The 280,703-nt window shown below is 48.0% G+C and overlaps 12 protein-coding genes and 1 long non-coding RNA gene across 32 annotated transcripts; 7 read left to right on the top strand and 6 right to left on the bottom strand.

The window, feature by feature from the left end:
* Nucleotides 1-38,868: 38,868 nt before the first annotated feature.
* LOC141418224 (uncharacterized) lies at nt 38,869-91,811 on the bottom strand. Of its 2 annotated transcripts, none has more exons than XR_012442910.1 (4): nt 91,736-91,811; nt 44,794-44,870; nt 42,966-43,047; nt 38,869-40,072 (listed from the first exon to the last, which is right to left on the bottom strand). It is a non-coding gene; the product is annotated as an uncharacterized lncRNA (long non-coding RNA). The 2 variants fall into 2 exon arrangements; XR_012442909.1 differs by lacking the exon at nt 91,736-91,811 and adding an exon at nt 71,314-71,412.
* Cyp2s1 (cytochrome P450 family 2 subfamily S member 1) lies at nt 71,241-84,482 on the top strand. Of its 2 annotated transcripts, none has more exons than XM_074058839.1 (9): nt 71,241-71,738; nt 72,865-73,030; nt 75,209-75,358; nt 75,800-75,960; nt 76,044-76,223; nt 79,216-79,357; nt 81,077-81,261; nt 82,827-82,968; nt 83,191-84,482. In XM_074058839.1, the coding sequence occupies exons 1-9, from the start codon at nt 71,565-71,567 to the stop codon at nt 83,298-83,300; spliced, it is 1,410 nt and encodes a 469-aa protein (XP_073914940.1). In that variant the 5' UTR covers nt 71,241-71,564; the 3' UTR covers nt 83,301-84,482. The 2 variants fall into 2 exon arrangements, with proteins under 2 accessions (XP_073914940.1, XP_020018132.2); XM_020162543.2 differs by having other exon boundaries at nt 71,243-71,738; nt 83,120-84,482.
* Nucleotides 91,812-91,979: 168 nt separating the features above from the next.
* On the top strand, nt 91,980-124,076 carry Axl (AXL receptor tyrosine kinase). 4 transcript variants are annotated; one of them, XM_020162547.2, is made up of 20 exons: nt 91,981-92,530; nt 93,765-93,990; nt 94,287-94,387; nt 95,292-95,468; nt 100,680-100,760; nt 100,895-101,010; nt 106,447-106,657; nt 106,942-107,081; nt 107,755-107,905; nt 108,117-108,143; nt 110,145-110,277; nt 110,534-110,625; nt 112,786-112,932; nt 113,054-113,131; nt 115,320-115,412; nt 115,779-115,900; nt 116,382-116,491; nt 119,183-119,342; nt 119,859-119,995; nt 122,346-124,076. In XM_020162547.2, exons 1-20 carry the CDS (start codon nt 92,467-92,469, stop codon nt 122,695-122,697), a joined length of 2,718 nt encoding a protein of 905 aa, XP_020018136.1. In that variant the 5' UTR covers nt 91,981-92,466; the 3' UTR covers nt 122,698-124,076. The 4 variants fall into 4 exon arrangements, with proteins under 4 accessions (XP_020018137.1, XP_020018136.1, XP_020018138.1 ...); XM_020162549.2 differs by having other exon boundaries at nt 91,983-92,530; nt 112,837-112,932; XM_020162548.2 differs by lacking the exon at nt 108,117-108,143 and having other exon boundaries at nt 91,980-92,530.
* A 2,582-nt stretch (nt 124,077-126,658) lies between these two features.
* On the top strand, nt 126,659-157,629 carry Hnrnpul1 (heterogeneous nuclear ribonucleoprotein U like 1). 2 transcript variants are annotated; one of them, XM_020162552.2, is made up of 15 exons: nt 126,659-127,204; nt 130,460-130,585; nt 133,091-133,244; nt 135,046-135,119; nt 136,632-136,771; nt 139,354-139,453; nt 141,450-141,562; nt 144,688-144,954; nt 145,343-145,465; nt 145,562-145,690; nt 152,227-152,395; nt 152,995-153,282; nt 154,388-154,677; nt 156,019-156,210; nt 156,688-157,629. In XM_020162552.2, exons 1-15 carry the CDS (start codon nt 126,910-126,912, stop codon nt 156,802-156,804), a joined length of 2,577 nt encoding a protein of 858 aa, XP_020018141.1. In that variant the 5' UTR covers nt 126,659-126,909; the 3' UTR covers nt 156,805-157,629. The 2 variants fall into 2 exon arrangements, with proteins under 2 accessions (XP_020018141.1, XP_020018142.1); XM_020162553.2 differs by having other exon boundaries at nt 126,959-127,098.
* Nucleotides 157,630-159,872: 2,243 nt separating this feature from the next.
* Ccdc97 (coiled-coil domain containing 97) lies at nt 159,873-170,027 on the top strand. 4 transcript variants are annotated; one of them, XM_020162558.2, is made up of 6 exons: nt 159,874-160,053; nt 163,376-163,831; nt 165,410-165,688; nt 166,140-166,269; nt 167,973-168,035; nt 169,804-170,027. In XM_020162558.2, exons 1-6 carry the CDS (start codon nt 160,008-160,010, stop codon nt 169,826-169,828), a joined length of 999 nt encoding a protein of 332 aa, XP_020018147.1. In that variant the 5' UTR covers nt 159,874-160,007; the 3' UTR covers nt 169,829-170,027. The 4 variants fall into 4 exon arrangements, with proteins under 4 accessions (XP_073914939.1, XP_020018147.1, XP_020018148.1 ...); XM_074058838.1 differs by having other exon boundaries at nt 159,873-160,053; nt 163,376-163,816; nt 167,973-170,027; XM_020162559.2 differs by lacking the exon at nt 167,973-168,035.
* Nucleotides 170,028-175,416: 5,389 nt separating this feature from the next.
* Nucleotides 175,417-191,271, bottom strand: Tgfb1 (transforming growth factor beta 1). The gene is made up of 7 exons (XM_020162560.2): nt 190,913-191,271; nt 187,740-187,900; nt 185,369-185,486; nt 183,218-183,295; nt 182,928-183,075; nt 175,960-176,113; nt 175,417-175,617 (listed from the first exon to the last, which is right to left on the bottom strand). The coding sequence occupies exons 1-7, from the start codon at nt 191,265-191,267 to the stop codon at nt 175,459-175,461; spliced, it is 1,173 nt and encodes a 390-aa protein (XP_020018149.1). The 5' UTR covers nt 191,268-191,271; the 3' UTR covers nt 175,417-175,458.
* Nucleotides 191,272-192,623: 1,352 nt separating this feature from the next.
* B9d2 (B9 domain containing 2) lies at nt 192,624-199,963 on the bottom strand. Of its 2 annotated transcripts, none has more exons than XM_074058816.1 (4): nt 198,529-199,963; nt 197,952-198,046; nt 195,440-195,565; nt 192,624-193,213 (listed from the first exon to the last, which is right to left on the bottom strand). In XM_074058816.1, exons 1-4 carry the CDS (start codon nt 198,768-198,770, stop codon nt 192,900-192,902), a joined length of 777 nt encoding a protein of 258 aa, XP_073914917.1. In that variant the 5' UTR covers nt 198,771-199,963; the 3' UTR covers nt 192,624-192,899. The 2 variants fall into 2 exon arrangements, with proteins under 2 accessions (XP_073914917.1, XP_020018151.1); XM_020162562.2 differs by having other exon boundaries at nt 197,952-198,043; nt 198,464-198,672.
* Nucleotides 199,964-204,225: 4,262 nt separating this feature from the next.
* Nucleotides 204,226-210,663, top strand: Tmem91 (transmembrane protein 91). 5 transcript variants are annotated; one of them, XM_074058774.1, is made up of 4 exons: nt 204,226-204,568; nt 205,589-205,828; nt 209,261-209,410; nt 210,301-210,663. In XM_074058774.1, the coding sequence occupies exons 2-4, from the start codon at nt 205,619-205,621 to the stop codon at nt 210,457-210,459; spliced, it is 519 nt and encodes a 172-aa protein (XP_073914875.1). In that variant the 5' UTR covers nt 204,226-204,568; nt 205,589-205,618; the 3' UTR covers nt 210,460-210,663. The 5 variants fall into 5 exon arrangements, with proteins under 5 accessions (XP_073914875.1, XP_073914874.1, XP_073914877.1 ...); XM_074058773.1 differs by having other exon boundaries at nt 204,231-204,536; XM_074058776.1 differs by having other exon boundaries at nt 204,235-204,536; nt 210,490-210,663.
* A 2,161-nt stretch (nt 210,664-212,824) lies between these two features.
* Exosc5 (exosome component 5) lies at nt 212,825-222,337 on the bottom strand. The gene is made up of 6 exons (XM_020162544.2): nt 222,034-222,337; nt 218,347-218,460; nt 217,744-217,865; nt 215,725-215,865; nt 214,440-214,529; nt 212,825-213,158 (listed from the first exon to the last, which is right to left on the bottom strand). The coding sequence occupies exons 1-6, from the start codon at nt 222,320-222,322 to the stop codon at nt 213,066-213,068; spliced, it is 849 nt and encodes a 282-aa protein (XP_020018133.2). The 5' UTR covers nt 222,323-222,337; the 3' UTR covers nt 212,825-213,065.
* Nucleotides 222,338-222,612: 275 nt separating this feature from the next.
* Bckdha (branched chain keto acid dehydrogenase E1 subunit alpha) lies at nt 222,613-246,684 on the top strand. The gene is made up of 9 exons (XM_020179709.2): nt 222,613-222,770; nt 233,504-233,683; nt 233,773-233,859; nt 238,897-239,005; nt 242,858-243,019; nt 244,629-244,835; nt 245,021-245,162; nt 245,353-245,524; nt 246,151-246,684. Exons 1-9 carry the CDS (start codon nt 222,663-222,665, stop codon nt 246,319-246,321), a joined length of 1,338 nt encoding a protein of 445 aa, XP_020035298.2. The 5' UTR covers nt 222,613-222,662; the 3' UTR covers nt 246,322-246,684.
* A 350-nt stretch (nt 246,685-247,034) lies between these two features.
* Nucleotides 247,035-250,227, bottom strand: B3gnt8 (UDP-GlcNAc:betaGal beta-1,3-N-acetylglucosaminyltransferase 8). The gene is made up of 4 exons (XM_074058771.1): nt 250,120-250,227; nt 249,107-249,223; nt 248,897-248,993; nt 247,035-248,434 (listed from the first exon to the last, which is right to left on the bottom strand). Exon 4 carries the CDS (start codon nt 248,400-248,402, stop codon nt 247,227-247,229), a length of 1,176 nt encoding a protein of 391 aa, XP_073914872.1. The 5' UTR covers nt 248,403-248,434; nt 248,897-248,993; nt 249,107-249,223; nt 250,120-250,227; the 3' UTR covers nt 247,035-247,226.
* Nucleotides 250,228-251,803: 1,576 nt separating this feature from the next.
* On the bottom strand, nt 251,804-257,774 carry Dmac2 (distal membrane arm assembly component 2). 6 transcript variants are annotated; one of them, XM_020186975.2, is made up of 6 exons: nt 257,623-257,774; nt 256,212-256,408; nt 254,529-254,609; nt 253,505-253,641; nt 253,266-253,428; nt 251,804-252,752 (listed from the first exon to the last, which is right to left on the bottom strand). In XM_020186975.2, the coding sequence occupies exons 1-6, from the start codon at nt 257,638-257,640 to the stop codon at nt 252,575-252,577; spliced, it is 774 nt and encodes a 257-aa protein (XP_020042564.2). In that variant the 5' UTR covers nt 257,641-257,774; the 3' UTR covers nt 251,804-252,574. The 6 variants fall into 6 exon arrangements, with proteins under 6 accessions (XP_020042564.2, XP_020042567.2, XP_073914873.1 ...); XM_020186978.2 differs by lacking the exon at nt 257,623-257,774 and adding an exon at nt 257,437-257,616; XM_074058772.1 differs by lacking the exon at nt 257,623-257,774 and adding an exon at nt 257,537-257,560.
* A 2,404-nt stretch (nt 257,775-260,178) lies between these two features.
* Nucleotides 260,179-270,387, top strand: Erich4 (glutamate rich 4). Its single transcript, XM_020186974.2, has 2 exons — nt 260,179-261,958; nt 262,635-270,387. The coding sequence occupies exons 1-2, from the start codon at nt 261,785-261,787 to the stop codon at nt 262,857-262,859; spliced, it is 399 nt and encodes a 132-aa protein (XP_020042563.1). The 5' UTR covers nt 260,179-261,784; the 3' UTR covers nt 262,860-270,387.
* Nucleotides 270,388-280,703: the final 10,316 nt, after the last annotated feature.

Raw genomic sequence — 280,703 nt, 5'->3', positions numbered from 1 at the left:
GGACCATGGCTTGGCTGTTGATAAGGAATCACCTCCTGAACTGCTGACATTAACAAAATGGCTTGTGACACACAGTAGGTCTTACTGACCAGCAGCTCCGTGGAGCCCACAGAAAATAACAGCCCCAGTCTGACCATCCAAGGCCAAAAATTGCCCCTACCTGACATGTGGGAGGAGTTGATGACACACAGCCCAGTCTCTTAAGAGCTAATGACACATACCCTAGTTTTCCAGGACTGACCACCCCCATGTCTGCAGACCCCAATAAAAGCTTGAGGTCTTGGGACTTCATCACAGTGTTCCTTCTTGAGTCTGAATGCCTTCTGTAGAAGCTTTGCTTTACACAAATAAACCTGGCCAACCCTCATATCAGTGTAGCAGCAGCATTCCCTGTGCTCAGCTGCCTACTGCTTCAATGTGTCCTAATAAACCTCTTGCTTCCAGGGGAAGCACAAATAGGATTGTGGTCTAGGACTGACCGGGCAAAAGTGAGACCCTATCTCAAAAATAACCAGTGCAAGCCAGGTGCTGGTGGTTCATGCCTGCAATCTTAGCTACTTGGGATGTTGAAACTGGGAAGATTGTGGTTCTAGGCTGGCCTAGGCAAAAAAATGTTTGCAAGACCCCATCTTAATGGGGGGAAAGCTGGGTGTGGTGCTGTGTGTATGTCATCCCATGGATAGCAGGAAGCCTAAAATAGAAGGATCACTGAAGTCCAGGCCAGCCTGGATGAAAAAGCAAGATCTCATCTCCAAAATAACCAGTGCAAAAAGGGCTGGAGGAGTGGCTCAAGCAGTAGAGCCCCTGCCTAGAATTACAAGACCCTGAGTTGAAATCCCAATGCTAAAAAAAATCCTTAGAAACCAATGCAAAAAGGACTGGTGGGGTGACTCAAGTGGTAGCACACCTAGCAGATTCAAGGCTCTGAGAATCCAACCCCAGGTATCACCAAAAGAAAAAAAACCCAAAAAATATAAGAAATAGGGCCGGGCACCATTGGCTCATGCCTGTAATTCTAGCTACTCAGAAGGCAGATCAGGAGAACAGATCAGGAGAATCTGTTTGAAGCCAGCCAGGGCAAATAGTTTCTGAGACCCTGTCTCAAAAAAAAAAAAAATCACAAAAAAGGACTGGTGAAGTGGCTCAAGGTGTAGACCCTGAGTTCAAGTCCCAGTACCACACACAAACACACACACACACACACACACACATACAAAGATACAAGAAACAGCCTAATTGTATGGAATATCACAAGGGAAAATAAAATCACAGCAGGATGAGGAGATCAGGAATGTGAGATGGGGCCATTTGTCACTTTACATAGGGTGGATAAAGAAGACCTCATTTGGCACAGACGTCTGAATGAAGTCCACTCCAGGCAAAGGGAACAGCCAGTGTGGCAAGACCACTCCTGAGGTTTGGTGAAGCAGCCAAGAGGCCAGCAGAGCCTGCACAAGATGTGTGAGCCACAGCAATGTGGCAGATAAGAACAGAGAGCTGACGGAGTCAGAACCCAAAGAAAATTTTGAACAGAGAACGATTTCACCTGATTTGTGCTTTGGTTTTGGGTTTGGCAGTGCTGGAGATGGAACCCAGTACTTCGCCATATTCTAAGCAAGCGCTCTACCACCAGGGCACACTGCAGCACCTAATTTATAACTGTGCCCAAGTAGCTGAATATTCTGGAGCTAGAGCTAGCAGAAGAGCAGCCCCAGAGTCATTTCCTGCATCCACCAGAGTCATCACAGGGTGCCAGGCCAAGGAGCAGCAGAATGGAAGGGGAAGGACTTTCTCTCCTAGCTTTCGCCTAACTCAGTCCTAGGGCCACGTTGTTTTGCAACTTCAGGGAAGGGCTTGCTCTCTGCTGCCCCCTGTGGATTCCTGTGATTACTGCAAGGCCTCCTTTCCTAATTTAATTATTAATAGCATCTCCTTTATTCTCAAAGCAATCCTGGTATGGACAATAAATTATATGATCCCAAATTTTAATGCACTTGGCTGTTGAAAACTGGTTACCTTTTTTTAATGGGGTTATGAAATTCAAGGAGTAAATGATTGACATCCTTTGAGGGTTTCATGTTAGAAATGTGAGCTCTTCAAATAACACAACAGCTGACTGTTACCAAAGGCTTACGCTCTGACAGGCAGTGTCGTATATGTTTTACAGCTATTCAGTCATGCAATCCTTTTATAACTTTGAGGTAGGTACTAATACCTCCATTTTACAGAGGAGAAAACTGAGGTAGAGGTAAGTGGGGAAGCCAGGGTTTGCAGTGTCCTGGGTCACCATGCCAGGCTGTCCCATGTGCAGAGTCTTGACCATTTATAATTCTATATTAGAGCCAGACAGCGTGTCAGACAGCTGTAATCCCAGCACTCAGTAGGCTGAGGCAGGAGAATCACAAGTTTGAGACCAGCCTACCTACATAATGAGACCTTGTCTCAATTTTTTTTTTTAAGAATGCAATGGTTTTAATCATCACAGCATGGATTTCTTGAGTATTCCTGGACCAAGAGCCCTCTGTGGGCTGTCTTATTTAAGCTTCAAAAAAACATGCAGAGTATGTATTATTAGCCCCATTTCAGTTTTATTCATTCACTCACTCGACAACTATCCACTCAGTAGCAGGCGCCAGTGGCTCATGCCTATAATCCTAGCTACTCAGGAGGCAGAGAGCAGGAGGATCAAGCTTTGAAGCCAGTCCAGGCAAATAGTTCTTGTGAGACCCTATCTCGAAAACACCCATCACAAAACAGGGCTGGTGGAGAGACTCAAGTAGAAGAGTGCCTGCTTAGCAAGTTCAAACCCCACTACCACCAAAAAAAAAACAAGAAATAAACATCCACTCAGTGCCTGCCTACCCACCGACACTCTACCTGGGAATAAAATTGACCAAAAAAAAAAAAAATCCTGTTCTCAAATTTGTTTGGAAACAAATTAAAAAATTAAAAAAATAAACAAGCAAAGTAGATGGTATCATGAAAATAAAGTAAGGAGAGAGGTGGTCATTTTCAATAAAGAGGGAAGGTGATTCTGAGGAAAGACCTACAGGAGGTGATGGAGCCACTTGGATATATTAGCAGAAAGCTTTCCAAGCAGAAAAAGCGGCAGTGCAAAGGTCCTGCGGTTAGAGCAGGCATGGTGTGTTCCAGAAACAGCTGGACTTGACTGAGCAAGAAGGAGAAGGGTGGGGGAGGGAAGTGACCTTTCGCCTAGCTAATAAGCTACAGTAGAGACTTTTTGAACTGGGCCTGTCAGACTTCAGAGTTCATGTAACCATAGCATGAGTTTTGTCTCCCAAATATCCCAGCAACGACTCCCATTTATTGATCATTTACTCTGTGCTAATACTTCTCTGATGTGCTGGACATTTTCTGATTTTACATGTGGCAAAATAGAGACTCTAAGAGGTAAAAGTGAGCTGGATGCCGGTGGCTCATACCGGTAATCCTGCCTACTCAGGAGACAGAGATCAGGAGGATCACAGTTCGAAGCCAGCCCAGGCAAATAGTTCTGTGGTCCCTACCTTGAAAATACACAACACAAAACAGGGCTGGAGGAGAGGCTCAAGTGGCAGAGCACTTGTCTAGAAAGCGTGAGACCCTGAGTTCAAACCCCAATACCACAAAAAAAAAAAAAAAAAAAGAAGTGAAAGAGAAGAATGGAAGGTAGATCTGTGAATTTGAAGTTCATGATCTTAGCTGTTTAAGGAGCCTTTAAATGATGGAGTACAGCCTTTCAGAATCTTAGGGTGGTAATATTGGAAAAACAATGAAGTACTACCCAGGTAGGTTGGTAAACCCACTTCTCTGAGAATCTCCCCATATGACTCTGGTCAACCCCACCCTCCTTTAGTCCGTCCCCAGAATCCAGCACTAAAAAGGTTAATAGACCTCAGCAAGGAGCCAGTCAAATACTAGATGTGTCTCCTGATTGTACAGGTGTTAGAATTTTGTAATCTCATCCCTGTTTGGAAATATAATAGAACAACACTGGAAGGGAGGAAGACAGAAGAACAAGTCAGAGATGTGCTGTGAAATTCATCCAACAAAGCTATAGAGAGGAGCCAACGCCTGGGGCCTCGTCTTTGTTGACATTCCTATGGCAGGCCTCATTTGAACACTCCTTTGAGAGCAAATAAACACCCTGGACAATAGGCCCTTAATCTCCAGAGGAATTTCTCTTGGAACAAGGCTCCAAGGTCAGAACAAACTCTCCTCTGCATTACCTGAGGCATGCTGGCCCCTAGTATGTTTTTCTCTGAAATACTTCAGCTACCAGTCCACTCCTGCCTAGGAGGGTGCCAGGGTTTGTATTATGTCTCCCAAAGGCTCATGTGCTAGAAGCTTGGTCCCCAGTGTCGTGGCATTGAGTGGTGGTAGTAATTAATTACCTTAAGAGGTAATTAAGTCATGGGGTCTCCACCCTAAGGAATGGACTAATGTTTCTCTGGAAAGACTAAATTGAGTCTCTCAAGACTGAAGTAGAGGGTTGGAGTGGCTCAAGTAGTACAGTACCTTCCCTGTACCAAACCAAGCATGAAGCCCCAGTACCACCTAAAAAAAAGAAGACTGGAGTAGAGCTCTTGGGACAGGATTAGTTACCATGAAAGCAGGTTGTGTTGAAAGCAGGGTGTGTTGGCCTCTTTTGCCACTATCCCACATGCTCCAAGTGAGTGTCATGTTCTTGAACCTCCAGAACTGTGAGCTAAATAAATCTCTTTTCTTTATAAAATGTCTGGCCTTAGGTATTTTGTTATAACAACACACCAAATGAACTAAAACAGAAGGGAAGGGCCTAGGTTCCTGTTCTACTGAGTCTGGTTGACCCTGGTCAACATGCTCCTCTCCAAATATCAAATTCCCCTCCCCCTTCAATGTAGTTGAGGAAGTGCCTGCTAATAAATGCCAGTACTCAACATCTGCTCCTCTCCCCAAGTAGAAGTTAGACCACATTTCCTCAGCAGGGACGTATGGTCATGTGACTAAGTTCTGGTCAATGGAATGTGAGCAAAAGTAGTGTTCTCTGTGGATTCCAGGTCTGGCCACCAAAACCTCCCACCTGCAATTCTCATTCTCTCTACCCCTGTTGTTGGCTCAGTGGCAAGGACTTGTGAAGCTAGGGGGAAGGAGCAATGAGAGGGAAGGAGCTGGGTCGCTGTGTGAGCATAAGAAAGTCCATCCACCAGCCAGAGATCCATAATGAGACATTATATAGTGACAAGTAAGCTTTTCTTGAGTTAAGTCGATGAACTTCCCAGGTCTGTTTGTTATAGCAACTAACATCTCTTATCCTAACTAATTCAGCAGCGCCAGGAACTTTTGCAAATCACACACCTGTCTAAATCTGTTCCCTCATCTATGAAACGATCATTCCCATTGGGGTTGTTGAGATTAAGTGAGATGGTGCATGTGATTTCTGGGTCATGGTATCTCCATTCAATAAACGCTCATTGTATCTCTATCCCCCGTCTTCCTTGCTCTACTAATACACTCACAAGAGAGGCTGTTGAATGGAGGGGAAATGTCCTAGGAATCTGAGGTGGTAATGTTCCATGATAGGCAGAAGACTGTAGAGCCAAGGGAATGACCGAAGTGACATCTGGGGACTCCATATCAGATGCTCAGAAATTGGAATGTCTCCCCTGAACCTACATGAGTGGAACCTGGACAGTCTCAAAAATAGCAGAGGACTCCCAGATTGTAAATCTTCAAAAGACTGAAAAAAAATGACAGCCTGAACTCCTCATCCTGGCTCCAGAATAAACCCACACATTCCAGAAAAAGCAGCAGGAGAAAAGACCAGTGGGCATGAAAATGGTGGTCCATTTGGGGTCCAGTAGGAGAGTGGGTTACCTAGAAAAGAATCAGTGTGTGGAAAACAGTGTGAGAGGGGTTGGGGTCTGAGAACAAATGTCTGCAGTGTCAAGCTGAAAAGTGGATGTTGTCCAAAGAACAATGAGGAGCTATTGAAGGCTGTGAAGAGGAAGTGATACGATTGAGCTACACTTGAGAAAATTCACCGTGGATGGAATCAGTGGATAGTAGTATACAGTTGTCCATCCGATACTGAATCGCTGATTCTGAGTTCATGTCCTCATGTAGTCGACGATTGAAGACACTGGACCAAGAGTAAAGCAAGCGCAAAGTTTATTGAAAGGACAGCAAAGCTCCCGCATGAGAGGGGCTTAGGTAGGCTAAGTCATAGTATGGACAGAGGCTAGGAGTGATACAGGGCTCTGCCCGGCATAGGTCTGACTAATCTACCTTGAAACTGTATTTGTGATTGGTTGGAGCCTAGTCAACTTCCCACCAAACCTGGCCACCTGCCTGATCACTCCTTATGGAACGAAACATTCTGAGAAGGTTGGGTCAGCTCATCTTGGCCTTGGAGCCTGCCACCCATATCCTGCAGCTGCATTCTGTTATCTTGGTAAGAGACTTCTTGTTTCCCATACCCCTACAAATGTCTGCTTCTAAAATGTCTCCCTCATCCAAAATGGAGTTACCACTGTCATTCATTCCCCTCACACTTCTGTACCCATGGGGGATGGCTCCTTCCCCCAAAGATACCAAAATCCAAGGATGCTCAAGCCCCTAATATAAGTGGCATCATATTTGCATATAACTTACACATGTCCTTTAGATAATCTCTAATTGCTTATAATACCTAATGCAAAGTCAAGGCTACATAAATGGCTTTTACATTTTGCTAGTTGGGGGAAATGACAAGAAAAAGTCTGTATGTTTAATACCAATGCAATTTTTTTCAAATACTTTCAAACCATGCTTGGTGAATCTGCCAGTACAGACCCACAGATTTGGAGGACAAACTATATACAATCCCACCATGAAGCTGAAGTGCCACTCTACTACCCATCCTGGAACGTGGAAAGACAGAAAGGGAAACAGGTGGAAAGTGTGGGCTCAGTAAGCACCCTCCCCCTGACAGGTTACTGCTACTCCATTGGACGCCTATTTCAGCTCAGGGGAAGCTCCATGGAGCTCCTTAATTCTGGGAGGAAGGCAGAACACTGGAGCCATGCTGGGAAGAAAGAGTAACTTGAGTGATGAAGTTGCCTTCCTATCCTGGGAGTCTTGGGGTTGAGGGCGGGGCAAGAGTCAAGGAGACATCTGCTGTTTTGCATATGAAAATCACTGCTTTTAATGAGCCAGAGCCCTGATTTCACCTTCAGAAAGCCCAAGGCAAGAGTTAGGGTAGGAGAGGAAAGTTAATACGAAGTGACTTTGCTTTGTAAGTACCAAAAGTATTTGAGGGTGAGCCATGTGGCTGAGGGCATGGGACAAGGTGCCTTCCACTTGTCCTGTACTTCACTCTCCTGTCCTCTGGGGCCCTCATTTCCTTGCCCTTGGACCTATGCTGTGCTTGGTTAGTGGGAAACCACAGCAGAAAGTCAGATGGATGGAAGGAAAGAGGGAGGAAGGGAGGGAAGAGGGGGAAGGAGGAAAGGACTGGTGCTATGATCTGAATTGTGTTCCCCTAAAATTCTTATGAAGCCCTAATGTCACCAGAGTCCTAGATCAAAAGCCCAACTCTGGGGGTTCCAACCCTCACCCCAATCAATACACCAGTTAAAGAGATGAGTAGTGGGGAAGGTCAGAGAAAGGAGATAATACTGTTAGCACTCAGGCCACTTGTGGGAAGTGGGAGGGTAAGCACTTCAACCTACTTTCAAGGTACTAACAAGAGCTTTAGATTTACATAGAGGAAGAATTGGCACAGGAGGTGACAGATGTGCATAATTGAACAGTCCTAGGCAAAGTGTGGCCTCGCTGGTCATTGTCTCAGACTGGTTCTCCGAGGGAATCAGCAAACCATACCAGGTTTTCACCTGCTTTTAGCCAACTTTTGTTTTTGTTTTCTTTTTTTTTTTTTTTTTCCTTGGATTAGAAAGTTCAGTCTAAATGTGATCTTTTGGCTATATCTGTCTTTTTTTATTATTATTATTCATATGTGCATACAAGGCTTGGTTCATTTCTCCCCCCTGCCCCCACCCCCTCCCTTACCACCCACTCCGCCCCCTCCCTCTCCCCCCCCTCAATACCCAGCAGAAACTATTTTGCCCTTATTTCTAATTTTGTTGTAGAGAGAGTATAAGCAATAATAGGAAGGAACAAGGGTTTTTGCTGGTTGAGATAAGGATAGCTATACAGGGCATTGACTCACATTGATTTCCTGTGGGTGGGTGTTACCTTCTAGGTTAATTCTTTTTGATCTAACCTTTTCTCCAGTACCTGTTCCCCTTTTCCTATTGGCCTCAGTTGCTTTAAGGTATCTGCTTTAGTTTCTCTGCGTTAAGGGCAACAAATGCTAGCTAGTTTTTTAGGTGTCTTACCTATCCTCACCCCTCCCTTGTGTGCTCTCGCTTTTATCATGTGCTCATAATCCAATCCCCTTGTTGTGTTTGCCCTTGATCTATGTCCGCATATGAGGGAGAACATATGATTTTTGGTCTTTTGGGCCAGGCTAACCTCACTCAGAATGATGTTCTCCAATTCCATCCATTTACCAGCGAATGATAACATTTCGTTCTTCTTCATGGCTGCATAAAATTCCATTGTGTATAGATACCATATTTTCTTAATCCATTCGTCAGTGCTGGGGCATCTTGGCTGTTTCCATAACTTGGCTATTGTGAATAGTGCCGCAATAAACATGGATGAGCAGGTGCCTCTGGAGTAACAGTCTTTTGTGTATATCCCCAAGAGTGGTATTGCTGGATCAAATGGTAGATCGATGTCCAGCTTTTTAAGTAGCCTCCAAATTTTTTTCCAGAGTGGTTGTACTAGTCTACATTCCCACCAACAGTGTAAGAGGGTTCCTTTTTCCCCGCATCCTCGCCAACACCTGTTGTTGGTGGTGTTGCTGATGATGGCTATTCTAACAGGGGTGAGGTGGAATCTTAGTGTGGTTTTAATTTACATTTCCTTTATTGCTAGAGATGGTGAGCATTTTTTCATGTGTTTTCTGGCCATTTGAATTTCTTCTTTTGAGAAAGTTCTGTTTAGTTCACGTGCCCATTTCTTTATTGGTTCATTAGTTTTGGGAGAATTTAGTTTTTTAAGTTCCCTGTATATTCTGGTTATCAGTCCTTTGTCTGATGTATAGTTGGCAAATATTTTCTCCCATTCTGTGGGTGTTCTCTTCAGTTTAGAGACCATTTCTTTTGATGAACAGAAGCTTTTTAGTTTTATGAGGTCCCATTTATCTATGCTATCTCTTAGTTGCTGTGCTGCTGGGGTTTCGTTGAGAAAGTTCTTACCTATACCTACTAACTCCAGAGTATTTCCTACTCTTTCTTGTATCAACTTAAGAGTTTGGGGTCTGATATTAAGATCCTTGATCCATTTTGAGTTAATCTTGGTATAGGGTGATATACACGGATCTAGTTTCAGTTTTTTGCAGACTGCTAACCAGTTTTCCCAGCAGTTTTTGTTGAAGAGGCTACTATTTCTCCATCGTATATTTTTAGCTCCTTTGTCAAAGATAAGTTGCTTATAGTTGTGTGGCTTCATATCTGGATCCTCTATTCTGTTCCACTGGTCTTCATGTCTGTTTTTGTGCCAGTACCATGCTGTTTTTATTGTTATTGCTTTGTAATATAGTTTGAAGTCAGGTATTATGATACCTCCTGCATTGTTCTTTTGACTGAGTATTACCTTGGCTATTCGTGGCCTCTTGTGTTTCCATATAAATTTAACAGTAGATTTTTCAATCTCTTTAATGAATGTCATTGGAATTTTGATGGGAATTGATTAAACGTGTAGATTACTTTTGGGAGTATCGACATTTTTACTATGTTGATTCTACCAATCCATGAGCATGGGAGATCTCTCCACTTTCTATTTCTATAGTCTTCCTCAATCTCTTTCTTCAGAAGTGTATAGTTTTCCTGTAGAGGTCTTTCACATCTTTTGTTAGGTTTACACCTAGGTATTTGATTTTTTTTGAGGCTATTGTAAATGGAATTGTTTTCATACATTCTTTTTCAGTTTGCTCATTGTTAGTGTATAGAAATGCTAATGATTTTTCTATGTTGATTTTATATCCTGCTACCTTGCTATAGCTATTGATGATGTCTAGAAGCTTCTGAGTAGAGTTTTTTGGGTCTTTAAGGTATAGGATCATGTCGTCTGCAAATAGTTAGCCAACTTTTGGACTCAAGTAAGAAGTCAGTTTGCCAGGTGCCGCTGGTTCATGCCTGTAATCCTAGCTACTCAGGAAGCTGCGATCAGGAGGATCACAGTTCAAAGCCAGTCCAAAGCAAATAGTTTTCAGGGCCTCAAAAATACCCAACACAAAAAAGGGTTGGCTGGTGGCTCAGTGGAAGAGTGCCTGCCTGGCAAGCATGAGGCCCTGAATTCAAACCCCAGTGCCTCAAAAAAAAAAAAAAAAAAAAAAAACTTGGTGCTTTTTAGCAAAGTCAGGTTTTTTTAGCAAAAAAACAGAAACAACCCTCAATACCTCAGAACATGACCATGTTTGGAAACAAGCCCTTTAAAGAGGTGATAGAGTTAGAACAAGGCTTTGGGGGCAAGCCCTAATCCAGACTAACCTGTGCCCTTGTAAGAAAAGGAAGAGACACCATGTTAGGCGCTTCGGCACGACTCCGCAGAGCCGGCGGAGGTTTTAGGGAGCGCGGAGCCTAGTGATGGTGCGGTGGGGACGGTGAGGTGCAGGACCAAACGAACGGAGAGCCTCAGGCACCAACCTGGGACGGGAAGAGTCCGCACTGGGGACTGATGCAAGGCGGGTCTGGCTGCAGGTGGCTTCCAGAAGCCGAGTGAGCCTGGGCCTGGAGGACCTGTGGGGGTTACACAAGGCCCCAAGCTTCTTGCTCCATTTTCTAACAGAGGAATTGAGGGGATCGTTTTATTTCCGAGCTGGGAAGATCCCCTTAAACCGGCTAGCAGGACAGTCGGGGCGGTAGGTGTTTTTGTGGTGCGGCGGCGACCCTCGGCGCCTTTAGGCGCAGAAGCCTGCTGCTGCACCCTCGAAGCTGGGCCAAACCTCCCGGGTTTATTTTTGTATTCCTGACATTTATTTTCCCACTCCCACGCCTCCTCCCCCAGGTTTGGGACCCTCACTGATTTCTCATACGAGAAAGGGCCCAAAGAAGTTGCAAAGTAGCCGAGCTGGAAAGGGGAGTTCCCCTGGCACCGCGAATAACACGAGCGGATGAATGGATGAAAGGAGTAAAGCCGGCTTTAAAACATCTCGCAGCCAGGGAGAGCCGGAGCTCTTGAGGGGATGCTACTGATAATAGGCGTACTGAAGGCCGGCGGTCAGATCCCGAGTCACACAGGTTCTTGGATAAACCTAGACTATGCCAAAACACTGCGGGGATCAGTTAGCATGGATCACCAATTTAATAAGTATGTTAATTGTGGAAAATAATGGGTTTTAACATTTTCATACATGCATATAATGTACTTTATTTTTAACCCCTGCCCCATTACCCTCTCCCTCACTTATTTTTTTTAAATGCATTCAGTGTTTAATTTGGAGTATTCCGTAATTACTTTCTTTAAGAAATTTTTAAGTCATTTTCGCAGCATTTTAAATTAATTGCCTTTTTTTCTCAGTTATGTTAATCAATGCGGTGTGTTTGTTCTTTTTCAGTTTGCACTGCACTGCAGAAAGATGAGAAATTTCTTTCCTCCTGAGGGACACGTGACTGAAGGGTTAAAAATACTGATGCTTTGTACTGTTTTTTCCCCCTCCCTTTTGCACTTTCTTCTTAAAATTGACTGGTTTCTTTGGGTAGTGAAAGTATGCACTATACTTCTCTATTAGGAGTTAATAAAATTACAATTGATAAATGGAAAAAAAAAAAAAAAAAAGAAAGAAAATGACCATGCAAGGATACAAGGAGGAAGCACCCATCTGAATACCATGGAGATAGCATCAGAAGAAGCCAACCCTGCTAACACTTGATCTTGAACTTCCAGTCTCCAGAACTATGAGACAATAAATTTCTGTCATTGGAGGCACCCAGTGTGTGACACTTTGTTGCAGAGCACTATGAGACAAATACAACAGGTCTTCCCAGATGACTGCTCAAAATTCACCGACACCTTCCTTCATTATTCCACAAGTATCAGCATTCATTTCTTTTTTTTTTTTTCCTGTGGTACTGGGGCTTGAACTCAGAGCCTTCACCTTGAGCCACTCCACCAGCCCTTTTCTTGTGATGGGTTTTTTCGAGATAGGGTCTCACAAACTATTTTGCCTGGGCTGGCTTCGATCCTCCTGATCTCTGCCTCCTGAATAGCTAGGATTACAGGCGTGAGCCACTGGCGCCCAGCTCAGCATTCATTTCTTGGCAGGGCATGGTGGTGTCCATCTGTAATCCCAACTACTCAGGAGGCAGATTCAGGCCAGCCCCCAGCAAAAGTGTGAGACCCTATCTGAAAAACAAACTAAAGCAAAAAGGGCTGAGGCATGACTCAAGAGACAGAGCACTTGACTAACAAGCACAAGGTTCTGAGTTCAATATCCAATACTGAAAAATAAAAGTTCATTTCTTGCCCCTTTGGGTCTTGCATTCTTGAGCAATTAAATAAACAAATATGTAACATTGTGTAGTGTTAAGTGCTATGAAGAAAAGCAAAGCTAGGTTAGAGGACAGAGAAGGTGGGACTGGGCTTCAGTGAGGCACAATATGACACATGATCAGTGGCCTGGATGTACCAAGGTCATAAGTCAAGAAAATACCTGGGAACCGGGAATTGAGCATGATGGTACATACCCGTAATGCCAACTACTTGGGAGGCAGAGTTAGGAGGATCACAGTCTGCAGTCAGCCAAGAAAATGTGTGAGATTCTATCTCAAAAAAAAAAAAAAACCAAAGCACCAGGCATGGTGGCTAATGCCTGTACTTCTAGCTACTAAGGAGGTGGAGATCAGGAGGATTACAGTTTGAGTATGCCCGCCCCCCCCATCTCAACAAATAAGCCCAGTGTGGTGGTGCATGCCTGAAGTCCCAGCTACACAGGAGGCATAGGTAGGACAATTAGGATCTGAGCAAAAAACAAGATCCTATCTGAAAAACAACTAAAGTATGGCGTGGCTCAAGTGGTAGAGCAACCACCTAGCAAGTGCAAAGCCCTGAGTTCAAAATCTCACTATTGATTCCCCCCCCAAAAAAAAACCTAGGGATTGAACACAAACGCTGACTTAACAAGTGACCTGTCTGCACTTGCCTAGAAAGTTAAAGCCCCAGTACCACCAAAAAAAAAAAAAATTAAAAAGTAGAAAGTAAAAAAACAATAGTGAAGAGGCAGAGAAGTGAACACATTCAATAGATACTTAGGTAGTAAATCGACAGAATCTGGGGACAGGTTGCTTATGGGAAGTGAGACAGAGGGGGGCATCCAGGATGAAGCTGGGCTTCTGGCTAGTTCAATGGAATGGACAGAAAACTTCTATCAAACTTTTTTTTGCAGTACTGGGATTTGAACTCAGGGCTTCACTTTTGCTAGGCAGGTGCTCTTCCACTTGAGCCATGCCCCATCTCCTGCTTGAGTCATGCCCCCTTTCCCACTTAAGCCATTCCCCCCAGCCCCAGAACATTTCCAAACACACAGACTGGCACTGTGCTCTGGTCTTGGCAACTGTTTCAGGCAAGCACATCCAGGGTGGAGCATCCTCACAGGTGGATGCCAGCCAGAACCATTGCTGCACCTGTGGAATGGAAGCTGTGAGAGGCAGCCCCGTTACAGACTGAATCTTAGAACTTTACAATGCAGCTTTGAATTTTAAAATTAGAGATGCTTAGAGTCGTGGGATCTTACACGCCTAGAAAAATAATAAACATTTACAGAGTATATCTAAGTCTGAGAGTTGCATGGAGCAGTTCACACACCTGACCTGGTTTCATCTTTCCATTCTCTTCTGAGTCAGATAGCCTGTTCTCCAGGTGAGGCACTGCTAGAAGGTGGGGAGTTTGGCCAGGGTTAGACTCTGACAGACACAAATGTGGCCCCAGATCTACTGAGCTCCAAACTCTAAGAGCAGCAAGACTTCCCCATACTGAAACCAGTAATAATTTTTACCTTGTATTTTTTGTTAGCATATAATAATTGTATAGGGAGATACATTGTGACATTTACATAAGATATACTTACAGTATATCTTAATTAGATTCACACCCCCCCCATCTTTCTCTTTCATCCCTCCTCTTCCCCCTTCTTAGAACAATTTCAGCAGGTTTCATTGTTCTATTTTCATACATGAATACAAAATACACCCACCATATTTGCCCTTCTTCACCTTTTCCTTATGCCCTCCCACAGGTACACATCCCTGGACAGGATCCGTTTTGAGATGAAGGTCTCTCTATGTTGCCCAGGCTGACCTCAAACTCCTAGGCTCAAGCAATCCTCCTGCCTCAGTCTCCCAAATAGCTGGGACTACAAGTAGATTCCACCATGCCCAGCTCAATATTGCTACTTTTAAAGACAAAACAAGATTGTTCTCACTATAGCGCCTGCTGTGAGACAGGGCTGCCTAGATGTTGGGCAGGTATAACTGAGCCCCATTTCAAAGACAAAGAAACTGAGGCTCACAGATGCTAAGTCACTTGTCCGGGGCCACCAGCAATGTAGGTAACAGAAGGGAAGCTTGGCATCCAAGCCTGTGGCAGGGACACTACCCCTACCCTGACTTGTGGGCCAGAGAAGGATCTCATGCCAGGTCCCTCACAAGCTGTGACCAAGGGAAAGTGACAGCAATGAGGAAGAGGGAGGAGTCTTGGATCAGAGCTCTTTATCTGCAGCCATTCCTTTTTGTATGGGCTTTCACTCCCAGCTTTAAGAAAAGCACAAACACAGTGGACAAATCAGGAGTGGGCCCTTAAATCCCTAAGGAATTCAGGTGTCACTATGTCACCTGCCTCTCCAGGCACTCTGCTGCCAGAGTTCGTGACTCCAGCTTGTCGACCCAATACCCACAGTGCTTCTCTGTACCTTCTAAAGCTTTAGGAAGACAATGTTCTGATCCTAGCCTTGCCTGAAAGGCCCTCAGTGAGCGCTCTCCCTGTCTTATGCCTCAGCTTCTCACCTGTAAAATGGATATAGAGGGTACAGAGGCTGCACAGGAAGGAACACACCGCAAGTACCTGCTTATTTTGACTTGAAAATGAATTGTTCCCCAGACAGTCTCATGTGTTGAGGGCTTGGTCTCCCACCTGGTAGCACTGTGTTGGAAGGATCTGGAAACTTTAGGAGGCGGGACCTAGATGGAGGAAGTAAGCCAGTAGGGGTGGGTCCTTCTAGGCACCTTACTGCCCCTTTCTCTGCTTCCTGGACACCATACTGTGAACCCCTCTGTTCCACCCTAGCCTCCCTGCCAAGATGTATTGACACCTTGGAAACCATGATTCGAAATACATAATTCCTCCCCTTAAACTGTTCTCTGAAGTGTTGGTCACAAAACAACAACAAAAAGTGTCATGTAGTCTACATTTGAATTCTAGATTGGTCACTTATGAACTATGTGAAGTTGGGCAAATGTCTCGACCTCTCTGTGCCTCTGTTTCTTTATCTTTTAAAATGGGAATCTGTGAGAAAGGTGACTTCCCTGAGCCAGGAGAAGGACATTCTTATCACCAAGAATGGGATGAAGACCAAGCCAAGTCTGTACAAATAAAACTTCCCTTACTAAAATAACACTTATGGCTGGCAGAGCCACTCAAGTGGTAGAGCACCTGACTAGCAAACTGAGGCCCTAAGTTCAGCCAGTAGCACAAATAAAATAAAATAACCCTTACCTCCCATTACCTCCCATATGTTTCCTAGTGACTGTCCCATAATTTGTCATCCCTAGCCAAAATTTGTCTTTCCTTTGTCATGTCTATTACTTACTGCTCTTTTGGGAATTCTATATAAGACTCTGAGTCTAATTGCATCCTTGGAATTTTTTCTTCTGTGAAACCTCTGGTGCCACATAAAAATGATACTACCAGCCAGGCGCTGGTGGCTCACGCCTGTAATCCTAGCTACTCAGGAGGCAGAGATCAGGAGGATTTCAGTTCAAGGTCAGACTGGGCAAATAATTCATGAGACCTACCTCAAAGAAACGGCTGGTGGAGTTGCTCAAGATCAAATCCCTGTACTGGAAAAAAAAAAAAAAGTTACTATCAAATAAATCTGTGTGCTTTTTTTTTACCCCTGTTCAAAAAACAATAAAATAAAATTGACTGAGTGTGCTGGTACATGCCTATAATTCCAGCTACTTGGGAGGCAGAGACAGGAGGATTGCAGATCCAGGATAGCCCAGGCAAAGCCAGGGAGACTGTCTCAAAAACAAGCCAGGTGTGGTGGTTAATGCCTGTAATCCCAGTTACTCGAGAGACAAAGGAGGAGAGTCACAGACCAAGGGCAAGCAGAGCAAAAGCACAAGACCCTATCTGAAAAACACCAAAAGCAAAAAGGACTAGTTTGTATGGCTCAAGTGGTAGAGTGCTTACCTAGCAAATGCAAGGCCTTAAGTTCAAGCCTTACTGCGAAATAAGTAAATAAAATAAAATAGTATTTATAGTACTCATTTCACAAGGTTGGTTTTTCTTTGTTGTTTTTTGTTTGGGGGTCTCTCCAGTCTTTACTAAGTATCAGTGCATTAAAGGGGTGAGATGGTCGCACTGAAGGCAGCAGGTGCCCCAGGATATCCACCTCTTGGCACAGTGGGTTCCCTGCAGGTTTAGGAGGGCCAGCCTGGGCCAGGAGGTGACAGACCAGAGCACAGCAGGCTATCGGAGCTCTCAAGGTTATCTGGAGACTCAAGGAATACACGTGTGTCCCACGCCTATGGTAAGAATTGCTCAAAAACAAAGTCCTCACCCTTCTTCTAATAGACCAGGTGCACTCAGCAGGCAGGGCTCTGAGCATCAGGATGGCTAGCGAGGGAGGGGACCTGGGAGTCCGTGAATGGGCAGAGGACTAAGATGCTTCCATATGATATGGAGCCCTGTGGTCCAGAACTTGAACTCCAATTTCTGAGCAGGTCAGGCTGTGGGTGTCTCAAAATGGTAGCTGATTACAAGTCAGGAAATAGTCTGAAAAAAATGGACAATTGAACCCCAAAACTGGCTTTGGCCTGAGCACTGACTGACCCAAGGTCATGGTCACCTTCTGAGACCAGATCCTGGCTACTCAGTGAACACTGATCCCAGTCAGTGACACACCAGGATTCATGCAAGCTACTGACTCCACACCGATCCCAGACAGGGCCTGTGCCATGAAAGGAATCTTAGGGGGAAAAGACCAGCAAGGGCAAGACCAGGAGACAGGACCCTGTTGTGACTGGTTAGATGTAAAAGAGAATGTATTTACATGACAGGGCCTCTCCAGGGGCATTTTGGAAATTTGACCCAGAGAAATTCCTTGGGCTCTTAGCACAATCTTTGAATGTGCCATTAAGGAGTTTGATTTTCCACGTGGGGCTTTAGGGAAGGAGGGAGGATTTTTAAGTCGAAGGCATCAAATCCAGTTTGTGCTTTGGAAAAGTCACTCTGGATAATGGATTAGAGGAGGAGACAGATTAGGGGGTGTGGGAGAGGCACAGCATACCTCTGTGGGTGTAACAGGCAGGGCAGCTCAACTGTTGCAACAAAGAACCCCAAATTCTCGGTGTCTTAAAACAACAAACTATTTCTCATCCACATCTCATTTGGACGAGGATATGGAAGGTCTCCCCCTAGTGGTGACTTAAGGACACAGGTCCTTTCCACTGTTTTTTAGCAGCAAGTATTAGCTGTACAGAGGTTTTCTTTGTGACGTTTACATATGTGCTTACAATGTATCTTAATTAGATTCACCCTCTGCATCCTTCTCCCTCACCCCCACCCTTCAACAAGTTTCACTGTTCTGTTTTCATACAAGTATAGGAAGTAGATCAATTATACTTGTCCTCCTTCACCCTCTCCTTCACTCTCCCCACTCCCACTGATACCCAGCCCCAGACAGGACCTGTTTTACCTTCCTGTCCTTCATTTTTTTTAAGTCTTTATTGATTGTTTAAAAGTCTACATTGATTGTGGTATTTCACACGGGTATTTAGCATATTTTAAAGATATTAAAACCCTTTATTACTTTTTTTTTTTTTTGGCAGCATTAAGGTTTGAACTCAAGACCTCACACTTGCTAAGCAGGTGCTCTTACCACTTGAGTTACTCCACAAGCCCTTTTCTTGTACTGAATTTTTTTAATATAGAATCTCATGAACTATTTTGTCCAGGGATGGCTTCAAACCTTGATCCTCCTGATCTCTGCCTCCTGAAAAGCTAGGATTACAGATGTGAGCCCCGACACCAGGTCTATTACTCTTTCTCTATCTCCCTGCTCCCCTATTATTCAACAGCTTTCTGCACACTTCATTGCCATTTTGTGAAATGGATGGAGATAATGTGGAGAACTTTACTATAGCTACATAATCACCTTGACCCTGAGGTGACACTTATCATTTCTTTTAGTGAGGACTGATCCCAATACACAATGAATATATTATAACTGGGCAGTGGCTCTCTGTAAACAACGCTAACCTGAGGAAGGTGGAGCATAAATTTTTAGTGGTCAGCTCACTATGGCTGTCAGGCCAGGGTTCTGGTCCCAGGGATAGGATAGTCAGGATTTATTAACTCGACAAACATTTACTGAGTTTCTAATATGTGCTGAGCATTCTTCTAAGTACTTAGAATTTGGTCAAAAATCAAAGTTGACTGGGCAAGTTGGAACATGCCTGTAATTTCGGAGGTTGAGGCAGGAGGATCACAAGTTCAGGTGCAGCCTAGGATATACAGCAGAATCCTGCCTCAAAAATTTTAAATGCAAAAAGTGCTAGGGTGTGGGTCATTGATAAAGCACTTGCCTAGCATGCAAAAGGCCCTGGGTTTGATTACTCAGTATTGCAAAAATAAATAAATAAATAAATAAAACCAAAGTGCCTCCCCTCAAGGACCCTAGATGTTTGTGGAAGAGACTGATAACACAGAGATGTTTCTGGGTGTGGTGGTTCACACCTGTAATTCCAGCTGAGGCAGGAGGATCTGGAGTTTGAGGCCAATCTGAGCTATATATGGAGATCCTGTTGCAAAAAAAAGTTATATGGAGCGAGCTTTTCCTCTAGCTCCTTTGTTAGAGTGAGCTTTCTCTCACTCCTGATTATTACTGAACCTAACTGGGCCTAACTGAGGGCAACTGGAGATTCAGAAAAGACACAGGATAGACAGACAGACAGAAAGTGGGATCAGGTGTGTTGGGCATGTGGGTGGAGACGCCCAACCCTCATTGCTTCTTTTCTCTATCTTTATTCTTTAAGGCCTTACTTCTTTACAGTTCTTTAAAACCTTGCTTAAAACCTCTTTCCTTAGACTCGCTCTGTCCCATGTTTTCTCTTAGCTGTTCTTTAGCATAATCTCTCAAAGTCTTTGCCCCCAGGTTTGCACTGTCTCTTTAGCTTTCTTAAAGCCTCAGAGCTCAGACTTGCAAACAACAACAGCCACACCTAAAATCTGCATATGCATAACTCTTAAAGTCCCCATCCTTAGACCTGTACTGCCCCATATTCTCTTTAGCTTTTCTTTAGCTTAGCTTTTCTAAAGCCTGTGTATAAAGTTCTCAGTGCAGACTCACATTGTCCCATCTTCTCTCTTTAGCTTTCTTAATGTCTCAGCTCTCAAGCTTGCTAGCAATTCCCCTTTAGCAATTCTTTTCCCTTCAACAATCTTTTCTCTTCAGCAATTCTTCTCCCTTCCAAAAGCCCTTCCACATTAAAAAGCTTTCCCCATCAGAAAGCCAAAAAAGCAAAAGCCTTAAGCAAAAAGCAAAAAGCCCCAAAACAAAAGCCTAGCATCCTCCTTCAGCGAGTCTTTTATATCCAGTGTGAAACAGGGTGGGGCAGCAGTTCTCAGGGACGGATGTGACATTGTAACAGGAGAAACCTTCGTTCCTGTTTCTCTGAATGTAAACAATTTAGGAGAAGCAGCTGTTCTGCATCTTCCCCTTCTGTGGCCTGGGCTGTGCCAATCTCGGCCTACAGATAAACATCTTAGGAAAACAGTGGAGCTGCATCTCGCCTGGCTATGTCTAGTTCTCGTAGGCTTCTCAGAATCTGCTCTCCACAGTTATAAATAAACACAGAAGCTCTATTTCCTTTTTAGTTGCAAATAGCAGGAACTCACCTTAAATCAGCTAAGAAAGCCAAAAGAAAAACACAGAGGTAGCATTTATTAGATCACATGATTGAGCTGGTCCAGACCAGCAGGGCATAAACACAAGACCCCGTTTGAAAAATGACTAAAGCAAAAAAGGGCTCAAGTGGTAGACCACCTGCCTAGCAAGCACAAGTCACTACGTTTAAGCCCCAGTACTTCAAAAAAAAAAGAAAAAAGAAAAAAAAAGCAACTCTTCCACACACATCTAAAAATTCATTTGTCCTCAAAACAACATCCAATCCCTGTGCAAACTTCTTTTTTGTTTGTTTGTTAGCTTTTTTGTTTTTTTTATGGCACTGGGGTTTGAACTCAGGGCTTTGCACTTGCAAAGCAGGTGCCCCACCACTTGAGCCACACCTCCAGTCCATTTTGCTCTGGTTATTTTGGAGATGGGGGTCTCAAGAACTATTTGCCAAAGCTAGGCTCAAACCATGATCCTCCTGATTTCAGCCTCCCAAGTAGCTAGGATTACAGGCATAAGCCACTGGCATCCAACTTGTTCTGGTCTTGTTTTGAGACAGGGTCTCACTATATAGCCCGGGGCAGATAGTTTACAAGAACCCATCTCCAAAATAACCAGAGTAAAATGGACTGGAGGTGTGACTCAGCAGTAGAGCACTTGCTTTTCAAGCCCAAACCCTGAGTTCAAACCATGGTCTCACCAAAAAAAGAAAAAAACAAACTTGAATTTCAGGTGTGCAACACAGCTTAAGAAAATAGAGTATAGTCTGGCACAATGGTGAATACCATAGATTCTGGAAATAAACTTCCTGAGTTTAAATCTCAAATGTGTTATTTTTTTTAATTACTAGGGTTTAAACTCAGGGCTCTTGAGTTATGCCCCCATCCCTTTTTATGCTTTAGTTATTTTTTTCAATAGGGTCTCAGACTTCCATCCTTCTACTGATACCTGCCAGTAGCTGAGATGACCAGCATGAGCCACCGTGCCCAGTCCCAAATGTGTGACTTTTGACAAATAACTTCCCTCTGAGCCTCAGTCTCCTCTTCTGTAATATAGGGACCTGTATCTAGTTTGTGGTGTTATGGCAACTCATGGTGTTATGTGTCTGACACAAAATAAGCCCTCAAAGTATCAGCTTAATCATCTTAATATTTTAGTATTGATGAGTTGCTATTGTACCAAGCCTCATTACTATAGTTTGGATCTTAAATGTCCTTCAAAGGCCCTTGTTAAAGGGCCCTGGAGTGATTCCTTTGGGAGGTGGTGGAACCTTTAGGAGGTAGGACTAGGGGGAGGTCTTTAGGTCACTGGGGGTATGCCCCAAGTGGGATCCTGGGTCTTTCCTTCTGTTTCTCTTTTTCTGCTTCCTGGCCATGAAGTAAGCAGTTTTCCCTCCACACTTTCCCCACCAAGCCATCTAGAACCTTCACAAGAGGCAAAAGCAATAATGGGTCCACCCAATCATGGACTAGCACCTCTAAGACCATGAGCCAAAATAAACCTTACTTCTTTATAAGTTAATTATCTCAGGTATTTTGTTATAGTACTGGAAAATTGGCTAACGCACTTGTATTAAATGTTTTACCTACAGTGTCACACTGAATCATCATGATTGATCTATTATGATTCATGTATGTTCTATAAAGGTAACATCCTCAGCTAGATATGGTGTCTCAAGACAGTAATCCCAGAAACTTGGATGCTCAGGTGAGAGGATCATGAGCTCAAGGCCAGTTTGGGTAACATAGCCAAACACTGTATCAAAAAAAAATGAATTGGTGATACATGCCTATAATCTCAGCATTCAGGAAACTGAGGCAGAAAGATTGTGAATTCAAGGGCAGCCTGGAATACACAGCAAGATCCTGTCTAAAGGAAGGAAGGGACAGAGGGAGGGAGGGAGGGGGAGAGAGAGGGAGGGAGAAAAGGAGGGAGGGAGAGGAAGGAGGAAGGATAAAAAACATCCTTGCTTTTAAATACTCATTAAAATATTCATGTTTTGCAAAAAAGTATTTTGTTAGAGTGTATTAGAAAATTTCAGCATATCTGTTACCTTATATGTTGTGTGCATTTCATTTAACTTTGCTGTACTGTATATATTGTGTGTATACTGAACAAATGAGTCAGAATTTTATAATATCTAGTCTCCAGATATTAAAGAGGTTGCCGGTATATGACAAAAGTCAAGTTGGTAAACTAACACATGTACTTTATGTTAACATTCATAGAAAGGCTGTCTTCTGAAAATAACTTTTTGTAAGTGAGATCGTAACATCTATAAGTGGCACATACCTATATCGTGTGTGATGTAGGAGAGGAGGAGGTGGAAGAAATGAAGGGTGTAGACCAGAATGCTCCTACTTAGAAGACACTTTCAGATGTATAACCACTGTTACATGTGTGCAGTTATTCAGCACTACTGTGTATATAGTGGACAAACTTAAGTCCTTATTTGAAACATCTAGTCTTTCTAGATGTTTAGAAGTGCATGAAGTATGTTAAAAGTAGAGGTAGTATATAACACATTTTGTAGTTACCCTTTTGTTAAATTCAGATTATTGTCTTTTGGAACTGGAATGATGAAACCACTTCTCTGGGCAGTACACATTATATTTGTGCTGGCTCAGGGAGGGAGGGAGAAAAAGTACAAAGGGCTGTATACCAATGTGTATTTGGTGAAGCAAGATTGATTGCCCCTTATGTCTATGCATTTTGTTTTATTTTTCTACATATAGAGGTATATAGAGGACAGAAAAGTCCTAACGTACCTCATCTGGTCTGACTTCTAGATGTTAAAGAGGTTGCCAGTGATGACAAAAGTAGAGTTAGTACACTCTGTGTTAAAATTCACAAGAAAAACTACTCTTAAAACCACCTAGGAGCCGGGCACCGTGGCTCATGCCTGTAATCCTAGCTACTCAGGAGGCAGAGATCAGGAGGATCACAGTTGAAAGCCAGCCCAGGCAAACAGTTTGTGAGAACCTATCTCAAAAAACCCTATCACACACACAAAAAAGAAGTGGGCTGGTAGAGTGGCTCAAGATGAAGGCCCTGAGTTCAAGCCCCAGTACCACAAAAAGAAAAGAAAAAAAAACCCACTTAGGAGTGAAATTAAATCCCCTGGAAACATTACAGATGCATAAAGCTGGCCACTGGGCTGATAGAGATGGGAAGGGTATCGGCTAGATTGTTCCTTCAAATTACAGCCTTTGTTAGGTCTGTGCAGTTTAGTCAATGCTACTGTGTGTACAGTGGGAAACTTAATCCTTTGGGGGAACATCTAGTCTTTCTAGATGTTTAGAAGTGTATGATGTAAAAACAGAGGGCTTTGTGCCCTTGAAGTATTGTAGGAATGGTTGCATTTTGGAAATGGAATTGTTAAACTTGATGTCTTGGAGAGTACGCTGGTTGCTCACTGGGAGGTGGCAGGGGTGGGGTGGTGGAGGAAGAATGCAGAGACTATGTTCTGTACCTGTTAGGTTGGTTCAGGTTGTCCAGCCATTGTTCTAGATGCATTTCAGTTAATATTGATGGGTGTTAAAGGATAAGTCCTAATGCCCAAAGTATGTTAGAAGTAGGGAATAATCCCTACATAAATGTCCTTTTGTTTTTAGGAAGAGTGACTTATTAATCCACCTCTTAGAGCCAGTGTCTTCCTGAAATCAGTCACTGGACAGGTGAAAGAGGACTCTTTGCCAGTATCTCCACATCTAGAAGATGGATCTTAATTATAACCAAAAGCCCATATGTGCATTTTTGGTAAAGTATTTGTGTTTATTGTGCACAAAGTTCATTGTTACACAACATCTAAGCTTTATAGATGGCCTGAGGTGACAGCGTATGGTAAAAAGTGGAGCTAGTGAATAAACCAACTTGTACATAGGTTAAATCAACAGAAAAGATGCTTCTTGGACAGGAAATTGTCACCACCTCTGGGCAATGTGAGTAGTACTTATTCATTAGGCTGGCAGCGGAGGGGCCGAAGGAAGCCTACAGGGAGAGTTGTGTGCAAGTGCTCAGATTTACAATTTGATAAGCGCCACTGATGTGCATGAATCTTCTGGCTGTACTATAGAGATACATTAATTCAGTGGAAACATGCCTGCTTGCTAATATCTTAATAGTGTAGATATGACAATGAACTCTCTTAGGAACTATGCCTAATGTACTCTGTTGCTTTATGTCTCATTGTAAATGGAGCATTAAGGGAATGCAGTGTTGTAACTGCCAATAATTCTGTCTAGAAAGAGGTCTGTTGCCATTTCTGTTTTCAGTGAAAGTTTTGTCCCCAAGGAAGGCAGAATTACAATTTTTTCCTAACAGATTGAGTTGGTGTAGTGTATTCTGGTTAACAAAATATCCTTGTAGCTTTGGGATTTCTAGTTGGTGAGTATTCTCAATGTGTGGAAAAGCATGGCACAGATCACAGGATCTCAGTTACCTACAATGGATCATTGTGTGTACACAAAGGACTTAGGACATTCCAACTGTACTGCTTGAGGCTATGGACAATTTTGTTCTTTGCTTCATGTGTTTGTTTCCTGTAATGCACATGTTAACTTAAAAAAATAAAGGTTATTTTAAAAACCTGAAAAAAAATAACATAAAATACTCATGTTTAGGATGCTAGAGCATCAACGATATCAAACTACATTACATCTGGGCAGGTAAGGGATATAATGAAATGTATTGAGAGTTGTTGAATAATGGGGAGAGGGAGGGAAGGGGAAAGGGAGAATAATGGAAGGTGTTGAACTCTCCAAAATAAAGTATACCCACAGTGGGCACACATCCAGAAACCCTTTTGAACATTGACTTAGGAATTAATAATGAAAAAACAGGACTGTAAAATAAGTACTTGTGGGAGGGGGAGAATGAACAAAAGAGATGAAGGTGAGGGAATAAGGTTGATGGCCTTCATACACAAAATAGAACAATGAAACCTCTTGCAATTCAAGTGGGACAGGAGGGGGCTGAGGGGGAGAGATGGTGGGGGCAATCTACTCAATATACAATGTAAGCCTATCAGGAATTGTCACAATGAATTCCCCCTGTACAATGAATATATTCTAATTCTTTTTGGAAAACAAATACTCATGTTTAGGGGCTGAAGGTATAGCTCAGTGGTATAGCACTTGCCTACCATGGGACAGACCCTGAATTCTGTCCCCAGAATGACAAATCATGATAATAATGATAATGATAATAATAAGGTAGAGCACTCCTTTTGATTAATTGTTTTGTTTTGGTTTTGGCAGTACTGGGGCTTGAACTCAGGGCCTTGTGCTTACTTAAGGGCTCTACACTTGAGCCTCTCCACCATCCTTCAGATCACTCATTTTATAAAGGAGGACACTGAGGAGAAGCCCATGGAAGCCATTTATCGAGGGTCATATAGGCTGTAGGTGCTGCAGCTGGAATTCTAACTCAGTTCTGATTGAGCTGGCCTCAAATCTTAGTGATTTTTGAAAACTGGTTTTCTAGAAGTTCCTCTTCTAGGGATACTACACCCCCTAGTGGCCAGGCTAGGAATGAACGGGTGAGACTAGAGGAGGAAACTGCCCCTCTGAGCAAGGGTTTTCATTCTTCAAAGGATTTCCCTGTTTGTCGCCTGTCCTGAAATTCACAGTCACTTGAACAGGTGAGAGACTCACCATAGGAAAGAAAGGGAATACTGAGACCCAGAGGCAGGTCCAGCCCAGAGACAGGTGACCTTAAGGGTGTGTGCCAGGACCTACAGTGGGTGCTTTACATGGGTCTCTGAGTCATCCTGACAGCTGGGAAGTTGATACTATGATTGTCCCTGATTTAGAAATGAATGAAATGAGGTTTAGACATAGTGAAAGTCTCAGCTTGATAGATAGTAAACCATCTCAGCGCCACAGTGGCAGAATAAGTTCAAGTTCAAGTTGAAAGCTGATCATCTGAGAACTGAAGAACATTATCTTAAGTGAAGTTAGCCAGGCTCAGAAGGCCAAAAGCCTCATGTTCTCCCTCATTTGCTGATTATAGACCTAAAACAAATGCAGCAATATTATGGTGATAAAGAAACCTGGGGAAAGATCTGAAGGCAAGCTTGCTTCCCCGGTCAGGCCCCAGTTTCATAGATGTGTTAGTGTGGTGTGCTGTAACCTTGTGCTAGTGTGATAAGTTGTAACCTTGTGGTAGTATATGTTGTAACCTCACAGTGAGAGGCTAACTGCCACATCTGCTTGTGTTCTTCCCGCTTGCTTGATTCCATGGGCTGAGTCAGGACACCTAATCCTACACCTCTCTTCTCATGGACGTAGAGGTGGAAAGGGAGAGTGATGTCCAGGAGAGCCAGGGCCCATGCCTCACCCAGGTATCGCTTAAGTTTTTGGAGTGCATCCTCTTGGTCAGGGCCCCAGTGCAATGGTCCTACGGGGTTCCCCTTTAGTGCTGCATAGAGTGGCCCAGCAGTGACCAAGAATCAGGGATCCATAGGCAGCAAGATCCCTGCTTACCCATAGTACCCAGAAACTCCCGGAGCTGTCTCCAGGATTCTGGGTGCGAGTACCAGGGATCACTTCTTTTCTCCCAGTTCCCAAACTTCTTTTCACATGGCTCAGGTGAGATAACAAGTATATGACCTCCTCTAGACAGATCTGTGCTTTCTTTTCTGAGACCTGGTGTCCTGCTTCCTATAGGAATTGGAGTAGTTCTTCTGTTCCTTTTTTGCAGGCCTCCAAGGTGGGGCCCGCTAAGAGTATGTCATCTACATACTGGAGGATAGTGCAGTCTTTCAGTCAGCAGTTTTCAAGGTCTCTGGCTAAGGCCTCCCCAAAGATAGTGGGGGAATTTTTGAAGCCCTGTAGAAGCCTACTCCAGGTTAATTGTCCTTTTCTCCAGTGTCAGAGTTCTCCCATTCAGATGCGAACAGGGGCTCACTAGCTTCCACCAGTTGCAGGCAGAAGAAGGCATCCTTAAGATCCAGACATGTGAGCTCCCTAGCAGTGGGAGGAATGAAACTCGGCAGAGTGTATGGGTTGGGGACGACAGGATGAATAGTCTCTGTTGCCTCATTCACCCGGTGCAGGTCTTGAACTGGTCAATAATCATTGGACCCTGGCTTTTTGACAAGGAGTAAAGAGGTATTCCTGGCAGATTGTACTTCCCTAAGGATTCTCTGGTCCCACAGGCATTGAATGTGTGGTGTGATTCCCTTCCAAGCCTCTAGAGGTATTGGATATTGCCTTTGACGTACCGGGTTAGCTCTTGGTTTGATGGTGGCCAATATTGGGGGATATCCTGTTGCCAGTCCAATTCACCCATCCTAGTCCCAAATGCCTGGGAACCACTTCATGAGGTGATCTAGGAATGGTTGAGGCCGATGGGTTTATTGTCCATAGGTTATGTATGCGCCACTCTTCTTCAAGACTGACCTCCAAGGTTAGCACCGGCAAGGCAATCACATGAGGCAGTCCCAGATCCATAGATACTGTGGTGCCTAGTTTAGACAGTAAGTCTCTTTCCAGAAGGGGGCCTGGAGCTTCTGGCACATACAGACACTAGTGCCTGACCCAGTGTCCACCAACCATGCATTCTCAGGGTTCGCAGAACTAGTATTTCTTGGTGTTTCTGGTGGCCCCTATAATGGTGACTGAGTCCTTAGTGAGCCGACCAGTTGGTGTGGTCATGGTAGACATAGCCACCCCAGTGTCCAGAATGAAGTCTATTCGGCAGCCCTCAATGTCAATCTTGATGGGCTCCTGAGGGCCGATCAAAAGGGGGCCCGGTCTCCCTCAGTCAGACTCATCTCCCCAGGCTGTGTTTGCCTCTAGGTTGCAGGCTTCCTTGGATTTGGCAGCAGCCACTGTCACTCTTTCTTTTTCCTTTTTCTTTTTCTTATTAGGGCACTCATTTTTCCAATGTCCCTCCTCCTTACAGTAGGTGCACTGGTTTTTTTCCCAGAGGGTTTTTCCATTCTCTCCTGTTGGGGCCTCCCTTCCAGCCTCTGGTCTTCCCGTCTCCCTCATTGAGGGCCATAGCCAGGATCTTTGCCTTTTTCTCCAGATATTTTTCTCTTTCTCTTTTGGCTATGTCCTCTTGGTTCACTACTACCTTGGCCACTGTACTAATGAGTTGGTCAATATTGGCACCTGAGAAGCACTCCATCTTTTGTAGTTTTCCGTGAACATCAGAGGCAGACTGTTGGACGAAGGTGGTGTTGATCATAGACCAGTTCTCGGAGGCTTCAGGGTCGAATGGAGTATACCGACAATAAGCATTGCATAACTGGTCATAGAATTGGCTAGGCAGCTCATCAGGCTTCTGTGTGACTTCACTGACCCTGGTGAGGTTAGATGCTCCTCGTGCCCCCTGGAGGGCTTCCTCCAGGATGGCTTGTCTCATACGCTGGATGGATTGGAGCCTTGCGGGAGTGTTTGGATCCCAACTGGTCTGGTGTCTGAGATCCTCTCATCTGTTCATTGCTCTGGATTTGCAGTCTGCGGTGGATCTTGGGTAACTAGCCCTGCTCTGGCTTCTTGGTATGCAGAAGTGAAGAGGGTAGACATGAGCTGATGGCAATCATCCCAGTTGGGTTGGTGGCTGTGCATGATGTTGGTCAAGAGCTCAATTACAGCCTGTGGTTCCTCTGAGTGTGCTGGGGTGTGCAGCCGCCAGTTCAGGAGGTCGGTGGTAGTGAAGAGCTGGTACACGTATCACATGGGTCCAGCCATGTATGACCCATCAACTTGGGGTAATGGTGGCCCTGGAGCCTAGCACGGGGGCATAACACCACAGCCAGGGTTTCTGCCTCCTTGCTTGTTAGCCTCCCAGAGTTCGGTGACCTTCCCCAATGGTTCGTATCTTTCTCCAGGGCCATCAAAGGCAAAGGGGGGGTATATGGAGGGAGCCATTGGATGGGTGGGGGTTTGGCTCTGATGCCTCCTCCTTTCTGTTGGGGTCCTCTGAGTCAGACTCAGGTCTCAGGGAGTCTGGTGCAGTGATGCCCACCAGAGGAACATATGGTGGCAGGTCTGGCAGCTCAGGTTCCAAGGTGTGGTGGACCTCAAATTTCTTTTCTTTTACCTTTCTTTTAACCAGAATGGCTGTGTGTCTCTGGAGTGCATGAAAATGTAGCCAATCAGGTGGGCAGGCAGCCAGGATGTACCAGGAGTCAATGTAAGGAAACTGGTCTGGATGACCTGAATCCCCAATGACTGTGTCTCTCACACAGGTGATAGTGGCTAGGTCCAGTGTGCCCTCTGTGGGCCATTCTACATTGAAGGTGGGCCATTCTACCTCACAAAAGGTTCAGAGCTTTGCTGGCTTCATCCAGACTCCATGGTCACCCAAGAAGCTGTCCCTAATGTTAGCAAGCATGGTCTGGAGCACCGTCGAGTGCTTTGACCCAGATGAACCCATTTTATATGTGCCTGGTGATTATCAGTGTCACAGGACAGACAAAGGGAAGGGGCTACCTCTCAGAGAGAGGCCACACAGGTGCTCATCTGGCTGTAACCCCAGGCAACAGGATTGGGTGTGGCTTGGCCTTAATGGGTTCAGCCTGACAGGGTGATTTATGATTGGACGCTAGTCTGATCCCACCATAGACCGTATGCCAATCACCATGAAATTGCAGATCAAGCCCACTCAGACTCTGTAGCCTTTAGGGGACCTTAGAGGTGCCCAGCTGTGGAGCCAAATTCGAACTTGAAACGCAAGTGAGTCAAGCTGCTCACTCACACACCATTCACTCAGAGTTTAAAACAATCAGTTCCTATTTATTTTCCCCTGAAATGCTGGCCTGCTCTAGTTCCAGTTACTGGAATCACATTGGTCACCCTGGATACTCTTCAGGATTCGGCTGGTCCCCTGCAGCGGATCAGTTCACGCCAGCTCCTTACCCTGACTACCCTGGGGCTTCCTACCTGGTCGGGACATCTGGCATGGATCTCCGTTTCACTCCAACAGTCTGAGGGCCCGGTCCATGGCTCCACAGCCTCCTTCAGGCATCTGGAAGGAGACCCCAGAATCACATTGGAGGTGCACACTTCCTGGTTCCAGGGACCCCCGCAGGCTGCAGAGGCCAGGAGCGGGGACTCGTTACCCAGTGGGGCTGGGTAGTCTGATCTCTCTGGGGTCTCCACAAATGTTGCAGGAAGAATGTTGTGCCAGCAAGAACAAGACTCAAACCAGGTGGCTGGAGGAAAGGAAGATTTATTACACTAGCAGGCCAGCACCTGGATATCTCCAAAAATGGCACCAGCCCCACAGCTCAAGGCTGTGGGGTTTTTATGCCTCAGAATGCAGAAGCAAGCAAGCGGGAAGAACAATAGCAAACACGGCAGTTAGCCTCTCACTGGGAGGTTACAATATAGCCTACTAGCACAAGGTTACAATTTATCACACTACCTCAAGTTTACAGCATACCACACTAACACATCTGTGAAACCCGGACTGGCCAGGGGGAGGGAGCCTGTACTTGCTTTCAGATCTTTCCCCTGGGTTTTTTTACCATTCCCTCCTCTTACTCTTCATAATCCCTTATGACCATTTCAGGAGAGTCATCTAGGGCAGTCTTTGATATTGTCTCACTAATTGTAATCTAATGGCATCCATCTGGTTGCCAATGAACCTGGTGAGGAGGTTTGTCACACAAGGCCCTAAGAGTCATAGCATAAGGAGCACAGTAAGTGGGCCCACCAGGGGTGCTACCCATGGGGCCCAGCTCTTCCATCCTATATTCCAAAATGTTTCCTTGTTTCTTTCCCTTGCCTTGCTCCTCTCTAGTAATTGGCGTGCATTTTCTCTCACTATCCCTGACTGGTTTGTATAGAAGCAACATTCTTCCCCTAAAAACACACAAATTCCTCCTTTTCCCAAAGTAATGAGGCCTAAGCCTCTGTGGTTCTGTAAGACTACAGCCACCAGTGAGTCAAACTGATTCTGTAGGGTGACGATGCTCTGTTGTACTAATCCTAAATCCTCATGGATTTGTTCAGACAGCTGGCTGTATTGGACTTGTTGGAGGCCAATAGCAGTCACTCCCATGGCTGTTGCTTCTGCCAGGGTGACTCCCACAAGTACCGGGAGGTTGTTTGGGTATTGAGTAACTTCAGTCCCAGGAAGTATATCCAGGTCCAGGACTAAGAAAACCAGGACACAAGCCCTCCCACACACACACAGGTGTGAATCCTGCCCTGACAAGCAAAGTAAATAACATTTGGTGCTTTGGCTCCTTTTACCAGATTGGTACAATTCTTTTTTGTTACCAAAGCATTCAGTTTCTCCAATTATTTGGATAGCTGGGCCTGTGAGACAGGTATTGTCGTCCTGGGTTGAGTTGTCCAGGCCCAGCTCATGTATCTCGGACATATTAGTTAGGCCACCCCGGCATATGACACTTGGCCGGCCATCAGGTAAATCCAACAGTCTCTGCCTAGTTCAGGGTCTGTTCGTTGTACTAGCTGGTGGCTGCTGCTTGCCAAAGCTATTATTTTAATAAGAGTGGTATTGGGGCCTAACGGGGGCCAATGAGTCCCATCCGAGAAAGGAGGGAGGATTTGCGCAGGGGTCGAGGGAGTTAACTTTACTAACTGGGAGAGAGACATTTGCTGCTTTAATCTCAAGCCTAAGGATCTTTGAGACTGCCGGATCTCCCCAATGATTTTCGAGGAATCCTCCCAGCCCAAAGACCCTAGTTCCCCATCTTTGTGGTTCATCTGTTGTTAATTGGAAGAGGTCTCCCTTTCCTCCCTGTGCCTTAGACCACACATTCATGTTGAAGAGGTTTGAAGATAGCCTCAGAATACTGACACCCTGGCCTTTGGTGAGGGGGGCCTTGCCAAGCCCCCAGAGAGGCAAAATTGACACATGACCAGTGTGGTGGAAAGGACCATGAAGGCCCCCCACAGTCGTTCCAGTTCCATAGTACTTGGCCATACACATTGGATAGGCGATCTCTGGATGGGCCAGAGCAAGTCATGGTAGAGGGCCCCAGTTGTGCCCATCTGCTGGCCTCCAGGCCTGGGCAGTACCTAAAGGAGACAAGACAAGGGCCTGACAAAGCACAGATGGTGCGGTTAATTAATATAGTTCCCTTTTGTCCTTCCAAGAGTTTGACCTCCCATATCAGTTTATGAGAGACCCCAGCTGGGTCTGGAGGGTTTGTTTGTGAGTCATTTATTATTATTACAGCTGTTAGTAGAATCAGTAGGTCTGTCTGGGGCCTCATTGGCACTCCCTCGGGTCAAGGTCAGTTTCAACAGCTGGTCTCGGTTGGCTGGGGATTTCCACTCCGGGCTTGGATCCTCCACTGGCTTAGCATACGTGTGGTGAATCCACGGTTTAAGTCCTGCAACCTTAAGGGCTGAAGGAGTGGTTAGAATAACTTGGTACGGTCCCTCCCGTTGGGGGTCTAGACTCCCTTTAATTGGGGTTTTGACCCAAACCCAGTCCCCCAGGCTTCTTGGGTGCAAAGGCCCGAGGGTCACAGGGGCCAGGCAATCTCCCTGGAAGCATGCACCAAGGCTTTTAGGAAGTTGTGGAGGCCGATCTGTCCATACTCCTGAAGGTCTCCAGCCTGTCCAGGTATTAGTGGTGGTGGCCATCCATACAAGACCTCAAAGGGAGAGTGACCGTATTTTTTAGGTGTACACCTAATTTTGAACAGTACCAAGGGTAATATATCTGGCTAGGGTAGCTCTGTCTCCTGACATTGTTTTGCTAGTGCTGCCTTGATAGTCCTGCTCATCCTTTCCACTTGGCCTGATGATTGGGGGTGATACCGGGTGTGCAAATCCCAGGTCAGCCCAACTGCATGAGCTATGCCTTTGACCACCTGGCTGACGAAGGCAGGCCCGTTGTCTGACCCGATGCTGCTAGGTACCCTGAACCGAGGAATAATTTCCTTGGCTAGCACTCTTGACACTTCTGTGGCCTTTTCCGTGTGGGTGGGATACACCTCTACCCAGCCTGTGAAAGTGCAGACCACCACCAGGAGGTACTGATAAATTTTACTCGGTTGGATCTCAGTGAAGTCCATCTCTAAGTGTTGGAATGGGTAGACCCCCTTCTTCTGAGAGAGGAGCGGGGGCTTCGGTCCCTGTCCTGGGTTATGTTGGGCGCAGCACAGGCAAGCCTTGCTGGCTGACTGAGTTAAAGTCGCCCATCAGGGAATGACCAGGTATTTGTATAATAGTCTTTGCAGGGAGGTTTTGCCCAAATGGGTGATGTTGTGTGCCAGCCTTACCAGGCCCGGGGCTGTCTTTTCTGGTATTAGGATTCTTCCCTCTGGGGTTGTGCATCAGCCTTCTGAGTTCTCTTTAGCCCCTATTTCATGGGCCTGTTCTCTCTCTTGTGGGCTGTACTCTGGTCAGTCCAGGAGGACAGGAAGGGCAAGGCATACTTTGGTTGGAGTAGCGTCTTCCTTTTGTACTTCTTTTGAGAGAAACGCTTCTTTTGCTATCCTGTCCACCAATCTGTTTCCTTGGCTGATCTTGTCTGGTCGGTTGGTATGGGCCAAACAGTGGATGATGGCAATGGCTTGGGGCTTCCAGACTGCCTCTAACAATTGTAAGACTTGTTGACTGTTTTTTATTTCTTTACCTCCAGATGTCAATAGGCCTCTCTCTTTGTAACTGGCCCCATGGATATGCAAAGTTGCAAAGGCGTAATTCAAGTCAGTGTAAATGTTGGCTCTTTTTCCATCTGCTAGTGTGAGGGCCCTGGTGAGAGTGTATAACTCTGCCCGTTGGGCTGACCAGTGGTCTGGCAGCTGACTATGTTCCACTTGTGTTACAGTAGTCACTGCATACCTAGTCCAGTATCCTCTTTCTTGTAGGCTCCAGCTTCCATCAGTGAAGAGCTCCAGGTTGGTGTTGGGAATGGCAGTGTCTGTGAGGTCAGGCCGGGAAGAAAAGACTTCCTCTAGAATCTCCTTGCAGGAGTGGAGAGGTTCTCCCTCCTCTTCTGGCAAATATGTGGTGGGATTGAGAGTCCTCACTGCTTTGACTCGCACCAGGGGTTCCGGCCCAAAAAAGCCTGATATCTGGCGACTCGTTCCCCAGTTATCCATTGACTGGCAGTGCCATTGAGCAAAGAAGTTACTTGGTGGGGGACCTGGAGCGTGATGAGTTGTCCCAGAGTCAGTTTATCTGCTTCATGTATTAAGACGACCACTGCTGCCAATACCCGGAGCCATGGAGGCCAACCTGAGGCTATGGGATCACAGTAAGGGGAGGCTGTGCACGGGAGGGATAGGGCAAGGGAAAGAAACTAAAACCTTAAATGTGGCTGATGTGTTCACTGTGTGGGAATGAATATAGTAATCTTAAACTAGCCAAGGCCACTGTGGGAAGGGGACTAAGGAGGAGTGAAGAGGAATAGAAGAGATGAACCAACTGGGATTGTAATACACATATGCATGGAAACAACACAAGGAAACTCCCTGTGCAGCTATCTTTATCTCAAACTAGCAAAAACATGTTTCTCTTTTTATCTTTTATGTGTTTTCTTCTACAAAATCAGAGAACAGGAGGGCTGAACAGGTTCTGCCTGGGGAGGAGGACTAGCACCGGGTGGGAGGAGGGAGGTGGTGGAGAAAGGGGTCAGAGGGTGAATATGGTGCAATAATGTGTATACATGTATGTAAATGCAAAAATGATACCTGTTGAAACTGTTTCAATGGGAACAGAAGGGGAGGGAAGATGAGGGAGAGCAGTGGAGGGGGTAAATTCAAGTATGATATATTTGACACATTGAAAGAACCCTTGTAAATGCTACAATGTACCCCACCCAGCAAAATTGAAAAAACAAAAAAAGAAAGCTAATCACGCCAACCAAGAGCACCCGTCCAGCTGGGAGACAGTGCCACCTGGTGGTAACTTCTCTGAGCAGCTTCTGGACTATATGGGAGGTACAAAATAAAAATTATAACTAAGCATAAAGGAGTTTTTCTTTTAAAAACACAACTAACTCATAACATTTGCTGTGTGCCTGGAATTGTTCTAGGTGCTTTACTTGTATTCCACTTAAATTAGTTTAGTTAACCCCTTCTCATGACAACCTTTCAAGACATCTCCACCCCTCCCAACGTTTATTTCACTTTTCTTTCTTTGAAAAAAAATATTTTTACAGGTGTGGTGGCATACACCTGTAATTCTAAAAATTATTCAGAATTATTTTCAAAAAGCTGGGTGCCAGTGGCTCACGCCAATAATTCTAGCTACTTGGGAGGCTAAGATTGGGAAGATCATGGTTTGAGGCCATCTCCAAAATAACCAGAGCAAAATGGACTGGAGATGTGGCTCTGCTTTGTAGGTAACAAGCCCTGAATTCAAATCCCAGTCCCACAAAAAAAACAAGCTATGTTCAAGTAAAACCCAGATAGTATGTCTACTCAACTTGTAAATATTTTCACTATATATGTCTAAAAGTATCCCCATTTTACTACTGGGGAAACTGAGTCATGAAATAGTCACATAACTTGTCAGATATGTTGATGTATGTCTGTAATCCTAGCTACTCGAGTAGGAATGGAAGGCAGGAGAATTGAGGTTCAAGGCTAGCCAGGGGAAAGTTAGCAAGATCCTACCTCAAAAATAAGCTGGGAGTGGTGGTTCATGCCTATAGTCCCAGCTACTCAGGAGGCAGAGGTAGGAGGATCTCAATTCAAAGCCAGCCCAGGCAGTTAGCTCCAGACCCTATCTGAAAATCAAATTAAAAGCAAAAGAGCTGAGGGAATGTCTCAAGCGGTAGAGTACTTGCATCGCCAGTGGGAGGTCCTGAGTTTAATCCCAAAAGAGAGAGAGAGAGAGAGAAATTGGGAGGTCACATAACTTGACCACATGGTCTCTATGTGGGGTCCACAGCCTGGATAAACCCTGCAGTCTGATTGCGGGGCCCTTGCCTTAACTGTTTGACACTCTGGAGCCTAGAACATGAGTCACTCAGACAACAAACAAACTGCCAGCTTTTTTCAGATAGAGATAGGCTAGATGGGCATAAGAAAACTAAGATGCAGGGGCTGGGATGTAGCTCCATGGTAGAGCACTTGCTTGGCATGTGCAAGGTCCTGGGTTCAATCCCCAACCCTGAAAGACGGGGGAAAAAATAAGATTTCATAGAAAACTAAGAGGCAGATGCAACAGCAGAATTGTCACAGCAAGACATCACATGTGACAGCTCAAAGGGCAAAACATATAAAAACCCAAGAATAGCTGGGACCAAGATGGCCTCCCAAAATGACCGCTAACTGTCCTTTGCCTCCTTTAATGGCATCTCCCTATCATTACCTTTGCAAAACTGGCTGCTCCCATGATACATCTGACATCATGACACATCCAAAAATAAAAACATGTAAGGTCGAAAGGGGGAGTAAGCCCTATTACAGGAAAATCTCAACCCAATCCTGGAATTTCCTGCCTTAGTTCATGGATAATCTTCTCTCTATTAAAGTTTGCCCTTAAAACAAGCTATCCAAACACCTAGGGCAGGAGAGAGAGACTCTCTTAAGAAGCCATTCTCACCCCTTGAGTGTGTACTTTTGTTCTGTAATAAAACTTCCTCTCAGCTCTTGCCTTTGTCTCATCTCTGACAATTTCTCTGATGGTGATCTGGAAACACTGGGAGAGGTTCTCAGTCTGGCCAGCAACAACATTGGTGAGCCAGCCAGGAGGTTACAAGCAATTGGTGAGTTGTTCTTTTGCTACCCCTATTCTTTCTGGACCTGGAACAAGTAGAGTAGTTAAATGCAATTAAGGCTCTTGCCACTTGAAGACTCCTATGAAAGAATAAATGGATAGAGTGATATTAGATCCTCCAGCCCACCACAAGAAAATGTCCATGTCACAAAATAGGTACACAGTAAAACAGGCTGTATGCCCAACCCTGAGACTTCCTCCATCAGACTTAATTTACAGTTCCATTCTCAACTTTCTCTTGCCTGTCTCTAAAAGCATAAACTCTCTATCTTGTTACCTTCCCAACCTATAGAGCCATCCTCTGACCCTGAGCTCCTGCCAGTCAGCACCACCCTGCTCAGATTGTGGCCCCTGCAGAAGTATGAGCCATGCCCAGATGTGGTCACCCACAGCCACACTCCAACAGCACCAGGGAGGGTGCTCATGAGACCATTCCTTCATGCCTGGAAGGGTCTATGGGATACCCACCGCCATCATAAGACTCAGTAACCTGAGAATCTAGTGGTTGGGGCAGACTCACAGAGAAAAGTGCAGTAAAGGTGAAACAAAACCTGTGGTGACTGCACTCTACCACACTGCTGAGTCAGTTCCACCCAGGCATTCAGCTAGAGCCCAGAAAGGGAGAGCCCTTAAAATCCTTTCCACGTTTTCACTCCTATGCTGACCCTTCTTTGCAGAGCCTCCACCCTCAACTACAGAGCATTTAATACACTGATCATAGATGTTTCAGCCAGAGTTTAGTTCTCATGCACTGCTAGCCCAAAAGGGACCTCCCTCCCTTCTAAAGCCCTTCCTAGTTACCAGAGGAGAGGAAGAAAGAGGGAGTCTGTCAGCCTCCCAGTTTCCACACTGATCACAGGAACTTGAGATTCATGATGAAAAAGCATTTCGAGAGTCTTGCATGGTAGGAGTGTAGTGAGGATTTATTTTAGTAAAACAGGATAAAATAGGGATAAATAAGAAAGAGAGGTTAGAAAGAGCTCCTGCACTTCACAAGCCAGAAGTAGGAATGAAGAAGATTCAGAATGGTGGTCTAGGGTATTTATTTGGGGGACTTCGTGTTGAATTCCTATCTAGACACCCAATCACCTAACACTTAAGCATTTTGTTATTGCCAAGCATTGAGACAATAGCTTTAGGCTGGGTTTAGTATCCAAAACATGACCAAGATGGGTCTTGTTTATTTTTTAAAAAGAATGGAGTCAGGCCCTGGTGGCTCATGCCTATAATCCTAGCTACTCAGGAAGCAGAGATCAGGAGGATCATAGTTCAAAGTTAGCCCTGGGCAAATAATTTGCAAGAAACTCTTGAAAAAAACCAACACAAGAAGGGGCTGTTGGAGTGGCTCAAGCGGTAGGACTGCCTGCCTAGTCAGCATGAGGCCCTGAGTTCAAACCCCAGTGCTGCCAAAAAAAAAAACAAAAAAAACCATGGATGTATTATCTAGGCTTACCCAAAACACTGGGACAAGAGATGTGAGTTTTAGGATTTCTATTTGCCAGACATGTCCTTCAATTTTCTGTCTTTCTACCAATTCAAGTAGCTTGCTGCTTCTTAACATATAAAAAGAGAACGCAGGGTGATGAGAAGAGAGCTTCCTGCTCTAATTTTTTCAGTTTACTTTCTAGTTCCGTTTTAACTCCTGAGTCTGCCCCTTTTAATATTTTTTACTATTTTAAATTTCCTTATCACTTCATCTATCTATCCTGTCTTGCTATGAGCCACAAAAAGAACACTTCTCTGCCCTGGACACATTGCTGCCACTTTGAAGCTTTGGCCAGGCAAAAGGCATTGACCACTGTACACACATAGCCACCATTCCTTGGCTCTGAGAGCATATGGGTGTAGAAATGAAATTGAGACACCCCAATCTCAGGAGTAAGACCATATCAGTTCCCTTTTTAGAGGCAACTGACTGCTCTAGTCACTTTTTCCTTCTTCTAGTTTTGAATCCCAAATAAATAAACAAACAGTAGACTTCTCACAATGGTCAACCTCCCTTCTCTAACTGCTGACTGTCCTTTGGGCTGTATAACTCATCACTCTACAAGGGACCATTTGTAGTCAGGAGTCACAAAAATCCTTCCTTGTTTGCTTTCAAGAGCTGGTGTCTGACCTGTGTCTTCTTGGATCTATTGATAATTTTGTTTCTAGACTGAGTGGTTTTCTGTCAAACTCCATAAGCTCAGTCCTCATGCAGTGGAGATTTAAACTTTCTGTTTAGGCTTACATTTCTGATAACTTCCCCTCTTCTGACTAAAAAAGATAATTTGTTGTTACAAAACAGGTTGGCCTAAATATCTGAGTACTGTTGTTGAGGGAATCTCAAGCTGAGATACGGGACACTGAGGCAGTTTAGCAGGAAGCAACTTTTATTATGCCAGCACAGACTCAGCAGACTCGTGTCCAAAGGGTGAGCCCCAAAAACAAAGGGGTCTCAACTTATATACCCTTGCAAGAAAATTATACAAGCAAAAAGCAAAGCTCAACCCACATATGGTTGCATATGACTTCATTGGATATTTCATTCCCCCAGTGCTATGTGACTTTCTTCATGTCTCAGTTCTTTAAGTTTTATCTCTCTGCTTTGCCATCCCTTCCCCCTGCCTCATTATCAGAACGCAGCCTGTCTTCTGGCCCTCCTCCCTGCTACATCATTCCCCCCTTTGATGCTTAGACCCACCTAAGGCAAAGAGCATCATCTTGATCTAGGGGTTTGAATTTTCATAGCATCATTACATGCGTGGCCGTTTCCTTTTTATAATGACCTCCAAAATGGTCCTGATAGACCGAAATACCAGGGGTACCAGGCAAGGCAATATTAAGCAGGCTCCTAGGATAAGACCCATCACCCTGCTTTTTGTGACAAATGTAGTCTGTATTGTTTTCTTTACTCTGGGACTTTTAGTATCACTTACTAGCAACCTTGTTAACCAGGGAGCATATGAGCTGATTTAACATCTGACCTGTTGGTGGGTACATGATACAAAGTATGGCTGTGCAGAGGTCCCAACAATGGCTCTCTTATAACATTTAGTAAGGGTCAACCCAAAAGGTAAGAGTCCAAGTGTGTAGAGGAGAGCAGGGGTGCATCCCATGTTTGAGCTTCCTCCATGTGTAGACTAGTCAGCTTTTAGAGTGACTACAGCAGGGCTGTCGTCCCATTGTCCGTGGTCCCCTGTTGTATCCTGGGAAGTGGAGTCCACTTATGGAAAACATAAATATATTTAGTGTAAGGAACCAGCAATAGCATCATAGCTCTATAGAGGTTATATACACATGTTAGTTTTGTTGTTGTTCTTGAAGTAAAACCTTAGATTTTTTTCATCAGTTGGGGGATGGGGAGAAACAGTTTTAGTAAACCAAAATAGCCCAGTCACTGACCCATATAGGGTACCAACTGTATTAGAATCACCCAAGACAACAGTTGTTTAACCATGAGGTCATATAGAAAATTTTACTGTTAGAAAATAAGAGCCATGGAAGAGGCAGAGAGATGGCTCAAACACCAGTACAGGGTGTATTGTTTATGCAGGAGCCCTGTGGGGGGAGACCCCAGCAAGAGAGCCCATTGCCATACACAGGCTTGGGCCAGATAGATAGGGGACTAGTGGAAAAATGCCAGGAAGGTCACTAAGGGATACTGTTGCTGGGCAACCAGGAAAGATAAGTTGTAGTTAGGTCACTGTCTGCTCAACTGTCCTTGGCATCTATCCAGGGAGATAAAAGTTAACAATTGTCCCTTTGTCAGTCTTTGGGGTTGGGTGGGGAGTTTCTAGTAAGCCATCTGCAAGGGGGGAGCAGGTCTGGTCCTAACGTGGCTGTCCTCACTGTTAGCCCCAACATAAACCAACTCTTAAATGAACATGACTCAGTTACCTTAGTAGTTAAAACCCTGACAAAGATCACAAGACAACACAGGTAAATATTTATGGGGACTAAGTGTAGAGTTAGGAAACCTAATGGCCAAGAATCATGGCTCAGATGTTGATAAGGGATCATATCCCATATTGTTGTCATTAACAGATGGCTCATGACATAAAGCAGGATCCCATCAACCTGTAGTCAATGGAGCCCCCCTAAAATAACAGGCCCAATCTGGCCATCCCAGGCCAAAAATTCCCTCCGCCTGCCATGTGGAAGTAGTAGGACTAACATTTCCACTCTGTTGACTCCAATAAAAACTGGAGGTCCTGACCTCCTATGTAGTGCTCCTTTTTGAGTTTTTATTTATTTATCCAACCTGGAGGGTGTACTTTGGCTTTTTTTTTTTCACTTACTTTATAAGTAAATTTGTCTCAACCCTCATATCAGTGCAACAGTACTCCCTGTGCTCAGCTGCCTCTTGCCTCTCTGTTTTAATAAGCTCTTGGTGTCTTAACAAATTTGTGGATTATCCCATAGCACCAAAAATTTCTAATAGTTATCTTGACAAAACAAAAAAAAACATTTTTAGACAGTTTTTGTAAATGTTTTTAAGAACAATATATTTTTAAGATAGTCTTGTTGTTATGAGCTTAGAGAATTAAGTTTTAGTTTAATATTAGTACATTTAATTTTGACCTTACAAAAACCTTTAATGTAACTGGATTTTAGTCAATTTAATCACTTACATAAGTATTTATAAGCTCCATCTTTTTATGACAACTTACTCTGTACCTTTATAACAACTTATTTTGTATCCCCTGGGGGAACTTGTCTTTATCTTTTTTTTATTTAAAAGTATTTTTTAACCTTTTATTTTTAAAACCCATATCCTTAATATATCTTTTAATACATATAAGATATATATAAGATTAAATAAGATACTATATATAAGATATTTTATATATATATATATTTGTTACTTGTTGAAAATAACTCATAAAACCTTTTAACTTAGAGTCTGATATTTATATGAAAAAACAGAAAGCAACCTTAAAATTATTTTTTGCATAAAAACAATTTATAGAAAGCCCATTTGTTAATAGACCCATATATTATAAAAGAGAATTAAACCCCAGATCTTATTTATGACAGAATGAAACAGGCTAAGGTCATTTTTAACTACCCAAATTTTAAGATTCCTGCTGCAGACTGCCTCTTGCCTCTCTGTGTTTTAATAAGCTCTTGGTGTCTTGACAAATTTGTGGATTATCCTGTAGCACCAAAAATTTCTAATAGTTATCTTGACAAAACAAAAAAAACCATTTTTAGACAGTTTTTGTAAATGTTATTAAGAACCTCCACCTTTTTTTCTCCTCTGGTCTGAGCCAGAGTGTTAACCCATGAATGCCTGCATCCTAGTGAGACCTGATTAAAATATGTTTGAGAACCTGTTTCCTTAAAAGTTGCGGTAAAACAGAGTAATAATTTTTTACATTGACTCTATAATAAGAACCATCCTCAAGATGTTTACATATTCATATGTAAAAAAGCTTAACCAGTTTATAACAGAGATCTTTAAAACAAAAACCCTGGGTTTTTACCTTGAATATCACATTAACCTTGTAACAGCTGTTTAAGAACCATTTTGAAGATGCTTGCACAACACACATATACACACACACATAAAAGTTTTATAAATTAAGTATACCAGAAAAAAATGTCAACTTAAGCATGCAGAAGATGAGCTAGAATTCCAGGAGCAAATTAAGTTTTGCCCAGTGCTTTAAACAAATTCACACACATACACACACACACACACACACACACACACACACATATTAGAGTGCACTCTCAAAAAAGAAAAAACTTTTAAATTATAGCCAGAGGAAAGGTGGCTGATGCATCTGTTCTCTTGTGAGTCTCCCTCTGTGGAACTGAATTCTTATTACCCAGTTGTGGCTATTTCCTGGGAAAAGCTCAAACCCCCTAACTCTTAGAGCTGTCTCACACACTTTCACCCCACTCCTTTAACCTGAGAGACCCAGTTTCACCCCAAATAGGGTTATTAGGGGATCCCTGGGAGGTGATTAGTCTCCCTTTCTGTCTTCTTAGGCAGGCCCAAATTAGAACCCAGGTTATTACTAGTCTGACAAGTGGTGTGCCCCTCCCCTCACTGGTTCCTACACCTTGCCGGGTTCCATTATGCATCAGAGGCCTTCACCCCAACTCACCAGGAGGATGGGTCCCTCCTCCAGAGCAAGCTATCCATTGGCGCCTGGTGCGATCTTCTCCCAGCAGTCCAGGGGATGCATCCTGGCAACAAGGGAGGTGACAAATCACTGTCTCCACAATCCCAGATGAGCCCCCAAGAAACGTTGCAGGAATCTCAAGCTGAGATATGGGACACTGAGGCAGTTTAGCAGGAACCAACTTTTATTATGCTGGCACAGACTCAGCAGACTTGTGTCCAAGGCTGAGCCCCGAGAACAAAGAGGTCTCACCTTATATTCCCTTGCAAGCAGGTTACAGAAGCAAAAGGCAAAGCTCAATCCACATATGGTTGCATGTGACTTCATTGGATATTTCATTGCCCCAGTGCTATGAAACTTCTTCAAGTTTCAATTCTTTAAATTTTATCTCTCTGCTTTGCCATCCCTTCCCTCTGCCTCATTTTCAAAATGCAGCCTGTCTGTTTCTCTTCTGGTCTTCCTCCCTACTACACTGTCTCTTTCAATGTAATTGTGTTAGGTGTTCTTTTAGCTTCCTGTTAGTCTGTTTGTGATCATTGCTAATTTAGTATAATTGTTTCTGTGTCATTTTATTTGTCAGTCTGATTCTTAGCCTGTGGCTATTAAGCAGGATAGAAAATAGGGAAAGATTGGATTTCTTAAATTAATATAACTTAGTTTAAGACATTTCAGATTAGCCAAGTGCCCAGTGGCTCTCGCTATAATTCTAGCTACTCAGGAGGCAGAAATCAGGAGATCACAGTTCGAAGCCAGCCTAGGCAAATAGTTCGCAAGATCCTATCTCAAAAAAAACTCTTCACAAAAATAGAGCTGTGGAGTGGCTCAAGGTGAAGGTCCTGAGTTCAAGGCCAAAAGACATTTTGATTAGACACCCTCTCTCACTCACCCCCTCTGAGCCTCCTCCTTTTCAGTTGTAAATCCTCTGCTAGCTAGGCAAAAAAAAGAAAAGAAAAAACTATGGAAACTTTCATCCACATAAAGTTAGGTTACCTGAGCTACATCACCCTAGCCCAGGGACCACCCAAACCCCTCTTCTCATACAGGTTGCTGGTGGTTTAAAACACCTTTAATAAACTCTGTTCCTTCCCTTACTACTTTTACGTGTTCTACCTAGATTCTTCCACACAGAACACCAAGAATTTAGGAATCTTCTCATCAGGGATTGATTGAACCTATGGCATCTATGATGATTGAATTGATACAGGCTAAAATCTGATGACTGTAGCAATAGTGCTATTAGAGATTTATTGACATGAGGGTCCCCAGACTCTGAAGAAAAGAGACAAAATTTCCCTCCCAGCCCCTCTGGATAATTCTAGGTATCTTAACGGAGGTGGGAGGGGGAGGGTGTCTGACCCCATGAGATGCAGTGGTCATAGGGAACCTGCCCCTGGGTTGGAAGGAACTCTGACAGCTCTTTTAGAAGTTGCACACAAGGACAGAGCCACCCTGCCCCTCAAGGCTGCCCCACCCCGCTAGGTGTTAGGAATTTTTAAGACATGTAAAAGGTGACATCTGTCCCATTGCTGACTCTCTGGGGAGAAAACTCCATTAAGCAACACACCTTACTGATCCAAAATACTCCCTATCATTGCCCTTGCTACAGCCACCAAGATAAACCTCCCACAAAATGAATCCTGAAACAGCATTGAAAAACTGATGTTTTTTTGAGTTTACCTTATGCAGGCTTAAGTTGACATTTTTCTGTGTGTGTGTGTGTGTGTGTGAGAGAGAGAGAGAGAGAGAGAGAGAATGAGAATCTGTAAGACTACAATAGAGAGGCATTTTGGCATTTTGCCTCTCAATCTACCTGGTTTTTTTCCTCCTCTTCTGCAGTATCTTCTAAGAAAACCGGTTATTCAGGTTGTCATCTGAAGCCAGTCCTAGCTGAAATGCAGACATTCAAGAGTTAGTATTGGCTGGGCACCAAAGGTGGTGGGGGGAACAAGAGATACACTTTAAAATCCAAATGTCAATGAAGCTTGTTTAAGAGTTGCAGCAAATAAAAGGTTTTAGAATTTAGCCATATAAATAGGTGATATTAATTTGTTTCACTCTGTCATAAATATATTTTAGATTGACACTTCTCTTTATTTTTTTAACATTTTAATTGGCAAATATTAGTTGCACAGGGAGTTTCATCGTGACATTTCCATATATGCTTACAATATATCTTGGTTAGGTTCATCCCCATCATCATTCTCCCTCATTCCCCTCCCCATCCTACTTAAAATGATTTCAACAGGCTTCAATGTTCTATCTTCATACATGTATGTAAAGTACATCAACCACTGGGTGCCAGTGGCTCACGTCTATAATCCTAGCTACTCAGGAGACAGAGATCAGGAGGATCAGAGTTCAAGGCCAGCCTGGGCACATAGTTCACAAGACCCCAGATCAACCAATGACAGGGCACAGCAGTACATGCTTATCTTCCAGCAACATGAGGAAGCACAAACAGGAGGATCATCAAGTGAGACCCAGTCTCAAAAATAATTATCACAAAAAGCTGGCAGAATGGCTCAAGTGGGAAAGTGCCTGCCTAGCAGGGACAAGGCCCTGAGTTCAAACTCCAGTACATGACCAAATGCCTGAATGAATTCCAAGAAAACTCATGAATGAAATAAACAGGACATGAAAAGGACATGAAAGAGGAATTCAATAATAGTATAGAATTATTGAAATTCTGGGATGAAAAGCTCATTAAGTCAAACCTCAGCTGAAAGTCTCTCAAGTAAACTGGATCAAATTGAAGAAAGAATATCAGATCTCGAAGATAAGATAGATGTGTTAAAACACACAGATGAAAATAAAGAAAGGAAAATTAAAGTATAAATGCAACATGCAAGTCCTTTGGGATGCCATTAAAAGACCAAACTAAAAATCATGGGCATTGAGGAAGGAGAAGTAAGCTAAAGGCAGAGAAAACATATTCAATGAAGTAATAGCAGGAAACTTCCCAAATCTTGGTATAATAAATCCAGGTATAAGAGGCTTTTAGGACCATAGACAAGATCATAAAAGAACTTTCCAAGACCCAAGCACCAGTGTCTCACACATGTACTCCTAGCTATTTGAGAGGCTGAGATTGGGAGGATCATGGTTTCAGAAAAGCCTGAGCAAATAGTTCATTAGAACCCACCCTCCATCTCCAAAACAACCACAGCAAAACAGACTGGAGGTGAGGCTCATATAGCAGAGTGCCTGCTTTGCAAGCGCAAAGCCCTAGTTCAAACCCCAGTCCCACCAAAAAAAAAAAAAAAAAAAGCAAAAAAACTCCCCATGTCATGGTACAGTTAAAACGTTAGACATACAGAACAAGGAAAGTATATTGGAAGCTTGAAGAGAGAAGTGCCAAATCACATATAAAGGCAAACCCATCAGAGAAATAGCAGATTTCTCAAAATAAATAAATAAATCGGTAAACTCTAAAAGCAAAGAGGGCATGGAAAGATGTATTTCAAGCATTGAAAAAAGTAGCTACCAATCTAGATTACTCTACCCAGTAAAGCTATCCTTTGTAATTAAAGCAGAAATAAAAAACCTTTTATGAGAAACAAAAACTAACCACTCAAATGTTACCAGATGATCTTGGTCCTTGTGCTTCAAATGGAAGAATCCAAGCAGAACACATGGATGGGTGAGGTAGAATAGCTTTATTGAGGGAGGGGGAGTCACCCATTCTGTCAGGCTAGGGTAGGGAAGAAAGGCCAAGGTCTCTTGGTAGGTCGTTTTTTATACCACCTTGAACTTGGAGGTCTCACCTGGCTTCTCTCACCTGTGGGCTATGGGGAGGAGCCCTTGAGTCAAGAGGGGGAGCAGTCCCAGACTATCCCTAACCTAAACTGCCTCAAAACCAGCACTGCAGAAGATACTTTTAAAGAAATCCTACACACTGAAAAGGAAGATAAAGGAAATGACAAAAATACAGGGAGCAATTAATCTCACTGAATGAGTAGATAAGCAACTGAGGAGTAAGGAAGAACCAACCACCACAAAAACCAATAAAAAGGGTAATAATTGTTACATATCTTTAAATAATGACTCAGAATGTTAATGGTCTCAATTCTCCTAACAAAATACAAACTGGAAGACTGACTTTTTTAAAAAGACCTGACCATTTGTTACATATAAGAACTGCACCTCACTGGAAAACAAACATAAGCTTAGAGGCAAAAGATAGAAAGACACTTTCTAAGCAAATGGAGCCCAAAAGCAAACAGGAGTAGCTGTACTTATATCTGAGAAAGCTGACTTTAAACCAAAATCAGTCAGAAGAAACAAAGGTCAATTAGGACTGAATAATCCAACAGGAAGAAATAATAACTGTAAACACATACTTAACGCATGTGGGCGCACCCAATGTCATGGAGCAAACACTACCGGACATAAAACAGCACGATAATAGTGGGTGACTAATGCTTCACCAATAAACAAGTCATCCAGACAAAAATCAGCAAGTAAACTTCAGAACTAAATGACACCATACATCAAATGGACCTAACAGACATCTACAGAATATTCCACCCACCAGCCACAGCGTGAGCATTATTCACAATATTCCACTGGAATTTCCCAAGATCAGATCTTAGGACATAAAGACAGACCTAACAAACACAAGAAAATTGAAATAATTTCCTATATTTTATCAGACCAAAATGGAACAAAAGTAGAAATCAGTAATAAGAGAAATTACAGAAAAAAATCCAAACACATAGAGACTGAACCATTCACTCTTTTTTTTTTATTATTCATATGTGCATACAATGCTTGGGTCATTTCTCCCCCCTGCCCCCACCCTCTCCCTTACCACCCACTCCACCCCCTCCCTCTCCCCCCACCCCCTCGATACCTGGCAGAAACTATTTTTCCCTTATCTCTAATTTTGCTGAAGAGAGAGTATAAGCAATAACAGGAAGGAACAAGGGTTTTTGCTGGTTGAGATAAGGATAGCTATACAGGGAGTTGACTCACATTAATTTCCTGTGCATGTGTATTACCTTCTAGGTTAATTCTTCTTGATCTAACCTTTTCTCTAGTTCCTGGTCCCCTTCTCCTATTGGTCTCAGTTGCTTTTAAGGTATCTGCTTTTAGTTTCTCTGCATTGAGGGCAACAAATGCTAACCAATTTTTTAGGTGTTTTACCTATCCTCATATCTCCCTTATGTGCTCTCGCTTTTATCTTGTGATCAAAGTTCAATCCCCTTGTTGTGTTTGCCCTTGATCTAATGTCTGCATATGAGGGAGGACATATGATTTTTGGTCTTTTGGGCAAGGCTAACCTCACTCAGAATGATGTTCTCCAATTCCATCCATTTACCAGCGAATGATAACATTTTGTTCTTCTTCATGGCTGCATAAAATTCCATTGTGTACAGATACCACATTTTCTTGATTCACTCATCAGTAGTGGGGCATCTTGGCTGTTTCCATAACTTGGCTATTGTGAATAGTGCTGCAATAAACATGGGTGTGCAGGTGCCTCTGAAGTAACCTGTGTCACAGTCTTTTGGATATATCCCCAAGAGTGGTATTGCTGGATCAAATGGTAGATAAATGTTTAGCTTTTTAAGTAGCCTCCAAATTTTTTTCCAGAGTGGTTGTACTAGTTTACATTCCCACCAACAGTGTAAGAGGTGGACCATTCACTCTTGAATTATCAGTAGGTCATCAAACAAATAAAGGGGGAAATCAAAAAATTCATAGAATCAAACAAAAATGAAAACACAACTTAACAGAACCTTTGGGACACAATAAAGACAGTGCTAAGGAAAGCTTATAGCTATGAATACCTTTATTAAAAAACCAGACATCCCTTGTGCTGGCGGAGTGATAGTCTACCTACCTAACAAGCATGAGGCTTTGAGTTCAAACCCCAGTACCACAAAAAAAAAAAAAAAGAAATCAGAGATCCCAAATAAATAACCTAATGATGGAACCTCAAACTGTTAGAAAAACAAGAACAGTAAAAGCAGTAGATGAAGTAAATAATAAAGATCAGGGCAGAAATTAATAAAATGAAGACTAAAAGAACAATGCAAAGAATCAATGAAACAAAAAGCTGATTCTTTGAAAAGACTGCAAAACATCATCAGGGCTAGGGATGTAGCTCAGTGGTTTAGTGTTTCCCTAGCAAGCATGGAGGCCCTGGGTTCACTCCTCAGTATCTCAATAAAAAAATTGGCAAACCCTTATCAAACCTAACCAAAAGAAAGAGAGAGAATACCCAAATTAATAAAACTAGAGATGAGAAATGGGGTATCAGAAAAAACACTAATGCAACTGAAAGGATCACTAGGGAATACCTCAAAAACTTATATTCTAATAAAGTGGAAAATCTAAAAGAAATGCATAAATTTCTAGATGGATTTGGCTTATCATAACTGAACCAGAAGGCTATAAACAACATAAACAGATCTATAACAAGCAATGAAATTGAAGTAGTAATATAGAGTCTCCCAACAAAGAAAAGCCCAGGACCAGAGGGATTCACTGCTGAACTCCACCAGACATTTAAAAAAGAACTAACACCAATGCTCCTCAAACTGCTCCATAGACTAGAAAAGGAAGGAATACTATCAAAGTCATGCCATGAAGCCATTATTACCCTGACACCAAAACCAGGTAAGGATATGATAAAAAAAAAAGAAAGAAAGAAAATTACAGACCAATTTCCTTGATGAACATACATGCAAAAATTCTCAATTACATACTTATAAAGCGAATTCAACAACACATTAAAAAGATCATACACTATGATCAAGTTGGTTTCATTCAAGGGATGCACGGATGATACAACATAGGCAATGTTGTAATACAGCCATACAGTAAAGAATAAGACTTATGTGATCATCACAACAGATGCAAAAAATCCTTTAGCAAAACCCAACATCCCTTCCTGAAAAAACTAGGAATAGAAGGAATGTGCCTCAACATAATAAAGGTGATAAACCCACAGTCAACATCATCCTACGAGGAAAAACTGAAAACATTTCTTCTAAAGTTGAGAATGAGGTAAGAGTGTCCACTCTCTCTATTCCTATTATACAGTGCTTGAATTCTAAGCAAGTACAATAAAGTAGGAGAAAGAAATAAAAGGGATTCAAATATTTACATTTGTCAAATTATCCCTATTTGCAGATTATATCATCCTATACTTAAAAGATGCTAAAGACATCACCAAAAAATGCTTAGATATGAATTTCACTTTGGCAAAGTAGCTCACAAAATCAACATACAAAATTCAGCAGCTTTTCTATATATTAATAATGAACAGGCTGAAAAAGAAATCAGGAAAACAATCCCATTCACAATAGCCTAAAAAAATGAAGTACCTAGGAATAAATGTAACAAAGAAGGTGAAAGACCTCTGATGAAAACTAAAACCTTGAAGAAGTTGAAGATACTAGAAGATTCAAAGATTTCCCATGTTCATGGATCAGCAGAATTAATATTGTGAAAATAGCTATACTACTGAAAGCAATCTGCAGATTCAATGCAATTGTCATCAAAACTCCCACGTAATTCTGCACATAAATAGAAAAGTCAACCCTAAAGTTCATATAGAAGCACAAAAGACCTTAAATAGCGAACGCAAGTCTGAGCATAAAAAGCACTGCTGGAGGTATCGAGAACCTAACTTCAAATTATACTGTGTAGCCATGGTTACAGGACCAGCATGGCACTAGCACAGAAAAAAACATACAGACCAATTGAATAGAATAGAAGATCCAGAAATAGAACCACACGACTACAGTCATCTGATTTTCAATATAAGTACCAAGAACGTATGTTAAAGAAAAGACAGCCTCTTCAACAAATAGTGTTGAAGACTAAAGGTAGACCCCATCTCTTGCTCTGTATAAAAATCAATTTAAAATGAATCAAAGATCTAAATAAAACGCATCAAACTTTGAAACTACCACAGGAAGACATAGGGAAGATCCTTGAAGATACAGGCACCAGGTATCTGAATAGGACTCCAATTGCTCAGGAAATAAGAGCAAGAATTGACAAGTGGGTTATATCAAATTAAAAGGTTTCCGCATACCAAATCAGGAGATAACCTACAGAATGGAATAAAACTTTTGCGAGTGATTTATCAGATAAATGATTAAGACTCAGAATATATAGAGAGCTTCAAAAATTAAAAGCCAAAAGAACAAACAATCCAATTAACAAATGGGCAAATGAATCCTAGCTACTCTAGAGACAGAGATTGGAAGGATCATGATCTGAAGCCAGCCCAGGAAAAAACTTTGTGAGACCCCCATCTCAACCAGTGAAAGCTGGGCACAATGGTGTACCTGTCATTCCAGCTACTCGAAAGCATGTACAGGAGGATCACGATCCAAACTGGCTCAGGCATAAACTCAAGATCCCATTCATACAGTGTCTAAAGCAAAAAAGATGGGGGCATGGCTCAACTGGTAGAGCTCTTGCCTAGCAAGTGCAAGGCCCTGAATTCAAATCCCAGTACTTCAAGTAAATAAACAGGCAAAAGAATTGAACAGACAATTCTCAAAAGAAGTATAAATGGCTGGTGCTGGTGGCTCTTGCCTGTAATCCTAGGTACTCAGGAGGCAAAGATCAGGAGGATCACAGTTTGAAGCTAGCCCAGGCAAATAGTTCTCAAGACCCTATCTGGAAAAAATCCAACACGATAAAGGGCTGGGTAGAGTGGCTCAAGGGGTAGGCCCTGAGTTCAAACCCCAGTACCACAAAAAAAAAGTATAAATAGCCAGTAAATATGTGAAGCAATGTTCAACATCCAAAAAGGGAAATGCAAAACAAAACTACACTGAGATTCCATCTCATCCCACTCTGAATGACTGTTACCAAGAAAGCAAAGAACAAATGTTGGCAAGGATGCAGGGGAAAAGGAACTCTCCTACACTATTGGTGGGAATGTAAATTAGTACAACCACTATGAAAATCAGTATGGAGGTTCCTCAAAAATCTAAAAAGAGAACTGCCATATGACCCTGCTATACCATCCTGATAAATGTTTGGGGAAGTAAATGTTTAATCTGATTTAAACATTACACAATGTGTGAACCTAGAGTTGTTATTCAAGTGGTAAAGCACCTGCATAGCACACTTGATACCCTGGATTCAAATCCCAGTACTACCACCAAAAAAATTAAACATTAAAAAAAATAAACATTACACGATGTGTTCATGTATCAAAACATCACATGATATTCCATAAATAGGTTCAATTTTATGTTTCTATGTATCAGTTAAAAGTTTTTAATGGTTCTGTAGTAGAGTGCTAGCCTTGCAAGTGCAAGGCCCTAGGTTTGGTCCCCAGCACTACAAAAGTAAATTAATTCAAATTTAAATAATAAAATAGAAAAAAAAACAAAGAAAGAAAAAGAAAAGGCAAGCGACATGCTTGAATCTTTCCCTTATTGGTTTTCAAAACAATGACTTGGCCAGGTATGGTTGTGGCACACCTATAATCCCAGCAATCAAGAAACTGAGGCAGGAGGATTGTGAGTTTGAGACCAATCTGAGCTACACAGTGAGACCCTGTCTCAAAAAAAAAATGCAAGTTGGTTCATACTACCTATTAAGAGGACTTCTTCTTCTTTCTTCTTCTTTCTTCTTCCTTCTTCTTCCTTCTTCTTCTTTTTCTTCTTTCTTCTTCTTTTTCTTCTTTCTTCCTCCTCCTCCTCCTCCTCCTCCCCCTTCCCCTCCTTTCTCCCCCTCCTCCTCATCCTCCTCCTCCTTCTTCTTCTTTTTGGCAGTACCAGAGGTTTGAACTCAGGGCTTCATGCTTATGAGGCAGGTGCTCTAGGAGACATTCTTTTGAGTACCATGATGACTCTCTGACATGCTTGGTCTTGGATTTTTTTATGGCTATGTTAAAATCTAGATGCTTGGAAAACTTAGCAAATTAAAGACAAGGCAGTTATTAACTTCAGGAAAAACGTGCATGGCCTAACTATGGACTCTATTGCTTAATTATAAAAATGTAGACATGTGATATTGATTTAATGGTGATAAACAAACTGAGGAACTGTGGGGATGGAAAAGAGCACTGAAGGGAAGGGAATTCCTGGCCATAAGAGACTGAGGTCCCTGAATCTCCTGTATCTGGGAGTGGAAGATTGAAGGATGCCCCCAAAGATGCCTACATCCTAACTCCCGGAATCTGTGAGTCAGCTTCCTTACATGGTAAAAGAGAATTTGCAAAAGAGATTCAGTTAATGGCCTTGAGATGGTGACATTATTCTGGATTATTCCAGTGGCTCACTGTGATTACAAGGGTCCTTATATACGGGAGAAGAAGGGTCAAAATGAGAGAAGGAGATAAGACACTGGAAGCAGAAATTGGCATGATAACCGGGATACCTATAATCCTAGCTACTTGTGGTCAGGAGGATCACAGTTTGAGGCCAGCTTGGGCAAATAGTTTGAAAGACCCCATCTCCAAAATAACCAGAGCAAGATGGACGGGAGACATGGCTCAAGTGGTAGAGCACCTGCTTTGCAAACATGAAGCCTTGAGTTTAAACCTCAGTCCCATTGGAAGAAAGGAAGGAAGGAAGTGGGGAGGGAAGAAGGGAGGGAGGAAAGGAAGGAGGGAGGGAGGGAAAGGAAAGAGAGAAGAAAGAAAGGAAGGAAGGAAGGAAGGAAGAGAGACAGGAAGGAAGGAAGGAAGGAAGGAAGGAAGAAAGAAAAAAAGAAAGAAAGAAAAAAGAAAAGAAAGAGAAAGAAAAGAAAGAAAGCAGGATGCAACTAGAATCCAAGAGCCAAGGAGCACAGCAGCTTCTAGATACTGGAAGAGGAGAGGAAAAGATTCCCCAATAGCCTCCAGAAGGAACCAGCCCTATTGGGCCCTTGATTTTAGCCCTTTATGATTCCCTGCAAACTTCTGACCTGCAGAACTGTAAGGGAATGAAGTTGTGTTGCTGGATGCCTCTAACGTTGTAGCCATGTGTTATGGCAGCCATATCAAGTCCTTCTAAAATGGAAGGAAGGGGAAGCCCAGGGCCTGATTATTCCCAAGCCTCAAACTCCTCCCCCCTCTCCCCCTGAGGTGCTTTGGTGTGTCCACAAAAGTTGGGGAGTCTGTCTGGCTGAAGCCCTCCCAGAATGTCCCATCACACACCACATGTTGGGGTTTTCTGTTGTCATTTTGGTGGTGCTGGGCACAGAACTCAGCCTTGATATGCTAGGCAAACACTCTATCACTGAGCTCCATCTCAAGCCCTGTATCAGAAGAGCATACTCTCTTTCTCTTGGTCTTTGCACAGGCTTTCCCCACTCCCTCTGGGGCTGGATTTAAGGTTCAGATCCAAGGTTAAGGTGGGTTCCAAGGCCTGGGTCAGCAGTCATGCAGACCTGGGGAAAGGATGCAGACCACTGGTGTTTTATGTCCTGGAATATCTACCAAGGCTACAAGGTTGCCCAGCGTGATTCCCTCAAGCCACAACAGAGAATCCAAGCTGTTGGGCTACCTGCTTTGGACTTCCCCCAGGTCATTTCAGCCATGCCCCTACCACCTAAAAAGATCTCTCAACCTAGGTGGCTTACGTTCCCTAGCTACATGGGAGGCTGAGATAAGGAGGATCCAGGTTCCAGGCTAGCCCAGGCAAAAAAAAGTTTATGAGATCCCCATCTCGATTGAACAAAGCTAGGCATGACAGTGTGAGTCTGTCATCCCAGCAACTGGCAGGAAGCATAAACAGGATAATCTCTGTCCAAGCCAACTTGGGAAAAAAGTGAGACCCTAACTCCAAAATAACCATAGCAAAAATGGCTGGAGTCATGGTTAAAGCAGAAGAGTTCCTGCCTAGCAAGCATGAGGCCCTAAGTTCAAATCCCAGTACCACCAAAAAAAAAAAAAAAAGAAGAAGAATCTGTGCTAAATTCCCAGGTATTAGAGTGTCAACAGAAAGAGGTTCCCCCTCTACCTCCAGCTTCCCCCTCACACCTTGCACCTGTTACAACTGGAGTGGATGAACCTTATACAAGCCACTTCCTGACTCTGGCCCAGGACCCTCCTTTGCAAAACAAGGCCAATGGACAAGCCACAGTTTCCTTGCTTGTAAAATGGGAATTAGATAAAGCAGTGCCTCTTAAATGCTGGCACGGCATGTCACTGCTGTTGAGTTTGTAATGGTATTTATCATTACTTAGGTCTGTGTTGGCAATACACTGTAACTTTAAGTACCTGGCAGGACACAAACTTCTGGATGCTCTAGCTTGTGACATGAACACTGTTTCTGGGCATGGTGGTGCAGGCCTGTAATCCCAACACTTAGAAGGCTAAGGCAGAGTGGTATGTGCTTGTAGTCCCAGCTACTGGGGAGACTGAGGCAGGAGGACAAACTTGGTTACAAAGTGAGTTCAAGGCCAGCTGGAGCTGCATAGTGATGCCAGGTTATAATAGGTCAGAAAGTATAGAAAATGTCACTGCTCTTAAAAATGGTAACTGACTGATTATTAGTCTGAGATACAACTACCTAGAAAGGTCCATGGATATTTTACTCAAATAGACAGAAGCAAGGATAAATTAAAAGAAATTAGTACCCAAATCCTCAACTTCTAAATAGACAACTCCAAACTGGGCAGAGTGGTATGTGCCTGTAGTCCCAGCTACTGGGGAGACTGAGGCAGGAGGATTACTAGAGAACAGGAATTTGAGACCAGCCTGGGCAATACAGCCAGACCACATCTCAAAGATAATATTAATAACAGGTGGGCTACAGGAAAGAGTAGGAAATACTCTGGAATTAGTAGGTATAGGTAAGAACTTTCTCAATGGAACCCCAGCAGCACAGCAACTAAGAGATAGCATAGATAAATGGGACCTCATAAAACTAAAAAGCTTCTGTTCATCAAAAGAAATGGTCTCTAAACTGAAGAGAACACCCACAGAGTGGGAGAAAATATTTGCCAGCTATACATCAGACAAAGGACTGATAACCAGAATATATAGGGAAATTAAAAAACTAAATTCTCCCAAAACTAATGAACGAATAAAGAAGTGGGCAAGTGAACTAAACAGAACTTTCTCAAAAGAAGAAATTCAAATGGCCAAAAAACACATGAAAAAATGCTCACCATCTCTAGCAATAAAGGAAATGCAAATTAAAACCACACTAAGATTCCACCTCACCCCTGTTAGAATAGCCATCATCAGCAACACCACCACCAACCAACAGGTGTTGGCGAGGATGCGGGGAAAAAGGAACCCTCTTACACTCTTGGTGGGAATGTAAACTAGTACAACCACTCTGGAAAAATATTTGGAGGCTATTTAAAAAGCTAGACATTGATCTACCATTTGATCCAGCAATACCACTCTTGGGGATATACCCAAAAGACTGTGACACAGGTTGCTCCAGAGGCACCTGCACACCCATGTTTATTGCAGCACTATTCACAATAGCCAAGTTATGGAAACAGCCAAGATGCCCCACCACTGACGAATGGATTAAGAAAATGTGGTTTCTATACACAATGGAATTTTATGCAGCCATGAAGAAGAACAAAATGTTATCATTCGCTGGTAAATGGATGGAATTGGAGAACATCATTCTGAGTGAGGTTAGCCTGGCCCAAAAGACCAAAAAACATATGTTCTCCCTCATATGTGGACATTAGATCAAGGGCAAACACAACAATGGGATTGGACTATGAGCACATGATAAAAGCGAGAGCACACAAGGGAGGGGTGAGGATAGGTAAGACACCTAAAAAACTAGCTAGCATTTGTTGCCCTTAACGCAGAGAAACTAAAGCAGATACCTTAAAAGCAACTGAGGTCAACAGGAGAAGGGGACCAGGAACTAAGAAAAGATTAGATCAAAAAGAATTAACCTAGAAGGTAACACACACACACAGAAAATCAGTGTGAGTCAATGCCCTGTATAGCTATCCTTATCTCAACCAGCAAAAACCCTTGTTCCTTCCTATTATTGCTTATACTCTCTCTACAACAAAATTAGAAATAAGGGCAAAATAGTTTCTGCTGGGTATTGAGGGGGGGAGAGGGAGGGGGCAGAGTGGGTGGTAAGGGAGGGGGTGGGGGCAGGGGGGAGAAATGACCCAAGCCTTGTATGCACATATGAATAATAAAAGAAAAAAAAAAGAAATTGAAAAAAAAATAAATAAATAACAGGTGGGCAACTGTGGCTCACACCTGTAATCCTAGCTACTTGGGAGGCTGAGATCAGGAGGATCATGGTTCAAAGCTAGCCCAGACAGTAATTCTCAAGACCCCATTTACAAAATTACCAGAACAAAATGGACTAGACATGTGGTTCAAGTGGTAGAAATGCCTGCTTTGCAAACGTGAAGCCCTGAGTTCAAACCCCAGACCCACCAAAAAAAAAAAAAAAAAGATAACAAATAGCAATACTGAAACTGGAGTTTTGGACCCAAGGCCCAAACTCCTGAGATTCCATATGCCAGGTCCAGGTCCAGCCACCTGCCCCTAACTGCCAAATAAAGAGGCAGAGAAAGGCGATTTATTACACGGATAAGGACACGCCATGGGAAGAGGCAGAGCAAGCACTCAGCCCGTCTTTAACCATCTTTAGTGTACAGACATGAGATATAGGTTTAAGTAGACAAAAGAACTGGGGCAGGGGACAAAGGTACGCAAAGTTAAACAGTCACAGTCACAGTGTTCTTGTTGACCATAATCTCAGTCAAGGGTTCTGGAAGAGGTTCTGGAGTTGTTATCTGGGGCCTGGCAGGTGATCCGTCTGAGCTATGCTAAGTTAGAGAAAGTTCAGAACTCATAGAAAAATATTACATCTTAGATTAACCATGCTTTCGCTCAGGAGCCGCCCTCACCTGGCTGAGAACTGCCCCATGCCCCTCTCCAATCATGGATTATTGGATGGGAATCACCTGGTCCGCCCCTTCCCATAAGTTATCTTAGGTTTTAAAAGCACCTGAAGTGCAGAAACATATTCTCTCAGCTCTGGCTTCCACCTGGGATCTACCATGCTCCCCTTTGTATTTCACTTCCCTAACTTTTAATAAACTCCATTTATACCCACATGTCTTGTGATTAATTCTTCCCCACGAGGGCACAAGGATTGAGATCTTCTGAGAGAATTTCTGACGTTAACACATCCAAAGGAGATCCTACTATGGGGGGGTAATTTTTGTTCCTTGTCATAAACATGTTCTTGATCATCCCTGTCCTTAATTCCAAAGTGTTTGCAAGGTGACTGAAAGAGAATGGTATAGAGCAGAGACAGATACAAAATGGAAGTGAGGATGCCAACCTTCTCCTGTTTTTAGTTAATTCGTGGGTCTGAGTAAGGAGTCCACACTTAGCAGCTAAAACAGTTTGAGCACCTCAAACAATACTAATAATAAGCCAGGTGTGGAGGTGTACATCTGTAATCCCAGCTACTAAGGAGGCAGAGGTAGGAGGAAAGAGGTCTGAGGCTGGCCTGGGCAAAAGTCAGAGACTTTATCTGAAAAACAAAAAGGACTGGGGATGTGGCTCAAGTGGTAGAGGGCTAGGCAGGCACAAGGCCCTGAGTTCAATCCCCACTACTGCCAAAAAATAATTAATAATATTAGTCAGGTGCCAGTGGTTCACGTTTGTAATCCCAGCTACTCAGGAAGCAGAGATCAGAAGGGCCAAGGTTCGAAGCCAGCCCAAGCAAGTAATTCATAAGACCCGTATCTCAAAAAAAAAAAAATTACAAAAAAGGGCTGGTGGAGTGGCTCAAGGTGTAGGCCCTGAGTTCAAGCCCCAGTACTGCAAAAAAAAAAAAATTGATAATAATATAAATGGACAATTCTCTGAAAAGACATGACTGGACATGCCCCAGTTCTGTAGGAGTGCTTTATCCATAGCCTGTTTCCCTTTCCACCCTTTAACACATTTTTTTTTCTTTTCTTTTTTTTCTAGAGGAAGAGGAGGAATGAACCCAGGGTCCTGTGCATGTTAAACAAACTCTGCCACTGAGCTACAGCCCCAGTGCCCTCTTGACCCACTTTTTTAAAAACACAATACATTACCTCTAATCCATCCTCAATTCATGCTCTCACTACAGAAAACAAAGTAGAGGAAATGTAAAACAGTAATATTGGTATTTACAGAGGAGTAACTCAAAAGGCTGGGTAAGGAATCCTGGGATAACACGAAGGATCCATTTGGTCTTCATCACCATTTCCTGACACACAGCTCCTAAAACTCTTGGAATTTCCTGAGTGATAAGATTGTCTTTTGTATACTAAAGAGATGACTGGGAATCTGGGGACCCTAGATAGCTTCAGGATGGGGGTTGGTTACCAGAAAGACCAATCAGGGTCAGATTGGGCTGAAAGTCCCAACTACCTATCTACAGGGAGGAAAGAGGGGTGATGGTTGAGTTGATTTGATCAATCATTCATAAATAATGAAGGCTACATCAAAACCTAAAAGGAGCCAGGCACTGATAGCTCACACCTGTAATTCTAGCTACTCAGGAGACAAGAGATCAGGAGAATTTTGGTTGGAGGCCAACCCCGGGCAAATAGTTCCTGAGAAACTATCTTCAAAAAACCCAACACAAAAAAAAAGGCTGGTGGAGTGGCTCAAGCCGTAGAGCACCTGCCTAGCAAGTGTGAGGCCCTGAACTCAAACCCAAGAGCCACCAAAAAAAAAAAAAAAAAATTAAAAAGATAGGGTTCAGAGAGCTTCCAGATAGCTAAACACATAGAGGTTCCTGGAGGGTAGCACCCACAGAGGGCCTGGAAGCTCCTTCTCCCACACTTTGACCCATGCATCATTTCCATCTGGCTGTTCCTTGTAAAATACTTTACAATAATCCTTGTAAAATACTTTACAATAAGCCAGGAAATACAAGTAAAGTGTTTCCCTGAGTTCTGTAAATTGTTCTAACAAGTAAATTGAACCCTGATTTACAGCCAGTCCATGGGAAGCACAGAGAAAACAACCTTGCATCTTGGTGGGGAGGAGGGGGCAGGCATTGTCGGAGACTGAGTCCTCAACCTGTGATGCAGGCTCTGTACAGACAGCATGAAAACTGGATTGAATTAGAGAACACCCAGCTGGGGTGCTGCAGAACTGTGTGGAGAAACAATCCATGCTGAGGTCACCAAAGTGTTCAGTGTTGTGAGAACACAAATAGGAAAAACACACTTTGGTTTTTTGGTCCTCCTGCCTCCCCTCCCCAGTGCTGGGATTATAGGCATGCACCACCCCACTCGATATATTTTTGCTTTCAATACTTTGTATTCAACAAAAATGGAGGAATGTCCATTGAGAAATCCTTAAACTATTTTTTAGAGTAGATCACAACTGATTTTTGGCATACAGCTATTGACATCAAAATAGCAACTCTTGGCTGGTTAAGTGGCTCAAGCAGTAAGAGCACCTGCCTAACAAGCATAAGACCCTGAGTTCAAACCCCAGTGCCACCAAAAAAAAAAAAAAAAAAAATAGCAACTCTTGCCAGGGGTGTGGCTTGACGGATAAAGTGCCTAGGGCCCTGAGATCAAATTCCAGTAACACCAAAATAAATTTTTTAAAAATGACAACTCTGGGGCTGGGATGTAGCTCAGTGGTAGAGCACTTGCCTAGTATGTGTGAGGCCCTGGGTTTGATCCCAGCACCAAAAAAGAAAAAAAAATGACAACTCTGCTCTAAAGGAAATAAAATAGTTTATTCTGAACCAAATATAAGTGGTCCAGGCCTGGATTCAAGTTACCCCAAACGACACATTCCACTGTGGAAGAGGTTATACTTTTATAATCACCAAACAAAAGAAAGTTATAAATCAACAAATTTACCAATTATATTAGTAGGAACCTCTTGTAAGCAGGGGTACAACAAAGTGGGACGATCTCTTCCATAGGTTTGAGATGTCACAGCAATCTTAGCTTTACGGCTAGTGGACGATAGATGTCGGCTAAACTTACATATAGTCCACATATTACATATATAACAGTCACAAGAATATTGAGGACCTAAGACAGCACAAGACAGTTTTCTATCTCAATGGACAACATCACATCTCTCCACAATCACAATCAGCCAAGCTCAAGCAGTCTGCTGATCTTCAATCAAACGAAGTTTCTGCCAGGCTCTGTTCTGGCTCACACCTATAATTCTAGCTACTTGGGAGGCTGAGAGCAGGAGGATTGAGGTTTGAGGCCAGCCTGAGCAAATAGTTTGAGAGAGCCTACCTTGAAAATACCCAACATAAAATAGAGCCTCTGGAGTGACTCAAGTGGTAGAGCACCTGACTAGCAAGCAAAAGATCCTGAGTTCAAGCCCCAGTACTGCCAAATAAATAAACAAACAAATTCACCAAAACTAACACAAAAAGAAAGAAACATGAATAATCCTAAAATGATTAAAGAAACTGAATCTATTCAGTTTCTATATTCCCCCCCAATGTCTCTGACAACTTCACTAGTGAATTTTATCAACTGTTTAAGAAGGAAATAATGCCATCCTTATACAAACTCTTTTAGGAAAAGGGAGGTCAAAATATCCAATCCCAAGCCAGACATGGTAACTCACGCCTGTAATACCAGCTACATACATGGTGGAAATTGGAAAGATCACAATTCAAGGCCAGACCTGGGCAAAAAGTTAGGGACACCCCATTTCAATCAATAAGCTAGCATGGCGGCGAGCGCCTGTGATCCTCAGTATGCATGAGGTTACGGGTAGGAGGAGTCTGAGCCCACACAGGGCGGAAATACAATACCCTACCAGAAAAATAACGGAAGCTAAAAGGGCTGGAGATGTGGCTAAAGTGCCACAGCACGTGCCTAGGAAGCAGGAGGCCCTGAGTTCACACTCTAGTACCACCAAAAAAAAAAAAAAATCCTACCCTAATACGTATTTCTTTTTTTTTTGTGGTACTGGGGCTTGAACTCAGGGCCTACACCTTGAGCCACTCCACAATCCCTTTTTGTGATGGATATTTTCAAGATAGGGTGGCATGGAAGTACTTCCCTGGGCTGGCTTTGAACCATGATCCTCCTGATCTCTGCCTCCTGAGTAGCTAGGATTACAGGTGTGAGCCACTGGCACCTGGCTCCCAATACATATTTCTTTGGCATATTTCAAGATGATTGTAAACTAATCTGTCTCCCTCACTGGACTGTAAATTCAACTGGACTTGTTACTGGTTCAGCCTCAGTCCTTGCTTCCAGGGAGAGAAAAATTCAAGCAAGAATGGAGAAATGTAGGGAAAGTGATAGTCAAGTTTATCAGGAAACAAGTGCCTTTCAACCGACTGGTAGTCTTGGAAAGGGAGTTTGAGAATGACAATTGCATGTGTGTATGCTCGCTCACACGCAAACACACACACATACACACATACACAGACAAGTTTTTATTTATGTGGACGAGGCTTGGAGAGTTAAGTCCCCAGGACCTGGGTTAAGGTCACCAGACTAGGGTAGGTCTACAGATTTACAAAGTACAAACTATTAGTGGGTCCACCTCAACCCCTGGAGTATCCTTGAAAGGTCCGGTCTTTGTCTCCTTAAGTGAAAAATCTATTGTTCCAGCTCAGGGCGGGGGGCTGGTGGCTCATGCCTGTAATCCTAGCTACATAGGAAGCAGAAATCAGGAGGATCTCAGTTCAAAGCCAGCCCAGACAAGTAGGTCTTTTGAACTCCAAAATACACAACACAAAATAAGGCTGGTGGAGTGACTCAAGCAGTAGCGTACCTGCCTAGCAGGCATGAGACCCTGAGTTCAAACTCCAATCCTCCCCCCCAACAAAACAAAACAAAAACCCTGTTGTCCCATGAACTGCTTGATGTCAACACTTAGGGTAAGCAGTGGACTCCAAAAACATCTCCTGCCATCCTTCACCTTGATGATGACCATGAGCTATTTTGATCTTAAGGGAGTCTCTTAAGAATTGAAATTTTCGAATTACCATGTGTTTCTCTCAGAGATTTTGTAGAAGCCTCTGTTTCAGGTTCCCTTTGCATATCCACATCATTCATGGCTAACTGCTGCCTAACAGACGGACTGTCTCCTCTGTGTCCCCAGCATCCCCCATCCCGCCTGGGCACAAAGGCAGCTCAACTGTGCGTGTTAAGGAGCTGAGGCAGGGGTGCCCTGGGGCCTTTGGTGCCTGGCACAGGAGGAGGGGCCTTCTGTATCCTCACCCTCTGAATCCTCTCCAGCCACTCCTTATTCTCAAAGTTGTTGTATGTTGAAATAAAACATGAATTTATTACAGATGGGATTTACTTTAGCTTTGGAAATATGGGTGTGTAGGAGGATCGGGACTTGTGCGAAGTAATCCACAGAAGTCTGTAACCTTTCCCCGACTCTCTGAGGGTGGGTCAGGCCTTCTAGCAAGATAGGAAAGAACAGAACAAGCCCAGGCTGGATCACAAAATGAATATTGTAACAGCAGGAATTGCTCATGATTGGGGGGGGAGGGGTTGCAGAAATAGCCCTTGACCTTGGGATTGAAGAAAGGAATTCTTTTTCCTTTTCTTTTCCTTTTTTATTTTATTTTGTTGTTTGGTTGGCTGCTGGGTTTTGGTTGTTGCTGCTGCTGCTATTGAGTCAGGGTCTCCTTATGTAGCCCAGGCTGGCCTTGAACTTGGATCCTCCTGAGTCAGCCTCCCCAGTGCTGAAAACTATAATGGAGCTGACAATGGCCTCAAGTTCAGGACTGTTGTGAGATTTGAGCACTGTGCCAGACACATAACAAGCACCCAGAACTGCAGCTATGGTACACATTGGCTGACTGTGCCAGGATTTACCGAAGGGTAGTACAGGCATTAACCACACAATCTCTGCAATCTTCTGACGGAGTCCCAATGTATCGTCTGGACTTGCTGATGGGGGAATGGAGAGAGGGCAAGTCACCTGCCTAAAGCTAGCATGGAGTTTGAATCCAGAGGCCAGAGGAATGGGGGGCACGGGGGTGGAAGAAGAACTGTAGTCTGTCCCTCTGGTTTTCCCCACCCTCCTCCAGCCCAGAGTTTTCAGTCCCTATTCCTACCATCCTCCTCCTTGCCCCATCCCACCCGCGATGCTTAAGCCCAAGGTTAAGTGGCCAGTGCAACTGGGAGCGCCCCCTGGTGGACGCCGTGTGTGCGGCACTGGGAGCCCAGGGTGGGGACACCGGTAGGTGAGGATGAGGCGGAGCGCTGGGTCTCATCTGGATACGGAAAGGTGGGCGTCATAGAGCAACTCACTCATTCATTTCGTCATCACAGCGCAGAGGGACCACTCCATACTGCGCGGGTAGTCATAGAGCAATGGGAGGGGGAGGAAGGTCCCTGTATCATCCCAGAGCAATAGACACAGGAGCCCCAACACCCAGGCCGACTTCTGTCCTTCAGCTCCAAGTTCCTCAACCCAAAATGACAGATCAGAACCTCCTTCCGCAGTCAGTCTTTACCTGAACTGCCCGCCTCCTCCCTTACAGAGGTGTGATTCTGCTTTCCTGATAAATCATTCTTTACCATTAAAAAAAAAAAAAAAAAAACTTCCTTGAAAAAAGTGAATGGGGAGGAGTATGAGCATATTAACTTGGACATGAACTTGGAACTTGAGAAGTACACGGCACACATCTATGGAATCATCTCGATGAAACCCCCCAGTACTATTAATGTATGCTAATTTAAAACCAAATAAAATTAAGAAAAAGGAAAAGATAGTGAGGAGCCCCATTTATAGAAGAGGAAAACTGAGAGGTTTGAGCCGCATGACCAAAGCGTGCAAGAGGTCATGACAGGGAAAAGAGCTGAATTCAGGTAATTCCTGTTGCCCCAAGTTTCCAGAACAGGTTCCAAACACCTCCCCCATTATCCCCCCAATATTTCCTGTTCTTATGAAAGCAACTTTTAAGCTCTGTCCCCTGGTGCCCCTCCCAACTTCTACCGCCTGCCCCCATCAACTGGCTGATCCACATATTCTCATCGCAAAATAGTTCCTGCCCTGTGAGAACTCTGAAGTTAGTTGAGACTCATAGGCACCCAGGGGTGAGGAAGTCAGATAGGACCCATTGCATTCCTCCTTTCACCCATCTCTGATATAAGATAAGAAACCAGAGCTAGACAAGTAACTGCAGACCTGTGGTGGGTCTGGGTTTGTTTTTGTTTTTGTTTAGGGGGGGTTGTTTTTGGTGGTACCTAAATTTGAACTAAGGGCCTTGAACTAGCTAGGCAGGGGCTCTACCACTTGAACCATGCCTCCAGCCCAAAGAAACCATCAAGGAATTGGCCAGGAATCTGGTTTCGAAAGCAAGGGTGGGAGAGGCCTGTAGAAAGGGGATCCAGTTGGGATGGGACAAAGCAGGAGGGTGGGGGTGGCCAGGAGGGTTGTAGATCAAAGGCAAATGCTGAAGGAGGAAAGAATCAGACTCTCATTGACCTGAAAGGAAATTCCCAACCCAGAGAAAGATATGTGGGACTGGGGTTTGAACTCAGGGCTTCACACTTCCAAAGCAAATGCTGTTTCAGGCCATTGTGGGGGTGGGGGTGGGGGGAGTAATGGGGGTGGCAGGGGGTGGTGGAGGTCTCAAGAACTATTTGCCCAGGCTGACTGAGATCCTCCTGATCTCAGCCTCCCAAGTAGCTAGGATTACAAGCATGAGCCACCAGTACCCAGCTGCATCTTTGTTCTTTAGACTTGAGCATTTTGGAGAATTGATTGCTTTTTCCATGAATCTTAAAGACTTGCAAATTATATTCAAATCATTAATTTAGCAAAATGTTTAGTGAGCACTTACTATGTCTAAAGCATTATTCTAGACACTGGGAATATGACAGTGAGTAAAACAGAAATCCCTTCCCTCATGGAGAGAATATTCATTCTAGTGGGAGAAGGCAGAATAAAATGTAAATCAACATAAGATAGTTTCAGGTGTTGATAAGAGATTATGAAGGGGAAAAAAATCTTTATTTATTTAGCCAGTCTCAGTGGTGTGCTGGTGTAACTTGGAGTTCAAAACCAGAGGCCAAACTCCCGGGATTCCAACACTTCAGGTCTAGCCACTCATCCCAATATGCCAAATACAGAGACAAGTAATGGTGAAAGGCAGAGAAAATTTATCGCAAGGCACAAGCACATTCTGGGAAGAGGCAAAGTAAGCATTTCAGCCCATCTTCTGGGGTAGAGACATAGGGTTAGTTTTAAACAAAGAAAGAACTGGGGCTGGGGAGAGACATCTACGTTATCATTTCTTAGTCCCAGGCAAAGTGTGGCCCACTGAATCATTATCTCAGTATGGTTGGGTGGCACCAGGTCACAATAAGAAAGGGTGAGATTCCTTTCCTTGGGGCTAGTTGCCATCCATGTTTGTAAAGAGATTATCATCAGTCCTGTCCTTCCTGACACCCAAGGTGATTGCAGGGAAGAGACTCAGTAAAGGAGACAGATGTAAAATGGAGACAGATATCAAGCTTTTGTCTTGCTTTTAATTACACACAGGACATGTGGAGGCCCAAGTAAGGAGTCAGTGTTTTTTAGCAAAAGCAGTTTCTAAATACCTGTTATGCAGGGAGTCCCAGCTACCTGGAAGGCTGAGGTAGGAGAATTACCTGAGCCCAGGAGTTTAAGACCAGCTTGGACAACACAGCAAGAGACCGGGTCTTGAAAACAATTTTTTCTTTCAGTACTAGGGAAATCAGAGCCCAGTACTTGCTAGTCAAGTGTTCTATCACTTGAGCTATACCCCCAACTCAAAAAGGATTTTTGTTGTTGTCATTTTTGGCAGTACTAGGATTTGAACTTAGGGCCTCTATCTTGAGCCATCCCTGCAGCCCATTTTGCTCTGGCTATCTTTGAGATAGGGTCTCACGTTTTGCCTGTGTTGACCTGGACCATGAGCCTCTTATTTTAAGCCTCTCACCATAGTTTGGATGATAGGTGTTCACCACCATGCTCAGCTTTTTGCTGTTGAGATGGGGTTTGGAGAGTTTTTCCCAGTTTGGCCTGGAACTGAGATCCTCCCAATCTCAGCCTCCCAACTAGCTAGGATTACAGGCTTGAGCCACCACACTGGCTTAAAAAAAATAGATTAAAAAAATTCAACAAATACATTCAAATCTCATTATATTGGCTGGAGGTGTGCTGCCCAGCAAGCACAAGGCCCTGAGTTCAAACCCCACTATCTCCAAAAAAATAAAATAAACCTAGTGCAAGCTCATTATATACCAGGCACTATTATAAGTTTTTTAAATATTTACTCATTTAATACTTATATAGTATCTTATGTAATAATTAAAGCAAGATCTGGGGTGGAGGGAACTAATTCAGTGTGTGTGGTCTGGGAGGTTCTCTTCCCATGGGGCCTGGTCTTTGGGCAGAGAACAGAGAATGAGTCAATGCCAATCTCCAGGCCAAGACTTCAGGCAGAAGAAAGGCACTGGAGTTACTAAAAGGCCAGCATGAGTGGGCCAGGCGCAGAGAACAGATGGGCCAAGATGACATCAAATTCGGCAGCCAGTAGACAGATCCTGAAAGGCCTTATAAGGCCCATTGTGAGGGTTTCATTTTTTGTTTTTTGGTGGGACTAGGGTTTGAACTAAGAACTTCTCACATGCAAAGCAGGCACTTTACTTCAGCCACACCTCCAGTTAATTTTCTGGTTATTTTGGAGATGGGCTCTCTTGAAGTATTTCCTGGGGCTGACTTGGGACTGAGATCCTCCAGATCACAGCCTCCCAAGTAGCTAGGATTACAGGTGTGCACCACTGGCACCTGGCTGAGGGCTTCAGTTTTATTAGTAGTGGAATATCTGTTCTGGAATGCTTAGACTTTTAAGCGCTTAAGTTTTCTATCTATAGTATTTTTCAATCTTGATCATCTTTAAATGTTTAACTTTTAGGGCCAGAGATATGGCTCAGTGGTAGAGAGCTTGACTAGCTTGCACAAGACTCTGGAATCCATCCCTGGTACTGAAAACACAAAAGAAAAAAGTTGACTTTTAGACTCTATAATCTTGCTACTTTTATTCTAGGCCGGATCCCAGAACATGCCCAGAAAGCTTCCTGGAGTCTGGGAATCTTTGACTACAGTATTGTCTATTTTTGATCCTTGCCTCTAGCATCCCAGGGTGTGCCCTAAAACCAGAGAAGGAGGGCGGGGAGGCTGGCCTGACTCCATTGTCATGAAGCAAATGCCAGTTCTTAGATTTAGAAGTTGTAAGGAGGTCTTGCATCTAACCGTGAACCTGTCAAAACTCATCAAACGATACACTTAAGATGTGTGCATTTTATTGTACATAAGTAAGTTTACTGGGGGGGGGAGGGGGAATTACCTATAAACCAGTATTGAATTTCAGCTAATGATATCCATTCTGATGTATTTGTGAATAAAGTATACTGGTATCTGCAAGTGACTTTAAAACACATCCAAAAGAACAAATAAGATGAATTCATGGGGCAAGATGAATTCATAAACAACAAAGAAAGTTTTACAGAATACTACGAGTGGACTCTAGATGACGAATATCATTGGTGCTCAGGACACACCACCCTAGAACATGTCCATAAGAGACCAAAATGTGCCACCCTAAGTATATTTTTTTTGTTTGTTTTTTGGGGTTTTTTGTTGTTTTTTTTTTCAGTACTGGGTTTGAACTCAGGGCCTATACCTTTCAGCCATTCCACCAGCCCTTTTCTATGATGGGTTTTTCAAGATAGAGTCTCTCAAACTATTTGCCTGGACTGGCTTTGAACCGAGATCCTCCTGATCTCTGCCTCCTCAGTAAACAGGATTACAGGTGTGAGCCACCTGTGGAGTCTGGCTTTCTTTGACATATTTTGAGCTGGTTATCTTGAGAAACTGCAGACACAGGGAAAGCTGTCCTTTTGTAAAAGAAATTTATATTTCTAAAGGAAATCTTGCAGAAGTCTAGTGGCCCACTTTTGTAATCCCAGCACTTGGGAGGCTGAGGCAGGAGGATCATGAGTTCAAGGCCAGCCTGGGCTACATAGAGAGACTGTTGCTCAAAAAATAAAACAAGGAGCTTGTCTCATGCTCCTGCACTTCTAATGGGGGGTACTTTTTCCTCTCTTTTTAAATTTCCCCTCACTTTTTTCCTGTTACACTAAAACAAATCCTTGCTAAACCTTAAAGATAAATAAATTAAAAACAGGGCTGGCAGAGGGCTCAAGTGGTAGACAGCACCTGCCTGGCAAGCACAGGGCCCTGAGTTCAAACCCCCGTACTACCAAAAAAAAATAGATAAAAATAAAACAAAGGAAATCTACACTAGTTAAGTATCTGAATCAGGAAGAGGATTATTTTGAGATTACTTCTGTTATGATTCTTGTGGTACCCAGGGTACATAGGAGGACAGCTCTCTACCACTGAGCTACTTCCAAGCCTGAGATCACTTTTTTCTTTTTTTTTTTTTGGTGAGACTGGGGTTTGAACTCAGGGCTTCACATTTACAAAGCAGGTGTTCTATCACTTGAGGCACACTCCAGTCCATTTTTCTCTGGTTATTTTGGAGATGGGGTCTTACAAACTATTTACCAGAACTATTTGCCCAGGCTGGCATTGAACAGCAATCCTCCTGACCTCAGCCTCCCAAATAGCTAAGATTATAAGCATGAGCCACCAGGGTCCTTTTCAGAAATCAATTCTATTACCTGAGAGATTTTATCTGCAGCCTTCATTGACCCTGCATTTACAACTCTCACCCTCCTGTAGCTTGTCCCCTACCCAAGCCCCAGGTCCCCTATTCCTTACCATAGTTCAGGATGCTAAGTGAACTTCAGTCACCCAGTCCTTCTCTCTTGGTCTCTCTGTCCCGATCTCCAACACCCACCCCTACCCCCCACCCCGCCTTCTCTACTGGGGATTGAACCCAGGGCCTCCAGCATGCTAAGCAATTTTTTTGCTACTTGAGCCCTGACCCCAGCCCTGCCCTTCCTTTGTTTATAATATGCATGTAACTTTCTCCATTTATCTATCTACTCTCAGATAATCTCAGTCTGTTAATCTCAGACTCCATGATGCAACCTTCGGAGGGCAGAAAGTTTTCTCTCCCCTATACTATACAGGTGTTCACTGTATGTTTGAAAGATTTCACGTTAAAATCTTAAATGAAAATGCCAAGCAATCAAGGTTAACTGCTCAGCTGGAACCCCTCCAAACTGCTTCCCTTTGCATTGAAAATAAAATGCAAAGGCTTTTCCAAAATGCAGTCTTAGGGCTTGGGGCATGGCTCAAGTGGTAGAGCACCTGCTTTGCAAGTTCAAGGCTCTGAATTCAATCCCCAGTGCCACCAAAAAAGAATAATAACAAAATGCAACGTTTTACCCTTCAAGATAGCCCCTATCTCCTACATTAATCCTTTGAGGCAACACATATTTATTGAGCATGCACTATGTGCTGAGCACTGCACAGATGCTAGGGATACAGCAGTGAACCAAACCAACCATAATTCCTGTTTGGACCTGCTGTCTTCTTCCTCAAGCCATCCCCTTCCCAGGAAGCCTTTGCACTTACTGGTTATCTAATTTCAATTTCATTTGCCTATGAATATGAGTTGAGGAAGAGCACAGCCCTTCTCCCCATTGCTCAGAACTGCATCAGCGGCTGGTGGAGTGGGTCAAGCCGTAGAGTGCCTGCCTAGCAAGCACAAAGCCCTGAGTTCAAACCCTGATACCACCAAAAAAACAAGAGTTCTCTCAAGTGTAGACCAAAGTCTTCCTTACAGTTAGACTTCAATAACAATTGATTAGAGAAAGATTAGCTAACATTTATTTAATACTTGTTATGCATGCACCTGATCCTGTTTTAAATTGCATGCAAATGGGTTCCCATTAAATACTGAAAATTTCCCTTTCATTGCACAAAAGGGTTAACAGGGACAGAGAAGCCAGGCTGTGAATTCAAGAAGTCTGGCTCCAGCCACCAAGTTCTTAACCTCTAAGTGAAAGTGGATCGATCCATCAATCAATCAATTAACCAATCATTCACGCGATCAGTCTGGCCTGGGTCTAGATCCTAGGTCTACCACTTATCCTTGTGACCTAGAGCCAAGCCATTTACCTCTCGATCTCACATTCTTTGTGGTTAAAGGTGAAGTTCCTCCCCCAGGTTCATGGAGATAAGACGCGGGAGGACAGAGGCTCAAAGACACCGCTCATGCACACACGCACGCAAGCACGCACGCACACCCCAATAACAAACCAGGGAGATAGCAAAGGAGGAGGGCAGCGCGGGGTCACCGCCCAGCGCGAGGTGTGGCCGCTGCAGGCTGACAAAGTCTCTGACTCCTAGCTTCTTGTTTGCCTATTACTCCCTACCTGGGGCCCAAGGCGCTGTCTCCGCCCCCCCCCCGCCCCCCGAACCCAGAACCCAGAACCCCGGGAAAACCTGGGTGACCTGGGAGATCTGCTCGTGCGTGTGTCCCCAACATCAGGCAGGTATTGGCCAGGGAGAAATCCCGCAGCGGTGAGAAAGCCTGCCATAGGCGGGGTGGTGGGGGACTGGGGGTTGGGGATAGGCTAGCCGCCCCGCCCCCCTCCTCCTGATTTCCTTGGGAGGGAGCCACCGGGTGCCCGCCCCTAACTGGCCCAGCCCCCCCCCGCCCCCCTGGAGCGTCTGGGAGGAGGGGAAGGAGTCGACCTGCCGAGATGGAGGCGGCCGGCACCTGGGCTCTGCTGCTGCTGCTGCTGCTACTGCTGCTGACGCTGGCGCTGCCCGGGACCCGGGTCCATGGCCACCTGCCCCCGGGGCCCCTGCCACTGCCGCTGCTGGGGAACTTGCTGCAGCTCCGTCCTGGGGCTCTGTACGCCGGACTCATGCGGGTGAGTAGCCATCGGGGGCGCCCTAGCTACAGGCGGGGGACCCCCTGAGTACCAGGGCAGAGGGGCCCTAGGGTATCCTAGGAAAAAGGCAGGTGCAGGGGTCCCAGGGCAAAAACACTACAGGTGCCCTGGGCTGGGGGACAGGAGCAGGTCGTGCAGGGCTAACAAAGGGAGGGGTGCCCTGGACAAGGTATCCAGAGCTAAGGACCGGAGTTGGGAGAGGCGGAGCCCACGGCGTCCTGAAGAGCAGGTGAGAATCGGGAAGCAGGACCCAGAGGGCTAGGGGTCCCAGGGAGAGGGGCCCACAGAAAGCTGGGAAGGTGGTGAATAGGCACCAAAACTAAGAGACTGTAGCCCCCAAGGCAAAGAGGAGCTGGTGGTAGCAGTGTAGCCTCCAGATCTTGGCCCAGGAGGAGAGGAAGGAGATGAGGAGGCTGAGAGGGGTGAAAGGGTTACACCTGGGAGGAGGGGGGCTCTGGGCTGAAGGAATCTGCCTTCTGAGTCTCCCAGAGTAGGAGGATGGGCGTAACTCAGCTTGAAATGATCTGGGAGTTCCTGGGACCTGGCTAGCTGCAGAGGGGGGAAGTAAGTCTGAAACTGCCAGGCAGGGGTAGAAACAGGTTCCCCATTCAAAAAGATCATGTGGGGCCTTAAGGACATAGAAAAGGGATGGGTGGGACTGGGGGCTGTAGAGCAAGTGGTACAGCAAGTGCGAGGCCCTAGGTTCATTCCTCAGTACTGAAAAAAAAAAAAAAAAAGAGTTGGGGCATCTGGGAAAAGAAGAGGCAGATGTTCAGCTGCAGGATCTGAGGGTTTAGCCAAGGATGAAAGGGGTGTTTGGCATTGGGGCAGGAGTGAGGAATTATTCCAGACCAAAGCTGGTTTTGGATTGTCCCAGAGACAGAGGTTAGGGCCTGGCAGAAGTATGGGAATGGGGGACTGGAAGCCTGGTACAAAAAGAGAACTGAACCTCCCAAAGGGCCAATTTCTCCTGTTGGGGATGGGGTGTGGGGGGGGCGGACGGGTTCCTGTTACAGGGAGCGAAAGCCAGACCAGATGGTGCGGAGAGAGCTTGGCTGGCAGCAAGTGCCCGGTGTCCCATCACTGGCCCACTCCCTGCCCCTAGCTGAGTAAGAAGTACGGGCCTGTGTTCACCGTGCACCTGGGTCCCTGGCGGCGTGTGGTGGTCCTGGTTGGACATGAGGCTGTACAGGAGGCCTTGGGAGGTCATGCAGAGGAATTCAGCGGGCGGGGAAAGTTGGCCACGCTGGACCAGACTTTTGATGGCCACGGTGAGTCCCAAGTGCAGGTGGGGGGCTGCTGGGCCTGCCCCTCCTTCCAGGTATGTATATGATTTTTGCAAGTGGCTTAATGCCTTTGTTTTCTTATCTATAAAATGAAGTGAGAATTGTGCCTGTCAGGTAGGGTTTTACTCAGGATTGAGTGGGGACTGGGCCTTGTGCAAAGAAAGCACTCACTAAGTTGTAATAGTGATAACAATCACTGATCCAGATTCCAGCTCTGGGAATTGACAGGCAAGCACTAAACCACAGAAACCATGCTGGTGGAGTGACTTAAGGAGTAGAGTGCCTGCCTAGTAAGCCAGAAGCCCTGAGTTCAAACCCCAGTATCAACCACCAAAAAAGGAAAAGAAAAAGAACATAGAAACCATTCTCTGTGTTATAACAGAAACCATGCCTGGTGTGCAGGAACCTTTGAGTCTAATACCCAACACCACACAAACAAACAAACAAACAAACCAAACCCAGAAAGCAGATGGTACATTCTTTGCTTGCTCTCTGGCAAGTGACTAAGACAGCTGCTGTCTGGTTCCCCTAGAGTACCCAGGCTAATGGGGAAACCAGACAGTGACAGCTCAGAGGGGTTGGCCAGATGGAAGGCACAGGCTGCCCCCTCTCCATCCCATGTCCTGGGACTATAGGAATCCAGAGAAGATGCCAGACAAGCTTGTTTGCTGGGAGACATCCAGAAAGTTTGCTTTGAAGAGAGAATGTCTTCCAGAGAGAGAGAGAGAGAGGGTGTTCCAGGTAGAAATACCTGCATGTATAAAAGCATGGAAGTGGGAGAAGTATTCATCCATTCAACTCACAACCTCACTACGCCTCGCCCTGTAACTGGGTACTGGAGACACAGGGGTGACAGACACACATGTACTGTCTGCTTGCTGTGGGGGATGAAAGAGGAAATAGAATGCTAGAGTGAGAGATACAGCTTTGAGAGCAAGACACAGGAGACCTGTAATGGGGACAAGGTAGAGGGCTTCATGGAAGGCTTCTTAGAGGAGGTGACATCTGAGCTGAGACAGGAGGGATGAATGGAATTAATTCATCATAGCCCAGGGCAGGGGGGTATGAGGGTGATGGAGGCAGAGGGACCAGCAGAGGCCAAGGTAGTAGAAAGGGGTGAGGTCTTAGGTCTTGACCCTTTTTCTTTGATGGCCCTGGGGTTTCAACTCAGCTTCACACTTGCTAGGCAGGCACTCTACCGCTTGAGCAACTCCACCAGCCATGGTCTTGACCCTTTTTGAGGAAGTGAGAAAAGTCCTAGTGGATGATTAATAAAACTAAAAGTCAGTGGGACCCTGATCAGGCAGGGCCTGTGAGTCACACCAGAGCAGACAGACTTCTGGTTTTCCTGGAAGCTGTGGATTCTAAGCGGGATGAGCTGTGGCAGAGTTAGAAAGTTGCTGTGGAGGGGGCAGAATTGAAGGCTGGTGACTCAGGGAGGGGACCAGCTCCACAGGGTCAGACCATGGGATGGGGAGGAAGGGATAGTTGGGAGAGACAAGAAGGGGAGGCCCAGGCTCTGGCCATAGGCCTGGGATGGATGGTGGGCTGAGACGGGAAGAGGAGAGACACCAAGTTGGAGGCCACTACAGGTGGGCACATTGAACTCAGAGGGGGCAATCTGTGGAGAACCAGAGGCAGTATCTTCGGGTACAGGAAGAAGACAGTGAAGTTCCATCTTCCTCACTCTCTGTTCAGCCTCCCAACTGTGGGCCGGGGGACCCTGTGGTGCTCCATAAATGCTTGGATGGGCAGATGTTAGGAAAAAGAGCTGGGAATACAAAGGTGGGTGGGTGGTTAATCACAGGACAGAAGAAACCTGGATCACCCCCACACTGGGGTTTGAACTCAGAGCCTCACGCTTGTTAGGCAGGTGCTCTGCAAGACACTCCACCAGCCATTTTTTGTGTTGAGTATTTTCAAGATAGGGTCTCTTAAACTATTTGCCTGGGCTGGCCTGGAACTTCCATCCTCTTGATCTTTGCTTCCCAAGTAGATAGGATTACAGGCGTGAGCCATCAGTGTCCAGCTTAATTATGCACTTATTGAGCACCTACTGAGTCCTCATTCCACGGTGGTGGTGTGGACTCAGGACAGGGTCCTTGGGGGTGGCTCACTGAAAGGCAGGGACCAGTCCCTTCTTGAGTCTAGCCTTCCACACAGGGGTCTTCTTTGCCAATGGGGAGCGATGGAGGCAGCTGAGGAAATTCACCATGCTTGCTCTGCGGGACGGGGGTATGGGGAAGCGAGAAGGCGAGGAGCTGATCCAGGCGGAGGTCCAGTGTGTGGTGGAGGCGTTCCAGAAGACAGAAGGTCAGCAGGAGAAGAGCATCCCATATGCAAGAAGGGAGCCTTGGGCTGTAGGATGGGATTGGGGACTCTATTTACCTCCACCCTCTGTCTCTGTCCTGCTGTCCCCTGAGTATGTTACAACTGTTCTCTCTTGTGTCCCTGGTTCTGTGACCTCATTCTTTCTGGGTCTCCATCTCTCTTTCTCTTTCTCCTGCTTTCCTTTTTCTCCTTTTCTTTGTTTGTCTGACCCTGTCAGTCTGTCTCTCCCTGTCTGTGTCTGTTTTCCATCTTTCTCCCTGTCTACCTTCCTCTCCCTATATTCTTGTCTGTTCACCTGCACCATCTGTCAGTCTATGTGTCTCTTCATGCCTTTCTGTCTCTGGTGGGATCCGTTGTTCACTCTACATCTATGGGTCAGCCTACCATGAGCAAGCCCTCCTCCCTGTTCTCCATGCCCCTCAGGACGTCCATTTGACCCCTCCCTGCTGCTGGCCCAGGCTACCTCCAATGTCGTCTGTTCCCTCATCTTTGGCCTCCGCTTCCCCTATGAGGATAAGGAGTTCCAGGCTGTGGTCCAAGCAGCAAGTGGTACCCTGCTAGGGATCAGCTCCCCGTGGGGCCAGGTAAGTGGTTGGGACCCCTCTCCAACCACCTTCCCTAAAGGTTCCCACCAAACCCCCTGAGAACCAGCTGTCCTCCTGCACAGACCTACGAGATGTTCTCCCGACTCCTGCAGCCCCTCCCGGGGCCCCACACCCAGCTCCAACGCCACCTGGGCACCCTGGCTACCTTCGCCATCCAGCAGGTCCAGCGGCACCGGGAAGGCCTGGACACCTCAGGTCCTGCACGTGATGTTGTTGACGCCTTCCTGCTGAAGATGGCACAGGTGGGGAGAGTTGGGGAAGGGCAGGGAAGAGTGCAGCCTCTTGAATGGGGCTGGTGGCCTGGCTGTCACCTCCTGGGAATCTCAACTGGGTCTCTTTTTGTATCTGCATGTCTGCATGTGTATGTCTGTACATCTGTGTGCACAGCTTCTCTCTATCTGCCCTCCTGTCTGTCTGTCTCTTTCAGTGCATTGTTCTCACAGCTTTCCCCTACTCCCCTCAAGGAGTGCTTTTGAGTACACACTTTCTTCCTTGCATGTCTCCTCCTCTCCTCCCTCAGCCCTGTATTCAGTCTGGGCCCAGTGTCCTATACCAACAGTTCTCATGATTGCTTCACTCCACTGCATGCTCACCCATCCACACAGTATGTGAATTACAATCGTTTAATTATGAAACCTTGTAATTTAAATTTTTATTACTGAGTCTATTTTATGAATTATATGAGAATGATTTATTATTTCATGAGAAAATTAGAGTCAGGTGTGGTACCCACATCTGTAATCCCAGCACTCAGGAGGATTGAGACCAACCTGGGCTAAGTACATAGTGAGTTCCAGGTCAGCCTAAGCCTGGAAAAACAGGCTGGGGTGTGGCTTAAGTGATAAGCAAACACCAGGCAAGCTCAAGGCCCTGAGTTCAAATTCCAGGACCACCAAAAAGTAAAAAATAGAATTAATGTGACTCCTAGGACAACACTAGTTTTGAATTGTACAAACTTTGAAATTATAAAGGATAATTATAAGGGATATTCAGGGCCACATCCACCCTGTGGCCTGTCTCCTTCCTTCCTTTCTTCCTCTTACTATGTAGCCTAGGCTCTCCTTGAACTCAAGGTCCTCTTGCCTCAGCTTCCTGGACACTGGATAACTGGTGTGCATCACCTCACCCAGCTCCCATTTCTTTTCACTTTCGGGGAAAAGGGAAGTTACTGGGAATTAAACTCAGAGCCTAATGCTTACTAGGCAAGTGCTGTACCACTTGGGAGTCATGTCCCCAGTCCTTTTCTGTTTTTAGTTTATTTTTCCAATAAGATCTCCCACTAACTTTGCCCTTGCTGGATTCGAATCTTGATCTTCTGCATCCTGAGTAGATGGGATTGTGGGATTATAATCATATGCCACCATACCTGGCTTGGTTTTGAGATAGGGTTTTAATAACTTTTGCTTAGACTGGCCTCAAACCTTGATCCTTCTGTCTCCCACTCCTGGCCAAAAAACTGGGATTACAGATGTGTACCACCATGCCCAGCTCACTTTTTTTTTGTAGTACTGGGGTTCGAACTCAGGGCTTTGCACTTGTTAGGCATTCACTAGACTGCTTGAGCCACACCTCCAGACCTCACTTCATTTTAAAAAAAAATCTTTTAGGGTAGGGGTACAGCCCAGTGATAGAGTGCCTAGTATGTTTGGAGTCCTAGGTTGAATGCCTAGCACCAAAGAGGAAAAGCCATTTTTTTAAAAACTTTCTTTTTTGTGGATCAAACTCAGAGCCTCATGAATGCTGAGCTCACGCTCTACTACTGAGCTATAATCCCAATCCCATAAAATTTTAATTGTAATTAAATACACACAAAATTACCATCTTTGCCATTTTTAAGCATACAGCTCAGTAGTGTTAAGCTTATTCACCTGTTCTATAACCAGTCTCCGAAACTTTTTATTTATTTATTTATTTTTGGTGGGACTGGAGTTTGAACTCAGGACTTTACACTTGCAAAGCAGGCACTCTACTGCTTGAGCCATGCCTCCTGTCCATTTTGCTCTGGTTATTTTGGAGATGGGCTCTTGAGAACTGTTTGCCTAGACTAGCCTTGAACTGCAATCCTCCTGATCTCAGCCTCCTTAGTAGCTAAGATTATAGGCGGAGCTACTAGCACCTGCACTCTTTATCTTGCAAAACTGAGTCTTGGTTCCCACTACATAACTCCCCATTTCTACCTCTCCCCAGCCCTTGGCAGCCACCTTTCTCCTCTCTGTCACTTTGAATTGACTATGCTAGGTACCTCATATAAGTAGAATCATGTACAGTATTATATTGTGCTTTTGTGACTGGCTTCTTTCACTTAGCATAACGTCCTCAACGCTCATCCATGTTGTAGCACGTGGTAGGATTTCCTTTTTGAAGCCTGAATAGTATTCTGTGGTATTTGCATGCCACATTCTTCCCTTTGTTGGCGGTACTGGGTTTGAGCTCAGGACTTTGTGCTTGCTAGGCAGGCACTCAATCACTTGAACCTCTCCACCAGCCTGGTGTGTATCACGTTCTGTGTATCCATTCATCCATCAGTGGACACAAGGGTTGCTTCTACCTCTTGGCCACTGTGAGTAATTCTGTAATGAACATGAGGATAAAGTATCTTTTGTGTTCCTGCTTTAAATTCGTCTGGGTGTGCCGAATGAACTGCTGAACCATGTGGTAATTATATTTTTAATTTTTTGAAGAACTGCCGTACTGGTTTTGTTTGTCTGTTTGCAGTGCTGGGGAATTGAACCCAGGACCTTCTACATGCAGGGCAGGCACTCTACCCCTGTGCTACATCCACAACCACTTCCATACTGTTTCCATGGCAGTTATATCATTTTACAGTTCCATCCATGGTATAAAAGCGTTGTGGTTTCTCTACTTCTTTGCCAACTGTTTTCTGTGCTTTATTGTGTTAGTGTTGTTTTGTGTGTTTTGTTTTGAGACAGGGTCTCACTATGTAGCCAAGGCTGGCCTCAAACTCATAATCCCTGCCTCTGCCTCCTAGAGTGCTGGGATTATAGGAATGTACCACCACATTCAGCTTATTTTCTGTGATTTTGATAAAAGCCATTCTCTTTCATTTTTTAAAACTTTTCAACTAGAGTGAACTTACATCAGGAGCTCACTTTGCAACATTTCCCCAACATTTATTTAAACTCCTTGACAGACCTTTAATTTTCTGTGCTGTACCCCTGGACTTCTACATCCCACAGCCTGTGTTCTCTGAATCCTCTGCCTGGTTTTTCTCAGGAGGAACAAGACCCAAACACAGAATTCACTGAGAAGAACCTGCTAATGACGGTCACTTATCTGCTGTTTGCTGGGACAGTGACCATCAGCGCCACCATCCGCTATGCCCTCCTACTCCTGCTGAAATATCCTCAGGTCCAAAGTAAGAGCTTTTTCCACCAGCCAGGCCCTGGGAACAGAGTGAGGGTTTGAGCAGGCAGAATGCGCAAGTGGAGCCAGCAGGCTGAGCCATAGCCTAGGGACAGCACAGCACTCACGGTGTCAGCCACAAGAGGCTAAGGGGCTCCTGGTTGCAATATGAGGTCCAGCGAGAGGCAAGGTGGGAGATGTCTGCAGGGCCTTGTCACCTGGGTAGTATATTGTGTGCCTTATCCTCAGCCATGGAAGCCATGGAACAACCTTGATTGGGAGCGGGCAGGATCAAATCTGCATTTTTATAGAAGTACCATGCACTAATCAATTGTACCACTGGAGTTCCTCAAATGTACGTTTTTGAGCTGTACTGAAGAAGTGAATTATAGCCAGGCATGGTGGCTCATACCTGTAATCCCAGCAACCAGGGAAGCAAGTTTGAAACCCAACTTGGGCTACATAGTAAGACTCTGTCAGAAAAGAGCTGAGCGCAAGTAGCTCACGCCTATAACCCTACCTACTCAGGAGACAGCAATCAGGAAGATCACAGTTTGAAGCCAGCCCAGGCAAATAGTTCTCAAGACCCTATCTTGAAAAACCCATCACCAAATAGGGCTGGCAGAGTGACTCAAGTAGTTGAGTGCCTGCCTAGCAAGCGTGAGACCCTGAGTTCACACCACAGTGCCACCAAAATAAGAAAGAAAAGAAAAAGAAGCAGCTGCTATCCCTTTCCCATAAACCAGTGCCGGGCACCAGTGATGCATGCCTGTAATCCTAGCATTCAGAAGACAGAGATCAGGAAAATCATGGTGTGAAGCCAGCCCAGGCAAATAGTTCCCAAGATCCTATCTCAAAAAAAACCCTTCACAAAAAAGAGCTGGTGGAGTGGCTCAAGGTGTAGGCCCTGAATTCAAACCCCAATACTGCAAAATAAAAAAGGGAAAAATTAGAATCAGTCAAGCTGTAATTCTAGCTACTTGGGAGGCTGAGATCATGAGGATCTTGGTTTGAGGCCAATCTGGGCAAATACTTCTCGAGTCTCCATCTCCAAAATAATCAAAGCAAAACAGACTGGAGGTGTGACTCAAAAGGCAGAGCACCTGCTTTGCAAGTACGAAGCCCTGAGTTCAAACCCCAGTCCCACCAAAAAATAAATAAATGAAGTCATCAACCAAGATGTGGTGGTGCACTTGGGTGGTCGAGGGAAAGGATCACAAGTTTGAAGCCAGCCTGGTCTACATAGCAAGATTCTGTCTCAAAAAAAACGGGGGGGGGGGGGGGCGGTCATCAGAGCACAGGCCAGAACCAATGCCCAGAACTGTATGATAAGGGAGGGTGTGTGAGTCATATAGACAGGGCTGAGATGGAGCCCCAGTCAACTCCAGTGTTTCCAGGTCTGCCGCTGGGTTAAATGCATTCAGGCCAGTGAGGGAGGCTGAGATTTGGTGGTATTTGTGGAATCAGCTGTGACTTCAGGTAAGTGACTTAGGCCTCAGTTTTCTCAACAAGGAAATAACTTCCCAGCCTTGCTAGGAGAATTGCCAGAGGATAAATAGAGTACCCAGCACACAGGTGTGTGCACCCCAGACTCAGCAAAGGCAAGGTTGCCCCTCCTCTCTAGCAGCCTCACCCCAAACTACTGCTATCCAAGAAGATGGAGCTTCTGAGAGGAAAATCACAGAGCTCCACCCCACTCTGGACTGACATCCAGCCCTCCTCTCGATTGCAGAGCGTGTGCAGGAGGAGCTGACAAGGGAGCTGGCTGGCCGGTCACCAAGCCTGGGGGACCGTGCCCGCCTCCCTTACACCGACGCCGTTCTGCATGAGACACAGCGGCTGCTCGCACTGGTGCCCATGGGGATGCCCCGTGTCCTCACTAGGACCACTTGCTTCCGAGGGTACACCCTGCCCCAGGTGGGTGTGTGGACTACTAGGGCCCAGAGGCTGTCTCTGCCTCCAAGCCTGAGTCACTTGCTAGGCCAGTTGGTATCTCTGACTTCTTCTTGATCTTAATGTGTGTTTGTCTGCCTTTCTGTCTGTCACCCCCTGCTGCAGACACAGAGACTCCCTCTCCCTCTCCCTTTTCCTCTCTCCCTCCCTGTATTTTCCTCCCCACCTGTCTAGGTCCCTACTTCTCTGGAGAGCAATTCAGGCCCACAACCACCAGGGGGCGATATATCCCAAATCCTGGAGCAGCTTAGTGCAAGTGGATGGTTCCCCCTGCCCCCACACACACACACACCCCACCCCCCCACACCCCCGCCCTCCTCTACTTCATTCTGCAATCAAATCCATGTCTGTTAGAAGTTAAAGTCCAGCTCTGTTGTTTCCTAGCTGGGACCTTGAGCAAAACACTTCATCCTCCAAGACTCAATACACCCCTCTTCTAAACCGGGAACAATAATAGTATTGACTTGGAGTTGGAAGACAGTGCTTGTGAAACACCAAGTCAGCGCTTGGTGGGAGCGTTCTGTGTACATCAGCAATGTAACGATAACGAAAATCAGAGATGTCCATCCTGGAGGACCTGCCCTGTGCATTATTCTCTTTTCCCTGTGTATTATCTCTTTTCATCCCTATACAATCATTGTGCCCATTTCACAGATGAAGAAACTGAGAGCTTGCAAGGTTAGATTTCCCAAGGCCACCTAGCCTACAAGCGTGATTTGAACCCAAAACCTATGCTCCAACCACCAGTATCTGGTTTTTCTCTTATTTTAACAGCAGCGGTCTGGCCCTGTCTTTTCCTGGAGCCTCCTCATCCTCCCAACTCAGATCCTATTAGCCAGTCTCACCCCTCATCCTGTACCACGCAACTCCAAGAATATGGGAACTCCAATCTGTCCCAAATGACGGCTACTCTTCCCAAACCTGGGCAGGAAGGGTGTCTTCACAGACAGCTCTTCCCATCCACCCTTGCCTTCACCACTTCAAAGACCACAGCTGCAAAAAGCTGGACTCTGAGATTCCACAGAGAAGTGGCTTAAGACAGCCACAGCCAAATCACAGAAACAGTTCAAAATTGCCAAGCTCTTGGAATAGTTGTGGTGCACAACTGCTTAAGTTGGGGACCTCAGTTTCCCCATCTTTTTTGAGACAGGGTCTCACTATGTAGCCCAGACTGGCCTCCTGCCTCAGACTCCTGAGGACTGGAATTACAGATGTGCACCACCGGGCCTGGCTTCCCCATCTTTAAAATGGGAACTCTAAATTTCATACCTGTCTCCCAAGCTTCTTAGGATTGTTGAAAAGATTCAAGGAGAGAGAGAGAGAAAGAGAGAGAGAGAGAGCATGCACGTATGTGTACTACAGGTACCTGTTCCAGATGAGGTAATATATGTGAACACCCATAGCAAACACTGAACTCTTTGTTGGATTTTATAAACTGGTGTCCCTGGTACTCCAGACTTGTATTCCATACTCAGCACCAAGTAGTCTGAGGTAGCAAAGGATTTGCAGTTATCATTATGTCCCCACAGGGCACCGAGATCTTCCCTCTCCTGGGCTCTGTCCTGCATGACCCTGAAGTCTTCAAGCAGCCAGAGGAATTCGACCCAGACCGCTTCCTGGATGCTGATGAAAGGCTCAGGAAACATGAGGCGTTCCTGCCCTTCTCCTTAGGTATCTGCCAGGCCTCCGGTGTGACTAGTGGACCCTGGCTAACACTGGCTGTGGGTGCCAGCTGCAGGCATGCTCCCCACACCCCAGGACACACAGGTGGCTCCCGCTGTAGGCCTGGGGTGGCTGGCTCAGTCTGTCTCCTTCTTGCCAGGTAAGCGCGTCTGCCTTGGAGAGGGCCTGGTGCGAGCGGAGCTCTTCCTCTTCTTCACTGCCATCCTGCAGGCCTTCTCCTTGGAGAGCCCGTGCCCACCAGATGCTCTGAGCCTCCACCCAGCTGTCAGTGGTCTTTTCAACATCCCTCCAGCCTTCCAGCTGCAGGTCCAGCCAGCTGACCTCCACCCCACTGTGCAGACCTGATGAATGCGGGTGCTTGGGGAGGTGGCAGTCAGCCTGGAATGATTCTTCCAGCCTCAAGGGCCACATTCATGTACCTGCAGCTGTTTTGTAGAGTTTGTCACACAGACATTTGACTGGCACAGCTGTCAGCATCCACAGCCACACACCATATGCCACCACAAGACAACTGATGCACAAGCTGTTGGGTTATTGTTGTTTTATTTTGTTTGAGACAGGGTATCTGTATGTACCCAAGCTCACTCTCCCCAAACTCAATCTCCCTGAGATTACAGGCGTACACCACCACACGCAGCTGCATAACCTTCCTACAGTATAAATGTACTCTGTCTGGAATCACAAGTGTATGCCCAGATAATCCACCGCCAAACTACACCACACAGTTCCCTGTGCTCACAAGCCATTTGCAGGAGTCCAGGTACCACTCACAACCACACAAACAGCTCATCATGTTCATCCATGTCACTCAGCCTCCATCTCTGGATGCCTGAGAACAGCATGCTCCCACTAAAGTCATGACACATGGAGGCATCCTTGTCTACTCCCGTGCATGACCTCACCACCATCCATGTACCTAAGCACTGTCATCCAATGCCCCAGACCACTAATTCACACAGCCAGCTCCCCCAAGGAGCTTCCCACCAAGGGACATCACTGCCACAGAGGCACAGTCCCCAGCCTCCTCTGTCCCTTTGTCTGTCAAGCACCCTCTTAAACGAATTTCCCAAAGATAATACTTCCAGGCCTGCAATTGCACACACAAACCTTGGTGTGTGGTTTTGTTTTGTTTTGTTCTGAGACAGTCTAGCTATGTAGCCCAGGCTGGTCTTGAACTTGCAATCCTTTCTGCCTCAGCTTCCTGTGCCACCACACCCAGCTTCACACAGACTCTCAGACCACAGGAACACCTATCCCTGCTTACATAACCATGTTGATAGGGCCCCTGTTCCCCACACACACACATACATGCTGACCCATGGCCCTTAGCATACATCAGAGTCCCCTTTAGACCCCGTGGAAGGGGCTGTGACCAAGTAGCAGCTAGGTTCCAACCTCCAGTATCAGGGAAGAGACCCGATCTGACCTCCTGTGACTTAAAGGTCCCTGTTTTGCAATAAAAGTTTGTTCCTGGCCCCTGGTCTCGCCCAGGGCAGGGCGGCCTTGTGTGCCTGTGTGACCATGTCTGTCATAGTGAGTAAGAGGTGGGGATAGGGGAGTCCACCCCTCCCCTGAGGCCAGGCGGGAGCTGAAAAACATGGTTGGTTACCACCCACCCTGGCTGTTGACTTCAGTACCAGATGTGTAGCTGAGGGGGGAGGGAAGGGCTGGGGCTGGCCTGGGTGGGGGGCCCCCCGGAGGTAACCTGAAGCCAACAGACTGGGACCCTGGGAATTCCCCACATCTGAAAGCAGATACTAAGAGCACACAGAGACCCTCCTCCCGACTCTGGCCTCTTCCACTAGCCTTTGCCTGCTGCCTTCCCTTCACAAGGAAAGAAAAGGCATCTTTATATTTTTGTTTTTGTGGGACTAGGGCTTGAACTCAGGACTTTGCACTTGCAAAGCAGGTGCTCTACTGCTCTGAACCACACCTCCAGTTCATTTTGCTCTGGTTATTTTGGAGATGGGCAGTGTGGGTGGGGGGGCGGGGGGGGGTGTCTCTTGAACTATTTGCCCAGACTGGTCTGGAACCACAGTTATCCTGATCTCAGCCTCCCAGGTAGCTAGGATTGATTACTAGCATGAGACACTGGCGCCCAACTCTTTCTTATGGCCATTTTCACACAGGCAGCAGAGTTGGGGCAATTATTCAGGGAATGCCCACTCCTTGTCCTGGATTCTCCCACAGACCTTTTGCTACATTGTTCTATGACATTTCTACCTAGCTCAGTTTTTTTTTGTTTTAGTCAAGTAAATTGCAAGCATCAAATTATCTTCTAAAAACTCCAATCTGTGTATCATTAATTAACATTTCCCTTTTTTGAGAGAGAGAGGGTCTCACTATGTAATCCAGGCTAGACTGAGACTCTCAATCCTCCTGTCTCTGCCTTCTGAGTATTGGGATTACAGGCATTCGCTACCATACCCAGTCAATGTTTCTTTTTTTAAATTTTTCTATGATAGCACTTTATTGGCGTAAGTTCTAGAGAGTAGATGAGAGTGACATCAGATCCTAACTGCCACTTCCTACTGCTCACACCTTGTCTGAGGATTTACCATCTTAAAGCCTTACTAAATTTCAAAGAAATAAGGAAAGTGTGGGCTGGGGATGTAACTCAGTGGTAGAGAGCTCACCTATGCCCATGTGAGGTGGGTTCCATTCCCAGCACCACAAAAGAAAAAGTGAAAAACTCTGGAATGGGAGCCAAAACATGCTAAATTTTTGTATTTCATTTTTTTGTGCACAGGGGTGGGAGGGTTGGGACTGGAGTTTGAACTCGGGGCTTCACACTTGCAAAGCAGGTGCTCTACCACCCAAGCCACACCTCCAATCCATTTTGCTCTGGTTATTTTGGAAATGAGACCTCGTGAACTATTTGCCCAGGCTGGTCTTAAACCATGATCCTCCCCATCTCAGCCTCCCAAGTAGCTAGGATTACAGGTGTGAGCCACCAGCACCCAAAATATTGTAATTTTTATACTTCAAGTGAGGTGAAAAGGAATGAGATTTGTTTAATGGTTTTCCTTTTCACTCCAAATCCACATTCAGGGAAATCTAGAATCAGAAATACCAGCAAACTTACTTATTTGAAGAGGCGTAGAAAGCCAGACATAGTGGTGCATACCTGTAATCCCAGCACTCTGAGGCAGAGAGACAAAAGGATCTTGAGTTTGAGGCCAGCCTGGACTTCATGGTGAGACCTTGTCTCAAAGAAATTAAATAAGTATTGATACACAGCATCAATGTAAAAGTTGACATTAAGATGGTTTCAGTAGCAAGTAAAAAATATGGACTCAGGGCTGGTGGAGTGGCTCAAGTGGTAAGCAAACGTGAAGCCCTGAGTTCAAACCCCAGTATAGCCAAAAAAAAAAAAAATATATATATATATATATATATATATATATATTCAAATGGCTTCAACAATAGAGAATTATTGAACCCCAAAGTAAAAATACTTAGTATGGTTTTAGGACAGGTTTGTGTGTGTGGTGAGTGACATCATTTTAGCTGTAAGTGCAGTTGCATGGCAGTAAATACATTCAAAATGTTGTATGACCACCACCATTGTCTACCTAAAACTTTCATCATGCCCCCCCCAAAAATCTACCCACTCAATAACTCCCGCCTTGATGCCTGTTCTTTTTCTTTTTTGGTGCTGGGGATGGACCCCAGGGTTTCATGTCTGCTAAGCATACTCTACCATTGAGATAGACCCCAGCCCGAAAGTTTACTTTTAGAAAGTCAAGGGCTGGGCATAGTGGTGCACATCTGTAATCCCAGCTTCTCAGGAAGTATAGGTAGTAGAATCATGGTCCAAGACCATCCCCAGGCAAAAAGTAAGAGACCCTATCTGAAAAATAAACAAAAGCAAAAAGGGCTGGGGGCATGACTCAAATGATTGAGAAGGCCCTGAGTTCAAATCAAAGTACCGCCAAAAATAAAAAGTCAATCAGGCATGCCTATAATCCTAGCTACTCAGGAGGCAGAGATCAGGAGGATCACAGTTTGAAGCCAGCCCTGGGCAAATAGTTTGAGAGATCCTATCTTGAAAAAAAAAAAAAAAAACCCACTGCAAAACAGGGATGGTGGAGTGTCTCAAGCAGTAGAGTGCCTGCCTAGCAAGCATGAGGCCCTAACCCCAATACTGCCAAAAATAAATTTTTAAAAATCAAAATTGCAATATTCATTTGCACATTCATCACATCAAGTGATTACATCACTTCATATTTCCCTGGCTGTCTGGTAAGTGTATTTCATAGTAGATTTGTTCACATGAGATCACATACATCTTTTAAAATCTATAACCATACCCACCTTGTGTGTGTGTGTGTGTTACTGGGGTTTGAACTCCACCAGCCCTTTTTTGTAAAGGTTTTATAGAGATAGGGTCTCACAAACTATTTGCCTGGGATGGCTTTGAATAGCAATCCTCCTGATCTCTGCCTCCTGAGTAGCTAGGATGATAGGCATGAGCCACAGGCACCCAGCCCCTCCCTATGTGTGCCATTTATTTTTAAACTAAATTGGGCCATTTGCCCTGTATAATTGTTCATGTTCTGGGTTTGACTGATGGAATCTTTGTGGAGATTCAATATATTTTCCTACTCCTAGAATCTTCTGTAAACTGGATATTAAACCAGATTCAGACTCATTCTGGCAAGAGCTCCTCACTTGAGGTACTGTGCTCCTTTCATGGCAAAAACTAATATCCCATGTGTCCAAATCCTGAGGCCTCTGTTAGGAAGTCTCCCGAAAACCAGATCAAAGGACTGGGGCTGTAGTTCAGAGTGGAGCACTTGCCTCACATATGTAAGGCCTGGGTTCCATTTATTTATTGATAAATGAGTTTATCAGCTGGGCATGGTGGTACATGCCTGTAATCCCAACACTTGGGAGGATGAAGCAGGGGAATCTCGAGTTCAAAGCCAGACTGGGCTACATAGTGAGATCCTGTCTCAAAAAATCAAGGGCTGGCCAGGCATGATGGCTCATACCTGTAATACCAGCTTCTCAGGAGGCAGAAATCAGGAGGCTAAAGGTTCAAGACTCCATCTCAACCAATAGCTGGTTAGTGCACACCTGTCATCCAGCTATTTAGGAAGCATAAATAGAAAGATCGTGATCCAGGTCAGCCTGGAGAAAACCAGGAGACCATATGCCAAAAATAACCAAAAGCATATAGGGCTAGCTCAAATGGCTGAGTGCTGCCTAGCAAGCTCAGGATTCTGAGTTCAACCTGCAGTACTGCCAAGAAAGAAAAGAAAAAGAAAAACAAAACAAACAGCTTGGGGGTGGGACTCAGTAATAGAGCACTTGCCTAGCATGCACAAGCCTCTGGGTTCAATCCCAGCACCAAAAATAAGATTTTTATTTATCAGTCAATGAATAAAACCTGATCAAAACCTATCTCTCCTGCTCAAGGCCTACCACTAGCTCATAGTCTTCCCTAAGCCTGGCCCTAATTACCCACCCCTACCCTGCCTCCATTCATTCCCGTCACAAATGGGCCTCCCAAAATCTCATGCCTGGCTCATGCCTGCCTCTGGGCCTTTGCACAAGCTGTTCCCTCAGCCTGAAGTGTTTTCTCCCATGTGGCTTACTTGCCAATTTCCTTCAGACCTCAATCATAACCTTGGAGAGGACTTCCCTAACTACTCTATCTGAAATAGCACTTCTATTCCTTGCTGTTCCCACCCCTACTTTATTTTTTCCTCAAGACCCATCTTGCATCCTGGTAAATATTTTTGTGATTGTTGTTTCTCTCCCCCATAGCTCCATGAGGACACAGACTGGTCTTGCTCCCTGTAGAAGCTCCTGGCCCTTGAACAAGGGACATTTCTATTCATCTGTCCTCATTTGTAAAAATGCATTTCAAAGCCAGGGGCTGGGGGCTCACACCTATAATCCCAGTCACTTGGAAGGCTGAGATTGGGAGGATCAGGGTTCGAGGCCAGCCTGGGCAAATAGTTTGCAAGACCCCCCCCCCCATCTCCAAAATAACCAGAACAAAATGGGCTGGAGGAGTGGCTCAAGTGGTAGAGTGCCTACCTTATAAGTGTGAAGCCCTGAGTTCAAATCCCAGTCCCACAAAAAAAAAAAAGAAAGAAAAAGATACAAACAAAAATGCACTTCAAGGTAAATTGCAGATACATTGTAGGTGCTTAGCAAACAGTTCTTGCACGAATGACTTCACAGGTTCAAGTTAGCCATGCATCCTCCTGGGTCCACTGAGATTTTCGTGGGTAGAGTCCCCCAATGTATCTATTTAAAGGGTCAGAACTTTGTACCCCAAAAATGTCACAATTATTCCTTATCCCCTGGAAGGCAGGTGTTTTACAGGGCAGTGGGAATGCAACAGTGGCCAAGATATACCAAGATATGCCTTCCTGGAACCCATACACCAGAGGGAGGAGGAGAGAGATATGACATACATGATTATGCCAATAAATCTTATAATAGTAACCCATGCAAAGTGTTGCCAAAGAAAAGGACGGCATGGGAGGAGGCTGGGTTAACTGGAAGGGGCGAGGAAGTGATGCAACAGAGAGGGGCGATACAGATGGGAGTTGGGGACAAAGGGCTACAGGAGGGGTCTCGGGCCCATGAGAAGTCTCTTTGGGTGAGAAAGAGAAAAATGCCTAAAGAGAGAGACATAAGGGGCCCTTGTAGGCCTTGATAAAGACTTTTTTTGTTTGTTTTCTGAAAGGTTTAGGATGGGGTTTGGGGACGTACTTTGGTGGTAGAGTACATACCCAGCATGCTAAAGGATCTGAGTTGGTCCCCAGCACCAGAAAAAAAGAAAAAAGAAGGAAAGAAAAGAAAAAGTAGCAAGGAAAGAGAGAAAAAGAGGGAAAGAGAGAGAGGGAGGAAGGAAGGAAGGAGGGAGAGAAGAAGGGAGGGAGGAAGGAAGGGTTTGGTTTGAGATTGGGAAAAACTCTGACTGGGTGGGTGACCGGTTGAAGGCCTGCTGTGCAAGCAGGAGGCCCTAAGCTGGGGTCCAGGTCAGCAGTGCCGGGTCTGGACCAGGGCAAGGTTATAGGGGAGTAACAAGGGAAGGGAGGGAGGAAGGTTTCTGAAAGTGAATCCTCCATGGAACATGATAACCAACAATAGGGTGGGGTATCCTGGAGGACCCCCAAGACTCAGGCTTGGTGGTCTGTTGAATGCTGCGCCATCATTGAAATGGGACACGAATGTGACAGAGGCTAACTGGGAAGGGAAGAACTCACCCAAGGGCAGTGGGGAGCCATGGCTAAGAAGAAGAGAGGCAGCATCAGATTTGGGTCTCAGAAACCTCCCTCTGGCTGCTAGACAGGAGATGGAGTGGAGGGAGGGTAAGTGGAGATGGCAGAGAGGAGACAGTGTAGACAACAGGACAGAGAGAAGAGACATCAGGAGGCCAGATGGACATGATGGGCAGCTGTAGAGATACTAAAACCCACACTGTAACCAGGAGCTCTAGGACAAAGAAAGGCCAAACTCCTGGGGCTCCACATGTCAGGCCTGGCCACTCACCCCAATATGCCAAATAAAATGACATGGTGAAGCCGGGGCACCAGTGGCTCACACTTGTAATCCTAGCTACTCTGGAGGCAGAGATCAGGAGGATCACAGTTGGAAGCCAGCCCAGGCAAATAGTTTGTGAGACCCTATCTCAAAAAATACCCAACACAAAAAAAAGGACTGGTAGAGTGGCTCAAGTGGTAGAGCGCCTGCCTAGTAAGCATAAGGCCCTGAATTCAAACAGTACAGAGAAGGAGAGAGAGAGAGAGAGAGAGAGAGAGAGAGAGAGAAAGAAACATGGTGAAGGGTAGAGAAAGGAGGTTTATTAGGCAGCCTGAAACTAACACACTGTGGGAAGAGGCCCATCTTTAGGGTACAGACCTGAGTTTTAGGTTTAAATAGAGGAAGAATTGAGGCAGAGGGAGAGTAAAGTGTGGTCAGGTTGATCAGTATCTCCATTCTAGTTCAGCTAGGGGTGAGAAATTGTTATCACTGTCATCACTTGAGAGGAGCTGGAGGCTCTGTTGTTCCTTTCCTTGGGGGATATTTCAACTCTTGTCGAGATGTTATCCATCACTCCTGTCCTTCCTGGATTGTGATGTGATCGCAGGGAAGACAGACTCAGAGTAAAAGGAGACAGATACAAAATGGAGGCAGAGATTCTGTGTTCAGTTAACTTGTAGGCACTACTGGAGTCAGGCAGGGAACAGAGAGAAAGCAGGAGACCCCTAGACGTCTCCTGCACAGACACCCACACAGAAACCCCCTGTGCCAAACACAGGGATACAGTCTACAAGCCCCAGATCTGCAAGGGCCTGACCACATAGTCCCAGCCAGAGGGAGGGAGCAGCGCCAAGTGCAGACAGACAGAGACGAGATGCCAAAAGTCCCCAGTACCTTGTCAGCTGTGGTCGCCACGTGCAAGGAACTGGATGCACTTTGACCTAGATCATCCTCCCACTAGCCTGCTACACTGCTTCACAGGGTGGTCTTTATCCCCATCTCACAGATGAACACCCAGAGGCCAGGAACTTGGCCACCCTCACATCTTTACAAGTAGAGCTGGGATTCTAATTAGAATCTGAGGATACCCAGACTTGTGGATACACTGCTTTCCTGCTTCTGGTCCAAGTGCACTTTGGTGTATCTGAGCATCCGTCTACCCCCATATGAGTGCCCCTCCTCCAAAGATGCCCACCTAGCCGCTACCTTCCATTTCTGAGATTTCCCCAGGAGGTGAGTTCCTGACCTGGCTTGTCGGAGGGTAGTCCGTGGGCAGTGTGCCCCAGCGTGTCTCTGCCTGTCCCAGCCTCTGACTCTCTGACTCTGTGTGTGTGTGTGTGTGTGTGTGTGTGTGTGTGTGTCCTTGTCTAGGGAGCTATGAGCCTGAGTGTGAGGGGGAGTGGAGGGCGAAGGAGGCCTGGCTGAGGCTGGTCTGGGGGTGGAGGCAGAGAGGGGGGCGTCACAGGCTGTGGGGAGTGGAGTTCTGCAAGAATGTTTACCAGACCCAGAGGGAGCCCAGAGGGACAGCGCCCAGAGCTGACAGACAGGCACACAGCCTCCTGCCTCCTGGACCCAGGATTGGGGCACAACCACCAGGGTCCCCTTCCCCCTTCCCAGCCTCCCTTCTAGGCTCCTTTAAGATCGGACTGGTCTTCTCCTCTTGGAGTTAACCCCTTGCAGTCCAGGTGGCCCCCTAGTCTCCGGCCCCGGTGGGCGGAGGCAGGGGCGGAGTAAGGGTGGCCAAAGTCTGGGAGGGAGAGAAGGAGGCAGCAGAGCCAGAGCAAAGCCGGGAGGGCGGCTGCGGAGGAGCAGAGCCAGCTGAGGGGCTCCTGCTGTGCCAGGCCAGCAGTGCCAAATCCAAGGAGCCCAGAGCTGGGGGGAGGGCCGGGAACAGCCCGGCCCTGCCCCCATCCCCCGGGAGGTGCCCAGCAACTTCCAAGGAAAGTTTGGCATCCGTTGCATGGTGGTGTCCTGAGGATGGGCAGGGGCCCGCTGACTTGGTGTTTAGTGCTGTGCTGCTGGGGGTGTGTGGCCCCCAAGGGTGAGTGATGGGGGCTCACTGGGGCTGGGCCACCCCCCATGGGGCAAGAGAAGAGGGTGATGAATAGCGGGGCAGGATGGCAGGTGTTGGGGGTACTGGGATGGTTAGGGAGTTTCCTTGGGACAACAGAGGACACTTAGAGAGAGGGAGACAGAGACGCAGGGACTCAGAGACGTACCAGGAGAAGCAGAGGAGGAAAAAAGAGACAGAGAGGAACAGAAGGAAAAGAAACAGAAACTGGGAGGACCAGGGACGGAAGAGATGGACACAGAGAGACAGACAGACAGGAGAAGCTGAGGGAGGAGGTAGGGGCTGGCCTTGAGTCAGAGCTTGGGGAGAAGGGCTGAGCTGAGGGCCCAAGAAGGGAGGAGGGTCTTCCCCAAGGAGCTAAGGCACACAGTGGGACCAAGCGGGCTCTGAGCCTTGGGGGTCCCCTTGTTACTGCCAGCCTCCCCCTCCATAGCTGTCTTTGCCCCTTTGTCTCTCTGTCTCTGCCTCCAGTTCTAACAACTCCTTGTCTCGGTTTTTATCTCTCTCCATTCTCTAAGTCTCTCTCTCTCTCCTCTTTCTCTCTCTCTGTCTCTGTCTCTCTCTCCCCTCAGTCTGCCTCTGTGACTTTTGACCCCTCTTTTTTCCCCTCTTGAGGGGGTTTCTTCAACTTTCTCTCTTTATCTCTGTTCCTCTCTTTCTTCCCATCCCTGACTTTCTCTAGTTTTTCTTTCTTTCTCTCTTTCTCCCCCCTCTTCTCCCTTCTTCTCCTCTCCTCTTCCATCCCTTCCTCTCCCATCCCTTCCTCTCCATCCCTTCCTCTCCTCTGCTCTCCTGTCCCCTCTCCCCTCTCCACTCTCTTTCTCTCCTCTCTCTCCCATCTCTCTTCCCAGCCCCTTTCCTTCCCCTCCATCCAGCCACCAGCCCAGTCTGCTAAGTCTCTAGAGACCTGCAGGGTAAGGGCTGGCCCTGCCAGGCAGGCTATGCAGGGTGTGGGAGGCTGCCAGATCCCAGGCCTACTTCCCAACGGACAGATGGACGCTGGACCTCGGTCTCCTGGGAAGACTCCCATCCTCCACCAAACCTCCGCCCTCCACCCCCTCTGAGGTCACTCTACAACTATGTGGGCCTAAGGGCCTGGCAGGGTCCTGGCGGGCCGGTGGGCAGGCAGAGACACAGTGGAACTAAGCAGCCAAAGGGAACTGAGGGGTGTTACTAAACTCACTGCTTCTCACCCCCTCTGCAGGCACAAAGGCTGAAGCTGAGGACCCATTTGTGTCAAGTCCAGGGAACATCACCGGTGCCCGGGGGATAACGGGGGCCCTTCAGTGTGAGGTCCAAGTTAAAGGGGAACCCCCGGAAGTGATCTGGCTTCAGGATGGACAGATCCTAGAACTGGTGGAGAGCACCCAGATTCAGGTGCCCCTGGATGAAGACGGGCAGGGTGACTGGAAGGTGATCAGCCAACTCAGGTGTGGTGTCTCCCCACCCAGTCACAGCCCACAACCCTCCCAACCTCTGTTCACCCAGCTATCCCACAGCTCCACCTGGGTTGGAGTCCCAGCTTGACCACTTGCTAGCGGTGTGGCTTTGAGCTTGTGATGTGACCTCTGGGTTTCATTTTCCTCTTCTGTAGAATGAGTTAAAAATAGTACCTACTTCATCCTTGTATGACTTTCTAGTTCAGAACCCCTTTTTCAGTACTGGTGACCCCTCCCAGTGTCCAGCTCTGACCCCGAACCTCTCTGTTCTTCCTCTTCCCTGCCAGAATCCCATCCCTGAAGCTTTCAGACTCAGGACAGTACCAGTGTGCAGTGGTCCTGAGAGGACAGACCTTTTTGTCTCAGCCTGGCTATGTAGGGCTGGAAGGTAAGCCCTGTGGTCAGAGGTCCTGAGGGGTCACTGAGTGCTGGGGGATTCAGGGTGTTCCCCACAGACATATAGCCTATGGATGTCAAAGGTCTTGGGAGGCAAGGAAGCTGGGGGTCCAATTACAGGGAGCAGGTCTGGGAGGATTATATGTTCTGGAAGAAAAAACATCTTGGGGGTTGCTGGATGTCCTGGGGGTCAAACATGCTTGGAGTAGGACATTCTGGGAGTCAGAAGTACATAACTGAACTCTCCCCTACCCCCAGTAAAATGAGATGATGAAGTGGGCACCAGTGGCTCACACCTGCAATCCTAGCTACTTGGGAGGCTAAGATTGGGAGGATCACAGTTCAAGGCCTGACCAGGCAAATAGTTCAAGAGACCCCCATCTCCAAAAATAACAAGAGCAAAATAGCCTGGAGGTTTGGCTCAAGTAGTAGAGCACCTGCTTTGCAAGTGTGAAGTCCTGAGTTCATACCCCAATAATACAAAAAAATAAATAAATAAAAAAGAACAAGAGAGAGAGATGATGATGATGATGAGAGGCCAGTGTGGTAGCACATACCTATAATCCCAGTACTCAGGAAGCTGAGGCTGGAGGATATGGAGTTCCAGGCCAGACTGGGCTGGGCTACATAGCTAGATCCTGTCTCAAAAAAAAAGGAGTCACACAGATACAAGGGACTCAGACATTTTGAGGGTCAGATATAGAGGATATATGATTGAAATCAGATATCCTAAGAGTAGAAGTCTGAAGGTTCAGATGTCAGAAGGAGGCTCAGATGGAGGACTAGATGTGGGGGAACAGGTCAAAAACCCTGCAGAGTTGGTCTGGTGTCCAAAGCTTCCAGTATCCCTGGGAGATTCAGAGGGATCCCAGCCTCTACCATCCCCTACCACCCAGGACTGCCTTACTTCCTGGAGGAGCCTGAAGACAGGACTGTGACTGCCAATACCCCCTTCAACCTGAGCTGCCAGGCCCAGGGACCTCCAGAACCTGTGAACCTGCTCTGGCTCCAGGATGCTGTCCCTCTGACCCCAGTCACAGGCCGCAGTCTCCAGCACAGCCTACATGTTCCAGGTGAGTCTGGGAATGTGAGCCAGAGAAGGGGAGAGGTCAGGGCAAAGGTGAGGACTAAGAGGGCCCTATCCCCTGTGTCTGTGTGAATGCAGGTCCCTCTGTCCTGTCTCTGTGTTCTGTCTCTGAGTCTCTGTCTCCTTTGTCTCTTTCTGTCCTCCACCTCCCTGCTCCTTCATCTCTTTCTCTCTGTTTCTCTGTGTGTATCTCTGTCTTTCTGTCTGTCTCTCTGCCTTTCTCTCTCCCTGCATTCATTCTAGCTTCTCTCTGAATAGTATTCTTTGTCCTGATTTCCGGTTAGTGGCCTGAGTGTGTGGGCCTGGTGCCTCTTTGTGAGCTCTTGACCCAAGCAGGACATCGGAACCAACCATACCCTCTTCTCTTCTGCCTCACCCCACAGCAATAGATGGGAACAACTATTGCCCTAAAGTGATCTGGGGCCCAGAAAGACAAGTCAGAGAGAGAGAGAGAGAGATGAAATACAGAATCAAGAAAGCCTGAGTGATGATAGGACCCCTCCTTCAGGGTGACTCTGCCTTTCTGCAGTAGGTAGACTGGGCATTTTTGCTTGGGGGTGCATCATACGACTGTTTAGAGGTAGAGCTGGGGGAGCTTGGACAAGGGGATCCCCCCTTATCAAGGAAGGAGAGACAAAAGCACAAAGATAAGAGTGGCTCAGTCAGGGGAGGTGGCTGAACTCCAAAAAGCAGCAGCTGCCCAAACTACAACCTGCTGCCTGCCTCAGCTGGGGTGAGGAGGGGTCTCTGGGGTGGAGGGAGGTGCCCACATTTTCAGCATTCCCAGGACCCTGAGTGCACAAGGAAGTGATGGTGAAAACATTGGCCCCTAGAGGGGTGACTCAGGCCTGTGGCTTGAATGAGTGGCCGGGTAGGGACAGGAATGAAGCCTGCCTGAGTCAGCCTGACAGGTCCTGAGAAGAGAAGGGAGGGAGAAACGGCAATGCAGGTGTGAGACGGTGTATGTGTCAATCACTGTGTACTAACAGAGGGACAGATGCACACATGTAGAGCAGTGGGGAGGTCTGTGTGTCAGGAGAGGTCTGGGTATATATCTTTGTTCCCCTGGATCTGGGAGTCCCTATATTTGTCAGCATTAAGCTCTTGTAGAAAAGTTTACCTAGCAAGAGTTGACCTGTATGGATGTCTCAGTGTGTGTGTGTGTCTGTGTGTCTGTGTGTCTGTGTCTGAGTCTGTCAGTGCCAGTATCTGTCCTTCTTTGTGTGCTCAAGCTGTTAACACTGTGAAACTTAAGGGGGAGGGGGTGTAGCAGTGCGTTGTGTGCCTGTTTTGCACACATCTTTGTATGGAGGTGGCAGGGTCAGTTCACAGGTGTACATCTGTGGGAAAGTGTCCTGGTGTGGGCAGACTTCTCTTCTGTTATAGAATCAAAATACAGATAAGTTGGCAAAGAACATTTTTTTTTTTTTTTGGTTTTTTTGGCAGTACTGGGGCTTGAACTCAGGGCCTCCCATTTGCTAGGCAGGCACTCTAGCACTTGAGCCACTCCATCAGCCCTAAAATACAGATAAGTTGGTATGTTTCTTTTTTTTCTTTACTTTTTTTTGGTGGTGGTACTGGGATTTGAACTCAGCACTTTGCTCTTATGAGACAGGCACTGTAGCACTTGAGCCATGCCTCCAACCCAAGTTGGTTGGTTTCTTATTGGCTGTTACAAGTATGTATATTTGTGTCCATGAATGTCTCTGCAGTGTCTGTTTATCTGACATAGGATAAGCAAGTTGGCATATGACTGTCACCATGGAGTTCTGTGTTCAAGTGTGTGTGTGTGTGTGTGTGTGTGTGTGTGTGTGTGAAAGAAGACAGACATGCCTAGTAAGTGTGAAGCTCTGAGTTCAAACCCAGGTTCTACCAAAAGAGAGAGAGAGAGAGATTGATTCACAGCAGGACAGGAACAACACCCTTCTGGTCTCTCTGGTCTCCTTGTGAGTATATTAGCCCTGGCTGCCTCTTGGTGGCTGAACCCAGGGTGCCCACCAGCTAGCTTAGATCTGTGCATCTGTGCCGACCTGGCCAAGTGTGGCAGTGTCCCTCTCCTTGTGCGTCCAAAGCAGGCCTGAATGTCAGCACAACTGTGTTTAATAGCCGGATGCACACTTCTCAGTCTGCATCTCAGTGAATGTGTAGCAACCTGAGTGTGTCCAGCTGTGTTCGGCACAGATGAAGGCTGAGCCATGCGTTTCTATGTGTTGAGGTGTTTATGCATGAGCAAGTCCACATTAACCTCCATTGGGTCCTGATGTGAATCTACTTGTCCCTTTCAAGTTCCATGTATGTGTGTGTAACTCCATTTGCAGAGAGGTTTCCAGAAGTCAGCATCAGCCTGTGTATCTAGGTGCTTATACTTGATGTGCACACATGTGGTCCTGTATTTATGTGTTTGTCGAAACAGTGACTCATTTGTGTAAGCGTATGTGTATATCTCATAAATGTGCGTCAGTGTCAGTCCCTGTGTTTACGAGAAAGTCACTGTGTATTTGTGCATTTGTGTCACTGGGCGTTTGGGACAGCATCAGGCCTGTGAACAGCGTGCCTATTAGCCAATGCTGATGCTCTGTTTGTGCTAATAACGGTCCCTGTGTGTTTAAGTGTGATTCACTCTAAATGTGCGTGTGGGTGCCTTGTAAAGGAATTTTGTCAGTTTGTGTGAGTCGGTCCCTCTATCTGATTCAGGGCGTGCCCTTTCTCCTTCCATCCCTCTCATTCCCTGAAAAAGCAGGAAGGGGGGGGGGTGAGCTGATGTAGTGGGGGTGGGGCAGCACATCTGGAAGGCACATTTGGAATATGAACACTTCTGTCGCGCAGCGGAGCCCGTGGAGCAGACAGGGTCCCAGGCCCCTTGGTCCCTCGCGGGCTCCCTCCCTCTAGGTGCAGCCGCAGGGGCCTGGGAAGGGGGATCCCGGGCCGCGCCCCCAGACCGGCCGGAAGTTCCAGGGTGGGGTGGGGGGGCGCCCCATGACTCACGCGGGGGCAGGAATGCTGCGGTCGGAACAGCACCGGGCTCCAGAACCCCCCTCCCTCCGTCCCCGGGCTGCTCCGGCCTGGCCGGCGGCGCTAGCTCCCGCGAGGTGGCCCTGGAGGGGTCCCCACGTGCCAGGTGTCTGGACAGGGCCCAGCGCCCGCCCTCCTCGGCCGCCAGCCCGGGGCCGTCGCGTCCTCTCCCCGGCCGCGCGGGGGCTGCGGCGCGGGCACCTGACCTTGGCTGGGAACAGCCGCCTGGGCAGCCGCAGCCAAGGCGCTTCCCTTGCCCACCCCCTTCCGGCCGAGCCACTGATGCCCCCCCTCCCGCGTTCCACTCCCTCTGCTGACCGAGCAAAGGAAACTTTGTATCTGCGGATGGAGGCCGCGCTCCAAAACCAGCGTGGTAGTGAGAACACCGCGCGCGCGCGCGCACGCAGATGCCCAAATGGTACAAGTATGTGATGTGCGCAGATCCACGCGGGGCCACGTGAACTTCCAGGATCACAGGCTGAAGATTTGGTCCTCCTCACAGCCTGTCACACCCGACATTGTGTGTGTTGCAGAGCTCTGTGTGTTTGCGTGTCTGTGACTCCCATGTTTGTACTGATACGCACCATGTTGAGTGCGTGTTCGTGGATGGTGGTGACTCATGCACGCACCACAAAGGTGCTTTCAAGGCCAGAGACAAAACACAAGAGAGACAAACAGGCAAACATCCACTCACACCCAACACGCAAAGATACTATGAAGACATATATGTTAACTCGCTTCCCTTGACATTCCATGTACTCAGTGTTCTGTATGTATGTCCAAGCCTGAGTGGCATATACCTCCCCCCACCCATTGCACTCTGAAGGGAAGCTCTCTTGACTTTGGTCATGTGAGTACACAGATGTACACACATGAATGAATTCACTCATTTAGCAGACATTTAGGGAGCATCATTGGTGTGCCAGGCCACCCTGACACTACAGGGGACAAAACAAGAAACACTTGACCTCCTGGAGCTGACATTCTAATGGGGGAGACCACCATGAAAGAGGTACCTGGGCAACAGGCAAAACGCTGGTGATAAGGAGAAAACGCAATATAGGGAAGGGGACAGATAAGGAGGGTGGTCAGGGCCACTGAGGGTCAAGGTAACTGAGGGATGTCACCTGAAGGAAGGAGAGCTGAGTGTTCATCTGTGGGAACCAAGCACACAGAGCTTAGTTTCAGGGCAGGAATATGGTGTGTGTGTGTGTGTGTGTGTATGTGTGTGTTCCAGAAACACCACAAGGCTGTGTGGCAGGAGCAGACTGAATAAAGAGAAGGGTTGGTAGGAGATGAATTTATTGGTGAACAAACACTTGTAGATCTCCTTTTAAGTATGTGTATATTTGGTATATGTGTCTCTGTAAATTTGTATAGACCAGTATGAGTATATTGGTTTTGTTGTTGTTGTTTTGTGGTACTGAACTCAGGGCCTACACCTTGAGCTACCGCACAGGCCAGTTGTGATGGGTTTTTTCAAGATAGAGTCTTGTGAACTATTTGCTTCAAACCTCAATCCTCCTGATCTCTGCCTCCTGAGTAGCTAGGACTACAGGTGTGAGCCACCAGCACCCGGTGTGCATTTGTGTTTGTACATGAATATCAGTGTGTACCTTCCTTCCTTTTTTCCTTCCTTCCTTCCTCCCTCCCTCCTTCTCTTCCTAGAAGTACTGGGAATTGAACCCAGGGCTCATGTATGCTAGACAACTGCTATACCACTTAAACCACATCCCAGCCTCAGTGTTTGTGTTTCTGTGTGTCTACATATGTGTCTGCGTCTGATTGTGTATGTATGGTGTGTGTTTCTGTGTGTATTATCTATGGATATGCATGTCTGGATATAACAATGTGAGTGTGTGTGCTGTGTGTAGTGAGACCATGTGCTCATCCTTGTGTTTGAGTGAAGTCATTGTCCTCTTTTTTTTTTTGGTTTTGTTTTGTTTTTGTTTTTTCAGTACCGGGATTGAACCTGGAGCCTTGGGTTTGCTAGGCAGGTGCTCTACCACTGAGTGACACCCCAGCCTCCCCACCCCACCCCCAACACACACACTCTATTCATGCAAGTGTGCCAGGGCTGAACTGACTGGGCTTGGGAGTAGTGGTGGAGGGGGAGGGCTCAACATGGCCCAATACTCTCACCTCCCCCATCTGACACTGGGCTCTTCCCCCATGTGCTTCCCAGGCCTGAACAAGACATCTTCCTTCTCCTGTGAAGCCCATAATGCCAAGGGAGTCACCACATCCCGCACAGCCACCATCACAGGTGAGAGAGAAAGGATCTAGGGAGCTGGGTGTCTGTGAGGGTGGGGCCTGGGGTTAGAGAGATGGGCAGAGGGCAGGGTGGGGAGCTTTGGACAAAGGCCCCCAGGATCAGTCCATCCCCTCATCTGTCTACAGTGCTCCCTCAACGACCAAGTGATCTCCACCTGGTTTCCTGCCAGCCCACGGAACTAGAGGTGGCTTGGACCCCAGGCCTGAGTGGCATATATCCCCTCACCCATTGTACTCTGCAGGTAAGACCTCCTGACTTTGGTCACCTCAATCATAGTCCTCCATCCACCCACACCTACAAGCCTCCATCCTCTCTGGGAAAACAGTGTTTCTAGGCTGCTGGTGTGTTGAGAGGCAATAGAGACTCAGGTTAAGCCAGATGTCCTGGGTTCAAATCTTGATATTACCTGATGGCTGTGTGAACCTGTACAAGTGACTTAGCCTCTCTGGGCCTCGGAGAAGCCCATCTATAAAATGGGCACAATGGCAGTACCTACCTCATAGGGTTGTGAGAATTCAGTGAGTAAATGCAGATAGCCAACTTATAATAATGTCTGGAATAAAGAAGATGTATTATGAACTATTAGCTGTTTTTAGTATTGTTAGCATTAGTGATGTTAACACTAGCCAAGCCGAGAAACATGAGGTAGCAAGCAGGGAACGGAGCCGTTCCTTTTGCCACTCAGCATGGGTTCTCCTTCTCAGCCCTGACCACTCTGGATGGTCACTGTCTGGGGTGGGTCTTTCCTTCTCTTCCTTGTGGGCTATATGAGGGCAGGGCTGGAGCTAACCAGGTCACACAGCCTCCTTGTCACTGCCCAGCACAGGCCAAAGAGAGTGAGACTATTTACTAGAACCAGCCAGGCATGGTGGTGCACACCTGAATCCCAGCTACTCAGGAGGCTGAAGCAGGAGGATCAAAAATTTGAGACCGGCCTGGGCAACTTAGTAAAACTCTGTCTTAAAATAAAATTTAAAAAGGACTGTGGGGATATAGTTCAGTGGTAGAGCACTTACCTAGCATGTGTGAGGTTCTGGGTTCAATCCCCAGCACTGCAAAAACAAAGCAAACAAAAAATACATAAGAACTGGTGGAGTGGCTCAAGTGGTAGAACACTTGTCTAGCAAGCATGAGGCCCTGAGGTCAAACCCCAGTAAAGCGGAAAAAAAAAAAAACCCACAATAGTCAGGCATGATACTCATCTGTTATCCCAGCACCCAGGAGGCTGAGACAAGAGTCTTGCTCTATAGCAAGACTGTGTCTCAAAAAAACAAAACAAAACAAAAAACAGCCAGGTGCCAATGGCTCACTCCTGTAATCCTGGCTACTCAGGAGACAAAGATCAGGATCGTGGTTTGAAGCCAGCTCCTGGCAAATAGTTGGCAAGACCCTATCTCAAAAATACCTAACACACAAAAGAGCTAGCAGAATGGCTCAAGTGGTATAGCTCCTGCCTAGAAAGGAGAGGCCCTGAGTTCAAACCCTAGTATCACTGTGCCTGTGATGAGTGGGAGATGACCAGAGTCAGTCATGACCGACTTTCATTGAGTGTCTGCTGTGGCTTTCTGCACACCTTTTGTGTGTGTGTGTGTGTGTGTGTGTGTGTACACGCATGCATGAAGGAGGGTCTCTGGTATACCCATTTCCCACAAGAAGAAACTAAGACTCACAGTAGTTGAACAACTCACCCAAGGTCGCAGCCAGGAAGTAGTGGAGGGAGGATTCAAATTCTTGTCTCACCAATCCCAACTGTGCTCCTGACTACCTTCAAGACCATTTGCAGCCAGTGCTTAAACAGGACCTGTCTTCCTCCTTCCCTCTTTCTCTCTCTGTCACTGTCTCTGTCTCTCTCTCTCTCTCTCTCTCTCTCTCTGCAGAAATGGGAATTGAACTCAGGACCTCGCACATGCTAGGCAAACACTCTACCTCTTGAGCAACACCCCAGCCCTTTTGCTTTTTTTTTTTTTGGTAGTGCTGGGATTTGAACTCAGGGCCTCATGCTTCAAGCACTCTACAACTTGAGCTACTCCCCAGCCTTTTTGCTTCTTTTTAAAGTTTGCTTTTCATGTAGGCCCTGGGTGGCCTTGGATCACAATTCTACTACCTTTACCTCCTGAGAAGCTGGGAGTAGTTTTCTTCCCTTCCCCCTACCTTCTTTCCTTTCTGTTTGCACTGCTGTAGCTGGAACTCAGGGCCTCATGCATGCTAGGCAAGTGCTCTACCACCGAGCTATACTCCTAGCTCCTGGTTACAACCTTATCCACTTGTCATTTTAGCCCTAAAAGATAGGGCTATTCATCTTCCCCTTTTCAAGGTGAGGAACTGAGGCCCAGAGAGGAAGTGGTCTGCCCCCTGGGCCATGGTTGGTAGGACAAAGCTGAGATTCAATCCCAGGGGCTCCCCAACTTGGGAGACCTCAAATGCCAGGCCAGGCATGAGCTACACTCCTGCCCACATCCATCCAGTGTCTCCAGGAAAGCAGAAGTGTGTCCTCTTCCCTCTCCAGGTCTCACTTCCTGCTGCACATGAACTGGGGCTGAAGGGTTCCAGCAGGAGGGTCACGGCTGTCCCAGGGAAAAGAGAAGTGGGAGTGGGCATGGGCCCACTGTCTGCACCCATCTCCCCTTTGTCCTGGCAGAGGTTCCTCTTCCCGTCTGTCACTGTGGGTCAGAGAGCAGGCATGGGACAGCCTCACTCCCTTCCGCTTTGTCTTTCATGGCGGTGTCATCTCCCCCTGTGGGGGCTGTGTGATTTGGGACAAGCTACTGAACCTCTGTGCCTCAGCTTCTGCATCTGTAAAATGGAAATGAGAAAAGAAATTGAACCCGTGGGGTGGTAAGAAGAAATCAGTTTATCCAGGAACATGTTTGACAGGGAGTTTGATGGGTGCTTTGCCTAGTAAGAGAAATATTAACTATTAGGGCTGAGAGTGTAGCTTACTGGTAAGAGTGCTTGCCCCGCATGGGTGAGGTCCTGGGTTCCATTCCCCAGCATGGCAAAAACAAAAACAAAAACAAAACAGATTTTGTAGTTCATATCTATAATCTCAGCTACTCAGGTGGAAGCAGAAGGATCTAGAATTCAAAGTCAGCCCCAGCAAAGGTAGCAGGACTCTGTCTCAAAAGCAAAATACAAAATAGCTGGGAGCATGGTTTAAGTGGTAGAACACTTGCCTAGCAAGCTTGAGGCCCTGAATTCAATTCCCAGTACTGAAGACAGGGAGGGTGGGAGGGAGGGAGGAAGGAAGGAAAAGAAATTGATATTATTATTCATTAACCATTTTACATGTATTGTGGCATTAAACTTTTCACCCTGATAAGTAGAAACTCTGAGGCCCATTTTCCAGAGACAGAAACTGTGGCTCAGAGAAGTTAAAACACTCACCTTTTGTCACACAGCTAATGTTCAAGGCAGGAATTATACCCAAGGACTCTATCTGGCTTCAGGGCTGGGCCAAAACTTTTTTCTTTTTCCCAGCACTGGGATTTGAACTCAGGGCCTCATGCCTGCTAGTCAGGAGCTCCGCCAGCCCGGGGCCAGCACTCTTAAGCAGTAAATTCCTTCCCAGCCTACTGTGTGTTGGTATGCTCGGGACCTCTAGGGCAAAGGCAAAGCCCCAGGCAGTAGGAACCTTGAAGTGTGTGGCTGTGAGTTGTGTGGTTGTGGTAGCTTTGTGGTTCCATATGGCAGGGCTTACAGACTGCATGTACCATCCTCTGTCCTCATTGTGACATTCCTGGGGACTGCAACACACAACACAGAGATGTGCAGAGTTGGACGTGTACTGCCAGGTTGCCTCACACACATAAAAAGACAATGACAGGCAGGCACTTATGTGTGCTGATTCAGTCCCCCTTGCAAACAGGGAGTACTTGAGCCACGTCTCCAGCCCTTTTTACTGTGGTTATTTTGAAGCTAGGGTCTGACTTTTTGCCCAAGCTGGCCTGGACCTTGATCCTGCTAGATTATACTTCCCACCATAGCAGGAATGACAGACACTTGCCACCACGCCCAGCTATTGGATGAGATGGGAGAGTCTCGAAAACTTTTTGCTAGGGCTGGCCTCGCATCATGATCCTCCCAATTTTAGCCTCTCAAGTAGCTAGGATTACAGGCATGAGCCACCAATGCCTGACTGTGGTTTGTTTTTTTGAGACAGGGTCTTGCTATGTAACCCAGGCTAGCCTCAAACTCTCCATTCTCCAGCCTCAGCCTCCGGAGTGCTGGGATGACAGGTGTACACCACGAAGCCTAGGGTTTTTTTTGTTTGTTTGTTTTGTTTTTCATTAGCTTATATTAGTTGTGACATTTACATATATACTTACAATGTATATTAATTCAATTCATCCCCTCCATCATGCTCTCTCATACCTCTATCCCCCTTTTTAGAGCAGTTTCAACTTTTTTTTTTTTTTGAGGTACTGGGGTTTGAACTCGGGGCCTACACTTTAAGGCACTCCACTAGCCCTTTTCAAGTGTGTATATTGGGTATTTTCAAGATAGGGTCTTGAGAACTATTTGTCTAAGCTGGCTTTGAACTGCAATCCTCCTGATCTCTGCCTCCTGAGTAGCAGGATTATAGGTGGGAGTTTTCATTGTTCTATTTTCATACATGTGTACAAAGTACTCCTTGACACTTTCACCCTCCCTCATCCTCCCCCTCCCACTGATACCCACCTCCAACAGGACCTGTTTTTATATCACAGTCTTTTATTTTTCATGTGTATATTGATTGTCAAACAGAATTTGCCATGTTTTTTTCACACATACATATATTGTAGTTTAATCAGATTAATCCCCCCTCTTTTTTTTTTTTTTTGCAGTGCTGGGGATTGAACCCAGTGCTTTGGTCATGCTAGGCAAGCACTCTACCACTGAGCTAAACCCTCATCCCAGGCTCCATCTCTTACTTACTCTTTATCACCCTGCTCCCCTGCTATTCAACAGCTTTCAGTGCATTTCCTTATACCATCTTCATACACAGTTACAATGTATTTCGATATGATTTATTCTCTCATTCTCTTCCAAGCAAAGCTTTTATTTTTATTTTTTATTCTATTTATTTATTTATTTATTTTATTGGTGCTGGGGTTTGAACTCAAGGCCTATACCTTGAGCCACTCCACCAGCCCTTTTTTGTGATTGATTTTTTCGAGATAGAGTCTTGTGAACTATTTGCCTGGGCTGACTTTGAACCACAATCCTCATGATCTCTGCCTCTTGATAGCTAGGATTACAGGCGCCATCCTGGCGCCCAGCCAAGCCCAGCTTTTATTGGTAGAGATGGGGTCTCACAAACTTTTTGCTCAAGCTGGCCTTGAACTATGAACCTCCAGATCTCCACCTCCCAAGTAGCTAGACCAGTCCACACAGTTAAGATCCCTTAGGCATTTGCTCTTGTAAGTGCCCATTTTCCAGATGAGGAAACTGAGGCTCGGAGAGGGAGAAGTCTTGCCAGAAATGGCTTTTGCAAGTGTGACAGAACCACATTGTGTGGTTATATGGTTTTGTTGCTTCTCAGATCCAGGCATCTGTGTCCTAGCATGGGGCTGCAACACACACACACACACTCACACATCCTCAAACAGTTATCACCCAAGCACCATCACAGTGAAGAGTGGTGTGACTGCCACAGTTGATCACATGGTGGTCCTCTCCTCACTTTTCCTCTCCTCAGGCTGTGCTGTCTGATGATGGGGTGGGTGACCAGCTGGGAGAGCCAGACCCCCCGGAGGAGCCCCTCACCTTCCAAGCATCTGTGCCCCCCCACCAGCTTCGGCTGAGCAACCTCCATCCTCACACCCCTTATCACATCCGGGTATCCTGTGCCAGCAGCCAGGGCCCCTCGCCCTGGACTCATTGGCTTCCAGTAGAAACACTGGAAGGAGGTAAGAAGGGCTGGGGAGTGAGATGTCACCCTCCGCTCTGCTGGACCTTGCTTGCATCAGTACCACCCCCAGTATCACCTCAGTATCCCTCCTGTCCAGTCCCTGAGCCCTCAGCGCTGCCCACTGGCATCTGTCCCAGCTGTCTTCCTGTGCTTCCGCTCACTCGAGGCCGACACGAGCTGCCCACGCGCGTGCCCTTTGCACCCTGCCCCCACTTCCTGGGAACAGGGGAGGGGGTCAGAAAGAGGTGGGGGTGCCAGCTTCCCCTCTTCCCTGTCCTCCAGTGCCCCTGGGCCCCCCTGAGAACGTTAGCGCCATGCGGAACGGGAGCCAGGCCCTCGTGCGTTGGCAGGAGCCACGGGTGCCCCTACAGGGCACCCTGTTAGGGTACCGGCTGGCATATCGAGGCCAGGACACCCCTGAGGTGGGTGCTGCTGGCTGGGTTGGGGTGGAATGGTTGGGGGAGGAGGGAGACGGGAGAAGAAGATGTCAAAGCAGACATGGACAGTTGTGCAGGTTGAATACTTACAAATGCACCATGCCTATGCACTTTCTGGGGAGCTTAACAGAGCCGCAGGAAGGGGTTATGGAATTTATTCATGGGCCATCGCGAAAGTATTTCAGTAGACATACATATTGACTTAAACAATTTTCCAGATTTGTGTGTAGCATCTTGAGGAAGGGGTGTGTTTTCCTAATTTCACAAAGATTCTAATTGGGCTAGCAACACCCTGAGGTGGAGAGGAAGGACGGGAGGTTAGAGGAAGGATGGGAGAGGAAGGACGGGAGAGATGAAGGAGAAAAGAGGAGAACTTAGTTTGCCAACACACGTTGAGTGAGCTGTACCATGTGCAAAGTACTGCGCTGAAGAATTGAGGATCTGGCAGGGAATGAGACTGAGGAGTTCCTGCTCTGGTATGGCTGGTGTTCCAGTGCGCATGGGCATGGAGAAATGGAGATGAAGGATGGAGGAGGGTGAGGGAGTGGGGGGATGAGGGGCGGGCATGAGGAGGAGGCTTTAGGAAAAAGCTGGAGAGTTAAGGCCAACAGTGAATGCTCCAGAGTTGGTGGCCTGATGCCACTTTTGAACCTCCTAGGTGCTGATGGACATAGGGCTAAAGCGAGAGATGACCCTAGAACTGCGGGGAAACGGCCCTGTGCCTAACCTGACAGTGTCCGTGGCAGCCTACACTGCTGCCGGGGATGGGCCCTGGAGCCTCCCCGTTCCCCTGGAGCCCTGGCGCCCAGGTAACTCCAAAGCCTCACTCAGCCCCCTTCAACCTACCCAAAGGGCCTCCCTCTTTCTGATACCCTGACTTGTTCCCTGAACCTTTTAGCATTTCCCAACCTAGGCTCTGTTCCTACCCTGAGCCCCTAAGGGAGCCTCCCTCTCCCTCACTCGTGTCACGCCAGTCTTGCCCTCTCTGAGCACATCTCCCCTCTGTCCTTTCTCTCACAGGGCAAGGACAGCCAGTTCACCACCTGGGTAAGGGCTTTTACACCCCGCTTCCCTCCCTCCCCTCAGCATCTGGTGAGAGCCCTGTCACCACATGCATACTCTTTGCATGCTCTCTTGGTATTTCTCAAAGTCATCACTCCAACCCTCCACTTCTTAGGTTTGGGTGGTCTTTGAGGGAGGTGTCTAGAATGACCCAGTACGTTGTAGGTACTCAGTGAATGGCAGATGGCTAGATGGATGGGTGGGTATATAGATAGATGAATGAATGCATGGATAAATACCTGGGTGGACAGGTGAATGGATGGCTGGATAGATGGGTGAAAGGATGGATGGAAAGAAGGATGGAAGGATGGATGGGTGGGGGATAGATGGATGGATGGATGCCAGAATGGATGGATGGAAGGATGGATGAATGTGGATAGATGGAGGGATGGGTGGATCGACGGATGGGAGGATGGGTGGATAGATGGATACATGAATGCATGGGTGAATGAAGGGAAAGAAAGAAAGAAGAAAGGAAGGAAGGAAGGACAGACAGATGGAGTATGCTCCTCATGTCCATTCCTCTCCAATTTCCCTTCAACAATTCTCAAACATTCCTCTACAGCCACGGTACCCTCCTAGTGCTATTATAGCTCACCACTTGCAACTCAACCTGCTACCCTTAAATGTTCATCACCTACCCTCTCCTATTTCTTCATATACCCTTTCCACACTCACCCACCCTCCTTTCATGTATACCCATTCTAATCCTTCATTCCTCACATATGCCCATTGCACACGTCTCATTCTCAAACTCTGCATACGTCCTACACACTCACATACACTCCACATTGCAAACACTGAGAAACTTAGAGCCCACCCTATCCCATGCCCTACAACTCTGACTGCCCGTTCATCCAGTGCTCCTTAGACCTTGCCCCCATCATCCTGCCTATCCCATTCTGTGCACACTCACACACAGAGCTCATTGTACACTCAACACACACCCTTACTCCACTGCTACCCTGTTTGCACACCCTTGCTGTACTCCTCATGTGCACTGCACTGCACTCATCTTTTTTCTTCTTCCTTTTTTGGTGGTACTGAAGTTTGAACTCAGGGCCTCATGCTTGCTAGGTAGGCACTCTTACCACTTGAGCCACTCTGCCAGCTGCACACATATTTTGCATGTTCACTCCTCTCAGAGTGAACTATTCTTAAAAATAGTTGTTCATACCAGGCATGGTGGCACATGCCTGCAATCCCAGTGCTTCGGAGGCTGAGGCAGGAGGATTGTGAGTTCAAGGCCAGCTTGGGTTACATAGTAAGACCCTATCTCAAAAAAAAAAAAAATTCATTGCTCATTAGTGTAAAAATCCTTAGCTACTCCTCATTCCTCACATGGCCCAAACTCTTCCAAGCGCCATCCCACATCTCACACGCTCCTCATGCCCCTCTGCACATTTATTTAATTCTTGTTCCTCACTCACGAAAACCCTTTTGTGCTCATTGAACACCCCAAATACATCCCTTAGTCCTTTGCCCACCAACCCCATGCTCCTTGCACACGCCTCCTGCACCATCCTACACTGCACCGACTCTCTTCCCTACTCACCTGTTTTTCCACACCCAGGCCCACTCTCCTTGCACAATAATCACATAACACACCTACACTGCTTCAGATTGACTCACACCCTCCCATGTGCATCCATCCCTCCTCACACACTCATACGCCATTGTACACACTCACCTGCCCTTGCCACTGCAGATTCCTTATGCACTCCTCAAACATACATCCTGTTCTTCACCCACCCATCCTACAAGTTTCTCATGCTTCCTGCTTTAACAGACACTCATATCATATTCATTGCACGCTCCACCCGGCCCAGTTTCCTCTAATAACGTGAATGCATCCATCACTCTCTTTATCAAATACATCCACATCTCTTTCCATGCTTCCTGACTCCCTCCCACACCACCCCCTTGGGTCCCAGGGAACCAGATTCAGGACCTCAGCCATGACCTGTCCCCCATGCCCCCTGACAGTGAGTGAGCCCCCAGCTCCTGCTTTCTCTTGGCCCTGGTGGTATGTACTTCTGGGAGCAGTTGTGGCCGCTGCCTGTGTCCTCATCTTGGCCCTGTTTCTTGTCCATCGGAGGAAGAAGGAGACCCGCTATGGGTGAGTTAGAACTCCATGGGGGAGCCTTGTGTGGACTAAGATGGAGAGGCTGGAGACGGGACACCAGTAAGGAGGCTGGTGCCAGAGGGGAGATGACCAAGACTGAGAATGAGAACGAGGAGGTCTGGGGGAATGAATGGAGGGCAGAGGATAGCAGAAAGGCTGGAGGAGAGGGCCAGAAGGGCTGGGGTCTGGGATGGTGCATGTTTTCACCACATGGCTCTTCCCCACCTTCACCATCTCCCTGTTTCCCCAGAGAGGTATTTGAGCCAACAGTGGAAAGAGGTGAACTGGTAGTCAGGTACCACGTCCGCAAGTCCTACAGTCGTCGGACCAATGAAGCCACCTGTAAGTGAAACCTATGCCTCCTGGCCCTGGTCTGGAGCTAAAAAGCATAGGAAATTGGGCCTGCCAGGCTTCCGTAGATGCGTGAGACAAAAGTTTCTGAAGTCCTCAGAATAGAACCACAGACCCTACAAACAACAGAGTTGTGGGACCTTGCACAGCTTTAGGAAAGTAGAATGATAGAGTTTGCTTTGTTTTGGGGTTTTGTTTCTTTGTTTGAGACAGAAAGCACCTCATTAAGCTAGCCTAGAACTCCCTAAGTGGCCCAGGTTGGCTTTGAACTTGTGATCCTCCTTACTCAGTTTCCCAAATGCTGGGATTACAGGCATACACCACCGTGCCCAGCTGAGCAATAGACTTATGATAGTGGAATCATGAAGGGTTCCAGCTAAGAAATGACCTTAGAGGCCACCCTGTCAAGTCAATTCAGCTTTCCAGTTGGAGAAACTGAAAACCAGAGGGAAAAGGGACAGAGCTAGATCTGGACCTAGCACATAGCAAGAAGGGTGACAGGGCCCCAGGGGGATAGTTGGAAAGGGCTGGGAAAGACATTTATTCAAGAAGAGAAGGAAGAAGTAACAAGGTCAAAATAATTTAATGGAATAATATACAACAGCAGGTCCCAAAGTGTGAGCCAGGTCCTTTGGGGTCCCTGAGATCTTAGCAAAGGGTCCATGAGGTCAAAGCTATTTTTTTTTTTGCCCTTTTGCACTCTCATTCTTCATGATTTTCCTGAGGCTCCCTGAACTGTGGTGATGCCATTAATGCCTGATGAAACATGTGCTTCTGTATTCTTGTGTTGTAAAAAACTATCATTGTAAGTTGGGCACAGGTGGTGTACACCTGTAATCTCAGCACTTAGGAGGCTGAGGCAGGAGGAGCTCTAGTTCAAGGCCAGCCAGGGCTACATATTTGACACCTTGTTTCCAAAAACAAACAACCACCCTAAAACACTATCGTATTAATTTTGAATATATTAAATATCTATTATCTATAGCTATCTATATCTATATGAATACAGGCATATATATATATATATATATATACACATACAATGTATATAACCCACAAAACAAAGCTCTTTTTGGTCCTGTATAATTTTTAGAATATGAAGGGGGTCGATAAGTTAGAGAGATGTCATTACAAAGCAATGAAAATGTATAAATTACAGGTACACATGGTAACGACTGTATTGTGACTCTCTTAGACTCATGTTGAGCGAAGGAAGTCAGACATATGCATGAGGACATGCTGTGTGATAACATTTTGATAACATTCCAAAACAGAAAACTAACCTAAGCAAGGTGTGGTGGTGCACAACTGTAATCCTAGCACTTGGGAAGAAGAGGCAGGAAGATCTCAAGTTCAAGGACAGCCTAGGCTAATTAGGAAGATCCTGTCTCAAAAAACAAAATCAGAAAGAAAATGAACTTTAGTCGAATGTGGTGTCTGTTATGCTAACAACGCCTTTTTCTTTTTGTGTGTGTGTAGTGCTGGGGACTGAACCCAATGCCTTGCACGTGTCTAGACAAATGCTCTACCACTGAGCTACATCCCCAGCTCCAATAATGTGTTTTAGATGAGGATTTATTTATTTTGTAATTCACACACAGTAATTGTACATATTTGTAAGGTGCAGTGGGATAATAATTGGATCCATGTTTACAGTGTGTAATGATAAAATCAGGGTCCTTAGAATTTCCATCTCCTTAAACATTTGTCATTTCTTTGTGTGGACTCCTTTCTAAAAGAAATATTTTAATCAGTCACCAATGACTCACACCTATAAACCTAGCTGCTTGGGAGGCTGAGATCAGAAGTATCAAGGTTCCAGGCCCATCTCCAAAATAACACGAGCAAAGTGGCTCAAGGGATAAAGCACCTGCTTTGTGAGCATGAAGCCCTGAGTTTAAACTTCAGTCCCACCAAAAGAAAAAGAAAAATATTTTTAACAACTGGTACTGGTACAGCAGGGCTCTGATCAATCAGGGTGCTCAATGGAACAAGGCTGTAAGACAGGCTTTAACACTGGGGTTGCTTCTGTCAGGGAAGATTCAGGGGAGAGGAGCTGGGGGTGGGTGGGATGCTCAGGACAGTAGCTAATTTTGAGCCAATGCAATAGTAGTTCAGTGTTTCACCAATGGGTATATCCCTTCTGGCCAGCAACACGTGAATGCCAACCCTGCTCCATGTCTCCGCCCGCCCTCCTTGCAGTGAACAGCCTGGGCATCAGTGAAGAACTGAAGGAGAAGCTTCGAGACGTGATGGTAGACCGGCATAAAGTGGCCCTGGGAAAGACCCTGGGAGAAGGTGAGTCCCCAGCACACACATCTACTTGAACCCTAAGGTCCTTCCACTTGCTCGCCCTCACCCAGGAAATACAGTCTCCACAGCCCTTCTGAGGTCAGTGTCACCCTTCCACCCTCCACAGGAGAGTTTGGAGCCGTGATGGAGGGCCAGCTTAACCAGGATGACTCCATCCTAAAGGTGGCTGTGAAGACGATGAAGAGTGAGTCTGTGCACACACATGTGGGACCCTCATCTCTAGCCCCAGGCCTCTTCTTTATGCCCCAGGGAGGTAGGAGAGCAGAAAAGTTAGTGGCACATTAGCCACAGCATAGAACCCCCAGTGTTTTCTGGAGCCCATACCAGGTACTTCAATAGAAGGAATTGAACATGGGGGTGTATCTACCATGGTGGAGGAGGGACTAGAGGATCAGTTGGATCAGTGAGATAACCAGCAGATTAGCAGCATCAGGAAATCACTTCCACCCCCAGGCTGAAGAGCAGAGGGAAGACATGCTGTTACTGGAGTCTATGGCTAGGGATACCTGGTAGGAGTTGGGAACACAGAGTTAGCTTGGGAGCTAAAAGCACAGGGGACAGCCAGCCACTACTAAGGCAATTCCAAAAGTAGAGAGAGGGTGAAATAGCCTAATTTCTCCACTCCCCCCTCCCATCAGTGCCTGACTTTGGCAAACTCCAACAGGAAAATGGCAGGGAAAGGACCCTGGGAAATGTAGTTTTCAGGGGTCAGCCTCCTGTGATACAAAGCAGGGTAGGGGCAGGTCTGGAATAAGACATACCTGGCTGTTTGATTTACCAACTGTGAGATGTCAGGCAAGTGACTCTCCCTCTCTGAGTCTTCCTTTCCTCCTCTAGAAAAATTATAATGTCCCGAGATTGTGAGGGTGGCATGAAGTACTTGTCATTAATGTAGACTATGACTACATTATTACATCCTCAGAGAGTGTAGGAACCAGAACAGAGTTGCACAGCACAGGAAGTCCAGAGCCAAGTCCTCTTTACACAGGAAAGGAAAAGCAGAGAGGGTTCAGGCTGGAGCTGGAGGTGAGGGACAAATGATGGTTTCTAAATTACAAGGTTTAAAATCCCAAACTGTGGCTGGTAGTGCATCTGCTTAGTAAGTACAAGGCCATGAGTTCAAACTCCAGTACTGAAAAAAGAAATTAAATGAAAACCTTGGGCTATGGAGTCATCACTCACTCATTCATCAGTGGACATGCCTGTGTTCCAGGTTATGAGTTTTTGGAGTTTTTTGTGGGGGAGCGGTACTGAAGTTTTGAACCTAGGGCTTCATACATGCTAAGCATGCTAGGCAAGTGTTCTACAGCTGAGCTACATCATCACCCTCTTTTTATTATTAATATTTTTTGAGACAGGGTCTCAGTCTGTAGCCCAGGTTAGCTTCAAACTCAACATCTTCCTCACTCAGCCTCCTGAGTGCTGGAATTAGAGATGTGTACCAAATACTCAGTGACGCAGGTTGTGTTCTTGTCCTAAGTTTGAGTCCCAGCTCTGTGGCCTTGGGCAAGTCAGTTTGCTTCAGTGAGCCACAGTAGCACTGTAAAACAGGATACTAATTATCATCTGGGTGCCCAGAGCTGTTGGAAAAGGGCTGGGAAGCAGCCAGCGTGGTATTGAACACATGGCTTCAGGAGCAGAATGCCTCATTTGAACTCTGCCACTTCCAGTTTGGAAGCAGCACCTGTTGTTAGGCAGGTTCCTTAGTGTTTCTGTTTTGAACTCCCCACCTACCCACCCTCCCTTCCTTCCTTCCTTTCTTCCTTTTCCTTCCTTCCTTCCTTTCTTCCTTCTCTCCCTTCTTTCCTTTTTCCTTCTCTCCCTCACTCCCTGCCTCCCTTCCTTCCTTCCTTCATTTCACTGTGTAGCCCAGGCTGGCCTGGAACTCACAATTCTCTTGCTTCAGCCTTCCCCATGCTGAAATTACAGGCGTGCACCACCATGCTTGGCCTCCTCATCTTTAAAAGGGGCTAATAAAGTGGCCACACTTGTAATCCCAGCACTATGGGAGGCAGAAGCAGAAGGATGGAAAAGTTCCAGGCCAGTCTGGGCTATGTAGTGAGATGACGTCTTAAATAAAAAAAACAAGGGTTGGGGATGTAGCTCAGTGGTAGAGGACATATTTAGTATGTACAAGACCCTGGGTTCCATCCCCAGCACCACAAAAATAAATAAATTAAATAAATAAATGAAACAGGCTAATAATAGAAGCATCTCTGAGGATTAAATGAGTTTATACGAGTGACAGAATAAGCACAGCGCCTGGTGCTTACTAATCATGTTTGATGAAGCTAAGATGATACAGTGGTTACAGGAGGAGGAGGGGCACAGTTCTCCCGTCCCCCACCCCATCCACCTTCCTCTCCCCGCAGTCGCTATCTGCACGAGGTCTGAGCTGGAGGATTTCCTGAGTGAGGCCGTGTGCATGAAGGAATTCGACCACCCCAATGTCATGAGGCTCATTGGTGAGGAAGGAGGGCACTCCCACAAGGCCACACCAAGAAGACAGACCCTCCTTGAAGTCCTGGGAAGATCAAACCTCCAGGCTCCCTGTTACCCCCTCTTTTAGCATCAGCAAACTTCCCCTCCTCTTCTCCTTGGGTTTGGAATGTGACTTCTGACCTTTCCCAGAAATAACTGAGGTCCCCAGGAGGACTCCGGAAACATCCCTGGGAAATGGCTTCTCTGAAGCACTGTCCTGGCCACACCCCCAAACAATGTGGAGGCTAGATTTAAGGGGGAGGGAGAAGAGGATGCTAAGTCTGGCTGGGAAGGGGGCTTGGATCTCATTCTGCCCAACTGGATTGACATGGCTACCTGGGGATACTCAGGCGTCTGCTTCCAGGACTCTGAACGAGAGGGCTTCCCCGAACCTGTGGTCATCTTACCTTTCATGAAGCATGGTGACCTACACAGTTTCCTCCTCTATTCCCGGCTTGGGGACCAGCCAATGGTGAGGGACAATTTAATCATCCAGTAAACAAGCTAACAAATACGTAAGCAAGACAATTTAAGTGCTAGGAAGGAAATGCAGAATGAAAGATAAGGAGACCTAAGAATTCTTTTGGGTGGACAGCAAAGGCATCACCTGGGGAGGTGGCCTTGAAGGAGGAGCGGGCTGGGGGCCTGTTAGGAAATCCACACAGGAAGGAATCCCAATTCAGAGCAAAGGCTCAGGGGTGAGAATCAGCCCTCTGGGCTGAAGACCCGTTGGAAGCCCCTGTCTGCAATATACATCAAAGGCAATTCCAGAGCAAGGCAGGAGTGAATTGTATCGAGCCCCGTGGGCTACAGAAAGGGGTTGGATTTAATTCTCAAAGCCATGGGAAATGATGGTAGGCAGAGCTAGACACGCAGAGGAAGGGAGGGAGGAAGAAGGAAGGAGGGACCTTGGGTATTCTGTTGACCTCTGTTCCCCCCGGCTTGGACCCCAGTTCCTGCCCACTCAGATGCTGGTGAAGTTTATGACAGACATCGCCAGCGGCATGGAGTACCTGAGCACCAAGAGGTTCATACACCGTGACCTGGCTGCGAGGAACTGCATGTGAGCATCAAGCCTTTTGGGGACCCCTTGCTCTCCAGGGAGCTCTCTCCCTCCTTCCCAGGATACAACAGTAACTAGAGACTTCAGGGAAGGTCAGAACTCAGAACTCGGGACTGAGACAGCAAAGCCAGCAAGTGCTGAGCACCAGTAATCCTGGCTATTAGGAGGCTGAGATTGGGAAGATCAAGGTTTGAGACCAGCCTGGACAAATTTTCTTGACTCCCCTCCCCCATCTCCAAAATAACCAGAGCAAAATGGACTGGAGGTATGGCTCAAGTAGTAGAGAGCCTGCTTTGCAAGCGTGAAGCCCTGAGTTTAAATCCCAGACACACATATACACACACACACAAACACACAAAATTAGCCTCATGACATGACATGCAATGTCATAGAAATTGCAGCTGGAGAATCAGAGAATCTTCTACAAGGAGCATCAGTGTTCACAACTCTAGCATCCTCTGGATTTCATTGGTACCTGTTACAATATTCCCTTTCTCACCTCTAATTTATTAATTTGGGTCTTCTCTCTCTTGCTTTGCAAGTATGATGCCCTGAGTTCAAATCCTAGTCCCATCACGAAAAAAAAAAAAGCAAAGGATTGGTGACCCAGCTCACCAATGAGTAGTGACACCCTGAGTTCAATCTCTGGTACTTGGAGGGGAAAAAAATCCCAGAAACTCAGATCTAAGAACCAGGGAAAACATTAAAAAAAAAAAAGATAAATAGTGATTTATTAGCAAAGCAAAAGTACACCTTGAGGCATGAGGCAGGCAGCTGGGGATGAGTCAACTGCACAGAAGCTGTCCAGGCTTGGGGATGTTTTATCCAACAGGGTGGGGTTACTATAGTTGGCTGGAAACTGTGGCCTCTCCCTAACGGTTAGATGGTGACTGCCCAGCTAGGGAAAGGCACACGCCTGCACAGTTCATTTGATCCTCAACTTAGGATGGAGTTGTGTCCTGGTAACCCACTGTCAAGTTGAAAATATCATCAGTTGAAAGCACTCAACCTCCCAATCATCCCAGCGTAGCCTGGCCGACCTTAAATGTTCTTAGAACACTTACATTCGCCTACAGCTGGACAAAATCACCTGGCACAAAGCCTGTTCTATAAAATAAAGTGTTGACTATCTCATGTACATAAGGAAAGGGGCAGTTTGCACACAGGCTAGGATGCAAAAATGCAAAACACAATATCAAAAAAGCCAGTGTCAATGCTATAATACTGCAAAATACCAATTCCTTTCTCCTCATGATCCCATGGTTTCTCTCTGTCTTCCTTGCCTCCTCCCTCCCTTCCCTCTTCCTTCCCCCCTCCCCCTTTGTGTGTGTGTGTGGACTAGAGTTTGAACTCACGGCCTACACCTTGAGCCACTCCACCAGTCTTTTTTTTTTTTTGTGATGGGTCTTTTCAAGATAGGGTCTTCAGAACTATTTGCCTGGGACTAGCTTCAAACTGAGATCATCCTGATCTCTGCCTCCTGAGTAGCTAGGATTACAGGTGTGAGCTATGGCTCCCAGCTTCAAAATATGATTTCTACTGAATGCTTATCATTTTTGTACCATGATAATGTTGAAAAAACCCTAAGTCAAACTATTGTAAGCTGGGACCACCCATATAGAAGCAAGCAAAAGTAATCAATGTTGTTAGAAATGAAGATGGTTACCTTTGGAGGGGTACTTACCAGAAGGAACATTGGGAGACATGTGTTTTTCTATTTTTCGTTCATTCTTATACCTTTAAAAATTGACATATATTTACATTCACTAAAATACATACATCATATGTATGCAGTTCAATGCATTCTTTATTTTTATTTTACTTTTTTTTTTGGATACAGGGTCCCACTATGTAACCCAGGCTGGCTTCGAACTCACAATCCTCCTGCCTCAGCCTCTCAATGAATTTTTACATGTGTATCGACCTGTGTAACCACCACTAGATCCAGATAAGGAACACGTCTGAGCCCCAGCAGGTTCCCTCAGGCCCCTTGTCAGTTTTGACCTCTAAGCAGTTACCTCTGTTCTGATTTCTGTCACCCTCACTAGTCTCACCTGTTCTTAAATGTCATAAGTTAGGTTCTCCTTGTGTCAGGCTCATTTGACTCAGCATGTTGTTTTTAAGGTTAGTCCATGTGGCATCAGTAATCTGTTCTTTTTCTTTGCTGTGTGGTATTCCATAGTATTAATGTCCTTATTGTGGGTGCTGGATATATGGGTGTTTGTGAAAATTCAATGAGCATTTATGACTTTTTTTTTGGTGTCCTGAGACAAGGTCACCCCAGGCTTGCCTTAAACTCCAGATCCTCCTACCTGGGACTCCCAGAGACTGGGATTATAGGCGTGTACCAGCAGGCTCAACTATGTGCACATTTCTATATATATCATGTCCTTTAGAAAACTTTTAAAGCATCAGGAATTTAAACCCATGGATCCTTCAAAGGACTTTAGGATCTGGCAAAAAGCCAAAGCTGAGAGGGCTCTGAGGAATCCTTTGCCCATTCTCATTTTCCAGAGGGAACAAGAAGTAAAACAGTTCCCTCTGGGACTGGATCGATGATGCAGGAGGCAGATCCCCAGCCCCAGGCAGCACAGCAAGGATAGGAGGTGGAGGGGTGTCTGAGAGCCATGACTGGCTTCCTGATAAAGGTGGCTGATACCCTGACCCAGTTCCTCTCCCCAACCCGGGCAGGCTGAATGAGAACATGTCAGTGTGTGTGGCAGACTTTGGGCTCTCCAAGAAGATCTACAATGGGGACTACTACCGTCAGGGCCGCATTGTCAAGATGCCAGTCAAGTGGATCGCCATTGAGAGCCTGGCTGACCGAGTCTACACTAGCAAGAGTGATGTGGTATGCACACCCTTGCCGGGAGTGGGACACTATGGAGGAGTGTGGCCTGAGCACCTCACACTGCGCCTGGCCAGCTGTGGGTGCAGGGCTCATGGGGACACGTGGACGGCCCTGCACAGGGGCCTTTCTATGCAGCCTAAGCGTGTTTGGAGATGTGGTATACATGCATGTGTCTACATGTCAGGGATTTCTGCAGGCTCACGTGTGCACGGTGCCAGCTTACATCAGGAGAAGCAGCAGTGAGCATGTGTGCTCATGCCCGCACGCCTACTATGTGTACAGCCTGGGCATGGAGGGGGACTCATGAGGTCACGTGTCATTGAAGTGTGTAAATGTGTGGACAAGTGGACATAGCTATGCATCCACAAAAGTCACCTGTACATGTATGTGCCTGTGCCAAAGTTTTTCTGTTTAGACATGTGATGCCCCCATAGGGCTGGCTGTGAACACACATGCCTGAACCTGTGACTCTGAGCAGGAGAGACCCTCTAATTCCCTCTCCTCTGCTCCTCACAGTGGTCCTTCGGGGTGACAATGTGGGAGATCGCCACACGAGGCCAAACCCCATATCCAGGAGTGGAGAACAGTGAAATTTATGACTACCTGCGCCAGGGAAATCGCCTGAAGCAGCCTGTGGACTGTCTGGATGGCCTGTGAGGACTCTTAGCACCTCCAGTCCCACCCCAGAATTTACTCCAAACCCCTGACCACCCACACAGGCCCCCATCATCTCCAGGACCCTCTAAAACCTGCATGGAATCCCTCAGAATATTGACACTCTTTTTTTTTGGGGGGGGGGTGGGACTGGGGTTTGAACCCAGGGCTTCCCACTTGCAAAGTAGGAGCTCTACTGCTTGAGCCACACCTCCAGTCCATTTTGATCTGGTTATATTTTTTGGAGATGGGGTCTCCTAAAGCTATTTTCTCTTACTGGCTTTGAACTTCGATCTTCCCAGTCTTAGCTTCCTAACTAGCTAGAATTACAGGCATGAGCCTCTAGTGCCCAGGTGAGAGAACCTCTTGCCCCTTCACCAATGCTTCAAGTAGGACCACGCCTAGCCAGCCAATGAGATATGCATACTACAGGTGCCCTTTCCTGCTTTGTCTTGTGTGTGGAATGCAGGCTGGATCAGCCCCTGCCCACCTCAGCCAGGTATCTGTGGGCAGTGAACAACTTATAACCTTACCTGGTAGCCCTTCCTCTGGGACCCCCAGTCTGGGAGACTTCTAACTCATCCTGGACTCTGGCACCCTACCCTTCCCCCATTGTGCCTGAACACAGGACCCTTGGCAACCCCCTTCATCTGTTTTATCAATCCTCTCGACTTTCATGTCTCCTCTGAGTTGTTCATAGGATCCTTTAGATCATACTTACCAACCTTTGCATTATCTCAGCCAATGGAGAAGGAAGGGCATGACATTTAGCCAGCACTGTGACAGTAAAGAGAGGAGGTGGCTTGGTTCAAGAGGAGATAGCCTGGGGTTCATACTCCACAGGTCTTCCTTTGATACTCCAAGTTGACATTTTCTAGAACTTTCTGGAAGGCACAATTTTAGGTACTTTGCCTGTATTAATTCATTTTTATCCTTATGAAGCCATTTCACAGATGAGAAAACTGAGGCCGACAGCAAGGGTGAGTCACTTGCCAAAAGTTGCACAACTGGTATATTAGTTATCTAATATAATAGCTTAAAACAACAAACATCTATTATCTCACATAGTTTCTGAAGGTTAGTGTCTTAGCAGATTATGACTCAGGGTCTCTAATAATGTTATAGTCAACATGGCAGCTGGAGCTGTAGTCATCTGAAGACTGGGCCCTGAACTGGAAGACCATTTTCAAGATGGCACACACACATGGCAAGGCATGTGCCTTACCATGTGGATCCCTCCAGAGCATTGCTTGAGCATCCTAACAAAATGGCCATCCAAGAGAAAATGCAGCTAGGTGTCATGGCTCAATCCTATAATCCTAACTACCAAGGAGGCAGAGAACAGGAGAATCACAGTTAGAGGCCAGTCCAGGCAAAAAAGTTCATGAGACCCCCATCTCAACCAATAGCTGGGCACAGTGAGGCGCACCAGTCATCCCAGCCATGTGGGGAAGCACAAACAGGAGGATCAAGATCCAGCCCATCCCAGAGAAGAAAGCAAGACCCAATCTAGAAAATAACCAATATAAAAAGGGCTGGCAGAGTGGCTCAAGTGGTAGGGGCCCGCCTAACAAGAGCAAGGCCTTGAGTTCAACCCCCAGTACTACAAAAAAAAAAAAAAAATGCAACCAAGTGTGGTGCACACCTATGATCCCAGCTACTTGGGAGGTAGAGGTAGGAGGATCACAATTCGAGGACAGCCTGGGGCAAAGTTAGCAAGATCCTATCTCAAAAAACAAGCCAGGTGTGGTGGTGCGCATCTGTAATCATGGCTAGTGGGGAGACGGAGATAGGGGGATTGCAGTTTAGGACTACCTGGGCAAAAGTGCAAGACCCTATCAAAAGTCCTGAGTTCACATGCCAATACTGGCAGAGAGAAAGAGAGAGTGAACACAAGGAGGGAGCCAAATACCTTTTATGACCTACTCTCAGAAGTCAGAAGCAAGTCACTAAGTCTGCCCATGCTCAAATTCAAGTGGCGAGCCCTTATCCTTAGTCTCCATCTTTTGAAGGGAGAAGTGTCAAAGAACTTATGGACCTATCTTAAACCAGTGCAGCTTGTAAGTGGCAGAGCCAGGCTTCAATATAGTCATTCTGGAGGGTCACATTTGGAAGCTATACTCTAGCAAATCTTGCTAAAATATCACCCCAGACCCAGAGAGGTCTCCAAGAACCTTCTAGCTCCTGAGTATCCCTAAACCTCCTTAGAAACTTAAGAATTCCCAAATACCTATAGATGCCCCCAAATTGCTGAGGCTCCATCCAGCCCCCAGTTCTGAGTGTCCTAAAATGTCTCCCAAATCTGAGAATGCCCTGCTCAGTCTCCCATTCTTTACTGTGCCGCCCTAGGTATGCCCTGATGTCCCGGTGCTGGGAACTGAACCCCCGAGACCGGCCAAGTTTTACAGAACTGCGGGAAGACCTGGAGGACACACTCAAGGCCCTCCCCCCTGCCCAGGAGCCTGACGAAATTCTCTATGTCAACATGGATGAGGGCGGAGGTCATCCCGAACTCCTTGGAGCTGCTGGAGGAGCCGATCCCCAAAACCAACCTGATCCGAAGGATTCCTGCAGCTGCCTCACTGCGGCCGAGGTCCATCCTGCTGGACGCTATGTCCTTTGCCCTTCTACAGCCCCTGGACCCACTCTGCCTGCTGACAGGGGCTTCCCAGCACCCCCAGGGCAGGAAGATGGAGCCTGAAACAGTCCTCCACCAGAGACTCCCTCTCAGGACCCAAGCTAGGCACTGCCACTGGGGGAAACCTCATCCCCTTTCTCACTCCAGGCCTCATCCCAACTGCAGCCCTACCTTCCTACCCTCCCCACCTCCGTTGCAGATGCTCCCCCCTTTCTGTGCCATAACGTCCTCATCCCTAACAGGGACGGGTTGCACTGCAATCTCTAAGAGTCCTCCCAGGTCTAACATGCCAGGATTCTAGATTCTAAAGTCTAAGGATCTAGATTTGGTTCTAAGGACCTGAAATTCCAAAGTCTATAATCTAAAGTGGCTAAGTGTTCTAGACCTGGAAGTTAAAAGGCCCATTGTTCTAAGGTCCTGAGATTCTGTGACTTTAGATTTTCTGATTCTAAAACTCTTGAGAAAGCCCCCAGGATCTGAAGTTCTAAAGCCCTAAGATTCTAGCTCTAGGATCTGAGGCTCCATGGTTCTGGTTTTCTAGAGCCCTGAGTCCTTAGGGTGTAAGATTCTAGATTTCACAATTCTAAAGATTCTGTCATTTTAGACAAGGAGTTTTAAATTCTGTTGTTTTAAAATCTGATGTTCTAAGGATCCTTCAGGCTGGATCTTCTGGTGGGAAAGATTAATCACAGGGCTCCAAAATTTTACTTTCTCAAGGATGAAGATTTGAATGAGATCCTGGAAACTGAAGGATCTGAGATTCTAGAATCTGCAACTCAAAAGTTCTAAGAGTCTAAAGTTGGAGGATCTAAGAGCTAATGTTCTAAAACTTAATCTAAGAACCTAGATTCTCTGTGTCTAAGAGTCTAGATCATCAGGTGCCAAGGTTCTAATGGCCTCTTCTATGTTTCAGGGCACTGTACAAGGCTATTGGTCCAAGGTCTGGACCAACAGCATCTCATTTATAAGATGTTCACGGTTTAGTTGTGACTAACTAGCCACCAAAGTTAATCATTTCTAATGTTGGGCAGCACTAGGTTCTATGCTGCATTCTGCTTTGTCAGGATGACAACTAAAGGCCCAAGAATACACAATTCTAAAACCTTAAATTCTAGACACTGCAGTTTGAGGCTCAAGTGTTCTAAGTCCTTAAGATTTAAAATCACAGGTCTAGGACACTAGGCACGATTCTAAGGTTAGAACCTTACAGTACCCTGTGTGCCCTCCCTTGCTTAGCCATGTGTGCTTCCTTCTCCCCTCGGGTGGGGCACACCCCCCTCAAGCCTGTGCAGTGCATTAGAGATGCCTCCTTTCCCCCCAGGGAACGGACCATCTCCCTCCTTTTGGGCCATGCTGCCCCCTTGAGCCAGTCCCTCTTCTGCCATCTTCAGAGTGTGACTCTGGTGCCTCCAGAGGGGCTCATAAAACTTTGTCAATCACTATTCTGTCTTCTTGTGTCTCCATTTGTCTGTGATTTAGCCCCTCTCTCCCTGGCAATTTGATTTTCCTGTCATAAAAAGAAGGGTAGTAGCACGTGGTAATGCATACCTGTAATCCCAGGACTTGGGAGGCTGAAGCAGGAGGATCTCCAGATGGAGGCCAGCTTGGGATACATAGCCAGTCCCTGTCTCAAAAAAAAAAAAAAAAAGTGGGTGCCAGTGGCTCACGCCTGTGGCTCTGCCTCCTAGCTACTCAGGAGGCAGAGATCAGGAGCATTGTGGTTTGAAGCCAGCCTAGGGCAAATAGTTCAAAAGACCCTCTCTCAAAAAAAACCCTTCACAAAAAAAGGGCTGGTGGAGTGATTAAAAGTTTAGGCCCTGCGTTCAAATCCCAGTACTAAAAAAAAAAAGTCATGCAGAGGCTCACACCTATAATCCCAGCTACTTGGGAGGTGGAGATTGAGAAGATTGTGGTTCGAGGCCATCCCAGGCAAAAAAAATTAGCAAGATCCCTTCTAAACAAACGAGCTGGGCATGATGGTGCAGGTCTATGATCTCAGCTATGTGAGATGCATCCTCCATGCCAGCTCTGGGCAAGGCACCCATACACACACCACCACCAATAACAAAACCCCACAGACTCTATCTGAAAAAAACCTAAAAGCAAAAACGGGCTGGAGGAGTAGCCTCTACTTTCTACAAAAGTGTAGAAAGAAAGCGTTGGCTTGGTGGCATCTGGAAATTCCTCACCAGAGAGAAAAGCAAAAAGACGTGAAGAAATGCAAGCTCTGACAAAACCCTGGTTAGGAACAGTTGTGTGTGTGTGTGTGTGTGTATTTACACACATATACACATTATTTATCACAGGATCCTACACGCACATGCTCCAAACAGTCACATGAATTAATGGCTGTATTCAGGGGCGCACCTGGCCACAAATATAAAAAGACACAGAAATTCAGACACAGAGGAACAGTGACACGCAGAATCATATACACAAATGTTTGTGTCTACCAGTATAAGCACAGGCGGGTACATACCAAGAACAGTAAGAAGTCTGAATAACAGACACAGGAGAGTGACACACTGACCCAGAGACACACCCGCTTGACCGTTGAGACTCAGATGGAAACCACGGACACAGAACACCTGATCTAACCGCACCTGATCTCAGCCCCTTCTGCAGGACCAGCCCTCTGGATCTCCCGTGGCTGCAGATGGGAGATTCCATCGGCAGCGCCCGGACGCCCCCTGGTGGCGACTCTGAGAACAAGGGACAGTTCAATCCGGGCCACAAAGTTGGAGGTTTTTTTTTTTTTTTGGAACAAATGGTTGTGCGGAGCTGGGAGGAGAACGAACGGAAGTCGGACGTGGGCGAGGGCGGGGTGTCTGGACTGGACCTCGGGCCCACGTGAGTGTCTGTCCCGCGGCTGAGTGGGCCCTGGATGTCCCGCGCATCCCTGTCATACACATCTGGGCCACACTTTAATGCATCCTGTAGGGCTATCGTATGCCTTCTGGTCTAAGAAACGTGGTGCATGGCTTTTGTGGGATTATTGAGATGTGGCCCGCTCGGCACGTCTGCATGGGATGCGTCTCCATTGTGCATCTCACGCTAGTTCTGTCTTCGGAGTTAGAGGCGACAGGTGGTGCAGCCTTAAAGATACTGACAGCTGTAGGTATTCGTGGATCCGTGTGTTTGGGATTTGTCAGTACAGACGCCAAACAGCCAAGTTTGCGAAACAGCAGCTGCTGAAGATTGGGGTGGAGACCCGCCAACTTCTGGAGGTGTTTCCGGAGGGGAAGACTCTATGGTCGCGGGCAGAGCGCCCGTCCACGTAACGCGGCGACCATAGAGAAAGCCGGCCGTGGGAAGAGCGCCCGCGAGACGTACTATCAAAGGAAAGGGGGGGTGCAGATGTACGGCTTATCGTATAACTTTTCTCCCGTTGCTAGTCTCACCCCCCGGTTTCAGCCCATCAGCACTCGGAAGCCAGAATTTTACTCATAAAGGCAACTGAGTTTCTAACAGTTTACGAGTAATATACGTAATCTCTATTCCGTACACCTCCCTGTAACAGCGAAACTAATGAAGCAAGCCTCTGAAGAAGGGCCAATCTGGTTAGCTTTTCCTAAGGCGAGCAAGCTATACAGGCTTTACTGAGATAAAACAATAAATGCGGTTGGTAAACGGGTTGTTTTTGAAACCGCCCTAACGGCAAGGGGCGGGCCCTCGGTGACTTTCTCCTTCCGGTTTCTTAAAGGTAACAGGAAAGGGTGTTTTTGCCGACCCACTCGGACTCGAGGGGCGGGAGATCTAGACCAGTCAGATTGTGTGTTACAGAGACGCTTAGTTGGATGAAAGGACAGCGTAGGCGAGACCGTGGGCGCTCATTCTGAGATCTCATTGCTAGTTGGTCCAAATATTACTCCCTCTCCCTCATTTGACTGTATAGCAGCAGGCGCGCGGATGGCACCCAATCAGTGCGCGCCCCGCCTCTTGCCTTTTCCCGCCCTCTGCTCCGGCCGCGGCTTCGACGTAGGCCAACGCTTCCTCTTCGGCAACTCCTGGACCCTCTCACCGCTGTGCTTTTGAAAACCGCGCTTTGATTGGTCGAGTTCTGGGCTCGCGCCCGTTGCCCCCGAGTACTGGCCAATTGGCACACGTGTTGCATCCTACGGGGCACGGGCGAGAAGGCGGCGGCCATTTTGAGCCGCAGCCGCCATTGGAGTGCCCCCCCCTTTTCCCCCTTCGCCTATTGACAGGAAAGGTTTAAGGGGGACAGAACCCTGGGAGGCCGGGCCGGGCTCGGGGGCCGCCCCGGGGGCCCGGGCCATGGATGTGCGTCGTCTGAAGGTGAACGAACTTCGCGAGGAACTGCAGCGCCGCGGCCTGGACACTCGCGGCCTCAAGGCCGAGCTTGCTGAGCGGCTGCAGGCGGCGCTGGAGGCCGAGGAGCCCGACGACGAGCGGGAGCTCGAGGCCGACGACGAACCGGGGCGACCCGGGCACAACAGCGAGGAGGTCGAGACCGAGGGGGGCTCCGAGCTGGAGGGGACCGCGCAGCCACCGCCGCCCGGGCTGCAGCCGCACCCGGAGCCCGGCGGCTACTCGGGGCCGGACGGACATTGTGAGAGTGCGCGGGGCGGGGGCCGGGGAGCCCGGAGTCGGGGCCGAGGACGGGCTTTGGGACGCGGGCGTCCGGCGCCGGAGGTCGGGGAGACGGTCTGAGGATCGGGGGACCCCACGGCCCGCCGCTGGAAGGACCGGGGGACGAGAGGCCTCGGGACGACCGGAGGAGGGTGGACCCCGGCATTCGGTGCAGGGGAGATGCCGAGGGCGGGGGTCCTGGGTTGGGGAGGAACCCGAGAAAGTGGGGAGGACGAGAGCCTTGCTTCTGGGGGACCCAGCGAGAGTCCTGGACATGGCGATCCTGAGGTTTGGGGTTCGGTAGGCCTGGGGAAAGGACCGACCGGGGCGCGGGGCTTAGGAGAGTTTGGAGGGACGCGTGGGGGACTGGGAATTGTACTCGTTGGTTCCGGGGTGCGTTGGAGAAGTGGAGGCGCCGGTGACCCTGGCTGGGGAGGGGACATCTGCTGGGCTGAGCGCTCGGGCGATTTTAGGGGGAGACCCACAGCCGGGGCTGGGAGACCAACCTTAAGGAGGACGCTGCTTGGGTAGTTGTGATGGAAGATTTGGGGGGCCTTATAGTTGGTTTCTAGGGGAGGTCCAGGGAACTTCGGGTGTCCGGCCAGTGTTCGACCGGACAAAGGACCCGGGGTCCCGAGTTGGGAAGGCTGGGGACATTGCTGCTGAGAGCCCTCTGGTAACGGTGGGTGGCTTGGAGAACAGGGATGGCTGAACAGGGAACAAGTTGGCGGCATCGAAGTGGATGAAATATTGGGGGGGGGGTGCAGAGGAACCTGTGTCCAGCAAGGAAAGAGTGTAGCTGGTCCAGCAAATATGGGGGAGGGGAAGCATGTAAGATGTGGAAAGAGAAAGGAAACCTGTTGCTTTGGCTGGCTGCCCTGAGGTCCCAGGGGGTGGGGAGGAGATGCTGAGTGTCTCCAAGAGAGGGCTCCTGGGTGCCCAGCACAGGGGGCTGGGATAGTAGGGGACCTCTACATCTACCAGGAGGTGTGGCCCTGGGAGGGAAGGCAGATCTGCTGCCATCTGAGAAAACCCTGATACTGGAGGGAGTCTAGTATCTGGAGTTAGGAACGGGCTACTTCCTAGTAGGATTGGGTAGTAAGCAAAGGACTTTGTCATCCAGGGTTTGTTCGTGGTGTTTCTTTGAAAAGAGGGCACCCTGGGGCTTTAGGCTAAGAGAATAAAGAGAATTGAGGCCATAGAAGAGGTTTGGGATTAACATTAGGTATGAGAGATGGGATCCTGGAGGGGGCAACCTGAATGTAGGTTCCAATGGTCCAGGACCCACATCTTTGATGGCAAAGATCTGTGAAGAGCAGAGTTTCCCCACACACTTCTCTATAGCTGAAGGATCCTGGCAGGGACACCTAGGAAGGAGAAGCAAGGGGGCAACCCCTCAGCGAGCTGCCTGCCAGAGGGTCTGTGAGAAGAGTGAGTTGGATGCTTCAGAGCACAGAGAATGAACTCAGGTGGACTTTGTTTCAAATCTGAGTCCATGACATAGGCAAGTTACTTTACTTCTGTGAGCCAGGTTTCCTTGTTTGTAAAATGTAGATTACTAATACCCCCTCCCCAGATTAGTAGGTCAGAGATCACATGTCTGAGGACCTTTATACCAGGCCTGCCTCTTATTAGGAGTGGGGTGTTTTAGAGAGTGGAGAAGGACCCTAGAAACAGAACTTCTCCAGGTGAGGCTGCCTCCGTGGATGCAGGAGAGATGTTTGGGGAGAAAGACACAGGCTTCCCAGGGAGAACACTGCTGAGAGCCTCCAAGAAGTACAGTGGTTTGAAAGGGCCCTGTGTTTCAGTTACGGAGATTATCTGTTTCTTCCTATCTACCTTACCCTCTACAACAAAACCCTTGAGCCCCCCTCATGTCCCCCTACAACACTTCCTTCTGCCTTCGTAAACAGACACTGTAGCAAACCACGTGACCTGTGACTTTCCTCCCTTTAGGCTGCACCTGGTTTGTGCCCAGATGTATTTGTCCTCTGAGAAAGGATCCAATCAGTTAACAGGTGGCAGAATAGTCTCTCCTTCCCTGTGGTTCTGCCTCACTGCTCCTGGCACAGCCACTAACTAGCAGGGTTCTGGAGGCCCCTACCAGTGAGCTTGCCCCTAGGGCAGAGAGCCTGCATGCTGCCCATCCTAAGCTTCTAAAGTTCTCTCTGATTTGGCTCCGAGGTACTCCTTGAAGAAGTTTCTGGTTTGATCCTTTGCTTTAGTCCCACTTCTGAACTTTCACATGTGTTATCCCAACCCCAGGAGTGTTCTCTTTCTCAACTGAGTCATCGCCTATGTATTCTTGGAGTTGAGGCTTATCTGTTCCATTCTGAGTCCCTTTTTCAGTTCCTGGTGCTTCATAGCCCTTAACGCAATCAAAGTGAAGTGTTTTTATATAAGTATCTGTTTAAAGTGTGTCTCTTTCCCTAAAGTGATGGTTTCAGTGGGGTAAACTTATCCTAGCTATATCCCAGGATCTGGTGTGTAGATGCAGTCCACGAATACCATTCTTACCACTCTTGAGCTGAGCTCCTAGTTCCATAAGACACTTTCCCCGCCCCTCTAGCCTAACTGCAGCCATTTGGTGACCTTTTCCTAATGATGCTGAAGGCTAGTCTTGTGATTGTTCTTCCTCTGTCTGAGGTGGCTACCCCTTTTCTTTGCAGCAGTTGTAGGGTGGAAGAGGTTTTTTAAGAGGGCTATCTGTACAGGTGGGACTAGTGAATGGTGCTGGGGAGAGTGGTGGTGTGTGCTGTGAAGAGTTTTTAAGGTTGTGCCCTGAAGGCAATTTATTAAGCATTAAACTGTCACAGAACAGCTAGGCTGGTGGCTTTTTCACTGTGCTCCAATAGAGTACCAGGTGTCTGTAGAGTTGCCCCTACCCTGAAGTTGGGGACTTAGAGAGGTCAAGCTGAACCTCTTCCTTGTCCTATCATCCCCTTGTTTTAATGAGGAGATGGTAGCAGTTCTGCATCAGTTGGTTTTGTATATTGGGTTTCTGTAGAACCCAGCCACAGGTGGATTTGCAGACTTTTGAGGAGCAAAGGGCATGCCCTCAGGCAGCTAGGGCCACTCACTGCCCAGATTGCTTTCTATCTGAAGGTGTTGTCATTCTTCACCCACTGGCAGACTGATTGGCCCCAGTGAGAATGGTGGTGTGGTATAAAAGAAACCACACCTAGTTCAGAGCCTCCAAAAAGCTCCCATCTAACTGACCTTTTTTTGTCTTAAGATGTTATGGACAATATTACGAGGCAGAACCAATTCTACGAGACCCAGGTCATCAAGCAAGAAAACGAGTCAGGCTATGACAGGAGACCACTAGACATGGAACCGCCACAGCAACCCTATCACCCAGGTAGGAAAGCTCACCTGCTTCTCCTCTTGCTGGAAACAATCTAAATAAGACTTTGCATCTTCCTCTTGGGCAATTATCTGGCCTTTGTCACTCTGGCAAGGTTTTGTTTAAGTTTTGGTTTTGGTTATACTGGGGTTTGAACTCGGGGCTTTGTGTTTCCCAAGTGCTCTACCACTTGAGCCATGCCTTTTCTACTTTATTCTATTTTTTAGATAGGGTCTCACTTTACCAGAGTCGAAACTTGGACCATGATCCTCTTGCCTCTGCCTCCCAGCTATTTAGAATGAGAGGAATTTGCCCTTGGTCAGCTTATTTTTTGAAATATGGTCTTGCTAACTTTTTTGTGCCTGGGCTGGCCTTGAACTGTAATCATCCTATCTCTGCTTCCGGAGTAGCTGTGATTACAGATATGTACCACTATGCCTGGCTCAGGTTGGTTTTGAAGAAAAGAACTCAGTCCTGCTTGTAGGTGTTGCGACAGGAGAGTCTTCATTGTATCTTTTCAGGTATTAGTATCAACACCCTAAAGAGTTTGACCTAGAAGCTAATACTTGAATCTTATTTAGAACTGTACAGTATGGAAGCCAGAAAGAGCCTTCTAATTCTAGTCTAGTATTCTCTGTGTTCTGAAGAATAATTGTTCCAGGAGATATTGCTCCTCAGGAAAAGTCTCCTTAGCCATATGGGTCTGGAAAATGTAGCTTAGCTGTTCCACATCTTGGAGAGTCACTGTGCTCATTAGAGCATTGAAGGCTCTATGAAGTCCTAGACTGAAGTAAACTTGGTGTCATGTTTAAATTCTGGATTTCCCAAACATGTAAATATATTGTTACAGAACAAAATTGCTTATAATGCCACTTTGGAAAACAAAAATATAACCTGACTTGTTCCTCCTCTGTTTTATAGATTGAGGAGGTAGCTTGTCTGATGGCAGACCTGAGGCTCAAACCTGGGAAATAGGTTCTTAGGCCAGTGCTCTTTTTTGTTTGTTTCTGGTGGGACTAGGGTTTGAACTCAGAGCTTTGCATTTACAAAGCAGGCACTCTTATCACTTGAGCCATACCTCCAGTTATTGCTCTGGTTACTTTGAAGATGGGGGTCTCAAGAACTATTTGCCCTGACTGACCTTGAACTGTGATCCTCCCAGTCTCAGCCTCCCAAGTAGTTAGGATTACACAGGTGAGGATTAACAGGTGTGAGCCACTGGCACCCAGCAGGCCAGTGTTCTTGGTAAATAAGCACTATTCCTCACTATGTGGGTCTTACTATTTGGAAAGCAGAGTCCTGCTGTTAAAAAGTAGCAGTGTCAGAACTGAGCCCGTCTTTGTTCTTCTCTTGTTGTTGTGGCCCCCGAGCCTTCGTTGTTTTCCTTTGTTTTGTTTTGTGAGACAGAGTCTCACTTTGTAGCCCAGGTTGACCTCAAACTTATCATCCTCCTGCCTCAGCCTCCCAAGTACTTACTGAATCTAGTTGATTCTGCCTAATTCCATTCTGCTTTGTCCACAAAGTGAAATCTCCTGTTTTTTGTGTGTGGCTCAGCATGTTAATGAATGTGGGTTAAACTGCAGATGTATGTCGGTCTCTGTGAAACCTGTGGGATCATTTGGCCCAAGGAGAGTAGTTTCTGTGCTGTTATTAACAGACATTCCTCAGTGACCTCCTGAGCCCCGCTCATCCTTGGAGCCATGGAGGCTGTCTTCAAGATGACAGAGGACTGAGCACCATGCCTGCCCTGAAGAAGCAGGAACCTTCAGAGATTGGGTTCATGTGCCAAAGCCAGGGAGTGACCAAGGGTGGTCTTGGATTGGGTGTTAAGATGAGCAGATGTTGAGTGAGCCACTGCAGCAGGTTTAGGTGATGCTGAGGGGAAATGACCTAAGACCGAGTGTATAGTTTACTCTTGGTTAACTGATTTTTGGAGTCTTTCTGAAACTGGAGCTTTCTCAGTGCACAAAATGTTATCCCTCCTTTGCTTTCTGTTTGTGGTGTGACTCAATGAGATTGTCCCATCTATGAAATGGATGAACTGCAGACCCTCTTTTATGGATTGATTGGGCTTTGTAGGAAGATGACTAAAGCTGGTAAAGTTCTCTGTGGGACCATAATACCCTGTTGAATTCCCCTTTTTCCCTCCCTTGTCAGACTGAAGAAGCTGAGTAAGAACTGATGGGCAGAGCTTTTTTGAAGCAGAAATTAGAGAAGGTGGGGTCCAAGCCTCTTGAGTTTAAGGGACTCCCAAAAGCAACCATTCCATTTTTGGGAAGGCCCTAAGAGCACTTGTCCTTACTTAGTGCTGGGTACCTCTCCTTACAAAGCCTGAAAATTAACTGACTGGCTTCTTTTGCCCCATCACCTGCCAGTCAGCATCCTTGGCTCAGTCAGTGGGCTTCTGTTAGGCCATGCCCCATAGAAGGAACCTGCCAACATCTGGAGTAAAATGGACCAGAGAAGTGGTAACTGAGAAGTTTCTGAGTGCTTGACCATTTGGATTTGTCCTGACAATAGATGTGAAGACAGAGATGAAGCAAGAAGCACCATCCAGCTTCCTCCCACCTGAAGCATCTCAACTCAAGCCAGATAGACAGCAGTTTCAGAGTCGAAAGAGGCCTTATGAAGAAAACCGGGGACGTGGCTACTTCGAGCATCGAGAGGACAGGAGGTGGGTGTGAGAGGCAGTAGTCACCATTGTTCTAGTCAGTCTCTGCCTGATATCCTGTGCCCACTGAGAGGGGTTAAGCAGCATTTTCCCTGCCCTACCCTCAGATTGCTTCCTGTACTCACTGTCATATTCAACTTTCTTAACCTTTTGGTTCCTCCCCCATTTCTCCCTGCTTATTACCTGCAGAACAAATTCCAAACACCTTAGTTTTACTGTATGAGATGCCAACCTGCTTGTTCAGCCCTTTACCTTACTGCTCCTGCATTTCTGCAATGGTCTGTTCTTACCACCTGCTCTGAATCCCTTGATTGAAAGATCTTTCCCAACCCCACCCCCAAACACACCCCTCCTGTCCATCCCCTTTTGCAAGGTGCCCACCTTTGAACTGGACACTAGGAACAGAGAGGTGATTTGGACAAAGGGCTTTTGCCATCTATTGTCCTAAGATAGTGACAGTGACAGACACAGCTAAGCCACAAACCTATAGGGTAAGTAGCTAAGATGCAGGTGAATTTCAGGAGCTCCTAAAACGAATGGACTCTGCTGTGGCCATTTCCCTTTTCCCTTTCCTAATAAGCCATCCCTTTTCTTTCCCTCCAACTCCTCTTTCCCCCCACTTCTTCAGCTTCTGTCTGAAGCCTTTTCTAATCATGGGAACTAGTAATAACCATGCCTCCCTTACTTACCTGGACTGTTCCATCTGATAGTTTTTATTTCCTACCTAGTGAGATCTACCCTTTAATTAGCTTGCTACTCTTGTAAGAAAGGACTTCAGGACTGGGGTATAGCTTAGTGGCAGAGCACTTGCCTGGTATACCTGAGACCCATTTCCATCCTTTGCACAGCAAAAGAAAAGAAAGGGCCTGGGTCTCATGAACTATGACTAAAGTTAGGACATGGAACCCACATCATGTGGATTTCTTCACTGCCTTTCACAAAGCAGAGGCCTAAGAGATACTTGCCAATGGAGAGCAGAAGAGGAACCCTTGCTCTGTTCCAGGGCCAGCAGGAAAGCTTCCTAGGATGGACTTAAGATATGATACCAGTCTTGTGTGCTAGCCCTGGACTGGCAGGACTGGAAACTCCAGCAGGGGGAGCCTGCTGCTGGAGAGTGCCAACAGCCAGGTGGGCATGGGCAGCTATGCACACAGTGGGCTATGCTATCCAGGTGTCCAGGCAAGGTATTAGGCATTAGACCCCATCTCTCTACCCCTCTCATTCCATACAACAGAAGTCAGCACTATGTTAACAAAACCTTTTTTTTAGTGTTTTAGTAGGAAGGTATCTTTTCATAATTTAGGACACTTTGAAAGAGAGAAATTGAAAAAGTGGGTCATGTCAAATCCTTTCAGATGCAGGGTTTTAAGAAGCCTAATATATGGGTACATTTTAATTACTGAGGTTTGTCCAGGCTCCAGTCCTTGCACTTCCTGACCCCTAAAGTTGGACACCTTTTGGGTACTGTAGCCTCTAGTCAGCACAGCTCAGTGAGAAAGGTGTTGTCACCAGGCTAAGGGCATGGATCACAATCTTGGGGTGTGAAGGAAAGTTCTCTGAGAAGGCTCCCTAAATTACTCCGATGCTTTCTTTAGCAGAGCATGCCCTTTGTCCCTGTCCCCATCCTAGAAGTTAACAGTAATTGCAAGTTTTGTAGGGTTCCCGAATTCTTTCTGTGAAACTCTGAGGGAAGAAATGGAGACCCAGGAAATAGTTGGAGACCACTTGTACATTCCAGCACTACCTTTATTTCCCTTCCTCCATGCTCCTCCAACTATTCTTGTATGACTTTTTCCCAACACAGGGGCCGTTCTCCTCAGCCTCCCGCTGAAGAGGATGAGGACGACTTTGATGATACCCTTGTTGCCATCGACACATGTGAGTCCTCGAAGTGCCCACCTGATGGTGCTTTCCAGTCAGTATTGGGAGGTAGTGTTCTGAATTTCTCCAGAATCCCTGCCTGGTACCATCTGGAGCTGTTGTTAGTCCAGAGGGGAGACCAGCATAGCTCTGGTGTGGAGACAGAAGACTGACTCCCAGCTGTAGCTGTGGGACTCTGGGCAAGTCATTCTACTTCTCCAGACTTCTCTTTGGGGAGGAGTAATCTTACCCTTACACCTCAGAGCACTTTCAGTGAGACTGCTCAGAAAACCACCCTGTATGCACAAGGGGTTGTCATCTAATCAGGAAAGGAATCTGAGTGCTTCTGGGGAAACTTAACTGTTTGAAGACCAGCTCCCCAGTTTCCATCAGTTGTTCACGTTCCTGGTGAAATTAATGCTACTTTGTCCTCTGAGGCACTACCTGGCCTGCCCTGCTCTGTCTTCAGTTCAATTTTCCTTCCACTGTATGCATGGCTTTCACCTTGACTGTGAATCTAAACACTTGGAGGAAAGACTATGGAGGGCCTGTGCCTCTGAGGTCAGAGTCCGTGGTAGAGCCTGCGAGTCAGTTTTTACCAATACCTGGAAGCCTAGTCAGGTCTGAGAACAGTGCACATTCTCAGCACAGCACAAGGTTAGCACTTATTCTTGGGTTTCTTTATGTAGCCGGTTTCTTTAGAGCACTGGTATATACTTTGGTCAGAGATAAAAACATGTCATATACAGTCTCTTCTGTCACAGGCTCTCAAAGACAAAAATCTACCCAGAGTAAAGCTAACCATTTTTGAAAGTGTTAGGTAACAGTGGTCTGGAGGCAGTATCTGATTAAATGCTAGTGTCCCAACAATGGTGCTCATCCTCTGGAGGAAGGCAAGCCCCTCATGAGTGAGATGGTCAGGAAAGGCTTCCTTGGAGGCATGACTGGCTCCTTGAAGAGTGGGAAGCGTCAACATCACAGCAGGAGAGAGGAGGTGGGAGCCTGTCATGCACCTGGGTGGCAGATAATGGATGAGGGTCAGAGTTTTGTACCACAGTTGGCATCGCAAACTGTGGTAGAGTTAGCATGGGGAGGTGGTTATAGAGTTTATGGAGCTGGAGGTTAGCCTTTTTGTGTTCTAAAATCCTAATTTTGAACTGATGAGGATGTGGACCATCTTCCTAGCAAGTTTACATTCTTATTTAAAGGCATTTGTTTACAGTTTCCCAACATTGGAGCTCACCAGGTGAACAACCCCAGTTCCCATGTAGGGTGATACAGGCCAGTTTGTGGTAATCCAGACCCTTTCTCCTCAAAGGGAGAGTGCCTAGAGAGCGCACTGGTTCCTCCTGAACTCTTCCCCAAAATGTGTTAGCTACTCTTAACACTCTTGGGGAAACTTCCTTCTTCCTGTCCCTCTCCTGGGACCTTTAAAACATTTGCCAAAAATATCACAATGAAACCCCCCTGTATATGCTAATAAAAACATTTAAAAATAAATCAGTCAATTGCAGGCTTTTTTCTCCTCAGATAACTGCGACCTGCACTTCAAAGTGGCCCGAGATCGGAGTAGTGGCTATCCACTCACAATTGAGGGCTTTGCATACTTGTGGTCAGGAGCCCGTGCCAGCTATGGGGTCAGAAGGGGTCGCGTGTGTTTCGAGATGAAGGTGAGTGGGAGCTAGAAAGAATAAGAACAGACAGTAGGTTTATCCATGGAATAGCCTGTCACCAGCTGCCTTGATGAAAGCCACAACTGCAAAAGAGGTTAAATTGAGTTTAGATCATGTCCACACAAATGAAAGTATGGTGAACTCCTATATACCATGACCAGCTATCACAGCAGTAAACAGGCTAACCGTGCACTGCTTCATCAAAACAGATTTTTTTTTCTTGGTGGGATCTGTGCCAGGTATTTATATAGTCAAATCAGTCTAGTGGTGATGTGTTTATAGAACTGGGAAAAGGAGTTGTTTGGAAGAAAAGTGATCTACAAAGATTGGACTCAGATGTCACTAATGGGGGTGATCAGAGGCACAGGGCAAAGAGCTGCCTGTGTAGGCCACCCTCTGCAGTCATCCTACAAAGTGCCATGTTAAGTTTATGATAATGATACATGCTCATGTTGAATAAGTTTCAGAAAGCACAGAAGAGTATAAAAAAGCACAGTTATTCTCATGTCTACTTAGTCCCCATCCTTCTCCCTAGAGGTAACTTACATGTTAACAAGGTTTTGGGCTAAGGCTAGAGCTCAGTGGTATAGCACTTGCCTGCATGCTCGAAGTCCTGGGTTTCATCCCTAGCACTGAAAACAAAACAGTTTCTCCTGTATCTTTTGTATGTCCAAACTTACCGATTATGGTTAATGTGTCTAGAGCACTTTACACTCGAGGGATACAGTGCCGAGCTCTTTGTATGGATTATCTCCATTAATCTTCACAAATGTAGTATCACGTGAATAAAAATATATATATATTATCACAAAGTGGGCATTGTTATACTCCTGGTTTTTACACATGGAAATTGAGACAGGTGATTATATTTTATTGACTTAAGGCATTGTTGAGCCAGGCGTAGTGGTACACAACTATAATCTGAGCATTCAGGAGGCTGCAGTAGGAGGATTGCAAGTTCTAGGCCAACCTTGGCTACATAGGGAAAAAAGACTTGATGGCCAGGACATAGTGGCTCACCAGCTGCTTGGGAGGAGGAAATAGGAGGAATGCAATCTGAGACCAAACTGGGCAAAAAAGTTAGACCCTATCTCCAAGAACAAGCCTGGTGCAGTTGTTCATACCTATAGCCCCATCTATATGGGAGGCAGAGATCGGAGTCTGGCCCCAGGCAAAAACACAAAACTCTATCTGAAAAACAAGTAAAGTAGAAAAGGCTTAGAGCGTGGCTCAAGTGGAAGAAGGTCCTGAGTTCAAACCCCAGTACCACTAAAAAAAAAAAAAAAGATACTATTGATGTTAGTGTAACGTTATTTTATGTGCCACTCAGAAATATACAGTGCTTTCATTTTTTTTTTCCTTTTTCAAAAGCTAAGGGCTTTTAATTTCACAGAAAAGAGAGTAAAATAAGTTTATAGTGAAAACAATTCAAATTTAATGTTCTCTCACATAGCAAGATAGCATAGACCCAGGAATTCTCACATACCATGATACAATGGAGAAACAATACTTTTTCAGAGAATTTGGGTGAAAAAGTTTTAATTGTCATTAAGAAATACACCCATGAAAAGCCTAAAACTCAATCCTCTACAGGGGGACTATAACTGAAACAAAATTTGAGAAAAGCTTTTTGTAATATCTACAAATAATTTTAGGAGCAGATACTTCTACATCAAGCTGTTACGAATAAAATACCCCAATACTTTGATTAATGGCTGTACAGTGCTTTCTTGTCACATCGGTAAATGGGTTATTACTTTTAAAATATGTATGTGAGAGTTGATGTTATATGGTACCTTTCCAAAGGCCACAAACCACATAGGGATATTACGTAGGCAGTGTAACCTGTAACTTAGAGTCAAGTCAAAGGTGATCCTCCCCCCCCCCGCCCCGTTCTTTTTTTTAATACTGTGTCTTAGACAGTTTTCCACACTAGTACATTAACCCTGCCTTGTTCTTTGTAACTGCTACATGTACTTTGTGTTATGGTTGTTCCATTATGTAATCACTACCTTGTTGATACTTTTTCAAGTGTAAATATATGAAAACAATGTTGCACTGAATTTTCTTTCATATGTTCATACATATACATACTTACACACAAGCATATCGTAGGATAAGCTAGAAGTGCTAGGTTGTAGAACGTGTGCATTTACTGCTTTGGTTTAATTTTGTAGTGCTGGGGATCAAACCCAGTTTCATGGATGCTAGTCAGGTGCTCTGTCACTGAGCCACACCCCCCAGCCCATATGTGCAACATTGATAAAAACTGTTAGAGTGCTCTGCAAAGACACTGGCACCAATTTATCTTTCTGTCTAGTATTGATAGTTTATTTAGTGTTAAAACTGAAAGGTAGCTATATTATGAAGCATCTCTTTGTGGGCCTGCACAATCTCAATTCCTTTGGAGGCCCTGGTTCACTGTACAGGCTCTTTGGAGCTGCTTAAATGCCTCTTCCCCCACAACCAAAGCCATTGTTTTTTTTTTTTAATGCCTAATACACTTACTTCCTGTGTTACCTCATAAGCTAACAACTTCCAGAAAATCAGTCCTGAGCCTTCTTATCTTCTGTCCTCAGATCAATGAGGAAATCTCCGTGAAGCACCTTCCATCTACAGAGCCTGACCCCCACGTTGTCCGTATTGGCTGGTCCCTGGACTCTTGCAGCACCCAGCTGGGTAAGGAGGGGTCAGCCAGGCAGTTCTGAGAGTAGAGTGATTGTCCCTACTCTGGATTCCCAAGGCTCCTAAGCTTCTCTTCGCAGCATCAGACTCAGAATATAGCCACCCTCGGAGGGAACAGGCACAATAATTAGATACATGTCAGACATGCTGGATTCAATGGAAAGAACCATGGAGCAACTCTTCTATGATGAGTTAATTCTTACCGTTCATCTTTTAGGAGAAGGCCCAAAGTTGTCTTCAGAAAACTGTTCCCTTTCTTTGAAAACAATCAGTTACCTCCCCTCAAACCATACTGAATGAATAAGGTTGTAAGCCCCCTTAAAGTTCTGTGTGGATTTTTCTGTCCAGAGGCTAACCTAGACTAAAAGTAGAAGCAGAGGCCAGTGGGCCTAGAATAGGGACTGCTCATTGAGTGGTTTTCATAGGACCCCTGGCCTCAGTGACCTTCATCAACAACTTCTGGACTTCACATATTCAAACTTGGTCATCCTATGAATACTGTTCTGTAGCCTGATTTCTTTTAGTATACAATGGGCATGTTTTTGTAAATTAGTATGGCTTTTTGACCATTGCATAATTTCCATTTTATAGTTTTGCTTTTGTTTTTGTTTTATAACGCTGGGGATTGGACCTAGGGCCTCATGCATGATAGGCAAGTACTATACCACTAAGCTATACCCCCAGCCAATCATTGAATATATTTAACAACTCTTGTAGCTCATTTAAGTTAATTGCAGATTTTTGCTTTTATACACTTCAACTCCTAGCACTGAAGACTAATCCTTAAAAGTAAATAATATTCAATTAGCAACACACACATAGGCTGGAAATGCTGTGCTGTTTTCATTTTTATATGAATTAGCACTTTTTACTTAAGAATTATAGGTCAGAACCATGAGTGGTGCCACACATCTGTAATTCCAGCTACTTGGGAGACTGAGACAGGAGGATCACAAGTTTGAGACCAGCCTGGGCAACAAAGACCCTGTTTCAAAAGAAAAAAGGACAAGAATCATCATAGGTCACATCCTTTTATCTTTGTTTTAAAATGTAGGTGGTGGACAGTTGAGGAAACAAAGCCCAGAAAGGTCAAGTAGTATATTGAGTGCCACACAACTGGTTCATAGCAGAACCAGGCAACTCCTGCTTTTGTTTTTGAATTCCTGACTAAGGAACTTTATAGAACTCAGGTGTTAGCCAAGGCCCTTGGAGTGTCTATCTAATCCCTCAACACTACATCCAGTGCCTTTCTGTAAATAGTCTTCATGGTCTTCCAGAAGCAAAACCTAGCTGGAGGCATGACTCAAGAATAAGCAAGCATAAGGCCCTGTGATTGATCAAACCCTAGTACTGCCAGAAGCAAAATGTAGCTTTTTTTTTTTTTTTTGCTGTACTGGGTTTAAACTCTTAAACTCAGGGCCTGACTCTTGCTAAGCAGGCACTCTGCCACTTGAGCCCCTCCACCAACCCTTTTTGTGTTGTGTAGTTTTGAGATAGGGTCTTGATTTTTGCTTGGCCTGACCTTGAACAGCGATCCTCCTAATCTCTGCCTCCTTGAGTAGCTAGGATTAGAGCCACCAGCACCTGGCATAAAAACCTAGCTTCTGATTTCTACCAAAACTCCACTGCCAACAAAGAGTTCATGACATTAGTAGACTTGACTGAGTATTGGGTGTCACAGGAAAGGATTGCATCTCAGTACACAGCCTCCTCCATCCCAGCTCCTCCCTTTCTTTCCAGATTTTCCCTTTCTGTGCAGAGCAGTTTGCTTCAGCTCCTGCTTTCAGGCTAAACACATCTAAACCCACCAGGCCCTCAGGAGTTCTGCTTAATAAAGGACTTCCTTTCACCTTCCCTTCTCCAAAGGGATATCTGATTAATAAAACTCAGAAAGAAAATGAATTTTGTCTTCAAAGATGAGTGTGAAGCAGCTGTAGTGGCTGTTGGGACCATAACAGATGTAACCTGCCAGGGCCTTTTTTTCCTTCAGGTGAAGAGCCTTTCTCATATGGCTATGGAGGCACAGGGAAGAAGTCCACCAATAGCCGGTTTGAAAACTATGGAGACAAATTTGCAGAGAACGATGTGATTGGCTGTTTTGCGGTGAGTGCTAGCAGCCTGTGGGAGTTGGCAGAACCAGATGCTGGGCTGCAGAGGAGTTTTTTCAGGATACCTCTGTCCATCATTGCCTGCCACATATCCAGCCACAGTTTCTCTTTTTATTTTTATTTTGACGGGAGGAGTGGGGGGAGTAGTCTCTAACAAACCAGAAAGACCAGAATGGTTGCTGTCATTTTGTGTGAAATTCTACCATTCTACCTCTTTTAGTCTTTTGCACAAAGCTATCAGGTAGTATCCTGAGGAGGTCTGGGACTTCAGCCTCTTCCATTCCTAGTTACCAGTGCCATTTTCTAATCAACCTCTGGGATTTCTTCCCTTTCTTTAGTAGGAAATAGCCTATCTGTTCTAGAAGGCAGTGGTGTTGCCTGTCCCACATTAGCATCACCTTATCCCCCAAACTTGCCCTTGCTTCACTTCACATTATTGAGCTGACTTCTGGTGTGTACTGCCTTCTGGAAAAGCAAAAGAAGATGTAAAAGAGCAGAAGATAGAGAATGTCTAAGCTGCTATATACAGCAGTTCTAGAGAGCAATGACCAAGACTCACTGTACTGTGGAACATGTACTGGATCACTGTATTGTGATCCAGTCCCGGCTCACAGCCCTAGACAACTTCCCCTACGTGTCTTTCAGTCTCTAAATGAGAATCTCTGCATCTACCTCTTAAATTTATGTCACGTTAACCTGTAAAAAGCACTTGGAACTGGGTGTGGTGGCTCAAGCCTATAACCCTAGCTACTAAAAGGCTAGGGTGGACCAGCCTGGGCAAAAAGTTCTCAAGACACCATTTCAGCTAATAAAAGCTGGACATGGTGGCATGCTCCTGCCATCCCAGCTATGTGGGAAGCATAAATGAGAAGTGTAAATAGGAGAATCACAGTCTAGGCCAGCCTGGGCATGAAGTGAGACCCTATATTAAAAATAATGAAAGCAAAAAGAGCTGGAGGTATGACTTAAGTGGTAGAGTATCTGCCTAGCAAGTGCAAGGCCTTAAGTTCAGACCCCAGTGCCGCCACCACCACCAAAAAAAGCTGGCAGCCCAAGGCAGGCTAACATCACAGTGTTCATTTTCCTGTCAGAGTACTTGTGTTTGGGAACACTAGTGCTCATAGGCATGGAAGGAACTGTACTGCAGGCTTGGAATAGGATTTAGTGTAGCCAGTGTTGGCATGTCTGCCCAACACGGTTTCCACCTGTGTACATAAAATGGATGAACAGACATGAAAGATTCTGAGTGCTGAGCGCTGAGGAGGGTAGTGAGGAAGCTCCTCAGGAGAGGGTGGCTCCACTGCTTCTTGCAGGGCAAACCCAAAGTGATCTTCCAGTTCTAGAAAGAATACTTTAGTGGCAGGAATCGGACTTTGCACTTTGCTTCATTGGCCATGATATCCCAAATTTTGAGCCTCCTTAGCTATAAACTTCTACCCTGTAGCCAAAGTGATCTTTTTTAAACACATTTTGCCCAGGCTACTTCCCTGTTCACAACAAAGCAGAGGGCCTTGGGGTGTAACTCAGGTGGTAGACTGCTTGTTATCCCTAGTAAAACACACACACACACACACACACACACACAGAGTCAGGGTTGTTATCCTTAGTAAAACACACACACACACACACAGAGTCAGGGTTGTTATCCCTAGTAAAACACACACACACACACACAGAGTCAGGGTTCTATTATCAGCACCAAGTCCAAACTCTGGAGGTGACTTGGAGAGCCCCTCACATAGCATGTGCGTGTATGCATGTATGGAGGGAGGGCAAGGTTTCTTCCCTACCGCTCCAGCCCCTGACACCTAGTTCAGTGCCTGTCAGATTACAGTGACAGCTTACATTCATTGTTTGTTCATTGTATCTTCTACTGACTTACTGAATCCTTAGAACAGCCCTGTGTAGGATAAAATACCACACACGTACGCCTTTTTTTTTTTTTTTTTTTGATAAAGAAACAAGGTAAAAAACTTGTCCAAGGCCACAAAATAGGATCTGCTAAACTTTAACAACTCAATAAACTGTTGTTGAATGGGTGAATGAATATGGTGTCTGTATGGCAGCCCAGGTGTACCTTAAATTACTTTTCCCTCGGGTTTTATACTTCAGTCCAGCTGACCCTATGAGTTGTCACCATGAGGTTTGTATACATGCAGCACTTCTCTGTACTCTCTTCCTACTCCCAAACTTGGCTTATTTCCATTTATTGTTCAGGACTTAGCTTATGAGTTCCTTCTTTGGAGAAATTTGGACCTACTAAGTGTTGTTACTGAATGATGATAGAGTATCCTTGTCTGGTTTCCTATTGGTCCCTGAGGTCTTGGAGCCCAGATCACCTCAGAGGAAAAGTAGGAACTCAAAGAATGTGTACTAAACGAATACATGCATTTGCAAAGCTCAGTTCAGCTTTAAAAGGGCTGTGCCCTGGCTTTCCTTCATCTCTAATCTTTATAGACCACAGTTGTTTTATTTTGTTTTTGCAGTACTGGGGCTTGAACCCAGTACCTACACCTTGAACCACACTACCAGCCATTTTCTGAGGGGTGGGTTTTTTTGAGATAGGATCTCAAACTATTTGCCTGGGCTGACTTCGAACCTCCTGATCTCTGCCTCCTGAGTAGCTAGGATTACAGGTGTAAGCCACTGGCACCCAGCCAAGAAATGATAAGCGCCAAGGGTTTTTTTGGTCTTTTTTTGTTTGTTTGTTTGTTTGTTTGTTTTGTGGTACTGGGGTTTGAACTCAGGGCCTCACTCTTGCTAGGCAGGTGCTCTTACCGCTTGAGCCATTCCGCCAGCCCTTCAGTTTTGGGGACAGGGCAGGATTGGCTTTATCTTTGTCTCAGTGTCAGTACAAGGCTCAAATACTTGGAGCTTCCAAAAATTATTTATTGCATGTCCACCAGCTTCCGAGTGTTGGGTAAAAAGGGGCCTGGGGTAGATGTCCTCTGAGCTGTACCCTGGTACTGTCTAATTTACCTGAATGTCACTGACATCTGGAAAGCTGGCTATATTTTCACTCCCTGCATCAACTCTCCCACTCATGGCTCCAAGTGCCTTAGGTCAAGAGTTGTCAGTTAGTATCCTTTAGTTTTCTCATCCTTCTGCTTTCTCTCCTAGGACTTTGAATGTGGAAATGATGTGGAACTTTCCTTTACCAAGAATGGGAAATGGATGGGCATTGCCTTCCGAATCCAGAAGGAAGCCTTGGGGGGTCAGGCCCTCTATCCTCATGTCCTGGTGAAGAACTGTGCCGTGGAGTTTAACTTCGGGCAGAGGGCAGAGCCCTACTGTTCTGTCCTCCCAGGGTTCACTTTCATCCAGCACCTTCCCCTGAGTGAGCGGATCCGTGGCACTGTCGGACCAAAGAGCAAGGCAGAGTGTGAGGTGAGTGGGACCAGAAAACTGCCAAAGCAGAAAAAAGAAGTTGAGTGGCTGGGTATGGTGAAAGGAAGACGAACCTGCCACAAGTGTAACCTGGGGACAAGTAGTCTCTTCATCCCAGCTGCTCGAGGTCGGGATCAGAGTTGAAAAGCTGCTGTAAGGGTAAGGTGAGGAATGTTGGTGTCAGATTCTCAGTACAGGACCTGGCATAGAGTAAGCACATTAGCATTTCTGTGAGACACATGCTATTATTGCTTGCATTCTCCAGAGGCAGCCCTGAGCTTCAGTTCAGAGCCACCGTCGTGGTCACCAGCAGCCAGGGTAGTGCAGTGCCACTGTGCCACAGACTCCTGCTATTTCACAGCACCCCTTCTCTGTCCTGTTCTTGTAGATTCTGATGATGGTGGGTCTACCTGCTGCTGGCAAAACCACCTGGGCCATCAAACATGCAGCATCCAACCCTTCCAAGAAGTACAACATCCTGGGTACCAATGCCATCATGGATAAGATGCGGGTAAGGATGACCCTTGGACTCTCCTTAACCACCTCCCACCCCTGCATGCTGCCTTGTACCTGGGACTACTCATCCCTCACAACTTCCTGCTCACAGGTGATGGGCCTGCGTCGGCAGCGGAACTATGCTGGCCGCTGGGATGTCCTGATTCAGCAGGCCACTCAGTGCCTCAACCGCCTCATCCAGATCGCTGCCCGCAAGAAGCGCAACTATATCCTAGATCAGGTACTTACTGGAGACTGGCATGTCCTCAGGAGAGGGGAGGGGATCTGTTAGCTGCCTAGGAATTCCTCTGGTCCTTTTCTCATTGCCCTATAATGCTCTTTAACAGTAGTGCTACTCAGAGGTCAGCCATACATGAGGAAGCAGGTATAGATGCTTCACAAAGCTCTCTGAGCCTACTCTTTTCTTGGGGTTTGGAGCCATAATCCAAGCCTACTAACTCAGGCTCAACAGCAGCCCCAAAGAACGTTCTCAGGTGAAAGCCACATAAGTCAAATGGAAGAGGTGTAGATTTCTGCTTCTGATAGACTAGAGCTTGAACCCCAGCTCTGCCACTTTGTAGATGTGCAGCTGACTCTATCCTCTGAATCTCAGTCTCTTAGCCTGAAAACCAGAGATCCTAATGGTGCCACCCACCTACACAGGACCTGGCACATAGCAGCTGGTGATTATTGTTGTTTACTCTTATCTGCCTGCATTTGCATTGAGAGGAGTTGGCAGCTTTGGGTTAGGATTGGAAAATTATCCATGGTTTTCAGCATTCTCAGAAGGATGAGTGACACAGAAATGACTAAGGATCCCTGTCTCAGAGTACATGTGTATTGCCTAAAGCAGCATCATACTTACCATCTGTTCTGAAGACTTCCTGAAGTAGCAAAAGGTGTTTCCTTATTTTCTGTATTTGTAAATCGGTGAATAACTTTGCTTTTATGCTAAGAACCTGTGAGTGAGCAAATACGTAAACTAAGTAACACCCTGCTCTGCAATCTTACTGAAGTGCCCTCCATACATGTAGCACTGGGTACTTGGCTTCTGTGAATTCAAAAGGATCTTGATAAAAATGGAGCCGTTGGTTGACTTTTCAGGTAGGAATTCCTGGGGAGCACATTGCTTTCACATGGTGTGAAACACAGAAAAGTTGAGGACAGCTCATTATTCTTCCAGCTCGGTCCCATCAATAAGAAGTCTGCCCAACCTTCTCCTTTTGGAGATTTGTCAATTTTTTTAAACCCTTGGCCTCAACTTTGCCCCATTCTCCTTGTTGGGGTATTTTGAAATTTTAGTCTGACTTGGCAGTAGTTTTTGACCTCTGTCCCAAAAGGCCAAGCAGTGGCATTAACATCCTGAGGGTACATCCGTGTGTGCGTGTGCGCGCGTGTGCATGTACGTGTGTGTGTAACTAGGGTTTGAACTGAGGCTTCACACTTGCAAGGCAGCACTCTACCACCTGAGCCACGCCTTCTGTCCATTTTGCTCTGGTTATTTTAGATATGGGGCCTTGAGAACTATTTGCCTGGGCAGGCCTCAAACAGAAATCTTCTGATCTCAGCTTCCCAAGTAGCTGAGTTACAGGCATGAGCCACTGGCACCCAGCAGAATACATCCTTTTTGGATTCCCTAGAAAGAATTCCCTGCCTGTTTTTTCTCAGTTCTCTGGTTAAATCAGCTGTGAAACCCATTCCAAATATGTGGCCCAGTGGAGAAGTATAGTTAGGTAGATCGTCTACCCTCTGTCCAAGAGGCCTTGTGTGGGTTTTCTGTGGTGGTCAGGCCCTTGCATCTCAGCAGGGCACTAGTTGCTGAGCACCGTGAACGCTCACTGTGAGCCTCCTTGCCTAGTGCTGGCTTGTACAGGGACAGTTCCAGGGCTATAACAGATGTGCCTGTGTTCTTCATGGCTACCAGCCTCCAGGTCAGGTCATGTGATCTAGGCCAGTGGCGAGGCACGAGACCTAAATTCTGAAGGTGAGGAAGAGGGTTCTCTGGTTAACATAAGGATGGAATCGGCCTGAAGCTTTAGGTTACTTAGGCCTGGGAAGAGAGTAAAGCCAGAGATTTTTCCTGTTCTTCCTCAACTCTAAAAATAGATTCTTAGAAAATGCTGTGTATGAGAAGAAACTGTGTAAATGTGTCTAGCAAAGGTTCAGAGCAGGCTCCTGACCAGATCCTGGCACTTCCCACCCCACCAACTTTGGCAGTAAGGAACAAGTTGGTGATGCATAGCTGTGTCCTGGGCTAGTTGGAACTTCCAAAGGGGAGGCCAGCAACTCAGGCCAAATCCCTAAAGTTCTGAATCTCAGCCTAAGTCATCTTTCCTAAGGAAATCAGACCTCCCTGCATCAGGCTCTTGTGGCCTCCTGTTACGTAGCTTGACTTCAGAAAAACTCATCTTTGAGAGAGAAGAAGTCACCAACACAAGCCTGCTGGGGCTGTAGAGCCAAGATTCAACCTTTGACTGATGGAGACTAGGATGTAGCCCATCAGGCACAAGCTCTCAGATGCACTGTGGTTTCAACCCATATTCCATGATAACCTGAGCAGACTCTTCAGATTGTGTAGCATCAAAGGGAAACATCTGGAACACCTGAGGGAGAAAAGAAATGAGGTGAGCTGGGCACTAGTGGCTCATTCCTGTAATCGTAGTTACTCAGGAGGCAGAAATCAGGAGAATTGTGGTTCAAAACCAGCCTGGGCAAATAGTCCACAGGACCCTATCTTGAAAAAAATCCATCACAAAAAAGGGCTGGTGGAGTGGCTCAAGGTGTAAGCCCTGAGTTCAAGCCCCAGTATCGGCTTAGAGAGGGTTCCTGCAGGGCCATGTTACCTAGATCACCTGGAGTTGGAGGCTGAGGCCTATGAGTCCCTTTAGGAAGATCTAGTAGCCTAGGCTGGGCCAGACATTGGTCAGAGTCAGGGATGGATGTGATGACTTTGCCAACCTAGTCTTGCACTCTGAGCAGGCAGTTCTAGTCCTGCTTGTGTCCCTGTTGACAGGTGCAACACTTTTGCCTGAAACAAATCCAGGGCTAGAGTGGAGACCCAAAGTAAATTGCCTGTTGTTAGCAGGAGTTGGAGAAGAGGAAGTTTCTTTCCTCTACCCTCACTACCCCAGAGCCTCAGGCCAGTTCCATTCCTGGTGCTCCAGCCAATTCCCTTCCTACATGTGTGGTTCCTTCCACAGGAGCTCACCTCACTGAACTCAAAGCAGACATTTCCTGCCAGCCTGGCCCTGTCAATCTGTGACAAGTGAGAGTAGACAGAGGCAGACAGACAGTAAGCCTTTCAAGAGAATTCAGGGTATCAGCAGAAGTTACTGCCTATTCCTACCATGTCCTTCCTCACTCCCCAAGACTGTCACACACCAACTGTAGCCATGCAGCTTCTCTGAGAAACCCAACTTTTATCCTTCTGGCTACTTCTGGGGTAGGAGGTGGTTAGGAGCCAGGGAACAGTCAACCCAGGCTTCTCTCTTAGTCGACATCTTCAAGCAGGGTGGGACTGGGAGGAGCAGGAGCTGGGCAGAGAACTCATGGCTGGAAAAGCTGACCTCGCTGTTATGCAGATCTCCTAGCAACAACTACAGTGGCCCCCAGTGACCACAGCAGTGCTGGACTGGCCCCGGGGCTCTGACCTCACTGTGTTTGCTGTGGTAACAGCCACCAGTACCTAATTCCCTTTCCTCCAGGAAAGCCAAGCATTTGCAGTTCTCCTAGTGCAGTGTCACCCCTTTTCTTCCTTCCCCAAGCCAAGGAGTGAGCAGGGAGGTACACTCTTATAAAACATTCCCTAGAGGGCTTCTTAGCACCTCAGCTCCCAAACATCTGAGGAGCTAGCCCTCAGAGTAGCCTCAGCCCAGGACAGAGGCTGGCTATTTATGAGTCCAGTCTCCTCCGCCCTCATTCCTCCTGCCCTGTGAGTCTGCAGGGTCTAGTCCTCTTAGCAGTGTTGATTCTCATCTCTGTCCCCTCATTGGGACATTGACCAGGCAAACATGCCACATAGAAAATGTTCAGGGTGCATTTCTCCATACCCTTGGAGTGCAGAGGAGTCAGAATAGGATCGCTTGCAGGTATCAAACAGAATGGAACAGGTTATCAGTGAATGGTCTGGGGCCACATTCACCCTGGCACCCATACTCTGGCTTTTGTGTCAGGAGAAAACCTGATTATTTTGCTGGAGGAAGCCAAGTTCTTTCTTCCTATGACCAGATGCTACATTTCACTTCTAGGAATGGAGTTAAGGAGGAATAGCTGGAACGGGAACTTTTCTTTTCCCCTATAACCAGTGTCTTTTTTAAACCACTTGTGGCCTAAGGCTTCTGCTGGGCTCAAATCCCTAGTAATAGCATATGTGTGCCTACCGTCCACTTATAAGCCCTTTCCTCAGGAAGGTCAGGGATTGGGAAGAATATTTTTGCCTGGCATGTGTGCTTGGGGCCAAGGATTTAGTGGGTGTAGGGAACAGTTGCACCCATGGTCCAGATCTCCCACAGCCCTCTTCTATTCCTTGTCTTGGAAGAGGATCCCTTATACCACTTTCCATTGGGAAGCCTCTTCTCACACTGTCAGTCCTATTGACCATGTGTTCAGAGCCACCCTGTATTTCACTTCTTTCCTTGCCACATCCCAGAGATTTTTCACATCTGCAAATCCTTACCAGAGCCAGGAGGGTGATGTGATGCTTGTCTTTGAGATGAAGAAATTTGAGGTTCAATCTAATAAGGGCACACACAGCTAGGATTTCAGCCCCCAGTTTCTTCCCCAAAGCCTGTGTTCTTTCCACCCTGCCTCCCTGTCCTTCTCTTGCCATTTGGGAATCCCTGCAGCTTAACCTTTCCTTTTGGTCTGGGTTGCTTCAAGTCAACATCACAATATAAATATCCACAGTGCTCCACCCAGTGGTAGTTCACATTTGTTGAGTGCTGGCTGTGAGCCAAGCCCCAGACTGAGACAAGGGCCTCTACTCACATGAACTCATTCTGTCTTCGAAGTAAGCGTAAGACTTAAGTACTGTTTTCCCCTTTCAGGACTTGAGACCCAGTAAATACGTAGTAGGTTAATTTTACCTAGTAGCAACCAAAGGATCTGAGTTAGAGCCAAGGTCTGCTGAGCCATGAGTCCTGTCAGGTCAGGGCATCTTCTGCCCCTGAGGCCACTGCAGAGCTACCATACAAGTAGCTCCTCATGCTTTGTCAGTTGATCTGTGGTCATCCAATCACCAGATCTGGGAAGGAAGCTTCTCACCTCACTTTACAGAGGAAGCAATTATAAGGTCTGGCCGGAAAGAGTAAGTACCCACAAGGACTTGGCCCTCAGCCTGCTCCTTTTTCTTTTCCCTTGTCTTCTCTTCTGTTCCCTTCTCTTTTCCTTCCCCTCCTTGCTATGTACCCAGGCTGGTCTTTAATTCATTATCCTATTGCCTCTGCCTCCCGAGTGCTGGGATTTTAGACATGTCACCACTCCCAGCTGACCCTGGCCTCTTTCTACTCTGCCAGAGTGAGTCCTGAGAATACACAAGTTTTAAAATGTTTTATTTATTTAGTTGAGTTTTTTTGTTTGTTCATTTGTTCGTTTGGGTTTTTTTAAGACAGGCTCTTGCTGTGTAGCCCAGGCTGGCCTGCAACTCTCAGTCTTCCTCCCTCAGCCTCCCAAGGGCTTGGATTACAGATGTGTGCCACCATACCTGGCATTACAAAAAATTTTTGTTGATTTCTGCATGTCCCTTCACAGATTGTTCTTACCCTCTGCAGTTTCTTACTCTCAGAGCCACTAAAGAGTTCTTTAAATATGTTCAACAATTTGTCTCTTCACTTCCATTGAGTTCCTGAGTTTAGAATGGGGGAATACTCATACAGGAGGTGTTGGATCCTTCCACCAGAGATTTAGGCTCAGGAAATCTCCATTGAAGTTTGAGCTACTCGCCTTTTCAGTAGTGTCTACATGATGTAAATACAGAGGCTGAGTCTGTGGAGACCTGGGGTTCAGCAGATACGGACTGCAGTTCAATAGACGTGACACATAAGAGGTATTTGGTCGTTAAAAACTGTTAGTGCTCTCAGTCACAAACGTGTGGTGAAGCTCTGTGCCAGCAACTGCCCAGAAGACAGCTACCTAGCCTGAGAGGAGAGAAAACAGGAAGGAGTAGCAAGCTGCACTTGGGAAAAGCACAGGCTGTCATCTTGTCGAGCTCTGGTTAGAAACTGGAGTTTCAGACGCCTAGAGGATAGAAGAATCACAGTATTTATAGAAATAGTTTACACTGTTGCACCTTGTCAAAGGGGGCTAGTTATTTGCAGCTATTCATTTGTAGATATTCAATGGCCTTTGTAAAAGAACCCTACAGAGAAGAATTTCAGAGAAACAGTACATAAAAGAATTTCAGAGCTGGGTATTAATCTCAGTACTTAGGAGGCTGAGGCAAGAGGATCAAGAATTTGAGGCCAGCATGGCTATATAGCAAGACCCTGTCTCAAACAAAAAGTTTCAGAAGAGTGTGTACAGTTCTTCTGTCATGTTAAGTATCACACAAGTATTTCTAGTAATGTACATAAGGAATTCAATACAGGCTATATCTGGGAAGAAGTCACTTCACTTGCCAAGGCAGATGCAAGGTCACCAAAGTGAAGCAGAGCAGTTTCCTGAGTCTCTGCTCAGGAGGAGCTCTAGTATGCTGTTCTTATCCGTGGCCTACATAATACCTCTCAGAGGAAAAACAACACTTAATGTACCATCTCTGCCTCTTCTGTTACTTACTCTTAGACAAATGTTTATGGGTCAGCCCAGAGACGAAAAATGAGACCATTTGAAGGCTTCCAGCGTAAAGCTATTGTGATTTGTCCCACTGACGAGGACCTAAAAGATCGAACAATAAAGCGAACCGACGAGGAAGGGAAGGATGTCCCAGATCATGCGGTCTTAGAAATGAAAGGTAGGAAATGAATGGCTCCCAGTGGGCCACCTCAGTAGGGTCCTTAAGAGAAATGGCTCTTTACTCAGTGTGTTCTTCCCATCTCCTTAATTACTCTTTTTGTGACCTTTCTCTTTGTTTTTTTCTGCTTTGTCTCTTTCCCATTTCCCACATCTGTGAATGGCTAAGCTCCCTGTCTTTCTCTGGAACAGTTTTCAACTGAATGGGGTGGAGGGGTATGAGGATAAAGGGTGAAACCCAAGCTGGAAGGTGCTGCCTCTGGCACTCACTGGCTGGGCTGACTGCGGGCAAGCCTCAGTTTGCTCCTCAGTAAAAACAGGGATATGGTTCCACCTGCCTAACCTACTCCCCTGAGGTGAGGCTGGAGAGAGCTGAACTCCATGGTTAGGTAGGACTTAGGCACCTCTTGAAGAAAGGGAGGAAAGGGTCTTTGTTAGCCCTACATTTGTCAAGCTAAAGGTTGTGACCCTGTCTTAACTCATTCTCATTCACTATTCAGTGCCCTCCACCTTCCTCCTCTGGCAGGTCAGTGTTGTACAGGTGGAGGGGACCAGATGTCAGAAGGTACTGACTGCCTCTCCTTATTTCCTTCTTCCCAGCCAACTTCACATTGCCTGATGTTGGGGACTTCCTGGATGAGGTTCTGTTCATTGAGCTGCAGCGGGAGGAAGCAGACAAGCTGGTGAGGCAGTACAACGAGGAAGGCCGCAAGGCTGGCCCACCTCCTGAAAAGCGCTTTGACAACCGAGGAGGAGGTGGTAGCTTCCGGGGCCGAGGGGGTGGCGGTGGTTTCCAGCGCTATGACAACCGAGGGCCCCCTGGAGGCAACCGAGGAGGCTTCCAGAACCGAGGGGGAGGCAGCAGTGGAGGAGGCAACTACCGAGGAGGTGAGACAGTTCACACACAGCTCTGCTTACCTCCTGCTCTGCATCAGGGTTGGTCTGACTGCTGTTGAGTTAGCGCTGAAGCCAGCCGAGCTCCGGCTGTGGGCTGAGCTCTGGTGGAGAATCATGAGGAATCAGTCTTTGGAGTTCAAGGATGCTCTCCCATCATTCTACTCCTGGTCTTGCTTCTGAAGCCCTTTCCCATTTGCATGTCATAGTGCTGTTTGTGTTGATCCTCTCCTGTCTGCTCTTTGAGTCCTGGGGCCCATCTCAGGACTTCATGCATGGCAAATGTTAGGAGTGTTTCTGGACCTAAAACAAATGGAAAAATGGGCTTAGAGAAGTTAATTTGCCAAGTCACTGTACTAATTTGAGGTGGGGTTCAAGTGATCAAAAGCCCAGGGCCTTAGTGCTGCTGTCTCTGATGCGAAGTGGCTGTTAATAATTTATCAAACACGTCCTTAGCCCTCCTCTGTTTCAGTCTTGGGCTAAATAGTTCTGGGGATACAGGCATGACTCCAATAGTTTGATGAGAAAGCCTAGGGGTTCTGGAACTTCAGGTGACCCCAAGCTAACCTGCAGAGATAGCAGAGCTCAGGAAAGTGGCAGCCTCCTGAGGTGCTGATGCCTAAGCTAAGGTCCACAGTAGGACCCAGTAAGAGTTGGCCAAGGGAAAGAAGAAGGGTTTCAAGCCCAAGAAATATCTGCACAGAGGCTCAGGAGAGGCTGTAGAGAACTAGATCTGACTCATCTGTGGCTGTCCCCTGGTGCTTAGCATCCTTCTTCCTGAACATCTCTTTGTAGTTTGTTCCACAACTATTGAGATGCTGGGACACATCCAAGACATTCCCTGCCTCACCAAGCTTACAGCCCAAGGGACAAGGGAAACCTGTCAGCAGACAGCAAGAACCTGGTGGTGTCAGGGTGGCAAAAGAGGAACATGCTAGGGGCCTAGAGAAGCCCCAAGGGTGTGCTTTATTTGTTCACTCTACTGAACACCTGCTCTAGGCCTGGCCATACTGAGGCACAGCATCACCAAGGCAGCCCAATCCCTGAGGGTTGCACATTGAGAATGATGAGGCCCCTGTTATGGATTTCTCCAATGCAGGTTTCAACCGAAGTGGAGGTGGTGGCTACAACCAGAACCGCTGGGGTAACAACAACCGGGATAACAACAACTCCAACAACCGAGGCAGCTACAACCGGGCTCCCCAGCAACAGCCACCACCACAGCAGCCACCACCACCACAACCACCACCACAGCAGCCACCACCGCCACCCAGCTACAGTCCTGCTCGGAACCCTCCGGGGGCCAGCAGCTACAACAAGAACAGCAACATCCCTGGCTCCAGCGCTAATACCAGCACCCCCCCCGTGAGCAGCTACAGCCCTCCGCAGGTGAGGAACATGTTTGTGGATGTGTGCACATGTGCTTTTACACCCATTCGGGAAAGGAGGCTGGTCTGAGGTAATTGTCAATGCATGCTTCGGCCACGGGTTTCCACCTTCCTTCCATCTTTCTGCCATCTTTGTCCCTTGCTGTGCTTTTGACTGAGATGGACCCTAAGGTATTGCCAAATTCCCACCTCCCTTGAGGGCAGGCTATAAGCCTTGGTCCCTCCAGCAAGTTCTTGTCTCTTGGCTGTATCCCTGCCCTTGCTGGGTCTCCAAGAAAGCACTCAGTGGAGTTAGCCTTTCCCAGGCTGGAAGGGAATGTCCTCTTGTCCTCATGATTGGAGACCATGGCCCCAAGGTCAATGAGGACCTGCCCTCTGCACTGAGAGCTTCATCCCAGGCAGCTCTAGGCTCTGTTCCAGTTCTTGGAAAGTCAGTGCTTGGGCTCTGGTGCACATAGATTCCTGCTAAGTCTATTGTGCAGCCATTTCCTGAGCACCTTCCATGTGCCAGGCTTAGAAGCAATTGCCAGGAGACAGATGAGTGGGCCCCAGTCCCTGCTGTAGCCAGAACATTTCCTAGAATAGAAGTTGGGCAAGTACACATTCAGTCCCTCTCCCCACCCCCAGCCCTACAATAACCTGGTTTTGTGACCTTGGACAGACAGTTTTATGCCCTCTGGGCCTCATTTTTCCCACAAAGGACTATAGATGTTAGTAGAATTCATTCTGAGGTTTATTGTAAGAGCTGGTACTGTAGCTTAGTGGTTAAGGCTCTAGGCAAACCTTGGATCAATCCTTTTTAGCTGTGTGATCTTGGCCCAATGAGTTCACCTCGAGCCTCAGTTTCTGTCTCTGTAAAATGAGGCTAATGAAACCTATATCCAGAATTGACCTGAGATTAAATGAGTTAATAATATGTCTAATATATACAAAGCACTTTGAAAATTGTCACTACTGTTTTTCTCAGCAAATATTGTAGTACCCACTACCACCATTTATTGGGTGCCTGTCAGTTTGTGCATACAGGCTTATTGAATGCATAGGATAATCTGAAGTGATACTTCTGTTGTGATTCTCATTTTATAGAAAACGAAACTGGGACTTCAAGAGATGCAATATCCCTTGTCCCCCTAGGGTCTCAGAGCTAAAATTAGACCAGAACATGGCCTAGGCCTTGGTACTTCATCTCACCCTGTCCTGCCCTGTCAGCTGACTCATCTTTTCAGACTCAAAGAACCTCCATCAGGGACGTGCCTTTGCAGGCTAACTGCTTATAAGGTAGTACCTCCAGCCCATTTGTGAACTGTTTCACAGAGCTTTGGTCTTTTTCTCCACTTTGCAGCCGAGTTACAGCCAGCCACCCTACAACCAGGGAGGCTATAGCCAGGGCTACACAGCTCCACCGCCTCCTCCTCCACCACCACCTGCCTACAACTATGGGAGCTATGGCGCCTACAATCCAGCACCCTATACCCCACCACCACCCCCCACCGCACAGACTTACGCTCAGCCCCCCTATAACCAGTATCAGCAGGTAGGTATAAGATGGGGTGCCAGTGGGATGGAGAGACTTCCAGGGGTGGCTGTGTCTTCCCAGAATTGAATCCTTGCTTATCCCTAAACTGATGGGCAGCCTGTTGGCCTCAAGCTGGCATTTGTCTGGTGCAGCCATTCCATTTGATAAACATGTCTGCACTGGCAGCAACATGGCCAGGGCACGCCAAGCCCTATTTTAGGTTGGTGCTTAGGCTACCATACCTGTTTCCTTAATATTTTGAATATATCTAGCTATACTTGAAAGGGCACTGGGCTGACAAGCCAGGAGACCAAGGTGTCAGTCCCTAAATGCCCATCCATGTGGCTCCAAGTCAGTCGCTTGTCCTCCCAAGGTGCCTTGATTTGTCAGGGAACTGGTGGGTCAGATGTTGTCCTCCATGGGAAAGGGTGGTCCATGGGAGTTGCTCATTGTGGAGCAGATGAAAGACATGCTGGTGCTCTTGGTCTTTCCCAGTATGCCCAACAGTGGAACCAGTACTATCAGAACCAGGGCCAGTGGCCACCATACTACGGAAACTACGACTACGGGAGCTACTCGGGGAGCACACAGGGTGGCACAAGCACACAGTAGCCGGTCTGTCCCACAGCTTCCAGAGGCGGCTTCCAGAGGCCCCTGCCGGCTTCCTCCACCAGCGCCTGCCTCGGCCCCCTCCTATCCCACCAGGTCCTGTGGTGCTGGGGATGGGGTCATCCCAGGGCTGCCTCCCTCCAGCCCACTGCCTCCTTTCTGAGGGGCTTCTTCCCCCCACACAGGCCAGGCATTTTTCTCTGGATTCAAACAGGCAACAATGACCTTTTATTTTCTTTGTCCCCTCTACTTTCCCCCTCCTCTTCTTCCTCCCTGCCTCCTTTTTGACTAAAGAATCCCCCTCTCCATTGGTCACACGGTGAGGCCACAGTGACCAAGGGAAGGAGCCCTGCCTGTCCACTCCTTCCAGCCCTGCTCTAGCCCCTCAGCTTCCCAAACCCTCATGCAGTTGGTTGTAAATTCTTCCAGGAGCTGTTTTACTGTCTACTTTTCAGGATTAAAAAAAAAAAAAAAATCAAAAACTTAAAAAAAAAAAGTTTAAAAAGCAAAATGTGGAGGGAGGAAGCAGTGACATATTTTTTTGGTAATTATGCTTTTTTTTAATTTTTAGAATTTGTCTGTTTTTACTGTGGGTCGGCCGTTGATACTTCATTAAAATAACCATTTCTTTGCTGAGTTCAGGTGACCGAGGAAGAGCCACACCCTCGAAACAAAATGAAACACACAAACACAAAATCATCTTTAACCTAACTTTTTATACGATGTCTCAGTTCCCCATAACTTTGCACACAAGCTTCTGTGTTCAGTTGAATTGTAACTGCTTTTTGTATTTGGAGAGAGTGTGACTATTGAACTTGAAACCTTTTATTCCAGGCGTCTTGGTAGTTTCTGCTGGGATCACGTGGGTGAGAGGGTGAAGGGAAGGTGGGGGGGGGGGCTCCTTCCCTCAGAACATGACCTTCCCCTGCCTGCCCCCCACGGCCTCCTCTCCAGTAGTGCTCTCCCTGGTGCCAGACCTCAAAGGCTTTTCTACAGTGGTCCTCTTTGACTATCTCACTTCCCCTTGACCCATATATTTTAACAGGATTTTAACAAATTGCACTTTCTAAGAAATGTTTTTGCCCTGTTTTGTTTCAATAAATTGACATGGCATAGCACCTCCTAGCAGGAAAGAAGCAGGGCCAAAACCCTGAAGTATTACTGTAGTTGGCCTTTAATTGGCGGGGGAAGTGGGGACCTTCTGAAGGAGAAATTATTTACTCATTCAGTAAAGAAACATTTACTGAGGAATCTGTGTGCCAGGCCAGGATTTGGTGTTAAGTACATCACTTTAAGCTAGGGCCCCAGTTTAAAATATACTAGTTCAGTTTTAAAGTGGCTCTCTACCTGGAATAATCTCAAATCCCCCACAGGAGTTTTTTAGTAGAAAGCATGGAATAGATCCATGGGCAGGGAAATAGGTGGGACCCATGGGATTGAGACCAGGCTGGTTTGTTGAGGCCTTCGCCAGGTATTGACTGACCCTGTACCTCAAGCCTGGCCTATGTGCTGCACTCAATTGTGGCCCCTGTTCTCAGAGCTTCTACTCCAGAGAGAATACCACCCTGGGGTCAGTGAGAACCCAGGGTGATGAGGGGAGGGAGAGCTTCCTGGATAAGTGAAAGATAGCAAGAGTGAGCTTTCCAGTGGCATTGACCTTCCTTAGCAACTTCATTTCTCCATGCCCTCAGGGCATGCTGTGTTTTCTGGACCATGCTGGGGGACAGGAGCAGCGATCTCAGGCCCACTGTCTTCCCCTTAGGAGCTGGGAGCCATGTAAAGGGACCTACAATAACAAGGAAGGAGATCAAGCTAGTTACCAGGGTTGGAGGCCAAAAGGTACCCCAGAACACCCAACTCTGGGTCCTCAGTCTGGGACGTCCCTGTCTGGGCAGGTTCATGTGCTTGGGCAACAGTGCCCTCTGCTGACTCTTCCTAGTGATACATCTGAGTTTCCATTTATGGTTGTGGTAAAGGAGCCTGTTGCCTGTCCTCCAGATCTCATGAGAATGCAAGTGAAGAACGTCTCTGTTTTCAGCCAGTCTCTGGATTATTGTACTGGCTTTGTTATAGATCTCTCCAGTCCCTGCAGGATAAAGCTCAAACCACTTAATAGGGCTTATGAGAACCCATGTGACCTGGCACCTGGTGACCTCTTTATGCTTCCCCTTAAGACGTCAGTGATTCATTCATTATGGGGAATTACAAATTCCTTTTGGAACCTATAAATGCCATGAACCTCTGCCTTGGAAAATTCACACATACTTAGGATTTGGCCTAAAGATTTACAGGTGTCTAGCCAGGTGTGCACATCTGTAATTCCCACACTTAGTAGGAAGATTGTAAATGCAAGGCAATACCCTTTCATGGGATTCTCCAATTCTCCAGAACCCAATCATGACCTTCAAGTTAGGACCTCTTCCCTATTCCCTGACCACACCAAAGAGCTCACATCTGAACTCACCATACCAGCCATTGTGCCTTAGACCAGTCATACACCAACTGTTGCTCAGCTTTGAGATTGGGCCTCCTTTCTGACCCAGATTGGGGTGGGCAACTCCCCAGGTCCATCCAAGCTCTGACCACTCTAAGTCATGGTGACACCTGCTGGTAACAGACCCCTTAATGTGAGTCCCTTACCCATCCCACAGCGCAAATCACGACTACAGTTCTTCCTCTACATCACACTTTCTCCAGTCTGGGAACACAAAAGTGGAAAGTTCTGTCCCTGACCTCACCACCCGTCTCACGCCAGCCAAGCACTGGCTGTGATGACAGAAGAAAGAATGATGGTTTAATGAACACTCCTTGAGGTTATGAGAAAATGAAGAGAATACATAGGTCTAAAAAGACACAAGTTCAAGTCTATATAATAGCTTCAGGCTCTGAGAAGTGACTACTCAGCCAGCCATTCCAAATATTAAGCACACCGAAAGAACAAATGAACCGTGGTTCGAGCTCCTAATTTTCCCATTCCAGATAGGAATGTCTGAAGGTCCTCCCGCCGCTTTCCTTCCTTCCGCTGGGCCTTGGTTGGCACGCATGCGCACAGGAAAGGTCCGCCATGAGCCGGAACTTGGGTGCCTGGGCGCAGTGCAGCACCTGGCTGGTGGAGCGCGCACTGCCGGAAGCGGCTGCTGAGGGAGTGGGGTTGAGACTGGTGTGCCGAGCCCGCGGCGGCGGTTAACAAGTCGGAGAGTGTTGGGATGGAGGCCGTGGTGGACGCGGCGGCGGCGCGGGAACTCGATGAGGGTGAGGCACTGACCCGCGGAGGCGATGGGAGGGTACTGTAGCGGTGTGACCAGGAAATGATTCCCCGGGAACGCGAAGGACTCTAGAAGGGGACACCTGCCTTCAGCCTTACCTAGCCCCTTCACCGCCTTGTGAAGATTATTCCCTTGCTGCGGGCTGACCTCCTTTCCCTCCCTTTTCTTCCCCAAGATTAACCTTTTCCTAGTTTCAACCTCTTCCGTGACTCAAGACAACCTGTTTCCGTACCAGGCTTACTCTCGGGTTAACATAAACTTGTCCCTGTTCTGGGCTAAGTCAGTCTCAGACCAAGATTTCTCTTGATACATCCTGCCCTGTGACAAACTGAGCTTTCCTTTGCCCCAGGCTAGCTCCCCTGTTGCAGGCTAGCCCTCCTCTTGACCCATACAAACTCTACTTATCCCAGACGATCGGCACCCCATTTCATTCCAACACTCCTTCCCGCAGATTCACAATCCAATCTGCGTCCTCAACTCCATTTTTGTGCTTGCCCTCTTTCCCTAGAATTTCAATGCCTTTTACTCCTGATGCCTTCCAACCAATACCGAAAATGACTTTGTCTCGCTCAGCTTAAAATTCGTTCCATTGCTTCACAGTAATCTGACATGGAGTGAGGGTAGTTGGTTTCAGTTGGCTCAAACACCAGTGGCTAAGAATTGGTAATTGTTGCCAGGTGTCGGTGGCTCACGCCTGTAATCCTAGCTACTCAGGAAGCAGCGATCTGGAGGATCAAGGTTGGAAGCCAGCCCAGGGAAATATTTCTCACGACCCTATCTCCAAAAAACTCAACACAAAATAGGGCTGGTGGAGTGACTTAAGTGGTAGAGCGTCTGCCTAACCAGTGTGAGACCCTGAGTTTAACCCCAGTACTGCTCCCCCCACAAAAGAATTGGTAATTGCTGAAGCTCAAATGGGGGGAACAGTGGTGTCAGTGTACTCTACTTTTGTGTGTTTGAAATTTTCCATAATAAAAGCTTAAATTTCAGCCGGGCACCAGTGGCTCACACCAGCAATCCTATCTACTCAGGAAGTAGAGATCAGGAGAATCACAGTTCCAAGCCAACCTGGGCAAATACTCCCGCGAGACCCTATCTCGAAAAACCCCTCACAAAAATAGGGCTGGTGGAATGACTTAAGGTGGAATTCAAGCCCCAGTACTGCAAAATAAATAAAAGTTTTAATTTATTTTCATTATGTATATGTGTGTGTATATACACACACACAGACACACACTTTTTGGTGCTTTGGAGCAAACCCTGGGCTTCACACATGCTAAGTACATGCTCTACCACTGGGCTTCACCCCAAGTGTAAAAAACTTTTTTCCAATGTAAAAAGAAAATGTGGGGCTGGAGGTGTGACTCAAATGGTAGAGTAACCTCTTAGCAAGTACAAGACTCTTGAGTTCAAAACCCAGAACCTACAACAAATTAATAAATAGAAAACCTGTTCCTTAGCTCCATGCCGCCCTCCAGACACCATCTGGCTTCTCCAGAGTTTGTGTACACTTGTCTCATGTCCTCATCTCCCACCTGGTATAGCCTGGCTTTTACTCTTGAAGACTGTCCTGGTCAGGATCCCCAGTGACTTTCCCCGACGTGTGGCTAAACTGTCATTCCATCTAGTTGTTCCTACTGGGAGAATTCAATGCCATTGACCCCACATAAGTTTTCCCTGGTTTTCTACAACACCATTCTGATTTTCTGCCTATCCCATAGGCTGCCACTCCATCTTAGCCTTTACATTAGTTTCCTGTGGGTGCTGTAACAAATTACCATAAACTGCTTTAAACGGAAGTTTTTCAGACTTTGGTCCTGGAGACCAAAGGTCTGGAAATCAGTATTGGACTGAAACCAAGGTGTCCAGGATTCTGGAATTCCTTGGCTTGTGGCCACGTCTCTCCAGCCTCTGCTTCACACAGCCTTTGCCTCTGTATGTCAGTTTTCCTCAGCCTCTCTCTAATTGAATTTAGGGTGCATTTGGATAATCAAAAAATAATCTCTCCACCTCAAAAGACTTTTTTTTTTTTTTAAATAGGGTCTAACTGTGTAGTCCAGGCTGGCCTTGAAATCTTCCGCCTCAGCCTCCTCTAAGTGCTGGGATTCCAGGAGTGCACCACCCACCACTCTACCTCCAGCCCAGCACTTCTGTCCCAAGGAGTCTGGAAGCCTGTATCTCAGCACTTTCTTACGTGCCTCCCCTTGAGTGTCCCCTGGGCCCATCACACCTCCCATGGCCCAAACCTACTTCATGTCTATGTTCTTGTCTCTGTGACAACTTCATCATCCCCTAGGCCAGAGCCCTGGACCTTTTCCTGAATACCTTTCTCACCTCCCACCCTCCAGCCCCATGGCCTAACCAATGGCCTCCTGAGCTTCTTCCTAACCCTCCCTCCATAGCCCCTACCCTAGCTCAGCCTTCTCTTGCCTCCATGATGGAAACCTCTCTGCCCCCTATCCCAGCCACGGTACCTAAAGGAGCTACTCTGTCTTCACTTAATTCCTGCTTGCTGCAGTTTCCATAATGCTTGGGAAACAGCTCTCACCAGGTTCTGTCCAGTGCCCAGCTTTCCTCTTACCTTTGCTATGTTATCCTTGATCTTGACTGTCACCTACATGAGACTGGGTGCTCCCTGAAGCAGGAGCTATATAGGATTCTTCCTGTGGGTACTGCACACTGCCTGGCTTAGGGCCTCTCAGAAACTTAGAGTTGCAGAAGAGTGGGTGGGTAAACGTGGAAATGCATGAAGAAGAGTGAGTGAACAAGTTAGTGAATGTCTTCATAATTTTGTGAGCAAATGAAAAGACAAAGAATTGAGTAAACTGATAAATCAGGCCTCGGGGTCTTTGTACTCACTGGCTGTTCCCACTGCCTGGAATCCTCTCACCCCAGAAATCTGACAGGTCAGTCACTCACCATTTCAGGTCTCTACTCAGATGTCTTTGGTTTTTTTTGTTTTGTTTTGTTTGGCAAATGTTCTGTGACCCTTCTCTTTGAAATCACAGCCATCCTCCCCCATTCCCTCCTCTTTCCTTCTGTATTTTTCTGCAGAGGCAGGGAAACACCTGACACACTACATGTTTTCAGTAATTATGTTGTTAATTGTTTGTGTCCCCCACTAAAATGTCAACCTCTTGTGCATTGTGGTCTTTCTCGGGCCTAGAAAAAGCCCAGAGTAGAGCAGGTGCTCCGTAAGTGTGGACTGAGTGAGTGGTGAGCACCCAACCCTTCCTGCCTGAGCCCTTCCATCCCTCCTTCCTTGCCACACTCCTCGTTGAACTCACAAATCTCCCCTCTCCTCACAGGCTGCACAGAGCCCAAATCTCGGCACTGGGGGGAGCTAAACCAGGCACCAGTCCCATCGAGACCCCAGGATAAAGAGGAGGCAGCGAATAACACCACAGGGGCCCTGGGTGGGGACGTGCCCAGGGCTGAGAATGCCGCAGTGAGTGCTATGTTGCATGCCGTGGCTGCCAGCCGCCTGCCCGTGTGCAGCCAGCAGCAGGGCGAGCCTGACCTGACTGAGCATGAGAAGGTGGCCATCCTGAGCCAGCTGTACCATGAGAAGCCACTGGTGTTCCTGGAGCGCTTCCGCACAGGCCTTCGAGAGGAGCACCTGGCCTGCTTTGGCCACCTACGTGGCGACCACCGTGCAGATTTCTACTGTGCCGAGGTGGCCCGACAGGGCACTGCCCGGCCACGCACTCTAAGAACCCGCCTGCGTAACCGGCGCTATGCTGCCCTACGTGAGCTCATCCAAGGTGTGGGGGGGGTGCTTCTGGATGACTGAGGCAAGGGGAATGAGAAACAAGGATGCAAAAGCAGGAACACAGAGACAAATTCTGGGAGATATGTTGTGAGACAAGGAGATGGACACAGGGAGAAACTGAGGCAGAAATGTAAAGTGAGGGGAAGAGAAAGCTAGACGGGCTCTGGGGAAGGAATGGGGTATGCAGTGAGTAAGAAGCAAGAATTCAGTAGGTTGTATTTTAGTGGACTAAGGACAGGGTACACAGAATTGTGGTAACTGTTGAAGAAACACCAGGTCTCTGCTCCATGCCATATACAAAGGCACCAACAGAAACCAGTGGGACTGTGTTTATGCCTTAAAAACACAGGCCTTCTTGAACAAAAAAAAAAAGTGAAAACCATGAAGGAAAACACTAATACCTAGAACATTGCCCAGAATATAACTAAAAGCCTCTTGTAACCAAAAACACCAGAACTAAAATTAAAAGGTAAGAGTTAATGAAGCAGGAGTGAATTAAGTTCTAATTGGGGAGAAGGCACGACTGCAGAGAGACTGACACAAAAGGAGCAAGCCACAGTGACAGATGGTTACAAGGATGGAGAAAGATAGGGATTAATGAGCCAATGAGTGAGGTGGGGCTACATGAAAATAAATGAGAAGACAGAGGGATCTGGATAATGAAGGAGAGGGAGAGAAACTGAGGCATAGAGGGAGAGAAGATAACAATTTGAGCCAGGGAGGAGCAATAGAAACACTCTGGTAGGAGATGCCAAAACTAGAGACAGGGCTGAGGAGAGGGCAGGATTGAAGAAGCCCAGAGAGAGGACTGCACAGGCCAGGATTCCAGGCAGATGCTGGGCCCTAGATTCTGGAAATAGGATGAAGACTGTGAGTGGGAGGGGCCTGGGGCAGGTTTCACAGTTACCTGAAGAAAGCAGGCAACCAGGAGGTACAGAGGGCCTGGGTGGGGAGACCAGGGCACCAGAAGGTAGGCTCAGGGAGGATCACTGTTGGGGGAGATCTGATCTGGGGCCTGCCACCATAGGTCCTCACGTAGGATGACCAGGCCACACCAGGTAGATGCCTCAGAGGCTTGATTGTGCTGACAGTGCAGGTCTGTGTGGTTCCACATGCCGACATGTAATTAGGACATTCAAGTACATGGGTAGCTATAGGCCTGTTGGTGCACACATGATCAGCACAGGTGTGAGTGCTTACATCCACATGATCCCAGGCACCGTGCATATTTCCTGCTATCTGAATGTGCACGCACATTATACATGTCCTCTTTGTTTTTTGTTTTTTGGGTTTTTTTGGTAGCATTGGGGATTAAACTCAGGGCCTCATGCTTGCAAGGCAAGCACTCTACCAGTCTTTTTTCTTCAAGTTTGTTTTTCATTTAGGGTTTCACACCTTAACCTGGCCTTGAACCTTGATCCTCTTGTCTCTGCCTCCCAAGTAGCTGGGGTTACAGGTGTGTGGCACCACACCCAGCCTGCACACATCCTTTTAACAAGCATGATTGCACACACATGTATGGCCTCATATCTGCTCAGACACACCTACCCAGTGCCTCTCCTCTGCACAGGGGGTGAGTACTTCAGTGATGAGCAGATGCGGTTCCGGGCCCCATTGCTATACGAACAGTACATCGGGCAATACCTCACCCAGGAAGAGCTCAGTGCCCGCACTCCAGTCCCCCAGCCTCCCCGGCCTGGCTCCCCCAGCACACCTGCCTGCCCGCTCTCCGACCTGTTACTCCAGTCCTATCAGGAGCGAGAGCTGCAGCAGCGGCTGCTCCAGCAACAGGAGGAAGAGGAGGCCTGCTTGGAAGAAGAGGAAGAGGAAGACGACAGTGATGAGGAAGGTGAGGTGCACAGCAGGGGGACCTCAGTGTCTGGATACCCTCACCTCAGACTTTTCTGTCTCACCATATCATGGCACCAGGCCACGCCCCAACTTGTGAGAGCAGATACTGCATCCCTCCCCTGCCTGGCCGGACCCTCTGTCCTCCAGGTCCTTCTGAACCTCTCCGGCACTCCTGCCCCACATTCCTCAAAGGCTACATGATCCCTCACTCCAGCAGTTTGTTCATGCCATGCCCCCTGGGGACCACCTTCCTTCCCCTTCCTTCAGGGCTCAGTCCTGACCCTGCTATACAGCCTCCAGAGCCGTGTTGTCTGATGTGTGCCACCCAGGGACTGGATTGTCTCAGCAGTATTGTGCTCCCCATGCCACCCAGCTCAAGTCTGGGCATAGAAGCGGCAGCTCTCCATGAACATATGTTCAGGCCACCTTCCCAAACTTTCCCTCCTCAGACCAGAGGTCAAGCAAAGATTCAGAGACATGGATGCCTGACTCAGAGGAGAGGCTGATCCTGCGGGAGGAGTTCACCAGCCGGATGCATCAGCGCTTCCTGGATGGCAAGGACGGGGACTTTGACTACAGGTGCTCTTGTACCCTACCCCCCAAGCTGGTACCCACAGCCCAGGGTTGTATGCCAATTCCTAGGACATCCACAGAGGGCCTCCCTTCATGGTGCTAGAAAGCCCTGGGACAGTTTGAAGACATGGGTGCTGGAGTCAGATAGCCCTGGGGTTTCAGATGAAGCAGAAGAGGAGGCTGGGGGGCCTTGCATTAGCCTTATGCATCCCAAAGCTTCATTTGTCCCCTCATCTGTAAGGAAAAGGATGAACTGGGTTGACTTTGGGCTCAGTAGTAAAATAGAACATTTCCCCTCTAGCAAGTGCAATGGCCTGGTAGGATGCCAGGCCCCCCTCATTTGCCCAGGAAACCTAATCTCTTCCCCAGGGTCAAGCTATAGGGAGTAACCCTGGTGGGGTGACTGTGCAGTATGGCAGGGCCCATAGTGGGTACCCTGGCACTGCCAGTTGCTGCCATCTGCAGTCTAGCCCTGGGGATACCTGGTTTACCTTCTTTGGAGGAGGATTCAGGAGAGTATTGTATACAATCAAAGACAAATGAGCCAGGCTTGCCTTGTGGTCCTGGACATGGGCCTGACAGCAAGGGAACCTTCCTAGGCTACCAGCTCTGATGACACATGAACTTTGTGGCCACAAACAGGCAGCCCCTTTGGTGGGGTCATCAGTAAAATGGGGATTGTGATTAGTACTGCCACAAAGTCAGCACCCAATTGCACGCCGCCCTGTTGTGGGTTCCTCCAGCTTTAGACTACATCAGGTACATCCACTCCTATGAGGCCAGGCCTCAGCCTCGGGTCCAGTACAAGGGTGGTGAGCACAGTGCTGGGCCAGGTGGCACCTAAGTGACCCACCCCTGCTGCCACTACCAAACCAGGTGCCCTGGGACATCAGAAGCAGTGAGGACCCAAGCCTGTCCCCTCAGGAGGGCAGCACAGGCTCAGACATGTCCCTTAGTTAGCCATTTAGTCAACACATGATACACATCTGCAGTGTCCAGGCTCTGAGGATAAAACAGGGAACAAACCTAAGGAAAGGTCTCCCTGCCCGGGAGGATCCCCTCCAGGAAGGAAGGAAAAGTCTGCCCGGCATCACATGGTGATGGGACCATAAAGAGAAACAAAGCAGGGCACAGAGTTGGTGACATCTGAGCCTACATGCAGGGACTGAGAGACATAAATGCCTGGGGAAGAGCTTTCCTGGCAGGGGTGGCAGCAAGTGCAAATGCTGTAAAGGGCACATAGTTGCAGCATGGCTGAGGGGTAGAACTGAAGCACAGCAGGGTTGGTGACCAAGATGAGTGCAGTGGGGACCAGGCAGGTTGGAAGGTGAGCCAGTTAGTATGACTCCTGCCTCAGGACAGAGCTTCTCAACCTCCCTCAGCACCTTCTTCCACCTCTGGGCTGACAATTCCTTGTCATGGGGTGAGATGTAAAGAAGCATCCCTGCCTCTACCCACTAGAGAGCTGTAGCCAGACCCCCGTGGGCACAATTAAAACTGTTCTGGTGAGAAAACAAGGCCTGCCTTGGCAATGTAGGCCTGTGTGTCACCACCTTTTCCACCTTGTAGGAGAAACCAGAATTTTATGTAAACTGTGATTTGGAAAACGTTTCCTTTTAAGTCCTGAGAGGCTCAGCATCCCCTCTGAGGGTCAGTTCTGTCAGGTACCTTGGGGGCCACAGGCCCCTCACAGCCTCTTCCCCTTGCAGTACAGTAGATGACAATCCTGATTTTGACAACCTGGACATCGTGGCACGGGACGAGGAGGAGAGGTACTTTGATGAGGAAGAGCCTGAAGATGCACCCAGCCCAGAGCTGGGTGGGGACTGATGGCTGCTGCCAGCCTGTCCAGTCCCAGCAAGGCAGCCGATTACTAGCTGGTTCAGGAACATCCTCCAAGGGATCATCAGGGCAGCACCCTGCCATGCCCCTGGCCTGATCTCATCTTAGACAGTACCCCCACCTGTTTCTGGGGCTCTCTACCCTTCTCCCTCTTTCCCCATCTCTCCTGGTCCCCCACCTCTGTCTTTTTCTTACTGTCTGAGGTTCTTTTGTGTGTGTGAGTTTCTATCTGTCTGTCTCTCTCTGTGTCTCTCCCTCTGTCTTACTGACCTCCTCCTCCTTTCCAGGTCCCCTGCCTCTCTAGGCTCTGGCCCTATAGCAGGGTCCAGAATGAATGTCTTTCCTCACCCCTCCTTGACTTGAGGCCAGCCAGTGGGACCGTGGTGGCTAGAGTTGACTGCAGCACCCAACTCGGGCTGCACCTGGGTCCCGGTACAGCTCTGTGTCTTTGCCCACCTCCACCTGTCTGTCTTACTGCTTCTGATATGGTCCCCTCTCCTGCCTCACTGCTGTTCCTTCTGCCTGTACATTGCCATTTCTCTCCTGGCTGCCTCCTTCCTACTGTCTACCTCAGCGTTTATCTCCCTGGGTTTCAGTCTTCCCCACCACAGATTCTGCTCCCTCCCCCAGGTCTCCCTGCCTATGGGCAGCAGAACCCTGACTTCCCAGTAATGTGGCTGCACTTGCAGGCAGGGGGCCTACAGTGGCCATCAGCTCCTGTCTCCTTTAGGACCCTGGCCAGGAGGGCTGGTAGAGCAGAACTGGGGATCATAGGAGCAACTTGGAGAGGGGGCAGGGGAGTCCCCCCCAGCCCAGCCACAATTTTCCCTTCCTTCACTTCCTCCGCCTCCCTCTCCTGTTTACACTCCCCAAATACAGGCTGTTATCATGGTCCTGAGTCATCCCACACACACAGCCTGCCCCAGCATCCCTGCCCCCAGCCAGCCACAGGGCCCGCCCCACAGAGCCCCCTGCCGCCCCAGGCTAATGGAAGCCAGATGGCCCGCCTGTGACTCAGCCACAGCCTGTGGGAACCCAGGCATCCCACCTTCCCATGCCCCACCCCCAGCCCCTGCTGCCCCAGCAGACAGAAGGGGCTGGTCACTGTGGGGGTAGAGGGAGACAGGCCAAGAAGAGTTGGTGAGGCTGGGCTGAGGACCCTCACTCCTGTGAGAATGACAGCTTCTTGCCCTGGCCACACCTGAATGACCCTTACAGTCACTTCCTGAGGCCACAGTTATTGACCCCAGAGCTTCAGCTCTGCACTATGGGTCAACTGGAATCAACCAAGAATGCTGGATGGAGGCAGAGGGCTGTTCAGATGGAGGGACTATTAAATACTGAAAGCCCGGCTCTAGAGCACTGTGGTCTGTATCAGACTGAACAAGCCACCAACATCATGATGAAGCCTCCAGACAGCTCAGGAAGCAGACACTGTAGGTTCTGTGTCACAGATGGCAAGGAGGCTGAGAACAGTCTCCCAGGCAGAGCTGAGATGGGAAGCCAGCTCCTAGCGACCACTTGGCCACCCTGCCTGTCGGTTCTTGGGCCACCTGAGACAGACAGAGGTGGAGAGACACACAGACATCTTCAGGTGGAAGACTCAAGGAGAGGCAGGTGCTGAGGAAGATGTCTAGCAGGTGGGCACCCTGTCCTACACGGTTGGGACCAAGTCATCTCTGTGTCTTCATCACTCAGCCATCACAGAACACCTGTGCTGTGATACTGTCAGTGTCACTACTACCATCTCCTGAGGAAGTCACAGCAACGAGGCCCCAGCCCTTTCAGGGGAAACATCACTTGGAAAGACGAGCACAGAGATGAGCGTGTCTGTCTCAGGTACTTGCCTTCGTGCCCTCAGTTTGTAAGAGTTCTTTCATGGTGACCAGTCTGCCATTTGCTCATTAAATTTGTTTATGATATACTCTGCCATGCCTAAATTTGTTATGTAACATTCTGAAAAAGATGAGAGGCACAGCCATTGAGTCAGAATCAGGGTTAGTCAGATGGTGACGGGGAGCAGCAGTTGCTGAGAGACAGAGGTGGAGCTAGTTACAGGGACAGGGATTAGATGAGACAGGAAGAGAGGTGGAGACAGAGGATGGCAGGGACGGCAGAGACACACCCCTGGTCACAGCCAGAGCAGCCCCCACAGGCCGGTGCCTCTTTCTCTGCTCCCAGGCCTGGAGATGGGGTGGGCGGAGAGGCTGAGTCAGGGAGGGAGAGCCCCTCTATGGGCATCCGGCCCCCACCCCCATGTCTCCTGTCTGTCCTGCCCTGGCCACCACCCACGCCCCCCACCTCTGTGTGTCCTGCCAAAACTGAAACAGACTCTGCTCCTTTCTGTCAAGGCTCTGCCTACCCCACACTGTCCTGTTCCCCTGCTTCTCATTTCCTTTGGATCCTTTTGTCTCTGTACCTCTGGCTGTCACCATCTCCCATAACTGCATCTGGGTCTCCTGAGGCCCTCCGCCCTTATTCTCCCTGTACCTCTCCCTCCTTCACTTTTTTCTATCCCTTGTCATTCTCTCCGATCCAGGCTCTGAGCTTCTGCCACTGTCTGGATAGCCCTGCTCCCCATCCCTCTCTCCCTCCTCCCCTCTCTTTCACCCTCATTTTTTCCTGTCCCTCTCTCTGCTGTTTCCTGGTCCACCCCCCTTCCTCCCTCTCAGTCTCTTGTCTCCAGAGCTCCACTGGTGGCCCCTGGGAGCCCAGAATGAGGGGTCAACACCTTGCCCCCACCAGGGAGGGGGCAGCAAAGCTTCGGGCCTGTCTGGCCAGAAGGAAATGTCTGTGCTGTGGCCTGGTCACCCCCGCCCCCAGGACCTGCTGGGCTGCTGCCGCCCCCAGGCTGAGGCCGAGTAAACACAGCCGCCAGTAGCCTGGGGATATTTATACCCAGGCTGGGCGCAGGGCCAGTGCCCACCACAGCCCCTGCCCTGCCCTGCTGCTTCCACAGCCAGCTTGAGCCAGCGTGGCACCAGCCGGCAAGGGGACACTACAGATGAAGCCTCTACTCAGTACCAGGGCCAAGAGGCAGGCACTGTTGCACAGCTGCCAGTGGTTTCACAGGATGTGTAAAGACCCCTCCTCTGAAACACCACACAGTGCAGCCCACTGCACACACACACACACCAGGCCTCCAAACACCTTCTAAGGGGATCCCCACAACTCACACTCTGAAGTCACCAGCTCACAGGTGGGGTCACCAAAGCAGACCCTACCTGTTCAAGATATCCACATAGGGTGAAAACACCAGTCTATGAGAGGGATTCACACAACCCAGAAATACAGACACTGCAAAGGCCTCAGCACAGCCACACACCATCTGTGAAATACACAAGAGCTCAGAAAACAAGGTTCAAACCGATCACAAACTATCTCAGAAAGCTGGGCACTGGTGGCTCATGCCTGGAATCCTAGCTATTCAGGAGGCAGACATCAGGAGAATTTCTGTTTAAAGCCAGACCAGCAAATAGTTCATGAGACCCTATCTTGAAAAAACCCATCACAAAAAGGGCTGGCAGAGTGGCTCCAGCAGTAGAGAGCCTGCCTAGCAAGTGTGAGGCCCTGAGTTCAAACCCCAGTGCCACCAAAAAAAAAACTATCTCGGAGGTCAGGATGTGGCTCAGAAGTGGTACACTTGTCTAGCAAGCTCCAGGTTCAATTCCCAACACCACAAAAAAAAAAAAGAAGAAAAGAAAAGAAAAAAATGTAACCTAGAAACTCACCCACAGACACAAGCACTGGCAACTATCACACACGTGCACCAAAAACAGCTCATGTGCAAGAAAAAGTACACACCACCTCCCAAAACACCTCATTTTTCTCACAGATCCATAAACATAGGCAAAGCAACACCCAGACTTCAATTAAAACTTACACTAAGAATGCAAAAATTTACACCCACAGAACTGTGAAGATGCTGAGGAGAAAATCAGACATACAGCATATGACCCAGATATACAATCCATGGGTGCACAGACTCACCAAATAGTGCCACGAGGGAACCCACAGAAAGTACCCCAGCTTGCCCAGCAGAAACATGAGCCGGCAGACGCACTCCACAGACATGCGGCATAGCCACAAACACGGAGCTGAACACGTGCTGGGGACACACATCCCAAATGACAATGCCATCCATGCCAAAGGCGAGCAGGCACCAGGCTGTTGGGCTGGAGACAGAGCGACCCCACAAAGCTGCACACTACACACACACACGCACACACATACACACGCACGTGTGCGCGCGGTCCCAGACACCCATCTAGTCCTGAGATTTAGCTGGTAGCTGAAAGGGAGCTTTTCTGCTCCCCTGCACCTGCCCCTCCCCCTCCCACACTGACCCTGTCCCTGCGTCCGGGGAGGGGGCAGGAAGGCCTGAACCAGCTGGGGCCGCTTCCTGCCGTGGGGGCCATGGGAGCTGGACGGGAAGCCGGGGCTCCAGCCGGAACCCAGGCTCCCCCCACGACTTCCCCCGACGCCCGGGCTGTCAGCAGGGCGGGGCAGATCAAGGCCGGGAGGGAGCAGGGCACCCCGATCCCCCTCAGCCCTGCCCCTGAGGTCGGTGCGGCGGGCGGGGCAGACATGTCCCGACTGGGCCGAGCCTGGCCACCCAGCGGGCCAGGGTGGCAGGGCAGGGGTAGCATGCGGCCGGCGCAGGTGCTGAGCCCGCACTTCGCCCTCCCCGCGCCCGCCGGCGGCCGCGCCAGCTCAGCTGCAGCGGGCAGGTGGGCGGGCTGTGTCACGCGCGGGCGGGGCGCAGGGTGCAGCCAGCACTTGTCCGCAGGCCACTGGGCCGGCAGAGCCTCGAGGCCTTGGGGGTGTGTCCGGGTGTGTGGGAGCTAGTACGTCTGGGACTCTGGGTGTTGTCAGGGCCCTGGCGGTCTTTGGGACCACATGGGACTCCCCAGGCTGTTAAGACAGTGTGTATGACCCTTTGGCAGTCTGGGACTGTGACATGTGTCAAAACGCCCTGTGTGGTGTGGGTGGGACTGTGATGGGTCATGCAGTGACCATGACCCCATGGAGGATGTTTGTGTCATTGCTGGGGGTCCATTTCCTGAACATGTGTCTGTGTGACACTGTCTGAATCTGTCTGGTGTGTGGTGGTGCTGGTAATCATGACCTTGGGAATATATTTGTGTGATGGCATTTTGCTATTGAAGTCTCTACTTGTCATTTCCCAGTGGAGCTCCAAGTCTGGGCTGCTTATGAGATGGAGTGACACTCTTTCTGTATCTGTGTCATAGTCCAAGTGTCCTGGGTCCTACAGCAGTCTGTGTGTTCACTGAAGCTCTGAGAAGTGACAGTGTTTGTGTGGTTGTGGGCTGTGTCCTTGCTTGTGTCCCTGCCTCTGGGGCCAGGCCTCAACACACAAGGCTGGCGACAATGGTGGCATGACCTTGCATAGTGAGTTCTTCCTGTTCCTCACTCCAACCTGGCCCTCTGTGTCTTCCTGACCTGAGGAAGGAGGAGGCTGGGAGGGTCCAGGATCCATTCAACCAGCCCCAGTGCTGCCAACTGTCCTCAAGCCCACAGGGCAAGGGAGCTTGGCCCTTCAGTGCTCTCCGAGGACAATCTCCAAGTGGAGGAAATAGTCGAGGGGCCTGAAAAGGGCAAGAGACAGAGGGGAAGTGAAAACTGGGAGGAACTGAGAGGTGGGAAAAAGAGGAAGCAGAAGAGAATTCACAAGCATGACCACAGCAGTTAGAAAGAAATAACACAGCAGAGAGAAGCCCACCCTGACTCAGGCCACCAGTATGTGGACGACTTGCCTGGACAACTGGTTTCACTGTGGTCACCCTCACACCTCCCCCCCAATTCAGACCACTTTCTACCATCAGCCTCTTGAGCTAGGTCAACTTACATTCCTCCTCTGATCAGAAAGCCTGCCTGTGGTTCCCATTTCCCTCAGAGGACAAGTTTTTGCAAGTCCTGATGTGATCTGGAAAAGACATAGCATAAGCACTTCCATATACAGAGCCTCAATTCAAGCTGCGTGGGTTCAAGTCCCAGCTCTGCCACTTACTACCTCTGAGAACTTAAGTGACTTAACCTGTCTGTGCCTTAGTATTCCTATATATAAAGATCAAATGGTCTCGGCCAGGCAATGCTGGCTCACACCTGTAACCCTAGCTACTCAGGAAACAGAAATCAGGAGGATCAGGGTTCAAAAGCCAGCCCAGACAAGTAGTTTGCAAGACCCTATCTTGAAAAAACCCATCTAAAAAAAGTGCTGTCGGAGTGACTCAAGGTCACTGGGCCCTGAGTTCAAGCCCCAGTACTGCAAAAAAAAAAAGATCAAATGGTCTCCATAGCAGAAGTCAGTTAGCTTTTGCAGTAAGGGACTAGACAGTAAATATTTTTGACTCAGCCTATGGTCTCTACACTGCTATTGAAGCCACAGACGTATGTAGACATAGGAGCGTGGCTGGGATCCAACATAACTTTACAAAAACAGGCAGTAAGCTAGAATTGGCACAGCTCGCCAACCCCGTTCTGTGGGAAGAATGCAGCAACTAGAATGACACACCTGGCATGCAGAATTACTGCTCTCTGGCCTCTTGAGTGTTCCCATCTGACTCAGCTCCCAACACCCTTCTCTTGCTCGCCCTCTTCCAACCACACTGGCCTCCTGCCTCACTGGGTAGCACACCCCAAGTTGCTCGTCACTTCCTTTGCTTTTGCCCTTCTACTAAGAACACACCTCCCCCAGGCCTCTCTTAGGCAGCCGGCCTTCTTGGCTTCCTGTAAATCTCACATGCTGCCTCCTCCTAGAAGTCCCCCTCTCCCCAAAGCTTCTCTCGTTCCATGCTGTCATTTACCACTAAGCTATTATTATTTTTTGCTGTGTCTCCTCACCCCAAAGAATAGGTTCCCAGAAGGCAGGAACCCTCCTCACCTGTGGGCAGAACACCTGGCCCTCAGTGTCCTCACCTGGAAGATGGGTGTTATCTGAGCCTCAGTTGTTGCTATGATTCACTGGCGCTTACCACAGTGCCCCAGGTGCTAATAAATAGGTCTAATTAGAGTCCTGCCTGAGCCTACACAGGCCCTAGTAACATGGCGTGTGCTCAGTACGCGGTTAGGAGATGGGGACAAATGAATGGGAGAGACACAGACAGAAGGAAGCAGAGGGAGAGGGCTGGGGCAATGTGCAAAAGAGAGACCCAGTGAGGCGCCAAATGACACAGAAACCACCAGTCCTCTCTCACCTTTAATGGGCCCCCCAGGGTGGACTTGGGGGCGCAGGTGTCCTTAAATACAGCCCCGGGCTTGGCGGGCGGGGCGGGGCGGGGCGGGGCGGGGCCGGGCCTGCCGGGGCGGGAAGGGGCGGGGCGGGAAGGGGCCTCAGCTGCACTTGCAGGAGCGCACGATCATGTTAGACAGCTGCTCCACCTTGGGCTTGCGGCCTACATAGTACACGATGGGCAGCGGCTCCAGTGCCTGCGGCACGCAGCATGGCGACGCCGACGCGCCCGGGTTGTGCTGGTTGTACAGGGCCAGGACCTGTGGATGGCCAGGGGTCAAGATTCTCAGATGGACCATGGCAGCAGGCTCCACACATGCCACCCCTGTCCCCAAGTGTCCCCACCTCGCCGACCCCTCCCCTGTCTTTCCTCATTCCTCTGTCTCTTCTTCATCTGTCTCTCCCCATCTGTGTCTTCCCTTCTCACTGTCTCTCCCCATCTCGCTTCATCCCTGTTTCTCATCTCTATCTCTCCCCACCTCTGTCTCTCCTCCTGTCTCTATCCCCCCCACCCCATCTCTCTGTCTTTCTCCCTACCCTGCCAGCTCATCTGACTTTACTCCTCTTTCCCCTCTTCCTCCTCTTCCCGTGGGCAGTCCCACCTTGCTGTACTGCGTGTCCAGGCTCCAAATGTAGGGGCAAGGCCCCAGGCAGAAGTTGGCGTGGTAGCCCTTGGGCTCATGGATCCACTTCCAGCCCAGGTCCTTGCGGAAGTCAATGTACAGCTGCCGCACACAGCAGTTCTTCTCCGTGGAGCTGCAGGTAGGAGGAACACAGGTGAGGAATACGCACAGGCCATGCGTGTCACCCAACCCAGTCCCCATCACGCTGTCCCTTGTACCCTGTGATAATAACAGCAGTGGAGTAATGATCATCACTAGTGATTAAGCACTTCCTGTAGCCAAGTACTGTGGTGAGAACACGATAATAAACATCTCACACAGGGCTCAAAACACGCTTATAAGAAGCCACATGACCGCTCCCAGGGGAGAGTGAGATAAACTATGCACATTCATGCAGGGAACATAAAAAAATCACAGTACAGCTCCATGTGTGCTGACATGTCCTATTTGTGCAATAAATGTTTCCTGAACTCCTACTGTGTGCTGGTCTGGGGACAATCCAAACAAAACAGAACTGTCTGCCTTCCACATCATCTAGCTTGTCATGGCATGCCTCTGCTCCAAACATGGCCCCATCCCACTCATGGCAAATGTCCTCAAGTCCCCACCACAAGCCACAAGATCTCAACTCCCTCTCTCATCCACTCCCATTTCACACCAGCCACGCTGGCTACCTGTCTGATCCTCAAACACAGTCCTGCCTCAGGGCCTTTGCACTTGCTGTTCCCTTGCCTCACTTGCTTGCTCTTCCCAGAGAAAGCCACTCTGGCTTGTTCCTTCACTTCATTTAAACTTTGCTCAAATGTTTATCTCTCACAGAGGTTAACTCCTAACACAGTGCCTGGCAGGCAATGAGTATTCAATAAGTATCAGTTACACAAATGCACATCACCATCTCAGCGAGACCTTCCTTGGCTCTCCTAGCTAAAATATCAGTCAGAATGACTGCTAACTAACTCCATTCAGTGGGATATGGAGAGCAGCATTAGAAGAAAATCTGACTGTCCGTATGTGAAGATGGACAAAATCCCAATCACTGATAAAGCTGAAAGAACAATCACAGAAGTTTATTATATCATTGCCGTTTCTTCTGTCTCCATCTGGAACTGTCCATAATGGCTGATGGACACCTGCCTTGCAAGCGTGAGGCCCTAGTTCAAACCCCAGTGCAGCCAGAAAATAAAAATAAAAAAGTGAAACTGTCCATAATAAAACAATTTAATCAGAATGGGAAGAGTAAATAATTCCCAATATCCATTTCATTCTGTGTCCTTCCCCTGATTTACATTCCTTCCTAGAACTTATCACAATCTGTTATTTCAGTAGGTTATCTGTCTTCTTTGGAACGAAGGAGAGTCTGTCTGTCTGGTCTCCTAATGAATCCCCAGTGCCTGGCACACTGTAGGTTTCTCAGCATATGTTGACTGTAGAAATTTTTTATAAATATGTTTTTAAAACATAAGTGAGCTGGGCGCCAGTGGCTCATGCCTGTAATCCTGGCTACTCAGGAGACAGAGATCAGGAGGATCGAGGTTTGAAGCCAACCCAGGCAAACAGTTCATAAGACCTATCTCAAAAAACCCTTCACAAAAATAGGGCTGGTGGAGTGGCTCAAGGTGAAGGCCAGGAGTTCAAACCCCAGCACCACACACACACACAAGTTAGAGGGCTGGAGGTGTGCCTCAAGCAGTAGAGCACCTGCCTAGCAAGTACAAAGCACTGAGTTCAAATCTCAGGATCACAACAAAATCCTACATTTAATGCCTAGGAAGTGCAAGGCCCTGAATTCAAACACCAGTACCACCAAAAATAATAATAATAATCATGATAAAACACAAGTTAGTGTTGGGTGTGGTGACTCACATCTATAAGCCCAGCTACATGGGACCAGAGATCAGGAGGATCATAGTTGGAGGCCATCCTGGCACAAAGTTAGCAAGACCAGGTGTTGTGGTACGCACCTGCCATCCCAGCTATGAGGGAGGCTGTAGATAGGAGAGTTGTGACCTAAGGCTAGCCATGGACAAAGAAGTAAGACACTATTTAAAAATCACTAAAGCAAAAAAAATAAAAAGGGTTAGGGAGTACAAGGCCCTGGGTTCAAAACCCTAGTACTGCCAAAACAAAACTAAACAAATACACATTAGAGAGCAATTAAAGAGCAGTGTGTGAGACTCTGCTATCCTGGATTCAAGATATTCTAGGCTCAGGTGCTAAGACCAGTCCTCTGAGCTCAAGCCCAGCCTCTGCCTTCCTGCAAGCAGCAGAGTGGTCTATGTGACAGCCTTGGGGACCTGACTAAAATGGTTGACTCCAAGGAGACCAAGAGCATTCCATAATCTGTGTTCTTGACATTCAAAAAAATACATAAAAAAGGGGAAAAACGTACAGAGTTACAGGTATGGTATAATCCAAATTTTGTTATGCATAAGAGGAATGGAAATATATTAAAATGCTGACAATTAACTTTTTATATGTGCTTCTGAGATGGGTAATATCTTTCTGAATTTTCCAAACTCTCAGCAGTTGGTAGGTATTAATTTTAGAATCAGAATAAAATAATTAAAAGAAAGAAAATACAGGCTTCTCCCTAATTTCCCCCCCACCCCCGCCAAAGACTACCATTTTGGCTGGGCATGGTGGTGCACACTTATAATCTCAGCACTCTGGAGGCTGAGGCAGGAGCATTATGAATTTGAGGCCAGCATGGGCTACGTAATGAGAACATATCTCAAAAGTGAAAAAAAAAGACTACCATTTGGGCAAAATAAAAAGAATATGTGGGGCTGGAGGAGTGGCTCGAGTGGTAGAAGGCCTGCCTAGCAAGCATGAAGTCCTGAGTCCAAACCTCAGCACCCGTACCCCCAAAAGAAACCAAGAATATGAGGCTCTGTGTAAGCATGCCATGCAGAGACTTTCTGTAGAAGGAGTCACAAGAGAATCAAAGTGACTGGACTGGAGGAATGGCTCAAGTAGTAGAGCACTTCCTTAGCAAGCACGAGGCCCTGAGTTCAAACCCCAGTAGCACCAAAAAGAAAAGAAAGAATAAAGTGGCTGCCTCTGAAGAGAGTGGCTGGGATCAGAGTAAAGGGTCTCTGAGTATCTGTTCTCTCTGGGTTTAGTCTGTGTGCATGTTTTTCCACATCCAAAAAGTAATCAAATGATAAGGAACTGACTCGTATCAAAACTGTGAGGCAAAAGAACAAAAAGAACAACAACAACAAAAAAAAACTGGCAGGCAAGCTGGGTGCTAGTGGCTCACCCCTGTAATCCTTGCTACTTGGGAGGCTGAGATCTGGAGGACCCAGTCTCCAAGATAACCAGAGCAAAATGGACAGGAGGCATGGCTCAAGTGGTAGAAAGTATGAAGCCCTGAGTTCAAACCCCAGTCCCACCAAAAAAAAAAAAGGAAAAAGCCACTGTCTAGATCATCTTGATTTCTAGTCCAAGAATCCCAAGATGGGATTCTGAGTCCTAGGATTTGAAGAGGCTTTGGCACTCTGACCCAAGTCAGCATTCCTCCCTGCTGATGGGGTCCCTGAACCACCATCAGTGGCGTCACCTAGGTGCTTGTGGGAAATGCAAGTTCTCAGGCCCACTGAATCAGAATCCATACTGATGAAGCCCTTCAGGTGGCTCTGGTGCACACACATACTCACCTGTCCAGGACTCATCAAGGCCTCCTGTGTGCTGGGCCTGGGATTCCCACAGCTTATGCCTTTGCAGACCTCTCTGTCCAGTCTACCTGGACCAGAGGGCCTAAGGAATGAAAGGGGAACCCACATCCACCTTGGATGCAGAAGGCGGGATGCTTCCCAGTGGAGGAGGTATCTGAGCCAATGCAAAACCAACATTTTTATTTTGTTTTTTTGAGACTGGGTCTCACTGTGTAGTCCAGCCTAGCCTGGAACTCATGACCCCTCAACCTCCTAATGCTGGGATTACAGACACCCACTGCCACACTTGGCTTAAAACAACTTTTTACTCTGGAAAGTTTTGCACATAGGCACAGGGAGTATTATGTCATGAACTGAAGTCCCTCATCTGAAATGCATTTGCATAGACTTCACTGGTTAAACATCCTTACTATGAAAATCCAACATACTCTGAAGTCCAAAACTTTCTTCTTTTCTTTTCTCGTTATTTTTTTGGTGGAACTGGGGTTTGAACTCAGGGCTTTGCACTCACAAAGCAGGCACTCTACCACTTGAGATACGCCTCCAGTCCATTTTGCTCTGGTAATTTTGGAGATGGGGGTCTCAGGAACTATTTGCTCAGGCTGCCTCCAACTGCAATCCTCCAAATCTCAGCCTCCCAAGTAGCTAGGAGAACAGGGATAAGCCACAGGCACCTGGCTTGAAGTCTAAATCTTTTTGAGAGTGATGTCAGCACTCACAAAGTTTCAGCTTTTGGAACCTTTCAGCTTTTGGATTGTTGAATTAGGAATGCTCCCCTGGTGAAGCTCTCATAGCCACAATCACCAGCTTGAACAATTTCATCGCACCTCTACCCCCACCTACGTCCTCTCCACCACTGGATTCCTTTAATTATATGTTAGATTTTTATCTATAAATAGTTCAATGTATTTAAGACCCTGGGTTTGATCTCCAGCAGTGTCCCTCACAAAAAAGTTCACTGTGTATCTCCAGAAAAACCAAGACTATTTTGAAACATAACCACAGGCAGGGATGGTAGTTCAGTGATAAGAGTGCTTGCATTGCATGGGCAAGACACTAGCTTTCACTCCCAGCGCCATGCACAAAAGAAAAAAAAAATACCATGATAACCATGCAAAAACTGAACAATGGTTCCTTGATAGCATCAGATACTTCAGAGTTCACAGTTGGCTGTCCAATAAAATGATAAATGGTCTGGGGATGGAGACCAGAGCCTCACACATGCTAGGCAAACAAGCACTCTACCACAGTGCAATTAGTAGATATGTCTCTGAGGATTCTTTATGGGTTTTTTTGGCAGTACTGGGGTTTGAACTCAGGGCCTCACACTTGCTAGCATGTGCTCTACCTTGAGCCACTCCACCAGTCCTTTTCTGCGCTGGACTTTTTCGGGATAAAGTCTCTGGATCTATTTGCGAGCCTCCTGATCTCTGCCTTCTGAGTAGCTCATGACAGGCATGAGCCACCAGACTGGTCCCCTTCCCTGGTTTGCATTGTATTTGTTGAGGAGACGAAGGTCAAGTTTCCTACCAACGGGATTTTGTGGACTGCATCCCCGTGGTGTTGCTGAACATGTTCCTCTATCCCTCTGTTTCTGGAAACGTGGTTGGATCTATGGTCCTTATGAGATTCATGTTAAGACTTTCTGGCAAGACTTCCTAGGCCACTCATGACCACCTACATCTGTTCATAACCTGGCACTCAGGACCTCAATCCATTCATTCACAGAACTTAAGATTTGGTGGCAGAGGAGCCAGGGACAAGGGCTGCCTGCCTACTGTGGGAACAGCATGTAACGCCCCTCCAAGATACTTTGGGGGGGAGGGGCAAAGTCAGATTATCACTCTAATTCCCCAACCTTAACTCTGAATTTCGAATTTCTAGGAATTCAATTTTCAACTTTCTTAGGCTCTCTTCCAGTTTAATTTTTCACCATTCTGACAACATTTTCAGCTCACTAGGTTCCAACTCTTGGGGATCTTGGCATTCTTTAATTTCCATTATTTCAATATCTAGCACTCCACAGTTCTGAGCCTATCCCTCAGGAGGTCAGCCCTGCCAACTTTCTAAGATATCTGCACACCAAGATCCAAACATTGCAACAGTAAGCTTCAGCACTCTGAGAGACCCCAGATTCTGGCTTTCTTCACCTCCACCATCTGTGGGGTTTTTGGAGGTACTGGGGATTGAACTCAAGGCCTCTTGCTTATTAGGTAGGTGCTCTACCACTTGAGCCACACCACCAGTCTCCATCGCCAACATCTGTGCATGCTGACATTTCAACATGGGATTCCACCATCTGAGCCCAATCAATATTCAGGACTCCCGTCTGCCAACACTGGAGACTGCAGTCTGCCAGTAATACTATAGGAATCCAATGCAGGCAGGCTTCCAGTTCTGAAATCCCAAATCCCAGGATCCCAACAGTCCAGCTTTTCTTGACTCCAACACTCTCAATTCAGTTGTCAACACTGAGTTCTTTTTTTTCTTTTTCCTTTCTTTTTTTTGGCAGTAATGGGAATTGAACTCAGGACCTCATACTTGCCACACAAGCACTCTACCATTTGAGCCACACCCCCACCCTTTTTGCTTTTGTTATTTTTCTTATTTTTTTTTATTTTACTGATAGCACTGGAGTTTGAACTCATTCGGGCCTCATGCTTGCTAGGCAGTTGCTCTTACGGCTTGAACAACTATGCCAGCCCTACCCTATGTTGAATATTTCTGAGATAGGGTCTTGTGAAGTATTTGCCTGGGCTGGCTTCGAACCTTGATCCTCCTGATTTCTGCCTCCGCAGTTGCCAGGATTACAGACTTGAGCCACTTGCTTTTATGCTAGGCCGGCCTAGGCAAGGATCCTCCTATCATGACCCTCCTATTTACATCTTGGGCCTTGCTGGGATGACAGGCATAAGCCCCATGCCCAGCAACACTAAATTCTTGCTTGCTAGACTCCCAACATTCTAGAATCCCAACTGCCAACAATGTAAGCGTCCAACAAGACAACCTTCCAATAGTCTAACAGTCTGATTTCAGCATTCCAGCAAGAAAGCAACTTGATCTTCACATTGTAGACACCCAGTTCCAGCATCCCAGCATTCTAGAAATAGAAACTTGTCCCTGAGCCCTCCGGGCTAACAGACATGTTTAATGCAAGCCCAGCTAGAGCAGGTGCCCATCCCGGATCACCGGGTCAGCAGATACAGTCAACACTGCGCCCCCCCCCCCACCGCCGCCTGCAATGCCTTGGTTGAAGGCGTTGAAGTTCACCTGAAGCAGTAGTTGGTGTCCAGGGCTCGGCGGTGCCGGGAGCTATGCAGATGTTGGGCCCTCTCCAGCGGGGTAGCCATGAGGAGCAGGAACGGCCGGTTCATGTCATGAATGGTGCCCAGGTCACCCCGGCGTTTGGGAGTGATCCCTGCTTGGGTTCAGGGATTGGGGATGAAGGACACACATACACACTCTCAGAGGGAGGGATCAGTGAGCAGGGGGCAAACTGATCTCACACACACACACAGACACTGCTGGGCACGGGGCTGGGCCAGGGAAGGTGGCCTCACCGTTGATTTCCACTTGGAGTATGTTATCTTTATTGTCACAAGAGCAGTGGGCGCTGAAGCGAAAGCCCTCAATTACCTCTGTGGGAGAGAGAAGCCAGTCTGAGGGTACAGCTCATCCAGCCCAAGGGAGGAGGAAAAAAAGAGCAAACCTCTGGGGCTCCCGTCTGGCTCACTGCCCCTACCCCCGCCATTCTTTTGTTATGGTACTCAGGTTTGAATCCAGTCAGGCACTCCATCCCTTGAACCACTCCACCAGCTCAGGTAGGTCTCATGCTTTTGCTCAGGCTATTTCTGCCTCCCGAGTAGCTGGGATTACAGGTCATACTAGGCCCCACACCACCCTCTTGCTCCAATTCTTGAAGTTGCTGCTTCTCCTCCTTCATTCAGGGCTCAGCTCAAATGTCACCTCCTCAGAAAGGATGTACACCTTTCACCTACTATCACATCCTTTGACTTATTCCATAGTACACACTCACTCTGACATTTATGCTTAATAAATGCTCTTAGTAGAAAGCAGTGTGCACCATGGCCGGAACCCTTGCTTTTCTTGTATCCCACCAGGTGTAGCCCACACTTGCAAAAACATTACTGCAATACAGGTTCCAGGCCCTGTTCTAAACTTTAAGTGCCTTTAATTCTCATCCAAGCTCTATTTTACAGAATAGGAATCTGATGTGCCCAGAATAAGACGTCTGGTTCAGGTGCTGGTGGCTCACGCCTGTAATCCTAGCTACTCAGGAGACAGAGATCAGGAGAATCTCGGTTCAAAGCCAGCTTGGACAAATAGTTCGTGAGACCCTATCTCAAAAAACCCTTCACAAAAATAGGGCAGGTGGAGTGGCTCAAAGTGAAGGCCCTGAGTTCAAGCCCCAGTACCAGGAAAAAAAAAATGTCCTATTTGTTAGAACTGGAGGAGTGGTTCAAGGTACAGAGTGCCTGCTTTGCAAGTACAAAGCCCTGAGCTCAAACCTCAGTCCTACCAAAAACAACAACACAACAACAAAAAACCAAACAAGACATCTGACTAATGTACAGAACAGGAAGTGATGTACCCAAGGTCACACAGGCAAAAGACAGTGCAAGTCTAAGCCCAGGAGCTTTCCCACAGTGCAGATGTGAGAACGTCTAAATGATGTTTGCTAAGTTTCTACTGTGTGCCAGACTCAACACAGACCAAGACAGATGAGCTCCATCCAGGTCTTTGTCCATCAGAACACGCCTGGAGCCTACCTGCTCTCCCATCCCTGTCTTTCCATATGGTCAAACTCTATGTATCCCATGAGTCTCAGTACAATCACCCTCACCTGGGATAACCCTCCTGGACCCCAGCCTGGGGGGTGGAACCTCCTCTGGGCTCCACACTACTTTGGGGCTAAGCAGTCCTAATCCCTCTACCTATGCCTCCCCTTTTGGTCATGATTCTTCTAGGTCGTTACTGCCTGCTAGGGCTTTGGCAAGACTTTCTAGGTGTCAAGAAGGAACTGGGCCCTGTGAGTGCTGGACCCAGAGCTGTCTTGGTTACCAATGTGTCCCCCATATTACCTAGGGGTGGACACAGAGCAGAAACTGGCGTTTCCTGAATGAATGTATGAATGAAAGTGAAAAGGGAGATACAGGCACTGTGGACTCAGCCAGGAACAGGACAAACACAGTTCTCTTCTGGACAGATAAAATGTATCTGGCTTCAGGATCTTTGTATAGGATTCTCTTGTCTCTTTTCTTCTGACAGGCTCTACTCATCTTTCAAATATCACCTCAGATGTTTCCTCCTTCAGGAAGCCCTCTTTGAGTCCAAGCTGAGCCAGTTCCTCCTGTGGGCTCCATCCCAGCCCTGCCCACTCTTGAGTCGTCACTGCCTGGCTACCAGTCTCTTCCTCATCCACCCTCCCAAGGGACCATGAGCAACATGAGGGAAAGGACAGAGCTGTTCTGGTCACTGCTGTGTCCCCAGTGACAACATCTCACTCAGGGCAGAGAGCACAGCTCTGGAAATGGACTAACTGTAATGGATCTATCAATTAGTCACTCAGGTGTCAATGTCAGGGAGGAGGGCCAAGCTTTTGAGTGGTGAGGACACTAGGCAAGATGATCCCAGAATGAATAGGGCTAACCCCACTACCTAACAGGGGTGGATAACACAAGCAATCTCACCTCCTTGGCTCAGCCACTGCCGCACAACGGTAGTGACATCAAAGGACAACCACTCAGGCGAACTAATGGCGGTCAGCTTCCGGTTGCTGAGGTAGCGCCAGGAATTGTTGCTGTATTTCTGAAGGATGGTGAACAGGGAGAAAGAACCATGGGGAGATGCCATCATGCCCCACATACAACAACTACTTCCCCACCCTACCTGTTCCCCCAAATGGGCTGCCACACAGTCCCTAGACACCAGCCTCCCAGGCATCACACATGGGCCCTGCAGGCTCCCTCCTTGCCCACAGCACCCAAGTGGAGGGGCAGAGAAAGGGGCATCTCAGCCTCAGCACCTCTATCCTTCCCTAGGTCTCAAATTTCCTCCCTGGGCCCCTTGTAGCTTGGAAAGCCCACACAGCAAAGCTGCTGTTGAGAAAATTCTAGGGCTTGCTGAGCATATGGTTCAGCAAACTTGACACCCTGAGCCGGGCACCAGTGTCTTGCACCTGTAATCCTAGCTACTCAGGAGGCACAGATCAGGAGGATCAGGGTTTGAAACCAGCACAGACAAACAGTTCAAGAGACCCTGTCTTGAAAAAAACTCATCACAAAAAAGGACTGGTGGAGTGGCTCAAGGTATAAGCCCTGAGTCCAAGCCCCAGTACCACAAAAAAAGAGAAAATACACAACACAAAAAAGGGCTGGTGGAGTGGCTCTCAACCAGTAGAGCACCTGCTGAGCAAGTGTGAAGCCCTGAGCTCAAATCCCAGTACCAAAAACAAAACAAAACTTGATACCCTGCATTCTGAGGGTTGCTAGCTTTCTAAGGCCTTATGTCAGAAGTCATTCCGACTTAACTTAGTCATTCCTAACTCCATCGTTCCACGGCATCTGAAGAATCATACATGTGGTCTGGGCAAGGGTTCAAGTGGTAGAATGTCTGCTTAGCAAGCATGAGGCACTGAGTTCAAACCTCAGTACTGCCAAAAAAAAAAAAATCACACATGAAATGAAAATGGGCAGTTCTAGAAACAGGAACATTCTACAAACCCAAGAGTACCCAGGCTGTACCCCTAAATGTTCAGACAGCACATTTGTGTAAAATGATCTCTGGTGCTGTGTAACACTTCAGGGGCTACAACACACAGTGAATTCTCTAGACGCCAAGAAGCTGATGTAGACAAGGTTCTCTCATTGCAAGACGTTAATATCTACCACCTCCAAGTCTAAGGTTTCATATAACATGGGTTCTAGATCATAGAACCTTCTAGAGACTCCAGCCCCCCTAGAAGCCTCAATCCATCTGGAAACTCCATCTTCCAAAACAGTGCAGTCTTCCAAAAGAACTTTCTGAACATGGTCTTTATCTGTAGTGTCTAAAAAAGCAGCTGCTAACCATGAACTACAGAGCATTTGAAAACCTTGGCAGTACTGGAATTTGAACTCAGGGCCTCACGCTTGCTAGGCAGGTGCTCTACCACTTGAGCCCCTCTATTAGCTCTGTTTTGTGTTGTGTATTTTCGAGATAGGGTCTTGCAAACTATTTGCTTACAATGGCTTCAAACCTCAATCCTCCTGATCTCTAAATCCTGAGTAGCTGGGATTACAGCTGTGAGACACCAGTGCCTGAGTGGAGATGGAATCTTGCTAGGTTGCCCAGGTCGGCCTTGAATTCCTGGGTTTAAGGGATCTTTTCTGCCTCAGTCTCCTGAGTAACTGGGACTACAGGAGTGCATCACCATGCCTGGCTCAATTTAAATTTTAACCAAGAAATACGCACAACCTTTCCAGAGATTCCAACCTGCAAAATCCGTGGGTTTTTTTATTCTCTCTCTCTCTCTCTCTCTCTTTTTTTTTTTTTTTTTTTTGCTAAGAATGGAACCTAGGGAGTCACTCATCTCATTCATGCTAGGTAAGTGCTCTAGCACTGAGCTACATTCTCAGCAGTTCCTGTGGGTTTTTTTGTTGTTGTTGTTTTTCAGTATTGGAGTTTGAACTCAGGTCTGCATCTTTATGCTTGCTAGGCAGGCACTCTACCACTTGAGCCATGCCCCCCAGCCTTTTGTGTGTTGTGTGTGCATTGGGTATTTTCAAGATAGGGTCTCATGAACTATTTGCCAGGGGGCAGGGGCTGGCTTTGAACCACAATCCTGATCTCTGCCTCCTGAATAGCTAGGATTACAGGTGTGAATCACAGACACACTGCAGGTCCTGACATTCAGCTTTCAACAGCCTAGGATGCAGTCTCCAAGTTTTAATCAGCCCTAGGATTCGGCATTCTGTGCTCCCCCTTCATGATCCATTTATGGAGATCGTACAGCCTTCGGACCAACCCACCTGGCCACACCTCAGCCCTGTGGCCCCCCACCTCTCAGGCTCTTGGCCTCACCTGGTACAGTTCCACATATTGCTCCACATGTGACTTCAGCCTCTGCAGACGCAGCTCTGCCCGGGACAGCAACAAGGGGTCAGGCACCGCTTCCCGCAGTTCTGATGTGTTGAAGAACATATATATGCTATGTGCGATGTTCTTAGTTTTTTCATAGATTGCTAGGTGGGAGGAAGAGAGAGAGGATATCAAGGTTTGGCAGGGTTGGGGGGGTAGGTACACCCCTAGCCTAGGCACATGGATTCTGGAGCTCACGGCTCCAGGTTGGAGTCTGACCTTGGAGGAGGGGCTTCTCCTCTCTGGGTTTGCTTCTTCTCCTAGGACCAGCGCACCCACCCTTCTCTCCCTAAAAGCATCATTTGTCAAGAGCTGCCCCGCCCCCTGCTTGCTTAGACCTCCCCAGGGTTTACAGCCTCAGATGCAGATGCAGATTAAATTAAGGGCGAGGGCTTGGGCATTGGGATCAGAGAGTGCTTCTGCTGCCTCTCAGCTGTGTGACATTGGGCAGTTCATACCCGTTTCTAAACCAGTTTTCTTTGAAAAACAGCAATACTGTCAAGCTCCCTGACTTCCAACCCAGGCTCTCCTAACTCAAGCACTGTGTGACCTGTGGCAAGTGAATTCCTAATTCCTCTCTCTGAGTCTCTTGATTTTCTAGACCACTAGGATTATGGGAGGGAAGCAAGTTGGATATATTATGCAAGAACACAATGTGACATGCAGTCTGCACACGTCACTTAATAACATGTATGGTAAGAGCGCTACTTGCACAGAGCCTAATGGTACATTCTTGTATCCCAGCACTTGGAAAGCTGAGGCAGGACGATCTGGAGTTCCAGGCCAACCTGAACTATATAGGGAGACTGTCTCAAAAAACAAAAAAAAGTGCTCTTTGTCAGATGCTGTTCAAAGTACTTTACATAAAAGGCTGGAGACACAGAGACCTCAAAGCAATGCCACGAAGAAGTTGCTCTTCTATCCATTTAACAGATGCAAGTGTAACTTGCCCCAAGGTCACATAACTAGGAAGTGGTAGAATGGGATTTAGCTTAGACAGCCTGTTCCAGAGACTATGATCTTAACCTCTAAAGCAGGCTGCTTCTCCCTGTCAATTTTATTATTATTATTATTGATTGCTTCCTTCCTTCGCTCTGTTCCCTAGCTGGTTAGAGCAGGTGAAGTTCCTTCTAATGACTGAAGGGATGGGGGAAGAAGATCAGGGACAAGTGCCTATGGCCTCCTGCAGTGGGGGTGCGAAGAGGCAGAGAGAATCCAGGAGGAAAGATAGAGGACACTTACCTTCCTGTGGCCCCCTTCCTTTACTCCTCCTTGTGTTCCTCCACCCTCCCAGCCCTATTCTTGGTACAGCGGTTACTCAGTAAAACCCCAAGGAAGGGAAGAGCCTTGGCTGAGGGTTACAGATAGAGAAGAGACAGGAGGGCAGGAAGGATTGGGGGTGCAGCACTGAGGAAGAGATGGCAGAGTCTGGGCCAGGCAGGGAGGAGGAAGAGGGGGACAGGGGAAGAGAGAGAGAGAGAGAGAGGAATGAAGAGAGAGAGGGAGGGGAGAGGAAGAGAAAGGAGGGGGGAGAGAAAGAGGGAGGGAGGGGGAGAGAGAGGGAGAGAGGGAGAGAGGGAAGGAAGAGGGAAGAGGGAGAGCGAGCGCAGAGATGGAGAGACTGACACTGGGAGACTATACAAGGACTGAGAAATGAATGGAGGATGCAGGAGAGAATTTAAAAGGACGGAGATGGGGAGACACACTCGAGAAATAAAAGTCTCAGGGAGAAAGAAGAATAGGTGTTACTGTTGAATTTCTACAAGGGGAAAAAAAAGCCACAAGTGAGGAGGGGGCGTCCTTTGGCTGGAGCCACAAACTGGGTGCACGAATGTGCGGACACCCGAAAGCTCCCGCCCAAAAAGGGAACGTGAAACGGGACGTTCCCCAAGGCTCCAGGCCAAGAGGGACTCCTGGGTCCCGCGTGGGCGCCGACGGGGCGGACCCGGGAGGCGCCCCGCCCGTGGTTGGGGTGAGGAGGGCTGGAGGCGCAGCCGTGAGGGCGGGGACGGGACCTGCCTCGTCTCGCCCCAGGCTCCGCGCGCGATCCCCGCCCCCCCGGGGCACGGGAAGGAAAGGGAAGGGAGGAGGGCGAGGCGGCCGGACGCTGGGGTTTCCCCAGCCTCCCCGAAAAGGAACTGGAGCTTTGGGGTTCAGACTACTGGCGTTCAGCTCTGCGGGGACTTCTTAGCCCCTTCTGGATACGCAGGCTCCTCCCCTCGCGCGTGGCACCCACGTGGGGTTTTCTCACCCCTACTAACTGGGTTTTCTCACATCGGTCTTGTAAAGTCGCCCCGCACCCCTAAGCCTTTCCCTAAGGCTCGAATCGTCACTCAGCCACTCCCTTCCACGCTGGGGCGAGAGGCGGGGGGCTGCTGAGCCCGCCTCGCGGGTCCACCTTTCCCATGTGTACCTCCCCTCTCTGGAACCCCCTTCTGACCCAGTATTCTAGATTTCCTGCAGACTCGCTTGCTTGTCTCTCACGTTCCTATCCGCGACACTTCCCCGTGCATCCTCCGCATCCTCCTGGGGTCTCCGCGAACCTCTTTCTCCCACCTACCTCACCCCTCTTTCCCTCCACATTTGTCACACCCAAGCCCAAGGTCGATCTCTCCACGACCTCTGCCATCCCGCGTGTTCCTGGTTCCCTCTGCAACTGAGTCCGTTCTAGACTTTTCCAGTCCTTCGATTTTTCCATCTCACGACTCCCGGAGCTATCCTCACTGCTTCTCCTTTCCCAAATGCTGGAGTCTTCGCTTCTCCCCATCCTCTCTGCCAAGGGAACCCCGCATTCTAGCGCACCCTGTAGAAGGGAGTCCTTTTTACCCACCTACCCTCAACTGCTTCTCTCCTAATAGGTGGCTCTCCCCACGATCCTGCACGCTCTTGTCGCCCTATAAAAGTGGTCCCCTTCGCTATTTCCTCTCCAAGACCCGACACCAGGGGGCTAGGGACTTAGCACCATCCTCTTTAGGACACCCACACCTACACACTCGATCCGGCGCCCCTATGGGTCCTGCAGCCAGTTTCCTCTGCCAGTAATTTCCTCCCTGTGACCCCTGCACTCCGGCGCCCCCTGGGGGCCCCTCGGGGCTCCCCGGCCCCTCCTAACTCACGGTTGTTGGTTTCCACCATTAGCACGCGGGTGACCTCCTTGGCGTAGTAGTCCGCCTCGGGCTCAGGCTCCGGGTCGGCGCTCTCCCCCGCCACCCGGTCGCGGGTGCTGTTGTACAAAGCGAGCACGGCGTCGGGCAGAGGGCCGGTAGGCACGTCCACCTGGCTCGGAGGGCTGGCGAGCCTTAGTTTGGACAGGATCTGGCCGCGGATGGCCTCGATGCGCTTCCGCTTCACCAGTTCCATATCGATGGTCTTGCAGGTGGACAGTCCCGCAGCTGGCCGGCCAGGCGTCAACACTAGTAGCCACAGCAGCGGTAGCAGCAGCGGCAGGAGCCGCAGCCCCGAGGGCGGCATGGGGGAGGCGGCGCCCCCCGGCACTGCCGAGATCGCGAACCCGACAGAGGTGGGATGGGGAGGCCCCGCCCCTGCAGGAGTTGAGAATCTCCCGGGGGAAAGGTAGAAGGGTCCCAGGAGAAAACTGAGGTCCTCAGGGAGAAAAAAGCAGGGGTTGCGAGGAGGCTCTGACACAGGGTGTCTCAGTATCCCACGGTACGGGGGTGGGGGGGTGGAAATCGAGATGGGCGAGATCTGGTACCAAAAGGTGGGTGGTCTTGAATGGGGGAGCGGTGGCAGGTCTGAGACAGATCGGACTCCCAGAGGAGAGAGGGTCCTGGGATGCGGGGGGCTCGGGAGACGGGCGTGCAGGGGGTGCGCCCCAGGTCTGGGGTGAAGTCTTCGCGGGAGGCGGGGTTTGCGGCTCCTGGGGCTGGTCCGGAATGGGGGTGCCCGGGGAACGCTGTGTAGGGGGCAGGGACGGAGCCAGCGTCCGCGGCGGTGAGCGGGGCGGTCTGGAGTCCCCAGGTCCTGCCTCCTCGCGGGGCAGCGCTGCGCCCAGCCGTCCCCGCGTCTCCGGCTCCCAGCGGCAGCGGAAAAGTCTCAAAACTTTTTTTCCTCTTCTCCCAACCAGCCCGTCCCTCCTCCCGCTCCTCCTCCCCCTCCTCCCCGCAGTGGCGGCGGCTGCGGCTCGTCTCAGCCTCTGGGGCCTCGGGCTGCTCCTCGGCGGCTCCTTCCCCGGCTTCGGGCGGAGGCTGGCCCCGCGGGCGGCTCAGAGCCGGGGGTGCCCCGGAGGGGCGTCCCCCCTGCCCCGGCCGGGGGCCTCGCTGTCTGGCGGATCCGCGGCGGGAGGAGGAGGGGGACGGTCCGGGGCGCGAAGGGCGGCGGCGGCGGGGACCGGCTGGGGGCGGCGGGGGTTTTGAAGCCGCCCCGGCCCCACCCAGGAAGCGCGCGGGGCGGGGGCAGTCCCAGGGGGAGGGCATGGGGGGGCCACCGTCCTCATCTCGCGTGGGCGGGCTCCGAGGGGGGTCCCTTCAGCCCTGCAGGGAGGGGGCGGGCACCCGGCTCCGCCCCACCAACAGGGTGCTGCCTCCTGGCGGCCGAGCACTACCAAAGCCCGAGACCGAGGTGCGCCGTGACTTTGGGGGTTGGTGTAGGGTCAACGGGAAAAATGACCTGGTAGGGAGGGTGTCATCAGAGAATGGGGACACAGAGGAGGGAGGACCAGAGGAAGAGCACCCAGAAAGGGAAGAGAGTGAGAAACTGGGGCAGAGGGTCTGTAGGAAGATGGGGGCCTGAGAATAGCATCAGGGGGCATGGGGACTCTTGACAGCTGACGTGGGGGGGGCGGTGGGGGGGTCAGGAAGGCACCGAACCTCTGAGAAACGCACGCCTTTATTGACCATGTGCTATGCAGCCTTGTTTCCTGCAACCCTGTGGCCCACAGGCTTCCTGCCCCGTGGTTCACACAAGGAGACTTGCCTCCAGGGGAGTTACAGGGCATGAGTTCCCAACAGGGACAGAAGCAGGGCCATGCCTTGCCTGCGGTCAGGTCTGACAGTCTCCAGAGCCCATGATCATGACCACTGTGCCATTCTGTGCCCAAGGGTATCCACTACTGTAGATGACACCAACTGTTAGCCATGGGATCCCTCAGTATTCAACGCCATAGCGGTCGAAGTGCCGCAGCAGTAGGCCCAGCTCAAGGTGCACAGTGCCACCAGCGGTGGTGTGCAGGCGGTAGCGGTCAGCCCCACTGTAGATGGTATCCGCATGTAGCAACTGTGGTCCACCACCCACAAAGGCTCTTGCCAGCTGTTCCCGCCAGCTTCCCAAGGGCCGCCATGTGGGGCAGTCCAGCTGATGGGTGCCTGGGCTGCTGGGCACGTGGCAAAAGCCATAGCCTGCGAGCTGGCAGCGGCCAAAGCTGTCCTGGGACCACACCTGGAGATGGAGCCGGGGCCAGCCTGCAGGACAGGATGGAGAGAAGAGGAATGGGGGGGCCAGCTTCCTGCTTATGGGTCCCCCCCCTCCCCTAATACCCACTGGAGACTTAGGCCTGTTCCTTTTGGCCTTTGGTTACTGCTCCAGAGCTTCCTCTCTGGGGCCCCATTTCCTGACCCCATTCCCAAACAGCACCAAAGAGATCTACATGCATATTCTCAGAACCTTCCATGGCTTCCCAGTGCCCTTAGTATAAAGTCCAACCTCTTCAATATTCAAGGCCCTTCAGATATGGCCTCTGCTGGTGTGTGTCTGTGGCCTCTTTAATACCACCCATCAGGACAGCCCACAGCTCTTCCAGTCCCCAGGTAAGTATCTTGAGTCTTGTCCCGGATGCCTTCTGCCTCCCCTTCTCATGGACCTGCCTTGTCCTTCCCCTGGACCCAAGGCTTTCTTTCTTCGCCTCCTAGTCTACTGCCACTCAGCAGCTGAAGGCATCTCTTTCCCCTTCTCAGGTTTGCCATGTCCTCAGAACACAGTTCAGCTTCTCAACCAGGTAGTCAAAGTGTTTGGAGACCCAGATCTCTCTCCATTCTGAGCTCTCCTCTGTGCTAGACCCTGTTCTAGGAGCTGGGGACACAGAGGTGAACACAGCAGACAAAAATCCTGCTCTGTGAAGCTGACATCTGAGACAACGAACACAGTAAATAAGCAAATTACAGGGTATGTCAGATGGTGATAACTGCTCTGGAGGAAAATAAGGCAGGGGAGGGTGGGGGTGGGGATGCAGTTTGGGGAAGGAGATAGTTTCACCAGGAAGGTGACATTTGTGCATATGCTTGAAGGAGGGAAGGCACTGGGCCATGTGGACATTTAGAGGAAGAGAGATCCTAGCTAGAGGGGACAGTCGCTGCAAAGGTCCTGAGGTGGGAGAGGGTGTGGTGGGGCCAGTAGGGCTAGATTGGAGGCAGAGAAAGGGAACAGGTGACAGCCAGATCATGCAGGGCCATGTGATGTAAGACTCTGAGTGAGACAGGGACCACTGGAAGGTTCTACTCAGAGGAGGAAACATGACTCGATTTACGTGGTCCCCAAGCCCTGCTGGCTGTGTGGGGCGCACACCCTAAAGGTTGAGGGTGGGAGCACAGTAAAGATGCTACAAAATAGTCCAGGTGAAAGATGCAGATGGACACATCAGGTGCAGGAGAAAGGGGGTGAAAGTGGAAATTAGGATGTATTTCAAACAGAGTTTTAGAGCTAACAGGATTTCTTAGTGGACAGAATTGGGGGCTGGGAAAAGAGAAGCAAGGGTGATGCCAGACTGAGGGCTGGGGGCCTGAAGAGCTGAAAGCAGAGTTCTCTGCCTCACCCTTCAATGCATCAAGCACACAGCAGTCAGGAAGACTGTTCTGGCTCCCCAGTGCCTTCAGGAGATGGCCTCAGCCCTGCCCCGACCCCAACAGTCCTGCTCTTCATGGTCCTCAAATGTTCTGGTTCACTCTTCCCTTTCAGCCTCCCACATGTGGCTCTCTGTTGAAAACCCTCTCCCATCCCTCACTCTTCAGCCTTGTTAACTCCCTTCATAGCAAAGCTCAAAGTCCTCCCCAAGGAGGCCCTCTCTGGCCTACCTGGCAAGCTCACCTCTTCTGGGCTCCCACGGCCTCTACCATCCCCAATCCCAGCCTGGCCCTGCCTGGAGACAGGTCTGTGTCCCACAGGATGGAGCCCCTGAGGGCAGGGGTGGGAAGAAGGGTCTTGATCACAGATGTCTCCCCAGCATCACCCAACCCAGGGTGGACATGGCAGGCACTTACTGATATTGTGGAAATAACCTATTTCCGGGAATCTGCTGCACTTTCTACGAGAAAAGGTTTACTGCTGTCCTCTTCCCTCCAATACTCACTTTTCCCTTGAGCAGTGAGGAAGGGGGAATGGCAGTCACTCCTTGCCCCTCTCTCCCTCCCTCCCTTCCCCTCTCTAACTCTCATAAACCCTCCTCAGCCTCCTCATTGAAGGGACTGTCCTTTTACCTGGAAGCCACCTCCTCTCCATCCTGACGCTCACCTTCCCATCTCTCCTCCACCCCAGCCTCAGCCCCTCCATGTGCTTGGGACCTCCCATGACTCAGGCCTGGGGAGGCCTCAGCTTAGCTTTAGGGCAGGCTTGCTGGACGTATGGGGAGTAGGGACAAGATGGTGTTCCTGGCCAAAGCTGCTTTGGATGCTACAGGTCCCAGGTCTGGTACCCACCTTGGAGACCTTTGGTGGCGAAGTGCAGGTCAATGGGGTGGGACCAGTAGGCCATGTCCCCTATCTGGGGAGTGTCCACTTGGGTTTGGCCTTCCCGTACACCAGACAGGAGCTTCCATGCAGCCCCTGTAATGAGAGCCAGGACATAGTACAGGGGCTGGAAGGCAGCCTTAAGGAAAGGGATGCCACCATGGCTATAGGCATGTGTGTCCATGGCATTTAGAGATGAAGGTGACAGTGTGACCTCTACGGCCAAGTGTCTGGGTTCAAATCTGCTTGTGCAACCTTGTCTGCCTGGGAATCCCTATCTATAAAGTGAGTAAATAACGCACTATGTGTGTGTGTGAGCATGTGCGTGCTCCTGGGGGCTGGGATAGTGGGCTAGCACTGGAGCCAAGCCATGCACCCAGCCTTTTGCCTTTAGTTCAGATAGGGTATCATGCTAACTTTGCCTAGGCTGCTCTTGGACCTTGATCTTCCTACCTCCACTTCCCAAATAGCTGGGGTTACAGTATACCACCATGCTTGGCCTTTTTCTTTCTTTCTCTCTTTCTCTTTCCCCATTCCTCCTTTTTTTTTTTTTTTTTTTTTTTTTGGTGCTATTGAACCCAGGGACTCATGCAAACTAAGCAAGCGTGGGCTTTCTGTTGAGCTATATCTCACCCCAATACCTTTTTTTTTTGGTACTGGGGTTTGAACTCAGGGCCTCACACTTGAGCCACTCCACCAGCCTCCCCCAATATCATTTTATTACTATGCTCACCCTACATTTTGAGGCCTTCTTTGAGGACTAAAACAGGAACACATAGTGAAAAACACATTTTAAAAACAACTCTACCAAGGGTAATGGAAATGGGGGACTATGCAAAGTGCTTACTAAATGACAGATGCTACGCTAAACACTTTAAACGATGCATTCATTAAATCTGCCCTCTAGGGCTCTTAATTTTCCCCTCCCCCAGTTTACAGACTGACCATGAGGCCCTGCATGGCCAGACTTGCGCCCACCTCCCTAAACTCCTCTCTTGTCACTCTTCTCCTCCCTCATCATCCTGTAGCCTCACTGTCCATCTCCATTCCCCCACCTCAGGGCTTTTGCACTGACTACAAAGCTCCTGGATGTCCCCATTCCTGGCTTTTTTTTTTTTTCCCCCAGGGCTCTGTTCAAGTGGCACTTCCACAGATGCACTCTCTGGCACTGCTATCCAAAACTAATCCCTATCACATCACTTTTCTTTTCTTCTTAGCACCTAAAATGATCTGTAATCATTGTGTTTCTTTATTTGCTTACTTTCTATCCCCTACTATGAGCTCCAAGAGGGGTCAGCATCTGCCCAGGGTCACAAAGCAGGTGAATAGTGGGGTCCAGAGTGGAAATGAAACATGGAGCACTCACTAGTCCAGGCCCTACTCTAAGTGCTATTGATAATCATTTAGTCCTAACAACCACAGCGGGCAAGTACTGTGAGTATTCGCATTGTTCACATGGGGAAATCCAGGCAAAGAGAAGTGCCCAAGATCACATAAATAAGAACACAGAAATTCTGTGCTCTTAACCTCAATGTTGTGCTGCCTCTTCGCTGCTATTAGCTTCATTTTCAGACAAGGAAATGAAACTCAGAGAGGTCAAGTCCAAAGGGAGTTAGTATTTGAACCCGGATATGGCATCTATGTCCCCAACCATTATACCATACCACTACGTACAGGGACGTAGATGGGGAGTATGGGAAAGGGGCTGCCAGGTACCCCTTGGATTTGGATGGCTGCAAGAATAGGGTACACAGAGAATTTTGAATACCAAAGTGCTCTCTTCGCTGTAAATCAGAGATGCAAGCTTCTACTCTGCAGTAAGAACTCAATAAATGGAGGCTATTAATCAAAGAATTACTGAGATGACAGAGGGACCCAGGGCACCCTTAAGATTGTGAGTGGAACCCAAACAGGAGAGTTGGGGCTGTCTACTGTTTTATGCTTTTGTTTGTTTGTTAAGACTAGGTCTCCTATGTAGCCCAGCCTGGCCTTGAACTCTTAGTCCACTTTCCATGGCTTCCATAGTGCTAGGAATACAGGCATGTGTCACCTTGCCCAATTTGTTTTGGGGTTTCTGTTTGTTTGCATGTTTTATTTGAGACAGGGCCTCACTATGTAGCCCAGATTGGCCTCAAACTCTCGATCCTCCTGCCTCCACCTCTGGAGTGCTGGGATTACAAGTGTGCATTACGGTGCCCAGCTTGTATACTGTTTTGAGAACTGGAAGAGTGTGTGTGTGGGAGGGAAGTTGTGGGGGGAGTAGGTCTAGCCTATAGTCCCATAAACTTAGGGACTCTCCTACTCTGTTCAGAGAGTAGGAATCACAGAGACCCCAGAGAGAGGAGAAGGAAAGCGTCAGGAGAGGGTCAGGAGTCATGACAGACAATGGAAAATGAGGATCAGGGAGTCAAGGAAGGAGCGTGGAGCCATAAATTGGGGGTCAGTGTCTTGGCTGGGAGATTAACCAGGACTGGGGGAATACCTGTATGGATGCCCCACTTGCAGAAGAGGCTATTTTCAGAGAAACCGGTGGCTCCCATGATCTGCCCGATCACGTGCACCTCAGCCATGGCCCTGGGAGAGGGAAAAATACAATCTCAACCCTGTGAGGTGAGAATATTATTTCCATCGGGCAGATAGGGGAACTGAGGCCCATCAAGTAAAGAGCAGTACTAGAATTCCAAGCTAGTTTCGTCAGCCCACTGATGCTGTAGTCTTAACCACAGATCCTAACCATCTCCCCAGGAAAGCCCAGGAAAAACGGGGAGGGAACTCGCGGCTATGGAGCCGGCGCCTACCTCTGCCCCGCCTAAAATAAACTTCCAAAGGCTCAGTCCCATAGAAAACTCCGCCCCATGGGCCTATGGCTCCGCCCCCAGCCGCAAAGTCCCACCCCTCGCGTCATGTTGGGCCCCAAGCTCCAAGAGCCGCATGCGTCGTGGATGCAGGGCCACTTTAACCCGCCCCTAAGTGCAACGCATGCGTCCTTCCTACCTCAGCGCTCTTAACGGTTAGAAGCGAAAGCGGTTGCGGGGATTGTAGTTCATGGGCCTGATCTGTCCTCCCTTTGCGGACGCCGACCAGACTTGGTTCGCGCCTCTCCCTCAGGACGTTCCTGGAGAGAGATCTGAGGCGCGATTCCTCCGCGGCCGCGCTCGCCTCGGGTGCCCGGGTTGTTGCTGGGGCAACAGCAGGCTCCGCCCCTGGCCTTGCGTCCGCCCTGCACGCTGATGATTGGTGCTAGTTGCCCTCGAGAGGCGGGGCGATGGTGTGATGGACATTTTTCTCTCTCGCATTCCATTTTGAGAAAACATCTCTCTAGCTCCAGCCCAGGGTTCTGTCATTGGGGGGCGTAGCTGGGCAGCTCCATCTTGATTTTGACGGAGGAAGTTTGAGCGCCGTTTCTTCCAGGTTACCATCTTCACACAATAAGCAAATCTGTCGATGATCCCAATGCCACCCCCCCCAAAGAAAACTCTCACCCAGGACCACAAATCAGAGAATTGTGTCAGGACCAAAGGGGAATTCTGTCCAAGTCAATGCATGTATCTCCTTGCCTTACAACTGGGGAAAAAAAAAAAAAAGATCTCATCATTCAGATACTGCAGAAATTGGGGAGTGGGTTCCCCTTCCATGTTCAGAGTTCGCTCAGTATTCTCAAGGACTGATAAGTTGAACTTCCTTCTCAGAACGACTGCCAAGTTCTCTGTTAAGCGCTGATTCTGAGCAATGGGGCGGAGTGAGGATAAGATGAGGATGAAGCCCCTTAGCAGTAAATTTTTTGGCGGGGGGGTTGTTCTTGTTTTTGTTTTGAGGCAGGGTCTCACTTTGTAGCTCAGGCTGGTCTCAAACTGGCAATCCTACTTTAGCCACCCCAGTGCCAGGATTGTAGAGATGCCACCACATCTGGCTTTTTTTGTTTGTTTTGTATTTTTGCAGTGCTGGGAATCCAATCCAGGGCCTCATGCATACTAGGCAAATGCTCCACCACTGAGCTACATCCCCAGTCCTGAAAGTCCTGTCTTTCATGACTGGACTCTGCCAGTAATTTGTCCCCTAGCCCTACCCAGCTTTAGGTCAGTCATTTTGAGGCAGGCTAGGTTAGGGATAGTCTGGGACTGCTCCCCCTCTTGACTCAAGAGCTCCTCCCCCTAGCCCACAGGTGAGAGGAGCCAGGTGATGACGTATACCACCTCCAAGTTCAAGGTGGTATAAAACCTACCTATCAAAAGACCACAGCCCTTCTTCTCTTCTCTCACCTGGCAGAATGGGTGACTCCCATTCAATAAAGCTATTCTACCTCTCCCCATCCAGTGTTCTGCTTGGTTTTTTTCCACCCAGAATGCAAGGACCAAGATCTTCTGGAAACACAGTTTGCAGATAACAATTTCCTTTAGGAACTGGGCATGCACAGAAGTATTCAGTCTGAATTCCTGAGCAATGCCTTTTCTGTCCTTCCAATCCGCTTGAACCTTGCTCCTTAGTCCAGAGAACTTATTCCCTCCTGTTTAGTAAGAAAACAAGGACTATCATCACAGCTGGCAGAGTGACTTAAGTGGTAGGAATATCTGCCTAGCAAGCTGGAGGCCATGAGTTCAATCCTCAGTACCACCAAAGGAGGGGGAGGATGTATCACCAACTCCAAATTATAGGAAAGGGGCAGCATTTGAACAGGGCAACATTATTTAAGCAAAATAGTTCAATATTTCACTAATGGACAAATTTAAAAGGTATATTTTGTTGAGTGCTTCCTCTATCATAAAACTCACTATAAAAGCTAGTCACTATTACATGCATATATCCCTGAACTGTCACAGACATCATGAGTAATAGTATTACCTTTTTATTTAAGGTGAAAAAATTAAGGTAAAACCATGTGTGTTAAGCCAAATTAATCATAGGTTCGTCCAACTTTGTTCCTAAACCTTTTATGCCTACCCTTTTTGCCAATCTTCCTTTTTTGGACACACATTCCCCCAGTATTAAAGAACTATGGAATTTGTGCCTTGGTGTCATCATAGACGTCATTTTCCACAACCTACCACTCATCAAGTCCTGTCATCAGTGCTCCTTAAATGTTTTTCTTCAGTTGGTTTCTTCCCCACCAGTTGATGAGTGATTAAGAAAATGGTCACAGGAGCCTGCCACCAGTGGCTCACATCTGTAATCCAAGCTACTTGGGAGTTTCAAGGCCAGCCCAAGCAAATAGCTCTCAAAATCCCATCTCCAAAAAAATAACCAGAGCAAAATGGACTGGAGATGTGGCTCAAGCATGAAGCCCTGAATTCAAAACCTAGTCCTATCCCCATCCCCCACAAAAAAAGAAAATGGAAATGAATCAACTGCCTGGGTTTAAGCCTTGGTTCTGTCTCTGTTGTGTAACCACTAGCCTCTGTGTGCCTCAGTTTCCTTATCTGTTAACATGTGGGTGAATGATAGAACCACCTTGTAGGATCTATTGTCCATATTTAATGGGTTAGTGCACGAGGCTATTTTAAACTTCCACAGATTCTTGGGCATGGCTCCTTTAAGTGGGTAGAGCATAATTCACCCCCTTAATGTGACTGGACTTAGTAACTTGCTTCTAAACAATGGCATAAAATACATGTGCTGCTTTGTGACTTTTGGGGCTAGGTCATAAAAGGCACTGAGGCTTCCTCTTGACTCTAGATTCCTTTCTCTGAAGCAGATCAGTCACAGTGTTGTGAGGACAGTGAAGCAGCCAGTGGAGAGACACAGGAGTCCCGCCATGTGAGTGACTCACAGATCTTCCAGCTCAGTTCAAGTCTTCTGATGACTTTCGCCCTGGCCATCTTGACTCATCTTCACGAGAGACCCTGAGTTTCAGTTCTTTGGGGGTATACACTAGATCATATGGCAATTCTATTTTTAACTTTTTAAAGTTCTCCTGTACTGTTTTCTGTAGTAGCTGTACATGCTGCTTTGCCTTGCTTTTTCCACTCAGTGATACATCTTGGAAACAAGTGCTAGTATTCATCTTAGTATATAAAGATCTACCTCACGCTTCTCAAAAATAACTGTTTTGAGGTATGATACATGCACAGAAAAGTGCACAAGTAATAAACGAACAGCTTGATTAAATCTCATAAACTGAACACACCTGGCAACTAGGACTCAGCTCAAGAAAAGAACATGACCAGTTCCCCAGGATGTCCTTCGAGCCTCTTTCTGGAGGCCTCCAGGATAACTACTGATTACACTGTCAAGAACATGGTTTTGCCTGATTTTGTACTTTATATAAATGACATCACAATATGTGTTCTCTTGAGACTGTTGTCTTTTGCTCGGAGTTTTGGTTTGTGAATTTTTTTCTGGTGGGACTGGGGTTTGAATGCACAGTTTCATGCTTGTAAAGCAGGCACTCTACTGTTTGAGCCACACCTCCAGTCCATTTTTTCTTTAGTTATTTTGGACATGGGGGTCTCAAGAAGTATGCCTAGACTGGCCTCAAACCTTGATCCTCCTGATTTCAGCCTCCCAAATAGCTAAGATTACAGGCACGAGCCCTAGGGCCAGACTTGTTTGTGAAATCTTCCTCCCTTTCCCATTTTCTGGTGGTTTGGGGTTTGAATTCAGGATCTCACATTGCTAGGCAGGCGCTCTACCACTTAAGCAACACTTCTCCAAGTCCTCTTTGCTATTGTCATTTTGGAAAAGGGGGATAGAATCTCAGGAACTGTTTACTAGAGGCTAGCCTCAAACTGATCCTCCTGATCTCAGCCTCCCAAGTAGCTAGTGTAACAGGCATGAGTCACTGGTACTGGGCCCACAGCACTGTTTTTTTGCTTTGTGACACATAAGTCACCCATTCGATTACATTTTGAGACTATATACTATCCTTCTTGGACTGGATGGCATGGGCCCCCATAGAGAATCTTCACTGAAATCTGCTGCTTAACATTCCAGGCCTCTCCTGACTTTCTGAAAGGGGTGGGTTGGGAAGACTACAAGGGTTGATGGTGACCAGAGTTCTAGCTGGACCCAAATTCATCTCTAAGGTGGCCAAGGAGGATAGGGATACCACAGAGCTCATTGATCTGACGAAAAACTGAGGCTGGTAGGAATTTATGTCCTCATCCCACAAATATGAAAAGAAGGCCCACTTTGTGGAAGGCATTGTTTTAGGCCCTGAGGCACTGCAGTAAACAAAAGAGATCAAATCGCAGCCTGGTGGAGCTGACACTGATGGGAGGATTGAGAAGAAACACACAACAAAAGAAACATGTAATAAATTAATTATGATATGAACATATATCCCAAGTAGAATAAGGGCAAGGAGCTGGAGAATAACGGGTACCCTCCTGGGCAAACAATTCTGCCCTGTTCCCCTCTTGTCACCCCTCCTGTGGGTCTCCTTGCCTGTCATCTGCCAGAAACTCTGGTTGAGCCAAGTGCACTTGCAGACACCATCTGTTCTCCCCAGGAGTGGGGCCCGTGCCAGCTCAAGCGTCTGGACTCTTGGCACAGTGCCCCAGAGCCCTGGATGGAGGGAACTCCAGCCGGTCCCACATCGGGCTGGGGAATCCTTCTGTCTGGCTTCTGGGAAGGGAAGCAGGGCAAACTGGGTGGACTCCCTGAAGGAGTGGAGGTTTGCCCGTTGAGTAAACGGTGTGTCCTCCAGTCACAGTGATGGAGATGGAGGTAAATAATATTAACAAAACTGTCACATGTTCCAAGTGGTTAATTTGCCAGGTTTTGGGTAAATGTTGGACACTTGTTATTGCACCTATTCTAAACATTTCACCACCATTTTTCATTTTTCTTTTTTTCTTTTTTTTTGGCTGTAATGGGGATTGAACTCAGGGCCTTATGTTTGCTGGGTAAGTGCTCTATTACTTGAGCCACACACCTAGTCTGTGTATTTTTGTGGTACCGGGTTTGAACAGCCTTGTGCTTGCTGGCAGGCACTTAACTACTTGAGCCACACTGCCAGCTTTTAGGAATTTTTCCAATATGGTCTTGAGTTTATGCCCAGGCTGGTGTGGACCTCGACTCCCCCACATAGCTGGATGACAGGGGCACACTACCATGCCAGCTTTGTTTGCCTATTTTTCAGATGGAGAAATTGGGGTTCAGAGAGATGGAACCATTGTCCAGAGGTCACACAGCAAGTGTCTTGAAAAGCCTGGAAAGGAGCTAGGTCTGTATGGATTCAAACCCTGAGTCAAGAAAACGATCTGTGTACCTGGTGTACCTGGGGACCAGCACACCACCCCACCCTGGAACTTATGCCTCAGCCTCCTTTCCCTGAAAGCTCTCAGTCGGTTTTCTGTCTCTGCTTCCTCACCTTGAGTCAGCAAGGAACCCAGCCTTAGGTTACTTACTATATGCTGGTCCTGGCACAATTGTTTTTTGCTTGAGAAGTGAGCACATTTCTCAACCTCAGTTTCTTCATCTGCAAAATAGGGAGAAAACCAGAGCAACTGAGAGGATGAATGCAATGATGAATGTAAAGCATTTGAACCCAGGGCCTGGGTTCACTGCACTCAGTGAACTAGCGGTGTGCTCTTAGGCCAGTTATTTAACCTCTCTGTACCTCTTTCCTGCCCTGTGAAACAAGACAGTAAGTGATACTGCCTCTTAGGAATAAATGTGAAAGTGTACGTGTAAAGCACTTAGAACAGGGCACATAGCTGTAGTAGCCGTTACTATTATTATTGGTTATTATTGGGCGACAGGGATGGTATGGGAGCGGGGCCAAGCCAGAAGGCCCTGGAGAACCCCAGGCTCCCCATCCTCCATCCAGCGCGCCTGGGCCTGGCCTTGGGTGAAAGGGGCTGCTGTTTCTGGGATCCCCACCTGCACCTCGCATCAGGGGGTGGCTGACAGTGGCCTTCAAGACCCCACCCGGGCCTCCGCGGAGGGGGGCGGGGCCTGGCGCCGTCGCCCCGCCCCCTCCCCCGCGCGCTGCGGGCCCGGGGCGCAAAGACCCGAACGAAGCCGAGCGCGCAGAGCCCGCAGCCCCTCCCTCCCGGCCCCAGGACGAGGGATCGCTGAGTTTATCCCTCACCGGGGCAGCAGCGCTGTGCGGGGCCCGGTGGTCCAGGTCTGGTCAGGGGCGAAGAGTGTGGGGAGGAGGTAGGGGTACCGCTCCTTTCTCAGGGTCCTGGCGTTGCGGCCCAGGGGCGAACCTTTGGCGACAAATCGGCTCAGTGGAGGTTTGGAGTGAGCAGGGAGTCAGGAGGTTCGGGCCTCCCAGGGGGATCGTAGGCCGAGAAACATCTCTTTTCTGGTTGTGCTGAGTGTGAACACGTACGTGTGTGCTTCGGGGAGGACTGTAGGGCAAGGTGTGCAAAAACAGGGTTGGGGTAAACCTGAATTGAAGGGTGTGTGGGGATTTGTTTGGGGTCAGGTGTAGTTGGGGAGGATGTTGGACCCCAATAAGTGTAAAGGAAAACGATGGGAGGATGGAAGTGTGGGGGTGCGGATATGGGAAGCCTGTGCGTGTGGGGGGATGTGTGTCGTTTCTGATGCTGTGACTATTAGGATTGTGCAAGGAGTCTCTTGGAATAAGTGTGTAAAAAGGTTTCCAGCTTCAAGGATGTTTTCTGGGAGTTGATTTTTGAGACTACTGAATAAAGAGCCCTCTGGCAGATAATGTGTAGGGGTGAGGGTGGGCTTGTCTGGATAGGGCTGTGTGGCAGGAGCCTTGGGAACTCAGAGGGTGCAGGCCTGGGTTGTGCAGGAGGGGAGTGAGGACTTAAGGGGAAGTTCCAGGGTCACTGGAATTGGGGTTGGGAGGGTGCCTAAGAGAGGTGTATGGGCTTGGATGGGTGGTGAGAAACGTGAGTCTGGGATGGGTGTATGTGTGTGTGTGGAGGGGAAGAGTTCATGGGAAAGTGTGCAAGGCTTGGTTTAGAGTAAGTATGCAACAGGTATATGTTTTGCCTGAGAGAGAAGCCCAGAATCAAATGTACAGACCCTTGAGTTGTCTTCATAAGTTGGAACCACCTCTTACCCTCTGGCTTGTTTTCCTATCTGTAAAATGGATCCAAGGGCTATTAAATTCATCTCTGCCTGAGTCTCTCCAAAGATGGGCAAGGGGATGGATAAGTGAGGCTCTTTTACAACTTGTATTTGTCTTCCTCCTGCCCCTAGGAACCTTCTCTGCCACAGTCTGCCCCCAGCATGGACAGTCCTAGTCTTCAAGAGCTTCAGCAGCCTCTGCTGGGGAATACAGCCTGTGACACCCCTGTCCGGAAGCCTGGCAAACCTGAGCTGGGGCCCTCCTTAAGAGAGACAGCCTTTGCAGAGTCCCTGAAGGGTTGGCAGTTCCTACCACCACCTCTTCCCTCTGTGAGTGCTGGACTGGGGGAACCAGGACCCCCTGACCTTGAGGTAGGAGCAGCATGCCTTGGTGGAAACCAAGGGAGAGGGGTTGGGAGGTGAACCCAGCTCCTGCCAACATCTGGAAGGCTTGGTAGCTAGAGGTATCTGTTTTAGGCTGGAGTCTCACTTCGTGTCTATGTGGCCTTCAGGACTCCACAGTTACTGTTCTTTTTGTTGTTTCTCTCCCCTGGTTTCTATGTCAGTTTTCTCTCCAGACCTGTCTCTCATCTTTGTTCCCTAGTCTTTGGCTCTTGTCTTCCTTCTTCAGAGAAAGTTTAAATTTCTTCCTTTTTTTGTGGGAGGTGGGGCAGGACTGGGGTTTGAATTCAGGGCTTCACACTTGGAAAACTGATGCTCTACCACTTGAGCCACACCTCCAGCCCATTTTGTTCTGGTTATTTTGGAAATGGAGTCTCTATTTGTCTGGGATGGCCTCAAACTCAGATCCTCCTGATCACAACCTTCTAAGTAACTAGGATTACAGGCATAAGCCACAAGCACCCAGCTGCCTGCTCTGTCTCCGTCTCCAGAGGCCACACATCTGGCCTCTTGCCGGTCCATTTTTTCAAGTTAACAACCCTTTTTATAATGTCTTAATTCCTTGTTCATATTGTTATACTTGTCTTTTATTTCCTTTGTGTGTATGTGAGAGAGAGAGAGGAGGAGTTGGTGGTGGAGAGGGAGACAGTACCTAAAACATAGTAGCTTAAGCCAGCACCAGTAATCCTAGCTACTTGGGAGTGTGAGAAGGGGAGGATCAAGGTTTGAGGCTAGCCCAGGCCCTTTATTTCTTTTTACTTCTTGAGAACCAGTGTAATCCTAGCTGGCCTTGACTTCTGGAGATCCTTCTGCCTCAGTCTCCCCAGTGCTGGGATAGCAGGCATTCCTCACCACACCCAGCTTGCAGCCACTGACTAGAGCTAGAATGGTCAGGGGCTGGCTGGGTATTTCTGCCTCTTTAAGCTATCTCAGGGCCTTTCTCTTGTGTGGTCTGTGTGGGATAACTGGGCTTCTCACAGTATGGAGTCAGACAATGTATGTGTCTTCAGACCCCATCAGGAGTGTTTAAGCAAAACAGAAGCTGCCCCACCTTTTTTCTCTCTTTCCCCTCCTCCCCATTTCTCCCTTCCCCTTCTCTCCCCTCCCCACCCTCCCTCCTTTCCTCTCTCTTTTGGCAGGCCATCACCTTTTCTTTTTTTTCAGTACTGGAGCTTGAAATCAGGGACTACACCCTGAGCCACTTCACCAGCCCACCCCCCCCTTTTTTGTGGTGGGTTTGGTGAACTATTTGCCTGGGCTGGCTTCGAACCACGATCTTCCTGATCTCTGCCTCCTGAGTAGCTGGGATTACAGGCATGAGCCACTGGCACCAGCTTTTTTCTTTTTGGTGGATCAAACTCAGGACCCCGTGCAAGCTACCACTGAACTGCACCCCCCATCCGTCTCACCTTTTCTGACTTAGCTTAGGAAGTTATGTAGCACTACTTCTACTACTTGTGTTAATTACAAGTGAGTCACAAACCTGCCTAGATTTAAGGGGATGAGAGATAGAACACATTTGTGGATGGAAGGAGCTTCAAAATCACACTGTAAGGAAAGCATGTGGAATCAGGTGTGTTGGTACACACCTGTAATCCCAATGGGAGGCTGAAACAGGAGGATTGGGAGTTTGAGGCCAATTGTTGTGACCCATTTTGGAAAACACAGTCTGCCTTACATACTAAAGCATCATTTTGACACCAAGAGCAGAAGACTTGGAGAGCCTTATCTCTGCTAGTTTGCATTCACAGTTCCGTGTGTGTGTGTGTGTGTGTGTGTGTGTGCGCGTGCGTGCATGTGCCTGGTTATCTTCACCTGCGTGCTGGTCATTGTCTTTGAAAAATCTTTTTTTATGGGCTGGTGGAGTGGCTCAAGTGGTAAGAGCACCTGCCTAACAAATGTGAGACTCTGAGTTCAAACTCCAGTGCTGCAAAAAAAAAAAAAAATCTTTTTTACTACTTCATTATTTTTTTGGAACAGGTTCTTGCTATGTACCCTGGACTATCTTGAACTTGCAATCCTCCTACCTCAGCGTCTGAGTGCTGGGAGGATTTTAAGTGTATGCCGCCACACCCGGTTTTTTTTTGTTTTTTTTTTTTTTGTGGTACTGGAGTCTGAACTCAGGACCTTCACCTTGAACCACTCCACCAGCCCTTTTTTGTGATGGGTTTTTTTCCAGATAGGGTCTCCCAAACTATTTGCCTGGGTTGGCTTCTAACTGCGATCCTCCTCTGCCTCCTGAGTAGCTAGGATTACAAGCGTGAGCCACTGGCGTCTGATAAACTTTTTTGGTGGAACTGGGGTTTGAACTCAGGGCCTCATGCTTGCTAGGTAGATGCTCTACTACTTGAGGCATGTCCCCAGCCTCCACACCCAGCTTTGAAAAATCATTTTTAGAAAAAATTATTTTAAGGCTTAGAACGAAGGTACCATCTTCCAGAGAGGATCTGCTTTGCTTCTATCACCTCCCTGAAGACACTACCACTGAAAAAATCATTTGTAACTACTCTGAAGTTTAAATGAGTTTGAATTTTCTGAGACTGGCAGGTATCTTGAGGGTAGAAGTGTCCTGAGTTTGCTGAACCTGTTGAAGTAATCTCGATCTCAGTTTTCACTCGTTTTGTCCATGCCGTAATTCCTTAAAATCTAGTGAGTTATCTGCTTGTAAGCCTTTTTATACTTTTCCTCTAGAATTTCTGGTTTTCAGCAGGCAGGTTTGCCCTAGTAATTTAGGACACTGGGACATTTTATAATCCCCATTTTTTTTTGTTGTTGTTGTTGCAGGTTCCCATTTGTGATGTAGTTTTATCTCTACTGGAGTTTTCGTGGTTTTTTTAAATTTGTATTTTTTTGGTGGTACTGGGGTTTGAACTGAGGGTCTCACACTTGCTGAACAGGTGCTCTTACCACTTGAGCAACAACAACAACCCTGTTTTGTGATGGTTTTTTTTCAAGATAGGGTCTCAAGAACTATTTGCCAGGGCTGGAATTGAACCTTGATCCTTCTGAATTCTGCCTCCTGAGCAGCTAGTATCACAGGTGTGAGCCACTGAGCGCAGCTTGGCCTTCTGCATGCTAAGCAAGCACTCTACCACTGAGCTCCACCCCATCCGTCCTTCAGTAACGTTTAACTCCGAGATTATAAGCAGTTGTTACTGTTTATAATCCATGATTGGGCCTGTGAACCCCTAAAAAACTCTGGGTGTGGGTGGGTCTCTTTCTGGAGTGTCCTCAGCTTCCCCTGCAAGTATTCAAGATATAGGAAAGTTCAAAGCCACCTCTCTCAACATTTTTGAGTCTCAGGGGAGGCTGGAAGGATTGGTCTTTGGGGGTGATGGGGAGCAGAGCAGTGGGCAGGGGAGGTGGCTGGAGATGCCCACCCAGGCCCTTTCCTGTCTGTAGGGCATGTCATCCAGTGATAGTGACTCGGACTGGGATGGGGGTGACCGCCTCTCCCCACTTCTGCCCCACGACCACCTTGGCCTGGCAGTCTTCTCCATGCTGTGTTGTTTTTGGCCTGTGGGCATCGCTGCATTTTGTCTGGCCCAGAAGGTCAGTATGTGTGTGGGACTGGGAGGGTACTGAGTATAAAAGAGAAATGCACAGTCCTCCGCCTCCCCCCACCAAAAATCAAGAGGAGCCATGCCTGAGGGCATGTGGAGGGGAATGGAGAGAAGGCTCTAATAGCAACATGCAGATAAACTGAGGCATGTTTCAAAGAACCCAGAGTGATGATCAAAGAACCTGAATGTGGGGCCAGGGCTGGTGGTGTGATGTACCCCTGTAACCCGAGCTACTTAGGAGGCACAGATGGGGTGGGGAGGGGGATGGGGGTTTGAGGCCACCTCAGGCAAAAAGTTAGGGAGATTCCATCTCAACAAACTAGCCAGGTATGGTGGCTCACAACTGCAATCCCACCTGTGCAGGAGGTGTGTAAGAGGATCATGGTCTGAGGCTAGTTCAAGGGAAAAAAACCCCCAAAAACACATGACTCTATCTGAAAAATAGGTAAAGCAGAAAAAGGGCTAGGGGGAGTTGTAGCTCAAGTTAGAGTGCTTGCCTAGCAAGCTTGAGACTCTGAGTTCAAAACCCAGTACTACCACAAAGACTAACCTGAATGCAAATCCCAAGTCCACCATCCTTTGTAAAATTTTGAGGAAACCACTTAACTTCCATATACCTCATTTTCCTTCTCTGTAAAATTGGAATAATCCCTACCCCAGTATTATGAAAATCAAGTGGGTTACAATAGTGCTGTATTTAAAAAAGTGACATATAACCACATTTATTTGTCACCCAGCCTAGTAGGTGCCCCATGGTTTTGGAATATATGAATGAATGGTATACTGGGTGGGGGAGAGGTTGGGAGAAGGATCTGGGGCCACAGAAAGCAGTGTGGGATGAGGGAACGCCTTGGTCACCCCTGCCCACTGCCTCTACAGACCAACAAGGCTTGGGCCAAGGGGGACGTCCAGGGGGCAGGGGCCGCCTCCCGCCGCGCCTTCGTGCTGGGGGTCCTCGCTGTCGGGCTGGGCCTGTGCACATACGCGGCTGCCCTGGTGACCCTGGCTGCCTACCTTGCCTCCCGAGACCCACCCTAGTTGCCCCTCCGGCCCCCACTGTGAACCCAGAAGCTGGCAGCCTGGCGCATCCCTGGGCAGAGTGGAGAATCCTGGCGCATGAATGGCAGTGATGGTGGCCTCATCCAGAAATGGGGACAAGCTGGAGGACCCCTCCCCCTTCCTGGCCACTGCTCACCTGGTGGCAGCAACGTGAGAAATTAAAGGAGACACCTTGCAGCCAAACCTGTGTCTGTGTGTGTATGATAGGGTGGGGTGGGGTGGGAGAAAGGGTGCAGTGCCTGAGGGCAGGAAGAGACCAGCCAGCATGACAGACTATGGTTGGCATCAGACCTCAGAACTGGAGGTGGGGGAATGAGTGGGCACTGCAGAATTCTCTTTACAACAGTGGTGAGCAGAGAATTAGAAAGAGCCAGATTCCAAGGCCTCATTTCTCCACCTGGTAGCGGTGTGACCTCAGCCCAAGTGACATCTTTCCAAGCCTTTACTTGGTCTCATTTGCAAAGTGGGCTGATGTTCTCTGCACCCTGAACTGGGCTGAGGTTCAAGTGCACCCTGCGTATATGTGGACACCTGCTGTTTCTCTCAAGCTCTTCTGACAGCAGATGGTAGAAAGTCAGGTCAGTTGGCCTTAAGCAACAGAAAGGAGCTTGGTGAACTGGACTTGGGCCCAAACGAGGTTAACCTTCTGCTCCTCTGCATCAGTGACCTCTGTTCCTATTGGCTTCATTTCTGTGCAACACCCCCCACCCCCACACACCATTTCTTGTGGAGAAAAACAGCCCTAGCAGCTCAAGTCCTTAAGACAACCTGTCTTTCCCAGGTGACACTCCTCAGCTCCATACAAATCAAACTGCATGATTTGGGTCTTGAAGGAAACACGGAAGTGCTGGCACCATGTAGCCAAAACAGACGTCTGCAAGGTGCTTTAGCAGAGGCAGGATAAGTGCCTGACATCATCAGGTCACAGAGCTAGGCAGTTTAGTCTTACTGCTCAATGCCATCGTGCTGGATCTTGCTAGAAGAAAACCCCTTTTTCCACTCAGCATTCCCCTGAGCATCTAACAACAAATTTCAAGCTAAAGTGAATGATGAGTTTCCTTCTTGGGTTCTGGGGATGAACACATCTGCCCAGTGGGGCGACTGATTGTGGGGATTCTGCAAGCATGTGACACAGGACCTCCCACCCCCAATCCTCCTCCCTCATCTGGCTCAGCAGTGGTACAGTTGCTCTTTGTAGGAAGCTCACAGGTGCTTGGTTTCTGCCCATAAATACCCTAGGGGTTGGTGAGTGGTCCAGCATCAATTAAATATGCCTCCCGTATTCCCACCACCCCTGACTGAGCACAGTGAGCCTTAGCTCTTGATTATAGATGGCAAGCCCCCAGGGTGCTGGCATCTCCCTGGGTTTCAGGGCTTTGGGACTGAAGTGACACCCCTGTACCTCTGCAGATGAGCTGGTGACCTCAGGCAGCTAACTGGCTCCTGAGCTTGCATCCTCATCTTCAAGCCCGGACTGTAATGGCCCACCTCAGAAGAGTACCCAGATGGCTTCTGTGACTCCAGGGGCCCCATGTTCGTACTGTGCAGTTTCCTTTTCCTTGCTCATACCAATCCAGCTGCAGCTGCCTGGCTGGTCCCTGAGCCCTGGGAGCTCTCCCCCAAGTCATTATCCCAGGGCTCCCCCATGCCTGTGGCAGCACCCCTCACTAATACAGTTTACCCTACCCAGACTCTCCCAAACTTTTTTTTTTGGAGTGGTATTGGGGTTTGAACTCAGTTCTGTTTGCTAGCAGGCACTCTACCACTTGAGCCATGTCCCCAGCCCCAAACTTTTTTTTGGCACAGGGATTTAAACTCAGGGCCTCATGCATGCTAGGCAGGCACTCTATCACTTGAGATACCCCACCAGCCCTGTTTTTGTGTTGGGTATTTTTCCAGATAGGGTCTTGCAAACTATCCACCCAGGCTAGTTTCAAACTGTGAACCTCCTGATCTCTGCCCCTTGAATAGCTAGGATTACAGCTGTGAACATTGACACCTGGCTTTCCAAAACTCTTGTTCCCCAATTCCTACTTATTCTTTTGTCTTTGAGACAGGGCCTTGCTATGTAGCCCAGGCTGGCCTGGAACTCCAGATCCTTCTGCCTCTGCCTCCTGAGTGCTGGGATTATAGGCATGCCCCACCACACCTGACTCTTAGTTCTTATTTTTGCCACAGCATTTACTACCATCTAACAAACACCAATTTCCTTTGTCCACCACCTCACTGCTCTTAGAACACAGCACCTGGGTCTCCTGCTCACTGCTAGATTCTCAGCACCCAGCAAGTCCAGAGAAGTGGGTGCTCAACAGTAGTTAGAATGAGTGGACACTGACTCATTCACTTGACTCAGATGAGATCCCTTTAATGTTACCCTTGAGGGAGGGGGAAGATCTGTTCCCCCAGGCCCAGGGCTGTCAGGCACAAAGGCTCTGTCCCCGAGTCCCTTCTCCCCAGTCTGACACAGGAGCCCCTGCAGCCACAGGGGCATATGGATAGAGGTAAGACTGGGCACTGGCTGGCTTTGGGCTGGAGGCGGTGGGTGGTGGCAGCAGGAGAGGCGCCCTGCCCCGGCTTGCCTCAGATCAGCTCTTGGAGTAGCGCCTCTGCAGCGATTCCCGGTAGAAGCGGAAGACGTGTTGGGAGGCAGCCTGGGCCGCGGCCAAGCACTGCTGGAGCTGGGAGGGGAGAGGCCAGTCAGTGTCCTACCCCACACCCAGCTTTGGCCCGCCTGGCCTGAGGGGCTCCTCAACCCCCGTGACTCCAAGAGCCCTTTCCCCTCCTATCACTCCTTGCCATGCCAGGCAAGGTGGTGAGGGGATTATTTTGAGTGCATTTCCTTTTTTTCAATTTGGTTCATTCATCTTCTACTTTCATCATCATTATCATTATTTTTAGTGGGTCTGGGGTGAGAACTCAGGGCTTTGCACTTGCAAGGCAGGTGCTCTACAGCTTGAGTCACACCTCCAGTTCGTTTTGCTCTGTTTATTTTAGAGAGGGGGTCTTCAGAACTTTGCTGGGGCTGGCCTCAAATCATGACCCTTCCAATCCCAGCCTCCCAAGTAGCTGGGATTACAGGTGTGAGTCACCACACCTGGCTTCTTTTCCCCCTAGTTTCTAAGCTTTTTCTTAGTGGTAGCAGGAGAAAAAGGGTGAGGAATTCCCAAAGCAACTTCTGAACCAAAGGGACCAGAATTCTGACATTTTGGACGTGACCTCAACCTTGTGGAGCCACAAAGCCTTGGGGCTCACAGAATTGGACAGTTCTAGGGATTCAGACCCATGAGTCCTTTGACTCCATAAAATCTTAAGAGCCATGAATCAGAGATCCCAGCTCTTGACTATGTATATTCCTAGATTCACAGGAGGGTCAGGTTGGAGATGCTCTTGGAGCCCATTAGGTCCAACAATTTACAAACTTTGTTCTGTGGAGTCCCAGAATTTTTTTTTTGGTGGTACTGGAACTTGAACTCAGGACCTTCACCTTGAGCCACTCCACCAGTACTATTTTCGTGAAGGGTTTTTTGAGATAGGGTCTTGTGAACTATTTGCCTGGGCTGGCTTCAAATCACAATCCTCCTGATCTCTGCCTCCTGAGTAGCTAAGATTACAGGCATGAATCAACGGCCCCTGGCAGAATCCCAGAATTTTAAGTGGTTCACAAACCCGGGCTTCCAGCTGGTAGCCTTCAGATCCTGTCTCCTGATTTCAAACTGTGCCCCTCCTCTTTTTACTATCTCATAAATGGTGCTTTACTCCAAAATTTCCACAAAGACTTCCATGGTTACAAAGTTTGAAAACTCCATCTTTTTTTTTCTCTTGTAGGCAAGAATGCAAGAAAGCAAAACAAAATACCAATTAATTCCTTAAACTTCTCAGACTGCAGGCAGAGTTGAGCCAAGATTTCATGTCAGGGTAGAGAGAAGGTTCTGGATTTCACCCCCAACCTCAGCTGGTACCTCAGTGTCGGAGTAGAGTCCCTTGGTGGTGGACATCAGTAGCTTCCGCTCCACGCTCTCAAGAGCAAAGGTCAGTACTGCCCGGGCCTCCTAAGAAGCAGAGGTAGAAGGTAGTGGGGGACCAGGAACCCTGTTCATAGATGGAATCTCAGCCTGTCTCAAGCTGGGGACTCCAGAGTCTTGGCCTCCCCAGAAGAAGTGCTCACACTCAACTGCAGTCAGCTCTCTACCTCTTCTTTGTAGAATCCCTCCCTCCCTCCCTCCCTCCATGCCCCTTATTCCAACTTCAGTATTCTCATCCCATAAAGGGATCCACAGTGCAGGTTATTTACCTCTCCACCTCCCACCTTCCTTCCATGCTCTGTACTGCAGGGGCTGGAAGCCAGTAAACTGTATTCCCCAGACTCCCTTGCCATTAGGTTCTACCAGTAATCTGGCAGGAGCCTGGGAGGACCTGAGAAGTATCCTGGTCCTCATTTTCATAGCAGTAGTTGCTAAGAAAGCCATGGATGTGAGGTGGGTTCTGGAATTCAGTGACGAGGACAGAGGCAGGTCATCTTCTGTGCATCCAAAACCAAGTGTGACAATGTCTCCAACACCACATCCAACAGCACTGAGCAGGAGCAGGCTTGCAAGATCAACCTGGGGGCTGGTAGAGACTTCTAGTCTCTGGGTCCCACCTTTTCCTTTTTTGCTTCTCCAGTTCTTCCAACACTGTTGCTATCAACCCTCAGTATTAAATCTCCTCTATCTGAAGTACCCCAAGCGGTGTGTCTTTTTCCCTCACTGGTTATGACCATGATGGTACCAGGCAGAAAATGTCACAGAGCCCTAGGTCATTCCAAATTTGAGTATCCCTTTGTTGGACCATCAGTACCCACACCACCACCCTCTCCCTCCCTCCCTTCCAAAACAAAAAGAAAGGATGGAGCCAACAGAGCCAGTCCCAATCTTAGGAAAGATGTAAGCCAGAGAGAATGAAGGCAATGTTCAGAAAAATGGAGGGACCAGAAAGAAAGCAAGGAAATCCTGATGGAGTCCTGTTTCTAATCAGACCTCTGTTCTTTCAGAGTTTAGTAACAAAAGCCAATACATTCCATGTCTGGCTTGTGTAGGTTTTTGAGTTGGGTTTTTCGCACTTGAAGATGAATGCACCCTGATGAACAGAGAAAAGCCTGCCAACTGGGGTGAGGTACATGAGCCAAGGGATGTGCAGAGAAGCAAGGCCTAGAGAAAGACTGCCACCTGGCCACAGACCTTCAGTCACCCTGGTCTTCACACCTACCTTTTCCTGCTTGGCTGTGGGGTCTAGCATGAGGGTCCCATCAGAGTCCAGGGCACAGGTGACCCCGCAGAAGAGAGCTTGCATGGGCACACCTGCATCCACAAGTGCCATGCAGGCAGCATTCAGGCAACAGGCCAGAAGCTGAGCACCACAAGGAGAGGTTAAGAAGAATGTCTACTGTGGGACTGACTGGCAGATGCATCCATACTTCCCTTCACCTGCTGATGCCTGTGCCAGGCACCACTAATCCATTATAGAAGGCAGCATGGTGGGGTTGGGGATTTAGCTCAGTGGAAGAGCGCTTGCCTGGCCAGTGTAAGGCCCTGAGTTCGGTCCCCAGCACCGAAAAAAAAAAAAAAAAAGGAAAAAATAGAAAAAAAAAGCAAAACAAAAAAGACAAAAAAAAAAAAAAAAAACAAAAAACCAAGAAGGCAGCATGGCAAGGTGGGTATACTAGCTCTGGTATCAAGTAACTGCTCTGCTGTATCTGTCATCTCTCAGATGTGTGACCTTGAGCCAAGTGACTTTGAGTCTCAATCTCATCTGTTACACGTGATCATAATGCCCAACTACTGAAGTTATGTACCAAACACCTTCAGCGAAACAAGGTCAGACAGGGGACAGAACCTTCCAAGGTCACATGGGGAGGTACTGGCAAAGCCAGGCCCAGCACTTGGGGATCTAAGTGGGCAGCAGCCACGACAGCAGGTGATGGAGCTGGCCTGGTAATGAAGGGAGGAGCCATTACTGCTGCTGCCCTCAGCAGGCTCAGGGGCCTAGTATCAGTCAGCTGCTCTGCCCGTTTCCTAATCTTCCTTCTCCAAGCCTAGCAGAGGATAAGCACTCCAGTTCTGCTGCTGACCCTCTTGTCACTTCCTCTAGGCTTCAGTTTCTTTATCTCTACGACAGGGTCACAATAGGTCTTCATCCATCTAAAGTGCTATTCACAACACAGGCCCACCCACCAGTGACACCCTCTAGATACACCCATTTCTGGTCCTTGCCCTCAATCTCACTCACCGAAACCACAGAGATCTTTCTAGGCTGAAGTTCTGTCCCAGCTGCTCTGCCTGCTGGGGACTCCCCCAGGGCTGAGAGCCTGAAAAATATTGCTGACGCACAGGGTGAAGGTCACTGGCACAACTTTCGAAGACAGCCTGGGTTCAAGTCCTGTGCGTGCTGCCTTCCAGCTATGTGCGCTTGGGCAAGCTAATTCCCCTCTCTGGGCCTCAGTTCCCTCACCTGAAATATGGGAGTGTAAAAACACTCATCTGCCTGCGGCCTTGGGCTCTAAAATCAGATGGGCTGGGTGCAAATCTCACAGCCAGGTGTCACGTATCAACTGCAGTTTGTCTGTACCCCTTCCCCATGCTCTCTCCTTGTCTCTTATTCTGACCACGGTATTCCCGGCCCACAGGGGAGCCACAGTGCGGTCAATAACCTGGTCCTCTCTCCCTGCCACTCTCCCTTCTATGCTCTGAACCACAGAGGCTGGCACTCGTCATTGGTCAGACTCCTTTGCCATTAGGTTCATTAGGTGTGGCACTTACATGGGGATTGTAACAGCACTGATTTCCCTGCTATGAGGATTAAATGAGTTATATGTGCAAGGTGCTCAGAACAGTGCCTAGCACCTGGTAAGCTCTCTAGCTGGGTTTGCTATTCTTTCTTTCTTCTTTGCACAGTACTGGGGCTTGAACACAGGGCCTTCAGCTTAAGCCACTCCATCCAGCTTTATTTGTTTTTTGTGAAGGGTTTTTCAAGATAGGGTCTCTTGAACTATTTGCCAGGGCTGGCTTTGAACTGCGCTCCTCCTGATCTCTGCCTCCTGAGTAGCTGGGATGACAGGAGTGAGCCACTGGCACCCGGCATGGGCTTGCTATTCTTGTCCATGAGTTGCTGACTGGCAAATATCTAGAGGTTCCTGACTAGCAGGGAGTGGGTTAAGGGCCACCAGAAGGGAAGCCATCGTGGAGGTTCCTGAGCACTTCCTGGAGGAGGCAGCCAGGGAAAGGATACAGAGCCAGCATCACTGACGACCTGTAGCACCACAGTGATGGAGGTGCGGGGGTGGAGGGCTCCCAGCACCACAGCCTCACACGTGTTCCTGATCATCCGCTCCCGGCTCTTCTCAGCCACGCCTGGGGAAATCGAGGGCAGGCTGTCAGGCTTTTCCCTTCCACCCGCTCTCCTCTCCTCCATTGGCGCTACCCTCTAAAAGGGGCCTGTAGACTCAGCCTGGGATGGTGTGGGTGCCCCACAGGAAGGAAATAGGGACTGACTGTCCTCTGCCCCACCCCACTATGACCAGCCTATGCCAAGGGGGCCACCAGCCACCTAGGGGAGGAATACCCAGGAATGTCTTGTGCTACTGCCCATGCCCTCCCCCACCCCAGTGGACCCAACCCATGGCAAACGAGGGAGACAAGGTGAAAGGGGCAGAAAAAGAGGTTAGTGGAAAGGGAGATGGAGGCAGAGAAGAGGAGACAAACTGAAAAACAGAGGCAGAGAGTTGAAGAAGAGAGACAAGGGGGGCGGTGAACACTGGGCGCAGCAGGCAAGGAGGAGCTGAGTGAGGTCCTGACAGACTGGACCTTCAGAGGTTCTGCTTGGCCCAGTTACCAGGCAGCCCAATCTTCGGCCTCAGGATCACTTCGAGTGTGGCCTTATTGAAGATCTCCTTGTTGACCTTCACCTCCGCTGGCCCATACACACCTGCCAGGACTGAGGTATCTCCTGGGGAGACAGTGGGGGAGTCCTCAGCCACACCATCCCTGCTTCTGGGGCCCAATGTGTGGCACATAACAATAGGGGCCCTGATGGTTGGGGCTCCCCCTCATTTGGTGGCAGTGATCTTTCCAGTACCCACTTCACTTCTCTGCCTCCACTTCCTCATCTGTAAAATAAGGGATAACCATGGCACCTCACTCATGGCGTTCTTATGAGGATCAAATGACACAGTTCAGGGTGGGGGGTGTGGCTCAGTGGCAGAGTACTTGCCTAGCAAGCTTGAGGCCCTGGCTTCCACCCCCAGCACCACACACACAAACACACATACACATACACATGCACAAAATGGACACAATTCATTTAAAACACTTAGAACACTGTCTGGTACATGTGGAGCGTACAACAGACTTTAGCTGATATTAGTAATGTTGACAGGAAATTCTTCTTGAGAGCTAACTTTCCTCCCTCTTACTGCAGCTATTCTCAATGTTCTTCTCTTTCCAAAGCTTCTCCTAGCTCAGCTCTCTTCCACAAATTCTGCAGCAGTCCAAACACCTGAGATCTGGGAGGGAAGTGGGGATCCTGACTCCTACGATTTTCCTAAAGGGGACATGAATAAGTAAGGAGAGGCAAGGCATGGGAAATAAAAAAGCCTGGCTTAGCTGGGTGCTGGTGACTCACACCTGTAATCACTGCTACTCAGGAGGCACAGATCAGGAGGATCATGGTTTGAAGCCAGCCTGGGCGAATAGTTCTCAAGACCCTATCTCAAAAAACCCATCACAAAAATAGAGCTGGTGGAGTGCTGCAAGGTGGAGGCCCTGCCTGAGTTCAAACTCCTGCACCACAAAAAACCAAAAACAAAACAAAACAAAAGTCTGGCTTCTAGTGCCTTCTGTTTCCTTCTGGATCTCTTTTCTGTCCTCTCTGGGCCTCAGTTTCTTCATTTCTGCAAAATGAAGAAATTGGACACCAATGGTGGCTTCCAAATATCTCTGACCATAACTCCCAATAACAGATATATTTGACCCAAAACTCACACAAATCTATGTGTGCAAATGGGACTGAAGGCCGTACAAAACAATTCTACCCACTACTGCTTTGATGCACTGATATTTTCTACTTTATTCCACTTAAGAACACGGTTGCGTTCCATTAACATAGTGGTTCTCACCCTAGCCGTATGCTAGAGTCACTGGGGAGCCTCAGAAGATTCCAAGTGCTCAGAGGCACAGGCAATGGAAGCCTCAAAGCTCCCCAGCTAATTCTATCATTCATTTGGGCCTGCAATCTGTAGAGAGGAAACATGGAACCCTACAAGGCTGGATAAGCATAGCTCAGTGGTGAAATACTTGTCTATCTTGCGTAAGCCCGAGTTTGATCTCCAGCACCATGAACAAAAACACAACACAACAAAAACATCATGAAGCTCTAGCTCAGCTTCTAGACATTAGCCCGCAAGCAGAGCCACCACAGGACTAATTTAAAAAGAAGTGGGCCAGCCTTAATAGATGCGGGGTGGGTTCTGAAGCCAAAAGTAATTGGAACACACTTTTTTTTGGGTGGTGTTGGGGTGGAACTCTGGGCTTCATGCCTGTTAGGCAGGTGCTCTACCACTTGAGTCACTCCATCAAGTACTCTTTTTTTTTTTTTTTTTTTTGTGGGAGGAGGTAGTGGGGTTTAAACTCATGGCCTACACCTTGAGCCACCCCACAATCCCTTTTTTGTGATTTTTTTTTTTTTTGGAAATAGGGTTTTGCAAACTGTTTGCCCAGGCTGGCTTCGGACCACAATCCCCCTGATCTCTCTCTCTTTTTTTTTTTTTTGGTGGGACAGGGGTTTGAAGTTAGGGCTTCACAATTGCAAAGCAGGCACTCTATAGCTTGAGCCACACCTCCAGTCTCCAAGCCCTCTCTCGTGTTGGGTATTCTCAAGATAGGCTCTCGTGAACTATTTGCCTGGGTTGGCCTCAAACTGCAGTCCTCCTAACCTCTGCCTCCTGAGTACTAGGATTACAGGTGTGAGCCACTGGTGCCAGGATAGAACATACCTTTTGAGGGTCGTAGAGGCCTCCCACATGCTCTGTGGGTTTGGGGTTTTAGAACACAGAAAGGGCAGCCTTTCATTTTATTTCTTAGATTTTTATGGGTTTTTTGGGGGAGGGCAGTACTGGGGTTTGAACTCAGAGCCTCACACTTGCTAGACAAGCACTCTACCACATGAGCCACTTCACCAGCCCTTATTTCTTAGATTCTAAATGTCAGAGATTTGGTTTCAGCAAGAGAACTAAGTTGCAGGAGTGCCTGGGAGAAGAGCTGCTTATAACTGAGGAATTCCCCTCTCAGGAAACTCAATTCACCCTCACATGGCAGATGCTCTTAGCTCCAGGTCCATCTATCTGCCTGGAAGGCAAAAGCGACCCAAGTAGACTCAGATCCTCACCAGGATCTTCATTTGCATTTTTCTAAATGAACTATGCTTCACCTGAGCAAGTGAGGCCCTCTCTCTCCTTTCATCTTTTCCAGGACATGGCTCCAGTCATTTTCTCCTGTTGCAACCTCACATCTGTCTTCAACCTTCCCATTTACCTGATCCTCTCACAGCAAAACTGTGAAGCGCTGTCTCCACTTGCTGTTTCTTCTTTCTTTACCTAACCCCACTGCTCCACTGCAGCAGCTTGACAGCGTCTCCAATAACCTCCAAATTAACCTTCATTTGACCCAGTCTCTCTGAACGAAACAGCTGATCAGCACTTACATCTCAAACCCCTTTTTCTCTTGGCTCTACGTCGCTAACCTCTCCTGGTTGTCCTTCACCTCCATGGTGGTCTCTGCTACCTCCTTAGACCTCCACGAGCCCTCAGAGTTGGAGGGCTCAGTCCTGGGACCTCTTTTCTATCTACATTCATTCATAGAGCGAAATGTGTGCCTCAAATGGTGAGGTGAGAGCGGGAGAGATATTTGTCAATACAGGGTGTGGACATCACTTTCAATCTGAACAATATTTACTTAAGTAGAAGATCTGATACAGCCTAGGGCTGGAGATGTAGCTCAGTGGTACAGTGCCTGCCTGGCATGCACAAGGCCCTGAGTTCAAATCCCAGCACCACCAAAAAAGAAAAAAAAAAAAAAAAAAAAAAAAACCCCTGATACAGCCTAGGCAGTAATTGTAATTAACCCTAGGGCGGTGACTGCCTGTGTACGTGGGTATTTATGCAAATGACCAGTTTGGCCTCGTTCGGGTGATGTACGGACACCAAGGGGTTGTGTGGGAAGCAAAGGAAGGAATCCAGTCAAGGGGATATTTCCCTCATTCTGAATATTTATTCTTATGAGAGTGGTCTGTCCCTCTTTCATCCTGGGAGTTACTACCACGGTGAAGATATCATTTCTTTTTGAGTGGGAGGGAACTCGTGTGTATCCCCCAGTATCTAGAAGTATCCACCCAGACAAGCCCGGCATTAAGTGCAGCTAGTTTACCAGGTAGTTTCGCACTCTTTTGCACGGTACATGCTCTTCAAAACAGACACAGTCTAGGCAAACGTGACTCGAGCAGAATTTACTTGAGTTAAGTTCTTACCTTGCAGAAAAGAAGCAGAGCCGTCCGGCCGGGACAGCAGGTTTTGTTCACAAGCAAAGTGCCGGAGGCTGCAGCCCGGACCCCGAGGACTGGAGTCTGATCCAGTATCAGCATCCATTGCCGCAGATCCCACGTGCGGCCGCCGCTGCCGCTTCCGCCCAATTGCGCGCGCACGCTTGCGTAGAGGCTGCGTACGTAATGCGCAGGCGCCGATCCAGGGGAGGGGGGCGCAGTCTGAATTAGTGCCCGCACGTGGTTCAGCGTTTACCAACAATCTGGCTCCGCCCATTCCCGCCTCCTAATTCGGCAAAGCCATTGGACAATAGCGAAGAGGGGCCGGGTCTTAGCATGAGCTCATCCTACTTAAGGCCCCTGGGCCCTAAACCCTTGAGGCTTTGATCAGGTTGCCTTCTTGTTGCCTGTTATAGGAGTAACTATAATTAAACTATTCGAGTAATTTGGAGGAGTATACATTGTATTTTCTACCAATATGTACTTCCTGGATGCCGTATGATAGGAAACAGGCGTTTCGTTGGCAGGGTTGTGCTGCCATTTGAATCAGGCTTATGAGGGGGCAGCCCTCGGTCTAGCTAAGAGAGGGGCGGATCACCCAGCGCTTGTTAGCCAAGATGGCGGCAGCGGTTTCTGCGGCGAGGGTCTGGGGGCCAAGCCGAGGGCTGTGTCAGGTTGCCCTCTTGCTACTGCGGCGGCCTGGGGCGCGAGGGTTGGCTAGATTTGTGAGTACCGAAACCTCCCAGGGGGTTTCTCTGAGAGCGAATGGGGATTTAAAGATTTTTTAAAGTGTGGCAGGAAAGGCGCTCATCAAAGGGAATAGGACTGGGAGACCACTTAAGACACTCAAGGGAGGAACCTCTAACTCCTTGGAGAAGAGCCGAGGCAGCCGCCTTGTGAGGCCTGAGGGAGGGAGACAACTTGGAGAGTGAGATGTGGGTCCCCATTCGTTGCCTTCCTGGAGAGACAGGAGAGAACACCTTTTCCCCCAAGGTTTGGAGAATGAAACTGAGTTAGTAAAAAGGAAACACTCTTTTTTTCTTCCCATCTCTTTTTTTACCCCCCCTTCCCGAGCCTTAGTCCAGGCGGGCCTCGAACTCTCGATTTTCCTTGCCTCGTGATAATTCCTGCTGGGATTACTGGCATGCGCCACCAGCACCTGGCCAAGGGGACTGTTTTTTGGGTAGAGAGCATTCTTGAAAGAGGAGAAAGAAAAAAAAAAAAATCAGATCCCTGTCGTGGACTTTTATAGGGCTTTGCATTTCTTTGCACCTTTACCCTAATTCTAATTTTAAAATGAGTTGCACAAGAAATTTGTATGATCCTCCTGCCCTCTGATCGAGAGTTGAAATCGGGACTTTGTGTGTTGTGCAAACTGATCAATATGTATTTGTTGAATTTATGACGGAAGAGAGGTCTAGATAGGGCCCTTTGCCCGTATCTCTTAAAAACAGTTGAAAAAGCTTTGTTTCTTACCAAAAGGCTCCAAATTCCTTTTGATACGTGCTTCTAAGTGCAAGATAAGGCTGCAAAAAAAAAAAAAAAGAGAGAGAGAAGGAGGGAAGGAAGGAAAGAAAATAAGAAAATAAATCTAGTTGGAAGTCCCTGATCAGGGAAGGAGAGGCAGTAGACTACAGCAGATGTGGTAACAGTTGGATTCTGGAACTAGACCACATGAGTTCGTATCCTGGCCTCTTTTTTTTTTTTTTTTTGGTGTCAGACACTGTACTGCTTGAGCCACTCCACTAGCCCTCAGCCACTTTCCAGTTCTGTAGCTTTGGGCAAGGGACTGCACCTTGCACCTCTCTGGATCTAATTTTCCTCTCCATAAAATACTGATAGTGGCCACCTCATAGCGTTGTTGTGGAAATATATAAAGCATTAAGAACTGGACCTAGTACATGGTAAGAGCGATAAGAAGGTTGGCAACTTCTTAGAGAAGGTGGAAGGAAGGGACAGAAGCTGACACTGGAAATTGGAGAGGGAAAGAGGTGATCTTGGTGGGGGGACTGTGTCAGCAATGCTCTGAAGAAGCATCTCAGGATCTTGTGAGGTTGTGTCTGACCCTCTCCCCAGTTCATAAGGGAGGGAAGATGGAATGTGAAGGAAGAGGTTCTGGGTAGAAGAAATGGGATGAGATGGAGTGGATGGGCCAGAGTAAGGAGTGGCTACCTAAGAAGAGAGTCTTTGGAGCCAGGTAAATGTGGAAGGGTTACAGGAGCAGTACAGGGCAGTCTCCTGCTTGTAGGCTGTTTCTCCCTTTCCCCCCTCCTCCCTCCCCCCTCCCTCCTCCCTTCTCCCTTCTCCTTTTCCCTCTCACAATTGAGGACTGAAGTTTTTTTGTTTGTTTATTTTGTGGTATTGGGGATTGAACCCAGAACGTGGCACATTTGAGGAAAGCATTTTGCTATTCCACTAGCCTGTTGTTTACTTTTTTTCTTTTCTTCTTCTTCTTCTTTTTTTTTTTTTTGAGATAGGCTCCTCTCTGTGTATCCCATACTGACCTGGGACTAGAGATCCTCCTGAGTGCTGCAATTACAGACGTGCACTACTACACCCAGCCTACTGAACACTTAAATGTGGTTAGTGCAACTGATGTTTTTTTAAACTCAGGGCCTCACGTTTGCTAGGTAGGTGCTCTACCACTTGAGCCACTCCGCCAGTCCTTTTTTTGTGTTGGGTTTTTTTTCAAGGTAGGGTCTCATGAAGTATTTGCCCCAGGCTTGTTTTGAACTGCCATCTTCCTGATCTCTGCCTTCTGAGTAACTAGGATTACAGACATGAGCAGCTGGCACCTGGCCTGAAGTTTTAATATTACTCAATTTTAATGAATTTATTTATTTATATATTTTGGCAGTACTGGGGTTTGAATGAGTTTAAGTTTAAACAGCATAAGCTTAAACTGCCTTCTTGGAGGGTGCAGCTTTATCCAGGTGGAGATGAAGAGCTAGTATCTTAGCAGAAAGTGGGAAGGTTGTACTGTTACGGTGGATTTGATTGGATTACTGGGGCAGGTGGTTTGGGAGGCGGAATGTGGCTGCCTTTTTCTTGTCCCTGCCTTCTTCTCCTTTCACCATACCCCTTTCTCTGAATACCCCTGCGACCCTGGAGGCGTTTATATCTCCCTTCTTTGCCCTGCTGTCATAACAGATGTTTTTCATGCTCAGGGAGAAGAAGAGAAAGGAAATTCAGATTGTAAGGGAGTCATGAATCAGTTTTGCAGGTACCGCCCCAGAGCTGGGTCTGGTCAAACCATTCACTTCTTTGACCCCAGCTTGTGGTGTGAATAGAGTCCTACCCTGCTGGAAGTCAAGCAGCAGTGAGAGCTCGATCTGTTCTCTTTATTAATCACATCAGTTCTCCCGCCCAGCTGTGGGATGGCCTGTCCCAAGGCTCCAGTACCCTGTGTGTGACCGATCTCCAGGTGGTAGGCGCCCAGTGGGTAGTGTGGGAATGGAGGTGGCCATTCCTGATCTCCTGAGTGTAGGAGACCATTTCCCTCTCTGCTGATGTCTGTAGAAATCTGGTTTCTTTTTTCACATCACAAAGCATTATGTGATTCACAATGCCAACTTACATTCATTATTATATTTTAAAACAGCCACACTGAAAGCAAGGTCTGTAGTAGCAGTACCTTCCTATGAGAGATAGGGAAACTGAGGCTCAGAGATGTAAACTCTGAATGGGGGCTTTGGACTCCAAAATCCAATTTCTTTCCATGGTACCGAATTGCCAGAAGGAGGGATGATGCTTAGGTTCTGGTCTTGTAATATTCGCTTAGTCTAGTCCTGATGTACACTGCCAGCCTCTAACCACGCTGCCTGACCTGGCCGTTGAGTCTGGGTAGAAGTTACTTTGAGGAAAGCTGGCCTCTAGCCGCAGTGTGCCCTTCCCTCTCTACATTTCAGTCCCACTGGCCATCTTTTTTTTTTTTTTTTTTTCAGTGCTGGGGATTGAACTAATGATCTTGTGTATGCTAAGAAAATACTACTGAGCAACATCCCCAGCCCTACTTTAAAGATTTAAAAAATTTTTGTCAGTGCTGGGGAACCCAAGTCCTTGCATATAGTAAGTACTCTATCTCTAGTCATATTTCTCCCAGCCCTTTTGTTTGAATTTTGTTTCTGAGATAGGTCTCACTAATATTGCCCAAGCCTCCATCCACTGCCTCCACCTCCAGAGTAGCTGCAATTATAGACATGTGCTGCTATACCTGGCTCGTAGTTTAAAAATCTTGACTTTATTTGTGATTGTAGGATAGGCCAGTACTTTATTCCATAAAACAAATAAGTGTTTTAGTGAGTTTGGGCAGAAGAGGAGGTTGGTTTTATAGACAGACAAAGGCTTGGTAAGGGTTAAAGCAGAGGGAACTTCGTTAATATACTGATCAAAACAGGCCACTTGGGAAACTTGACTAGCACTCCTCATTTTTCTGAAGGTCAGATAACAATTTAGTTTTGGTTTGGAAACAAGGAACTTTAGCATGAGTGACTCCATTTTGATTTTTTGTCCTGTCTGTTACAAACCTAACCCAAAACAGTGGCCACTTATAATTTTTATTCAAGGGTTGATGTCTGAATTTCTACTTCCTCAGAGAAGTTTTCTGGACCCTAAACACCAAGTCACCACCTGTAAAACAATCATAGTACCTACCTTAGAGAGTACTGGTCTTGTTTGGTTGTTTTTGTGGTACTGGGGTTTGAATTTGGGACCTTGGCTTGCTAGGAAAATGCTTTACCTCTTGAGCTATGACCCATAGTCTTTTTGCTTTTAGTTAATTTTTCAGATAGGGTCTCAAGAGTTTGCAGTGGCTGGCCTTAGACTGAGATTTTTCTATCTGTGCCTCCTGAGTAATTGGGATTATAGGTGTGAGCCACCATGCCCAGCCAAGATAGTGGTTCTTATGGGCTCCTTACTATACATTCCCAGTACTCAGGAACTACCCTTTGCTTCTCTCCAAGGACAGTAACTGGTTTGGTCTTGACTGATTCAGGGAAAAACTGAAATGCCCTCCTGGGCTTTACACCTGCAGTGCCTGGGGGAGCTAGAGCTGCTGAAGCTGCTGGGTCCTTGAGGCCCAGAAAGCCTGATTGAACTCCACACCTCCCTCTCCCAACCAGCCATCCTGCCAGGGGAGGCTTAGCTCTCTGCTCTGAGGCACAGTGCTTCAGGCCCAGGATGCAGTAGGTTTGGGTAGCCTTCACTGTCCTCCATAGAGAGGACTTCCAGTTAACTGGCCCACCCAGAAAGCTGCCCATTCTGGTCTCCAGTGCCCAGGGTGTGAGGCTCAAAACCTTTGTTGTTCCTCAGGACCAAAGCATTCCAGCCTCTCTCCCTTGCCTCCTCTAGGAAGCTTTGCTGCTGTTCTGTCTGGGGGTGGTGGTGAAAGTTCCTCCCTGGGCATGGCAGGCAGTGACTGTCTCATCTGGAGTCTGTGAGGCAGATGCTGGTCCCTCTATGGCTCTTGGACTCTGGTTCCTGCCCAGCGTCATGTGACTGGACAGGGACAGAACCAGGATTTGGACCCAGGCGCTTTAGCTCTACCCTGCCCTGTGGCTACCTGTCATACCATCCTGTTCCTGTTAGAGTTTGTCACCCAGCCTTCCCTGTCTCCAGGCTTCCCTCATCCAGGCCTAACTTGGAACAAATGTTCAGTATTTGCTAAGTTTTGACCAAAACTTAGCCATCAAAATGCCTCTTAGCTGCTTGTGTTCAGACACTAGTTATGAGCCAGTGGCTGAGTCATCTACACATGGCACCTGGTGAAAATATGTGCAGGAAAACTGAGGCTTGGGAGGCTTTTAGTCATGCAGCAACCTGCTCAAGGCCGTGCTCTTAACCATGTGCCTGAGGAACCAACTCTACAGGGGCCATCCCAAACCTGCTGGGCAGACCAGGCCACCCAGCTGGGCAGGCCCTGCTCTCCCAGGTGGCTTCAAGGCTTTGTGTAAATCTGTGCAGTCTGTTATTGTAAATCACTAGCCACCAGGTCAGACTCCCCACCATCCTCCCTCACCATCAAGAACCAACGAAAAAAGGAGGTGGAGTCATATCCGTCCTCCGCAGACATCTTGTTACCCATCCCATACAGGGCTTTTCTCCAGGACCTGGCACTTAGCGGAGCCCTTTGCACAGCTCACTGAATGAGCATAGTGACCCTGGGGTAGGGACAGCCCTCATCACCACAGGTCCTGGGAAGAAGGGCATTGGAGGGCATGGTCTGGGCCAGCTTCAGTATAGGGGGCACACTTATAGCTTCTACAGGCCAGCAGTCCTGTCCTGACACCCTGGCTTGTTCTCCGCCTTCTCTCTGACTTCTGCCAGTCCCTAGCTTACCCCTTAGTGCCCCTCCCCAGGTTTCAGCTTCTAGGCTGCTTTGATTGAGTGTTGCCTCTCCTCTGCTACAGTCCCTCCCTTTCAAGTGTGTGCTGGGGCCACAGTCTGGTATTAAATCCAGTTTAAGGTACAGTCATCCCTTCTCCTCTCCACTCTGCTTTTCCCCACCTGATTCCCAAGGTGTCCATCATTTCCTTCTTCCCTGCTTTTGTTGTTGTTGTAGTTTTGGGGATTGAACACAGGGCCTTGAGCTTACTAGCAAGCTCTGCCACTTGAGTCATACCTCCAGCACTTTTTGTTTGTTTTTGAGATAGGGTCTTGCTGACTTTGCCAGGGTGACCTCAAACTGAGATCCTCCTCCGTCTGCCTTCTGAGTAGCTGGGATTACAGATGTATAACATTGTGCTTGACTCTTTTCCCTTACTTATTAAACTTTCTAAGTTTGTTTTTTTCCTACATTTTTTTGAAGTTGTTTTGAGACAGATTTTTCTCTGTAGCCCAGGCTCGTCTTAAACTCAGAATCCTTCTGTCTCATCTTCCTGAGTGCTAGATTACAGGTGAGCACCACCACACTTGGCTTTTAAAGATTTTTTTTTTATTATTATTTATTTTTGTGTGGGTTTGAACTCAGGGCTTCCCGTTTGCAAAGTAGGCACTCACAAAGAGGCGCTCTACCACTTGAGCCACACCTCCAGTCCATTTTGCTTTGTTATTTTGGAGATGGGGGTCTCAAGAACTATTTGCCTGGGCTGCCTTCCTGAGTGCTGGCATACACCACCATGCTAGGCTTCGTCTACCAGTTTTTAAGCACCTCCTTTATCCAGGCATGTGCTGAACCCTTCATATGCATTATCCTAAGGGCTTTGAGCACAGATCTGCAGTTGTTTTTATTTGTTTGTTTATTTATTTATTTATTTTTTGATGCTACTGGAATTTGAATTCAGGGTTTTGAGCTTGCAAAGCAGGCACTCTACTGCTTGAGCCAAACCTCCAGTCCATTTTGCTATAGTTATTTTTGGAGATGGGGTCTCATGAACTATCTGTCCTGGTTGGCCTTGAACCTCAATCCTCTCGATCTCAGTCTCTCAAGTAGCTAGTATTATAAATGTGAGCCAACAGTGCCTGGTTTCTCTACAGTCTTTTTACATGTGAGGAAATTCAGAGACAGTGTTTGTAGAGAGCCATGCAGTGAACTCAGAAATTCGAATCCAGGTGAGTCTGACTTGAGCCACCAAATGTAACCCGCTCTTTCTTCCATTCCATGGAGTACTTGTGTAAGCCAACCTGGATGCCACCTCTGCCTTCCCAGGACTTGTGGCGTGTGTGGAAGACAAACACAAAGGAAACTTCTAGGTGGATGCAAGGGTCTAGCTGTGCTACATGCTCAGAAGAAGGAGCACGGTGCTGGGAGTACTGGCTGCTTCCTCTTTGCACCCAGGGGGCACATCTCTCCGTTGGTGCCAGGCCTATACCTGCCCTGCCGTGGGGAGTATAATTTCCTCTCAACCACAAGTGCAGATAATCCTGCACACATAACACACTGCCCTGCTGCAACCTTGACAGCTTGGCCACTGCAGCTAGGGGAAGGGAGAGGGGCACATGTGAGCCCCTGGTGAGATCCGGCTTGTGGTGAACCGGGTCCTGCTTTAGTTCCCCCTGAAGTAAAGCCACGACTGCTGACCTGGGAGAAAGCCTGGAGACAGTGGGTAGAAAAGACACAGAGGTGGGGACTCTGGGTGGCTGTGGCAGTTGCAGTTTGGCTCTTGTTATTTTTGGTAGTACTTGGGTTGACCTCAAGGCCTTCCCCTTGCTAGGCAATGGCTGTACTGCTTGAGCCACGCCCCTAGCTCTTTTTACTTTTGTTGTTTTACAGATAGGGTCTGCCTCATTTATTTTTGCCCTTTTTTTTTTTTTGATGGAAATGGGGTTTGAACTCGGCTTCATGCTTGCTGGGCAGGTACTCTATCACTTGAGCCACTCCACAAGCCCAGTCCCGTGGTTTTTTTTTTTTTTTTGCCTGGGGCCAGCCTTGGTCCTTGGTCCTCCTAATTACCTCCCACATAGCTGAGATCAGAGGTGTGCACCACCCTGCTCAGTATGGGTTTTTTTGTTTGTTTGTTTTGTTTTTTGGGGTTTTTTTTGGTGGAACTGGGGTTACTGGCTTCATGCTTGCAAAGCATGTGCTTTACTGCTTGAACCACACCTCCAGTCCATTTTGATCTTGTTATTTTTGTTTTCTCCGTGCTGGGGATCAAACCCAGGGCCTTGCACATGCTAGGCAAGCACTCTACCACTGAGCTACAGCCCAGCCCAGTGATCTGGTTATTTTTGAGATGGGGTCTTAAGAACTCTTGACTTAGGCTGACCTTGAACTACAATCCTGATCTCAGCTTCCTAGGGTTTCTAGGATTATAGGTGTGACCCACCATACCCAGCTGGAGCTTGGGTTTGGGGTTCTGATTCTCAGCCCTGTCAGTTGGAAATAATTCTTTTTTTAAAAAAGACTTGTGGCTGATATAGGCTGCTTTACTTCCATAAGCCTCATTTTTCTCATGGGCAATGGCCAACAATCCTGCTTCACAGATGCCCTGGGATGTAGTTAGGTGGAAGGTGCAGAGTGCAGCCTGGCACATTTCTAATTGGCCCTTCCTGCTGGGTGTTTAGCCTTCCACTACACTGGGTTTTCGGCTGACCTCTGATTGTAATCACACAAGGTTGAGTCACTGCTGTTCTACAGAGTCAGTGAATCGAGAGACTGAAAGGAAGAGTTTTATTAGCAAAAAGTTAGCATTGCTGGGAGATAGCAGGGTGTCTCCTTCAGTGACCGTGTTCCTCCTTGCTCTAAGGGAGAGTTGCTTTTATGATTTTTTAAGAGAAGCTATGTGGGTCCCAGACAGGTGGGTGCCCCAGTTGTCCAGTGTATCGAAAAATAGCCTCTTCTGAAATGTGGGCTGTGGATGTCTTATCTCATTCACATAGGTCATCACCAATTGCAGTCCAGTGGATCTAAAGAAGACATAAATGGCCAAAGTTTCTGTGTGGATTAAAGTGGCCTGTGTCTGGTTTTTGTTGTGGCTATCGTTTTTGGCAAGCATCCTTCTAGGGGTGACCTTCTCTTTTAAGTTGGGATGAGGCAGTGCTTGGGAAAGGAGGGTTTGTGCATTCCTAGCTAACTTTAGTGTGTGTTTAATCTATAAAAGAGCAGTAAAAGCAGAGCAACTTCTGAGAGTCAGGACTCCAAAGGGGGTACAAGGAGAGAACTTACATGCATTTTTGTGGTCTGAGGAGGTGTGATGGCCCCCTGGCACTGCTTGCCATTGTGCTCTTTCCAGTTCCCACAAAGGACACACTGGCTTCACTTTTTGTCTTTTTATATTCTGTTCCCCCTGTCCAGATTGCTCCCCCGCTAGACTGCTTGTATCCTGTAGGGCTCAGCTCTCCCTTCTCAGAGGAGCCTTACCCTCTGTCCTTGCTGCTGTGGGAGGATAGGAATCACACTCATCTTTGCCTGCTCAGCATCTGGTGTCCTCGCTAGACAGTGAGGACAGGTGTTGTGGTTCCCAGAACTCTGTCCAGGGCTGGGAATGAAGCAGATGCTCAAATATTTGTTGAGTGGTTTAGTCTGGGCTTACTGTGGGAGCTGGACTTGGCATTGAGAGGGCATTGAAGCGTGTGGAGTGGTTTACCAGGTGATGGGAGAGAAGAGAAGGGCAGAGGTGTGCTAGAAGTCAACCTAGCCAACATCGTTTTATATACTTTCTGTATGACTTGTAGCTATCCTGCTAGAATTTTACATGTGTGATCTCCTTTAACTCTCATTAATATTTTCATGACATGTTTTCTATTCTGTAGATAAGAGGACACATGGAGAAGTCACAGGAAGTCACTTTGCCTTGTCATTCAGAGAGAGATTTGAACCTGGGCAGTCTGGCTCTTAAGAACTCAGTCTTGGTTGGGTGTGGTGGCATACTCTGCTAATCCCAGTAGTCAGGAGGCTGAAGCAGGAAGAATGAACTGCAAGTTCCAAGTCAGCCTAGGCTACCTAGGGAGACCCTGTCTCAAAACACTGAGGGGGGAAAAAAAGCCAAGTGCTTGTGGCTCATGACAATAATCCTTAGTGTTCAGGAGGTAAAGATCAGGAGGATCACAGTTTGAGACCAGCCTGGGCAAAATACTGAACACAAAACAGGTGCCAGTGGTTCGTGCCTGTAATTCTAGCTACTTGGGAGGCAGATAAGAGGATTTCAGTTTGAGGCTAGCCCAGGTAAATAGAACCTATTTCTGAAACACCCAACACAAAAAAGGCTGGCAGAGTAGCTCAAGTGTCAGAGTGCCTGGTAGCAAGCGTGAGGCCCTGGGTTCAAAACCCAGTGCTGCAGAGAACAAAACAAAAAACTCAGAAACCTAAGGGGCGAGTCTGTGCCTGCTATAGCAATGGGAGACAGACGGTGTTTGTGGCTAGACTGGGGAGACCTCAGATGTTAGGATAAAGAGTTTGGCCTGAAATAATGAGAATAGTAATAACTACTAATTCTTGAGTTGCCTACCTTTTTATTGAGTTATTTAATCTTTACAACAGCTCTGTGGTGTAGATGTTACTATTATTTTTGTGTTTTAGTGCTTGGCTCAAACCCAGGGCCTTGTGCAGATAAGTACATACTCTGCTACTGCTAGGCATTATCATTTTCATCCCAATTTTACAGATGAGGAAACTGATACACAGCATTGTAGCAATTTGCCCAAAGTGTCACAACAACAATGTGCTAGAGGCCAGGCATGGTGTCATATGCCTATAATCCCAGCTATCTGGGAGTCAGGAGGATCTTGAGTTTGAGGCCAGCCCAGATAAAAGGTAGCAGTGAGACCCTGTCTCCACAAAAACCAAATGGCTGGGGCGGTAGTTCAGTGGTAGAGCGCTTGACCCTGGGTTCAAGTCCCAGCATGACCAAAAAAAAAAAAAAAAGATCATGGTGGAGCAGCATTCAGACCTTGTGCACGAGGCCCCAGGACTGGAGCTGTGGCAGCTCACTCACCAGTCTGTCCTGCAGGCCACTAGGGTTGAGCCAGCTGGAACCTCTGTGCTGCTTCTGATGCAGACACCTCCTTTCCCTTCCCCCCTCAGCACCCCCAGAGGCAGCAGCAGCAGTTCTCATCCCTGGATGACAAGCCCCAGTTCCCAGGGGCCTCGGCCGAGTTCGTGAAAAAGCTCGAGTTCATCCAGCCCAATGTCATCTCAGGAATCCCCATCTACCGCGTCATGGACCGCCAGGGCCAAATCATCAACCCCAGCGAGGACCCCCACGTGAGGCTGCTCCCCACGCCCATGTTCCCATGCCATGTCCCTTGGCTGTCTCCACTTGGTACAAACTTTTCCTATCTGTCTGTCTGCAGCTGTCCCAGGAGGAAGTGCTGAAGTTCTACAGGAGCATGACGCTGCTCAACACTATGGACCGCATCCTCTATGAGTCCCAGCGGCAGGTGTGTGGGGACAGGCTGGTGGGGGTAGGGGCGTCAAAGTTACCTCAGGTCCCTTACCTGTGCTTGGGTTAAAGGATAGTCCCAGAATTGGAGGTGTGGCTCGAGTGTTAAAACGCCTGCTTTGCAAGCACGAAGCTCTTGCAAACCCACAGACCCACAAAAAAAAAAAAGGACAGCACCAAGGAGAAAAGAGTGATGGAGAGCCTTTGTGGGGGTCCTGAGAGTTCTTCTGGGACTCTAGAAGAAGAATGTGGGAGTGGTTCAACACAAGGACATAGGCTGGACCCAGTCACTAAAAACACCTGCTGTGTGCCTGGCTGGGTACCCTGTGCTGGGAGAGGACAGTGGGAGGTAGGGAGAGAAGGCCCAGGAGCTCCCCATCCTTAGAAGCAGGGTGGACCCACCGTGCTTCCTACAGGAACCACCCACAGCCACATCAAATGTGCTGTGATCCTCAGAAGTCTTAGTATCAGGACAAAGACCTTATTGATCAGTGTCCAAAGAGGAAAATTACTGACTTACAATCAACAGGCCCTTTTGGTAGCACAGCTGGTTCCAGGGGGCTTAAAATGTCATCAGACTTGTTTCTCTCTATGTAGCTTGTCTAATATTTGGTGCCTTGGCCCCTTCATTTTGTATTGTTTGTTTTTTGGGAGAGACTAGGGCTTCACACTTGCAAAGCAGGCACTCTATTGCTTGAGCAACACCTCCAGTCCTTTTTGCTCTGGTTATTTAGGAGATGAGGTCTCATGAACTATTTGCCTAAGCTGGCCTCAAACCACAGTCCTCCCGATCTCATCCCACCAAGTAGCTAGGAATACTGGCCTCTCCTTTGTTTTTGAGTGGCAGTGGTTTCTGGCAGCTCCAGGCTCCTGGAGAGGGAGCAGAGAGAGAGCTCAGGGTACAGGCTTAGGAGCCAGTTCTGCTCTAGCTCTGTGGCCATGGGAAAGCTACTTAACCTCAGTACTTCTGTTTTCTTTTCTGCACCTGCCTCAGGAGATTGCTGTGTTGATTGATGGTGGCATTTGTAATGATCCTTAGAAACAGTGAAATGGCATTTAGCCAGCACTCCATAAATGCCAGCCATTATTAGTTATTATGAGCCTAGCAGCTTCACAGTTACTATCATTTCCATTTAAGAGAATTGTCCCTCCCCTCATGTTCCAGCAGAAGGCCCAGGGCTGAGCTTTGGTCTCAGTCCCTCTCCTGAAACAGTCTCTGTGATTGATTGGCCAGTCCTGGGCTACATGCTTACCCCCAGGAACCAAGGAGTAGAGTAGAGCCTGTGCCTCCTAGGCTGCATATACAGAGCAGGGAAGGGGTCAGGTTAGAAAAGAGAAGAGGGTCAGGCAGACAGGCCCTCTGCTGTCTGCCACTCCTGTTGGTGCCAGTCCCCAGGAGGTCTCACTGTGTCTAAAATAGCAGACCCACTAGGCAAGAGATCTGTATGGAGAAAACAAAGATGGGCAGCCCACTCCCGCTTTTCTAGTCATGAGAACACTACATGTAGCTTCTCTGAGTAAAGGTTGTGTCTTCACCCAGCCCCAAAACTTCCCTGGGCTCCCACTGTCCACAGGAGCACGTATGGCCCTTCCTGACCATGCTGTCTCCTCATTCTGTTCTCTGTCCTCTCTCCATAGCCTTGGTCTAGGCCAGGCCACTCCTGCATGCAGGGACTCCCTGTCCCTGCTTGGACTAAACAAACAGGGACTTTGGGATCTGATGGACTTGTGTATAAAGACAGTGATGCTTTTGCCTCAGTTTCTACATTGTGTGAAAAAATGGGGCTAGGATATTTGATAGTTTGTCTTCACTGGTCATATTTTGGGAGGCACTCTTTTTTTTTTTTTTTTTCTTTTATTCATATGTGCATACAATGTTTGGGTCATTTATCCCCCCTTCCCTGGGAGGCACTCTTTATAGTTAGGGAAAAGTGATAAAGCCAAGTATAGTTGTATAATATATATAATTATCACTTGACTTAAAGTGATGAACATTACAGATAGAAGATACGATATATTGCTGTTATCATTTCCAGGTTGTAAACTAACTAAACTGATATCAGGGAAAAGTTGGTATTTAAGCAAAAAGTTTTAGTCCTTGTGAATCCACCTAACAGCATAGTTAATCGTGTGGCTATAAAATTCAGTTATATGGTTCCTGATGAATAATTTTACACAGCCTGCTTTGCTTTACTGCATGAGTGCAACTGATGGTTCAAGCTCAGAAGTAATGATTAACAACTCTGTGGTCACATGATGTGTATAGAGATAGCTACAGTGTAACAAGTCACACTATCTTGTGCTAAAAAAAAACAACAACTGTAACTGTAAAATATTGAATGAAACTATTTTACCTGAACTAGATTTTATTTTAAAGTAGGTAGAATTTTTACTGTGCTATAACTGTTGTATATTCTGGTATTTGAGGCAATGTGGTTGCTATTTTATTAACAGAACATGAATCATGTTTAACAGAACTAAATATTTCAGAATAAATTACTGCTATATGTAAAAAATAATGGGGGCTAGGGCAGGGGATGGTGATACACATCTGTCAACCCAGCTACTTGGGAGGCAGCAGGAGAGTCACAGTCTGAGGTCAGCATGGCAAAAGCAGAAGGCCCTGTCTGGAAACAAACTAAAGGGTAAAGGATGAGGGTGTGACTCAGGTGGTGCATTGCTTGCCTAGTAAGCCTGAGTCCAGATTCTAGTACTGCCAAAAAACCAAACCAAAAAACAATGGGGCTAATAGCTGGGGATGCAGCTCGGTGGTAGAGCACATGCCTAGCATGCGCAAGGCTATGGGCTCCATCTCCAGGTCTGCAAAAACTAAATAAATAAAAATAAAAAACTTTAATGGGGTTAGCAATAGAACCTACCCTAGAGGGTTGAGTAGGGCTTCTGTGTGAGCTAGCATGGAAGGCTCCTTTCCCATTGTTGGAACCCAGGGAAAGTACTTCAGACCTGTATTTGCTAGGATTATGTTCAGCTATGAGTGACAGACCTCCCCACTCTAAAGGAAAACCTGACCAAACCCCAGTAGCTTAGCAGATGAATAGTTTGTCCTCTTGGATAAAAGAAATCGGAATACGTGGTTTGAGGCCAATCTGGTAAGACCGAGATGTCAGTGGATACCTGGTCTCCTAATAATCACTCTGATTTGCTGCTCAAAGTGTTGGATTCTCCCTTCTTCATGGTTCCATCATGATCCAAGTGGTTGCTGGAGGCATCTCTATCATGTCTCATTTCAGGTAGCAAGTAGAAGGAAGGTGGAAGTCAGACATGGCACATTCCAGCTGTTTACACAGCTACACAATTTTCTAGGGAGCTCCATTCAGGAACATCTGCTTATATTTCATTGGCCTCTCTGGGCTGCCAGGGAGACTGAGAAACAGTATTTTAGCCACTCTTGAGGTGGAATGAGATCTCTGTTAACTGAGAGGAGGAGGGTAGGACGCTGTGGGGGGCAACCAATAGCCTCCCACTAGCCCAAGTCTCATTTCCCTAGGGGACCATCTCAGATTCCTCCTTATGCTGACCTCCACAGCCCCTTGGGCCCTCAGCACTCAGCACCTGCCCACTCACTTGGCACAGGAAATTCAATTAACTTTTAATTGGCATCCCACTTAGAAGAAAGCCTTTCTTCATCGCTTTCCTCCAGCAACTGGAAAACCAGGCCTGTGGAGCATGTGAGGCGGGCACTGCTGAGCCTCAAGGGGGCTGGCCAGGGTTGTCACTCAGGGGCCATCCTGGTCTGCTCTCTTCTACCTTACACACTGTCCTGGGTGACCTTATTCACATGGTATGCCAGGGCTTCCCTAGCTCTGGCCCTAGAAGTAGCTCTCTCTCTAGAGCTACTTCTTGGAGCTCTAGACCTGTTTGGCATCTCTTCCAGTGCCACAGCAAACTCAACCTGTCCAAACTTGATTTCCGCCTCTTCTTCCAGACCTGCTCATCTTCCTCCCTTAGTCCATTTCTCAGAGACAGACACCACCAACTACCCTTCACCCACCCTGGAACCCTTGTGTTGTCCCTTTCTCTACCCCTGTCTCTGTCTCCTTTCAGTCCTTGTTTCCAGGTGCTACCTTAGGAATCGGGTCAGTGGCTCAGCAGCACCAGCAGGCACCCAGACTCTGCCTCTCTCTGCTTCATCTTTATTGACAAATTGGCATTCTTCCTGTGCTTGTTGTCTCATGCTCACAGGATGGCTGCCACATGCCCAGGCATCATGGCTCTGAGCAATGCAGAGGAGGAGGTGGGGGGGCAGAGGTAGTGCCAGCAGTGGTTCCCCTTTTCCAGGACACAAAAGCAGACTTCCACTGAGGCCTCTGGCTAACACTGTGTCCCACCCCTGGCTGCAGGCCTGGGGAGAGGAGGGAGGTTGGGGCAAAGGGACCTGGCAGGAGCCCTGTGTGGCCTGGCCACTGTCAGTACCACTAACTCAGCTTTTGAAGACTCGCCCATTTGCCCTTCCCCTGGTTCCCAGGCCAAGCTACTGCCCCTTCTCTCCTGACTTCCAGCAGTTAGCCCTGTCCCCTCCATCTGTTTCCCACATGGCTGCCTGAGAGATTTCTAAAACACAAGTGTGACCTCGCCGCTCCTTGGAGAACCATCAGTGACTACCACTGTTCTCAGAGATGTATCATTTCCTGCATTATCTGGGTGTCACCTCCCTCTCCCGCCTCATCTTCTCCCTGAGACTTTGGGTCTCAGCCCTCTGGTCTCATGCATGGTCTTCATTGCCTCTGCCTAGAGCCCTCTACCCACCCTACCTCCACTCAGCTTGGAAGTTCTCCCTGATGCCCTACTGTGGTCAGCATTTGCCTCCTTTGGGTGTTGTTACACGGAGCCCATCACTGTAGTCTCACTGTCCTGGCAGTTCTTCTATAGGCAGGAGCCCTATGTGGCCTAGCCTAGGACCAGCCTTCAAGAAGAGAGTTGATTGTGGATCTTCAGAAGTTAGGCACAATTCACATGGTTCTCCATTACTGCCCACCATCACTAAGCCTGGGTCTCTGGGCATCTCCACCCGAAGGGTCGGATCTCCTTCTACATGACCAACTATGGCGAGGAGGGGACTCACGTGGGGAGTGCCGCTGCCCTGGACAGCATGGACCTGGTGTTTGGCCAGTACCGGGAGGCAGGTATGTCTGCCCATGGGTTAGCCTTGGGGTCCCCATTGAGGCCCACACTTTTGTTCCCCCTTCCAGGAGCAGCATAATGCCATGAAATTCTAAGGAGCCAGAGAGGGAGAAGACTTTCTCCCCAAATACCAGAAATGTAGTAATTGAGCCTCAGCTCCTAGCCATTCATTACCAGTTAGTTGTCAAATCTCCTCCTTCTCTGAGCCATGTTTTCGCATTTCCAAAGTAAAATCAGGACAGTACCAGCATTGGTAGGTTGCTGGAAGGAGATAGGGAGGCCAGGCCTAGCTGGGGGTGTGGGATGTGCTATGGACTCCTGTTCACCCTGTGTAGGTCTCCTCAGGTACTGTGTCCCCCAGAGAGAGCAGTGGGGGAGTCCTGAGTACAGTGCTTGATTAGGGGATTGACAGGTGTCAGCCGGAGAGCTGAGAGAGTGAGTGAAAGGAAGGAGCAGAGAATAAGATAAGAAACTCGCTGAGCACTGATGAGTCAGGGAGCAGTGAGTGGTCACTCTGGGGTGATTGCTGGTGTGGGGCAAGTGCTCTACTACTTGAGCTACACTGTCAGCCCTTTTTTGTTTGTTTGTTTTGTTTTATTTTTGAGATAGAGTCTCACTACCTTTGCCTGGGCTGGCTTGAACTGTCGTCCCCCTGCCTCCTCACAAGTAACTGGGATCATAGGCGTGAGCGACCATACCTCACCGTACCTCACTTTGGTGAGGCAGATCTTGATCCTTCCTCTTAGGGACTTGCCCCTCTTGGGCAAGTTGCTTGACCACACTGCCTCTGTTTCCTCACTTATAAGGGGGGATGGTAATCTCAGACAGTGGTATAAGTCACAAAGCCATCAGGACAGGGCCTGGCACAGGATAAGCACTTGAGAGTTGGAGGCCAGAATTATGATTGGAGCCTTTCCTATGCACAGCTCTCTGGCATGGGTATAGGGCCAGGCCCCCTAGAGTAGATGGACATCCCAGTCTAGGGCTGTCTCCTCCTCTCAGTTGATCCATGTCCCCCATCTCCACATGTGCTAGGGTGGAGTAAACGGCCTGTGGTATTTGAGTACCAGGTTTTCCAGGCAGCTGTGGGGGGCTTGTGCAGAGGCAGCAGTGCAGGGTAAGGAATGAGGTTGACCTGCACTCCAGCACCCTTGCACTCCAACCCTGACTTGCATCCACTCCCCTTGGTGAAGTGCCTGCTGACCAATGTGAGATGAGAGATCTTCATAGCAACAGGTGACCCTCACCGAGCCCTGAAAAGCCAAGTTCCCTACTGCATTGGAGGCCCTGTCCTATCCCCTTGTGTAGCACACTGGAGTAAGGTCTGGCCTGGAATGTGTAGCCTCCTGGAGGCACCTACCCAAGATACATGAGGCAGGCATCTCTGTTAGCTTTAAAGCCAGGCGAGCAGCCAAGTCAGACAGTAAGGTCATGGGACCCAGGCTACCTGCTTCCATAGTTGTGGGGCAGAGTCCTCCTTGGGGCAGTCTGACCCAGTGACAACCCTAGCTGTTCTCCATCCTGGCTACCCTCCTGTGGTCATATGTGGAGCTCCAGCTCACAGTGCCAGGGAGTAGCACTCAATCAGTAGGACTGTAAGGACACACAGCGGGTATCCAGCTAAAGTAGCAGTTCCCGCAGAACCCATCCGTAGTTGTCTGATGCCTGTCAGAACCACCTGGGTGCTGGGCCCAATATTGTGTTTTTTTGTTTGCTTTTGTGGTTTGGGGAGATGGAACTCAGGGCCTCCTACATGCTGAGCAGGCGCTCTGCCACTATGCTACAACCCAGCCCTGAGACCCTGTATTTTTAACACCATTTCCTGGCCCTGCTTAGTGATTTTCATGTAAGTGGACCTGGGACTGCATTCTGCAGCGGCCCAATGCCAGTGTTTGGTGGCAGTTTTTGGGCTACCTCTGGTTGGCCCTTCTCAAGGCCCTTCTTTCCCCCTCCAACCTGATGGCTGCTCTTTTATGGTTTTCTGTGCAGCATAGCCATGTCATATGCAGATTTGCATTTTGCTCATTCACACATGCAACAGACAGAGGTACTAATGAACTTGTACTAAAAGTGAATGTTGACGTTGCATTAGACACCCTTGACTCTTAACTGAAATTCCAAGGACATGATTTCAAAGCCACTTGTCCAATTAGTAGTAGCTTTGCCTGTGTTGTTGTCTCAGGCACCCTTATCTGATAAACAGAACTATGTCCTTGGCCCTTTTCAGACTCCATCTTCAATTGTTCGAGTTGTGCTTTAATCTAGCTCCTTACTCTGCCACTTAGTGGTTGTGTTACATGGAGCCAGTCATTGGAGCACTCACCACTGGGTTTCCTGACCTGTAAATGGGAGGATGATCCCGCCTGCTGCGTAAAGGCTTGTGAGGATCCGTTGAGTTACTGTATGAAGAGTGCTCAGAACAGCCTTGGCACATGGTGTTATTCAGAGAGAGTAGGCATTCCCTGCACACAATGTGATCCCATTAAATTTTCATCTGAAGAGAGAGATCTACAGCAAAGAAAGGGTTTGGAGTGGCCAGGTATGGTGGTGCAGGCCTATAATCCTTGCACTTGGGAGGCTGAGGTAGAAGAGTTGTGAGTTTGAGGCCAGCCTGAGCTATGTAGGGAGACCCTGTCTCAAAAAACCAAGGGCTAGGGATGTAACTCAGTGGTAGAGTGCTTGCCTAGCATGTGCAGGGCCCAGAGTTACATGTACAGAAAAATAAAGGGGGAATTGGAGATCTCAGCACCAGACTACTTCTGTGTGACCTCAGAGGCACCTAAGGGACATTGGTGACCCACAGTGCTTTCAGGTGGGGCAGAGAGGGTCCTAGAATGTCCTCTGACAATCACAAATCCCTCCCATCTAACTTAGCAGGCAAGGCCACTTGCTTCTGCCTGAATGGTTCCCTTTGATGGTGAGTCTGGCGTCCACTAGAACTTTGGTTTGAAGAAAGGGTTTTATTGCTGTAAATTGGTAGTCTTTCCTCTCTGGGGCAGGATTGTGATTGGTGGCCCTTAAAGGTAGTACTTGAAGTTTAAAACACTTAAAAAATATCAGAATTTCTCAGAGAGAGAGAGAGACAGAGACAAGAAAAAGGGAGAGAGTGAAGAAAGAGCCGGGTGAGGTGGCTCATGCCTGTAATCATAGCTACTTAGGAGGCAGAGATCAGGAGGATCATAGTTTGAAGCCATCTCAGACAAATAATTCGCAAGACCCTATCTCGAAAAAACTCCTCACAGGGAAAGAGTTGGTAGAGTGGCTCAAGGTGTAGGTCCTGAGTTCAAACTCCAGTACCACCAAAAAAAAAAGGAGGGAGGAAGGTTCTTAGACTGAGGGTGGGGCTCAGTGGTAGAACACTTGCCTAGCATGCTGAGGCCCTGGGTTCAATCCCCAGTACCACAAAAAAAGAAAAAGGAAAAAGGCTGGATTTCTGCCACCTTTGGAAAAACTAGATTGTCTGGTCTGAGCCTCAGGCCTCTTTCTTGAGACAGGCCTGCACTTTCCAGTAGGCCTGCTCATCTGATCACATCTGGCACCTGTCGGTCACTGTGAGCTCTCCAGTTTCCCTACTTGCTTCAATCTGGCTCCTTTTGTTATTGTTATTTTAAGACAGGGTCTTGCTATGTGGCCCAGGCTAACCTGGAACTCGCAGTCCTCCTGCTTTAATCTGCTGAGTACTGTGATTATAGGAGTGAAACACCATACCCATCTGGTTCCTTTTTTTGTACAGATGGGGAGTCAGAAGCTCTGGGCAGCAGGGGCTGGCCCCAGGTCATCCAGGGTTGGTCTGACCCTCCCCACAAAAAAAAAAAAAAAAAATGCCCACCAGACTCATGGCTGCCTCCTATCAGGTGTGCTGATGTATCGGGACTACCCGCTGGAACTGTTCATGGCCCAGTGCTATGGGAATATTAGTGACCCAGGCAAGGGGCGCCAGATGCCCGTTCACTATGGCTGCAAGGAGCGCCACTTTGTCACCATCTCCTCTCCACTGGCCACACAGATCCCTCAAGGTAAGGATACATGCTTGTCATAGCCCTGTGTGGGTCTAGCCCTTCTAGGATGCCTGGGTGGGCACTGCTGTCAGAGCCTGGCCCATGTGCCAGCTTTCCAGGTATTTCTCATGTGGGACCTTCGGTGGAAGTGGTGACCCATTCAGCACCTTCAGCCTGCACGACCACCCTCCGGATTTCCCAGGCATTGTGCCACTGCTTCCCATCTATTGTCTAATGGATCAGACACTATCCCTGGCCATGGGAGCAAACACTATTTTTTATTGTTATTCCTACTATAAAGAACAGAAAATTGAAGTCGGGGGAGGTGACTTGCTGAAGGTCACATGGCTGGTAGAGAGGAGAGCAGAAACTTGACGCATGGGCTGTGTGACCCAGGTTCTCATTGCCCCTCATTGGCCTCAGTCCTTGGAGCCAAGCAGACTTCCCAGAGCTCACTGTAGGCCCCCAGAGTGTAGACCTGTGCCTACACAGTGTGGAGACCAAGGAATTGGACCCCCTTCCTACCTCCTAGGACCTGCAGTCTGGTGGCAGGTGGCCCAGCTAGAGCTCTCTTGCCCCAAGGCAGCCCCGCTGCAGGTGTTGGTGCATCTGCAGTCCTCACACTGGACCACCTTAGCTCAGTGCTGTTTGGAAGCAGGGAACAGGGAGCAGGGCAAGCTTCCTGGGAGGGAGGTGGACTGTGAAGCGTTCTCTCAGGAGACCACATTGAGCTAAAAGTGAGCAGGATTTCCAGACGAGGATTTCCTCGTCTAACCTGCCATTCCCACACGCTGTGAGAACCTCACTTTACAGAGGGATGATGGCCTGTTATGTGCAGATGCTATGGTGGGCTTACTGAACAAATTGCAAGTCTCAGCCCTGCTGGTGCTGGCAGTGGGGTGGGGGGGGCAGCACCTAGTGTGTATTGGGGAAGATATGTCTGTCAGGAACAGGAAGCTAGGACAGAGCAGTGTGCATTGGAGCAGTGGAAGAGAGTCATCATGAAATGTGACATTTAAGTACAGAACAGAAGGGGCTGAGGGAGAAAGCCATATGGGCATCTTGAGGTAGGTATGTGCTCAATTGTGTGAGGGGCACAGGGGGGGCTGTGGGGGCTAAGGGTACGTGAGGATAAAGTTGAGAGATAGGAGAGGGGTGCAGATTGGCAGAGCAGGTGGGTCTGGCCACCTTTGCCTTTTGCAGACACTTTGACCTGCAGTGGCCTAGGAGCTGAGGGGTGGGGAGGATTCCACCGTGGACTTGCCTGGTTTACAGTTTAAATCCCTTGGATAACAGATTGAGGGGGCAGTTCAGGAGCCAGCGAGAAGGCAGCTCACAAATTCAGGCATGAGGTGATGGTGACTTGGTCCTGGTGGTGTGGCGGACAGATGTGGTAGAAAAGGTTCAGATCCTGGCTATATTTTGAAGGTGGCATAGATGTGGGGAATGAGCAAAAGTTTGGAGTCAGGCATGATGCTGAAAGTTTTGGCCTGAGTAACTAGAAGGATAGCTCTGGGGTGGGCAGGCTCTGGGGGTTCCCCTCAGTGCCTGGTGACAGCCGGCCTGGGCCCCCAGCCCGGTTGGGGTGGGTGTGTATATGCCTCTCTCTCTGCTCATTCCTGTGCAGCGGTGGGGGCAGCCTATGCAGCCAAGCGGGCCAACGCCAACCGAGTTGTCATCTGTTACTTTGGTGAGGGGGCAGCCAGTGAGGGGGACGCCCATGCCGGCTTCAACTTTGCTGCCACCCTTGAGTGTCCTATCATCTTCTTCTGCCGGAACAATGGCTATGCCATCTCCACACCCACCTCTGAGCAGTACCGGGGGGATGGCATTGGTAAGGGCCCCGCTGCCCCCAGCCCCACCCTCCCTCACTGCTATCTTCCTGTGTGTCTGGAGGTGGGAAACTGAGCCTGTCTCACCCTCCTCCCTTCCGTACTCTGCCTCTGTCTGTTTCTACCTGCCACACATTTTCCTCATCTCAATCCTGGGCCCTGACCAGCCTCCTTTCTGTCCCCACAGCTGCACGAGGCCCTGGGTACGGAATCATGTCTATCCGTGTGGATGGCAACGATGTATTTGCTGTGTACAATGCCACCAAGGAGGCCCGACGGCGGGCTGTGGCAGAGAACCAGCCCTTCCTCATTGAGGCCATGACCTACAGGTGCCTGCCTTTCCCCCCATCACTGTCCCCCATGGCTCTGACAGCTTCCCTTATATCACTGTCCCCAAAACTTGGCTTGTTACCCTGTGTTGCATCCCCTTCTTCATTTTACTCTTCCCTAGTCCACCCCCTCCCGCTCTCCCAGACCCACTCCAGGGACCCCCACTGACACTGGGCCCCTCCCTGGTAGGATTGGACACCACAGCACTAGTGATGACAGCTCGGCCTATCGCTCAGTGGATGAGGTCAATTACTGGGACAAGCAAGATCACCCGATCTCAAGGCTGAGGCACTACCTGCTTAGCCGAGGCTGGTGGGACGAGGAACAGGAGAGGGCCTGGAGGAAGCAGTCACGCAAGAAGGTGAGGGCTGCCCCACATCCCATGCAAGGGCACTGGAGGGGCTGCTGTACTGGGAGAACTCTAGGAGAGCTGCTGAAGTCTGGGTTCATCAAACTGGGAGACTGGGGTAACCCCAGCACTGTCCCCAGGTATGGCCTGTGAAGCCAGGCTGCCTGGGCCATGTGACTTATTCTTGCTGCATGTCCTGGGCAAGTTGTATATTTTCTTGTCTCTAAGGCGGGCCTACTTGTGAGGGGTGAAATTTGAGGATTAGGTGGTTTGGTCCATTTTTGGTGAGTGCATCCCATGTAGAGGCTGCCACATGCCCTCACCTCTGCCACAGCTGGAGCCAGCGAAGCAGGGCTGCCCCATGGTGTGAGTAGACCTGACTCTAGGCAGTGCCATGTGTCCTGACTGTGTCCCATTGGCATCATCCTGGGCTGGCCCCTTTTCTTCTCTGCACGCCAGTTCCTCCTCCCTGTACCTCCCTGTACCTGTACCTGCCTCCATCTTAGGGCTGCTGAGAGGCTAAATGGATCCTTACATTGGGATCTGGGGGTATTGGTGATTGCCTGGCCAAAGTCCTCCAGGGAGGAGGCTGGGCCATGGGGGAAGCCAACTACCTTCCATCCTCCCTTGTCTCCCAGGTGATGGAGGCCTTTGAACAGGCTGAGCGGAAGCCAAAGCCTAACCCCAATCTGCTCTTCTCAGACGTGTACCAGGAGATGCCCGCCCAGCTCCGCAAGCAGCAGGAGTCCTTGGCCCGGCACCTGCAGACCTATGGGGAGCACTACCCCCTGGACCACTTTGACAAGTGAGGCCCCAACTACCCCAAGAGGTAGTCCCACTCTGAGCAGGGTGCATAGGGCTGATAGGACACTCCCTGTTCTCCAGCCAGCTCCCCTAAAATACACAGAGGGGAGGCACCTCACACAGTCGGGGGCATCTTCTGCTTCCCATCCCTGTTCCTCCAGGCAGCTCCATTTGGGGGCAGTGTTTTCAGCCAACGCTGAGGCTGTCTTCCCCTTCATCTGTTACAGTGCCTTCTCCCAGGGGCTGGGCCAGGGCCTCAGGCCTGGAAGCCCCTCTGTCAGGGCTGGGCACAGCTGGGCATGGCAGGGCAGTCCTGCAGCTAGCCCAGTGAAAACTGGTCAGCATAGTGAATAAACTGTGGCTCTACATTTGGCTCTGTACCTGCTCTGGTCTGTTTCCTGGAGTTGGGGGTGGGGAAAGAGTCCAGCTCGACTGATTAGGCACACCCCAGCTTCTCCACTTTAGGTAGGTAAGACCAAAGACTTTGCAATACCTGCTCCCCCTGGAAACTTGTGGAGGTGAAGGGTCATCTTGGGTGGTTGGAGGTGGGAGACAGTCACCTGCTCTCCCAAGGGCTGGCACAAGCCTGTTGTCCCAGGATGCCCATTGGAGCTGGACTGGCCAGGAAGGGGAGTGCCTAGTGTTAAGGTCAGGGCATGGCTGAGCTCTGCTTTGTACTACTCTGGGGACCCCACAGACTCAAAAACAACTCTAGGTATGAGAGTGGAGTGCATATTTTTCAAAAACAGAAAATAGACAAAACAATCTTCCACCTCATCCTCCCTGGCCATGGAGGGCTCAGGAGGGGCTCAAGCAGTCCTGATCTGCCTAGAGCCTCACATCCAAGCCTAGAAGGAGGTCTGGGAAAGCAGGTACCCAGGCCCAGCCAACTCTGGCTCCCCACCCAGGCTCAGCACTGGAGCTGAGGGTCCTGCAGCTGTCTCCAGAGCCGAATGTTATCCTGGGGGCTGAGGGGCCGCACCAGCAACAGGCCTTGGAGAGCACAGGGGTCCATGGTACGGTCTGCTGGCCAGGCAGTATGGAAGCCTGGGTGGGCCCGGGGCACCAGGCCTAGGGCACGAAAGCAGAGGCCAGTGTAGACATCATCAAAGGGGAAGGGTGCCACACGGGCTGCCGCCTGCAACAGCCAGGGAGCCAGGCGCCCTGCAATGACATAGCCACCCCCACTTGCATAGGCTGGGTAGCCACCTTCAAAGAAGGACCCAGGCACATAGAAGGGTCTTCCAGGCTTCCGGAGGGGTTTGGCTTGGGTAAAGATCTCACCCAGGTAGAGGCTTCGGGCCCAGGTGGGCGGCAGGGCCTTCAGGTGATCCAGAAGGGCAGGGATGTTCACGAAGGCATCGTCCTGAGCTTGCAGGATAAAATTTACACTGGGACAGCTGTGGCCTAGCCAGGCCAAAAACAGCAGGTCTTTGAGTGTCCTGTTGTAGGGGACATCAATGAAGTTCCACAGCAGCAGGTCACTGTAGCGCTGGCTCTCCCAGGCTACCAGTGAGCCTAGGTCAGGTCCCCCCTGTCCCAATGGCGACCCCAGCAGGAAGAGCAGCCGAATCCCAGGAGCTGTGTTACCCCATGTCTCCCTCACTGCCTGTCGTTCTGCAAAACGTCCTGGTTCCGACTTGACAGCCAACAGCAGGTAGGGCTCATCCTTATCAGAGCAGCTGGCCACATGGCTAGCTTCACCTGCAGGCAGCCATTGCGGGAAGCTCCTGCAGGCTGCAGACAGCAAGAAGTGGCGCAGGTCCTCAGGGTAGGAGGCAAAGTCAGGGATCTCGGCGGCAGCAGCAGTCCCCCAAGCCTGGCAGTCCCCACCAGGCAGGGTCCCCAGACGCCACTGCTGCTGGTTCCAGTAAGCTGAGGGCAGTGGGCCAGTCTGGCCCAGGCGGACAGAGAGGTTGGCAGGCAGGGTGGGCTCAGTGCTGACTAGCGTGGGACTGGGTGGAGTCCCCCGGGGTCCTTGGTAGGCCTTGCTGAGTCGGGACTCAGATGTCCACTCAATGTACACTTTGAGGGCCAGGAGTGTGAGCAGCGCTGACAGGCAGAGCAGACACTTGGGGCAGCGCATGACCTGGCCCAGTGAAGGGGCCTCCGAGGGAGCTGTAGGGATCCACAAGGAGCCACATAGGCCTTTGGGTTGTAGGATGGGCCTCCAGAGAGGTTCCAGCAGGGGCCCAGGCAAGCAGCCTCAGTCTCCCACAGTCCCAAGCTACCCCATATTGGCTTTTCTCAGCTCCTGACCGTAGGCAGCCCTCCCCGCCCCCCCCGCCCCCCCCCCCGGACTCAACTGTCACCTTTTTCTAGATCTAGGGACACCCCCACCCCATTCCAATTCATTCTTTCCCGCCTTCCTAAAAGGCCAGGAAGTTGACCTATCCCCAGTCTCCACCCTATGTAGGCGCCATTCCTCCCTCCTCCTCCTCCCCATTCATCCTGCACAGGAATCAGGATCACTAGATTACCAGCTCACTGGGGTTAGCTCCTTCCTACTTAGAAACCCAGTCCACCTCCCCCAACAGCCCCGCCCCAGGGACTGGGGACCAGGATCTGACCCCTCTGTACCTCTAGGTTCGGCTCCCTCAGTTGCCGCTGGGCCTCTGGTCAGGCCCTGCCTGGGTTCCCTCCGTGCTGCCCCTGCCCGCGTAGTCTGGCAGCCAGTCTGAAGGGGAGGGGGGAGGGGGGAAGAGGGGAGGGAGTGGGTAGGCAGGAGGGCCCCAGGGGCCGGGAGGGGCTGGGGCGGGGCTGAGGGGAAGATGGGAGGAGGAGGCTGACCTGGAAGACCGTCGGGCTTGTTAGGGCTGGTTTTCTGGTGAGACAGCGGGAAATTTGCAGGATTGGCCACAGCAACACACGGGGTCCCTGCAAGACTCAGGAGGGCCACCCAGGGGTCTGGGGGGAGAGAGTTCAAGAGAGCGTGAGGTCAAAGAGCAGGCCAAGCCAGCTTGGGTAGTGTCAGAGTGACCCAGGGGGGTGTTGAGTCCAAAAGAGGAAAGGGGAGGAGGCGAGGGGCTGGCGTGGGGCCACGGCCAGGAGGCGCCTGAATGTGCTGAGTGGGGATGGATCAGCCGCCAGGGATAGGGATGTTTGCTGTTGCCGCCAAGAGTCAGAGTAAGGGTGAGGAGGGGCTGGAGAGGAAGAGAAGGACATCAAGGAGAGACAGCCAGGGAGAACTGGTCAGGAACTGAGAAGAGAGAAGAGAAAGGAGATGAGATAGAGGTGAGAGAGCTAGAAGAACAGAGAGGGCAGGGAAAATGGACAGGAGTGGGAGAAGGAGGGAAATGGAAGCTTCTGTAGGGAGAGACTGAGAAGACAGGTGGAGGAAGTCAGAACAGAGCCTGACGACCAAAGAGGAGAAACCTGAGAGGAAGGACCCAGAGAAAGGAGGTAGGCTAAGGGGAGCCAAGTGTAGGGCGGTAGAGGGTGATAGGGTGGGGCACACAGGGAGCCTCTGGGCTAGGCTGACCCCTGCACCTCCTCCAATTCCTTCTTGACTGGACTGCCTGCCCAAGATGTCCATAAGCCCTTCCTACCAGCCCTGCCTGGGGCCAGCCTTGCCCTGATGCCACCCCTCCCACTGCTGCACAGGGCCTCAGGGATCACTCAAGCCCTACCCCCTGGGACAGGAACAGGTGTCTGCCTTTGTTTACATCCCTGCCCCCCACCAGGGCCTCTGCTCTTGGGGCTGAGCAGGTGTCTGGGGAGACCTGCGGGTGGGGCCTCCTCCTGAGGCCCTCCACTGAGACTGAGGGCCCCCACTAAGCCTGGGCTTACCCCCTTCATCCCACCTGGTTTGGAGAGACTGTCCAAAGATCATCCCAGGAACTCAGTCTGTCAGCACCAGCAGTTTATCTGTCCAGCCCTGGTTTCCTACACCCACCAAGTTTGAATAATGGAGCCCGTGGGAACAGCTGGAGGAAGAGAGTGGGGAGGAAATGGTGAATGCTAATGGAGTAAGAGCTAGAGTGGGGAAGACAGCCAGGGGCTGGGCAGGGCCAAGGCTACCACACACCCAAGGACCAGGAGAGAGGAGGTCAAGGCTCCAGGGTTCAGAGGCTCTGGGCCAGGGTGGTGTTTCCCTCCTGGGACCTTGCGAAGTCCCCCAGGGCACATGCTGGTTGCTGTGTGCACTGTTCTGGGTCCAGTCAGGAGAAGAGGAGCCACCTAGCAGTTGGAACAGGGAAAATTCAATACAGAGTGATTATGTTATGGGACTGATAATGAGGAATTGGCTAATGTGAGGTTTCTTCTTGTGGACTGTAGTTGGGGGAGACAAACCAGGTCACATGCGATCACTAATGTTTCTGTCTCCCTAATTAAGTCTTTGCATTTGCCGCATCCATATCATGCCAGGGCAATTCATGTTCCAGTCAGCCAATTAAGTAACTGTTAGAATCACCCCCAGCTGCACAAGGTAACCCACGAAATCTGGAATCACTAGTAATGCACCCATCCAGCAACTTCGGCCAGAGCTAGTGTTGTATCTGCCCTCGTTGATGTGACACCCTTACAATCCGCATACTTCCCAGGTTTCTGGCTATGTATACATACATCATATCTATATCTAAATGTATCAATCATCTATCTGTATGCAAAGTCTTTTATTTTTGACACAGATTTTTGCTTTTTAGTTCATACTGTCCTTGAGCTTGCTATTCTCCTGCGCGCTGGGATCTTTTGTGTTTTGAATATTGTTTTTGAGACAGACCCTTTGTCCGGGCTGGCCTGGAACTCATGATCTTCCTGCTTCCACCTCCCAAGTAGCTGGGAATACAGCTCTGTGCCACCATGTAGTCTTGTTCTTTTAGTGTGACCTGCTCCCTCTTAGGTGGGAGTGGGCACATGTCTCCCTGGAGCAAGATTGACTCTAGGTATTTATGGGTCTAGTGGCAGCAGGGGGACCCTGTAAGTCTTATGATGAATGTGTGCTCCTTTCTAAGTGAAGTCATCATAGGTTTCCAAGCACAGGAGGGCTGGACAGCTCCTTGGCACTGGCAAGGGAGTTTCAGAGTGAGTTGGGGGCTTGAAGTCTATTTACTCTGGGTCCAACCACATGAGTAAGAAATTTTGGTGGCGATTGTAGAAGTGCTCTAGTTCTCAGACCATGACTTAACATACCCCAGCTTGTCACCTCTACCTGTAAGAACTCGAGGGTACTCCCAAGAATCCAACCAGCACCCTGGTCTTTAGAATCACCCCTGCTGCCACAGCTGTTGAGCACAGCAGCCACAGGAGCTCCCAGGCATGTACTGCCATTGCACCTCATCGCCATGGCCCACAGCGGACAGCTGGTGATGCCACTGTGTGCGGGGATTTCTGGCATTCTGTTTCCCTTGAGCAAGAGCTCAGTGCAGTGCTCAAGCCCAAAGGCTCGAGACCAATCCTGAACCCCTTCTTATGAGTCTGTGTCCTGGGACACATCAGATTTCTGTACTGTCTGGATCCAATCAGGAGAGAAAAACCACACAGTAATTTGAACAGGGAAAGTTTAATATAAAGAATTATTGACTTCAACAGCGAAATGGAATCATGAGGGATTCATTAGTGAAGTGCCTTGGAACTGACTGGAAATCCATCTGGGGTGGGGATGCCAGACAAGGCTGCAGACCATACAGCAGTCCAGGAGCTGGGTGCTGGGGAGCAGTGCCCTGCAGCATCTAGACCCTGAGTAAGCGCACAGTGCATGAGCCAGCCTTTCCCCTGAACGCCTCCCCTGCGCCCTCTACTGACAAAGGCTAACATGCCATTTAGCAGAGAAATACTCCAAAGGCCCAGCTCCATTTTCACAGAGCAGCCATGCCACAGGACCTCGGGCTACTGGCCCTTAGTCAGTGTGGGCCAAGGATGCTGGACACCTACAATAAGCTGACCAGTCCTGTACAGGGCAGAACCATTGCTGTAAAGGGCCAGCAGCACTCTTAGCGTTAGTCAGGGCCCCTGCAAGAGATGGATGCACACTCAAATGTAGACGGTTTGCAGGAGCCTTTTGCCAAGTGAAGGTCACGTGCAGAGAACCCCAGAACTGCATGCAGCAGTGTGTGGAAAGGGCTGCCTGGCAGGATTGGAGCTGTGACTGCCAGGAGGCAGTCAGGAATCAATACCCTGATCTCATCTTTCCTTCCCTTTGATTTGCCCCTCACCCCCCAATGTTGGGTGAACTCCACTTGTAGCCAGAGTGTGGAAGCCAACAGACTCGACACACAACTCTCCAAAATCCCGCTGGAGTGGGACACAGGCTGAAGACTAAGTAGGGACACGGCTGGCTAGATCCCCAGGCTGCTCCTCCAGCCCCAGCTCCACACCCTTGGCCCAGTCAGGCCCTAAGACCTCACAGTTGGGCAGCATCTCCTCCACCAGGATCTGAGTGAGTCTTGGGTGGGAAACGGCTGGGAGGTCCGAAATGTCCAGCTTGCGGAGGTTCCTGAAAGAAGGGCAGCAGGCATGAGGATAGCATGTGTGTGTGGGTGGTGGGAGCAAGTGGGGGCTCTGGCCTTCATTTCAACCCCTAGCTTCCTTAATTTTTTTTTTTTTCGGTGGGGGCAGTATTGCAGATAGAATTTAGGACCTCCTGCATGCTAGGCAAGTGCTCTACCACTGAGCCACAGTTCTGGCTCCAAAATAAGTTTTGTAGCTATCTAAGCACATGAAATCCTCTGGGTTAATAACAAACATGGTCCTCTGACTGTGACTGTTCTGTAATAGTAAATATCACAGGAGCGTCCACTGAAACAAAAAGGAAGAAAAACTAGGAGTCACTTAACTCTCCTGGGGACACTGCAACTGCTCTTCTGCTCGCCCATCACACACTCCAGGGTTGTTTGGAGGAAGGGGACACCAGGACAGCCCACCCCCCACCCCAGCACCCCCTCCATGTTCTCTCCTGCATCAGTTTTAGGGAGAGACACCCTGGTGTGGGGCCAAGCTGAGGTCTCACTGGAGGTGGTGGAGGCAGGCAAGGCCCCGTTCTGAGATGTGGGGACACCCGGCCAGTGACAGTTCTTGCAGAGAACCAGCCAGCAGGTAGAGGCGGCTGAGAAACCAATCATCCACATGGGGGCACCGCTGCAGCGACAGGGACCTTAGTTCCTTGAGGAGCACTGCAGGGGGAGAAGGTGACACATCAGCAGAGGAACTGCTGAGTCTTTCCATGCCCACCCACCTTGGCCCACTCACAGAGGTTGTCCAGGCCATGGTAGTTGATGGCACAGCTGCTGACATCCACAGCCTCCACAGGCACCGCGTGGAACTTGACAAACTCTGGAGAGAAATGGGCACACCCATTTGGCCGGATCCACTCCTGGTCCTGAAACCTGGAAGGGTGGGAGGGAAGGTCAGCAGCACCCACCCCCACCCCCCATACAAGGAAGTGGCTGTGCTGTCTGGTGCACTTCCTCACAGGCCCTGCAGTACAGCTTTCTGTCTTACTGCATGAGGGATGGAATGTTTCTTTACCCTTACATACCTGGACACCAAGGGCCCAGAGATTACTGATAATGTCAGAGCAAGATCTGCATGCAAGCCACTGCAGGTTATGCTGCTAGGCTGTCCCAGTGTCCCTCCCTTCATCACAACCTTGGAGGATGTGGTGCGTGAGCACAAGGAGCAGTCTGTGTATCTCATTTTCAAACCTGTACCCTGTTCTAAGGCTGCGGGGGGAAGTGTTCAAAACAGGTCAAAGTTTTACCTGGAACAAACAAGAGGAGTAGGTGAAGTCTGAGAATTGTGTTTTCTTCCGGAAAGACGGGAAATAAACCAAGGATTAGGAGAAAGAATGGAAGTAAGGGAGGGGGAAAAAAGGAAAACTTCCTTTTAAGATGGGGGTCTCACAGTGTTACCCAGTTGGGCCCTGAACTCTGAGCTCAAGTGATCTTTCCACGTCTGCCTCCCCAGGAGCTGGGACTGCAGGCTTGTGCCACCTTGCCTGGCTGACCAACTTTATTGAACACATAGGCTATGTTACAAATGTTTAGATTGCAAAGTTCCAGTCCTTACAGTAGTTGGCTATGATCACCATCTGGCTTTACAGATGACAAAACTGAAGCCCAGGAACAGGTCCCCTTGCCACAGCCACTAAGTGGCAGAGGAGAGCTCAGGAGGAAGCCTGTGTGATAGCAGAGGCTGGACTCAGAGATGCCTGTCTCGCCCCCCACACACACCATCCCTCCCTCTACTCCCTAGCCCGAAACCTTTGTCATACTTGACTGCACCTCCCAGCTTCAGGACGAAGTAGGCACCTGTGACATATGGGCCATACTGCTTCTGGATGGCGGTGAGGGGTCTGCCAAAAAAATAGAAACAAAGGTGAGGACTGAAGAGCACTACACTGTTCCCCATGCCCTCTCGCTGCCGTAAAAGGTAGAGTCCAGAGCACTAGGCAAACATACACACTGGCCTGTCTGCAAATCTTTAGTGAGTGTCTATTGAATGCTGGGTACTGGGAGCATAGTGGTGACCAAGGCAGGTAACTGTCCCTACCCTTGTTGACCTATCTGCCAGGAGGAGGAGTTAGATAACAAGCCAGGAAACAACTGCAAGTTGCAGAATACTAATTCCATGATGAAAATAAATGACAGGAGGCACAGAACAGGGAGTGGCTCAGCTCGGGTCATGGGTGTGAATAGTGGAGACTGATTTAGTTTGAGTGTTAAAAACTGCTTCCAGGGCTGGGCTCCTCCTGTAATCCTAGCTACTCAGGAGGCAGGGATCAGGGGGATCGAGGTTCAAAGCCAACATGGGCAAATAGTTCTGGAGACACTATCTCGAAAAAACCCTTCACAAAAAAGGGCGTGAAGTAGTTCAAGGTGTAGGCCGAGTTTAAGCCCCAGTATCAGAAAAAAACAAACCAAAAAACTCTGCTTCCTGGGACTAGAGGCGTGGCTTACTCAAGCAGTAGAATGCCTGCTTTGCAAGCACAAAGCACTGAGTTCAAACTCTAGCACCACCAAAACAAAACACACTTCCTGGAGGTAGGGGGAATTCCTGGTAGGGGTCCCAAAGCTCAGTACAGGATACGGTTTAGGCCTTGGAGACTGGCTGTTATTCTTGTTGCAATCAAAAACGAATTATAGGTAGGGTAGTAATGTTTTCTCTTTTCCCTATTTGTTTTTCCTGTTTAGCAGTACTGGGGTTTGAGCTCAGGGCCTGGCGCTTGCTAGGAAGGCACTTTATCACTTGAGCAGCACCTCCAGCCTTTTTTTTTTTTTTTTTTTTTTTTGAGTCAGTGTCTTAGCATATAGCCCAGACTGGCCCTGGCCCTGGCCCTGAATTCATGTTCTTCCTGTCTCAGCCTCCTGACTTCTGGGACTACAGACATGCACCACCATGCCCAGGTCTTTTAATTTCTTATGAGTCCTTTGGCTGCTCTGAGGACTTCAATGGAAAACATGTGGTGAAAGGTGACTAGTTAGGGAATTACTGCAGTGATTAACCTTACAAATGAAGGGGCTCAGGCCAGACTACAAACTGGAGGGGGTGCACACTGGTCACAATTGGAATATTCTAGTATTGATGGACTAGATGTGGAGGGTAGAAAAGCCAAAAGAAATCAAGGACTTCTTAAAATTTGGCTTGAACAATTGGGTGAGCAGTGGCACCTGTTCCTTGAATGGAGAAGGCTTGGGGGTGAGCAGATTGTTTAAGAAGAAATGAAGGTTTTTGTTTTAGCCATGTGAAGTCTGAGATGCCAGCTAGACCTCTAACTGGAGCTGGTAGCAGAGGTGCCTATATGAGTGGGAGCCCTTCAGAAGGGTGTGGGCTGGAAATAAAGATGTGAGAATTGGCAAGGCTAGCAGTGGCAAGGGAGTAGCAAGGGCAGGAGCTGGGCTCCACCTGGGAGGCCACCACGGGTCTCCACCCAGTTCAGCAGGATGCAGGTTCTCACCCGTTTTCCTTGTGCACCTTCAGTATTTGTTTCTGGACTAAGTACTGCCTCAGGGCCTCCACGTCGTAGAAATGTTCAGTCAGGAATTGGAATAGAGTCCTTCTCTTCCTCTGATTGCCCTCTTGAGCCATCGCCCCACTCAGGCCATGGATACCCCTGGTACTCCCATTCCATGCTGGGGCCACCAGGTGCAGGAGCTGGGAGGAGAGGAAAGGAGGTGCTGAGTCTGGAACTGGATCCCTCAGTTCTTGCTCCATTAACTTCAACTCCTTGCTTTTTTTTTCTTTTAGCGGCACTGGGGTTTGAGCTCAGGCTTTGTACTTGATAGGCAGGTGCCTCCAGCCCAATTCCCTGCTTCTTGACTTGGAAAATTTTTCTTTCAGAACATACAAATTCTGAACTGAAGTGTAGCTCAGGGGAAGAGCACCTTCTTAGTATGTACAAAGCCCTGGATTCAATCCCTAGCACCAAACAAAAAACCAAAAACCAAAAAAAAGAAAAAAGAAAAACCGAAACCAAAACCCCTTTCAAATTATTTCTTTGGGATTCAAAAAGATTTCCCCATGTCCCCCCAAGTTCTTCCTCTTAATCTTAAATTCTCTCTTTGATTTAGCCAAACAGTCTTGATTTTCCCCTGAATCCTTTTTTTGCCCCCCAAAACCTCTACATATCTTAATTTCCCACAAATTTGCCCCATAATTTTACCCAATTCTCCCTGGGATCTTCCTGAATGACTCAATTATTCAAATGTAAAGGTTAGTTTTTGGAGGTGCTGGGGATAGAATCCAGAGTCTTGCGTGCTAGGCGAGTGTTCTACCACTCAGCAAAACTCCCTAGCTTTCCCACTCTTCCCCCTAAATTCATACCTTCATTTTATCCAGTTCTTCCTAAGTCTTCCTTAACGACTATCGCAAAATTTCCTCTTTAATTTCCCTCTGTTACTTCCCTTGGGACTTCCAAATTCACCTCTTGGTTCCTGCCCTCACTCCATCATGTCTTGATTTTCCATCAAAATTTTTCCATCGCCTAAGAATTGCCCGCAAGTTTATCCTTTGGTCCCACCCTCCTCCAACCCTTTGCAAGCGTTTCCACCCTCACAGGCCCGACTCTCGCCTGCCCATTGGCTCCCTGGGCGTATTCTTCTCTCTAATTGGCTAGGCTCTCCGCTTCGAAACACATCTCATTGGTTTCTCTCTGCCAAGTCCCCGCCCACACTTGCACTAACGATTCTGTGCAATCTGCGACCCCACGGATGCTTCTTGGCCTCCGGTAGCCAGAGGTGTACATTCCCAGTGCCGAAGCCTGGTAGGAGTCGCTCCTGCCACCTCAGGGCTCTTTGCTGCCCAGGACGTCGACGGAGGCCTTGATGGCGGAGGCTGCAGAGGGAACACTAGGACCTCCGGTCACCTACCGCCCTGGGCGCCGCCATCTTGCTGGGCTTACGTAACCGGAAGGGGCCGGTCTTCTCCCACCTACTCGGTTCAGTCGCGAACTTCTGACGGTTTACGCCCTTCTGTTTCCAGCCTTCCTCTTAAAGGCGCACACACCTTTTACTCGTCACCGCGCTCAGAGCTCATTCTCCACCTTCTTTAAAACAGAACTGGGCAAGACCTTCTGTAAAAGAGGAGGGAATGGGCAGTCTTTCCTGCAAAGATATCTTCTCCGACCACAATCTCAGTTCCCCCAATTTTCAGTTCGACCTCCTTAAAACGGAATAATGTGGCTAAAAGACCTCCTGCATCGTTTTTTAAACCGGGGTCAGGCATAGGAAAGGCGGGATACGTGGCGAGGTAAGACTTGGGGGTAAGAGAGGTGAGAGCTCCAGACTGCACCCCCACCCCCCAAAAAAGGTACTGGAGGTGTGGCTCGGCAGTAGAGCGCCTGCTTTGTAAGCGCGAAACCTCAGGCCCACCAGAAAAAAAAAAAAAGTACCAAGACCTCAAGACTGGTATTGTAGATTGTTCGACTTCAGCTTGAGTCCAGGCCCAGGCCTCTTGAAGAGTCAATGTGAAGTCCTGTGGATGGAGTTACTGATACTTACTGAGCACTCACCAGGAGGTGGCAGACACTGCTGTGGGTGCTGAGGTTACCTGGTGAGCTCTGGGACATTCCAGGCAGGGAGAGGATGGATAAGAAACAAACAAATAAGCAAAAATAAGTTCAGATGTTTGATAAGAAATAGATTAGCCAGGCAATACAGTAGGGAGTGGCTGAGGCGTATGGCCATCAGCCTCTCTAAAGAGGTGACATTTAAGTGTTCCCCCAAAAACGAAACAGCCATTTAAGGGGAAAGTATTCCAACCGGAGGTAACATCTGATGCAAAGACCCCGAGATTGGAACCAGCTTGCAGAGAAAGGTAGAAGACTGAATGAATGAGGTGGAAAGGGGGCTAACTGTGCAGGCCCAGCAGGGAAGTGAGGTGCATCAAATCTGATTTACATTTTTCTTTTTTCTTTTCTTTTCTTTTTTTTTTTTGTGGGGCCGGGGTTTGAATTCAGGGCTTCTTGCAAAGCAGATGCACTACGTTTGAGCCATGCCTCCAGTCCATTTTGCTCTGGTTATTTTGGAGATGGGGTCTTCTAAACTATTTGCCCAGGCTGGCTTGGACCCATGGTCCTCCCAAGTAGCTAGGATTACAGGTGTGAGCCACTAGCGCTCAGCTCTGATTTACATTTTGCAGAGTTCATTCCAGCCAGGTGGAAAACAGATCTTAGAGGGCAAAGGTAGATGTAGGGAACCAGCAAAGAGGCTACTGTAGTAGTCCAGGCAAGAGATGAACAGGAAAGGAGACAGTGGCAATGGTGAAGTGAGGAGAGCTCAGATTCTGGACCTTTTTTGAAGGTTGAGCCAAAAGCTTCAAAAGTAAACGAATTGTAGTGTCACTTACAGAAATGGAGAAACAGAGGAAGCAGGAGGTTTGGGAGTTGGGAATAGTAGGCTGAATAATACCCACCTCCAAGATATTTGTGGCCTGTGATCCCTGGAACCTGTGACTTTATATTTATATTATATTTATGTTACTTTATATGGTGAAAAGGACTTTGCAGATGTGATAAGGAATTTTTTTTAAAAATTGAAATATGCAAATTAGTACAGCCACTATGGCAGGCAGTATGGAGATCCCTCAAAAAACTAGAGCTAGAACTGCCATATAATCCAGTGATACCACTCCTGGGCAGCTACCCAAAAGAAAGTAAGACAGGATACAGTAGAGACACCTGTACACCAATGTTCATTGCAGCACTGTTCACAATAGCTCAGCTTTGGAAATAACCCGGATGCCCTACAACTGATGAATGGATCATGAAATTGTGGTATATATACACAATGGAGTTTTACTCAGCCACAAGGAATAATGACATGGGGTTTGAAGGTAAATGGATACAATTAGAGGACATCATGTTAGGTAAAGTAAGCCAGGATCAGAAATACAAAAGGCACATGTTTTCTCTCATACATGGAAAATAGATCCAAAGATAAACATATACACAAAAGCATGATCATATACAAACTCAGATGGAGAACATGTTTATAACAGTGAAATTACCCTATGGAACTCAGGGAAGGAGGGAAAGGAAAAGAGAACGATAGAGCATCAGTAATCTCACATAAGACATGAAGATAGAGGATATAAGGATGTGTATTGAAAACTGTTGAAAAATGGGGGAGGGAGGTAAAGGGATAAGGGAGAGTATTCAAAGGGATTGAACAGACTAAAGTAAAGCACACCCACAGTGGGCATACATTAAGATGCCCCTTTGAACGTCAATCTAAATATTAATGACAAAAATAAGGACGGTAAAATATGCACAGTGCGTGTAGGGGGGTACTAGTGGGAGGAGGGAGTGTGAAGGAAGGTGATTAAGGAGATGGTGTATGGTTAATGGACTTCATATACCTATATAAAACAGAACTAGAAAACCTCTCGAAATTGCTTTAAGTGGAATGGGGAGGGGGCTGAGGGGAAGAGACGATGGGGGCAATGTAAAGTCTAAGTCTAATTGGAATTGTCCCTATGAACTCCCTCCTGCATAATGAATATATCCTAATAAAAATTTTATAATAAAGTTTGAAATAGGCTCTCACTATGTAGCTATCCTCTTGCCCAGGGCTAGAATTATAGGTGTGTGTTACCATGCTTGGTTTAAGAATCTTGATATAGGGAGATTATCATGGATAATGGGGTGGAACCAATGTAATCACAAGAGTTCTATCAGGTGGAGGGTGAAAGTCAGTAGAAGATAGAATGATGGAGGCAAAGATTGAAGTAGTGCAAGGAAGGAGCTACCAGCCAAGGATGGTGGATGTCCTCTGGAAGCTGGAAAACACTAGGAAATGGATTCTCCCCTAAAGCCTCCAGAAGAAACCAGGGGCACCTACTTTAGATTTCTGACCTCCAGGACTGTAAGAGAATAACCTTTGAAGTTGTTCTAACACAAAGTTATGGTGATGGTGATTTAGCCCAGCACTGTTGGCTCATCCCTGTAATCCTAGTTACTTAGGAGACTGAGATTGGGAGAGTCATGGTTTGAGGCTAGCCGGACAAATAATTTGTGAGACCCCCCATCTCTGAAATAACCAGAGCAAAATGGACTGGAGGTGTGATTCAAGTGGTAGAGTAGCTGCTTTGCAAGCATGAAGCCCTGAGTTCAAACCCCAGTCAGTCTCACTAAAAGGAAAGATTATGGGGATTCATTCAGCATCAACAGAAAATAGATCCAGCAGGGTAGGTTTTAATTGAGAGTTCTGTTTTGACCATATTGACCTTGAGATGGCTAAGATATGCAGGTGGAGCTGCTGAGGTGGAGTGTGGACCTCTGGAGGGAGATCAGGCCTGAGTCAGGGTCATGGGAACCATTGACATATCCATGGATTGTTTTTTTTTTTTTTTGAGGCAAGGTCTTGCTATGTAGTCCAGGCTGGCCTGACCCTCACAATCCTCCTGCCTCTACCTTCCAAGTGCTGGAATTACAGGTGTGCACCACCATGTCCAGCTTATCTGTGAAATTTTAACAATTTAGATTCAAAACAGAGCTCAAGGCAGAAGGAGGCCTGCACTTCCCAGTCTTTTCTATGGCAGGGCCACCCTGTCAGTGCTAATGACCACAGGCAAGTCCACGATCAAGTGGAACTGGCTGCTCCTCTGCAGCAAGCAACCTGGACACTGGCTCCCTAAGGCACACTAGTGAGGAAGCCCTGGGAGGGCCTGAGCCAGAGGATAGGCAAGGACCAAGCCAGAGGTCAAGTTCAGCCAGAGAGGCTGAGGAGGAGGGGCTGGAGGGGGAGGAGGAGCCAGGAGAGACAGGAAGACAACTGCTGGCTGGCACTGTGAGGAGTCAGGTTTGAGAAGAGGCAGGAGGGTGGAGTTCGACCTCTGGGAGAGGCTGTGTTTGGACCCTGTGAGACAGCTGAGGTCAGACTTCAGAAGGGAAAAAAAAAGGAAACAGCCAGCTGATGGGCCCTGAAGAATGGACTTTGGGATGCTTCTGCCAGCGCCCCCACTGCTGTCACCCCACCCCCCCAGCTCCCCTGGACCTTGCTACTTCCTGCTCTGGCAGGCACCACTCAGACTATGGAGCTGTGGATGCAGCTGAAGCAGGCTGGACTGGAGCCCCCTGGGTTGGGCCCACCACCCAAGGCCCTGTGGGTTTCTCCACTAGAGGAGAGCCCTAGCCAGACCCTCATGTCACCAGGGGTAGACCCTGAAGGTGCCAGGGAGAGCCTACTATGGATCTGGGAGGAGCTGGTGAGTGAGGGGTTTAAGGGGACAAGAGATGGAGAGAGAGTACGAATGAATGAGTGGGAATGAAAGAAAACAGAAAGGTCTAGATGTTAACCAGGAGCGGTACACATGTGATATCCCAGCACTCAGGAGGCTGAGGCAGGAGGATCTCATGTTCAAGGGCAGAGAGATCCTGTCTCAAAAAAAAAAAAAAAAAGAGGAAGAAGAAAGGAGAAAAAAGGACCAGAGATTGAAGACAGAAACAGAGAGACAGGAAAAGAGAAATAGAGACAGAGACAGAGGGAGATGAGGAGACACAGAGTGAGAGGCACAAATGGAGATAGAACCAGAAAGAGACAGACAGAGAGAGAGAGAGAATATGGAGACAGCACCAAGGGCGTGTGCAGAGAAATGGGGAAACAGAGAAAGAGACAGGGACCTGGAGAGACATAGAAACAGACAGGGACAGAGACAGACAAATAGAGATAGGGACAGATAACAAGAGAGGGAGACAAGTGGAGAGACGTGACAGGCAGAAATCAGGAGAACCCATCAGAAGCAGTTGTTACTAAGAATGGAGGGACACAGCGAGGACCGTGCCTAGGTGCTGTGGGCAGAACTTGCTCCCACCCAAGTTCCAGGAGGACCCTTGCCCCCGTGTCCTGCGTGGCATGCCTGTGATGGCCTTTCCTTCTGGCAGCGGAACCTGCGCAGAATGGATGTCCAGCTGCTGGGCCAGCTGTGCAGCCTGGGGCTGGAGATGGGAGCCCTTCGGGAGGAGCTGACCACTGTCCTGGAAGAGGAGGAGGAAGAAGAAGAAAGTTGCCCTGAGGAAGAGGATGAAGAGCCCCAGGCGAAGCAGGAGGAAGGACCCCTGGGATCCTTCAGCCTAGGGCGCCCCCCTGACTTTGAGATGACTATCTGAGGCTTTTTAGTTTGATACAATCCAAAGAAAGGATTGCAGGTCAAATCACATGCAGATCGAATCAGTAGCAGGCAAGTGCTTTCTCTGAAGCTGTCTGCAGCCACATCCGGGCAGTGGCCTGAGTGCTGTGGGCGGGTTTGGTTGTTAATGATGTGGGTGAGGCACCGACCTGCAGGTCCAACTGCAGAATAGCCTGGGTGTGGCTGGGAGAGAAAGGACTCTGCAAATAAGATGGGGTTGTTTGCAGATGGGTCGACGATCAGCACTGTCCAAGGGGTGGGGAGCCACAGCAGAGCTTGGTTATTGGGCACCCTAGACATGGCAAGTCTGGATCAAGATGTGCTGTGAGTGTCAAAATACAGAGCACTTCAAAGGCCAGTATGGTAACTGAAATTATACTATTTTGAACATATTGAGATAACAATTACTAAAATTAACTTCACTTGATGTTTTATTGTGGTTAAAAATATATAATATAAAATTGTTCATTTTAACCTTTTTTTGGTGGTACTGGGGTTTGAATTCAGGCCCTTATACTTGTTCAGGCAGGTGCTCTAATATTTGACTCACACCAACGCCTCCCCACCTTTAAGACTTAGACTTTTTTTTTTTTTGCAGTACTAGGGTTTGAACTCAGGGCCTACACCTTGAGCACCCCCCCTTTTTTTTTTGTGAAGGGTTTTTTCAAGATATAGGGTCTTATGGACTTTTTGCCTTGACTGGCTTTGAACCATGATCCCTCTGATCACTGCCTCCTGAGTAGCTAGGATTACAGGCTTGAGCCACTTATACCGGGCTTGTTTGGTTTTTGGAGACAGGGTCTTGTTATGTATTCCAACTGGCCTCAAACTCACTATTCTCTTGCCTCAGCCTACCACGGGCTAGGATTACAGCTGTGTGTCTTCACATCTGGCTTATTGTTAAGTGTGTAGATCTTTTTCTGTATCTCTGAATTTGACACTGTAGGTGCCTCATACAAGTGGAATCACTCAATATTTGTGTTTTTGAGACTGGCTTATTTCATTTAATAAGCCAGGGTTCATTCATTCTGTAGCATGTGTTAGCATTTCCTTCCTTTTTAAAAATTTTAACTTATTTGTAAGTGCTCTACCACTGAGCTACACCTCTAGCCCAACCTTGTCTTGTTACATTTTAAAATATGGCTGCTAGAACATTTAAAATTACAATATAGGTGCAGTGTTTGAAAAGAGTGTGGAAGGGAGTTCGTAGAACTCCTTCCTAGATCTGCTGCAAATGTGTCACAGCTCCACCTGCAGGAGCAAGGGCTCTCATTCTTTCTCTGTCTCTCTCTCTTGTTTTTATTTTTATTTTTGCAGTGCTGGGGATCAAGCCCAGGACTTTGTGCATACTAGGCAAGTGCTCTACCCCTGAGCTACACCCCTAGCCCTGTGCCTGCAGACTCTTGTCTGGGTCTATGTTTGCAGAAAAGATGTCCCAGTCAGCAGGTGGAGGACCCCAGCCTGAGTTCAGTCATGTCTTCAAAAGAGGCATTTGGACATTCCTAAAGCCATTAATTACTCCCAGTGAAAACAAACACACACTGCCATTTTGCAAAGCACCTTCTCCCTGGGAGGGAGGATATTTGTAGACAAGTAGATGTTGGTATAGAAGAGACACCAAAACCCTTTCTGTGGGAATTTCCTCCTTAATAACAAGCTGCTTCCGGGCTGGGGGTGTGGCTCAGTGGTAGGGCGCTTGCCTAGCAGCACAAGGCCCTGGGCCAAGATGCTTTATTTTTTCCAGTGCAGCACGCCCCCACTCCTGGACTGGGGTGCTGGTACAGGGTGGGGGCTGGGGATCCAGGCTTTGCTATGAATATGGTTTGTCTCCAAAACTCATGTTAGAGTTTAATCCCTACTGTGAGATATTCAGAGGGTAGAAACATAATCCAATGATGGCATTTTGAAGGCTCTTGGGAGGCAATTAGGATGAGATAATGTCATTAGAAGCCTCCAGCACTGAAAATGAGCGGCTTTATAAGAACAGAGAGAGGAGGAGGCAGGTGCCTGTTGTTCATACCTATAATCCTAGCCACATAGGAGGCTAAGAGGATAAAGATTTGAGGCCAACCCAGGCAAATAGTTCATAGTACCCCATCTCCAAAATAACAACAGCAAAATGGACTGGAGGTGTGGCTCAAACAGTAGAGAACCTGCTTAGCAATCCCAAAGCCCAGAGTTCAAACACCATTCCCACCAAAAAAACCCCCAAAACCAAAACCCAAAAAACTAGGAAGTTTAACATAGAGTAAGTATATGACCTTGGTATATACCCAAGAGAACTGAAACAAATCCACACAAGAACTTATAGATGAATGTTCATACACCATCACTCACAACAGCCAGTAATGGAAACAATCCAAATGTCCATTTTGGTTGGTAAATGGTAAACAAAATATTATATGTAATAAATGAAATATTGTTTAGTCAGAATGAAAGGAGATGGTGGAGTGGGTCAAGTGGTAGAGCACCTGCCTAGCAAGTGTGAGGCCTTGGGTTCAAACCCCAGTACTGCCAAAAACAAATGTGTTAAAATGATACATGCTATGTTATGGATGAAACTTGATAACATTATGCTATGTGAAAAAAAAGCCAGATAGGAAAGGTCACATTTTGTAAGATTATGTTTTTGTTTTGCGACATTGGGGTTTGAACTCTGGGCTTCACTTTTGCAGGCAGGCGCTCAACCACTTAGGCCACACCTGCAGCGCTTTTTATTGTTTTAGTTATTTTTCAATTTATTTTTCTTTTTTTCTTGGTGGAACTGGGGTTCAAACTCAGGGCTTTGCTCTTGCAAAGCAGTACATGAGCCATGCCTCCAGTCCTGCTGTAGTTATTTTTCGAATAGGGGTCTCACATTTATGCAAGGGCTTTTACTCACTGAGATTGGGGGGGGGCGTCTCTCAAACTTTTGCTCAGGTGATCCTTCTGATTGCTGCCTCCCAAGTAGCTAGAATTACAGGTGTGAGTCCCCACACCCGCCTTTGTAAGATTATGTTTATATGAAGTGACCAAACAGGCAAATCAATAGAGAAAGTAAGTAGACTAGTGGTTGCCAGGGATTTGAGGGAGGGTGGAATGAGTGACAGCTTTCATTATTATTTGCTTTTTTGAAACAGGGTCTCACTATTTAGCCCAGACTGGCCTTGAACTCACAATCCTCTGCCTCAGCCTCCCGCCAAATATTGGGGTTACAACATGTGACACCATGTCTGGCTTTGATGTGGGATGACCCTGAGATGGAGGCTACACACAGAGCCCTCAGCTCCACAGACTTGTCAGCTATTGATGAGAGAGAGAGAGAGAGAGAGAGAGAGAGAGAGAGAGAGAGAGAGAGAGAGAGAGAGAGAGACTGGCATTCATAAGCCCCCACACACAATCAAAGGATTTTGTGACTCAAGTGTGTCTCTTTTTTTGTGGTCGTTTTTTAGGTCTTCTTCCCAGTCACAGAATTACAAAAACCAGGCATTTTCTATTTCATACCCAATTACTGTTTTGGGGGAAGTGTATCTCGCTTAATATCTAAGAGAGAAGGGAGGGTGATGGAAGGTTATTTAGTTTCTTGCTGTTCTGGTGATTTTTTTTTTTCCAGCCTTATGTCCTAGTTCTGCCTCAGTTCCTGAACCAGCTTAGTTTTTGATATATTTTCTAATTTCCCTGTCACCTTGTCCTAGATATCTTGCCTCATTTTCCCCAAACTTTGATCCCTTGTAAAATCCTTTTTTTTTGTGGTAGTGGGGTTGAACTCAGGGCCTTGCCCTTGTTAGGCAGTCTCTCTGCTATTGTAGTCTTTATCAATCCCTGATCAGAAGACTCCTAGATTCTTGTGTCCCATGTGGAAGAATCCATGCAGAACATGGGGATGTAAACTAGACAATGAAGTTTATTATAGGTGAGGCCTGGTGGGGGGTGCTAGGGATCACAAGGGCGTGTGGTCTCTGCCAGCTGGAGAAGCAGGAGCTGCAAAAGAACAAGGATTTAAAGCGTCTTAAACCTCCAATAACCTGTGGGTGGCAAGGGATCTGGACTGTACATATACTTAGGAACTAATTCTCAGGTACCCTAATGTCCTGTGGGTGGACTTTTCCATAGTTTTTCTGCCTAGCTGGAGGCTAGCAGAGGATTTGCAATTGAAAAGAGACTCAGAGAGAGTGTGAGAAAGTGTCTAATCTGAAACGCCCTAGGCTAAGTCATGCACTCCTGCTTGAGACCAATAATTTTCCCTGTTTCTAACTTGCCTCACTACCACTTGAGCCACACCCACACTGCTTTTTGCTTTTTAAGTTATTTTTCAAATAGCGCCTCTTGTTAATGCCTGGGCTGGCTTGGACTATGTTTGTCCTATTTATACTTTTGGTGTAGCTGTGATGACAGGCTCACATTACCACACCCACCTTTTTAATCAGTCAAGATGGAGGGCTCATGAACTTTTTGCCCCAGCTGGCCTCAAACTGTGATCCTTCTGATCTCCACCCCCAAGTACCTAGTATTACAGGCATGAGCCACTGTACCCAGCTGGTCCCTTTTAATCTTAAAAAGGGTGCAGAGGGTTAATTGTTTTTGGTAGCTGCTTCTGTGCTGAAATTAGGAGTTGGCTCTACTTAGCAAGGGAGCCAAAAAGTCTTTGCCCTATCTTATGTAATAGGTGACATAGGAAAATGCAGTTGCCAGTTAGAATACTGTCAGGATCATAACCAGAAAACATCAGGAAGGGCTGGAGGAGTGACTCAAGTGTTAGAACGCCTGCTTGGCAAGTGTGAGGCCCTGATTTCAAATCCCAGTACCGCCAAAAATAAGTAAATAAGTAAATAAATAAAGAGAATAAACAGAAGATATAAGGAACCTCTTGGTGTTTCTCTGTTGTCCACTCTATTTTTCTTTTCGGTGGGACTGGAGTTTGAACTCAGGCCTTCACACTTGTAAAGCAGGCGCTCTACTTGAGCTACATACACCTCCAGTCCATTTTGCTTTGGTTATTTTAGTGATGCCCAGGCTGGCCTCAAACGATCCTCCAGATCTCAGCTTCTCAAGTTGCTAGGATCACAGGTGTGAGATGTTCTGTTTACTCTGTGGGTGATGCCTTAGTATCTCAAAAAATGTTGCTCAGGTTGCTATTGTTAGAAGTTGTACATTTGCTAGAGATATTTTCCATGAGTTTGTTTGTAAATGTCTTAGACAATGATCCAAACTATAAGAAGAGGAGTAAATCCTTCAGTCTTTGGGGTTCCATCAATACCAGTAATTGTGCAACTCCATGTAAAAAGACATCCAGGGAAGTCAAGTAAGGCAGAAATTGCGTTCCGTTGTCTTGTGAGATTCATCTCCTGACCCTGGCTTGCTGATCTTCTGTTACCAGATGAGGGATCAGGGGCTGTGCCTTAGCTCCCCAGTTTCCATGGAAAATCATAGGAACTTGAGATCCACAATGAAAAGAATTTCAAGGAATCTCACAAAGTGGAAGTTTTAACCAAGGATTTATTTTAATATAACAGGAGGAAGTAGGGAGAGATGGAAAAAAGGGGAGAGAAAAGCACCTGGGGCTTGATATGCTGAGGTGGGAGATGAGCTCCAAGGCCATCTGTTGTATGCACACATATGAATTGGGCAACATCTGCTGTCTCTCCTTGTCCCAGGGGAGCAGGTACAGCGAGTCAGTAAGATGTGAGTTCAAGGTGGGGCTGGAGTTCTTGCGGATCCTTCATGCCAGATGCCCTGAATCCTTGGTCCCAACTCAGCCACCACCTCAATCTGAGAAATACAGACACCTCTGGCTAAGGCTGAATCAGATGTTTGGGGTAATTCAGGCCCCTGGACAGAGTTTGAGGGACTGGGTTCCCATGGGTCAGAAGTCAAGGAGCTGGGCTGGGGCTGTAGCTCAGTGGTATAGCACTTGCCTGGCACACTTGAGGCCCTGGGTTCCATCCTCAGCACTGCAAGAAACAAAACAAAACAGAGGGCTGAGCAGCTGAGTCTCCATGGGTAAAAGGTCAGTAACAGGGCTCCAGTGAGTCCTGGACACCTCAGTTCCTGTAAATCAAAGGTCAAAGATGTGATGACCAGGCTCTGTGATCTTTGGCAAGTCATCTGTTCTCCAGGCTCCAGTTTGTTCATGGGTACCTACTGCTCAGGGCTGGGTGAAAATTCAAGGATAACTCACGGGAAGTGGCTGGCACAGTGTAGGGTATGTACACAGAGCTAAAACTTCACAGTTGGTAGAGTAGGAGACTGGGCACCAGGAACTCTCTTTTCATTCATTCTACAAATATTTTGGAAATGCTTGCTTTGTGCTTGGTGCTATTCAAATGCTGAGGAAAAGAGAACAGACAAGCAAAAAAAACCAACCAACCAACCAAACCAAACCAAAAAAGACGTGCTGGGCTGGGCCAGGTGGCAAGTGTTCCATATGGCCCAGTGTATGCACCCCTCAAAACAAGGAAGATGGCACCTCCAGATCAGCGAGATGAGAAGCCCGAGGTTGGGAATCAGCCTGCAGGGGTGGAGCTGGAGTCTACATCTATGAGTGTGATGGTCCCTCCACTCCCAGGTCACAGGACCTGGTACTGTGACCACACCAAGGCCAGGTCTGGACAGCCAGGCCCTGCTTCATCATGGGGTACCTGCTATTAGAGTGCCCTTCCTCCAGGCTCCATCTCAGAGTTCCCCACTTACATCTCTCCCATCTCTTCCACTGAGTCTTCTAAGATGTGCCACTCAGCATGTGTGGTCACTGAGCTCTTGAATCATGACTATTCTGAATCTAGAAGTTCCATGTGTGCAAAATACACACTGAGTAACTTTTTTTTGCTGTTTTTGGTGCTTAGTACTGGGGCTTGAACTCAGGGCGTCACACTTGCAGGGCAGGCACTCTACCACTTAAGCCACTCTGTCAGCCCCTAGCAAAATACACACTGGATCTCAAATGTGTAGTATGAAGAAAATAATTACTTTTTTGTTTATTGCATGTTGAATTGACAATGTCTTGAATGCATTGGGTTAAATTAAAATTTTTTTCTTTTTGATAGTACTGGGGTTTTGAACTCAGAGCCTCATGCTTGCTAGGCAGGCACTCTTACTTCTTGAGTCACTCCACCAGCCCTTTTCCTTCTGATTTTTTTTTTTTTTTTTTTTTGAGATAGGGTCTCATGAACTATTTGCCCTGACTGGCTTCGAACCTTGATTCTCCTGATCTCTGCCTCCTGAGTAGCTAGGAGCATAGGTGTGAGACACTGGCACCTGGGGCTGTAAAATATATTCTTTAGATGATTTTCACTTGTTTCTTTTTACATTTTTCAAGATGACAGTTAGAAAATTTAGAAATTAACTATGGGAAGGGCTAATGTGCACACAACTGCGGTGATGCCTTGTCTCCGCCAGGTGGCGATAACACAAAGTCCTGCAGCTGTCAGCTAGGGAAGTCCTGGGATAGAGCTCAGGGCTTCCTTGCTTGCTTGCTTGCTTGCTTGCTTCCTTCCTTCCTTCCTTCTTCCTTCCCTCCCTCCCTCCCGACCCCTCCCCTCCTGTGGTTTGAACTTAGGGCTTTGCATTTGCAAAGCAGGTACTGTACTACTTGAGCCACACTTCCAGTTCTTTTCTTCTTTTTCTAACACAGAGTTTCACTATGTAGGCCAGGCTGATGTCAAACTTGTGATCCTCCTGTCTCTGCCTCCCTAAGTGCTGGGATTACAAGTGTGTGCCACCACAGCTGGCCCAATTGTAAGTTTTGATGGTCTCCAGTTTTTCTTTTGTTGCTTGCCTAAATGTACTGTGGCAGGAAGGCAGGGAGGGGTAAGAAAGATTAATGAGTATCACAGTAAAACAAAGGAAAACTGGAGTTGGGGAATGTTACGTGGAGACCAGAGGAAGGTCACCTTGCCCCAGAGGTTAAAACAGCCAATGAAATAAGATGTGATTATACATAGGACAAGCTGTACCCACCCTCCCCCCAATTTCTGTAACCTGCTCTAAAGGGTATATAAGGAAAGCCCCCTTTGTTCTTGGTGCTCAGCCTTTGGACATGAGTCTGCTGAGTCACTGCCGGCTTGCTTAATAAACTTGTTTCCTGAAAGCTTTGGTGCCCTCTCAGTTTTTGTCTGAGCCCTCCTGCAACATTTCTAGGGCTTGTTCTGGATTTGGAGGGTGGTGTTTTCACCTCCTTGTCACCAACTCAAAGTCCCCAGCCCACCAGGAGGGCTGCCCCTGCCAGGTGCCACCAGACCATGTTGATCTGGGGGAGGGAGCTTCTCCTGGCGAGCCAAGGAAGCAAGTTCCAGTTGCACAATGGAACCTGGAAAGGCTCAGGAACCAACCTGGGAGCCCTGCTCATCAGACAGGTAAGAACCCGGGTTCAAACTCAGAAGGCAGAGGAGAGTCTGATCAACTCTTAAAAGGCACTCAAGTAACACCCTTTTAGGGGGTGAAACCATGTCTTTCAGGTTCAGGGAGCAGGGTGGAAGTACTGTGCTGTGTGAGAGTGTGTGAAAATGTGAGCCCGAGACGTAGCCTGGTTATGAAGTGAGTGTGGAGTCCTGATCCACAGGTCATGGTAAACTCATATGGTCTAGTGTGAGTCCTTACAGGGCCTCTGGTCTGGGGATTATATGGACTCACTATGGCCAAGAGACACCTAAATCTCCCTGAGGGGAACAGGTGGAGACAGACAAAGTGAGTGGTGTTATTTGTTTTCCCCTGTGTGCTGCAGAGGAGGACCCCTTACCTCCTCTCTACAGCCCTCGTCCCTTCCATCTTTGTCTCTGTCTAGACATCTGACAAGCAGGAGGAATGGGAGAAGGTCAGAGTGAGAACACCACCCCCCCAGAACTGTAAGAGGGGATTTAATGGAGATTATGGATCAAACTGACTCCTGACAAGCTTAGGACCTTCTGTGAAATAAACTGGCCTGCTTTTGGTGTAGGATGGCCCTCGGAGGGGTCATTAGATAAGGCCATAAAGTGGTTATAGGGGAGCCTGAAACACCCAGATGGGTCCTTATATTGACTGCTGGCAGGATGTAGTCCTCAGTCAGCCCACATGGATCATGTCCCACCTAGAGAAAATGGGTAGGGTTATGATAGCCAGGGCAGCAGCAACCTCCAAGTGCAGGTAAAAATGTAAAAAGCCAGAGAAACCCATATTAGTGGGAGACCCCGAGAAGTGTCTGACCCCCATGTGCCACTGTACAGATTAGAGAGTTTCTAGGAGCTGCAGGTTTCTGCCGGATCTGGATCCCCAGTTACTCTCTCTTGGCAAAACCCCTTTATGAAGCAGAAAGTGGGTGAGTGGGAACCCATGGTATGGGGAGAGGAACAAGAAAAGGCTTTTGAAGAAATTAAAAGGGCATCATGAATGCCCCTGCGCTGGGCCTGCAGTTATGACAAATCCCTTCTTCCTCTATGTGTATGAGAGTCTGAGAACTGTAGGAGTCTTGACCCAGCTGCTAGGTTCCTGGCACTGCCCCGTGGCCTATTTATCAAAGCAACTTGATGCAGTTTCCCGAGGCTGGCCACCCTGCCTGTGCACCCTGGCAGCCATTGCCTTCTTGGTGGCTGAAGCAGACAAACTTTTTGAGACAAAAACTCACAGTGAGTTCCCCACTCTCTTTTGACTGTCATGGAATGTAAAGAAAATTATTGGTTAACAAATTCCTGAGTGGTCAAATGTCAAAGTATATAAAAACCTGCAAGTCCAGATAGAAGTTAAGACTCTAAACCCAGCCACCCTATTACAGGTTAATTCAGGCCCACCTGAGCAAGACTGTTTAGAGATTATGGATGAGGTGTTCTCCAGCTGGCCATCCTTGACCAACCAGCCCATTAGTCTTCCAGATGTTCAGTATTTCATGGATGGCAACAGCTTTGTCCCAAAAGACACTCGTTTTGCTGGATATGCAGTAGTGACTCTGGAAGCTGTCATTAAAAACATAACCACTGCCAGTTGGGACTTCTAACTTCGGGAAAAAAAAGTTAAATATGGACAAAAAATTCTAAAATTACTAAAAGCTGTGTGCGCCCCTAAGCAAGTAGAGGTCATGCTCTGCCCAGGGCACCAGAAGAGGGAGACAACAGCTGTTTGGGGAAATCGAAAGGCCGATAGGAAAGCCAAGTGAGCAGCCCTCACAGGAGGACAAAACTCGGCCTCACTGGCAGCTGCCTTGTTCTTGTGGCCCTTTTCTGAATGGGATCCATGGTGTACTTCAAAATATCAGGTTTGGTTTGAGGCCAAAGGTGAAAATTTTCTACCAGACGGATAGTGAAATGATGGCCGCATTGCCACACCTGAGTCACTGGCTCCCACATTTGTCAAGCAGTTCCATGAAGGAACTCATTCAGGGCAGACAGCTCTCGAGACCATCTTGGCCCAGCATTTTTATGTCACCAAGCTCTCCAGCCTAAGATCGTATGTGAGAGGTGCAGTCTGTGTGCCAGGAACAATCCCCAACAAGGGCCAAGATACAAATATTTGCTGGTGTTTGTCTGCACCTTCTCAGGATGGATAAAAGCCTTCCCCACTCGGACTGAGAAAGCCCAAAAAGTGGCCAGGTGCCTGTTAAAGGAAATCATCCCTCCCTTGATACGGAATACCTGTGTCTATTTGGTCAGACAATGAATGGGCCAGCCTTTGTGGCTGAGGTGGTACAGTTGATGGCTAAGAGATTAGGAATAACTTAAAAGCTACACATGGCCTACCACCCCCAGAGTTCAGGAAAAATAAAAAATATACACAAGGCTAAAAAATTATAATTAAAAAAACTATGCCAGGAGACCTACCTACTATGGGATCAATTACTGTCCACAACCTTGCTCAGGATTAGGTTAAGCCCCACCAAAAAGACAAGTCTCTCCCCTTTTGAAATGCTTTTTTGGCATCCACCCCATTTAGTCAAGGGCCTGAAAGGGGACCTTAAGAAAATAAGTGAGACAACACCCTGAGGCAACAGATAAAAGCCCTTGATTTGACTCTCTCAAAAATCAATGACTGGGTAAGAGAGAGACTCCCTGTTAGCCTGACAACTCCCATGCACCCTTATAAGCCAGGGGATGCTGTTTGGGTAAAGAAATGAAATGTTCAACCATAAAGCCCCACTGGAGGGACACTTTTGTTGTTGTTTTGTCACCCCCACAGCAGTTAAGGTAGCAGAGATTGTTCCCTGGATCCACCACAGCTGAGTGAAGCCAGCTTCCCTCGAATGGGAGTGTATCCCTGACCCATTCTCACCATACAAGATCACCTTCAGAGCGCTAGCACCCTTCACTGACAGGAGCCTGCTTCCCAGGAGACAACACAAAACCACGGACAAGGAGACATCAGCCCTGCTCTAGTCACTCCAGAAGCTGACTAGTCTATGCATGGTGGAAGCTTGAGTTGTCGCCCATCTCACTTTGAGGATGAGTCCATTCCGTGTATTCTTGCTAATCTTGGTCAGCTGTCTACCTGGTGACTGGCTTTGGACTGCGACTCATGTATGTACACTACTCAAGCGGGAGTGCTGTTACCAAAACTCTGGTTTTCCACACTTATTATTTCTGTGCAGGCACCATTGTTGGGTCATGCACCCACAGCCATACCACCCACTCAGTGTGCTTTCTTGATGGTCAGTGTATCTGTTTTAACCCCATCCATCACCCTTGGGAGCAATGGCTAGAGCTCCAAAGCTTCACCAGCAGTGGGAAGCTTGTTAACTGCACCCAGGTTAATGACCCCAACAAATCTGTGTCCGTATTCTATGATGTGTGTGTTGCAATAGCTGAAAACACCAGGCCTGGGGCAACTGTGGGGGGCTAGCCTGGGAAAGGACCTACAGGTCAAATGACAATTATATATGCCCAAAAGTTAGCAGAAGGACATCCAGTTGTGTGTCCTATGAATAACTCTATACCCTTTATTGGGGTTGTGAAAGATGGGCAACTTGGATAAAAGAGGCAGTCCATACCTCACATGGAGCTGCCGCTCTTCAATAAAAAGGAAAGAACTGCACTCTTGGTGCCTGTAACCCTGTAAATTTCACTATTTGCAACCTCAATGAAACAGGATGGGAAGGTGGGGAGAAGTTTGACATTTAATCTATAAAAAGGGTACAGACCCCAGTGCTTTGCTGCATTTTCAACTCATCATGATCCCTCATGAGAGTTCTTCATTCCAGGCTTTTCACTCCTTTTACGAGGAGACACAAAGGGAGTTTCCCATATCAGTTACAACCAAAAACCTGTTCCCCTCACTAGCTGAGTCCACAGCACAAACTCTGAACGTAACTTCGTGTGATGTTTGTGGGGAAACGAACACGAGCGATCACTGGCCATGGGCGGCAAAAGAGCTAAACCCACGGAGCCCTGTAATGAAACCACTCCCCCAGCCTCGGGGAGAGCATTTGGCTCCTAAAATCCTCTGTTATTGGGAATTACTGTATCTCCCATCCAAAAGGCCAATTCTCCACCCTGGTAGGGGACTTGATCTGCTTGGGACAGAAGTTTAACGATGACACCACGCAGGAGACTCAGTGGTGGTGGGGGGGCTCCCAATCACATGGAGTCCCAACCTCACCTGCTGGCTACAATAGCCTGAAATAATTTCAATCTGAGTAACTGCTGTTTACAGATTGATGAGGAAAAGGTAATTAAAGAGATTACCAACAAGATAAAATAGTTTGCCCATGTCCCTGTGCAGACCTGAAAGGGATAAAGTTCCAATGACCTGTTGGGGGCTGGTTCTGAACCCTAGGTGGATTCGAGACCTTGACAGGAACAATGTTCCTTGTCTTAAGAGCACCCTGATATTACCCTGCCTGATCCCCCGGTACTGTGGTCTTTATCAAGATGATAAAGGGGGGAATGAGGCAGGAAAGCAGGGAGGGGAAAAGGGATTAATGAGAGCTACAGTAAGCAAAGGAAAACAGGAGTTGGGGAATGTTACCTGGAGACCAGAGGAAGGCCACCTCACCCCAGAGGTTAAAACATCCAATGAAATGACATGTGATTATGTATGGGACAAGTTGCACCACCCTCCCCCATCCATTTCTGTAACCTGCTCTAAATGGTATATAAGGAAAGCCCCCTTTGCTCTCAGGGCTCAGCCTTTGGACTTGAGTCTGCTGAGTTGCTGCAGCTTGCTTAATAAACTTGCTTCCTGAAAAAGTTGGTCCCCTCTCAGTCTCTGTCTGAGCCCTCCTGCAGCAGAACTTCATGCCATTTTTCTTTAAGCCAGAATCTAAGAAAAGGTTCTAGTTTGCATAGAACATTAGTCTAGACCAGCCCCCTCATTTTAACCTTGTCTGTGTATGGAGCCAATTCTGGGTCTGTCTAGTTGTTTTCTGGGGTCTCCATCTTTCCCTTCATGCCCCCTTCAGGGTGTGTATCAGAGGGTCAGGTATTAATAGTGGGTTGACTGGTGGCGCCTCAAATTATGTGCACATCCTGTCCTCCAGAACTTGAATGTGGGGTCTGATCTGGCCTAATCTTTTTTTTTTTTGGTGGGGCTGACTGAGGTTTGAACTCAGGGCATTGCACTTGCAAAGCAGGCACTCTATCACTTGAGCCACTCCTCCAGTCCATTTTGCCGTGGTTATTTTGGAGACGGGTCTTGAGAACTCTGTTCCTGGGCTAATCTTGAACCTCTATCCTCCTGATCTCAGCCTCCCAAGTAAGCGAGGACTACAGCACCCAGCTTGTGCACAGTTTTTTTTTTTTTGCGGTACTGGGGTTTGAACTCAGGGCCTACATCTTGAGCCACTCCACCAGTCCTTTTTGTGTCAGGTATTTTCACATTAGGATTTCTCAAACTATTTGCCTGGGCTGGCTTCGAACCTCAATCCTCCTGATTGCTGCCTCCTGAATAGCTAGGATTACAGGCATGAGCCACCGACACCTGGCTTGTGCACAGATTTTTGATAAGCATAACTTTTCAACTAATGTGGGTAAAAACCAAAGCGTGCAATTTCTGGATCTTATGATAAAGTGTGTTTAATTTTATAAGAAACAGTTAATTGTCTTCCTAGTGTTTGGGCCATTTTGCATTCCTACTGTCACCAGAGAGGAGAGGAGAAAACCTCGACTCTACCCCATGCTCTGTTTTTTTTTTTTTTTTTTGTGGTGCTGGTGTTTGAACTCAGGGCCTTATGCTTGCTAGGCCATGGAACCACAACCCCTCAGCACAGTTTGGGGGTTTTTGAATGCATCAGTGAAAAGAATTTTAAGATCTTTCACAAAGTAGGAGGTGGGCAAAGATTTATTAGGTAAGTAAGACAAAACAGCAAGCAACAGAGGAGGGAAAGGCACGCTAACGCTTCGAGTAGGGGTGGTAGAAACTCAGTGTTGTGGCTTTTCCATTGGGACTATTTGTATTAGTTAAGACAGGGTAGGGAGTCTAGCTTAAGCCTTCCTTCAGATGCGTGTGTGTGTGTGTGTGTGTGTGTGTGTGTGTGTGTGTGTGTGTGTGTGTGTGTTAGGGACACACACATTTTGTTGTAATGTTTTGATATTGTCACCCAAGCATAGAGACATTGGGCTGGGTGGTTTTACCAATCAAAGGGTTTTTGAATATGGGTGCCTACTTCTTGTTACCTTTATGGGCATTCTTTTGATCAAAAGAATTACTGTGCCTGTGTTTTGGAAGCAAGGTCAGAGGAGATACAGAAGAATTGTTTATCTAATTATTATTATTATTATTTGTGTTCCTGGGGCTTGAAACCTTGGCGTGAGCCACCATGCTCAGCTTATTTCTCTAATTATGTACTGTTACTAATGGGGATGGGTGTGCTTGAGAAAGGAATGATTGTGTTGCTTTTTATTTGTCATTCAATATGATTATTTATTCCTCACCAGAATAATCAGAATATTTTTTACTTTTTGCCAAATAATCTCATTCTTTTGTGTGTGTGTGAGGGGGCTAGGGTTTGAATTCAGGGCTTCATGCTTGCTAGGTAGGCACTCTACCACCTAAGTCACTTTGCTAGCCCCAAGATTCTCACTTTTGGTGCAGGCCAGTCTGGATTTCAATCCTCCTATTTCATGCTTCCTGCTGTGGCTGGGATGCCAGGCACGTGCCACCATGTCCAGCTTTTTTCTGTTGAGATGGGGTCTTGCAAACTTTTTTTTCTTGCTCTGGCCTGAGATTGGCCATCCCCCCAATCTCAGCCTCCTGTGTAGCTTAGGATGACAGGTGCACACCAGCTGTTGGTTGAGATGGTATTTTGCAAACTCTCTGTCCAGGCTTGCCTGGAACCAAGATCCTTCTGAGTTCAGCCTCCCCAGGAGGTAGGATTACAGGTGTCAACCATTGTATGTGGCTTCCAGTGCCATTTTTTTTTCTGGTTCCCTCCCTTCAAGGCCCCTCAAAGATCTCTGGAACACAGATTTTCCTTTTCTCCCTTCAGCAGAAGGAAACACCTCTGGCCTCCTTGTGGGAGCCATCTCAGGCATTGTGACAGGCATCCTGGTCAAGGTGGCTCTGGTGGCCACATGGGCTTTTTCCTGCTCTGGATCCACCACAAAGCAGATGTGACTTCTTAGTCTGCTCCAGAAACTGTAGCATATGGGCTGAGGGAGGTCCCTTCTAGGACCCCAGAACCTGGGTGGTGGGCCAGATATGGAGGTTGAGCCCTGAGGAGACTTTCACCTAGGAAGTGTGTGTGTGTGGGGTCCACTCCTGGGTTCCTGGAGACCAAGACGGATGGCCTTGGGCTCTGGATGGGACAGGCTAAGGGCACCTATGCCCAAGGAAGAAAGGATGTTGTAGGAAAAGTGAAGGGAGCACTAGTGATCACCTGGAAGGGAGCTGAATAAAGAGACCCTTCCCTCACTGGCTCTTTTTGTTCTCATGGGAACTTCTCTGAGCAGAAATTCACCTAAAATTCGGGTCAGCTCTCTCCTGTGTCACACAGGGGAAATACCATCTCTAAGTTGTTCACACCTGGTTTCTGTCCCTGGAAGTGGAGCTGGAGTTGGGAGCCAGGCTGAAGGTCAGGGCCCATGCACAGCAAGGAGTGAGATTCCCAAGAGCCCGGCAGCCATAGCAGTCACCACACTCCCGGGCCCCAGGGTGGCCTGCCTTGGCTACTGAGTGTCTCCTCTGCCCAGCTGGCCTGTGCTCAGGACATCTTCACCCCTGTGGAGACACAGAGAGGGGCTGTCAGAGTAACTGTGTTAAGTTCAGGTCCCCAGCAAGGTCCTCCAGGCACTGCCTGGAACCTCTGGCCCTGTAGTCCCCATCTTTTTCCACTCTGTGTTTGACTGGGCCTCGCTGGGTCAAGCCTCTTCTCCACACTTAAGCACCCAGGGCAGAGATGCAGGGCTTGCTGGGTGACCTTCCCTGGATCCATGGTGATGGGACAACGTGTCTTCTCCTGACCTGGTCACAGGATGTCCACCTGCAGCCTCCTCCACACACCTGGGCCGCTGCTCCCAGTCCTTCTCTGAGTCCCTGAGCAGGGAGATGGCCTCAGGTCTCCTCACTCGGATCAGGCACCACATCCCACAGACAGCTCTCCCTGCACTAGAGCTATGAGGATGTTCTGCTAATGCTGGGATGAGAAGCAGGGAAACAACCCAGAGTTTCATGCTGTGATCTGGTCATTGTTACTCCTTACCCCACATGCAGAATCTCAGGTTAGACAAGAAGACTCCTCCTGCCTTCTTTGCCTATTGACAATGTGACAAATTGCCTCAAACAGTGGCATGAAAAAATTAAATAGCAGAAATCAACATGTCCACCTGGCTGTGCTTATCTGGAGGACAGGAGACAGTCTGTTTCCTCACAGATGAGCAGCTGCCTGCTTTCCTGTGCTGTGGACCCTTCTTTTACCTTGAAGCCAGCAGCATGGCATCCTGGAGCCCCTCTCTACTCTGAACCCTCCTCACACCTCCCGCTCCCCCTCAACTCTCCTGCCTCCCTCTCTCATTGTAAGGAAAGAAACTAGTGATCACTCACAGTTTATCAACTGCATAAACCACAGAACCTGCCAGTTTCATGATCCTTATGTAATCTGTAGTGTCTTTCCCATGTCACACATTCACAGTTTCTGGGGATGAGGGTGGGGACATCTTTGAAGGGATGTTGCTCTGTTCACCACACCTCTCAAGGTCTTTTTTTGTGTGTGTATGTGGTTCTGGGTTTTGATCTCATGGCCCACACTTTGAGCCACTCCACAGCCCTTTTTTGTGATGGGTTTTTTCAAGATAGGGTCTCAAGAACTCTTTGCTGGGGTTGGCTTTGAACCTGGATCCTCCTGATCTCTGCCTCCTCAGTAGCTAGGATTACAGGCGTGAGCCACTGATGCCAGCCTCTCAAGGTCGTTTTGTCATCTTTCACTAAGAATCACATATGGGCACCTGAACAGTTGCCCTGACTTGGTGTCCGTTTCTGCAATGGTGTCCACAGCACTCTCCAGCTTCTGAGAGGAAGGTGGAGAGGATTGTGGCTCCCCTGCACCTCGCCACCTTCTTGGTGGCGCTAAGGCTCAGCTGCTGGGAATAAAAGAACTGGGGGACCCCAGCTGACAGTTCTTAAACAACTCATGGTCGTCAGCACCACGGACAGGGTCTCAGGGCTGTTGGTTCCCAGGTCTGCAGCAGGGAGGAGGCAAATGACAAGGGGTTGCAGGAAAAGCTGTCCCAAGAAAGATACGGTGAGAACATTTCTACAAGGAAAATCGAAGTCTCCTCTGTTTCGATAGTGTGCATCCTCTGCACACGGAGGGACATTTACCAGTGCATCTCCCCGCCAGGCAGATGGCTGTATCCTGAGTGTGGCCTTGGGGAGGCTGAGAGTCTGCTCAGACTCACAGTGAGTGTTTCTGTCCCTGAGACTCAGGGGCTGGGGGTGTGGCTCAGTGGTAGAG

This window comes from Castor canadensis, chromosome 16, assembly GCF_047511655.1.
Source record: "Castor canadensis chromosome 16, mCasCan1.hap1v2, whole genome shotgun sequence".
In the NCBI taxonomy this organism is placed as follows: domain Eukaryota; kingdom Metazoa; phylum Chordata; class Mammalia; order Rodentia; family Castoridae; genus Castor; species Castor canadensis.
The sequence above is the reverse complement of the archived record's forward strand: the minus strand, read 5'-3'. Positions and strand labels throughout refer to the sequence as shown.

Coding starts and splice junctions, on each gene's coding strand:
- B9d2 (XM_074058816.1), bottom strand. CDS start 198,770: ATGGAATGCGAGAGAGAAAAATGTCCATCACACCATCGCCCCGCCTCT. Junction 198,047..198,528: donor CGGCGTCCGCAAAGGGAGGA/CAGATCAGGCCC, acceptor TTTTCCCTCTCC/CAGGGCCATGGCTGAGGTGC. Junction 193,214..195,439: donor CGCCACCAAAGGTCTCCAAG/GTGGGTACCAGA, acceptor CCTGTCCTGCAG/GCTGGCCCCGGCTCCATCTC.
- Erich4 (XM_020186974.2), top strand. CDS start 261,785: ATGGAGCTGTGGATGCAGCTGAAGCAGGCTGGACTGGAGCCCCCTGGG. Junction 261,959..262,634: donor TATGGATCTGGGAGGAGCTG/GTGAGTGAGGGG, acceptor TCCTTCTGGCAG/CGGAACCTGCGCAGAATGGA.
- Hnrnpul1 (XM_020162552.2), top strand. CDS start 126,910: ATGGATGTGCGTCGTCTGAAGGTGAACGAACTTCGCGAGGAACTGCAG. Junction 139,454..141,449: donor CTCTTGCAGCACCCAGCTGG/GTAAGGAGGGGT, acceptor TTTTTCCTTCAG/GTGAAGAGCCTTTCTCATAT. Junction 144,955..145,342: donor AGAGCAAGGCAGAGTGTGAG/GTGAGTGGGACC, acceptor CTGTTCTTGTAG/ATTCTGATGATGGTGGGTCT.
- B3gnt8 (XM_074058771.1), bottom strand. CDS start 248,402: ATGCGCTGCCCCAAGTGTCTGCTCTGCCTGTCAGCGCTGCTCACACTC.
- Dmac2 (XM_020186975.2), bottom strand. Junction 253,642..254,528: donor AAGCTGGGAGGTGCAGTCAA/GTATGACAAAGG, acceptor CCACCCTTCCAG/GTTTCAGGACCAGGAGTGGA. Junction 253,429..253,504: donor CCATGGCCTGGACAACCTCT/GTGAGTGGGCCA, acceptor CTCCCCCTGCAG/TGCTCCTCAAGGAACTAAGG.
- Bckdha (XM_020179709.2), top strand. CDS start 222,663: ATGGCGGCAGCGGTTTCTGCGGCGAGGGTCTGGGGGCCAAGCCGAGGG. Junction 233,684..233,772: donor ACCCCAGCGAGGACCCCCAC/GTGAGGCTGCTC, acceptor GTCTGTCTGCAG/CTGTCCCAGGAGGAAGTGCT. Junction 244,836..245,020: donor GTACCGGGGGGATGGCATTG/GTAAGGGCCCCG, acceptor CTGTCCCCACAG/CTGCACGAGGCCCTGGGTAC.
- Tgfb1 (XM_020162560.2), bottom strand. CDS start 191,267: ATGCCGCCCTCGGGGCTGCGGCTCCTGCCGCTGCTGCTACCGCTGCTG. Junction 185,487..187,739: donor AATATGTGGAACTGTACCAG/GTGAGGCCAAGA, acceptor ACCATCCTTCAG/AAATACAGCAACAATTCCTG. Junction 183,076..183,217: donor ACTCCAAGTGGAAATCAACG/GTGAGGCCACCT, acceptor GAACCCAAGCAG/GGATCACTCCCAAACGCCGG.
- Ccdc97 (XM_020162557.2), top strand. CDS start 160,008: ATGGAGGCCGTGGTGGACGCGGCGGCGGCGCGGGAACTCGATGAGG. Junction 160,054..163,375: donor GGCGCGGGAACTCGATGAGG/GTGAGGCACTGA, acceptor CTCTCCTCACAG/GCTGCACAGAGCCCAAATCT. Junction 163,832..165,409: donor CCTACGTGAGCTCATCCAAG/GTGTGGGGGGGG, acceptor TCCTCTGCACAG/GGGGTGAGTACTTCAGTGAT.
- Tmem91 (XM_074058774.1), top strand. CDS start 205,619: ATGGACAGTCCTAGTCTTCAAGAGCTTCAGCAGCCTCTGCTGGGGAAT. Junction 205,829..209,260: donor CAGGACCCCCTGACCTTGAG/GTAGGAGCAGCA, acceptor TCCTGTCTGTAG/GGCATGTCATCCAGTGATAG. Junction 209,411..210,300: donor CATTTTGTCTGGCCCAGAAG/GTCAGTATGTGT, acceptor CTGCCTCTACAG/ACCAACAAGGCTTGGGCCAA.
- Axl (XM_020162547.2), top strand. CDS start 92,467: ATGGGCAGGGGCCCGCTGACTTGGTGTTTAGTGCTGTGCTGCTGGGGG. Junction 107,906..108,116: donor CCTGGAGCCCTGGCGCCCAG/GTAACTCCAAAG, acceptor TTTCTCTCACAG/GGCAAGGACAGCCAGTTCAC. Junction 110,626..112,785: donor TCGGACCAATGAAGCCACCT/GTAAGTGAAACC, acceptor CCTTCTGGCCAG/CAACACGTGAATGCCAACCC.
- Exosc5 (XM_020162544.2), bottom strand. CDS start 222,322: ATGGGCGGAGCCAGATTGTTGGTAAACGCTGAACCACGTGCGGGCACT. Junction 215,866..217,743: donor TCGTCAGTGATGCTGGCTCT/GTATCCTTTCCC, acceptor TGTGGTGCTCAG/CTTCTGGCCTGTTGCCTGAA. Junction 214,530..215,724: donor CCACAGCCAAGCAGGAAAAG/GTAGGTGTGAAG, acceptor TCTGCTTCTTAG/GAGGCCCGGGCAGTACTGAC.
- Cyp2s1 (XM_020162543.2), top strand. CDS start 71,565: ATGGAGGCGGCCGGCACCTGGGCTCTGCTGCTGCTGCTGCTGCTACTG. Junction 71,739..72,864: donor TGTACGCCGGACTCATGCGG/GTGAGTAGCCAT, acceptor CCCTGCCCCTAG/CTGAGTAAGAAGTACGGGCC. Junction 76,224..79,215: donor TCCTGCTGAAGATGGCACAG/GTGGGGAGAGTT, acceptor GGTTTTTCTCAG/GAGGAACAAGACCCAAACAC.